Genomic DNA, 288358 nt, shown 5'->3' with positions numbered 1-288358 from the left:
AATAGGCCTTATTATGAATTGAAGAGGGAAGTGGATGAAGAAAGGGAAGGCTGCCAAAATGCTTCTGAAGTGCTCAATTGAAACCCACTTTAATTGGGATAATACTTTAACAACAACAGAATTATTTCGGTAAATAGCCCCATTGCATTGGGGCCCGCTGGTTTTCCGGCACGCGATTTTTCTCTCAATCGGCGTTTTGTCACTTGGTCCGGCGCCAGCAGCCTTGAACTCAAAACCTCTTTCGTTCGGAAAAGTCTTCACCTTAAGTCCATCAGCGGTGAGAACTTGGCTAGAAAAGGAAAGGCCCACGATATCCCCTCCTCGAGATACTTGGAAAATGAGCCGGCCTTGACGTGAGGGAGGGGGTGATGGGCCGCGCCCCTGGCCTCGTTGCCAGAAAGGATTCCCGAGTCAGGGCCGCGAGGTGGCCTATCGGGCAGATGTCTCAGAGCGAATGGGTCCGTAATTGACGGGTGGCTGACTGTTAATGCGACTCACTCCTTCGCGGTGGCGTGGGCGTTTTTAATTGGATGAATGGAAAGGCTTTACCGGAAAAGCCAAGCGTCGTCGCTTCTCATTAACTCATCCTGATTGAAGTTTTCGACGACGTTTCTTGGTTATCGAATGGCTCTGATGAGGAATTAATGGAAAATAACAAAAAGAGATTTTGCACTTTGGCTAGGAGATACATGATTTGAAGTCAATCTTGTGGATGATTTTAAAAGATTATGCCGCAAAAGTGATGATTTTCAGGGTATTTGAAGAGGGATCGGGCATACTTCAGATAATGGAAGAAGGCACAATTTTAAGCATTTTTTGTCCATAAACATGAGGTTTCAACTCCTTAGTTACGGTGAAGAAGACGACAGATTCACAAACGAAAAGATACGGGTCTCGTAATTCTGAAACTCAAGAATTATCGGAAATTAAATGCAACCTTCCCCTTGAACCCGGCCCTCACTGCGTTTACCTATTGGTAGCCATTAGCTCACAGCAGTGACTTCACTTTTTGGAGTGGATGCTACTCGATCACAATTAACTTCAATTAACGAATACTGGGTGTTTCAGGTGGTATCTGCAATGTTTTAGGGTGTGAACAAGAAAAAGTTATGGTACCTTTTCACACGATTTATTCAATACGACCGGTTTCGTCTCAGAGGCGACATCATCAGGTAGAGAAATCGTTATATTAACAGTTATTTTGTTGTTATTGTTGTTGTTGTTTTTTTGTTGTTGTTTATTGAACTTTTTATTGTTCAGAATGGATTTTAACAAGGTAAAGCCAGAAACAGTCGAGTTTTAGGGTGTGGTTGGGGAGGCATTCAAAGAATATTTTGTCGAATACGCATGTGGTTGCAACTCTTTAGTCACTGAGCCATGACAAGAAAAAAATATTTTTGGATGCACTTTGCAATTACCTCTCAAACGGTTCTTCTTGAGTATCTAGCCTTTTAAACATTTCATTCAATACTCTGGATTTAAATGGCATTATATAGTTAAGGTTGGACGAAAATCTGCAATTAAAATTTTCTGAAATAATTAATCTCAAAGCGGGTGAGATAACCCAATCATATTGCTGATACTCGCTCAGAACTCTCACTTAAGTAATCTAAAATATTAAGTATTTGATCACATGTTTTCGTTCAAATTTAATTATTTAATGCCCTTAAAAATACAGATTATTAAAGAAAATGTCGAAAAGGCTGGATACAAAAACAGTTTTAATGGTTATTTCAAAATGCATTCTAAAAAAATGTTTGCAATGTCATAATACCCATGAGAAGTTGCGATCCTATGGTTATGGACAAAAAATACTTAAATTTGCCTCCCTTAAAATCTCCTGAAGTATTGCCAATTCTTCCTAAAAGACTCAGAATACTTTCAAATTAGAATTTCAAATGGTCATTATTCCACGATTTAATGATTTTTCCCGGAAGGTTGGTCATATTACTGGGGTACACATATAGTGGTTATACATATGTATTGTTAATGTACACTGCCTTTCCACAATATCTTCACCTGTTTGATATTTTACCATGGATATACCAGTGTTTCAATTATCGGATTTCACTCCAGTCATGCTGAACGGTTCTCGGAATTACCGATACTTGATGCCCTCTTATTTAGATGATACAGAATACCATCCTTTTTAGAAGGCAATTGACCCATAACTAAATTAAGAGTAATTACAATCAGAATCCTCTTTTACTACTTTTTGTTTCCTCAGTGGAATCAAGTATTTCAATCATTAAATCAATTTAGTTTACCACGATTTCGCATTCACTTCATTTTGATGGAATTTTATTTCAACAGGTATTATTAAATATTGAAAAACATGCCCTTTCATTTTGTAAAAGAATTCATTAATTTTTACAGTAGGTATATATATTTTAGTATTCTGGAAAATTTAGCACAACTGTTTTTTCATATTAGTGTGTTGAATAGGCGAAAAAGAAAAAATCCAAAAGCCAATTAAAATTGAAAATGCAGTCTCCGAAATTTGGATTAAACTAATGTTGCCCAACATTTTAACTTGCGAAAAAATTATAAATTTTGAGGTAGTGTAGTTATCATCTCTTTTAAAGAGTTTGTATTTTAAGTTTGGTGAAAAGGATTGCTATATGAGTAATCCGAAAACTCCTCCTCCGAAAGAGCATAAATTAATCATAACTAAATCAATTGATTTTACTGATACAAATGCAAAATGCGTACTTTCAAACGGTGAAAGGACTAAGTTATGATGGTTACATAGATATGTTTCTGATGTACGTGAAAAACTGATAATGGATATCAGTATATCTGGATATAGAAATGATTTCGATGGCTAAGTTCTAACAACACGTATCTCAGATTTGACCGGTTTGAGATAGGTATCTTAAACAAAGTGTATTTACATTAAACAAATAAAATACTGGCAAAAAATAACTCTTTGTTTGCAAATAAATGCTTCTCTTTCAGTTTTATGAACTTTTGGTTTTTAATTTCAGTGCACAAGTAAAAAAAAAATATTTTTTTTATACTCTCCTGAAAAGTTGCTATTTTTGAGATACGTGCTGTTAGAATTTAGCCATATGCTAATTGTTGATTCCAATGAATGATTCCTACCCATATTTCTTCGGTTTTATGAGTTTGGTATGAGATTTAATTCTTAAACAAATGCTAACAGTCGCTGTAAGCATGCAGTAAGATATTTAAAATGAGCATTTTTTTTATGGAATGCCGAAATTATATTTTACGTAAAAGTCTGGTAAAGTACTTTATGTCGATCATGATATTCTCCATCTCGGACGGAGGTGTTGCTCCACGAATTGAATGAAGCCTTCACTCCATTTCAGGAGGGTTTCATAGTATTTCAGTCACGAGGCGAGTTGGTCTCAGTCGGACCACATCTGCTCTTTGCCCGAGCTTTTCATTCATCACTGAAAGGAGTCGTTAAATGACACTTAAAATTCCAACGTATAGCTATTACGCAACGCTGAATTGTCTGAGGAAACAATAGAGAATTTTATCGAAAAAAGAAACAGTTTACGTTCAAATACGTTTGATTCTGTGCAGGGTCTTTGACTGATAGCCAAATAACGCCGAGTTGATATTTGTTCAGTTGAAAGTTCTTCTGTGATTGAACAATGCTCTATGTTTTTCCTTGTTTGTGAGCTCTTAAAATGGAGAGGCATTGGGATTTGGTTCAATTGAATCCACTACGTACGAAAGAATGCTTTATTATTTTTTAATTTTACAAATCGTAAATTCGAGCGAATTGTGCGTGTAAAACTACCAATTTATTATTTTCATTATTCAATTGATTGGTAAACCCAATGCATATCCAAATTATTATGTAATTCATAATTTAACATCATTGTTTTAGATTAAATCTTACAGCTTTGTCATTTTCAGCAGAGACGGTCTACGATTCTCTTATTTCCTAGTATTAGCCTCTTATTGGTTCCTTCTGTCATAGAGTTTTTTCTGTTTAAATCATTACCCAGGCTCGTTGTGTGATTTTGCCTCTCTCAACATGATTTTCCTTCATTTTCTATACTGAATTTCACCCAAAAGTTTACGCTCCTCACTGTATTCTTCTGAATCTTGCATCTTTTCTTACCAAGGCCTTTTTTCTAATTTTTAGCCAAATTTAAATGCAGCACCTCCTTAGGCATCCTTTCTATACTCGTTCTTTCCAAGTACCCAAAGGCTGAAAATGAGAAAAAAGACCTCGGTTAGGATGGATGCAGGATTCAGAAAAATACTATGAGGAGCGTAAAATTGTGGGTGAAAATCAGAACAGAAAATGCCAAACTCTGCTTCTTCACAATTACCCCGACCTTTTCATGCAATAATATTTTCAATTTATTGTTTTTTTTAACATCATCCCTGTTTCAGTTAGCTTTATCATTTTCGGCAGAGACGGTCTACGATTCTGTTATTTCCGAGGATTTGCCTCTTGTTGGTCCCCTCTGTCATTGAGTTTTTACAGTTTAAATCATTACCGAGGTTACTAATATATTTCATATTTTTCAAGGTTGTGCTACTTAAATATTATGCATTGAATTCACCTTCTGTCTACTATGGCTGAAATAATCACTCCGTTTATTTAATCGATTTTGTTATTTACCTTATATTCCTACTATCATGTTCCAAATTTTGAATTTACGCATTCTAAAATTTATATTAAACGATATTTACTCAAAAGTTTGTACGTTATCTTGCTACAACCCTTCAAATCCGTGCTGATCTCGCTCTCATCGTAGGAAACATAATTCAACCATTAGTTGTGAAAATAAAAAGTTATTGTTGCTTACGTCTTCAAAACTTTTCTTTAGCTATTAAAAAAGTACACCATTTTTGCTATAGATATTCTAGATAACACTATTCGGAATTCACAACCCTGTATAAGCACGTGAGGGCACAACTCTACGCTCTACGCAGCTGGAAATATCGGACTCAGTCTTTCTATGGCTCTGTTATCGGATATGAGATAATTTTAGCTCTCTTTTATGAATTGATGCCACAACTAGGTGGGGGTTAATATGTTACCGATCAATATCTCTCGCTCTATTTCTGCTTTCCAATAATCTTCTCTGTCAGTCCTACTTCGAAATACCGTGCCTTGTAGTAGTCTCATGAAAAAATTATAACAACTGTTTTTTTATTAGAAAATAATAGGAATTGTTTCATAATTTAATTCATCCTTGGAATAGGTTATTATACTCTTGCTGTGCACGCTTTTGTCCATTGTTACTCTAAATTTAATTACTTACTAAGTACTCCTCAACCTCTCAGCGCATTCCACTAGTTTTAGAAAACTCTGAGAAACGCACGTCTAGAACAGTTAAACTATTTGGGAGGCAAATTAGATGAAGTAGACGGATATAGCAATAAAGAAATCATGAAGAGAATTGTGTTAACAAAGGAGGTGTTGTTGAACAGGAAGGAGGTTATGAGAGGATCGTTATGTAAGAATTTAAAGAAATGGCTAGTGAAGAGTCTCATCTAGAGCGTAGCGCTTTACAGTGCGGAAACGTGGACAATTAAAAAAGGTGACGAGATAATACTGGAGGCGTTCGAGATGTGGGTGTGGAGAATAATGGGGAAGGTGAAGTGTGCGGAGAGAGAGAGACAAACGAAGGAGTGCTGGGCATGGTGGGTGAGGAGAGGTGGCTTCTAATGAGATACTGAGGGGACAGAAGGTATGGAAGGAGGGAGTACTTGACGGGGAATGGATGGTAGGAACAGTGTTAGAGGGTAGAATGTTGGGCAATCGAGGGAAGGAGGAGAATGGTTTTTTTTAATAGAAAGGGAGTAGGCATTATTGTGAATTGAGGAGGGAAGTACATGAAGGAAGGGGAGACAGCCAGAATGCTTCTGAAGTACTCCATAGAAACCTACCTTAATCGGCAGAATACTTTACTAATAGTATGATGTATTGAATTCGCGTAATATTACGAATTAAGTATTCTCCAATTAGGGCTAACTTGGTATATCTGGACAATACATTACTAAGCTCACCGAATTTACATGAATCACTAGTACTAAACCCAACAGTTTTGTTTTATGTTATTTATTTCATAATTTTAACCCAGACAATCTGGAATTATTTAAAATAGGTTATAAACATTGTCTGGAACCGGTATTAAATTTATGCGAACACATATTGCTGAGCTGAACTGAGGCGTTTTCCACGGTACGTGAAAACAAGTTACTTTTGCTAATTTATTTCCCCACAAGTGTCTGCCCTAATGCATACGAGCAATAATCATATTATGCTGAGACGATCGATAAAGGCCCACGTCTGCCACCTCCGTCCTTTCACATTGCGGCGTAGTTCTAAAGGACCGGGTTTACCTCTCAAATCTAGTGGTGCATTGAAATTTGAATGTGTTTGGTGTTCGCGTCCAGCGGGAGAGAATCACAATCGCCTCAAAATCAGGAGAGGGCGTGTCGGCAGTCCCAGGAGAGGAAGAATATCTTCTTTGTGTGGAGCTGTGCAACGTGATTAATTCTAGCTCCTACGTGGTGCTCCAATGATGTCCCTCGCTCTTCCCTCCCTTTCTACGGCCATATATACGCAGGGCCAGAACTTGGAATTTTGTCAGGAGGGGCAAAGATCAGTTTGCCGCCCCCTTCACCTGAAAAGTCCTCCCTCCCACACCATTAAAATACAATACAACCGTTCGCTATTTTTTTAGATGTGGTGATTGCAATTACGCACCGTATGTTTGCTATGAAGAATTTCATTGATATTTTTGTCTGATAATTTATAATTTAATTACAATATATTTATGTATATTATATATTTATATATATAAGTTAAATAATTTAATTAGAAAAATTAAATATATTTTATCCTCTTCGTGGGCTACCTTATCGTGGTGGAGAGGTTTGAATGCCTTCATGGACTGGAGAGCTATGTTGGCGAGAGCGTATGCTTCTGGATGGGTCACCCATTCCAGACAGATCGAAGGGTAGGGAACAGACTAAGTGTAGCCCACTGGTCCTTCAGGTTAGGGGCTGTTCGACTAGCCGGTAACCTGCCCATATAAAACCTTTTTTAACTCATAAACGTCACCGAGATCCTCGGATGGTAATGTGGAGCCGGAAAAGACTTAGTAGCCTAATCCTAGAAGGAAGAAGAAGAAATAAATTTTATAAACGTTTCAAATTTTGTCACTCACTGACATTTGCCGCCAGGGGCTCGTGTCCCCTTTGCTCCAACCTATTTCCGGGTCTTAGTGTATGCATGTCCGGCAGTTCCAATGGAGCTTTCGTTAGGCAGGACTGGTGCCGAGTGGGTTAAGGCGGAACGGGGTAACCTGCACTGCTAGGGGGATTGAGGAGCTGGGCAAGAGCGTACTACAACGCTCCTCGCGTCTCCTTGACCTTCTCTATTTTGGATTAGTGTCAGGACGATGCGTGTCTCCATGTGTAAGTTAAAGCTAAGGATAAATATAAACGCGAATGATTTTCATATTCTGCGCAAGTGAAAAATATTAAAAAGAAATAGTCCCATATCACGCGATTCTCTAACGCCTTGTAGTCTCATATTAGCTGACTGAGGCGATAGCTGTAGATCATATAATTTTTATTCGATTGAAAAAAACATTATCTCCGCCTGACTTAGCACTCACGTAGAAGAAGAGGTATCAGGAATATTAATAACAGCTATTAATTAGGATCTAATGTATTTGATTTTTCTATTTTCCACAATAAAGTTGATGTTGGTGGCTTCAACGTTGACCTCAGCTTTTGACTATAGTATGGCCACAATGAGCATTCTGCTCGTGAGGACTATGGCAGTAAAAAAGGGCGTAACTCTCGCGCTCGACTAGTGATGGAAAATGTCAGTACATATGAATTTTTCGAGCAATCGATTTTTTATCGAAATGAAAAGCTCGTCTTTTCGACAAAAATCGAAAGATGAACCAAAATATCGATTAATCGAATAATTGATGTTCCTTTTTTGGAAGATACACAGGTCGTACAAATATATGTTTGTTATTCAATCGAAAAACACTGAAAATACACATTTGAATTGTAGAAAAAAATCCGAAAAGTCTTCTCAGAATACACGATTAAATTATTAGTAGTATCAATATACAAATGCACGTAAATTTAAGTTTTGGAGTCATCGTTTCGAGTCATTCGGCTCGACTTAAATTTTTAAGAAATATCAACTGACTGACGTTTTTGACAAAGATCTACTGACTGAGAGGGAGAGCTCATCCCAGACTTCTGCTTCAGACGTGTGGTATTCACTCTTTCAGGGTATTGGGGGCATCGTTTTTGATATTATATTTATCTTGAGCTTAAAATTACACAATAAGATATGCATCGTCCAATTCAGGACATTCCTTTCTCTTGGTCACCTCGCACTTCGAGGAGTTTTGTACAGGGGCGGATCCAGGATTTTTTCTTATGCGCTATTTTTTATGCGTCTGAGGGGGGGGGGGGGGAACACGCTCCCGTGTCCCACCCCCCCCTAAATCCGCCTATGGTTTTGTATTTAGTGTCCGTAGGCTTCACTCGGAATTTGAATCTCGGACTCTTCGATCAGTAGTACCGGCTGAACCTCCACGCTTCGTTAACGAGGCTCCGCCTCCGAGGACTGACACGATATACGTTTAAAAAACGAGGGAAATTCTTTGCGTTTAAACTGCTGCTATCCGCCGCTGATAGCTATCGTAGTGCTGCTTATTCATCATATAGTATTATTGTACTTCCCCAATTTTTAAATTTCAAACATAAAAATTATTAAAAATTAATTATTCTGACCTTACATTGATCTTGGCCCCCAGTAAAGATATAAACTATGTCCATTACTGACTCACTGCATCGTAATTGTGGCATATGATGATGTTATACTTCTTCGACCAACATTAACTTTCGCAGTGCAACAACTCTGAATCGGTGAGAATATAGCTTACCTCAGACGAAACATCTGGATGTGTAGATGTCTTTCAATTCATTCCATACTTTCAGTGTAGCGGGCTGGTACATTACTCAGTAACTTGTGAAACTGCGAACAGGAACGGTTTCAGGTGTACATTAAGTAGGTGGCTACTTAGGGAGTTGGATAAATTGAGAGTAGATTCTGATACGACCTCGAAGTATAAAGGCATAAAAAAGGTGCATAAATGTATTAAAGAAATCTACATCTACATAATACCCTGCGGGACACTTCTAGGGTGTTTGGTAGGGGATGATCGATCACCAGCATGCAATATACAGCATGCTAGAGGATTCCTACATGCACACCACACGGTCATAAAAATGTTATGAATACTTACTAACAAATCATACTTCCACATTCATGCAAAGGCGAAAATTCCCAGCTGCTTATGAAGGGAAGCTTGCTATAGAGTTAGAAAATGCAAAACATGCTATTAGGAATACAAGAAAAATTCAGATGCCTCTCAGAAATATGCATTAAGTAATACATAATTTAGTGGGCTAAGCTACAAGTGTAACCTAATTGAATGTCCTAACGCTTCCGTCTTCTATCGATCGCGGAAAAAACGGCATTCTAAATCTATCTGTCCTATTGTACATATCTATAATTTTGTTGTTTCTAATCTGATCTACCGTAGTATGTTTGCGTTTGTAAGATATGGCTAACTTCGTCGGAAAATAAACTGCTGTGGACAAAAAAGGGCATTAGGGCTTCTAGCCGGGTTATAGAGGCTCGAATTCCCTTTTTTGACGATGCATATTCTGGAAATATACATTCACTGGAAAGGCATTGCGTTAAGCTGCTCTTGAATTCACATATTAAGTTTCGTCTAATGTGCGATATGAAATGAAAGGAATCATGCGCGCAGATATTTTTATCGTGTAATACATCCGTTATCCTTACTGCCCGTAGGCATTTCAGACACCACAGAAAGTGGGTAGGCTTCGACTTATTCTCTTCCACAACTTGAAAATCTATATAAACCTGCCCTCACAGCGAGGATTTTGGTGGAGGTGTACTCAAACACTTATATTTATGTGAACACTCTGCCCATAAGGTCACAATAATTTTTTACATCACCCTATTCGGGAATAATTGTTATTTTCATCGAGGAATGTTGTATATTACATTCGACTAAAATAATCATATTTAAATAGCTACGAAATTTTTTTATTTTCACGTGTGTGTGTTATTGGTAATGTTATTGCCGTGTGAGATTTTTGTCCAATTTGAATAATTATTTCATCTATTTATATTCTAATGGTTTCATATCACTAATCGTTTTATTAATGAATTCATATTTTGAGTATTCCATTCAAATTGTCAAACTATGTCTTTAACTACATTAAAAAAATATATATAAATATTCTTCAGCACATCAAATTCGCAGAAAAATAGTTTGTAGGCCAATGCTGAGTTCCTTCTGCTTGATACTGTAGTTGATGATTCGCGTTTTCAAATGTTATTAGCAGTGGAGCTTTTAATATTACTTAAGTCTTTTAATAACATCGAGCTTTTTAACTATATAATTGAATTATTTTATATTTTGTTTCATCAAAAAAATTGTCGACCAGAGGAATTTCGTATTTTAATAATTGCTTCATATACTTAATCATGATAAATTGAAAATTAATTCGCATTCCGGATAAAAAGAGAAAATCTATTAGATATTTTACGCATATTTTCATTTCTTTATCATGTATTTTATGATTTACTTAGTTGATATTAAAAGCGATCACTTTTAGAGTGCTCCATGAATACGAGGAATAGTTATTAGAATTTTCCTCGAAATATATTCAACAGCTATGCCGTAAATGATATTTGGTTGACCATGGCAATGCCTCACTGATCAATCTTGATGCCCAGAAGCTGTACCGGTGAGTCCAGGACTCACGGAAACCAGAAACTTAAAAAAACATTGAAATTGGTTTATATGTTTGCGTTTTTAGTGTAAGTTGATGCTTTTTTTAGAAAGGAAACTCCAAGCTAGTAAATTTGTAGCATAATTCAAGAAACTATTGAACTATTTGTATATTAATGCAAAGATATCGTTTATATGATTTATGATCCATTTTTAATAATTTTTTGAACCAATATGGCGATTTCATTTTGGTGCTGTGATATTTTAATGCTTTTGAATTCGATTTTTGCGAATTTTTGGTTACTTTTGTACTTTTTTTCAATTTTCGAACGTTTCTTACGCACAAAAAAATTTCAAAAAATACTAATTAATGACCAACGATTAAAAGAAAGTGAAGACATACGAAAGACTGATAGAAGGGAAACTGGTTTAGGCAATGAATAATTTGTTTTCCCAGTGCCTGTAAGACATGTTTGAATTAATGTTCTTCAGCCTGGACTATTATTCAGTTTGAAGAAGTAACAGTTGATTTAAAAGGAAAGATTTTTTTCTCTGCATCATTACGCAGAGAGAAAAGACAAGGACAATGATTTTAACTGAAGTTATATATAAAATGCAAGTGACTGAAGGACTTCCGCTTTACGAGGTGTTTTTGTTTGTGTTTACTTGGAGATGCGGATATAAGACAGGGGCATCTGAAGCTTAAAAACAAGATTCCAGGCTCCCGTCGCTACGGCAACTGTAATTGCGAGGGAAGAATGGGGAAGTCTGCGACTGACATCCGAAATGGAGTCCTCTTTGCTTCTGAGGTTCCTCCTCGACAACGCGGTAGAGGCATCACGTGGATTGCCAGCGGATGACGACTTGGCAGGCTTTGGACATGCAGGTGCAGAGGCCGAACCACGCCTCCCCACGCGGTGCACAAATTCTGTAGTTCGGTAGAAACGAGTAGATGATGTTCAAAATAATCCAAAATTCATTCTTGTTTCTTGTGATTAATAAATAGTGCTGTACACTCACACTCGAAATCGCTCTTTGAAAGAATTCGGAAGACGGGAAGGAAAATTAAGAAACGTTAGAAAATAATTTTATTTTGAAGGATTTGTTGGATTTGCCGGCGAATGGTGGCTGTGGATGTCTCTCGGGCTTTCCACCGTGTTAGACACTCCATTTCTGCTGACGTTTAGACGAAATACTGTTTCATCGTCCTTTAGGCTGTTTAATGTCGGGTGTTTCATATTTAAATATCGAGCCGAAGGTGCATTTGCAGATGCTGTATCGCTGTGTTCAAGACTCACCGAGACCACTCAGTTCAAAGATTGAAATTTAATTGGCGCATATGCTTGCTATAACGGTGTAAATTTTTGTTCTTATGAAGAGGATACTCAAACCTAATAATTTATAAGAAAATAATTATTATTAGAGTAATATCTACCTATTAAGGTAGGTTTACATGGAGTGCTTTTGAAGCATTCTGGGAAAAATCACCTTTCTTCAAGCACTTCTCTCTTCAATTCACGATAAGGCCTACTACCTTTCATTCTATCTAAAAATCCTATTCTCTTCCTTCCTCTCCCTCGTTTACCCAACATACTATCCTATAACACTGTTTTCAACATACCATCCCCGCCAAGTACTCGCTCCATCCATACCCTCTGTCTCCTCAGTATCTCATTCAAAAGCTGCCTCTCCTCACTCACCATATCCAGCACTTCTTCATTCCTCATCGTCTCCGTCCACTAGAAAACAATAGAAAATTGAATATGACAACAGTTTGCCATGATAGTTGATTGCAGATTCCACTTACAAGTATGTAGCACGTCAGCAAGCCCAACCAATATCACAATTTGGTGAGGCTGAATGGGTATCATGCAGATTTACATAATATTGCTGCAGAATGTTTGAAGTCAGCGTGTGCGATGTCGCCGCGGTAAATCTCTAGTCATAACTTAGCGGGAGTTCTGAAGTGAGTGTCATTATATACGGCGGTCAGAGGGATGAAAATGATTTATTTCGTGTTCGTAGGTCAATTACCCAGGGAAACGCTGATTTATATGAGTCAGAAAGAAATGCATATGAAACATCCCAAATAAAGATAGGCAACCCCAAATATTGTGTAGGGATAATCAATGGCGGATCTAGGATAGGGACAAGGGGGGGGCTAAGTGGGGTTAAAAATTCCAGCAGTAGTGGGGGTTAGAAAAAAAATACCATTCTATGTAATGTAAATTGGGTGTCCAAAGGGGGGCTATAGCCCCCTTAGATCCCCCCCAAAAGATACGCCACTGGGGATAATTAATCTACAACTCCGCCGAAGAGCGGAAATGTGTGATACTCCAAGTAAGTTGTGGAATTGTACAACTATGTATAATTAAATAGGTACTGTTTTATTCCATGTTTCTTACAATTTTGGTACAGTCAGAAGCCTATACTTGGGCCAGGGACTTGTTGAATGTATTTCCAGGCATGTTATTTTTCAAAAATTTTCCCCGAACCCCTCAAAATACGCACCCCCTCGTTGCGTGGGAGGGGGCGTCCCCCTCTAAATCCACCCACCCCCCAAAGCATATTCCTAGTTACGCCACTGAATGATAGAATCAAGGGGACCTCATAGATGAGGCCCAATTCCATCCCATAGAAGGCTGATTTCTGTTGCCACTTCGGTCGCATTTCAATCTGTTTTCAAAAGTGTCCGCAGCGCGGTGATGAGTGTAATGCGATCCAATTTTTCCAACATTTTTCTGTAAAATATTTGAAGTTGCAAAGATTAGCATTGAACATTTATAAATTTGATAAATCCCATCATCATGTGTATGAATTTATGCTTATTCCCCTATTATACCTTATTTCCCCGTGGTACTCGGATCTATTTGTCCGTCAGCGACGCGAGTGGCGACTTTTGTAAGCCCATTTAAATGCGCGGTGGGTGAAAACACATTTAGAGGCCGACTTGAGGATCCTCTTTTGTAATATTCGTGGGTAGAATAATGTATTCGTCATTTATTAGTTTTAGAGAAATTGATGATACCCGTTGAAAAATATTGCTGTCGGTCTTCTCATCTCCAAACCAAAGTTAAATCTTTGGATCACGAACGTTCTCTTGGACGGATTTGCATCAGATGACGAGGGTAATCACTCTGGGATTCTACGGTCGCTAGTTGACATGTGGTGGTCGCTTTTATTGTGACACGTGGCGGGCGTCTGACTGCCCTCAGGATATAGAATACTGACCCTTACAGCGCAATTTCGGCTGGACAACGTTTCTGGTATAGTTACGCCGTCAAGTTTATCCAAACTAAATTGCTTCTTTGAGATTGACCGGCGTTTTAATGCCCACGAACTAATTTGACGTGGCGCGTAGCTATTAAAGAGAAGGTGCTATTCCTTATGGCTGCCTTATGTTCCCGGTACTGTGTCTTTAGTGTATCAAACGTTTAGCTAGAATATTTATTTTCCATTCATGTGAAGGATATTGTGATTTCTTGCTTAATAAGTTTTTTAAAAATTGCTCAAATTCTTATTCTCATTATTTTATACCGATTCTCATTGGTTTTCTCGCCACGTTACTTCTGATCGAAATTAGCCCCATTATTGATCAATGAAAGCGTGAAATAAACTAGCGATGAGGAAAATGGAATGTACTCCTGTGAGTTTTTGGCGAAATAGTACCTGTAACTGCTTTCAATGAAAAGATCTCAAGTCGAATTTACAAATGATATAATTATATCGCCTAAAAGTACACAGGCATGGTTCTACTTTTAACCAATTTCCTTGGATTTTTTGTTTTAAATCAATAAATTATCTTATTTCACGAAAAGTTGAAAAAATGGCAATAAATGAAATTTCAACCCTTGGTATATAAATAGTGTCCTGCAATACTAAATCGGAAGCCGTATTTTTAATTTATACGTACACTATTCATTTTACCAACTCATTTTGGTAGGAAAAGCTTGGCTATGAAAAAAATTTGCACTTGTTTATTTTAAAGAAAAGAATATTGGCGCAATATCTTTTTAGACAACGCTGAAGTTGTTTTATTTTGGAAAACAGTACCTAGTCTTTCCTGTGAATTAAATACGCCCTTTTTTTTTAATAACGAGCTGTTTATCAACGGTATAAGGGGGCTTTGTGAGAAAGATAAATTCATATTAAGCTTACAATTACGGATGTTGGTAAATTGCTCCCTATTACCATGACACAACCATTATTTTCTATTTAGTATCTACTATTTATTGGACACTTGCTGGAAAAATCAACCCCAAAATGTTTCTCTGAGAACCAAATTATGTTAAAGAGAGCCCTTGAAATCACATGAAATTTGCGACACGCTTAGAACTCAAGGAGGGTTGAAATTAACCCTTCTTTTCCTGCCTGATTAATTTTTAGGCTTCCATAGGGTACATTATCACATTACAGCACGGCTCTCAGCAATTGATTGTGACCAGCTGAGTAGCCGTAATGATTAAAGTCTTTATCCTTATCTAAAAGATCCGAATTCTCGAGATTATAGAGCTGAGCGATTCGTGCGACGAGCACCTCTTTAGCGGACCAATTGTTTTTTTAATGAAGTAGAACATTAGTTCTACGTCGGGAACGATTCTAAGTACCCTTCTCGCCACAAAAGGTCTCTTGGCGCTAATGAAAATAATTCTCTTCCTTCCAACCCTTTTTCGCGGGAGGAAAAAATCTCCATCGGATCGCATAGGGGTTACCTATGAGGGTAACTGCGATGTGGGGACAAAAAACAGTGCTCTTTCAATTTTTTTTCGCTTTCTTTTCTTTTCCAACCCTCCCCATACTCCTTTCCGGAGGGGGATGAAGGGGTGGGGGAGGGTAGCCGCCCGCCCACCCATTCCCACAGTTCCCTGCGTGCGCAAGCTCCGATCTGCTCCTCCCCCTTCTCTCCTACGAAAACCCCACATGGGCTCTCTCCTCCCCAACCGTGGCTCAGCCAGCACCAATATCCCATCCCCTATCTCTCTCTAGCTCACCACCTCCTCTCCCCCGGCCCTCCCTTCCTCACCCCCAGCAGTTCCACCCACCCCTCTCGGTCCCCCCATCTCACCCTCCCTTGGAGCAACAGCAAAACCGACAGAGAGACTTCGCCTCTCACTTCGACGTACCCCAACCAACGAGAAGCACGCCTGGCTTTACTCGCTCCGAGCGAAAACTTTTTCGCCTCCGTTTGCGCGTGCGGGAAAGTTTGATTTTTTTTCCTTGACAACTCCTCCTGCTGTTCGCTGGAGGCCTTTGAAGGGGACTTGCTTCCCACCATCTCCCGGTGGAGACCTCGTGGTGTGACGATACGGACTCTTCAGGCCTCTGTGGTCAACCGCGCGGCGTGTCAGTGTTGCGTCCGGACTGTTGGTTGATGGGAGGCGTGCCCGGTTTGGAAGCAGCAGCGCGCACGTTTGCCAGTTCGGCGAAAGTTTGTCACGTGGTGGAAATCATTTACGCAGTATCGCGACGAATGGTGATGCCTACTTCGCCGCGCTGTTTCACCAATATTGGAACACTTTAAATATCTTTCCTCGAATTTTTACACCGAAAAACTTACGTGAAAACGCCCTGAGGTGTTGTCATAGACAGTACAACACTAGGGTAAACCTTGTGCTTCGGAATTATTTTTTATTTCTAAATTGATACCGATAGAAAAAAGTCATAGTGGTGTTTTCACTACTTCCCTTTTGGACTCCCATCTGTTTCGTTCAGATTCCAGAATTGATACACCGTGAACTGTGAAATTTTCCTCAATCGTTTTGCAGTGAGGACATAGTCGCAGGTGGCGGTGATCTCAGCATCAAGTGTCTGGTAGAAAGTGTAAGGCAGTGAATCTCATCCGACTTCCTTCGATCCGGCCGCCAGGGGTCCCCCAACTCGATGAATAGATGCCCCTGACCTGCCAGATGACAGTCGGCGCCCGCTTTTGAGGAAGAACAGTTGGTTCGTAGCTCCATACGTCGGTGTACTTCTGATTCTCCCGAGGTGAGTTGCTTTCATCATATCCTATGACCGATATTATTATGGTAGGAAAGGTATTTGGTCAAACCGAGTCACCAGATGTTGATGCGAAGCCTTTCAAGATATTGCGTAGTGATTGACGTCATTAAAATCAAGGAGCACGGTGGAAAACCCAAAAAATGCTGTCAATCACCCGTTATCAGATATTATATAGTGGTTGCGACCATTGTAGACACTATGCTGGCGTAGGTTTTTCCGTCAAAAAGTTTATTTTAGAATCTGTGATAGCCCATGAAGCAATTGGTGAAAGAGTATGCTTTATTTAACTTAAAGAAAAGTTAAAAAATATTTGAATGATTAGTCTATATTAAAGAGAAAAGTAAAGATCTAGGAAAAGATTTCTTCTATGTCCTGCTGGAAGATTATGTTACAAAGTTACCAAACTACGATGCATAAGTGAGTGTAGCAGATGCCTGGTGATAGGTGAAGAAACAGTTTGTCAAAGTATTGCAGGAATGCGCAGTCTACCCTAGGTGTGGCCGAAAATCGGGTCCGGTGAGAGTGGCCATAGGAATGAGTGTGTCATATTTGGTGGAGACGACCGACAGGTGAGGTCATTTGTGCCGCGAGGGCAGGGTAAGGAAAGAGGGGGAGTAGTTAGCCGGCGTCGACGTTAGTCTGCGCCGAGTAAAAACGAAAAGCAACAAGGGGACCACGGCTGAACGTCCCATCCGACGGACTGAGTGATCGAAGTGCCCTCATCGAAGCACTCAAGAATCGGTGAAAAGCCTCCACCATCACCGGTATTTGAACTAGGACGTACAGAGTTGCAAGCTAATACCAACACACCAATCCGATCCACGTCTTGTCATGTTTTTTTGGAGGAGGGTATTGGAAAAATTTGAGCATCAAGAAAGAGAAAAGTTGGAGGGGGTTCGTGAGAAATTCGGCGTCTGTATTAACTCTCTGAAAAATTACCGGTAGTATTTTATCTTTTACCGAACGAAATGTTTGTTTAAAATTTACAATATAATCTTAAATTTCGTCAGCACCCGGGATCTGAAAGTCAAACAGTCAGTAATATAGCCACTCTAAAGGCCTATTTACATGATAAATTAACACTTACGAATGAGTGAATGCCTGAACGATTTTTGTGGACTGGAAGGGAACATGTACGAATGCATAACTAAAGTAAAACAATCTTATTTTCTGTATGTGCATTCGCACTAATTGGGTGGTCACACGGTGCATTTTGGCTTTCGTTGAAACGTTCATACATTTAGACACTAACTCGTACAGTTTGATGCATCGTGTAATCAGGCTTAAACAAACTGCTAAAACTTGGGCAGGTAGGTTCCAGATATGATTCACCAACTGCAGAAACGAATCATGTCCAAGTTGGACGATTTTTGGACGGCTGGACGAAATTCTCTAACCAACTCTCTGAAAATAAGTTACTTACATTATAAGTAAGTAAAAGTTCCAAATGTCCAGTCATATAGTACAAAAAATATATATGTGGTGCATATGGGTTTACTAGGTTTTTTCTCCTCTCATATAAAGTTTGCCATATTGGACATGATGCCTTTCTCCAGTTATAGCTTAATAGAGAAAGGTTATAGTAGAAATAGGGTCCATATAAAAGAAATGTTTCGGAGGCATATGAGAAAAATTCAGTATAAGATGCATGACTGCATATTAACAGCCAAAATTTCTCCTCACAAATTCGATTTGAAGGCAAAAATTACGTCTAAGGAGGTAAGTCTAAGAAGCATTTTCATGAAAATTTCAAAAGATTCTCGTGTAATTGTACTCCACCAAGTGGCAGGCAATTAAAATGCTTTTTCCTGATGTGTTGTAAAATGCATTTGAAAATCCGTATTGTTACCAATATTTTATGACGATATTTGTCAAAGCAAACGAAAAATGTCGATTAACTCTAGAAGAGACTATTGAATGCCGTTTTGACGAAGACCATTGCAACCTTCGTAATTATAACGTGGTCGTGATAAAGGTAAAACTTGGCCTTTAAATTGATTAATTTTTTATTGATTAGTAAATGAAAGGTGTAATTAAATTCATTACAGTCCGTTAAACGTAAATAGTTCTATTGTTGGCTCAAATCACTAGGAAAATTTAAAAAAATCATTATTTTAATATCCACATTGTTTATATCCTAATTTGCTTTTTAACCTCGATGTATGTTGTTTATTAAGCAAAAACACTCTCTTAATAACATGAACGAAAAGTGTTTCATATACATGATACGCAGCGAGCCACCTCTACGATGTTTGGCGGGGGGTGATCAAACACAAACATGCAGCAATTACATCATGCAAGAGGATTTTCACATGCACACCACACGGCCATGTTATACATACTCACGAAATGTTATACATACTTAAAAATTATACTTCCACATTCATGCAAAAGCAAAACATGCCGACTACTTATGAAGGCAATCTGCCTATGAAACTAGACCACAGAATACATGCTGTTAGAAATGTAAAGAAAATTCAGAAACATGTTTCAAGGAATACATTAATTAGTGGGCTACAGTACAAGCCAAATAACCTATTTTGAAATCCTGACGCTGTCGTAATTGTCTCTTATCGGTCGCGGAAAAACGGTACTATGAATCTATCTGTTCTACAGTCTATCTCTCTTATTTTATTTTCCTTATCTGATATACGATGTTGGTGATGAGAATAATAATGCTAACGTGGCCGAAAAATGAACTGCTCTTAAATTTAAATAATAGGTGTAGTCTACTTTTCAGATTACGGTCTGACAGTGATCCTTATCCGAGTTGTTCTAAGAGGTCAAGGAAAGGCAAAACTTTCTAACTCCAACACAAACAAGGGTATCATAGCGACTTTTCACGTACCTGGCAACTCTTCTCTATAAGCGTTTTAACTCTGCTTTTAAGCCTATTTCACGAGGATCCAAAACAATGGCAGTGTATTCCAAATGCGATCTGACGAAGGAGAAATAGCTAATTTCTCTCACCTTTACGTCGCACTTTCCCTGTTCTCTTTTAACAAAACACAATTTACCCTTAGATTGAACTGTTATATCCTGAATATGTTTATTACACGATAGATCATTATTGAGTCTAACTCCTAGATATTTTACGGGTAATATGCACTCTAATTGGATACCCCAAATGAAATGCTCTGTTGTGGGAAGTTATATCTTTTTGTCCAAAAATGAATTACTACGCATTCATTACTCATTGGCTAATATAAAAAGTTTGACATAAGAAATACATGCGTTAAACATACGTGTACGTAATAGGTTAAGTTTAATTTTCAGTCTACGCATTACAGAAATTCCCATCTGGGTCGTTCTAATAGGTCAGTTACACTAACAAGACTATCGTAACGACTTTTCAAGTACCTGGTTGCTCTTCTCTGCACGCATTCTAACACTATTTTTTTACCATATTTATTTTGAATCGCGCAGGTAAATTCAGTCTAAATTTCAGTCTACGCTCTGACAGAGAATCCCATCCGGGTCGTTATAAGAGGTCAGTTACAGTAACAAGACTATCGTAACGACTTTTCAAGTACTTCGTTGCTCTTCTGTGTACGTATTCTAACGCTATTTTTTTAATGTTTATTTTGAATCAAGCAGGTGTGAACCTACATCTTTAAAAGAAGCGTCGTTTTGTTGCCTTGAACTTTATTCTTTTGGATCGTCTCCGCACGAAGGTCTTCCCATTTTTATTGCGCTCTGCGAGGTTCCCCCAAAGCCGAAGTATAAATCGAACGGCACCTCAAGGGCCATACAAGCAGACGTGGCGTGCTTTGAAATCGGGCGCGCCGTTCTTTCGCTGCGCTCAGCACGATGGATTACTAGGCGCTTAATTTGTCCTAGGGGAGTATAACCTGAAGATTGTGGCAATAAGTCATCCCCTAGTGCACGTATTCCACTAGGCACTCGTTTTCTGACCACCATTATCACGAAGATTACAAAAGAGGTCCTGAAGTCGGCCAGATCTAAATGTGTTGTCACTCACCCATAAAAAATTCCGTGGAATTAATTGTAGTGAATGCCTCCTATTCCTCTTCATATGCAATTCGAAATGTTATAATAGAAAAAATGGAAAAAATAGTAAATCTATCCATAAAAGTTTTTTCTATAATCAATTATATCATTTTGCGTATAATTTTCTGCTATCAAAGACAACGCACTACCAATTCAACACAGACAAATGTGCACAATAATTGTTTTTATATTATCTGGCTGGTTGTGGTGAACTTGGTTTACCGGTACAATGCAAACATTCCTGCGGTGCGACTACGAATACTGAAAGGAGAATCATCAAGTCGGCCTCCAAATATGTTATCACTCACCGCGTATTTGAATGGGTTCGCAGCAGTCGCCACTCGTGTCCTGACGGACAAGGTGGTCCGAGGTTCACGGGAAATAAGATATAATTAGGGGTTTTAACCCAATTTTACATGCACGAATATATGATATTTCAAATTCATAACTATTTAATGCTATTCCTCGCATTAAAAAAATTAAACTGCAAAATATTGGAAAAAGTGGGTCGCATTGCACTCATCACCGCGTCGCGGACATTTTTGAAAACCGATTAAAATGCGATAAAAGTGGCAACAAAAATCAGCCTTCTCTGGGATGGAATTGGGCCTCCTCTATGCAGTCGCCTTGACATTATTATGTCATTGAGTTTCATCGTTAAGTGCGAATGAATGGGAGAGATAGAAGCTATGTCGGTGTTTGAAGGAAGCGAACGACAGACCAGGCCATTTACACCATATGGGAATGGAAGCTAAGGAAGGGACAGTGGAGAGAAACCTGGTGTCGGAATTAGCATGATAATTTAAAGATCACATCAATCCATTTCAATCAGTTATATTGTTGACTGAAGACTGCGAGAGATTCTTCTGCGTCACCAAACTGGCTGAGTTTCAAAAACGGTAATTTTATACCGTTTGAGGAATTGAGTTTTAGGGAGAAATTCAGTAAAATTTTTGATTAAATTCGTTGTTTTTCATAATTTCTCTTATTCTGCGGTGTATTAATTTTTTTTGCGTATCTGGCTGAATCAATGTAACAACGACGCCATTAGCTAGAAAATGAGCTGTTACGGTTGAAAAAGGTTGTGTTCCAATGAAATTACGGTGAAGTTACTTAAAGTAATTTTTGCATCATATAATGTGCTCACAGAAATGCTTTAGAGAATGCTCTATGTAAATAATTTTAATGCTCTGCATGGAGACTTCGAGATACCTCAATTTAGAAACTTCTTAATATCAGTAGGTATTAAGCTTTACTCTTATATTATTCCTTTAGGGCAATAGTGAGACCGGCAATAAACTATAGCATCGATAAAAGATTGTTTTTGTCACAATTTAAATTTTATATAAAGCAATGGTATGGCTGGACTTCTTTTGAGATCCTCCGTTGTCAGACATCTCCGATGTATTTCTGTAACTGTCTCAAGGTAGATTGAAAATTTTGAGAATATTTACGCATATTGCAGAGAATTCTTTTTACATGAAAACGCCTATGATAATCAGTATATGTAAGTCTAGTAATTTCATTGGATATTTTAAAACAGTTTTTAAAAGGCAATGTCTTTGTGCTTATATATCAAGCATGAATAACTTTCTAAGTACAACAATGTGATGACCGGTGATTTATCTTCTATGTATAGTTCTTCTGTGTTCAATTTGGATATATTTTGCAATGCTCATTCCATTAAAAAGAAAAGTTAACAAGCATCAAATCACATGTGTCAGTCAGTGACAATTCCCGTCAGTCAGTGACAATTCCCGTCAGTCGGTGACGGTCCATTTTTATGGCCAAAGAGAGGAAACCATTACTTACACAAAGTCACGATTTTGCATACGTTTGGGCAACACTTAGAACTATTTTACGTATTTCGTGGATTTTCTTTATCTTGCATAATTTCAGAGCAATGCGAAGAAATGTGACAACGTCACAAAACGGAGTTTCATTTATGTCAGTCAGTGACGACGACTTTGAAGTTTAAAATCTCCTGTTATACTGGGGTCTCAGTGTGGTACCAAAGCCAGTGTATGCTTTCACTAACTTGTTTTTGGTGGAATCCTCCAGAAAGTTTCTAAATTGATTTCTATTAAGTCAAAGGGGAAATATATGAACAAAAACTGGGTGTAACGGTCAGTCAGTGATGCGTAGAAACGCTCATACCAAACTGGCCGGCATTAAACTATAAACATTCTTAAACGATGAATTTTGTCTCAATTTCAATTTTAAATTATGAAATGATCTAGCTGGGATTCTTATGAGAGCCTCTGCTGCCAGGAACATTTCCAATGCGTTTCACTAATAGTGAATGAGTCTCGAGCTAGTTTCGTTCGTAGGAAAAAGTTTTTTTTTTCGAAATTACCCCGTATTAGAAGGTTTCGCATTGTACTTAGTGGGGACACGTACCAACTCCACGGCTCGGTCCCATAACTCCCTCCGTTTTTATCTCGAGTGGCGGACTCCTGTAATCTGTGTGTGAGAGAGAGCCCTTGCCCGCAGCACGTACTAGTGGTTATCCTTGGACCTTAAGTGGACTAATTAGCCACTGCTCACACTAATTATGTGACTACACACGTGTGTGGCCTGTTCTCCCGTCTGAAATCAGGTCAGATTGGAATTCGCTATGCATAATTTCAAAATTTGAGATTTTTTAAAACAATCCCGTTTTAATGGTAAAATACCAGGTGGTGTTGGAGAGCATTTTAAATGAACTCCGTATTGCACGTACTTAGAATGAAGTACTTATTACCGTTGAGTTGTGAATTTATAGTGCAAATGCGCAAATTTTGGAGAAGTATACTCATTCATGCTATCGCTTATCCATATTTATATATATATGGGTTTGTAAATATGTGAGAATATTTTTCACTAGTCACCATTTAAATTAGTGAAACCACAATGTTAAATAACTTCATTTTCTCCGCATTCTAATTATGCTATTTCTATGCATATCGGTTTTTCTGCGTAAATATTCTATACGAAAATGAAGATAGTGAAAAAGTAAGGTTTTTATTTATTCTAATGCATTTTTAGCGTATTGCGCCGACTCGTCGGTTTCACTACGGTGGGTTTTATAAATTTTATAATCATCTATAGACTTGACATCCAACAGTATTATTATAACGTTTTCTTTCTTCGGAAAGTGCAAAATAAATCTCTGGCCAATGAATATCAGTTGAAATGTAGCAATTTTTTCATCGCAAAAAAATGCTGTTATTTTATTAGCTAGACTTATAAAATCCCGTTGTATAATTTAAATTCGCATCGGGGTACCCTCATTAAATAATAACTTTTGTAAAAATAAATACTTAAATACATTTAGAGTGTATGGGAAAATCTTTTTGAAGTAAGTAATGGATTTTTGGGATTATTAAACATGTTAAATGTGATACACCAAATATCGTTTCTAAAGCCCCCATTTGAAATTTGCGAGTTAATTTGATGGCATATTGAAGTGGTTAGAAAGAGGTTTAAATGGATTTCTTATTGCACTTAAATAGAGTGAAATACTATTTATCAAAGGTTGTGAATCTCTGGTGAAAAGGCGCATAATTTTGGAGAAATTTGATCATCTATGATATCGCTCATCTATATGAGTGAGATTAATAAACGCTCGTGGATGGAAATGAAGATATGATGAAACTAATGATTTTGCGATATAAATGTTAGAATAAACCTGCCATTCAAAGATCACATCGGTCTATTTCAATCAGTTATATTGTTGATTGAAGCAGGCGAGACCTAGTGGATGGAATTGGCGACATATTCGCCGAAGAAAAAAAAATATTGCACTGTTTCAGGAAGTTTTCTTTGGTACCAGTGGCGGATCTATTGGGAGGGCCTAGGGAGCTATAGCCCACCCTTGGGTATCCAAATTACACTAGATAGAATGGTAATTTTTTTCCGATCCCCACTTCTGCTGAAATTTTAATCCCCACTTAGCCCCCCCTTGTCCCTATCCTGGATCTGCCACTAATTGATACTACTGCAAAAGCACGGTATTAGTTTGTCTGTATGTTTTTTTTAACGGAGCGAGTGATAAAATTCAAAACTTTGCGGTTATGTTTTGTGCAGTTATTGACAGGTATGCTTAATATTCGTATTTATGCTTTCCGCAAAAACACGGTAGTGTAAGCGCCTGAAAGTACCATATGGTACCACGAAAATGCTTTGCATCTTTACAACCCAAATATTAGGCTCATATCAAATAACCATGTACTTTATATGAAATATGCATGTCATTTATTACATTCATAATTACATTGCAACATATTCTTGTAATGAATATATAAGACGTAAGTGAAGAAAATCAAAAGGGTTGCCCTAAAAATTCCGTTCTTTTTGAGCTAATAGAAACTTCTCAATTTACAAACGGCTTAAAATGCGTAAATATAGCTTTAAAAACAAATATATGTCGGTAAAGTGTAATTAAAAATCTGATTATCAATTTAAATTTCTCATAATTTCAAATAAATCACAATAAATAACAAAAAAAATACGTTTAGTGCTGCACTACCAGCTGGTAACATATGGTACGCACATTAGACGTTTACGGGTGTAGCAATTAATCATTTCATAAATGAGTCTTAAAGTTGTTGTAATTTATCTGGGCTATGGTTATATGGTTTCATTTAGATAGAAACTTTTAGTACCGGAATAATGGCCACTTCATATTCTATAACAACATTGATAATACATATTTTCTTGCGTTCATAGAGGTAATTATTTCCATCCAGAAAAGTAAAGTAGCCTATAAGACAATAAGCCTGTAATTAGGCTTACTTCATTGAACATAGAACCAAAAATACTCATTACTTAAAGAATAACACCTTATGGACGTATGAATAAATTCAAAACTGTGGTGACTGTAAAATGAATTACAATATAGAATGTACAGCACATGCAGTTAAGTATAATATACTCAATGCATATAAAGACCCTTGTAAATATCGTTTCAGTATCATAAAAAATAACTATCTATTTTTATCCAAGTTATATCACATGACGCGACGCGGATGATTATAATCTATGATGTACGATTCATTCCGATTTTTGACAACCAGATCGACGTGAGGACCTCTTTAGTCTTTTGTTTTAATTATTGTCAACTATTAGAAAATCAAGTACAGGTGTTGGTGCACAAAGCATAATGTGAACTCGTCGAATTATTCTGTTTTCATTACATTATCAGATGACCCCGCGGATGATTATTCTCTATGAAGCACGATGCATCGCGGTACTTTACAACCAGATCGACAAGAGGACCTTTCATTTCATTTATTTTCATTCATGAGAAAATCAAGTTAAGGTGGAGGCGCACGAAAGGTAATGTAAACTCGTCGCACTAGAATGGAAGAGTCACGAAGTATTTCGAAGCGGAAAGGGATGTTAAGTGGAAAAAATGCGGCCGACCGTAGCCGACGAAGTTCTTACCGTTCAAAGCTCCAACCCTTCGTTGGGAATTTTTAGTAGTAGTCTGTCGTCCGTCGCGCAGAAAAGGAAAAGAGGTGGAATTTGTCGCTCACCGGATTTGATGAACTCTAATCACCTCTTCCCTTTGCATAAGCTAACGGTTGTTCCTCAGCGCTTCGTCGCCCTCAGTAATAAAAAAAAACTAGAGACGGACATAGAGTGTATTTTGTCTCGCAGAGAAATATTCCCTGTTACGGTGGGAACGTATTTCCACACCGAAAGTTTTTCAAAATCGTGGAAAACATAAAACAATCTAGACCCGGGTTAAAATTCTGTTCAGTTATCTGTGAGCGTTAATATTTGTTTCCGCGGTTTTTCGAAAGCTACCTGATGGAAATGTTGAAATTCTAACGTGATGGGAAACAAAATAAAGGCGCTTGGAATGTTCATAAGTAAGAATATGTTTCTGTTTGAGCTTTTTTTTTGTTTTTAAGAGTTTGAGATGAAAGCTGGATCCGGAAAACAACTTCAACGCAGCTAAACGGAAAACCATGGCGAGAACTGTATTAAGAATGCATCTTTAAATAATGCAAAGAAAAATTTGAAGATCTACATTTGGTGTGAATAATACATTATGAAACACCTCATTCATTTTTTCCGAATGATACATACATTCAAGCATTAATTGGCATCACGCTTAGACAAGTATTGTTTTGCAAACTTACCTAATCAAAATCCTCGGTAAATCTGAGGATTATTGAATTCAGGAGTTCAGATGATATTTTGTACGCATCATGTATATTTTGGAGAGTAAACATGTAAAGAAGGATATGAAAGACAAGGAATAGTTTGGTGCGAAAAGATTAGGTTGTAGGAGAATTGAATAGTGAGCTGCGTCAAACCAATCTTGGGATAGTACCAGTGATGATGATGATGATTTAACTCACTACATATAAACATCCTAAAATTTCAAATTGTAGTGATGTACTTTGTCTGATACCATTGCAAGAAATGCGCCTGTATTACTACATCCATTGCCCATCGTGCCCAACTGAGTTGGAGCTCGCAAAGCTCTTACGATATCAAGTAAGACGTTTACGGCAGGGGTCTGTAGCGAGGGTGTTTTAAGAGACTGTGAGTGAAATGAAAAAAGAATAAAAAACGGGGAATATTCGCCCACTTCTCAGCGTTATTGAGAATGATGGGGATATTACATAACCGCTGGTATCTCTATCGAACGAGGAAGAAATACGACCTCATAAAAAAAACGGAGGCGTGTTCCCAGTGCAGGCGTCCAGTATGGGAGCTTGAACGACGCCGCAGTTCAAACGTCCATATGGAAGCGTGTTTTCGCAGTACCACCCATGTTATGCCTTAAATTCTCGGTGAACAGCCGTTCATACAATGCCAGCACGTGGCCCATTGATCATGAGGAATCGAAAACCATTCCATTTTCCTTTTATTCAATAACTTGTGGCGTAAATTATTGAGTCCTTGGAGTCTTGAACTATAAATTTTATAAATATGCATTTTATAAATATGTAAGTCATAAAAATTAGTCTCAAGAGAAAAACGTAGGTATTTAATTATTTGGATATTTCTGCACCCATAAATTGAAATGGTCTTGATTATTGCAATTAGTGCCTTAGAATTATATTAATTATTAATATCACTTTTCCATACCGTACCTGTCATTTGAAAATTAGGAGGAAACATGAAATGTCATTAAATGCAATGGTTTGAGGTTTAAATTGATGGAACTCCTGCATAACTGTTAGGAAAGATTAAAACTTAGCTAATTCTTCAATAATACATTCACTTGCGACTGATTTTGGTACAGTGTATTATCCTCGATACAATGCATCATCAGAAGGTAATACTATATCGAAACTGGTTGTAATTGAATAAATTATTGTAGAACAAGCAAAGTTTTATTCTTTCCGAAGAGTCTTGAAGGAGTTCCATCAATTTTAACCTCAAAATATTGCATTTCATTACTTACCTCCTTTCCATGGACTAAATTGCATTAATGAAACTTGCATATCTATGTGCTTTTGCATGTGGTTGATTAGAGCTAAAAGTATTCGCACTTAAAAATATACAGTTATAAAAATATCTCATAAAAGGAATTATTATCGGGTTTACCAGCGGGTGTGATTTTGACTTATTTGTCCCAACGTTTCGAAGACTGAGTCTGTCATTGTCTTCAGGGGTAGAATGTGGAATACACCCGGTGTAAAAGCCGAGGATAATTCTTTCAAACTTTACGCCGGGAGAAACTAAAATTCTACATCTCATAAAAGGATAATCCTCAAAGGTGTGTGCAAAATAATATTCTATCCGTATAATATAGTATTTCTTGGAGTTTAGGTCATTTATAAAATAAGTTTCAGCCAACGTTTCGATTTATTTTTAAAATCATCTTCAGGGCTATGTAAGAAAAAATGTGAACAATATAAAATACAGAGAATAAAACGATACACAATGTTTATACATAAAAAACATTTATACATTTTTTTAAAAATTGTGAATCGTGTTATTCTCTGTATTTTATATTGTTCACATTTTTTCTTATATAGCCCTGAAGATGATTTAAAAAATAAATCCAAACGTTGGCTGAAACTTATTTTATAAATGACCTAAACTCCAAGAAATACTATATTATATATTAAACAAGGTCAAGAAAAGGAAGAAAAATAATTAATATTCTATCCATAATATTCTTTCCCAATAGGATAAACCACTGTTGAAACATAATGGGGCAAACTGAATTAATAATAACCGCCTTTCTGCTGGTTATCAATTTGTATCTATGATTGTGTGACACTCGTAGACGTTTCCTCGAGTGATTCAAAATGCGTCGGCATTTGTGTAGTAGTACGTGTGTATAAAGTCGATATATGGATGAGGTCGACCCTCTGGAGTGACTTGGGAGCCGGCCCGACCTCCGTTGATTTCTCTTGGGCCCGAGGACAGACTTCGAGTGGAAACATGGAGAAATTGCTTAACAAGGAACGCCACATTCATGGATTAATATGCTTCCTCCTTCCTCCAGAATCACGGGTGGCCTAGTAATATGTTCATTAGGTGTCGTGGAATTTATTTGAGCATTCAGAGCGGAGAAGAGACGACAAAGATAATGACCAAACCTTGTTAAAACAGCCGAACTTATTCGTTGAGAAAGATTACAGGAGTCGATTGTTAACCCATTTCCAAAGTTCTTGGTAGTGAGCGACCAATTACTAGCATTCAGCACACGACAAGCCGAGTGTATACTTCATGTTTATAAAAAATTGGCGATAAACTTAAATCGCTTACCTATGTGAAGGTACGGTTATCACTAACGGAGAATCTATCGCTCAATTTTAATCAAGATTAAAACATAATTCACTTGCATAGAAAGCTGAAGTTTTTAACTGTAATTTATTAACCAATTTCAGCCCACTTTAGCCTAAGGTCAATATGGAATAAAATACCAGACGACATTATTAACTGTAACACTATCAATCAATTCAAAATGAAAATGTATGTTTATTTACGTGGAAAATATAATTGTAATTAATTTATTGTACTACCATATATTATTAATTTTGTAAAATTGTATTATCACTTTTTCTTTTGTTTTTCACTGCCGAGACTTATTGTGTATAATGTAAAATGTTCTATGGAACAAGTTCCTAGGACAATAAAATTTATTATTGTTATTATTATTATTATGGCTACATCCTACCATACTGAGCATATGAGGCTCTTGAAGAGAACCGAAAATCCTTTTTGCTGTTGAATTGTCACAAATATGTTTTCGGAGGTTTCTATAACTTAATCCACTTATCATTTTTGAAGCCGGTGATAATGTTACAGGACCACTATATGTAAACCAAAGAGATAAGTGCTCACGAAAAAAAAGATGAGAAGGAATAAAAAGAAATTTCTAAAAAATATCATCATTTCATACAAATAATATTATTAACGAAAAATAAATTTAATTTAATAAAAAATGCTTTAAAATATTCGTTGCTTACATTCCGTGGACTTTTTGATTATTCTTTGATTCGTGTATTCTCAAAAATAAAACAAAACTGTTTAGTATATAAGTTCCTGCTATCACAAACAACACACTTCCCCAACAGCATAAACATCCGCGCAAAAGAAATTGTTTTTGTCATCTGGCTAGTTGAGGTAAACATGGTTTACCGGTACAGCAGTAATGCGCCTTCGACGCCAAAGTTACTGTGAAATAGTTACGGAATTCAATGCGGGTGCCCACTGTCTGTAAATTACATGCAAGTAAAGGGAACAGAAAATGGTATTTTATCGATTATTTTAACTTTCCTTTATCCAAAATTGTGATTTATCCTGAAGATCCGTCCTTTCTACCATGGTCACTCGTAGAAATTATTAGAACAACATTAGATTCTGACCTCGTTACCGCGCAGTAGAGCTGTATGGCTACGGTTCATTCTGAAGAAACCTCAGAGTGAAGTACTCAGTACGTCAAAACTCAGTACGTTGATGTCCCTTCAAAATATTTCACTGGATTATTAAAGGTGACCATAGCAGCAACTTACCTAAATATATTAACAATTGCAAGTGGAAACATTTCTGGCGGAAGTGGGATAATAGACACTGTATGGTTTGGAGATCAATGTGTGACGGTTTTTAAAAGAATTCATCACAGACAACAGATGTATTTATAATTACAAAGCGTCTTTTATCCTGATGAATAATACTTGTAAGATTATTAACTACGAAGAGTAAGTCTTTATGTAGTATATAAAAACGCTGCTGAAGTGCTAAATAAAATCTGTTATATTTTATATATGAGGGGGTGAGAAGCCAAGGGGTACAAGTGATTTTTTTAAACAGAATTAGGTACTGAAATTAGGTTAAAAACAAACGAGAATAACTAGAAATTAGTAGTGCATTTGATTTTGCACTCGATGTCAGCTAAGAACAGGGAATCACTCGTATACCTTGGCCACCAAGTTTTTGTATATTTCTTCTATCAATTTCTGTGCCTATCGCTGGTTAGAAAAAAAATCACTTGTATCCCTAGGTTTCTCACACCCTCATATATTATTACGCAGATGATATTCAGCATGAAACAGTCATTTTTTGGTGTATTTTTTCAATCTAAAAAACACGTTTATGCACCTTATCGGTGTGATATTATATCAAACATGAATGACTTTCCGATAATTGTAGCCGATTTGATGAACTGCTATTCTACTTCATTACCAAAATGGCCGGAATTCTACATCTATCTACATCTATAAAATACCCTGCGAGCCCCTTCTATGGTGCTTGGTAGAGGGATTGTTACTATAGAATTATTAAACGATAATTTTATCCTATAAAGTTTAGGTTTCGGGTTTTCGTTGATTGAATTTGTTGTTTTCCTTATAATCAATCTTATCCCTCAGTGTGTTAATTTTTGCCAGTATCTGACTTAATCAATGTATCAATGATAACATTTGCTTGAAAATGAAGTGACACGTTTGAGAAAGGTTTTTTTAATGAACTAAGGGTTGAATTACTCGAAGTAATTTTACCATGATGTAATGAGCTTACAAAAATGCTTTATTGAGGTAAAAATAAATTCTAATGATTTTCTTGAAACATTCGTGATTAGAAACTTCTTCATTCCAGTAGATTATAAGCTTTAAGCATCTTTAGGGCAACATTGATGGGGATAATATTAGCAACTGAAAGTTGGCGATTCATTCATGCGTCAAATTCTCTGTACAACACAGCCATAACGATACAAGTGTAGAATCAGTCTTGATTTTCTCGCGAAAAGAACATATTCAGCAAGATACAAATTGATGGGCTGTTAAACACATCTTTTTTCATAGTGTAGTTGGCGTGGAACTCTCTTATGTTGGTACTACCAAAATATTATATTGCTTTTGTAAGAAATTAATTTCAAAGAACCTAATTTATATTGTATGCTTAATTAAATGAATTGATAATTGCAGGTATTGATCAAATCACATCAGAGCATTGAGTTAACGTTTCCTCTAGTTGTTGAATGATATTATTAAAAGTGCCATTCACAGATTGATGAGTTCAAACAAAAATATAAATGCATATGATACGAATACCATGCTGATTATAAATCTATATGCGTGAATGATATCGCAATCCCATGGCCGATGGCAGTCTTTCACCCAAGCGCACTTAACATGATCAAACGAGGTGCATTGCTGACGATATGAGAGGAAGGAGCGTGTGAGAGTAAATCGATAAAATAGAATTGTTTGATAGTTTTCCTCCTCTCTTGCCACATGCGTAGTGCGAAAAGCCACGCCAGCCTAGAGGGGTATTGAGTCGACCCAGAAAATTAACTTGCTACTGACTATGAAGGATTCTATAATATATATTTCGACTTCTTTTCAGCCTGTTGTGTACATTAAGCTGAATATAACACGGCATCATTTTGCAGTGAACTTAGTTGGACTGCATTGGGTACTTTTTTAACCATCATTTAATAATGAAACAGAAATGGAAATTTAGGTAAATTAAATGGTAATAAAAAAGTGTTCTACCGTTTAAAATAGATTTACATGGAGTATTAAAGAAATATTCTGGCAGTCCCCCTTCTAGGCTTCCCCCTTCAATTCATAATAAGGCCTACTCCATTTAATTCTATCTAAAAATCCTATTCTCTTCCATCCTCTCACTCGTTTACCTAACTCTTTCACCGTTTTTAATTTCTCCTCCCCATTTCTCTCTCTCTTTAAATGCGATGGTGGTAGGCGTAACATGGTGGAACTCCTTCATGATGCACAAAGGTTAAGAAAAAGACTTCGCTGTTCCACAAAATAAAATATATTTGCGACCGGTTTCGATACAGCGCATCATCATCTGGCAATTACAAGTATCAGTACATAGAATTTATACCCTTCAAGGGTATACCCTCTAACGCCTTCAAGGGTATAAATTCTATGTACTGATACTTGTAATTGCCAGATGATGATACGCTGTATCGAAACCGGTCGCAAATATATTTTATTTTGCGGAACAGCGAAGTCTTTTTCTTAACCTTTGTGCATCTCTCTCTTTACTCTACTCTCTACATCCACACCATTCTCTCGAACTTAATCTGAGTCTCGAACTTAATCTGAGTCTCGAACTTAATCGGCAAATGCATATCGGTGCATTTTTGCATAGTTCGTCCAATTTTAACCATGTTTACGCAGTGGATGATATTAACATAAAGGCAACAGACGAAGTGAAGTAGCAAGGAGTTACGATAACCTTGAACCTCTCATGGGCAACACTCGTAAGGAATATTTGCTGCATAGCCCTGAAGAAATTAGGATTCGTCAAGCGTATCGTGGGAAGATTTCGGATAAGAAAGTAAAAGAAAGGTGTTATTTCGCACTCGTCCAAGTGCACCTTGAATATGCAGCGAGCGTATGGGATCCGGTGCAGAAAGACTTCATCCGCGAACTGAATAAAATACAAAGGAAGGCTGCACGTTACGTCAAAAACTGCTACGGGCGCACAGGCAGCGTTACCCAGGTGTTAAGCGAATTAGGCTGGGAGCCGCTGGAGGCTCGGGGGCTACGCGCTAGGCTTAGAATGCTTGAACAATTGAGAATGGACATCTTTAAGAGCGACACAAAGAACATAATATTAGAGCCCCACTATATTTCCAGATCCGACAGATGCGATAAATTAAGAGAGATGTTTTGTCGAACGGATAGATATGCGAATTCCTTCCTTCCTTGAACCATAAAGGGCTTTAATAAATGCCAGTCGTAATTTCGTTAGAGCATGTCTAAATGGCTGGTATCCTAACACTTCATGCCACACGCTTTAGGCGGCTTGCGGGGTAGTATATAGATATAGATTCTGTTTCATATCTTTCATCAAGTAATATATTTAGTAATGGATATACAATGTATTTTCGTGTTTCTTCAAACTATGAAGAACAAATTAAATAAATATCAGGTTATACTAAAAAATGAATGAGCAACGGAAGGAACTTGAAATTTTCATGTGTAATCGATTTATTCTATCAATTTTAGCTCGCTGGTCCCGCTCATCCCATTGATCACTCCGCTGATCCTGTTTGAGGTTTTTTTTAATCGAGACTGCTCCCAAGCGGATATTGAGCTTCAAGCACTGAGGATATTAATCCAACGGAGAAAATGACTGACTTTCAGATTAATGAGGAAACTTATTAAAAGGCCCTCTTCGTACTGCTTTAAGTGATCGACATTTTTCATCCCTGGAGGAAATTATATTGACCGAAACGATTCGCTGGGCGTAGTGGCAGCCACGTGGAGGAAGTTAATGTTTTCAAGGGGGTGGGCGCGGAATATTACCAACAGAAACGTTCAAGGAAGCGACCGCGGAATCGTGGCTCACTCTCGTTCCATATTTTGAAATGTGGAAATGACTTACATCCGTGTCTCATCTAATATTCCATCCCAACGACCATCCAGCGATATCGTTTTCTTCCCTTTCGGTACGACTCACGTGCAGGTGACATCAAGAGGGGGAATCCCTACAGCTCAACCGTTCTTTTTTTTGGTGACGCTCTGCTTGCTTAAAACTTATGCTGTCGTCTCGATACTTTAAGAGAAATTAAGTAGGCCCTAGTTATTATATAATTTAATCTCAAATTCGAAAAATGCACTCATTTAGGTAATAAGTAATGGTATTTTCAACTGCAAGATAGTAATGTAACGAAATAATAAATAATAATATGGAAAGAATTAGTTTAGTAATGGCGTTAGAATGGCTAAACAAAAACTATATATAAAAGAGGATGTCTGTTTGTATGTCCGTTATGAATTTTCATACGGCTGCTTGGATTGCGGCCAAAGTTAGTGCATAGGTGCATCTAATGCTTCCAAAACCCATAGTACTACTTTCAATTGCGCCCAACGCGTCCTTTGCATCATTTTATCATTACCGAACCCTGTGAGTGCGCTCAGCGCCACCAAGCACCCATTCCCTACCCTCTGCTTACAGTCCCATCATGCGATAACATCCCCATTCACTCTAATATGTTTGCATAACTTTCTGCATACTGTGTGCGAGGGTAAGGCCGACTTGGCGACTTCTAGGTCCAATGTTTGTACTGCCTTTTCTCGCCACTTCACCGTTCATAGGTAATTGGCCTCGAATAACCTTGCTGTCCTTTCAACCGTGCATTCCAACAAGTCGTGTTCCTTCTTACGTTCTTTCATATTTTCCCATTGAGAGGTCAATATGACCATGAATTCCAAGTTCTAAGTTTCCATTTCTCTGGGTACTATCTTTCCCGAGCAACGCCGCGTGGCCGGCTAGTACGTATAAGTTAGCATTATTCTATAATTCCTCAAATGACCGCAATAAGATGGCAAACATTATTTTTATTTTTCACCTTATTAATTATTAATTAAAATAAAATTAATTATTATTTGTTGTTTCCTAAAATTCACTCTAGTGAACAAGAAAATAGTTATATTGCAAAAAATTAATCGAAAATGATGATATTTTAAATATTTCATCGAACTTCTTCAGTATTTAATGCATCAATAAATTGAGTATCAACAATATTGGGTGTAATAGTATTACCTATAATATATTGCGTAGTCCCAAGACGAATAATTATATAGTTAAATAATATTGCAGCTACTTTGCACAAATAATTCAAAATATCATTAGGATTTCAAGGGTGTAATGGTAGTGTATGTACTTGTGCTTCCTCGCAAACAGTTAGTGAGGCGTGAGTCTTTCAAGTAATATCTAATTGCTAATTCAAAACGTCATTCTACCATGAACTACTAATGATAACGATGGTGTCTCGATTAATAAGAGTTATGGCGTAATTCACTCGGTCGACTCTTGCATGCTTTATTTTTTTTCCTTTTTTCTAATCTTTCATGGGTTTCCTACAGGAATTACTGTTCGTTGGTAAATTTTACCTTTTCATGAATGTGCATGCATATTTTTTTTATTATGTGTAAATTAATATGGCCGTGTGGTGTGCATGTGGCGGTCCTCTTGCTTGTTGTATGTTGGTAATTGATCACCCCCTGTTAAGCACCCTCGAGGTGACTAGCTGCGTATTATGTAAACGTACTTGCAATATTGTTGTTGGAAAACGTCCACTCTTCAGACCATAAAAAGGTGAAGATGGTAGCGTAAGTTTTCGATGAGTGCTGCGTAGCAAAAAAACCGTTATAGGGAGGAATGAGTCCTCTTTTATAGAGTGCGCGAGTATTTCAAGGCACACCCTTATAATTTGAGATCTATCACATTCAATATGTAGCTACACCGTCAGTACTTCAGGCTATACTGTTTAAAAAAATATAGTCTTGCTTATAGTCGTATAGCTTTTTATAGTGTCTCTTTCACCTAATGACGATGGACAACTCGTACATCGAAACGTCGCGACGTGTCGACGCGCCGGCCGAGATGGAGTTGGAGAACCTGATCCGGTGTAATTCCCGAATAACCTACCACGATCCATTTTTCCATCCATTCCAACTTTCATGTACTATAACATCTTCTGCCAAATGTTGGCTCTATTTGCCGAATCGCGTCACATGCATTAAATAATTGTGGAAAATTGCAACTATCTTTAAAAAATAAATATGATATTGCCAAATTTATTTCTAAAATGTGATAAATTATTATATGCATATTCACTGATAAATCTACCTACGCCTGTTGATCATGCATAAGGAGTTTTATAGTTGGTTTACGTATTAAATCTTTCTCGTTCTCCTGTGCATGCCGCGCATCGAGATGCGGCCTTAAGAGTGCAAAGCAGTACCTCTATTTCATTTTGTCCTCCAGTTGTTGCAATTAGTGCTCCGTTAGAGAAGCTGTGCCAAAGTTGAGGCTGCCGAAAAGATTGCCTGCCGGGAAGGAGTGAGGTCTTGGTGCGGCCACAGCTCCAGGAATTGCCGTCCCTTACTGGACGCGCGTCCCGAGTCGCCGAGTTTGCTGACGCCCTAGGTGCCCGAATAAGCACTAAAAGTACGATTACCAAACTGTGAATATTCATCATCACAGGGTCAAAAATCCTAAGATTGGTTTGACGCAGCTCTCCTCTCAATTTTCTGATCAGCTTATCTTTCCACACCTACATATTTCTTTTCTTTCACATCTTACTTCAACTTTTTCATATATTTCATTCGAGGTCTTCCTTCTCCGTTCTTACCATCTACTTGTCCTTCGACGATTGTCTTCATCAGAACATCATGTCTCAAGATATAATTAATAATAATTAACTCATTTATTGCTCTAGGAGTTTTAACTCCTTTGGAACATAGAAATGGGAAGAAGATATGGACTATTAGATACTAGAATTGCCATGAGAGAAATTTTTCTCATGGCAATTCTAGTATATTTCACCGCCGTTCACGCTGCAGGATTAAAAATATTACACATACCGCTTAGCGCGACTTTAGCGCAGGTTTGAGGTTCTTAACCAGTTGTGGCTTCGTGGAAGTCCTCTCTCCCTCGTGTTGCCATCCTTGATGGACCGCGAGGGCCTATCACCTAATACCATGAGCCTCGGTATAATTGCCATGGGCATTAAAGAACCTGGATAGCGTAGTGGTCTGTGCAGTGGTCCGGGAAGCCAAAGGTCCGTGGTTCAATTTCCGGTCGAGGCGAATTTTCTAATGGCAATTCACCGCCGTTCACGCGGCAGGATAGAAATATTACATATGGAGTATAAGGTTGTTCCGTCTTCTTGTTTAGATTTTCATGAGGCTTTTCTTTTCTCCTACATTTCTGAGGGCTTCCTCATTACTAACTCGGTCGATCCATTTGATCCTTATCATTCTTTTGAAGTACCATATTTCGAAGGCCTCTACCCTTGATTTCTCCGCAGCTGTCATTGTCCATGCCTCACTGCCGAAGGGAAACATATTCTAAATTTGTTTTAATATTTCTTTTCTTACTTATATGTTTTAATTTCTCGTTGTAAGTAGATTTTACTATGAAAAAAAATGTATTCACGGAAGTGATCGGAAAAGGTTTTTTTTGTGCTGTTGAAAATAAATGCTCCCGAAAAAGAACGAAGACCTCCAAAATTTCATTTCCCAATTGTTGTTTTTCCCCCAGTACATTGAACACCCTTGGATTGTTTGCTGAACAATTAACAGCAAACAATCCACGACACCACCTAAGATGCTTCACCTAATACACGCTTCAGTTTACCACCGTCTTTCTTTGTTTTCTTACTCGTCAATGCTGTGCATAACACTTTCCCGATAGAAACGATAAATTAAGGGAGATATTTAGCCGAACGAATATATATGGAAAATCGTATTTCCTCCGAACCGAAAAGGACTTTAATAAATGCCAGTCGTCGTTTCGCATTCCCTTTTTATGTGTAAACGGCTGGTGTCCTAACACTCCCTACCACATGCCTTTTATGCGGCTTGAGGGATAGTATGTAGAGGTAGATAACTCTAATACCAGATTCCTGCTTTGTCTCTTATATACCTTGTATAAATACTGAATATTTATTTTGATTCGCGACGAGAAAAATGAATGTCGTTACCCACCTATGTTTTTAAAAGCTAGCAGCGGTAATATTGACCAGTACCGTGTGTTTCCTCTTTTCAGATAAAAAATTCGCGATGAAATTATAAATCTAAGCAAGCGAAAGTATATAAATAATTATTTGGTGGATATATGACGCAAAAATTTTGCTTTTTTTCACGATTGCTGATATAAAATTATTGGAAGAAATAGATATTCAAAATATTCTACTCGTCAAAAGAAAATATGACCATTATAAATAAAAAAACGACGAAATGACCGCTCAGATGCTTTTATTCTTTAGCATTTTGAATATTCTAGCACTCCAAAAAGTTCTCGAATTCGTTATTATTACTCTCGTATGCACATAGCTTGAGTTTGCAGTAGTATTCGCCGACTCAAAGAATTGCACTTATTCCGTAGAATTATTAACTCTCTGAAATCACTTTGATTCGCTGGAAATTGCTACTCATCAACTTCTTGAAAGTGTATAATTTAACTCGCTTAGTCACTGAAAGAGCTGTAATTCGAATATGCCTAAAGATTTTATTTATAAATTTTAATTTTAAATTATTTTGTCCTGCTGGGAGATAGAATCCGTACCTTTTTCCTGGTCGGTTCCAGTTAGGGATAAGGGTACAGAAAATTTATTCGTGTGCCCTTTGAACTATAAAAGACTGTTATGGGGTGAATTTTGAGAGCGCTGCACTGCGCTATTCCTTGCTTTCATATGTTTCGGTGCTAGGATTTATTATGCCATCCATGTCAATGTGTTTTTTATCGCTTTATGTCAGCAAGTTGAAAGAAATGCAAAAATGGAAATTAAATTTCAATGGTGAGGCTAGAAATGATGATGATGCACTGATGATCACTAGAAAGCTCTCTAATGATCATAATGATCTCTAATGATTACTAGAAAAGCATCCTCAGAACTCAAGATATTGAACAGCTTTCTGAACAATGCACGACCAAAAGTAAACTTGATGAAACCCTTCAAGAAATCGAAAAATAAAGTATAAAATATTAAAAAATCAAAAGGTAGCTGTTTGGTGATGGCGGTAATATATTTGATCTTCAAGAACAATATGCAGTGTCAGAAACTTTCTGTACTCCATCCTTCCTTGTTCTTTCATTTCGCGGATTGAAATAAATGGCACGTAAGTTGCAAATGAAGCTGGCCTCAGTTGTGATGCTAGTGATGGTTTGTGCTCCAGCTGTAGAGAATGCCAGATGGATGAAAGGAGTCAGAGTGGTAGAGAAAATGTGAAGGGAACGTTTATAAGAGTACGATTTCCAAAAAAAAGAAGAACATTTTTCAGAATTCGGAGAATTCAAGGGAGAGAATGTGATGGAGATATAATGGTGAGGGAAGGGTCTAATTACTTTCCGTGCCCGGTTGATCCTTCTATATTCACGAGCGTCTGTCTGACTTCCATTCCGCACGAATGCATTCGTTCGTTCTGGAATAAACCCGGAGTGAACTCTACTATCACAGTGTAGAACCCTTAACGCTTCAAAAACGACATTTCTCTTTTCTCCTTATGAGATTACGCCCACATTAGCTTCGTGGCGAAAAACTCTTGCAAAAAATTGAAATAACTCGGAGTCACTGTCCAATCTGAATTCGAAGTGAATTTCCTGAGGACTGATTGAAAAACTTCTAAAGAGATGGGTGGATGGTGACGTAGGAATGGCAGAAGGTTTATTTCTAGATCTGAGCTTTTATCACAGTAGCCAGAGTTCGCAGTGCGTTTTTTTGTTTTAGCATTATTTCAATTGACGATAAACTTTACTGTGCGTATAGACATTGCAATTTCCTGTAAAAATAAAGCGGTCAATAATATCAGAAATGATGTTTTATACTAAATCAAACTCTCATTAAAGTCCTGAGTAATATTTCGACAAAGGTTTCTTCAATGCAGCTTGGCTGACGTCATTACAAACATATGTCGTAAAGATCTCAAGGAAATAGGGATCTTCAAAGTAGCGATCTTGGGATCAGTGTTATGGATAAATAAATATATACGTAGTCGTTGTTATCGAAGTTTATAATCATCTTTAGAATCTTTTTATTGTGACATATTCACTCTCTTTTATTTCTTTTATAACCTGTCCTATGTAACTCATTCGGGGGCGTCCTTTGCTCTTCTGCTCTTCTTCCCTTTCACCTTTTCTTTTTCAATTGTTTCGTGTCTGATAATTGAAATTGGACGAGCAGCAACTCCTCGGAATAATAATGTGGTGGTTTCCCCTCGTTTTCCACAACACAGTACCACAGCCTTTAAAGTAAATGTTACCGCACCTTCAGTGAAATGAGTGTCGCTGTACTGACCACTGTCCACCTTCACCCATATGAAGAAGAGCTACTGCCCTCTCCCGTAGGTGATGGTAGGCATACATGTTGGCGGCCTCCTGTCGACAAGTCACAGCATCTTCACAGGTTTAGTGTATCATTTAGATGGCCTATCTTACCCAGGGATGGACCTATACCACCTCGGAATGCTGTCATAGACTCCTTATTTGATAAGTAAACTCGCTAATGCCGCAGCTAACCTCTATACCTAGAGGTCGATCCACCATTCGCAACCCGGTGGACGCTTTCGGTGGCTCAAATATCATCGGCGAGTCTCGAAGTTATTTTTATGAAATTTGACTCAGAGCATGATATACGTGCTTAATTTATAATTTTAATCGGTAAAGATTAATAAGTACTGCATGGACAGTTATAATAAATTGCGAGATACAATGAAGATACAATGAATTACACAATTGAGACGGAACTGTTTCGGCTCTGTTTAGCACTAGCCTACTCCAGAAGAATCCTACAATATCAGTTTTCTCTTTGCTCAGGTAGGCGCCAGGCAGCACCAAAATAATTTCGTCTCAATAGTGATTGTTTTATTTTACATGCGTTTGAATTTCTTAATCTAAAGGGTGGAGAAAATTATGACACAAAATTTTTACCCTGAATAGCTGATGCCAGTAGGAACCAAAATTTCTATTGATGCTTAAGTCGAAAACGCACCATTTTTAATCTACGGAAACTTTGAAGCCTAGCACTCCGATTGGTCGCTAGTTTGCCCTATTACTGGATGCTCTGGATAACTCATGGCTTCGAATGGTTTGCCTGCATTTACCAGAGCGTCCAGCAGCCTCGACATCTAGAGCGGCACTCATTTCACTGAAGGTGCGGTAACATTTACTTTAACGGCTGTAGTACTGCGTTGTGGAAAACAAGGGGAAACCACCGCATTATTATTCCGAGGAGTTGCTGCTCGTCCAATTTCAAATATCAGACAGGAAACAATCGTAGAAGAAAAGCTGGAAGGGAAGAAGAACAAGGGACGCCTCCGAATGCATTACATAGGACAGGAAATAGCGAGTTTTAATGTACCAATCTTAGGATCTGTGCTATTAACTAATAAATATATACCTACGTATTCGTTGCTATCGAAGTTCATCATCATCATTATAAGTCAGCAACCCTGAGATTGGTTTTACGCAGCTCTCCATTCCGCTATCCTATCCGCAAATCTTTTCCTTGTGACTCAAAGTTTCTGTAGATTAAAACTAGTGCTTATTCGACCTAAAAATCAACGGTAATTTTGGTTCATACTGCCTTCAGCTTTCAATAGTTAAAATTTCGTGATGTAATTTTCATCCACCCAGTATTTTTCCTCATCCGCCGAATACTTGTTATCAAAGTTTATCGGAACGGGTTTTAATATTTGTCATCTGCCATGAAATATTGAGGCGGTTCTGGACCTTTTTATTGGACTGTGGTATTGCTTCTGGTGATTCCCCATGGCAGGATATGATATTCGGACGATGCGGTGGGTGTGGGAGGATGCGGTTGGCGCCTTGGGTCCCGGCCTAAGTGAAATCCAAGCCCTCTTATATATGAAGGCGGTGGCGGTCGTCCGCTCCCCCCTGGGAGACCGCTAGCAATCCCCCACACACATACACGGTCTCTTCGTTATATCCCGTGGCTTCCTCGCTTCGCCACCCTCCCAGTGCCATTATTATGGAGCCACTTCCGCATCTACGGCCTTTTTTCATTCCCACCGGGATTCGCAGAGTCTTCTCTTGTTTTTCCCTCTCAATTCTCTCCTCCAGGGCGAGGAGGCGTCTCCAATTCCCTCCTCTTTCTCGGTACGGGCCTGAGCCATTTCCATGTGCGAGCTTCCCTGCTCACGGGCACATCCAGAAGGAGGACTTATGGAGGCTTATCGGAAACCTTGGTCCAATAAAATTCGGGAGTCGAGGCTTTCGATGCTTCGACAGAATTTCCAAGCGAGGACTTCTCTCCTCTTCATTCGAGAAGGCCTGCTCGAGCGCAGCGCAATAAAATTGAGGATTTAGTATATCGAGCCAACGTGGAGAATGAAACGGTAGATTTGACAGCCCGATAATTCGCAAACTCGTAAATAATAACAGCAATCGCATTTTTCCACGCATGGGAATACTTTTATACCCTTTTTCATCTTCATTCAGTGCATTATCCATTTTAAAATTCAAACAACTAATGATAATTTCCACACTTTCATGTACAAACTGCACTACCGACCATGGTTTCGGCACTGCATGTCATTTTCAAGCATGCAAACCTTGAAAAAATGACATACACTGTCATTTTTTAAGTTCTACATCCTTTAAAATGACATACAGTGTCGAAACCGTGGTCGGTAGTGAAGTTTGTGCATGATAGTGTGGAAATTACAATTTTTTCGTTTATATTTTATTATGGAAATATAGCATTTGCACGACGACAAGCCTGAATAGATTTCATAAGTTTTAAGAGCACTGTTTATTTCAAAATGTGGACTTATATTGAGCTTTTTAATAAAACGTTGTATACATTTGCTAAATTCATTGTATTGTGTATATTAACTGTAGCCACTGTGTCTTTTATTGTGTCTTTATAATGTATCAATTTTCATTTATTAATTTCCGTCTCGTGTTTTGACGATGGTTTATGAGGAAGAGGGGACTAGGCAGTCATAACCTCACCGTAATAAAGAGGGCGGCAACTGCCTCCCCCCCAGAACTGAAAATAGACTTAGTTCAAAACATAAGTTATGAACAAATTTTCCTTTGGAAGAATAATGATATTAGTATCGTGTAAGACATGGAACTAAAATAAAAATCATTATTTTTTCAAGCAAATAATTATAAAAACTAATAAATTGCTGTCATAAAATCCTTAAAATTTTGGTTCCATTTGCCTTTTCTGCGCAAAAAAGTTTCAACTTGAATGACCACGGCTAGTTTTGATTCTGGGTACGCCAATGTGCCCATTATTATCCAACGTTGATAATGAAGTAAACCGGACTATACATTGTTATCATTTTGCCAATGGTATCCTCATTCTTTTACATTCTTCTGCTTTGAGGAGAAAGTTTGCTCAGCTTTTTACCAACAGTGTCTTATGTATTTGATTCGATTCTTTCATGCGTCGTCTTTATCGTATGTTATCTTCTTTATTCTCTTACCTCTCAAAGCATCACTTCAATGTCACCTGCTTTATTCTTCCTCCTATTCTCTCTCCAACTAATCAATTCCGCATATCCTAAAGCTTGCCCCGTCTGTTTCCCTGAAATATGTAAATTTAGCTATTTCATAGTGACTCTCAATTCCATGTTTGAGTATACGGCTACTTGTACGATTATTTAGTTAAAATGAAAACAAATTTTAGGCAGTAATCGTGGCCTGTATATTGGCATCATCGATTGCGTACAAAGTGCTAAAATAATGAAGACGAAAACTATTCGTTATGTCCAGAACTTAAAAGCACCTACCTCGCGGCGTTACCTATTCTGCAGAATCCAGAGGAATATTACCTTCTCTTCCAAAAAATTGGCTAGCTACAGCTCTCGGTAGAAATATGGGGTTTCTGGTTTTAGCTCAGATCGAAGAAAACTTTTTTTTTACCATGGAGGAATGAAGTGGAATTTATGCTCATTTTTTACATGAAAGTTTTGTATTATCCAATCATCAAAATAGAATTTACAACCACTGGAAATACTGGCATTACAGAATAGGTTTCCAGGGTGTAAGAAGTGTGAAGAGAAGTGGGGTTCTAGGAATAAAAAGAGAGAATTTTGTGGCGTTATCTCAAGGAAACACACAATTCAGAAAGAGAAGCCGCACAAAGCTGGCAATGAGATTTAGGGAGGAAAAGGGTTAGGGGGGAGGGAGTCTTCGATCTTCTCCTTTCCTTATTTCTACCCTCCCACCCCCACAATTCTCATGAGACTCAGAAGAAGTGGGGTGACTGCTTCGTCCAGGCTTAAGTCTTCATGCATCAAAACTGTTGAAGAAAGAAGGTTGAAAAGTTTTTCCGACGGACTCGCAAAGGGCTTATTACTTTATCCCCCTCCGCGAATTATGAACCAGCAAAGAATTATGGACGCGAATTGCCTCTTGTCAAGAATTTTTATGCCCATACCTTCTCCAAGGCTTATTCATGCGCGAAGGAAATTTATCTAAGAGATGAATGGGTTGTTGGAGAGGTGTGGACGTCACAACTTCTTCGCCGCTTTCTACTAAAGGGCTTCCATTCATCAAGAATGCTTTCTCCCCGCAAGACTCGATGGAAACTTGTTTTTTTTTTCAGATTGGACGGAAACAATTAAAACTCGTGCGATAGATTTTTTTATCGAGTCTTCTGTGCTCCAAAAACTAATTTTTTCAGAACCTAAGAACCAAGCTTGCAGAAAAACTTTGCTTCTGCCGTTCGCAAGGTGAACCGGAGTTCAAGGCTACGTTTTCGCCATTTCCAGTGTTCAAGCGACTTCTGTGAAAATTAGATTTTCAAAATCGTGTCACCTCTCCTTCACACGTCGAAAGATTTGGCTTTAGTTAAAAAACTGTATCAAAGGGTTTCAAATAAAAAGCCGATATGCTGATAAATTTTGTCATTGAAATTGAAATAAAAAATTGTTTTCTATGCATTTTATTAGCTATGAAATATTGCTCATGCCCTAAATTATTGCAATAAAATATTGACTTTATTATTATGAACTGAGACTTGCGTCATACGATTTAAATAGCCAATTTTCTAGGGAAATTTCAAAATGCTTTATGTTCAGCATAGAGTTTGATAAACGTAATCCAGAATACTTCAAAATCAATGAGCAAACGAAAATTTAATCTGAAACATATAGGTGTATCGAAGTGGTATAAGGAGCGTTGTTTTCATACTTGGAGAAAATGAAGATATTCTAAAATAAATTTTTATAGAATATACAAAATAGTATTGCCATGAGGTTTCTATGCAGGAATAATAAGAAATATATCAACACTCGTGGACCGATTGCCGCTGTATACGGACAATACAGCAATATGCATTTTTATGAAAAATTACTATTCTATTCTGTCAACATATTGATAATTATCCTTAAAGATGCTTAAAGTATTCCAGCTTATTTCCAGCTATTGATGGAGTGAATGAAATAAAATACTTGGGAGTAATTTTGGACAGTAAAGTACTCTGGGATAAGGATTTAATTACTGTGAAAAAATGCCTTAGAAGTGCCTTGTCCAAATTTTACTGCCTTTGAAACAAATGTCCACTTCCGGTTTAAAAAAAAACATCATTCGCTTGTTCTTTCTAAAATTTCTGACGGCCTAATCTGCTGGGGCAGTGCATACATGAGCAGATTTAAGTGTGCAGTCGTTTTGCAAAAAAATAATTCGGGTATTGTAGTCTTAATATTATTACGAGCACTCATTGCCGTTGTTTGTGGCCCTAAAATCGTTGCCACTAAGGCATTTTTATTAATTCAAAGTGCTTAAATTGTTTATTTTTGCCAGAAGTAGACATATGCCGAGTGGATGTGATTAAAATAAATATAATTTAAGGAGTGAGTCATTTGCAGTAGCAAACAGACCTAACTTAACATTATATAAACGCTGTTTTCTTTACATGGAACCAAAGTTATTTAATTTACTGCCTGCTAGAATTAAAGAAAATTAATCCTCAAATGTAATTTTACTTGCCAAAGACTGGCTTTTCTCGCAAGAAATTTATTTTGATGTTATTTATTTAAAACATTCATGCATCATTTACTGCATTATTATTTATTTATTGGCATACATTTTGTTATTTAATGGTGACTCAATTCTGGTCCTATAACCTTGGAGACCACCTAAAACTCCTTCTCTTGGTTTTTTTTGTATTCAGATGTAAAGCAAAATGTAGGAGTAAATAAATTTTTATTATTATTATTATTCCCTCTCGAAACAGTGTAATACATATAATCTCATATCCATCCTCTATGATCTCCAGTCTTCCATTTTAATTCTATTTTCTTATCGATATATAGTTGGAATTACTCCGCCCAATCGAGAGAGTTTTGTTTCAAAAGAGAGGATTTATTTACCTATGGTAAACGGGAACACAACCATAATCTTGCGGTAGTGATCAGCAGTCCGTATTCCTTGTATTTCAGACCTTTCCTCAGGGTATCATGGTAGCATTCCTACTCTATTCATTGGAATTCCACTGACAGTGATTATTCACATGCTGTGCACATATTCACACAGTGCTGACATGCAGTGGTGGTATTCCTACTTAATTTATTCAATGTTTCAACAATTCAACAATTCAAAGAAAAAAATCATCACGCGGAAAATTCTAACTTTTACGGAAAACCATGTAAATGATTGTGTATCTATTTCATTCTTAAAATAAAATATGAGTGAAATGATGAGAAATAATTGTCACGTGACAGCCTCGATTCCAGGTCCCCGCTAGGGGTACCTAAGAAACTAACTAGGTACCTTAACAGCTATTACAAAATTCATCATACCTGTTACCCTTGTTAATGTTTTCGGTGCGCACCTTAGACAACATCTCATAACAGAAAATAATTCCCACAGTATTCATTGCTGTTTACTTTACCTAACGTAAACCGATTTAGGAAAACAGATAATCATTGCATAATGATAGTACAATTGCAACATCCGATTTGGATGTCACTTCATACCTATCAAGATTCTTATGATCGTTTAATATTCGGAGCATTATCGTGAAACACCACGTATAGGTGGTCAACTACCCTTTGGATGTTGAAGAATGTATTTTCGTTTCAAATATACCTAAGGATGAACGTGCACACTAAACGATGCAATAACAATAGAGATTTATAGAAATGTTCTTCTTCTACGATTGCTGTGACAGGAAATTTCGCCAATAAGCAATAGATATGTGACGCCGATTATCCAATATAAATCTAATAATTGTAAATCCAATTACCAGCAATGAATGAGCTGAAGGGATATTACGATGGCAGAAGCCAATGCATAGTCATGGATATACATTTAATGTAACAGGGGTAAGGATTCTATGTAAATAATATATTTCATTGCTTAGTAAAACCGTTCAAGAGTGACAGAGTTGAGCTGAATCGAAGTGTAAAACCTATCTAAGATGGAATATTCTAGGAATACGATGACTACGATAGTATTCCCAAGGAACACTTCTAAGCTGTGCTGTTAGTAGTCCTTGTATTCTGTGGAATACGGGAGCAATAACAGGACAGATTACGTCCTGGATGAGGAATGGGATGACAGACGATTACGATTTTCTACCAAAGAAAATACTTTAAATACTGTTGCCTTTTACTTCGGTTAGGTGATATTACATCAAAACTGTATCATATGTATTAGAAAATTTGAAATGCATTTTTCTTTGGTTAAATGGCTTTTAAGTACTGGCGTCTTTTTTCCAAGTACACGCAACAAAATAAACGATGTCTCGGTAAATTCTTACCTAAATTACGGCTTACTAATTTACATGCGCGCTACAATTAGAAAAATCTCTCTTCAAGCAGGACGTAAAACTGTATTCTTTCTTCCACCTTCTTGTAATTTATAATATATAAATTTCTTCATTTTTGAAAGAGCTATACGTTTCTTCCTCATTTATTTTTACTTTGTTATCACTTAGCAGTTCACTAGATTTACCGATAATATGAATATTTCTAAAATTATCACACTTGATTTTTGATTCTGTATATTGCATTCATGTGTTCTAAATCATCATACTCCTACCCCTGAAAATAAAAAGGCAATATTTTTCCAGGATACCATTCACCTATGCTCACAGTAATGAATTTTAAAGGAAACATCTATTATAATTTAGATGGATATCGTAAGTACTACAGTGTAGCGGAGGATGATATATTAGTTCACAGAATATTCCATCAACGTTAATGAGAAATCGTAGTTTCTCGCAAATTGGATGACGTTAATTACAGCTGGGAAAACATTACCAGAAATGATAGTACATAGAAGATTTGCGACAAATATTTTAACAAAAATGAATGACTTCGTTTATCTCAGAAGGTCGGGGGCGTCAATAACAGAATTAAATCCGTGCAATCAGAACGGACAGCAGTCGTAAGATCGTAAACATCATTGTTCCTCACTGAATTAAATATAAACATCCTGAGTTGAGATATATTCATGTGACAGTGGTATGCCATCAAGGTTATGGAGATAAATAAACATGGCTGCAATAAATCAGGCCTTAGTGCATAATGCCAAAAACTAAATAGATAAATCAGGACCAAGTTTCAATGCGTGGAACTTTTCTAGAACGGAAAAGTTCAACCAAGTGAAACATTAAGTATTCAATAACAGTTACTCGAGTTGAAATTTGCAGAACTTATTTATGTTTTGAATAGCAACTGATAATTAGTTGGTGCCCCACCAAAACCATGAGACACAGGAGGAACCATACCATAATTTAATGAAAATAGGACCACTCTGCAAATAAAAATTACCACATGGGAATTACCAATCTAGCACTTCGCTTAAATGCCCTAAGTTATGTCGACAGTAAAATCCTGGACCGTAGAATCCTCTTCAAACTTTTTGGAGCAGCCGCTAAGCCAGGAAAACGCATGGCAGAGTGGCGAAGATATTTTGCACCGACAACGAAAAGCTTTAGATTAAATTCCCAAACAAAACACCCTTCTTCTTCCGAAGAAAACCCGAAATGTACCCACCATAAGCATCCAGTAATCCCATTTTCATTCGTTACCCTCATCTGAAACGAAAAATGCTTTAAAACGCGTCAGAAACGTTGATTGGTGACTGCAAACGAATTCTATTGGTATTCTACTGCGGAAATGAAAATGTATCTAATTACCAGCCAGAATTTTTACCTTATACATAGTAATGTATATCAACATACAAGGATAAAAAATATGATGTGACATCGATTATTTACGAAAAAGTATTATAGCCAATTAACTATAAACAAAGTTACAAAAGGCTCGAGACATGCGCATATTTCTGCGTGACTCCTGGTTTGAAAACGCTATCTAGGATTAGAAAAAAATTACTTTTAATTTTTGTAAATTCAATCATTAAATGCAGCGTCCACTTCTGTTGACCCAATAGTCTTCATAACACTCCACTTTCCCCTTAAAGGAAACAATTTATATCTCTGACAAACTTTTAATTTAGAACTTCTTCAATTTCTCCAAGCATGAAACAATGTTCTTCACATTACTTCGATACCCTGTATATATCAGATTATATTATCGTTTGCTCATAGAGTTTGGAGTATTCTGGATTACCTTTATCTTACTCTATGGTGAGCATAATGCATTTTGAAATTTCTCTTGAAATGAGATTCAAATTTCTTTCGCATAGTAACAAATTTTAGGGATGTGCGAGTAGTACTTTTTGATCTCGAGTCGAGTTGAAAACTACACGCGAGTATCGAGTCGAGTCGAGTTTGGCAATTGAGAACCCGGCAATACAGCAATGCATGCTCCAGCATGCTCTCATTTTTTATATCCCCAATTTTCAACTACAAGTGCTTAGCTTGATGTTGAATGGAAAGGATAATGAGGAACTTTGATGTAAATCGTGTCAGAATTAGGAGATGAATGAAAATTAATATGTCTAAAACAGTTCCTTAAGCATAATTGAAATAAATTAACCTGTAGTAATATGTCGTCAATTTAATTAATATGTATACGTATCCAAACTGCTCTAAAGAGCCCTCAGTAAAGGCTTTTGCACAATTTTAATGGAGAATATATGCGTAAATGAATCATGTTACATTAAATCTTTTCAAATTCTCAATCAGAAAAAACAAATGTTCTAAACTCTCAGACAGCAGGTTTCGACGTCTCCATTTTACATTATTACTTCCTGCAGAGAATTGTATTTTGCAACACACTTGTGTGGCTGGACAAGTACTTCCTTACCAAAGTTGCAAGATTTGGGAACCTAAGGAATTTTCATTAGAAGTTATACCCACGATTTTTATGGATCTTGAATATTCGAGGGAAGCGAACGAACTATTGAACTTAACTTTAGCTTCGTAGACCAAAATATTTTTTTCTTTATTTCGCTCTTCGTTTAATCAATCATAGAAACTCTTTTTTTGTCGTTCAAGGAGGAGTCCAAACGTAATAAAGGAATAATAAAAAATTGACATCGGAAGTGCGTAGTGCTAAAAAAATGATGGCACCCACTTGTGGCGTTAAACACAAAGGAAAACCGGCATTGTCAGCTGAAACAAAAAAAATACATTTTTTCCGCATAAATCTTTATAATATAATAACTTTTTTATGTATCCTCTCAGCGTTCTAGTAAAAAAAAGTACGGTAGGGTACAAAACTATGAGCATAAGAAAATATGAGCGGTACAGCGGTCGGTCCACTCCAATTACGGGGCGCCGGTTTGGAAGACGGTTGGACGCCGCGGCAGACGAAAAGGTAATGGGTGCCCTCGTCGACTGCTATGATGGCTGACTGCTACTATACAACAAGCTGAAACTCCTAGACCAAGGCATTAGAACTACTTATCGACTCTAAGAACGATATTATTACACGAGTTTCGTGGTAACACCTCCTTTCGTAAAATTTTGAAAATACTGCCTCGACTGATCTGTGACCGAAACTACTCGACTCGCTTCGAATTTTCGAGTACTCCCACATTCCTACAAATTATGCTTCCATATTCATGCGAATGCAAAAATTACCAACTACTCATGAAGGCAATGTGCCTATGAAGATTGAACATGCAAAACATGATGATAGAAATACAAGGAAAATTCAAAATGGTGAATTAAGGAATACATAAGCTTGTAGGCTACACTACAAATCAACTAACCTATTTTTTAAGTCCTAACGCTGCCGCTATAGTCCCTTATCGATCACGGAAAAAACGACTCTCTTTCATTTTTATGATCTTATCTACCGAAGTATATTGGCATTTGAATGATATGGTTAACTTCGTCGGAAAATAAACTTCTCCTGAATTTGCATAATAGGTTTGCCCTAGTTTTCAGTCCCGGGCGGACGGAGATTCCCAATTGAGTTGTTCTAAAAGGTCAGTAACACTAACAAGACTATCGTAACGACTTTTCACGTACCTGGCAGCTCTTATCCATTCGCTGTCATGTATTGCTCTGCGCCCAACTCGATTGCAGGTCTTCATTATCACAAGTGGCAATCGAGACCGTAGCTAGGAAGATTTTTGATGGTAAACATGGTGAGGGGATGCATTTACGGTTAGGAAAGTTACTGGGAGATAGAACTCTAAAAATCGAGAACCCCTTGACCTCCCCACTCTCTACAGAATTTGCTGTAATAATCCTAGTCCTCGTGTGAAAATACACCGCATTGCATTTATTTATTGATTTTATTGTTCTCCGAGCACAATAATTTCAGAGAAAACTCTGTACACCAAAGTATATAAACCTACACGTGGATATACAGTCCTAGTCATTATAACGTCTCAATAACATCGGGTTTAGCCATTCTAATTCATCTTCTTCAATATAGCTGAGTAGAGTAATGTTTAAATGTAGAATATGGTTAACCTCGTCGGAAAATAAACTGCTCTTGAATTTACATTACAGGTTTAGCCTAGTTTTCAGCCCACGGTCCAACGGAGATTCCCAAATAATAGCAGAATATTTTAATATAGGCTGAAAAGTATTTCGAGCACAAGTATTTTAAAATACATATTTTGAAATACATTTTCAATTTTATTTGGCATTTCAAATACACGAAATGAATATATCTTGAATTTTCTATTTCAAATACCGATTTCTGATATCTTCCCATTCTAAAATAAAATATAGATTTGTAAAATACTTTTGAAGCAGCTCCGATAACACTTGTGTAACAAATTGCTTCAAAGATTACTTCGTTTTCATTACAATCGTTTTCTTAATGTTTGCAACTATCCATTACGTACCAAGGCAGGTGATATATTTATTTTTAAGATCTTCTAGTTTTCATACAAATTCATTTTGTATTTTAAAAGGTTTTTGAAATAGCTATTGTAGTTTGGTTTTCAGATACCTAAGCTAATTGTATTTTGTATTTCAAATACATTAGAAGCAGTAATTTGTATTTCAAATACTCCCCCGGCTGTATTTTACCCAGCTCTGATCAGAGCTTCACACAATTTCTTTTCATTTCATTGTAACTTTTAATTGTTTTTCTTTTTTTTTATCTTGATATTAAGCATATTATTTTATCTCTATGAATAATATAAGACGCAAGGTTGTTTTCAGCATTCATATTTGTTTATATCTGGCTGTTACTTATTTTTGAATTAGAATTGCTATGTCTACCGCCTTGTTACTTACCCAGTTATGTTCACTTCTAATTCACACAGGTAATTATGTCTATATGAGTATTGTCCTAATTAATCGATGAATATTCTCCTTCTTTCGGACATACACCGGGTTGGATTTTTTCTGTTCGCGGCACTCTCCAGTGTGAAGCCAGTGATTCTATTATGATCTTCGATCAATGATGCCAAGCTGAAATTTTCTCCATCCGTATATAATCGATCTTTCTTTACCCAACGTTTTGTTGATATGTTGTTTCTCTTACTGGTGTTCTCCGCGATATTTGGAGAACACACCCGTATTTGGAAGTCCATGTAGCTATGTCGACGGCAAGCCATCTTCTTTCTCTTGGGCATATCCCGGATTTTATTCATATTTCACGTTTTTTCCCACACAAGAATTCAGTGAAAGATAAAAATGTAAAGAGAAAATTCAATTGCTCCTTGATCTATTTATTCTTCTTGATTTATTCTCCGACAATCTCATTAGCCTACTCACTAGATAGAGTGTTTAAGTTTTAATTAATTATAAATAGTAAATAAGTAAGCCTTATTAGAATTATACGAGACTCAAATTAAATTCGGAGGATTTTTCGGAGGTTTTTCGGAGGAATATCTGGGGTGGAACCAGAAATTTGGGGGAGCTCTAGGAATGCCACACACTCATAAGAATCAATAATGTATCAAAATTTATCCTATCAGGATGAGGTAAGATCCATTTATAGATAAATCCGTTGATTTCGTGTGAAGATAACAACGTCATAACTCGTAGGTTGGTTTGCGTAGATAGGACATGGCCACCGGCGAGAGGAGTTCATACTTTTTTTGTGCAGGGAGCAGTTCCTTTCCCTGGGATGCGTCGCACTCGCTTCGACGATGGGTGCCCTAAGGCTTCATCCACGATAAGAGCCTTTCCTTATACCACTACCCTATTGGTGGCATCTTAATTTTCACGCACGAAATTGTTCGGGGCGTGTTACACATATATTTTTCATCCACGCTTCTCTAGCCTTCCTCGCATTACGACATATCTCGTTTCTTATTTCCTTGTAACTATTCTGCTCTTCCTCTGTTTCCACAGTCTTTTACTTTCTTTTCTCTTTAATGAGATCTAAGAATTCCTGCGTGATCTATGGTTTTTTCATAACGACTTTTGTTTTCCCACGGAACTATTCAGCTGCAACCAGTAAACCACTTATTATGGTTTTTCAAGTCTCTTCCGCTGATTTGTTGATCACATTCTCTCTTATTTCTTTACTTTTTTTTAAAAGCCTGTTGATGCTGAACCTCCTTCAAATTTTCAACCTGTCTCAATATGTATTTTACAGCGTTCTTCAAATTTTATTTGTAATTTAGGTGGCATTTCAACATAATTCAGTTATGAAAAAATAAGTGAAAAAATAGCCCGAGAAGAAAGAGCTAATATGTTTTCAAAATAATTTTAAAACATTCTTGCAATTTAGGTATGTTAAAATATTTTTTTCATAAAATTTTGCTGCCTCGGTAGGGTATCAACAAGCTCATCTTATCTCCACGCGGGAGGATCCATACAAATACTTGAATTCCGTGGTTTTCGCGTGAAGAGGGTCGGCGAAGATAGACCGTCAGCACTGGTGGTGCCTTCAGCGGATCCTTGACGTCACTCATCACTCGGAATGTGCGCACGAGAAGTAGCAGCCAGTGGTGGTGGCCTCGTTACATGAGAAGGGCGGGCGAGAGCGGAGGCCTTTCCATTGGTCGAGGGAGGGGACGCGGAGGAAGCGTGGGCGTTTAGCGAGGGATTTTTGTGGGGGCGGGGAAGGGAGCTGAACCCGGGAGAGATACTCCGCCGGGAGAAAGGGGTTGGTAGTGCAGCGTATGGTGGGCAAAAGAAGAGATCGCGTGGGGCGGCAAAACGCATGAAGAATTTCGAACAGTATCACTCGTATTTATTAACTTTCAGGAAGACCAATTTAATAATGCCAAAATAATATCAGTTCACTCTTGACCTCAATTTTTAACGTTGATTGCTGTCATGGAGTCTTTAAGATATATATGTAAAAATTTTGTAGTTACAATCAATAAAAAAATAATATTAACAGCAAAAATAGTATAAAATAACTGAAAAATAGTCAATAAATTGTTTTGGCCCATGTGTAGAATTTTATGATGATTGTAGTTACAACCAATAAATAAATAATATAAAAAAAGCCTTGGAGACGGTAAGGAAATATATTGAAACGTTGGCCAAAAATTTTGCGTTTAATTTTAAATACCTACGCTCTATGACAATAATCAACGTTAGTAGCAGTTATAATATCGTTAAATCATTGAAGAAATGTTTTACAAAATGTCTGAGGTTAAAATATTCACTATGAAGATAAACATAAAGTTTCAACCAGTAACTTTTAATCTTTAAACGCTTAGGACCAGTTTAATTATGCTATGTCATTAACAGTTACAATCTCAATAAATCATTCAAGAAATGTCGTAGAAAATTATATTGAGGATAAGAAAGAAAGAACCCTTATGATTTTCATCAGAAGATGGATTTCAGCTTACTATAAACATTTCGAAGCTGTACCCCAACCAGTTATTTACAGATGGATTTAAAGACTACTTTATCTCTGACAATGAGATGTCGAGTACATTATTGGAATAAATCTTCATAACTGTCTAATTCCCAATATTTACATTAAGAACTGCAACCATAAGCATCATGATTCCTCGCGTTATAAATGGAAACTAAAACTGTCGAAAAAAATATCCCTACCGTGGAGTACCCCATCCTTGGACCATTTGCATCCATAAAAAACTGCAGGGCCTCATAAGGAAACCACGCCTTCTTCTTCCCTTGGGATAAGCTACGTATTAGTTCACTCAGTCTCTTTCCTTCACAGGCGGAAGCTCTATTTAGTAGAAGTACTCGTTAAATTCTTCTGTAAATAATTTTGCTGGACAAAGCTTCATTATATTCATTGTTATCGGAAATGCATCCCCTGATAATCCCCTGATGCAAATTATGGTACTATTGGACTCGAAGTTATCTGTAAGCCTAGGTAAATCAGTGAAATCAGTAAAGTAATCTTCGATTACGAGCCAGTAACGGTTACAACGAAAGTAAAGATTCCTATTTCACCGTAAGAGTAATGCCTCATTCAGATTACGATTGTCCGAGCGATCGTCCTAACGATGGTTAACCGAACTAGCAGTGTGAATGCATGTCCTGACAATAGTTACCGTAGTTCCGAACGTTGCCACGTTGCGATGGCGAGCCGCTGGGAGACCGAAAGAGGAAGCGACAAGAGAAAGACGAAAAATTCGTGAACCTACCTTCCTCAATTTTCTCATGAATTTGTCCAAGCAAGAAAGAATATGGCCGGAAGAAAAATTATTCCTTAAATACACGCTGAACACAGTAATATCTTGACCCTGCATACCTCAACAGCTTTGCTTGCCGTCAATTTATCGTTCACTTTAGATGTCAGCACTAGAGCGCATCACTTGTTTTAACCATCGTTGTGTGGATGCACGATGGTTCCAACGATTGCTGGAACAATCGTTATCGGAACGAGGCATTACTGCAAAAGTAATCTTTACTACAACTAATTATAATTTATGATTACATACCAACACTGGAGATATCATATTTGGCTTTTTCCCGAGGCGGCAGAAGCGTGCGTAACACGATTGGGAGTAGGGGCGGATTTATTTTTACGGAATGAAAGCGCCAGGAGTTGGTGGGTGGGAAGTTTATGGAGAAAGAGGAGGGAAAGAAAGAGAAGGGGCGAACGTAATGGGTGGGATACGTGCTCCTGGAAACTGGATTTTCCGTCTGGAGGGAGGTGGAAGTGGGAGGAGTTGAGGCGAGATCCCTCAAGACAGATGAGGGGGACTCAAAGATATGACAAGACTAGAGAGCGCCGCGTGTGGAGTGGAGTTCTGGGACGGAGCGCGTGGGAGGAATTTGACGATGAATGGGAGTTTTGAGGGCTTAACTGCGGCCGCCACTGCATTTGAAAGAGGGATTAGGAAAAAAAATGTGTAGACACACAACGCAAAAGTGGCGATTGCACGGTGGTCGGTTTTTAAAGAAAAAAATACAAACGGAAGCACTTTATCCATTAAAATACGTTTTGCATTTCTATAAGGGACGTTGAGAGTGACTCCGTTTTATACAGGAGAAATTTTTATTCATATCCGAACTGGTTTTTTACGAGAGAATTATATTTTACAGTACTCGAAACTCTATTCCTATTCTAAATGTAAAAATAATTGTTGTGTTTCAAATATACTTGGTGAGTGACCTATTTATTATGGGAGAAATTTTTATTCATATCCGAGTTGTTTTTTTTCGAGTGAGATATATTTTAGTATTCCAAATTATATTCCTATTGTAATTGGAATAATAGTTATTTTGGTTCAAATATACTTGGAGAGTGACTCATTTTTTATGAAAAATTTTTTTATTCATATCCGAGTTGGTTTTTTTTCGAGTGAGTTATATTTCACAGTATTCCAAATTATATTCCTGAAATAGATTAAGCTGAGAGGATGCCCTTACCACGCTTACCTAAGTCAATGAAAAATCTTGAATTCATCTCAATTTTTCCATTTTAGTCCAGTGATCGGAATCTAAAGAAATCAAATAATCACTTAAAGCATAAATGTAATCTCATTCATGAGCTAAACATATGAGCTCTGTGTAGTTTATCATGGGCCATCATACCAAATAATTAGAGATGAATATAAAGAGTATACTATCTCTGAGATGGTGAGTGTACATTGGATAAATCATAATTGTGGCTATAATATACTTAGAGATTCACTCGTTGAATTTTTACGGAAGAAATTTTTCTTCATATCCGATTTGTTTTTTTATTGACTGAAACATATTTTATACTTGCCAAAATTAAATTCTTAAATTAGCTTAGGTCGAGAGGAAAAGGTTCTTTTTTTTAAACTGGAGAAAGAGTTTTCGAGTTTCCAGCCGGGTCCAAGGGTTTTTCGTCTTCAGGGTGAAAACCTGAAGACGATGGTAGACTTACCCCTCGAAACGTCAGTGCTGAAAAACCCTTGGATCCGGCTGGAAACCCGAAAACTCTTCCTCCAGTCTATTTGCCGGGAAAACCTTAGATCCTTCATTCTTTTTTAAAAATTTCCAATATTTTTTTACGTTAAAGCATAGTTACTTTTAACGTCAAAGTAAGTGAATACCTGTAGGTTCTAATTTTTTTTAATATCCTGAAATGTGTACCACCTTCAGTCACCTTTATTTTGCTTGTCTACTATGTTTGCTGGATCGTATATTCCTCAGCGATCTCGTATCTAACCCAACGTGCGCATTAAAATTTCGCCCCCACCTTCGATTCACATTGTCTACTCTATTTTCTTATTCAGAAACTCCCTCTAATCCTCAATTACGTTAACAACTTTCTCGTTCAGTTTCTCCCCATCTTTATTACAAACTCAAGAATTCTAGAAGGCTCTTAAGGAAGGTATCTTCATCAGAATACCTAGTAGGCAATCTCAATCCCCCTTCTTATTTCTGGCTCCCAAGGCGGCAGGATAGACTCTCATCTATTATAAACCTAAGGTTGCGGTTTTGAATCCCGAGTGGATCGTTATCCCAGCCAGAGTACGGGTATTTTTGACCTAGCCATGAGATTCTGGCGAAACATGGCTTCAAAGTCTAGAACAATCTTCAACTGACATGAAAATAATATAATTACGCATTTTTCCTGCCGTAAAATCTCTTATGTTTGTATTTAACTTTCGTCAATACTGTTTCCCCAGTTTAGCTACTCTCCATCAACATATTAGGCCCCCCTTATATGTACCGTGGAGCTTTTACCAAACAACTGGATTTATTGTACTGTATTTTAACCTCATATATACCTCAATTTATGTAAGGTAGGCAAAAAACCATTAAAATGCGGCTAGGTTCTAAGTGAGTAAAAATTAAAAACCCCGGATATTGAGTCCAATGCCATATATTTGATGCGTGTTAATAAATGTCAATATTTTAGCAAACCGCGATGAACTGCCAAAAATGATACACCTTCTCATCTGGAGTGAGTTCATTGGTACTCATAATTTGTTTAAAATAATAGCATATAGCTTGAAGCTAGCAAATAACAGATCTTCGAAAGAATAGTTTAAAGTTTCCTTCATGACAACTACAAAATTATATTAATTTTCGTGAAAAATTCCAAAAACTTAGAGCATCGTTAAATACTGGCTATCAGCTTATTTTGTAACTTACGTTGTCACAAGCAGAAGAATATAAACTACTTTGTAAAAAACTATTTCACCATAGATATTCTTCCTCAGTAAAAAGAAAAAACCTGAAAATATACTGGTAGGTAATGGATGTATATTTTTTTAAATACATAATATGATGATGGTTTCAGGCTTGAGTTTGTGAAACTTTTCCATTATGGAAATAAAAGAATAAAATTTGTTAAGTTCACTGATATATATTTGGAAAAGCATGACCCTGAGTTTCATACCATAGTTACATCGCCAGGTACCTGTCAGGTATATTGTGAACTACCTGTCAGGCAGGGGCGGATCCAGGATTTTTTACTGGGGGGGCACAAGGGTATGACAAACAAACAATATTATCATACTTGAGATTAAAAACAAGATACAGCAATTACTGAACATAATATTCTCTTTATTTTGACACGAAAGTTATTAATATTAAATTAAATTATTGAGGCCCCGCAATACAAAAAACAAAACAAACATAATGATAACAGTATTTAAAAAAATTGTCTATTTTTTAAGAGTCGAGGGGGGGGGGGCACGTCCCTTTTTTCCCTCTCCTAAATCCGCCTATCGTTATATAATTAAGTAGTAAGTATTCTACCTGCTAGTAATGGGTGCAGCTAGGAATTAAGGCTGGGGGTTTTAGGTGACAGGGGTAGGTGCAACTAGTACCGGCGCGCCGGTACTATTTGCACCTACCCCTGCCGCGGCGTCTGTGGGGGGCACGGAATACACACCAGAATAAGCGGTAGGTGGGAGTTTAATAAATTGCGGAATTTTAAGTTAAACGGTTCAAAATGATGAGTTTTACGGCTTTCTGAGGGATTTTTTACTAATCCTTACACTATTCTATTAGTAATATCAATCCAATTAAGTAAAATGGATTAACTTAAATTAGTTAAGTAAATTAAACTTGAAAATTTCTCTGAGCTCTAGGGGGGGTTTTAACCCCCCAAACCCCCCCCCTCGCTGCGCCACTGCTGCTCGTTACTTATAATTATCATTCAATTCTGTGTGGCGATAACTGTAATTACACTTAGGATTCATCGATGATTTCAAGCGACCAATTAACCCACCCTAAATCTGCGAGACCCCCCTGCCTGCCTATGCTATCAAGTACCTGACGATTTAACTGTGTTATGAAACCCAGGTCGTGCTTTTTCAGATATATTAGTGAACCTAAAAAAGCTTATTCTATCATTTTCCATACCAAAGACGCAATTTCAGGGATACCGCGGAAGGTGCGAATTTCAGTGCTTGCAGCCGTGATACCAACAGTCTATTTTTGGAGATATCCTCCCTGAACTTCCCTCCTCTCATCGGAAACTCTTACTAAAGTGCTCTTCTCTCCGAGCACCATTTTTTCCCACTAACCACGATGCAAGCAGGAGAGAGGAGCCGGGACTACCAAATGGGAAGACGCGAGGCAGGCACGTGATTTGGGCCGCAATTTTCAGCGCTCCTCGCCAATCCTCTCAGCGAATTTCTTCCCGGTGAGGTTGATGTGGTGGTAGAGTTGCGGCCAGCCCAAATGCCCACCTAAGAGTGTGTGTGCATCGTTACGGCGCGCGTTCGATAAAGCTGGATTTCGGGAAACTACGGCCCGACGTTGCGAAAGTCTTGAGTATGTTAGAGTTGAACCGGCTTACGTTCGCATTCTGTGGAAGAAGCCAAAAGAGGGAAAGTAGAATTGCACGGTGATATCACATAATGGAGTATAAGGGGTATTCAGTTAAATGGATCTCCGCAGTGTATGGTTTTCATCGGCTGAAATCGACTAAAAGGGATATTTTTAGATATACGTGGAAGAATCTGAAATACTTCAGGGGGTGGTAGAAAATTTTAAGCATTTTTTCACCAAGGAACATTAGGTTGGTAAAGTCTACAAAGCCTGCAAGTTGATAAATACGAGTATTTTTTAAATCTGACGCGGTAAACTCTCCTGTACATTAATTTGTCCTGAGGTATTTTGCTTTTCTGGTAATCACAAAAAAAAAGAAAGTGTTTATTCTGATGTCCCATGTACGATTCAGAGTTTAGCAGACACATCTGCACCCAACCTCACACAAAAATCTCCTTACAATAGTATTTTTAAAGACATTCTAATGCAAATAATACAGTGTGTTTCAGGAGGAGTCTGCAATACTTCAGGAGATGGTAGGGGAGGAAATTCAAACAATTTTTTTGTCCATAAGCAAGGGGTCGCAACTCCTCAGTTACTAAGCTATGGCAACGCAAGCATTTTGTTGGATGCACTTTGTAGTTAACATGATAACTCCCATTAAGGCAGTGTATCATGATGGAAGGGATCTGAAACTCCTGCTGATTGTTTGAAATATGTTTCGTTGATTTCATGCTATCAATTAACAGAATGGTAGCTTATTTTTGCAATTCGGTGAATCCGAATATTGCGGTGAATTTATTCATTTTCACTTTCTCACCTGTATTAAGCCTCCATTGTTGTTGCTAATCGCATCGGTAGTTGAAATGCCAATGATTATTCGTAGTCCATTCTAAAAATACGCTGACTAAGGTAATAAGTAACTAAGGAACTGCGAACTCATACCATGGAAGAAGGAGGGGTCTTCCATGCTCATACATCCTGACGTATTACAGATTGTTCTTGAAACACCCTGTATTTTAGTTTTAAGTATACTGGGTTTAGCCATGGTGATAACTTTACGGTAATCACTTGGACTATTTGCTTCGTATACTTAGCAGTCCATTCCCCCTCGTCCGGTGGTGTCCACAAATATCCACAGGAAGAGATGGTGTCTCTTTAGCTTAACTGGTAAAAGTACTCGGAAATCGGTGGATCCGGGTTCGAATTCCTGTTAAAGCGAATGATTTTTTTCTCCTTGGAGTTTTCGCACACCCTGTACTTTAGCAACCATTCTTCACTCACCTACCTACATCAACATATTATCAATAACAGACGCTTTGTTACTTCCAATATATATTTTTTAAATTTCCACTGGTGTTGGCTGTTATTTATATTAATAACTGCTAATATAGGCTGCATAAAATATTTATTTTATGTACTTGATAATGGTCTTACAACCAAAACCGGTTGCAATAAAAAATACATTGTGGAATCAACAAAGAGTCTGTTATTGATAATATGGTGCCCTTACACCACGTCCAAGCTTCAAGTTTCGATTAATTCTACATCTACATACCAACCAACAGCTGCCTCAGTAGACGTGTGGTGAGTGGTATTAAGACATCAAGTATTTACAAATGTAAAGTAAATGCGCGATAGAAATTCCGTTTTGCATTTATTTAGTAAGTCTTTCGTAATTTTGGGGAAACACAAATTTCTCAATCTATTCATTCGGATGAATATCTCTCTTAATTTATCCTCTCTGTGAATGGACAAAGCTTCAACTAAGTGGAAGTACTGTTTAATTTTAGAATTTACTTACTCGGCGTTATCTGCTTTGAAGACCCTCACTCGTATAGGGTGAGTTTTTTCCGCATATTACCTATTTTTTGTGAACCGACTTGAATCAAAGTCAAATGCAAATTGTTTTTCAGTCTACATGGAACGATCCTGCAAGTTGACGAATTTTGTCTAACATAAGAAATTAATATTTCGGAAAACTAAAAATTTTATTCAATGGAAAGAAGGAAAAAAATTAAAGTTGCATTGTATGGTGATATCAGATAAAGGAGTGGGCAATGTATTCAGCTAAAAGGATTTCATTAGAGAACCGTCTTTTTTTTTTAGAAATGTACCAAAAGGGAAATTACTAAAAATATTTCGCAAATTTTTTTTTATAAATATAGCTTCAATTTAGCGGAAATGCGTTTAATTCCACTATTACCTTACGCGATCTTTACATTTTTGAAGTTTATTTCATTTATGTTTGAAGAACTATCTCAGGAAAATATTTTTTGCCACTTACTTGTTTCATCATCAGATTCAAACTGTGTAGATAATTTAAAGGAAACGATGTTACAAGCAGGTAAAATGTGTGTTTTTTTACATAATTATTATTTTGGAACAGTAAAATACCATGTATTATATTATGAATAGAGGGCCTGATCTTAATCAGATAGTCTCGTTTGTACCCTTTATAATGGATTCCTTAGGAATAAAAAGAGTTACTTCCTCAATTACTTTATCGAATAATGAAATAATAACTCAGTTCTTCAAATTAATAGGTTTTTAATGGTACACGCAAAGTACTAAGCCTCTGTCTGGTGAAGTCACTTTATTCAGGGTAGGAAATCCAGTTCCTTACCTGGGCCACCTCGCAATATGACGATGTTTATTTTGGGTCTAAAAGGTCTAGCGGCTTTCATTACAGCCTTAGAAAGTAAAATTCTATACTGTCTGAGTATATCACGAGCTCTTTTCGCAATACTACTTGTAAGCTTCTTCAATTTTATTACATTTCCTTTGCGAGTATCGTCGGTTTGTCCTCATCCGCTGGCACTCTTATCCCATGTTATTTTCCTCTTTGCTTCGTCGAAGAGACCCAAAGATCTTGCTCTTTGCTCAGAAATTGAGTTTACTTCTGCACCAAAAGTAATGGGGCAGGTTTCTATATAAGGTGTAAAATCTAGTCTTAAATTGTAACTTCCTCTGTGCGGAAAGAGTTTCTTCGTGAACGGAACGGGAAAGGCACTTTACTTGTTTTGCCGGAGAGGATATGGTTGTTTTTTCTTGCTCTCGACCTCAATGTTTAATGTTGATTAGCGTCTTGCAAGGTTGGTAAGGTGTTTAAGAATTATATGCAAATTTTGCTGTCAATTTTTCGATATTCTTTATACATTCTTCAAGGCTATGAATAAATATGATTGCATTAATTTGAGATATGAAGTTATAAGTGGTTATTAAAATGTTTTTTTTTAATATTAGAAAAAATAAATAAAAAGAATATAATTATACATTAAATAAATAAAGAGACAACAATTTTGACATACCTTTTTTGCAGTGAATATTATTTGTTTATTGATGGTAATGTGCTAATATATGCCATAGTTACCTATCAACTTTGATTTAGTAAAAAAATATTTGCTCAGATAAAAAATATAAATTTGAGGATAGGAAAGTTATAGATCCCAAGATTAAAAAGCATGCTTACTTGAGGGTTAAAGGAAACCTTTTTATTGTTCTTGTGGCGAAGTCGAGCTTAATTGGTGGATAGCAAGGGGAAGGGAGTGAGTACTTCCTAATTAGAAAATTGTAGTTTTGCTTGCATCATATCATTCGTATAGTGAAGGCATAATCAAAAGCTATCTTCAATGTTTTAATAAACATGCCCCTTAGCATGTGGTAATGAATGTCTTCTGCTGAATCCACAGACCTTCCACCCACGCTGGGAAATCTTGCAGCTGAATAAATTGAACATGTCATTGGGTTGAAAGCTTGTCGCAGTTGTCTTGACGTGCTGAAATAACCAGATAGTATCGATCGCCGCGATTGAATTATGCATGCGAAACGCCAATTTCCTCAGGCCGTAATTCCATTTTCCCCAGAAAAACTCAGAATTACTCCGAGTTTTCGAATCTTTCCCACGTGGTTATATGGGCCGAGAAATATTTCGCAATGCTGATAAATAAATTACATTTAAAAATCCTATAATTGCTGTCGCTTCCTATATAATTACGAAAGCTCAAGACTTGAAGATTTGATTTTTATGTAAATTAATTGAAATAAAATAATTTGATAAATTCAGCCCGTTTCTTTCTACATGAAAAAAGTACACTGGTAGGTAACTTTATTAGCGTTCGCCGCTCGGTAGCAGTTCTTAGCCGTTTCGTTAAGTTGTCGCTTTAGGAAAGATAGAAAATAAAGAGAAAAATTTGAGGTGACATGAATGGTGGTATTAAGCATTTCAAATCAGCGCTCGAACTGATAAAATGCGCCATTACGCAATGTCTATTCTCGATCGTTTCATGGAAAGCTCAAGTATTGTAAACTATCAAAATGTCGCATTCGACGCTCGTTTATTAAGGATTTAACGACAGTTAAGTGATGAAGATGTTTTAATAGAGAGAATTATGTTGATGGGATTTGATTCGTTCAAAAATTTTTTATAGTCGATCGTAATATTGTTTAAATGATCCGATAAAAATTTAAATTCTTTGAGTTAAGTGCATTGAATGAAGAATTCACCCAAATTCATATCATGAATTCAATTAATAAGATACTGAAACTATTTATTACTTTAAAAATATTCTGCCACTGAAGAAAGGTGTATATTAATGTTGGAATTTATGACAATGTTTGGTAGAATGGAATTTGCGAGAAAAATTTAAATAGCTAGTGTTACGGATAGATAATTCTAGATACTCAGCCTTATACTTTTCTGTGGCACAAAAAGTGTTAAAGACGTTCACAAATCGCGTAACAATGTGGAGTTTGAAAATATATTTGGACTACGATGTGAAATTTTAAGCACGGTGTGGGTATTCTATGATATTCCCGACATATTCCCACGCGCTAAAAATCCCGTATCCCTATTGGTGGATGGGTAGGGCTTCACCCTTCATGGGAAACATTTTTTTCCTTATAAAAAATTTTTCCTTCCAAATCTCAATCAAGGGAGTTCATTGGAAGCATACTCACCCGTTAATTTTAAAAAATTCTCAAAATTGATTAAGATTAAGTAATGTGCCCAATGCGGTACATTGAGCATTCCCGTCACAGTTAGGCTAAAACGAAAGGTAGGCAACCGGCCACACAAGTTTTAGATAAAAAAGAAATAGTTTTTGGACTGTCAGCACCACGAGCGGCCATCCAGACTGGCAACAGTTTTTTCCCTTTCTGCCCAGAAACTCGACAGGGAGAAGTTCTGGTGTCGTAACATCTTCAGAAAAACTGTCTGAAACACTCTCGGAGTCATTTTCTGGTAGAACCATGTTACTTTGAACAACGTCCCTCCTCATTGTCCCATAAAAAGTAACGGTTAAGTAAAAAAAATTAAAATATCTTGTATCATTAGTTGGTAAAACTTAGCCATATAAATACTCTTTCATCTCAATTACATATATCATAATACAATGTATAAATGTTGGCGCTTAGCAAGAAAAATCCATAGAGAAAAAATCATTCACCTTGACCAGGATTTTTTTCTCCGTGGATTTTTCGTACAATTTGTGCATTGCGGGTGACTCCCGTAAAAGTTATCACCGTGGATAGTCCCGATATACTTACATCGTTAGAACTTAGCCCCATAACTACTCTTTAATTTCAATTGCATAAATCCTGAAGTATTCATTTATGAAATATTATACTTGGGTAGCGATTTATTGTCTCGCATTGCTGTAATCCCGCACTAGCCCATAGGGACGAATTCGTTACACATTTCATCTGTTTCAAATAATCTGAAACATTAAAATGTTAAGATTATACGTTTCATTTTATAAAACCATAATAATTGGAAAAAAATTAGGGACTCATAGAATTACTCATGAAAGCCAAAAACTAAAAAAAAGGCAAGTAGACTTCACATCTTCAGCGTGGTTCGCTTCGACTTTTTCCTTTCGAAATCGGAGTTATACCCTTCCTCATAGTTCATATTTAGTTTAAGTTTATCAGTACTAGCCACGGTGAAAACTTTAACGGAGTCACCCGCAATGCACAGGTTGTACGAAAAATTCCGCAGAGAAAAAAATCATTCGCCTTATCCGGTATTTTATATTTGGTATAAAGTCCAGAAATTTCTACAGAGGGCTTCTCGGTAGTTTAGCTGGCTAAAGTACTCGACCGGAAATTGGGGTATCCGGGTTCGTATCTTGGTCAAGAATGATATTTTCTCAGTCGTATTTTCGCTTTCAATTAGTTATTATTTTGATGGGCCTAAATGAATTTTTAATGTAGAGAAATGTATAATGGAAAATTACGTCGTGGAGTTGACAATTCTTTCCACGCAATGCATAATACATTTCCAATTGCCACCAATCTACATTGAATGCGAACGGGTGTAGCAGGCAGCATTGAGAATCGTTATGGGCTCAAGGGTGGAAGGGACGTGGTAAAGAGGGCTCAGAGTGGTTCCTGGCTTTCCCTTCGATCGCCTTAATTCCGAGAACCAATAGCAATCTTCGTCTGGCCTCTTTCTAGTATCCTCTTGGGTAAAATTTTTATTGAACCTGAAGTATCTTTGCTTCCATTACGGCCGCAATTTAGTAGTGCCCTCCAAAGTTTTTTTTTCTCGCTGTTTCCTCCAATTTTGGGTTTCATTAGCTTTCTCATCGAACAAACCCAAATAGGATGAGATTAAGCCCCCGCAAAATGGCCGGATTATTGAAAAAGGGAATATTGTGGAACTCCTCCTCGTATTGCAGGGAGGAATGAGTGGGTTTCGACGTGATGTAGACCTGAAGCATCTCGTTGATGCTTCGAAAAATATCAGCATTTTTTTCTATCCAGCTGTTTCCTTTCTTTTCTCTCGTGTGCGGTCATTGATTCCCAGATTGCCAGGCTTCTAAACCCTCCGCCTCCTCACCAATCGGCTAAGCGTTTAATCCCCTACGAGTTCCCCTGAGGCGTTCATGAAGAGTTTTCTGTGCTGCGTCACTATTCCCAAGTAATCGTTATGCTTTTTATTTCTCATTATTGATTTAGCAATGCGAGATCATCAGATGAATGCATAATCAGTATCAATTTGTTGTACATACTGTTTAATTTCATATTTTCAAAATTTGAAGCTATACCGATGAATGAAAAGGCTACTGTCCGTATAAAAAAAACCATTCCCTATCAGGTGTTTTCATGATATTGGTACAATTACTTTTCTTGTTATATTACAGCCGGCAGCCGCTGTTTTTACCGATTGGCGCTCTTCACCTCGCGGAAGAAAATCGTTATAAAATCAGCGCATCATAGAAAACAATAAATAACGCTTGTACAAAGATATCTTGTCTTGCCAGTTACAACAGTGTCAAAATTCATCTCGTAGGGGAATCCGTTGCCCTTACGATTTAATTTTTATGAAAATGAAATAAAATAAAATAAAAGTTTTTGTAATTGCGGGGACGTACGAGTATGAAACGAAAAATTAATGCTAAAAAACCGTACTCAATGACATATATAAATTTGGTAAAGTCAGTAACCGCACTTAATTTTGGCCAATGTTTGTTGCTGAGGATTACTAACAAAGTTAACAGACCTTACAAAATAGATGATATTTTTAATACCAATATTAATGAATTTTATATTCAAATAGAAAAGTTAAGCATATTCACGTATTAATAAATTTAATAGAAAAATTAATTTAATATTTATTACAGTAATTGTGGTAATTTAGTTTTTGATCCCAAATGTGAGACAATCGTTTGCCTGGTATAACGCTTTGTCAGACCTCAGAGAAAGAGTAAAATTGTAAAAGAAACGCTTCTTAAAAATGTTATACCCTGCTTAGTCAAAGTGGTGACAACTGCATTGAAAACCAGCTTAACATCATACCACCCAAAGCAAAAATTATTATTTCAGATTTTTTAATGGAGAGGCAGCGAGGAAATTATATTTTTGAAATTGATTATAGGGAATTTATTTTTTTTAACTAGAAGAGTATTCAAAGGAAATAGCTAGGAAACAATGCAAAAGTGTAGGATGAGATAAGATGAACGATATTTCACATTATGCCTGCTAACAAACGAAATAAACATCTACTTGTTTTTCAAGTTGAACTCATGTGTCCCTGTAAATACTTTTGAAAAATGTAAGTCGATCTGAAAGCAATTTAATGTATAGAATGATATTTGCGAGCCTAAGAGAGAGAGAGAGTGGAAACATATGAGGTGGAGTAATAATAAAATTGAACAAGGGAGAAAGGGAATTGGAAGAGCTCTTTACGGAATCGACATTTCGAAAATGCTTCCTCTACCATTTCCAGGCTTTCAATTGACGGAGTGCCTGATTTCGTCACTTCAATTTTACATTCCTGAGATCGTGCGATTCAAATGGATTCCCATAAAAATCGCGATTATTCCGTACTGCAAAGAGTAATAAAAGTAGCTATGTGCTGTCATTGGGGAAAATGCGTCTTAGCTTTCCGTCATACCTGTTACCCGTCTCGTCCCACGCGCTCTTCCTCCGTCGCCTCCAGAGATTGGGATTTTATTCAACGCACGAAATTTCCAAGAGAAATATTCTCCTCCACCCTCCCCTTTTCCACCTATAACCCCTACGCTTTTCATTGCTCTTAGACGATAACGCAGTTGTATACATATAGTGCGAAATAACTCACTTTTTAACACTATGCATGCCGCTATTGATTCCCTGCATGCCGGCCGTTTTTGCTACTTTTCAATAATCCATTTCAAAATAACGACTCAACTCATGATAATTGAGAACTGTGGCGTAACTAATAAACAATTCAGGGGGGATGAGGGGAATAGATCCCCCCGAAGCTTCAGAGAAATTAAAAAAATATTTAAAACTCGTCTAGTTTTGAAATATTATAACAGCATATGCTGAAAATTAATTTTAAGTGCTGATAATATAATGATGGAAAATGTATTTCCAGGAATGTAATTTTTTTAAAATTTTCCCGCACGCTTCGTTGCTCAGGGGGGGGGATCACCACTGAGCATATCCCTAGTTGTGCCACTGATTGAGAACATTATATTTCTGCATGCTTATGCTATCTATCTGTTTCCAATGGAACAAACTATAGCAAGGAATGAACAGAGAAGTCTAGTGACGGAATAAATTATTTAAATATTGTTGAAAAGAGCATTCTATCAATTGACGTGAAAAGCAGTTATGAAATTATCTCATCGTTCCGTCAATTGACTTGATTGGCACGCTAAGTGTTAATGTTCCACAAAACTTTATTATTCTGATACTGGGTTTCAACTACTAGGTAGTCATTATCTAGGTGGTCAAATGGTTCAGCGCGAGTACCTTATATATGATTTGAAACATTTGATCACTTCGATGATGACTGTCTAGTAGTTGAAACCCAGGGGTGGAATGGTAAAGTTTTGCAAAACATCACAAAGTTAGTTTTAACGCACTATAGATATGCGGTTCCACCAAGAAGGGCTTGAACACTTGATATATACCTGTTGTAGCGTCTACTGCCCACCGATGCATGGTGATAAGAGGGTATCCTCAGTGCTTGGGAGTTTATTATGAATAAATCTTTTAGGTAGATGAGGTTTGAGACAAATTTGAGCTAGTCTCTGTAGTATTGTCACAATGAAATAATTCCTCTTCACATTAAATGAGTCAAAGACTTTGCTCTGTTCTAAAAATTGAGTAATGGTAATTGAACTGAGTAATTCTGTAATTTTATAAAAGCACGCTTTTTTTATGAAAAATCGAATCATATCTGCGTTGGACAGCGAACTCAGCACCAGTATAAGTTTGAGGGCAAAGATTTCCCAAAATATCAGTGGGATGGTTTTGTGAACTATTGGGAAAATCCCCGGACTTGCTCCAGGACAAATCCCGGTGGCAGTGCAAATGCACTTTACCTCGAGCTTTCATTGGCCCCATGATTACCAAATATACCAGACATTGTCCATTTTGATCTCTAAAAAATGACCATTGATGTTTTTTTCAATTATAATTTATTTTGTATTTTTACCTGTAAGAATAAAGCCTTATAGCTTACTAGAAACCACACATATTGTGGTGAGTATTCTTTTCTACACTAGAGACAAAACCATAAATGATGAATCCTTTGGATATGATGAGAATTTTTGGTTATTTAAGCTCATAATTGTTTGAGAGTAATGTAAAAATAAGAGTTTTCACAGGTTAGTTTTTGGTTTCATTGGTAGAATCATTCTGTATATTAATACTAATCGACTGAGCTGTTTAGTTATTGAATGGCGTTGAATAGTGATTTCTTTCATAGGTTCCTCAGTAAATGGAGGGTACAAATTACACGCAGTGTCGTCCATGGTGTACGGATTTGTAAGTGGGAGATTAACGTGTTAGCTTGTCAATATACGGTAACTATAGATTTCCAAATAATTATACGAGTGTGTTTTCACTTACCGTAATGTGTATGCAGGATGCTGATTTAATTTTTATAAAAATGCAAGCCAAGAGATAAGTATCTGATGCATAAGTGTGTACTTTTAAAAAATAAGAGTTAATGCGAATAATAATTATTGCTAGAGAATTCGATTTCGTTCAAATCAAAATGTTAGTTGCAATGGTATTACATTTCTCCCCCTCAAATCCTTTATTCCCCTTAATTATAGCATTCCGGCAATAGCCTTGACATATAAGTCAAATTTTAATCAGCCTAAAATACTTGTATACAGGAATCTTCTTAAAGGGAGAGTCCCTTCATTTTTCTCAGGGAGGAAAATATTTACCCAAATCCGGATGGGCCCATATTGCTCATCGGAGGATTCGCGATGAAATTTGAGCGTGGCGAGAGCATTTCGAGAATCCCATAGCTTCCTCCCTTTCTCTTTGGGGTAAAATTTCTCGTCTGGAGCCTTGGAAGGAGGCATACGAGAGCCAATGAGCGCGAGAGGCCGGGCTAAGAATTGGGGACATTCTTACGTTTAGGAGGAGGAGGGGGGAAACGTTGTCATAGCTGCCCTCTCGCACGGGGTGGGAGAAAAATAAAGAGACACGTGAGGTATTCCCTTTTTCTTCTCTCGGCCCGCGTAGTCTTCCTCGAGGGCCATCAAATCAGATTCCGGACGGAAACTGGGCTGCGAGGAGAGAGAAGGGATGGGGTCATCTGGCCCTGAGACGTGTAGCGACGATGGGGTGGACAGGGTATGGGGTGTGGGTTGGAGAATGTTCCTCGAGATTGGCTGTCCGTTGCTTGCCGTGTGTGCGTTATTATCATGGACCCGACTTTCTCCAAGGAATATCCTCAAGATTCCTGAAAAAATGCAGGAGTCTCTTTCTTCATTTTTTATGCCGAAACGTTCCGTGCTAGTTAATAACCCGTACTTTCACCAGTGCAAGGTGATGCGAAATTTAATTAAAATATAGAAATAAATGTTTCCAATTTTCCACGGAAATAGAATTTATTAACGCCCTAAGTTTCTAATTATTATACGTTATCTTAAAAGTGATGTGGCTTTGATGATGATGTAGTATCATTGAACCCAAGGTCGTAATAAATTTTATAATCGTGATTTTATAATATGGAAAATTCCAAACATAATCGCATAAACATTTTGAGTATGAATTTTCCTTCTAGGTAAAAGCGACTATCTCCAAAGAATGTCTTCAGATTCCATGAAAAAAGGTTAAAGTGTAGCTTCTTCTTCATTTTTTGTGCTATTACGTTCCGTGCTTGTTAATAATCCGTACTTTCACTAGGAAAAGATGATGCGAAATTTAATTAAAATATAAAATATCGATATAAATATTTCAATTTTCCACGATCATAGAATGTATTACGACCTAGGTTTCTATGAATCATTGATTTATGATTTTTTCTTAAAAAGGTTAATAACTCGGAAGACTTTCTATAAACCTTTGAGGAAGTATTATCGACGTTATTTGCGCTGGTCAAATATAACTTATGTCGTGAATACAAGTACAATACCGCTATTATGCTCTAATTGAAATTTTGTTACAAAAATTTCAAAGTACAATAAAACTCATTATTTTTGTGCACTTGTAGAACACGATCAAGTGATAAAAAACCAAACAAATGTCTTGGATTCGATGAGATATAAAAATATAAAAAGAAATAAAAAATGCCCAAAGAAAAAATACTGAGACGAAGGGTGTCGGAAAATATTGCTCAGTGAAAATTCATATAAATTGCATCGTTATAAATTATCTTGTGAAAAAATAATGATCTGTAAAGGAAACAAAATAAGCAGGCTAAGCTGGGGTTTTTGTTGGAATTTGAAAGTTTAAAGGAAAGTTGGAAAAATGTAGAAAATGTCGCATTAAGTAAGCGTTAATAGAAACTCAAATGCAAATTCGTGTAAACTATGATTCATTTAAACTATGATACTATATCATCTGAAAGTGATATGGCTTTGAAGATGATATAATACCTTACATTGAACCTTAGGTTGTAATAAATTTTATAACCGTGGGAAATTATTTATTTCAATATGGAAAATTTCCACTCCATCACACTTGAATTTTTGGATTTTATAAAATGGAAAATTCCAAACATAATTGCTTTAAAATTTCGAATATTAATTTTCCCTCAAGGTAAAAGCGGAGAGCATCTCCAGAGAATATCCTAAGATTCCGTGAAAAAATGCTGGAGTGTAGCTTCTTCTTCATTTTTGTGCCTTTGCGTTCCCTTCAAGCTAGTAACCCATACTACCACGGCGACAAAAGGATAAGAAATTTAATTAAATTGGATAATACTGGAATAAATACATGCAGTTTTCCACTTAATAATAAAACTTAACACAATAAAACACGATTTTACATTTTTTTACCATCTAGTTTTCAATGTTACATCATCTTGAAAGTCACCTCACCTTGAAGATGATAGGGTACCATTGAAACGGAGGTCATAATAAATTTTACAATCGTAAAAAATTGCAAGTATCTGTTTCAGTGTGGAAAAATCCCGCTCCGTCATGCTTGAATGCTCGGATATTATAAAATTGAAAAAATCCGAATAAAATTGCGAATACATTTTGAATATGAATTTACATCTACGTAGAATGCTTTAAGCGACTTTCACCAAAGTGTATCCTCAGATTCGCGAAAAAAATGCTGAAATTAAGATTCTTCTTCATTTTTGTACCTTTAAGTTCTAGCTAACAACTCGTATTGCCGCGGGGAAGACGGCACAAGAGGGCACGAAATTTTATTATAATAAAAAATATTGAAATAAATACTTACATTTTCCACGATCATAGAATTTATTACGACCTAGGTTTATATGATATTACATCATCTGCAAGACTTGTGGCTTTGATGTGGCTTTGACGATGATGTAACATTGAAAACTAGATAGCAAAACATTGTATTAATGCAAGTATTTATTTCAATATAATATATCGCACATATAAAATCGTTTATTTAATATAATAAAATCGTAAAAATTGTAAGTATTTATTTGAATATGAACAAATTCCACTCCATCACGCATTGATCTCTGAATTTAATAAAAAAATCGTAATATAATAGATTATATATTTTGAATGTGAACTTTCCTTCCAGGTATAATGCTATAAGTCATTTAGAAGAGTTTTAATTTTATCTGTGCCAAAACCTGGTAACATAATACCACCAGGTTTCGGGAATCGAAGAACATTAAATTTGAGCATCATTGAAAATGCTGAAGCGTGAAAATAACATAAATATATCAATTTTATGAATAGTGGACACGGATCTATGAATACCGTTTAAGTGTGCTGTCTGTTAAAAAAGTTATTCTCAAAAGAGTAATTGAACGAGTCGAGATGTAATGGAATGACATCCTGATTTTATAAAAGAAGATCAAAACTGAACAAAAATACGAAAAGGAAAAGTATTTCTATATCTAAATTATACTCTGTAAGATTTCATTAATTGTTTGGGTATGGATAAGTATTAATGAGATCGGGTCAATTTCTCAAAAAGAAACTAATGACAGGTGAGAAAAAATAAAAGTTAACACTATTGTTTACTAACTTCTCTGATTCTTTATTTTAAGTGATCAAATTTTTTGTTTAAACCAGTTATTACTTAAAATCGTACCTTCAATTTTGATATGTCAACACTCTGTTATTTTCATAAGTTCATCTGAGTTAGGCGAGATATGGTGGAACTACATGATTAATGAATTATATTAAACGTTAATGCCACAATTTTTCGCGAAAATTAAGCACCTACATGTTTCGAAGATCATCATCAGGTCCAATAGGTATCTATATTTAATAGGCAATAATTTATTATTATTAAGTTTTTAATTTATTAAATTCAGCATATTGTTCATCCACGTAAATTCAAATATAATTTTTGAATAATAAAAGGGAGGCTCTTAGTGATCTCGTCACAATAATGCATGTTAAGCTTTTATATTTTATTCACTATGAATTTTATGTAACAAAGCGTTGAGTGGTCAATTACAAATTTTCTGTCACTTGAGGTTAATTTTTTTGTGAATAAAATAGCTCGGCAAACCCGACTCTTATAATGCAAATATTCTATAACAGAGCAGTTGTTGAGCATCAAGGGAATCAATTCCCTCTCGAAGTCAAAATATATGTAGCAGAAAATGAAACTCGTCGTTTACTTATTTTAGTTTTTTTTTTGTGAAAGGGTGAATATTATATTTTAATATTGAAAGAGTAATTTCTTCAGGCTAACGAATTGGGTGTTAAATTTATTAATTATTATCATTAATTTAATTAATATTTATCATTTGATTAATTATATTACTTTATTTTTTGTTATATTTCTTTTGTTTGCTTTTTGTTATATTTGTTTGCATTATATTTGCTATTTTTTAAATAAATATTAATTTTATTTGTTATTATTTTTAATTTGAATATTGAATTCTCTATTTATATTAATTTAGAGTATAGATAAGGGTATGAAGGTATCATTCGATTGTTGACTGTTCTGAATGCAAATCTGCGACTCACGTCTCAGTGTTTACCTGTTGGTTACCCGTTTTCATTTAAATAGCTACCCTTATTTTTCTTTAATTCCAGTGCCTGAATATTTAATTCCTTGGAAATTCGAGTATAATTTCCTCCACTATGGGGTTAAAGTTAAGAGGGAGGCCCTTGGTGGTGATCTCGTCCAGGTTTCTCAGGAAGTCCGCGCACAGAGGAGTTGGGTCCGGCGGTTTTGTCACGGGAGAAGTGAATTTCCCTCCCAGTGGAGAAATTTCCGGTGTTCCGACCCTTGAACGAGGATAACGACTTAAAGGCACGCTAGAGAGCTTTCATTGCTCTCTAGAAAGAGTGGTGCATCTCCTGCGAAGTCCCGGGCAAAGGTGTAGTAGAAAAGAACGTTCGCTGTTTCATTTCCAAGGGGGAAAAGTATCACAGTGCTGGTGGAGTTAATTCCTTCTCGAAGTGAAAATATGCATAGCAGATAATGAAATTCGTCGGTTATTTATTACTGATTTTATTTAGTCGAATAGATCGGAATGGTTTCGGAATCGGATCGGAATCGGCGAGTTTTCGTAGAACGTTTATTTTTACGATTATTGTACGACGTACACTTAAGTTCTAAGGCTTCCGATTTTTTTCTAGACTGGAAAAAATAGAATCATTTTTATTATTTTAAAATGAGCGCGCCTTGTTTCTCAATTAGGGACAGAGATGCCTGAGCTGTGGAAGTAGAATTCTTTCCTCAGTACCTGGAATGATAACTACTTCAGATACTTGAAATGATGCCGTTTCCCTTACATGAGCAGCGTGCGATCATCCGTTTTCTGCAGTTGCGTGGTGTGACATAAACTTAAATTCATCGGCAGTTGAAGAAGACATGTGGGGATGAAGTTATGGATGTGTCGAAAGTGCCTTAATGGGTGCGACAGTTTAATGACGACAAACCAAAACAATCTAGCCAATTTTCCACTGGTAAAAATCGGCTCCTTAAGAAGCCTTTGTCGTGGCCATGGAATCATGACGTCGACATTGTGAAAAATGAGTTCGTCTGCAGAAAGATTAAGTTGAGAAGTAACACCAGTTTAATAATTTTCGGGTGAATAGCCATTTAGATAATAATGGGTGGCCTTAGAATCTAAATGCACCTCGTAATTATAGGCAAGAATTGATGCTTGTACTTTGAATGACCGGCATAACTTTTATACATGCTTTTATATACGATTCCATTCTTTTTATGAGTTCCATTTTCTGATGTTTATTTGTTGTTTGTTGCATTTATTTTTGATTTTTTTAGTTTTTTTGTATTGAGTTGGCACCTTGGTTACAGAGAACAAATAAGGGATTGTTGTATAAGAAGCCGTATTAATATGTGAGGGATAGAAAAATATAGTTAAGTGTCAAATCATATTGAAGTTTTTCTTTCGTATAATCGCTTTAATACATTACAGTTAGGGGTGAAGTTTCTGTGCTAATACTTCATGCTGATGGACCAAATTTTTTGCAACAGGGATGCGATAAGGAATGCCTGTGTACCAACCGTTTCGTAGCAATATGTAATCACTTATTACAGCTGACTTTGACAGGAAGCGGGGTTGATCAATATGGGAACAGAGGCCTAGTGAATGAAAGGGAGGAATTTTAGGTAAGGATAAAGTAAGGGTAAGTGGAGAAGAAGAGAAGGATCTTCCTGGAAATGAGAAAGATTCCTGAAGGGTATCATCGAGCTCCTGATTGGCAATTAGGTTAACCACTTAGTTAGGCAGTTATAGCTACGGAGTGCCATGGAGGAGTACAAAATTTCCCTTCTTTGATTTACTTACCCATAACCTTTGATCTCCTATTTGGTCATTTCGGGGGAAGATACAGGAGTGAGACGGTATTATTGCCGCTGTCGTGACCTTTCGATGTCTGTTCAGAAAAAGAAGAAACTGATTCATTGCTACTATTTAAAACCATTATTATGACTTGAGGGATTTTCACAGACTAGTGACCTGGGCGTTTGTTTATTTATTTAATTTATTTATTTTCATTCCATCGGAAACGACAAAAATTGACCTTTCACATCGGTGTTTGATAAAGTTTTTACGAATACATCATTTTGTTCATCATTACACGTGCACGTGCACGAATAACCATGCCCTGAATAAGGTAAACTTACCCAGGCTTAACTTACCCTTGTTTTTCAGCCAAGGACTTTACCAAGCCGCCACCGAGGCCGGTTCGGTTTCCATCCGAAGGATCCTGGGTTCAAATTCGGGTAGAATCCTTCTGACGACCCTCACAAGAAGCCCTCTAAGGGCATGATAGCACTGGGAAAGAAAATTTTTCCCCCTACCCTGAATGTGTGGTATCACACGTTTGTGGATTGGCTAGGGGTGATTTCCTCTTCTCTCTGTTTTCCGCACATAATTTCGAATTTAATAACGAAGTGGAGATAATCTTTATATATTCTTTCAAATTCTCCTTTCCTTGGTATTCAACTTTTTCTATTCCACTCCAAATTTTAATGTAATAGCTTTCCAAGCATCGCACAGTGGGGTAAATTCGAAAAAAGCTGGCCAAAACCCTAAATACGATTTTTTTGAGCTAGAAGGTTGAAACTTCGCTTGCATATTTTAAAATAAATTGTGCATAACTTTTCATATTTATATTTCCTATGCTCTCATGTTAAAAATATATTTGAGATCAAAGTTGAACAAATTATATCGAAAAACGACCACCCTTGATTTTTTTAATGAAAATTGCCAACTTTATCCTCGTACAATGGTTTCATGAATAGTTTCATTGACAAAACTTTGTACTATCTTAATAAATACTTTTTTGTCTTCCTTCTGTAGTGTTTTTTTTAAGATTTTGTTTCATCATTAACCATCGATACATATGGCAAAATGGCGGAGCCTGTTTTCATCCAATTTTTTAAATAAACGTAGAAGAAAAGTAGATACCTCCGCCGAATTCCACCAAGTGACTTACACCACGTCATTCTATGAAGCTTCTTAATAGTGAATATAAAGTAAAATCCTGCACCAACTTGCAACTCCGGATTTTATATCGTTCTTATCCAGCATGGGGTCGATTCCGGCTCTGGCCGGCGCGACGGCGGCCGACGCGTCGTTTCTCCGTTCATTCTTTTCCAATGACCTAACTAACCTAAATGCTGCATCTTCACAAATTTCCCTGATTGGTAAAAACAATATTGGGTATTTCAGGAGGAACCTGCAATGCTTCAGGAGGTCTGGTATGATATGGGACATGATGCGGTGGAAGTTCTTAATATTATTTAAACGATACATTGAAATATTTCCGCAGGATAATAACTAATCATTTTAACACGACGCGTTTCGTTATTTCGTGCCTTCAAAATCCTCACTTCTCGACACGCATACTCCATCCTCCGTCTTACCTTCTCCCCTTGAGCACCAAGACGTATATAAGGAAAAAGCTTTAAGATATATGTGGCTCTTGATAATGTTTTTTGTATCAACGGAACGTGTCGTGTTAACATAAAATACAACAGAAATGTTGCAATGTGTTATTTAAATAATTGCACTTGACAATGCTTTCTTACCAACGAAATGTGTCGTTTTAAAATAAAATCCAATGGAAATATTGCAGTTGCAGTCTCATTTGAAGAATACTTCAGGAGGTGTTAGGAGAGGCAATTTTAATTTCTCCATTCACAAAATTTTTGATTTAATTACTAAGGGAGAGGAAATATTTATATCTTCTTCTATAAATCCTTCAATTCTTGGTATGTGTTTTTTTTCTATTCCACTCCATATTTCAATAAAGCAACTTTAGGCAAGGGTAAGGGATGGGAAATAAGAGAAGGCTCTTCCTGGAAATGGAACGGATGCCAGAATGGTATCTCTACGAAGCAGATTGGGGATGGGGGGTGAATTTTTCTACGGAAGGTTCCTTAAGTAAAAGGGGGTTGAGCGCTACGCTTCACAGTGGCGAGGGAAGTGGAGGGGAAGCGGAGGAATACCTGAGGTAACTCCCAAATTGAGCGAGGAGGGTTAGTTAAGACGGAGGCGAATCGGAGGGAGTTGAAGTTGCTGAGCTGTGGTTTGTCTTCAGAGTTAAAGGAGGAAGGGGGAACTCGGCTGGTGTTCGCTCATCAATTCCTCCGCCCACAACGACCTTTGTCTTTGGCGTTGAGGAAGCGGTGATTGAGATGAATTCGGTAGATTATCATTTTGGATCGCTGAATATTAGAGCTAATCCTTAAATACGTTGGTGCTCGACTGAATATAGCGGATATCAATTTGCAAATACATTGTTACAGCAAGAAAATTGTTACTCGCTGATGCTTTAATTTCAGGTATTGATATTTTATGGAATACCCCAATAATCTTTTTGACACTTATCTAAGGGTGATCTAATTTTTTCATGAATTTTTCATTTATATTGCTAATGTATTCTCTGCGGAATAGACAACGAAATATGTTCAAAATAGGTAACTGGGTATTTATTGTTCATTATTGTTTCACGCATAATCATCATCGAACAAAATAAAGAGCTTTAATTCTGGTTAACCAATATGGTTGATTTACATATGTATTATTCACATTTTTTAATCTGAAAATCAGATTAATGGATATTTTTAATGAAATAATTTTAACGCCTGACTCTAATATTCGTTGACGTGAAGGTAACGTTGCTAAGAAAATCATAGTTTCATTTGTAGAAATGGGTTGTTTATCTTATAATGAGTTGTGACTGTAGGTATATTTTTACTAAAATACTATATAAATGGAATTAAGACATGTATGTGTTCATCACTTGCTCCGAAATAGCTCTAAACTTACGCATTTAATATTTTCGGGTTTTTAATGCTAAATAATTGTGCATAATTATATGCATGTTTATTTATTTAATGCAGTCCAAAACAGCACGAGGCCAATTAAGGAGGGCTCACAATAGAACAATTTACTAATAATAACCAAAACGTAACCAACTATAAACAAAATAATATTTAACAGTATTTACAAATAAATAACAAAGAATGGTAGAATTCATCGGGTGGTGGGAGGAGTTGGGGTAAAATTACGATAGAGATGGTACAAAATGGATGAGGAATGAAAAAAACGATCAACATGTGGAACAAATCTGGAATAGGAGTTAATGGATGTATGAAGGCTGAATAGAAAAGAGCGGTTAGAGACAGAAAGTCGGTAGGTGAAACAATGAAATAAGTCACTCGACCTCGTGTGTGATTTGGGTGATCTTAAAGAGGTTTTGCCTCGGTATAAGTCCATATTTATTCCACATTTTACTTTTTCCTTGATTGTCCAACAGACTGTGAGTATTTTTTATTATAATTGGGGTTCTGCTTGGTTTGGTGATCCTAAATGTTTTCTCAATTAAGTGGCACTTGAAATAGGGGGTAGATGAATAATTGTTAAATTGGTGGTTAGTGATAATTTTAAAATGTATTCAGTGAAATATGATTTGAAAAATATGGAAGGCCGAAAGGAGCAGTACTTCCGTACCTTTATCATACTCTGCAAGGCTGAATAAGTTGCTTGGCTAGAGTAAAGCATAAATGAGATCGTGTCAATTCCTAAAAAAAAAGTATAACACGGGAGAAAAAAAGAAAAGTTTTCACTCTCTTTCAGCTATCTTACTGTTTCACTTATGTATTTAAAATGAGCCATTTTTATGAGATGTGGATATAATCCAGCTATTACTTAAATTTATACCTTCAATTCTGATGATTTTTCTTCCACATTTTATTTCTAATTAAATTTTTGAAAATGTGTAAACCTAATAATTGGGAGCTGTCATCTAACGTATAATTTTACATGGATTCATCTACAACAAAAAGGATCAGAACTATCCGAGGAATGGGTGGAATAGCCAATTTATTCTGGATGGATAGGGGAACGTTTTTCCGCCGACGGTACCGAGAAACGCTATCTGACCCACGTGCCATGTTCTTCGGAACCTTTGGGTGCAGCTTCGGTCAGTCGCCGGGTCAATTTATGGCCCCATTGTCTGATGGCTTTTGTGGGTCACGGTTGGGCGCAACAAATGACCTTCGCCCACGGTTTCCATGGTGACCAGTCTGACATCAACAATGGCATGCTGGAAAAATTCTCGAGAGTAGGTGGAAGGGCAAATGATGAGTCTTTTGCTTGCAAACGCGAGCTTAAGATAACATGGAGGAGTCAGGCTGTGTTTAATGATTTTACAATGGGCTACGTGGCGTAGGAGGGCATGTGCATGTAAAATTCTCTTGTGCCGCGGTCACTTCCTTATCTTTTGTGCTGATCTACGCAAATTGCAGCGGCGAACTACCGCGCGCTTTGGGTTGCGATACAAATAACGAGCTTTATTGGAAGAAAAACAATAACGCAGGTCAAATTCATGTGGGCTACGTAAAGACTAAAGAAAAAAGTGGACAAAAAATTCGGAAGGAGCAATCCTTATCCGTATCCAAAGCATACTCTGCAAGGCTTCATAATTTGTTTGCTTTGGATTAAACATTAATGAGATCGCGTCAATTTCTTTAAAAAAACGATGCCACTGGAGGAAAAATAAAAGTTTCACTATTCCCGTGTACTTACCTTTTTGTTCCTTTATTTTAAATGAGCCAATGTTGTGTTTTAATCAGATATAACGTAAATTTGTTACTTCAATTTTGATACTTTCTCCTCTATATTTTATTTCTGATTACTTTTCTGAAATTGTTCATATTTTTGATAAGTGCAGGTATATTATTTGGCAAGAGTAGGCAAAGTGAGTGGAGAATTGAACACTTACTTTAATTTATAATTTTTGTTGTAGTATTGATGATTTTCAACTTTTTTCGTGGAAATTAGCATTTAGTGTGTGGTTACTATCACCTGCAAAGTTTTCATTGCCACGGAGTTTTCAAACATAACCATTTTATCTTTAATCAAAATGTAATACAGTTTTATTCCATCAAATATTTTTTTAAATTTCTATTTTGTTTTTATTTCCATATTTTCTTTGTTAAGAGTTTTCACACGTCATTTTTACTTGATCATTCTCAGTCGTCTTCGCTGATTTATTATGTGCAAATTGAGTAATATCTTATGTTTGGTCTTTCAATTAAGCTTTTATCTACTGTCGTTCTATGCTAATCCTCTGTATGTGTAGAGTTATCTGGTTTTGACTATAACCTGGAAAAATAAATATACCGTTCTGATTAAGATTAACTTTCTTCAATTCTGAGTATTAAAAATCAATACCGATATAGTATGAAATAAGCAAAATACTACTTCACGAGGGTCAGTTTTATGCCTATTTCTTGCTGTCCTTAAATTGTACTATGTACACGAAAAAAGCCTGGAAAAAAGCTCTTTTCTGAACTGCCATCAAAAATTATTTTTGGATGAAGATTTTTTTTTATTGTTTTAAATTTGACATAGCATTTCTTTTACTAATTTTATGAAAGGTCAGTTAATTTCAGGATTGTGCTAGGGAATGAAAAATGGGCTACTAGTCAATTTTACAGATTATAACAACAATAACTAAACAAATGATTGCGACGAAGTTAATCAATAAGTATCAAGGAATTTGAAAGAAGGGGTTGTAATAGAAAACAGATAAAACTAAAGGAACACATTGGAGGAAAATTACTCTACTCTCGTTGCTTTTAAATATAATCTCCATTTCATGTTTGGCCATATTGATTATTTTGATAGGTAATCAATGAAAATAATGCTAATGAAGTATGTCTTTTCTTTCGTCATTTCTCCACATTGCATATCTTCGGAAGGAGCAAGGGATTTGCTTTATATATGGGGTATTCAACTGGATAGTAAAGAATGAGACTCAATTTTATTCCGATAAATCGACTGGTTAATGGTATTGAGAACTAGTGAAATGGAATATCTGGAACGGAAGAAAATAATGGTGTGCTGGTGGAAAGCAGTTACCTCGTGGAGTTCTCTTCTATGCTCAAGGTAGAACGTCGGGCTTACGAGAGAAGAAAGGCGAATCAATATGAATAAACGGGAAAATAGAGACGGCCTCGGCAGATCCCTGGGAAATGGGTCAGACACTATTTTGATGACCCGAATCAGACTTGAGGTGAAAAATAAATTTCATCCAAAGTCAACCTACCGCCAATTATTGAATGCAATAGGGAAGAAAAATTACGAAATGAACAAAATGAGCAATAAATGATCTTCGATGTATAAAAGAGTAGAATAAAATGGGATAAGTTCATGAAAAATTAGAATCCATACGTCTCATGATAACCAATTTTATTTGCATATATTTTTTATAGCTTTAATTTCTTTCTCGTTCTTTAATTTCTTATGATTACATTTAGCTCATTTTTCCTATTTGTGAATTTGCTAACAAGTGTAAACTGCAAATGAGAAAAATTACCCAGAGCAATCATACGATTAGACGGGTCCTCGAGCAAAGGGTAGAAAATCGTACAGAATATAAATCCAAAGTATGTGATGGTTTATTTACGATAATCCACAGCGTAAACTTTGCAGAACATGTTCGTGGATTTCTAAGATAAATATCAACTATATACACCAATTATCGCAGCTAGTTCAGGATCTAGACCATTTCTTATATGGTAATCTAAAAACAATTCTTTATTCACGAAAATTCAAATTAGTATATATTCGTTACGGTAGTCTTGTTAGTGTTACTGACCTCTTAGAACAATCCGGATGGGAATCACCGTCAGAACGTAGATTGAAAACAAGAGAAAACCTATCATATAAATTTAAGATAAGTTTATTTGCAGGAGAAATTAGCCATATCACACGAACGCCAACATACTACGGTGGATCAGGCCATAAAAATAATGAAAGAGGGATAAACCGTTTAACAGATAGATTTAGAACTTACTTTTTCCGCAATCGCTAAAAGACTCAAACATTTTCCTTATGATATTTTCCTCAAATATTTTCCTTATGTTAGTCCTTAGAAATAGAGTAGTGGACTTCTGTTATAGCTTACTAACTTATTTAATCATTGATGGATGTTTTTAAAAATTTCTATTAATTTAAAGGTATATTTTGCATGCTATAGATTCATTGGAAGATTTACCTCATATGTGCGATATAGATTAATCCAATAGTGTGTCATAGCTATGTGTCATATGTGCAGAGGCGGATTTAGACGCTTAAAATATAGACAATATTTTTAATGCGGTTATCATTACATTCGTTTAATTTTGTGTATTACGGGGCCTCATTCATTTAATTTAGTATCAATAAATTTCATATCAAAATGGAGAGAATATATTCAACAGTAATTGTTGCATATTGTTTTTAATCTTAAATATGAGAATACCTGTGAGTCCTTGTGCCCCCCAAAAAAATCTTGCATATGTAGCGTATATGTTCGTGAGGTAAACTTTAATCCTTTGGTGAATGTTGGTGATGATTCACTCCCGACAAATATAATATTTGGCTTGCAAGGTAATATGTGACTGTTATTATAATTTAAGTATTCTGTCGATTAGAATAGGTTTCCATGCAGTATTTAAGAAGCATTCTGGCAGCCTACCCTTTCTACATGTACTTCCCTCTTCAATTCATTAAAAAAATATTCTCTTTCATTTTATCTGGGTATCCCATTCTCTGCCCTTCTCTCCCTCGTTTACCCAACATTCTACCCTCTAACATAGTTTTCAACATCCCTCCCCGCTAAGTATTCGCTCCATCCATACCTTCTGCCTCCTCCGTATCAAATGGACCAATTAGTTGGGCAGTTATAGTCACGCTGTGCAATGGAAAAGTACAAAATTTTCCTCTTGGATTTTACTACCCATAACTTTTGGTCTTATATTTTGTCCTTTCTGGTGAAGCTACAGCATTGTGAGGAGTAACGTCTGACTAACGTCCTCGGTCTGGCCAATGAACTTTCGTTGTCTGTTCAGAAAAATAAGAAAATAATTCATTGAAGCAATTTCAAACCATACTATTACTAACTAATAGTTATAATTGTATGGTAGAATGTTCGTGTCCCTAGCACTCTCCTAGTTTCTGGTCTGACCGCGTACCGTTGTCCTGTGTGCATGGCCTGAGTCCGGCAAGGAAGCGCGTGTCTGACTAAGGCTTGGATGAGTGCTACATGCCTGGTGTGGAATCACCACGTGCCACATACACACTGGTAGTGGTTTTCACGGTACATCGTAGATGTAGATGTGTACCCATTACTCTGACTGGAGGGCGTGTAGCGGAATAGTGGCCAGAGCGCTTGGTTTACGACTGTGGGATGCTGCGCTCAAAACCCGGTGGAAATATTTGGACGACCCCCAAAATAATTTCTTCATAGATGTACGTGGCTCAAAGGGAAGGAAACTTTCCACCATGCCCTTAATGTGTGGTATCTTACTTCTGTGGACTGGCTTGGGGTGGTTTCTTCTTCCTTCACTTTTTACATTAGCTTTCGAATGAAGTTACTAAGTGAGAGGTAATCCTTATGTCTTCTCACAATTCCTTCTTTTCTTGGCATTATTCTCCTTCTGTTTCACTCAATTCCAGATTTTCAAGTATCGTTTCTCGGCTCATTCTGTCCAAATAACTTAGCTAAGCTAAATTTTGTGTCTTCACAAATGTCCCTGAATGATGTCTAAAAATACAGGGTGTTTCAGGAGGAATGTGCAATACTTCAGGAGATGGTAGGAGAGATAATTTTAAGCATTTTTTTTCATTAACATGAGTGAGAGTGCACAATCGTATGATTTATACTTATTCGATTAATTTAAATATAATATAAAATCTTTTATATAATTATAGTCGCACACATTCGTCCAATCTTAATTATTGAATGTTCTTAAAAATCCACGATATTAAAGGAAATGTCGACGAGGCTGGATACCCAGGAAAAACCGTTTTCGTGGTAACGGCAAATTGCATCCAAGAACTTGGTTGCATCTCCATAGCTCAGTAATTTTGAAGTTGCGAATCCATCTTTATGTATATGAGATTTTAGGCGCCAAAACTCTAAATTCATTAAATTATCTCCCATATCATTCCTGAAGTATTGCAGATTTCTCATGAAACGTCATGCATAGTCAATTTCTTTGTTTGTTCTTATCCTTGATGTTGGACAATCTTTTTAAAACCTTCCGTTCAAATATCCGTGGAGTTTGAGCATTTTCAGCAGAAATGGTTTGTGCCATTACCGGTGGATTCACACGGCTTTGGCTCAGTTTGGGGTAAGCTTTCCCGTCCCCTATTCAAACCAATTCTCGGGTTGAAGGAATGAACGAGTAAGAATGGACTGACCGCTGCCGGAGGGCAATCTGTGACGGCAGTGATGCTCATACATGCGTTCATCAGTTTCACTGATGGGATAATCCCCTGCGCTGGGCGGGAAAGTGAAATTTGTGGCGCCATCTTGCCAACCGTGAACGCGTTGCGACGGGCGACCGCCGCGACAATGAGCATTAGCGGCGCGCGGGGACATTTAAATTCGGTCCGCCAGGGGGATAATGGAAGAGGTGGGTGGCGCGTAGGGCATTATGGGACTTAATTGGTGACGCTGTGGCGGTCGCCTGGGTTTCGACTCCCACCCATCATCGCAAGGGGAGGAACGGTGGAAGGGGTGGCTGTCCGGAAGCATCGTTAATTAGAACGCCTCTCCAAACATGAAGCGACGAAAAATGTGTGGACGGCCATGTCTCAGGGAAGGCATTGATATTCATTTGCAATTTACCGCTGCTATTTTGCAGCGAGGGTGACCTGCAATGGGCCGAAAAGAATAATGTCCCCCCACTTTATCATTGCGAGTCTTCTCGGATTTTCGTAAATCCAAATGTCAAAATTTCGTTCACTGGTATTTACTTTTGTGGTGTTATTAGGCATGTTAAATTTCAATCCTCTATCGTTTTAAGGCAATATTGGAGTTGGGGAAAGGGCCCGAGCAAGAAACAATAATAATTAATTCGTATTTTTTTATCGACCGAATTAAGGACTATACATTTCTATATTACAATTACGTTGATGGACACGCAAATATATCCTTGCCCTGGATAAGAGACAATCTACTCAGGCAGGATTCGAACTTGTGACCCCTATATTAGCAGGCATGGACTTTTCTACAAAGCCAACGAGGCTGGTTCCTTTACCAATTGTTTTTTAGTTGTCGATTGTGATAAAGTTTGAAAAATAAAAAGCCTTCTCTTTTCAATTTTAGATTCGTCGCCGCATTCTTGATCTTTTCACGTCGAAAGGCTTATAGGCTCTTTTCACGGAAAAATTTATGACGTCACCAGATCGAAACATGGGAAATCATCGCTTCTCTACCTTGCGCATCGATCTTCAGTGGTATGTTGCTCTTTACACTTGAGCTATGCCCTCACTCAATGATCGGTTATCCCTGAACGTGTTAATGATCCGCATCTGTCATAACTTATCAACTCATGAGAAATGGGAGGCAACTTTCACGCATTTCATGCATAAATAAATGTTTTAAACAATTTATTTTCATGTTTTAATTAAAGTTTATTCTCCTTTGTTGTTTACTATTTTTTAAAAGTTCAAGAAGATCCCACCATAAGCACTTAATCTTATTACGCGGATGATGATCGTGTCACTTGTTTATCGTGTATAAGTCATTCCTTATGCTACTTCATGTTGATATGCAGGCACCACTTTTCGTCACCATAAATAATTCGGCAGAAAATTTTCCTTGTGCGCATGAGTAGAATGTTGACTACCAAGAAAATCAGTGCCTTTTATACTAGTGTGGGAGCCACGAATATTGCAATAGGGGATTCTCAAGTCTGCCTCATAATGTGTTGTCCCCACCGCACCTTTAAATGAGTTTACAGAAGTCGCCACTCGCGTCGCTGACGGACAAATTGATTCGAGTTTCACGAGAAAATAAGGTATTATTTGGGGTGTCAAAAGAAATTTACATTCATGATGATGTTATTCATCAAAATCATAGCTCGTCTCTCGTCGCAATTACAAACATAGTTATGAAAAATATCGGGAAAAAGTGGATCGCATTGCACTCATCACCGCGGTGCTGACATTTTTGAAAACCGATTAAAATGCGACCGCAGAGGAAACAGAAATCAGCCTTCTGTGGGGTGGGATTACAGTCCCCTTGGTGGGAACGTTCGATTTTCTCTGCCAGTTCCCTTGCTATCTCACGCGGATTTTCGTGCAAAAGTTGGCTACACCGCTCATCATTGAGCCAAACTGCACGTCCGGAACATTTTCTCCTTCGAATGAATTAAAAATTGATGCCAAACATATAATTATATGCGTAATATGAAAAAAAAAACTATGGGCACTTAGTTTGCCAACCTTGGAACCAGTTTGCCAACCAACAATAACTTTGAGAATGCATAAATGATGGATATATGTTTGCGTTGTAATCTGTCTTCCCCTTTCCTCTACCAAATTCTCTCAGCGAATAGCGATTTCGCGTCTTAGGGGAAAGGAATGGTATAATTTTCTAATTAAATAGTAAAAGTTTTGTAAAAACGCTTTCATTTTGAAACGAAAATAGTTCTACATTTAAGTAACCCCCAAAAAATTATTCGCCTTCGCTAGTTAATTAATTAATTAATTTATGTACCACCAAAAAATAGCACCATTGACATTTCACATCTTTTTATTTAACTTAACAATTAATGACACATGTTAATCAGTGCCCTGAATTGGGGCAGCCTTCCAAAGCGGGACTCAATCCCGCGACCTCTTGCGTGGCAGGCAAGGACTCTACCCCACCGAATGGCTCGCCTCCTGAAAGGCAACGGTTGATAAATTGAGGGAGTGAGCGTGGTCCTTGCTCGAAGTGCCATCGCCGTTGCCATGTGCTTGTTTACGCTCCTTACTCATAAGCCTCTCGTCGACCTCTCGGAAACCTAATTTGAATGATGGTGGCCAAGTGGTGTAATTTGTAGCCTGCCTGACTGGAAATCGGGTGATACGGATTATAATCTTGATCGCGTCAAATAATTTTGGGCTGAAAATTACTTACAGTGGCTATATCTTCGTATGATGCGCATACAAAGGATAATGTATATTCCATGTTTTGAAAGCGCTTGTCGTCAATGAGCGGCTAAATGGCATAGTAAGCACAACGTCGTCTCATGCAAATGGGGAGTATATATGAGGGAGGAGAAGACGTGTTACAAGTGATGCTTTCATAATTTTGAGGAAGACTGATTTAATGTTTAGGTAGTCTGGAGTAGTTGGGAAAAGGATTTGATGAAAAAATTCGACACGCTAGGTCATACGAAGAATAACTTAAATTTTGAGAGAACTAAAAGCTAGTTTCCTAGAGCATCAGTAAAGCCATTCCTTCATTCATTCAAAAAAGTCTTCGGATGTTGTGGAATCGTTACAAAAAAGAAAAATCCTGCTAGGACCTTCGTTTTGAAAAATTGTCATCGTTGTGTGCATAGCAAAATTTTTCCTTGAATATTTGATATCGATACCGAATAGGGAAATGAGGACAAGGATTTCATGTCGTTGGTACACCTGTTATTTCCAGCTTATGCATTCACCGGTGGTTATTTCATCCGTGACGAAAATACGCCACGCTCTAGATTCGTGGCCCAGTGGATTAGCCTCTAAATTCGCTGCCGTGTCAGTCTTTCCGCTATGAATAATTTGCCCTATTTGCAGTGTATTAGAAATACCTCCTCGGAGGTTTGTTGAGCTTATAACTACTCCACGTTGAATGTAGGTTTGTTCTTTATGATACGGTATTTATCCCCGCAGATACTCACGCAATACGTGAACACGGTCGGATTATATTGCAGTTAGAACTAGAAAATTGCTCAAATTACATTCGCCGAACCAGTTTTTAAAGTAATTGAACTTACAATTAGACATCTTTATTTTATTTATCATGGCTATACATTTCATGTAACCTCTTATTTTGTTCATTATCATAAATTATACATTTTATTGAGCAATGTTCAGGTAAAAAACGCATTTTATGGGGCCAAGCTCATAAACTCTTTGAATTCATCCGCATCAAGCAAACTTGAAGGAAAAAGTCATGCCAGTAATTAAAATAAAAACATTGTTTATTCGCTGTCCACTATTTAACGCATATTGGAGAGGCCATACATGTCAATGTTTTCACAAATGAAAAGTGCCATCATCCTAGACTCCTGACAATGATACGTTTGAGTTCAGAGCAGTAAGTATAGTGGTCTTTGTGTGATAAACAGTGGGCGATGTCACGAGCTTTATGCCTATACCCAAACAACATTTTTCATGAGTAGATACTATCTCGGCATAAAACTGGACTTTTCCAGTGTTATTAATCTTGGACAATTAGGGGACTTCTCGGGTTCTCTGCCGGGTGACATCCCATAAAAGAAAAACTCATTTCGAGTGTGGAACCGATTAAGATTCCTATATACGTCGTTGCACTATGGAACCAACTCATTTTCAAGAGGGCTAAATTCTGGGTTTTGGTCAAGGTGGGGTTAAAAAGGTAACTAGCAAAGGCAGATTAAAAAAAATAATGAACACCTAACCGATTCCAATCTCGGAAAAGTTATCCATCATGAAAGAACACAAATGGTAATTTCCACACTTCCTAATTCCAAAACTCAACAACCGATCCAGGTTTCATCACATCGAGTCATTTCCTTGGAAATTTACCATTTGTTATCTTTCATCACGGATATATCGAAATTCTACGAAATAAATCCAGAAATGATTTTATGCGTTCGGAAAACTTGATTGAAAATGTTCAAATTTTCTTATTTCCGGTTCTTCCATTTGTTTCATCTTATCTTTTTTTACTCCAGAAGTGTCATGATACTCTACGCTTCATATTGGATTATGCCATATCGTGGAATATTTTATCGAATAAGATCAGGATTTGTATTATCCACTTTTGTTTTGAGGTGGATTGCAGTACCTTAATTTTCATCAAAATCTGATATCCTAAGGGGGAAATGTTTGTCGAATTGAGGTAGAGTAGTCCATATTTGTATAAAATTTGCTGAGATTATCCTCAAAACACACTTTAAATTTAGTTTAACTCGTTTTGTTCCTCAATAGTTTAGGGAAAATATATCTCTTCATTATATACACCAAAGTCAGCTAATGCGAGGTATATTCATAAAGTGAGGGCCGTTTGGACACAGGAAAAAAATATACTCATATGGAACACAAACTATTGGCACTTTCAGTTAGCTAGAAACATATTTCACTTCTCTGCATAATCGCCGTTCACTCCTAAGCACCGCTGCACTAGCTTCTTTAACCCCTCTGCATAGAAGCTCGCCGCCTAAGAGTTGAACCATGGATGAAAGCTTCTCGGGTTTCCAACCGGGTCAGGGTCTGCATGGTGTAGGCCGACGTTTCGTTGGGAGACTTTCCCAACATCCTCAGGAAAATATTTCGAAATTATACTGTGCAGCATCATTTGCATAAGCCATCGCATAAGGACAAAGAGAACTTAGGACCCTATGGCGCTAGCCACCGCTGTGAACGTGAAAATTTGAATTATTTTAATACATATTTACACTCCTACATCCATGAATATAAAAAGTGAATTATTTGGTTGGAGAGTCATCAGCCCTGAGGATGTTGGGAAAGTCTCCCAACGAAACGTCGGCCTACACCATGCAGACCCTGACCCGGTTGGAAACCCGAGAAGCTTTCATCCACGCTATTCACCGGGAAAAGCTCAGATTCTTCAAGAGTTGAACCAATTGACAACGCTGCTGAGTTCTTCTTTGGTTTCGAAATGTTGTCCAACGAGCAACTGTTTCATGTGAAAGAAGAGGAAGCAGTCTCTAGGTGCAAGGTCAGAGCTGTACGGCGGGTGGTCAAAGAGTTCCCAACGAAAATCTTGAATTTTCTTATTGGTTTCGACAGCAGTGTGAGCCTATGGCTTACATAGTCCGATTAGTTCAACTCTCTGTCGGCGAGCCTCTGAGCAGAGGGGTTAAAAAATCTGGTGCAGTGGTACGAAAACTACTAAGGAGTGAAAGGCGATTATGTGGAGAGGTGAAGGAGGTTTGCAGCCAGCTAAAAGTGCCAATAAAACGTGTTTCGATGAGTGTATTTCTTCCTGTTACCAAGCGGCCCTTAACTTCTGAATATACCTCGTATTTATTGATATGATTAACTAAAGTTCACATTCCCGCGTGCCATTTTACCACGTCTTATTATACTCGCTTTCTTGTTTGTCCGTCCGGGAAAATCTTGCAACTCAAATTTCGACCACTTCTCGATTACCTAGAGCGCTGAAATTTACAGGATAGGTCAGAACTTGATAAAAATGCATTTTATTTCAGCTATGATTGTGTACCATTGCTGTGTTCATAGGTTTAAATTGAAAAATATTTCGAAATTATACTGTGCAGCATCATTTGCATAAGCCATCGCATAAGGATAAAAAGAACTTTGGACCCTATTGCGCTAACCACCGCTGTGAACGTGAAAATTTGAATTATTTTAATACATATTTACACTCCTACATCCATGAATATAAAAAGTGAATTATTTGGTTGGAGAGGTCATACATCGCTTTATATGAAATATAGATGGTATCTGCGTTTTCGTCGGGTTCTCACCGCGTACGTTGGCTTATGTTGACAACAATTTCCCTAAAATTGCAGCCAGCGCCTTCAGGTCAAAGGATTGGATACGCCGCGAAAATCTTCAAATATGCAATATAGATTAAGACTACAGGAAAAATACATTTTCTCGCATAAATTGAGCAGAAAGTTCAGCGATAGGCAATTAATAAAAGAATGAAACCCACGAAAAAATGGAAAGTAAACGTTGAGGGATAAAATTTGATTAAAAAACACCTTTGGATTTGTGCACAACCACAATCGTTTCAAGCACAGAAGTCTGTTTCCCAGTAAACTCTCCGCTTTCGAAAAGCAATGATGCCGTAGTTTGGGTTCTATCGTTCCCTTATCCGCTTGTAAACGACCTCATCGTCTTTAAGGAGGATTCTTTCCACTCGGAGCGCGTTCTTCGTGAGGATGGTGAATCTCTTCGCGCATGCGCCGCTCGGAGACCTTCTGCCTCGCACGTTCGTGCCCGCCTACCTATCGCTTCGGTTATTAATGCTGTTGCCACGGCAACGGGAACTATGTAGACCTCGTTTATGGCTTTCTAGTCCACGGAAAAATACCGCCTTAGAAATTCTGAGGGTAGACCGTTTCAAGAAAAGAACATGGCTTGCGCCTCCCTGGTGAAAGGGATATTGCAGTATAAAGGGTGAACGCTAGAAGGTCATAATCCAATGCTCCATCAGCATTCATCTCATAAAACTAAATGTAAAAAAAAATTTGCAATTACACATAAATTTATTGCTGCACGACCTAGGTTTCAAAGTGACACATCATCATTTGGTGAATTTGCATCGAATGTTAGATAACGCTTCACGACAAAACCTAGGGTGTATAGTATTGAATTTATGTGGAATCACAAAGTTTTTTACATTTCGTTATGTTAAGCTGATTCCATAAAGATATCCCCGATACAACAATGCATTCATCTTATTTCAACAGCATGTATTTCAGCAGTAAAGGACAATTAACTATCAGAAAATGTGTAAGACGCTCTCATTGGAGTACGACGATAGTCTTTACAACTTTTTTTAAAATTTATTTTGTGCTAAATATACGTATATTCATAATATTGAAATCCTATGATTGGCATTCTGGAGTCCATTTCCTAAGCTATATCTCTGATCATATCTCTGATTTATTCATCCTTATGTCCTACTTCTTCCACTCCAAAAGCCTATATGGTTCTCTCACGTAATACATGCTTGAGTTGTGAAAAAGTATTGTTCTACAATATTACATCCAATTCTGACATGTTAGGTACCAATTTATAAAATAATACGAAAGATCGGTAAACAAACTGACAGTGATATAACTTTTTTGGTGACATGCTGAGTTAGATAGGCTGAAAATCAAAAGCCGCAGACTCTTATTATATTAAAATTCTCATTCCCTTAGCCTCATTGTCAAGCATGGGGTCGAGTATAACCCACCACAAAGGCGGAAAAGTAGCTTTAGTGTTTTTTGTTCATTATGATCACTTCCTCTCCGTCCACCATGAAATAAGAACTCAAATTATCATTTCGGTTGTATTTTGATGATCATAGGAGATTATGAATCAAATGAGCCATTCTAGGTGCAGGAGAAGTTTAATCAAATAAGACTGCTAACTACCCATTATTAAATCAGCTGTGTCGATAAATTAATGGTTTAAGTACCATATTTGCACTATCATGATGTTGTAGTATCTTATCAAATGGCCACCAAGAAAAACTTCTTTGTAAAAATAGTGCATTACGTGGAATAATTGAGAACTAAATATAGCGCATGTCCAATTCCGTAAAGTAAAACCATCAGAAGAAAATTCGAAGGACACAGTCTAAAATTATCTTTAATGTTATTGATGCTTTTTTCTCTCAGTTTAACGTTCAGTTCAGGCGGTTATACAAGCCTATAACTTTAAATATGCAGAATAAGTTCGCTGGTTGGGGTCATATCTGGCAGTCAACAAAGGTTATTCTATTTTGAGTTTATTATTTGATGAATCTGTGCGCTATGAAAAATCTTAACTTATGGAAAAACCAACCACATATTCAGTCTAAGGTTCACTTTGATTTATGTATCTGAATTCGCAACATTCTAAAATTGAGGAAGGGACATAAATTTTTGTTCCAGACTTGAGTGCCGGCGCACTTCAGTATTCACTTTCGACCCTGAGAATTTGTTGTGCGATAAGAGAGAGTCGCAGATTTCGAATTTGATAATTTTTGTACACCACGTGAACTTTTAATTTGTTAAATATATGATTTTATAGCCCAGGGGAAGGTAAAATTTTGAGATGGAAGAGCCAAAAGTTATGCAAGTATATGTGCTGCTACATTTTGACATTTCTTAAAGTTGACTGCCGGGAATGTATTTATTATAAGGCTGCGTTATCCTCTATCCTTCCTACATTCATGGTTTGTTTTCTGTTTGCAATACTTTTTTTAGCTTTGAAAATGAATTTTTATAATTATTATATTTTCCACATGGATCCAGAAGACCGCAATTATAAATCGAGAGAGCTGCAACTTGACATCGAAAGAGCCGCAATTTGGCATTGAAAGGACCGAATGCGACTCATGAACAGTAGTTTTCCGACCCTTGGGCAAGCCACATTAATTGATAATTGATAAAAAATGTTGATCTAACCTAGAGTACATACGATACTCTGCTTTCGATAGGAAAACAATAGACGACTTGCTTTAAGAAGGGAGATCGGCAGTGATATTTATAAATGAATAGGTTTACTAGAAACATTGGTTTTTTGATGCCACTCTTAAATGTCAGTGAATTTGATTTCTATCTAGTGTCATACCGTTGATCTACTATTGAGTATGTTACACCCTTATTTTGATAGGAAAAGAATGGACGACCACCTTTTATAAAAGAGAGCGGTAGTAACATTTAGAAATGAATAGGTTTACTAGAAAAATTGCGTTTCTGAAGTAACTCTTATAAGTCGGTGAATTTGATTGCTACCTAGCGTCATACCGTTTATCTTAGTCACGAGATGGTGTGTTAATAGCTTTCTTTCATCATGGCTACCCATTTTACGTAAAGATATGGGTTGGTTTTTCGAATAAATGAGGCTTTATTGCCGTGATATCTGTAGTGAAGCAATTTAAGACAGAAGCAATAAGAAAAATTTTATGATTCCCCTCAACGCATGCGCTGCGATAGCTGCTAAAGAAATTTCCTAAATGATGATTGCTAGCTCTTCAATGGCGAGTGCTGAAACATTTTACGAGGGCATTATTGCTCGGGCGAGGTCATCCGAAAGTTTTTATTACAACCGTTTGTTCTTATGTACTTCAGAAGCAGAAGGATTCTATTCCTGAAGGTGATGCGAATGTGGTGATAAATATTTGACTGGACGATATCTATTGTCCAACTATTGTGTTCTGAACATTTAGACTTAACCTTTAAATTTATGGAAAAAATAAAGTAAAAAAATCATACTTGTTAAGTAAAACCGTAATTTTTCATTATTTATCCGGTGAAGAGGGAAGAAAAAAGTTTTATAAAACTTTTCTACCGATTTTTACAAAGGTCATAAAATTAATTGTGCGAGTTTTTCATTAAATTTATTTTGTACCGAGGCAAAAATATGGTCGAATATTTAAACATGGTTCATTTATCCATGTAATTATATTTTACCGAAGACAATATGCCTTATCTCCATTTGAATTATGCAAACCAATTTCTCCAAATGCTTTGAAATAATCAATTACTTCACTGAAATGAATTATTCTTTGATATAAAGTTAAATGTATCAATATATTATTAAATAAGGCATTTGACTAAGTCATTATTTGTATTATAATGTAAGTAGGAAGTAATATCATTCCAGCCGCAAAGAAGTCACTATTTTCCTAAATACCTTCTACCAGTGATACAATTTTCCGTTAACCATAGTTTGAGATTTTATCCTTAACTTTCCGAAATTTTGGCCGATCTGTTATTCGAATACTGCCGAACAAAATTCGCCGGTTGCCTAGTTAGAGAAAATTTTTCATTTCAACTTAATCCTACCAAATGTACCGGAGTGTGCTTAGAAGTAAATCTTCCGTGGTTGTTAAAAACAAAACTCCATCACCCGCCGCGGCGGCGCGCCGCTTGAATTGGGTGATGACTATGGTTTTCATTACGGCTAACCTTTAAAACCAACAGATACTGAAATCGATTAATGCATTCATAATTACAATATGTATGACCCCTTGGCACCAATCTTAAACTACTAATTAAACAGCCGCGCGGAGTTTTTACCCACTTTTTACTGCTAGATTACCCTCTTTTGTAAATTCCTAACCATCAAAATGTAACCATCCATAAAAAGGATACGTCAGCCCTTGCCCAATTCCAAAATTTTATACGGCTCATTACCACAAAAAGGGTATAAAGTAATTGCGGTGATTATAAGATGGTCAAAAACGCAAACATTATTACTAAACGAGAGAAGGAATTATTTTTCCGCTTCGGGGATTAAATTATTTCAGCGGTACACCTTCTCCACTAGGCCACGGTAGCTTCTCGAAATGGTTGGCTTTGAATACATAAGATTGAAACCAAGAGTGAAAACCGGGGAAAGTATACCGTGAATGCACACGTAATGATCATTAAAGCCAGCATAATTCGAAACAGAATGATCAATTTGCAATTAAGTAATTACTTTCTTTGAGTGCTTCTATATTTAAACACACATGAAATATTTTCGATGTGTAGCCATTGTGTTATTATTCGTAATTAAGTGGTATGATTGGTTGGCGGCCAAATATATATTTTTTTATGCACTGTGTGGAAAAATACTCTTCTGATCTTATGTTGATGCGTAGTTTTCCGCGGCGTTGTCTAGATTATGTCTCCATGACTCTGGGTTTCACCGCGTGGGTTTTCTTTATGACGGCAGTTTCTCCGGTATTCCAACCGGCGTCTTCAGGTCGATCAATCATTTTTTCTCATTTCCTTTCACTTTCCGAGAACAGGCTATGTAATTTCATCATGTTTTGAAAATTTTCACTGATATTCATTGAGAAACTATTTAACCGCATCGTTATCACCATCACTGGTCAACATCCTAGGACTGCAATCGGATCGAATAGGATCGATTGGTATGACGCGGCTGTCCACACAATCAGCCAATCATTTCACACCTAAACATTTCTTCTCTTTCGCATCCTTTTATACCTGTTCTATATACGAGGGACTTTTTTTTCAAGCTCGGATGGGCCATGAACAGAAGACGAAATGATTGATTAAAAATTATTTCATTAGTAAATATTGAGCACACTTGTAGCGTTCTCTCGACATGACCGCCTCGGCGAATGAGGAATTATTCGTGTCTGTCTGAGCTTTACTATACCTTATTCGTAGGATGTTGCCGCCAATGGCTTCCTACGAATGTTGCATTTGTCCTGAAGCTCATCGCCCGTTTGAAAACGCTTCCCTCCAAGCCACATCTTCGTTTCAGCGTAAATGTGGAAGTCACACGGCACAAGGTCGGCTTTGTCGGCAAATGTCCCATTGAAATTGCTCAAGGAGCAGTCGGGCTGCATCAATACTGAGATGACGGTCGTTGTCACGGATCAAAACACTTCCAGAAGTCAGCATGTCTCTTCTTTTGTTTCGAATGGGAATGGACGTTTCACACTGTTTAACACTCTCGCCACTGTGCATTAAAAATTCTCTTTTATCGTTATGAATGCCAAGACATGCCAATGCTGAAGGCATTCGGCGAGTTTTCTGGCTGTCTCTCCGCACTGCGCTCTTGGCGGGAGAATAGATTGAGGCAGTGTAGTTAATGAAACTGCTAAAAACCTTGAACGAGGAACTTACGGTCAGAAATGACTTGAGCGTGTGTTGCGGAGAGCGCGCGGTTACCCTATCCACCCAGTGCCCGCCTGTCACTTGTATGGTGTTTTTGCTGACCAATCGGAAATAAACGGCCCTCCTAATTTATGGGAGATATTCCTTTTCCGTTCTTGCCATCTAGTTGTCGCTCGACGATTGTCTTCATCAGGCCCTCATGTCTCAACGTACGGTCTATAAGGTTTTCCGTCTTCTCATGAAGGTTTTCACGATACCCCTCTTATCTCCTACTTCTTTTAGCACATCTTGATTACTAGATCGGTCATTTCACTGTACGTACATATTGCAATTTTTCATCAGTTTCTTTTGTCGGTGTATGTTAAGTTCGGTAAGGTGATGTGATGTTTTTTTATGAATCCTCAACAGCTTCTATTCTTCAAATTTGGCCAAAAATGTTTCAAGTACTGCAAGATGGGGTTATGTAAGCCCACTCACTACTTGTACGCACAAAAATATGATTAAGTCAGTAAATTTGATGTTGTGCAATGTTAAATATTTTCCATATTACTTTTCGGGGTTCCGATTATAGGTGACATGAATTTCAGATGCATCCATTGTACAGGAATTCCCATGTAATAGTTTTTTTTTTAAGGTTTGTAGCAGTTTCAGTTTCAACCAGGGGATTTTTCATCCCACGAATGATATTTCATGGTTACTGTACTTTTTTTTTTTACTAATGGGTCAATGTTACCCGAAGAAGGAAGTTTTCCCATCGTATTACACACTCATAATTTTTTCCATGATATGGAACCTAAAAAACTGTTGGAATTTATAGTTACAGCTGCCACCTAATGGTAACAGTATTAATTTTTTTTGAAAACATTAAATCTTCATTTAGATTGTGTACCAAAGTTTCCTTGATGGGCCAAAATAACCCCATCTTGCGGTAGGCAATAAATTACAGTCAGATTTGTTTTCTAACCGTTTCAAAATTTTGCTAACTTTTAATGGCTTAATTGCATTATTTTAGGTGCAAAAATTTCACGTCCTTCATCAAGGGAAACCCACTGGACTCTCAAACTTTCTTTCCCGTTTCACGAATGAAGGATTCGCTTCCCTCGCCGCGATTTGTCTCCCAGCAACGAACTCGTTTCAGCTCATGACCTCAACGCTTCAGCCCAATTACCTTCATCCACTTTAAATCCTAAAACACTCATGAGGATCACGGCACGAAGAAATTGGAATTAAAATTTCCGTCATAAATAATGATCCCTTCCCTGCCCATGTAATCCTGTTAATACTTTAACCCTTAATTAAATTTGTTCCCACGCACAAAATACAGCATTTTTGTTCTTGAAGTACCGGATAGTGCATGAAAGAAGAAGTGTTAGCATGATCCAGCTCCCAAAAATATCATAATATATTTTTTTCTTTTCCTGAAATGAGAAAAACCATTTCAGTCCAGTTAGAGAAGAAATACTGGTGGTAAGTATGCAGTGTCTTACTATTATTTTCATCCTTCAGCATCGAAAAAATACTACCATAACTTTTATTAAGTAATGCACGTTGAAAAAAATCTCTTTCTTTCAGCAAAGTCAGTGTAAAATTATATACGATCTAATTCATTTTCAAAACCTTTTTCTTAAAAGTTTCTGAAAATAACCCCTAACACCTCTCGTGGTCGCTAATGTTGCCAAGCCACACTGGAAACACCCTAATAAACACTTTTTTCTTATAGAATTCTCCTAACTTTAAAAAAATGGACTTCCCTTCACATTTTTCATGGAAATTTAATACAAAATTATGCTATTCCTACTATTCCTTTGGCTATTGCGTTGATTCATTTCTGGGCGTAAAAATTATATCGGTTGAAATTCTGAACAGAGAAGAATATTAGCTATATAACGCGACGTGACTTAAAACAGCTGGCTGGGATGCTTTATTTTTGCATAGGTATGTACACTGTACAGTGCACTCCACAGATACTTCATAGTGTAATAATCATGTGACAAATAATGACAACTTATCTTAAAAATAGACCCTAAGTTGTTTGCTAACAACTTCTTTGACTTAATAAAAAAATAATGAAAAAACAACGCCTTGCTAAAAAATGCGTAAACGAATGAAATTGCATAACAGTCAATTCAAAGTGCTACTAAGAGCGTTAATAGAATAATTACACACATAAAAATATATCGACATCCCAGTATTAGGTCTTTCAGTATTTTTAAATTGAATTATATCACATGTTAGTATAAACATTTTGAAAAATTGGAAGAATTTACTTTTTCAAAGCACTGTATAGTACTATTAAGTATTTTTAATTGGAAGTAATATCACATGGTAGTGTAAGCATTTTGAAAACTTGAAAGCATTCAGTTTTTGAAATCTTGCGTACGTGGAACAACCTCCTTGTCCCGTATGGAGGACGAGACTTTTCTATACGCCTGTGTGTGTTGCCGGGGTTATCTTCAACACGCCTTCATCGTTTAATGCTCTATTGTGACGAGTAAATAAGTTTATCTCTCTGGAAACACAAGCTTTGCTGGCATTTACGTCATAGGTGATAAGGGTCGAAATTTATCTTGCGTAAGCCACCATCTGGACAGGTCTATGTGAGCGCCTCCTCTCACCTGCCATTTGGTGATTGTTTGATACAATCTACTATGATAAATGATGGTGGATCTATATTTAAAAGGAAGGTAAATCGTAAATGAAATTTTGGAAACTGATTGATGCCGTCACCATAAATCGTTTTTATTTTCCTGTTAAAATTTTAAATAAATAATAATAGGACTGTGTTACTTATATTAATTTGATAAAATTGATATTTTCGTTATAAACCGTTACCGTTTCTTATATCCCATGACAGCATTGATATCTGCGGTTAACACTGAACAAACTTCATCAAATATTATCAAAAATACCTGTAGAGATTTTGACACGTTCAGTGCAGTTATTCACTAATTCTTCGGTATCGACTTCAAATTATGAAAGCTTTTTACTATTTCCTAATGTTAGTGAACCACAGAATTACGGTGCGCAAGAGTTATCAATAATAATTATTACAGATAGACATGGTTTCATTATGAGGCAATGTATTTATGCATGAACGTATCAACTGAATCATGTAATCAGCGATAAGCCTCCTCAATTTTTGTTCGTTATAATTCTAAAAAATAATGTTTACAGCTATCACCTTCTGACAAGCAGCATGAAATTAACAGGACCTAAATGGTATTTATTTTCTGAATTCAATTTCAAACCGGCTTTAATGTATTGATTGAATTGTATTGATATCGTAAAAAATTCTGTTAATTCGCAATTTATTACAGCTTAGAGTTATAATTAATGTTTTTACTGCATTTCGTGCTATGAAATATCTATCATTGTGATGTTGAAACATTATTTCAAAAGAGTAGCAAAAAGTGTCTGATTTAAAGTTCGGGGAAACTTTTGGAATACGATAAAATTTCAGTGTAGGCACTTCATCGTGCAATAATTTTATGTTTCTCGCTGTTAAATTCCGTAAGAGAGGAGGTGAGTGCAGAATAAATCCCTCACCGGCCTTAAAAATTCAGAGTAGTAAATAAATTGTCGAAATGGCTCGATACCCAAAAAAAACCGTTTTCATGGTAACTGCAAAGTGCATCCGAAAACATTCCTTCGTTGCCATGGCTCAGTAGCTAAGGAGTTGCCATGGACAAAAATGCTTAAAATGTCTCCCATACCGTCTCCTGAAGTATAGTAAATTCCACCTGAAGCACCCTGATTTTTATTGATATCGAGCTGTTAATTTTTTTATGAAAGGAAACAAAAAGACAATATGGAGATGATGATTAATTGGAGGAAAAATATAATTAATATAATGCATCACAATAAATGCGTTAACGTTTGATATCACCTGAAGAACTTGTCATCTTTCAATTTTATTACTTATGCCGTGATTATTTCCGTACTACATTATTTATTTTACTGTTCATTGCGTTCTCATCTATGAAGTACATCTTTGAAGAAGCTTTGGCTATCGTTTATCTTTTGATACATTGTTCAAGCGTCAGGTAATGAGAGACAGATTATTTCATCATTGTAAATTACCTATTTATTTTCCTCTTAGGGTATTCAAATTAATTTTCCAAAAATTTCCATTGCTGCAAGTATTTATGCTTCAGAAGCACAATAAAATTGTTTTTTGCTCTCATTGATTTAAGGAAATCATGATAACACATGAGGTTTTTGGGGTATAAAATAATTATTCATACATTTCTCTTTATATTGAATTAATTTGTTCCATTTGCATCGATTTCATGAGTATCATTTTCAATTACCACTCCACTTCCCCGTACAACGCTGCCGATCAAATTCTGTGAAATTTAATGCATATCTACCTATTCTATGCAAAAAAGTGATATAATTAGGGAACTCATTAATTTTAATTGGAATTTCGTTTAATTTTAGATTATCTCAAAAGTAAATCACTGTTTAACTTTCTCTAAAAGACTTAAAGCGGATAGTAACTTGTATTTTTTTTAAGTAAAAATCATGTTGCAAGAATGAAGGGTGATTATTAAAATTTTCTAAAGATCGCCACTGAAAAAAGTTTTCTCCTAATTTTTTAATTTTAATTTAATTAAGCGACTAAGACACTGGGATTTCGGTAAATCCTTTACTGTAAGCAGTGAAGAGGCATTGACCTGTTTTTGAACAAGGTGTAATGATTTCATTGAGTAATCTCCCATTGAAAATTTGTTACAAGATCTATGTGCTGCGTACATGTTTATGATTTATGGGCATAAATGAGGGTAAATCCCATAATCAGACATTTTTTCGGCGTTTGCAATCCAGATAGGCTGAAGGAAATTTAGGAATCGAAGGAATAAAAACATTGCTTTACAACATGGCTTTACAACACTTTAAAAAAGTCGTTGAAAAGATTACACTGTAACGAAACCATGGTCGGAAAAAGTAAATCACATGTGGAAAATGGAAAGTTTTTATTCCTGAAACTCCTACGATAAAGGAGTTCCACAAAGTCAGGCTTGCTTGTATTACTTATAAAGGAAATGTATTTGGGAAGTAATCCCGTATAAAAATAATGACTTGTTTGTGTCTGTTCAGATGTCATAGGGTATTATGCAATCGAGAGCAGGGATGATGAGAACCAGGTTTGGTATACTATCAGGGGCATAACTTAATTTACTCAAAATATATATTTTATACGCATTTATTTATGATATTATATCCGATCAAGTAAGTACTCTTAACAAAAATGTGAAAAGATTGACCAAATTTCCACCTCAAAATGGCTGGCGATTGGTAGCATGGGTGACCGATTGGGTGGTCCAGCATTCATCGCTAGGTTTTCTTGGAATGGGAAAAGGTGGTATTAATGCCTGTCGAAGTGCTAATCGTCTTTTTCGTTATAGCTGTTAGGCTTCCGGGTTGCTCTCCGAGTTGATTCAACATCGTGACGACATATTCACCGGCGTTTTAGCAAGCGTATTCAGGTTTGAAGTGTCGAATGCAACTCCGGCGAAACTGTCATCGCAAAGACAAAGAAATGAATCCACGCGGAATACAACCCAGAAGCCTAGCTTCGCCTACTACACCACTCCACGAAAGCCTTTACCAACGCCTGTTTCATTAAAAGAATTTATGTGTACGTCATAATATTTTTCGTGAATCGTGGAATAAATAGTGATGGAAACTCAAAAATCTCGGAACTTAGTCTGGCACACTGCCGCCCTCCATCGGCATATTGAATGTAAAGCATGAAAATTATGATAAGATGTGAAAAATTTATTTAGTCACAACCAATGCAACCTGTAACAGAGGCGCAGCTTGAAATTAAGGCTAGGGTTTAGTCGCAACCTATACTAGAGGGTCTGGGTGGTATGGAATACCGGCCAGGGTAAGCGGGAGGTGCGGGGGTCCTCCCCGGAAAAGTTTTAAAAGAAATGGTTCAAAATGGTGAGTATTACAGCGATGTGAATATTTTAATGTTTTGTTTGAGATATTTGTTTCGTTTCGTCCCAGAGTTTTAGTTTTGACCCGAAGTAGTTTTGACTCCGATTTCGTTTCGACCATGATTTTAGCTCCCCGGATTTGATTATTTTTTCATTTCTTCATTTTGCTTTCGGGAACGAAACTATTGAAATTTTACAGGTTTTGACTTTCGGTTAATTTCAGTTGCAATCCCTGGACCCCCCGTGCATTAAAATGGGTTTACAGAAGCAGCCACTCACGTCGCCGACGGACAAATTAATCTGAGTTTCACGGGAAATAAGGTATCATTAGGGTTGGCAACTGAAATGTACATTAATGATGATAGGATGTATCACACTGACAACTCTTCAATGATTTTCCTCGCAATAATAAATATTATACTGAAAAATATTGGATAAAAGCGGATCGCATGGCACTCATCACCTCACCGCGGACATTTTTTGAAAGCCGATTATAAACGCGACCGAAGTGGTAACAGAAATCAGCCTTCTCTGGGATGTAATTGGGCTTCCTGTATGTAGTGCCCTTAGAAATGGATGAATATATGTTTTTCTTCCTCATTTTGATCTTCGTTCACCATATTCCTCATCTTCATCTTTGCTTCTCCCGCTAGTCATCCTCCTATCGCCACGTGAGCATAACTTCTAACAGATTCTATTTTTAATCCACTTGGAAGTAAGGCACGCCCTTTGAGCGCCTTATCACATCTTTGTATGCCTCAACGACGTCTACTGGGAAAGCTATCGCGAAGCACAGCGCGTGTAAATTGATCGTGTGTGTTCGCGATTTTCCATGGATGTGAGTATGTATGCATGTTCAAGCGAGTTACCGTCACCAAGGAAACGCCCAAGTTAGAACTCGTTTCCTTATCATGTTAGCGGAGAATATTTCCAGCTTCTGGATATCAGCTATCGCTCTTCGATCTCACCTTACGCTCTACCAGCTTCGTGATCCGCGAAAGGGACCTTAAACCCGGGCGCCTCAATCGCCCGACTCCATCGGCACGTTAAGCCTTTTCAGTTATTCTGGAGTGACACTCGGAGATGTCTTGCAGAAAATCTCCCTGTGCAAATTATCTAGGTGAGATGAAGATTGGCTACGGAAAGAAATGTGAGATTCAAATGCCGAGACCAGTCTTTTTTGAATCGTTAACGGGATGCATTATAAGTAGAGATACGTGAAAACAGCACTTTACTTTCATTTTAATTTTACAGCACTTTCAATTACGGTTTATAGCATTTTGAAGCATTTATCTTTATCTTTATTTTCATTATGTATCACAAGTAGTTGACGGCAAAGTGTGAAAAAACACAGTTATTAGAAATAAAACGGAATAGTTTAAATAATAATGGTGTATAGCAATAAATTAAGGTATAAGATATAATATAAATAATTAAAAATGATATTATTAGCCTGAATATCACTTGCACTAGTTGAACATCAACATTGAACAAGTTTAAAAACTTTCTTCCTTCAACTGATTTCATCTGTCAGTCACAATGAGATTGTACTGGCTGAAAAACCTCCCTGCATCCACAATGCCACCTGGTGTCCAGATTGAGTGGAGTGCAGCATTACCAACCTCAGTTTTTTTCTAGGCAGATGGCGAGAAATATTTGCTTAACATTGCAGAAGCTACCAAGGTTCTCTCTCTGCCTCTCTAGTAGCTTCCGATGAAAATACATGTAACCGCCTATGAAGCAGTAAGGCCCAACGTCCAGTGGCGTAGCGAGGGGCGGGATCGGCACTAAATTTACGACTTTTGCCATCGAAAAGGCAAATTTGCGGTTTAAATATAATAAAAGTCCTGTCATCGCACCTATTTTGCATTCATTCACGTGTATCACATCAATATCGCATTAATTTTCACGTATCACTAATCATAAATTAACTCTGTGAATTATATGCAAGGTTTTATACGGCGATTTTTATATGAGATGATCCGCCAATAGTTTGGCTGATTATTTTGAATGCTACCCAAAACTTTTAAGATATTAATATTCTTTCGTATCTTTTTCTTTCATAAAGAGATACACCATTTTTTTTCTTTCCTATGCGTCTTTTGCCGAATTGATTTTCTGTCTTTCACCATGACCATGTAACCTATCAACCTCCTTTTCCTTTCCAACCTAAAGTTTGCAACATATCCATCAGTCTTTATGCATTCATTGCAATTCATTATGGTACTCTTTATACCTAGTGCGGGAAAAAAGCTTGTGAAGCATACATATTTCATGTCGCCTAGATTATTCAGCAATAAAATCTATTTTTAATTTTTAGCGAAGAGTCAGTTTAATTCTTAAAGCTCACTTGGTGATTTACTGTATAAGTCATTGCTTATAAAGTTTATGTGTCATCATAATCATAAAAATTTACGAAATCAATATAGAAATCTATATATATAAAAGAAAGTCGAAAATCGTGTTAGTTAGGACACTTATAACTCGAGAACGGCGGCACCGATTTTAATGATATTTGGTTCTTTGGACTCGTGTCAGCCCCGGATAACATGTAGGACATTACAAAAAGCATAATTTCACAAAAAAAGTCATACCTTTTTTAGTGATATGTATTTGGAGTTAGTAACGCAACAACAATTGATAAGCCGGTCAAAACTACAAATTAAATTATTTGTTTTGTTTTAAACAATTTAATAACAGAACTTCGTAACAATATAATATTTTAATCGCTAAATATATTCAAAATATTGAAATTGCATAAAAAAATTTAATTCTAGCTAATTGTAAGCCCAGCTCGAGTTGACTCTTCACTACCGTGTTTATAAACAAATCTCCAAGCAATTGTTGGCAAACGGTAATGTCCGTATTCCTGTGAAGGAATCGAGCAGTTTGATTTCACTTCCTCGGAATATTTGCAAATGAGTTTCATCGGAAGGTTAGCTCATCAAGAAAGTGTTCCACAATATGATTGATCACCGCAAAAATCAAAAATGGTTGATTGAGCGAACAATTTTGACGGCCTAGAATGAATTCAAATCTTTTAACTGTGTAACAAACGAAGACAATATCACCAACTATCTATCTGAATATTTTAAGTCCTTGGACGTACCTGGCTTACCAAGGCACGATTTACAACTAAATGTAGGCTCTGGATCCATGATCTTTCGAAACCTAAACCAACCATAACTATCCAACGGAACGCGTTTGGTGATTAAAAAAAATTGATAATGAATGTCATTCACGCGACTTCACTCAAAGGAAAACTCAAAGACGAGGAAGTTGTCATTCCGAAGATTCCATGATCCCAACTATATGCCCTTTAGACCACAAACGTATTCAATTTCCAATTCGTGTTGTATTCGTGATAACGATTAACAAATCGCATGGTCAGTCTTTCAGTTTTTGTGATGTTTGTGCTCATGAGCTAATGAAAACCCATGATTTTCTCATGGTCAATTAAACGTGGTATGTTTACGAGTCGGTAAACCATCCGCTGTATTTCTTCCTTCACTTCAAGAGCGAGCTAGGAATCAAGGATAGGGGGTTTTAAAAAGTGCTCAAGGCCATTTTCTGTGATCTTAGTAATATAAAGTTTTCTGATTCTTCCATCTAATTTTACGTTTTACGAGTTAATTTAAGTATCAAAAATTAGACTGCGCAATCTTACTCATTTGAGATTAATGGTTTCAGGCAAATATAGTCGCACATTATCGTCCAGCCTTGAATATTTAATGTCTTTAAAATTCCAAAGTATTAAATTTAATCTCGAAATGCCGGGATAGTTAAGAAATTCACCCTGAATGTGTGGAATCACACGTTTGTGGATTGACCAGGGGGTGAATTCTTCTTCCCTCACTTTTCCACACAAAATTTCGAATTTTATTCCCAAATGATAAATTATCTTTATGTCTTATTCCAAATCCCTGCTATTTTTGTATTTGTCTTTTTCAGTTCCACTCCATATTTCAATGTATCAGCTTTTCAAAAGTCGTTCGTTTCTTTCCAAATGAGTGCGTCTTCATAAATGTCCCTGATTGATGTCTAACAATATAGATTGTTTCATGAATAATCCGAAATACTTCAAGAGATGGCACGGGAGACAGTTTTAAGCAATTTTTAAATAAACATGGGCGAGATTGCGCAATTGTATTGTTTGTACTTGCACAAAGCTCACATTTAATTAAGCTCAAAGATATATGGTTTCAGAATTATAATAGCACATTTTCATCCAACCTAAATTATTTAATGCCCTTAAATATCCAGAGTAGCTAAGAAAATGTCCGAAAACAATACCTCCATTGCACAAATGCTCAACAATCGCCCACCGAATCACATCCGCTCATCTAGTAGCTCTAGTGGTTTGCGCAGAAGAGGTATCGAAAGGCTCGATTCCCATGAAAAACCGTGGTCATGGTAACTGCAAAGAGCATAAAAACCGGTTGCTTTGCCATAGTAACTAAGGAGTGTCGATCCCATGTTTATGGACAAAAGTTAAATAAAATGTCGAAAAAGCTGCGCACCCAAAAAAAAAAACCCTTTCCATGGTAACTTCAAAGTGCATCAAAATAATTTTGCCATCCAAAAATTGTTGATACTCACCAAAAGCTCAGAGATTAATTTTTTCAGAAATTTATAATCGCACGTTTTCGTCACAACTTAATTATTGAATGTCCTTAAAAATGCAGAGTGCTAAATAAAGTATCCGAAAGGCTCGATTCCCATGAAAAATCGGTGTCATGGTAACTGCAAAGTTGTTGCGTAACCATAGTAAGGAGTTGTGAACCCATTTTCATGTACAAAAAATTGTTAAAATCGTTTCCCTTACCACCTCACAAAGTATTGGAGGTTCCTTCTGAAACGCCCTGTATTTATAGTAGGATAAAACAAATCGCCCTTTCAAATTTTGATTGCGTGCAGTCATACACTGTCTACATTATCGTACGAAAGCAAGTGATTTTGTCGTGACTTGGTGGAACGATGAGATATTCATGGTGAAGCAAAAATCCAGTGCTGTTCCACAAACATTTATTTGTTGTCGACTAGTTTCAACGGCTATAGCGTCATCGTCTAGCTGCTTGTCTTGATAATGACGCTATTGCCGTCGGCAGCAAATAAAAGCTTGTGAATCAGTACCGGGGTTTTGCTTCACCATGAATACATTTTCGTATGTATTTTACACGGTATTTGTGGTTTGAGAGACCGTTTACATTTATGTTATGTCAGAAAGAGCTGAATTATGTATCTAGCACAAAATTTTACACATTTTTTCTTCCTTTCCAGTCCTAATTCATCAGCCGTTTTCTCGTACACCATTAGCCAGTATCAGAAAGAAGAAAGTTTTGTAAGGTAAGAAAACGTGACTTTCATACGCAGAACAATTTATGTGCATAAAAAATCAATCAAATGTGTTAAGGATGTAAACTTATAATCAAAATATGGAATATGTCATAGATTGGATTAGATGGATACGATATTTTTCATTTTGAATCTCAAAATGAAAAATGGCATATCGAAAATATTCTTAGATGCAAGATGCATTTTTTTTTCGTTTCAAGTGGTACCAATGTCGAAGTGATAATAGTCCTGCATAGTGCCAGCTCACAAAGTAATTTGTTTTGCCATCACTGCAATCAAATAAAATAATCTTTAATCTAATCGCCAATCTTTCTGAATAGTACTGCACATTTATGGTAATCGTAATAATGGATTAAACTTACGTGATCATAGACTTTATAGTATGTAGATTAATGTATACATCTATCATAGAATATTTTTCTAGCTGTTTTGTGATCAAAACTCTTTCAAATTAAAACAACTGAAAAACTATTCTGAAAAATGTTGTAAAAAAATTGAAGGGGGAAAATTTTTGTATCAATATACGCAAGACAAAGATAACTTTTTCAATTTTCTGCGGAAAATCGAAAAGGTTTCGCATAAGTCTCACGGTAAAATAACTTGCTTCCTTACAAACAGCTCACACAACATATACGAATGCGTGGGTTCACCCTTATGCAGTGTGAGCTTATTGAGAATACAGTCAGCTCTCGGCGTCTGTTACATGAAAAGTTCGCCAAAATGGGAAATAGTAGCCTTGGACGGGGAAAGGTATATATAATGTGGGCGTAGAGGAAGTTCCCTGCTGTGGCTTTTTTCTTACCGCCGGTGAGAGTGGTCTTTGGAGGTTGAAGCGTACCAGCTCTGGGTATTTTTTACGGCAAAAATTCTGCTTTTTCTGTGGTATGAAATCTGATGAAACCGTTTTAGTCTTGAGTTTTTGGAAATATGATACATTCATGGTAAAATAGAAAACAAAAATAGTAATTTTCACGCATTAATACAACCTTAACATCATTGAAGTCTCATTGTTACATGGACAGTGTACCAGCAGTCGGTATTTTTACGGCAAAAATTATGATTTTTTCTATACTATGAAATCGTTTCTGGCTTGACGTGGTGAAAATGCGATATGTCTGTGATAAGATATTAAACGCCAATATAAAGTTTCACACTTCAATATACAATTCACACCAATGAAGTGTCATTAACAGCAGGGTTAAAGTGTACCTCTGAGTATTTTTACGGCTCAAATTATGCTATTTCAATACTCTGAAATCATTTCAGGCTTGGCGTAGTAGAAAAGCGGCATTTTCAGGATAAATTATAAACCCAGTGCTGGTATATATAATATATTTTTTACGGCAATAATTCTGTTTTTTCTGTACTATGAAGTAGTTTACAGTTTGGAGTCGTGGAAATACGACAAATTCATGATAATATACAATACACAAATAAAATTCCCACACTTTTATATACAATTTACACCAATGAAGTCTCATTAACGCCAAGGATGAATTGTACCAGTTCTCGGTATTTTTATGCGACACAAATATTCTGTGCTATGAATCATTTCAGGCTTGACCTTGTGTAAATACGATATGTCCGCGATAAAATATGAAACACAAATAAAACAAATACGACAAATTCATGATAATATATAATACACAAATAAAATTCCCACTTTTTTATGTACAATTTACACCACTGAAGTCTCATTAACGCCAAGGATGAATTGTACCAGTTCTCGGTATTTTTCTACGACACAAATTTTCTGTGCTCTGAATCATTTCAGGCTTGACCTTGTGTAAATACGATATGTCCGTGATAAAATATGAAACACAAATAAAATTCCCACACTTTTATACACAAGTTACTCCAATGAAGTCTCATTAACGCCAAGGATGAAGTGTACCAGTTCTCGGTATTTTCTATGACACAAATTTTCTGTACTATGAATCGTTTCAGGCTTGACATTGTGTAAATACGATATGTCCGCGATAAAATATAGAATACCAATAGTAATTTCCATGTTTCAGTGCGCGACCAACTGTGTTCCGACGCTATTAAATTTGAGAATGACCTAAGTGTCAAGACCATAGTCGCTGCTGGAAATTACTATCGATGTGTTGTACTTTATATTTTATCTACTCTTTCGAGCTTATATTAATTTTCCATTGAAAAAGTGAAGGCAGAAAAAATTGACGCTGAGGTCAAAGGAATGAATGTATTAAATCGTTATCTTGGTGGAAGTTCGTTATATCTATGATGAAAACTACAAATGGCTATTTCAACGCTTTAATTTAAGACTCAATTACCCACCATAGGTTCAAAATATTATGCCTGTCACAAGTGCAAAGGAATAAGATCAGTATTTCCTGGGAAATTTTATTTTTTTCAATGCGTCCAAGGATTACATTTCTTACGAATCATACTCACACGACTAGTATATGATTTATGTAACACGGGGGTGTGTGTCGATTAGAGGCCTTTTTAAATGTAATTCATGAAAAAATATTATCATTTCATCATCCTCATCATGTTGATTTTATTTTCAATATAAATCTTCATATTTCAGAAACAGTTGAATTTGACATTGTGATATTTCGTACACCGTTGATAAATTCTTTCAATCTAGCGTGCCAAACGTGGAGATATCAAAGGATTGTGCCAGAGGTTTACTATTGAGGGCATTGTTGGTGCTTTGATCACCCATTATGTCAACAATTCGTTGTTGACATGATTCTTTTTGAGTGCTTGCTGACTTGCACTCGGAGGATTCCGTCGGCTAAGGCCGGGGAGTAAACAGTTCTCAAAGGACAAATTAGTAGACAGGAATTAGGGTAGAAAAATGGGGCTGATCAAGGGCTATGTTCTTTAATGAAACATAATGTATCAAAATCCTCACCAAATTATTTGTTACATTTATATTGCGAAGTTAAAAATCAAAGGAGAAGTTTAGTTCCGAAGCAATAACATGAAGGTGGAATAGCACAGTTTGCAATAGTCTTTTTACAAAGTATAATTTTGGATTTAATTTCAAAAGGTCTGCCTTGGAATGAATACTCTTAAGCTGCTTTTACACTGAGTAACAAGTTGTAGAAACCGGTTACATGTAACATGTTTTATGAAAAAGTTACAAATTTGTGTAAGATGTTACATATAATATTGTGTTGTAAAACAAAAATTCGCGTTATACAACAAGTTTTTGGTTTCCCGCTTCTTGTCAGAAACCAAAAACTTGATGTATAACACAAATTTTGTTTTAAAATATAATGCTACATGTAACATGTTATACAGAAATATGCTTTTCAGGCGAATAAAATGCAACTTTCCAGATTTGTAACTTTTCCGTAAAACATGTTAAATGTAACTTGTTTATATGACACGTTACTCAGTGTAAACGCGCCTTAGCGTCAGTTAATATTTATCAACTTATCATTGCGAGAAAAAAACCCTAGATTAATGACACAAAAGATGGATTTGATAATCGGGGAACTTGTCCCGTGAGAACTTTAAGGTCAAAGAGAGGTTATCTACTCTACAGAAGTTGTGGGAGAGAGTATAAAGCGAGGACTCCGCAGTATTTGTGTCTAAAGGAACTAGGATGTTGAGACCCTTCTTAGATCCATAGAGTCGGGAGCAGTCGGAAGAAGTTATTGTGTCCCAGTGGGCGTTGTTTTTGGGGGCACTCTACTAGTCCCTAGCGGAAAGGATAGTAAGGTCAGTCTTAAGGAAGAAGCTTTTGTTCTCGCTCCGAATAGGATTCTGAGACGGAGATCCCTCCGAGAAAATTTCAACACTCAGAGCTTGAGAAGCATATTGTAAACCTCGCGGGGCTTGAAAACCTCTGAGTGGTACGAGTACACAATAGTTTTTCTCGTTGCTGCACAAGTACTTCAAACTCCATTTTCCTCTTTGATTGTGTAGGGACAGTGGCGGATATAGCCGGGGGTCATAAGGGTGACGACCCTTACACTCAAATTTTATTCTATTAAACTTTAAATTTATATTTTTATTAGTTTTTGTATCCTTAAATGTTTACAATTGTCATAATTTCATCTGTTGTTAACGATATAAATGAAAATTTAATGCTCTACGTGTGGGAATGGATATTTTTATATGCTAAAAAATGGGTTTTAAAAAACATTTACACGGCAGAACGCCCCTCTCCCCCAGGGGGTATTCCATACTCCTAGCACCCGTAGCCATCCACAAATTTGATGCTGAATCCGCCCCTGTGTGGGGAATTCTATAAATTATTAATATACACAAAATTCTGCTTTGCCCATCAAAATAACTCACCAAAAACCAAATTTTATTCTCCTATAACCTATTTATCTCCATTATCGCAGTTTCTTTCCAACGGTCTCATCTAATTGCCGCACATATGCCAATTTTTCAGGCGCTTTCACAAATTAAGTCAGGTTACGAAACTTATTTCCGTTCTTTCAACATTTTCCAAAAATCTTTCTTACAACGTATAATTTCCGATTTGCTTTCACAAGACGGTACCTCTTATACAAGTTATTAAAGGAGTGACACCTAAAAGGAAAAAGATTTGCGAAATGGAACCGTAACAATAGTGTAAACTTATCAGAATTGGTCTATTTAAGAAATTTATTGCTACTCAGGTGACAAATAAATATCCAAATACCGAATACGACTCCATTAACTTCTAAAAATTCATATTTCCCATTTCTTCCGGTCATAATCATCTGGAGTTTCCCTTTATTGCACTCTTTTCCCGCAAGAAAGAAATTGTGCTACTGGAATATCATGCTTTTGTGAATTTTCGCGTAATTTATTCGTCAGATAATCGCTTCATCTCTAACAGTTCATTTCAAAATAATATTTTTTCAACATTCCTGATCTTCTTTTAATTTTTTATTCATCACCCTGTCCTTCTGAAACTCTTATACGGCGAATCACCTTCCGTAGCATCAAAGCGATAACGTCAACGTGACCCTCCGCCAGGAACAATCAAAGAGAAGTGGTAATCACACGGTTGAGGATAGGGCACTGACCTTTGACTAACGCCTTTCTCTTTACTGAAGAGAAGCATGCTCCTCAGTGTGATGAGTGTAGGTACCCTCTAAGCATTCCTTATATTGAGTGAAAAATACCGTGATGCACGGTGAAAGTTTAATATAGGGGGATACATTGAAGCCATTCTAGGAGACCATCCTATAAATTTAAATAATACCATTTTTTCTCTAAGAAATCAGTATTTTTTATGAATTTTAAACATACCCGCCTATTTTATGTAGCCAAAGTGTACAGTACCTGTATTTTTATTCTATTACTATTATAGTATTTGCATTAACTGATTGGGTTGCGATGCAAAATGACCTACCCCTCAATGCGCCCTAATTCTCAATTCTACTAATGGAACGAATCATTTTCATTTGGGTAAGATTTTTCTCGAGAATTTTGAAGCCCCAAACCTCTTTCCCCAGGGTAGTACGTCTTCGAGCGTGGCTCCCCATGTGTTGTCATACGGGGCTGCGATAAGGGAAGAGGATTAAGACGCTCCCACGGTCTTCTTCTTCTTCTTTAAGGAGTAGAGTGACCCGATAAGAGAAGTTTATGGCGGACCACACTGGGTCGAATGACGGTGTAGGTCGAAGCGACGGAGTGGCAAGAAAGAGTGAGGAGAAATAAGTTGTGAGAGGGCTGGGAAACCTTCGTCTTTAAATCTGAAAGAAGAGAGTAATCGAAAAAAAAACCGCAGGCCAAATTGTGGGAGCATAGAAATGTGTTTGGGTGCGTAATTTTAGTGCATCAAGTGAAGGGACTCCTTATAGGAGTCCATTTCGTTCTGTTGAATATTTATTTATATTTTTATACGTAAATATTAGGACTGAATTCGTTGATCCACACAGTGTACTTTATTGAAACGACTCGGTTACGAGGTTATGTTACAATTTCGGTCGCTTTTTAATCTGTAATTAAAAATTTCGCCGCGATATGATCAATATTTGCAGTATATTATTTTTAACCACTAAAAATTGCTTGATAAAGTTATAAATCCAACGGATTATATCATTACAAATATTAATTTCGGTGAAATTCGGAGGTAAGGCTGACTCCAGGTATACTTGAAAAAAAAAGAAGAATGTAATAATAAGGGCGGAACCTTACGGGAGCATCACCACTCGGAGGGGGGGCCACATGCGCGGAGGGATGGGGTCCAAGGTTGCGGTAACCAGCCCCTTCGGCGGACCTCCCCTGTGCGCGGCCCTCCCCCTCGGAGAGTGCAAAGGCGGTGAAAGAGACATTAAACGAAAAAAATAATGACTAAATGAATGAATATGAAGAAAATAATGATTTTTTGAGGAATAAAAGAAGGTGACGATGAAACATTTTTAAACATTAAAAAAAAACCGCCCATTCAATAATAATAATAATAATACTTGAAATTACCTGAGGATGAGGTCTTTCATCGAAACTTGGGTCGTTTCAGAAAAGCATTTATGTGGAATAAAGTTTGTCTAGCCATTTGCATGATGCGCTCCATGAGATCACACCAGAGTTCGTCAATCATACGTTTCAATGCTGGTGTACAGAGTGTTTTTGGAGGAATCTGCAATACATCAGGGGGTGGTGGCAGAAATTTTTAAAGTATTTTTTCTATAAACATGGGGTTGCAACTCCTTATTTACTGAGCTATGGTGGCGCAAACATTATTATGAATGCACAAGGTAATTACCATGAAAACTGTTTTTTTTTAGGTATACAGCCTTTTCGATATTTTATTTAATTCTCTGATTTATAAGGATATTAAATAATTAACGTTGGATTAATGCGCGATGATAATAGTCTGAAACAATTAACCTTTGAGCTTAATTGAACGAGAGTTTTGAGCGAGTGCCAGCATTACGATTGCGCTACTTCACCCATTTTGAGATTAATGAGCAACTATCATTTACTTCAACGCGTCGAACTTACTCTGCATTACGCCTGAATCGGTTGAATTTCAATCAACAGATGACCACAGGCACGAAAATGACAGCATAGGATACTCCAGTCAGACAATATAATTTTTATGTCTCTCACTATGCGTTAGAATAAATTATCAAAAGTCATCACTCGCATCGCTGATGGCGGAGCGATCCTTATTTCAGGATATACCTTTTCTTTCAATACGCCAATTAAATCGCTAAAAATTCTGCCTTAAGAATTTAAATTTTTTCCTACCCCTAGCAGGCCTTGCGAACGGTCGCCCTCAAGCCCGAACTCGTGTCGGGAACGCAATGAGTGGAAATTAGCTGTCCACCCGGAAGACATTGCCTCAGGAAGTGCTCCGTTGCCCTTCAAATGGCCTGAGAACGTGGAACGGATCGGATTAAGCGATCCCAGCATGAGCGCAGCCTCGGGGGCAGGCTATTTCCACTCAATGTCGCTCAAACGCTTGAATTTTCGGGATATCCTCAGTACCGCTTTTCGCCCTGGTAGAGATACATTCTGCAACGGGTGCACGACCCGGGACAAATAATTTTCGTGGCTGTAAAACGTTTTACTTTCTCTGTCGACATATTTCGGTATTAGAAAGTGAAATTGAGGTTCACTGGATTTCGGAAAGTGAATAAATTTAATATTCGCAGTACCAAATTTCAGTAAAAGCTTTCTGGACCTGTTTGAGCTTGAAAACACGCTTATTTCTCTCAAGTAAAACATAAATTTTTTACATCACTTGATAGGTGTAATATTTCGAAGCCAGCCGCGTGAAAGGTGATGAATTTTACATGAATTTTCATGAGGGAATATTCCTCTCGACTGGGAATCGAACCACGGACCTTTGCATTTCCGGCCCACTGCGCAGACCATTACTTGGTTTCTAAATCCCAATGGCAATTAAACCGACCCTCAACTTGTACGGGATATCCAAGGGTCCTTGGTTCGATTACCGGCCCAGGGGAACTTTTTCTCGTAGAAAATCGTGTATACTTGATAAATTATTGGTATTTATTGTGCTAGGAATAATAAGTTACGCTAATAAAATAGAATTATTGTAATAAGTGCATCGAAAAGTAGTAGTTTACCCACAGTAAGTACGAGTTTGGACAAGTGCTCGAATGGATGCACGACACTACAATAGGGGATATTTCCTGGACATGCATTAGTGCAACTTTAATGATGAATGTATTTACGCATCTATCTAATTGCATCGCGTAAACTCGGATTTAGAATTCAATCGATTGCGAAATTTAATTATTTCCTTCGCCGAAGGGTATAAGTTTAAGTTGTTCCATGTGGGGAAACTCCCATCGCTCTGTACATCTTTCAGCTCTATCCACGAATATTTGTCGCCCCTGTAAATTTCAGTGATGTTTCATTGGAGGAGCTTATTATGTGAAATTTTCACTTCATTGTAAGGTGGAAGATGACTGGTCAATGGTCAATATATGGGGCCAAAATAACTCTCTCCTACTCAATGGTTCAACCCATTCGGTTAGTTTGGACGGATGAGTGTAGAGCTCAACACGGGCTAACTCATAGATGTGCTAGGTCTACCGCTACCCATGCAAATCAACCGATGGGTCCATTGTTTTCATACGATAGTGGAGAAAGAGCTTCATTTGTTCACGGTAGATCCTTATCTACCCTCAATCGTTCGAACCAACCTCTGGATTAAGTTTATCATATTTTTTAATTTTATTTATTGCCGAAAACAGCGGTATTTAGCCTTTAAATCGGAGCTTTCATAGCAAAGAACATTAAAATTTGCACGAAAATCCATAACCTAGACAGAGGCCTACCTTCCCAGGCGGGGCTCGAACCCGCGACCTTAGGTTTGGCAGGCGAGGCCTTTACTCCGCCGCCGCCAAGGCCGGCGCGCCGCGGCGTGGGGCGTGAATTTCAAAGATTCATTAAATATTGTAATCCGTGGGTGGTGGGGAGTTCTTTCTCTAATACATCTCGTACTCCCAGGATTCAATTATTCGAAGTTTCTCTAGATTTTGACACGCGATTTGATTCAGTGACCCTTAGATCAGAAGTAAAGCTGTCTGCATCTAGGCTACCGTCATTCTTATTCAAGCAATGAGACATCATAAATACACACTGGTCGCGGAGAAGGGAAGAATTTAGTTAAAAAGCTTTGGAACTGCCGCAGGTCAAGTTATCCCTAAAACCACAGTTGTGTTTGGCCCGAATCACCCTCTCTTCCTGGCGTTTAAGGGAAGAAACTCGGTTGTTACTGTTTCTACGCTTCTGAAACGTTTATATGCTGACTCACGTGTAAAAGCGATTAATACAATACCTGAAAGTTTGTTTCGAGTCAAAAATTCATCCGTGGGAGCGTTTGGACTCCTCAGTTGTGTAGTTGAAATTTATTGCAATGCTAATAAAGCGCCGCTCTTTGACTAATAGCTTAGGTGGTATAGAATAATTACTTTGTATTATTCTGAATTACTGTAATTAGCAAACTTACTATAATAATTGGTATAGTATTAAAATTTCTACTGGGACCCCTAGCACTTACGCCCATGAAAATTTTATTTAAGCTTGTAAATTGCGTCATAATGTTTTATTATGTCCCGTTCTGTCTTATATTCATTAGAGCGACCATTAAAAAATACCTTTTTATAAATAGAGCTGAATCTTTTTACACGCTTTTTAAAAACTTACATCGTCTGTCTTAACAGTGGCATAACAAAGGGGGGGTGTTGAGGGGATAGATTCCCCTCCTAAAGCCTCAGAGAATTAGAAAAAAATATTTAAAACTATTGTCTAGTTTTGACATATAATAACTACATCCTCTTAAAGTTAAATTTTAGAACCAAAATGGTGTAAATTGTAGTTCCAGGTATGACATTTTCCAAAACTTTTCCCGTTGCCGGGGAAGGGGTCGCCACTCATCCCCCCAAAGCATATTCCTAGTTACGCCACTGTATCTTAATGTTTATAAATTCTATTAAACTTGAAATATTCAATATGATAGAGTTGGTTGAATGCAAGTTTTACGACATGGAAAATACTTACTGAGACCGTTTGGGTTGGAGTGGTGCGACCTCTGAAGTATGGATTACTTTTTAAGCCTCATACCTCGTCTTCATCATGAGTCATAAATTCAGTGAAACCACAAGGCACACTCGCGGCCAATTGAAGTGCTTATCTCAAAGTTTCTATAGTTTAAAAATGGTGCGGCTTCAACCTAAAGAGCGTGGGTAATTTTGGTTCCTACTGACATCAGCTATCCAGTGCTAAACTTCAACGACAAAATTCTTATCCACCCTGTATATCTGGAGGGGTTGTTTGATCAAAGGAAATTCCCTTTTCGATCTTGTCCACATGCGCATAAACTAAAACTCCGCTTTCCTATCCTTACTCCGAGTTCCTTCACTCTCCGAAATTCAATGACCACCACCACCACCACCGAATTGGTTTGAGTTGAAGTTTGTCCTTTTGAGTAAGCCTCCTTTACCGCCTACACCACCCTTCAGTTTTCTCTACGACGCTTTAACGCCTCTGCGGAATTCCAGAGGCGATAAAGCGAGAGCGACCCGCCAATTTCGGCATCCGATGGATTACCATGCACGAAGTTTGTGCTTCCCATTCCCCAATGTACCCCGCGGGTCGCTGCGCCTTAAATGAGGTTCTCAAATCTCATGAGGAGAACGTAGTTGAGGCACTTAACGGGTTGAGCGCCATCAAAAAGGGTTTTTTCGCAGAATTGGTAAGTGGTTATTTCCTTCCGACTTTGCGAGGAGTGGAGCCGGATAATGATCCATCAACTTGACCCGATACGTATGGCGGCCCTAACATTAAAAGAACGCGTCTTATGCATCGAGTCAATTAGTTCTCTTCCAGCTCCTCGCGGAATGTACTTTCCCTGTTCGGCATAATTCCGAGGAAAATGACGTAAGTTGTGAGAGAAATTGCTCCAACGTTTACCGTTAATGTGAGATATCAAAGGAGGGAGTGTTAATCTCGAAGTTTGAGATTGGATCGCGGGAAGAGAAATATGCAGGGATTGAGGAACAAATTGAACCCTAGTCAATATGATAAGAAGGCTCGGGAGAGGAGTCAATGAACGGAGTAGGATCAAGGGTATAATAGAGACAGCTTAATAGGCGAAGAGGTTGAGTGATAAAAAAAGGAATGACCCTTTATCAAAAACAAATGTAGACGAAATATAAATTAAAAATGAAATTTATTATTACTCCGGGACTAATTTGTTCTTTAGAAACATATATAATTATACACATCTTAGAGTAAAAAAGTAGTACACATAATAGGAAGACTTACATGATGTATCAATATCTAGGAATTTCACATAATATTTAACAGGAAGGCAAATGAATGAATATGCAAATAAACATCTGATTTTGTACAGGGTAGCACAATTGTTAGTTATATAAAAGTAGTATTACTTAAATCTTAGCTTCTGCATAATTTTTTCATTTAAAAATACTAGATTATTGCTTTACAATTATTTACGACTGCATCTTGTTTAAGTTGGGCTCTGTCTACCAGTAGTTATTCTCTACTTTATCTTATCTCTACTTTATCTTATCCTAGCAGTGTGATTCTAGCAGAGGGCTAAGTGTTTATCTTACTTCAAGATTTTAATTTCATTAAATGGATACGTAGCGTACATAATAGAAGTTTAGTAATCTTAATTTAAAAACTGTAATATATCTCAAAGTCTTTTTAAAAAAACTCTTTTAGTTGCTCTAAATATTGTCTAATTTACATTAGCAAATGTGTGTAAGAAGGTAGATGCAATAGTATGATTGATAAGCAAATTTCAAACAAAAACGAGTTGGTATTTATGATTTTAAATGACTTATTTTCCCAATATCATAATAGTCCCTTTACTAGGTTTTCATTTAACATCACAAGATGTATTCCAATCAGTTTCGTACCCATTGGGGGATTTTTCGGGTTCCCTCCCCCCCTTGAGCTTTAAAACAGGTGTCAAAAACGAGTAAGATGGCCTCAATAAATAATTTAATTTAATAAGCTCTCGTACAGGCGCTGATTAGCCAGTCATCGAGGGGGCTTTAGGCTCTAGTGGATGCGTTATACGAGCGTTGCGAGGAGTATAGGATGAGGATTAATCACAAGAAAACTAAGGTTATGCGGTTTTGTAAAGCATCACGAGCGAGGAATGTGAGACTTGAGATAAAGGTGGGTGGTGAAAAACTTGAGCAGGTTGAGCAATTCAACTATTTAGGCGGTACGTTAGAGGAAAACGGATACAGCAGTAAGGACATCAGGAAGAGAATTGCATTAGCGAAGGAGGCGTTCGTGAACAGGAAGGAGCTTCTAAGAGGATCGTTATGTAAGAGTTTAAAGAAAAGGTTAGTAAAGAGTTTGATCTGGAGTGTAGCTCTCTACGGTGCGGAAACGTGGACACTGAGGAAAGAAGACGAGAGAAGATTGGAGGCATTCGAGATGTGGGTATGGAGAAGAATGGAGAGGGTAAAATGGACGGAGAGGAAAAGGAACGACGAAGTGCTGGATATGGTTGGCGAGGAGAGGCAGCTTTTAGATGAGATACGGAGGAGACAGAATGTATGGATGGAGTTAGTGCTTAGCGGTGAGGGGATGTTGAAAATGGTGTTAGAGGGTAGAATGTTAGGGAAACGAGGGAGGGGAAGAAAAAGAATAGGATTTTTAGACAGATTGAAAGAGAGTAGGCCTTACTGTGAATTAAAGAAGGCAGTGCTGGAAGGAAAGGGAGGCTTCCAGATCACTTCTTGAGTACTCCATGGAAACCTACCTTCATCGGTAGAATACTATAATAATAATAATACTCGTACAAAAATACTGTTTTTAGTCCTAAAAGTCACGTTTTCAACACCGGGGGAGGACCCCCTTTTCCCCTGGGGTATTTTCCCTACACCCTGGTAGGACCCCGAAATCTCCGTAAACTCCGTAAAATCGGGAATCTCCCGGCTATCCTGGCTACGCCACTGATCCAACGTGATTATGACGCATTTGAATTGAAGTTAATAGAGAGCTGCAGAGATTTTGTTCCCCAAATGATTGCCAACCAGGTATTTATTATGTTCTCATCTAATGCCCAAAAATCGGCGAATTGATTCAATTTTAATATGTTGAAATATATCGACGGATATACCATATATGTCAATATCCGCACAGAATCGCAACTATTTTTCTAAAAGTTAGGATTTCGCTATCGCTCCAGATTTTTGGAAGGTATGATTTTCCATTTGGCTTGCGTTGTCATTTTAGTGAGAAACATATTAAAGTTACTTGTTCAAGGTATGAAAATGTAAAGCACTAACTCAGTGGGTAAAAATACACTGATTTTACCACTAATTTTATTTTGTACCTACGTCTCAGCAATGGTAGTGTTTCTTCCGCGATTGATTTTATGAAACTCGCTATCGTAATTTTCGGCTCAAAACACCTCATCACAGTTTGAGGATAGTGCTTTTTCCTTGCTGTTTCTATCTGCCAATTTTATGCCTTCGTGGTATCTCATGGTGAGAGTATGTTTTAGGGGAATGTTGAGAACCTCTGCGGAGTCAAAGTAATTTCGTGATTAATAGATTCATTGCATTTATAAGAACTTATAATGATACACTTTTTTCTTTACTCGATGCAGATTCTTGAATAAAAACATAAATATTTTTAAAGGTTTTCATGCAATTTTATTTATGTTTTCAAGCATGTCTTAATAATTTAGGTATTTAGCTGAATTATAATACCTAAATTATAAACTAGGTATTGAAAAAGTATTCTTATTTTCTGTACTAGTCTATATATGCAAATATAGAGGACAAATCACTGGTTTTACTTTTCGAGCGATGCAGAAAAGTTGATCTACTTTAAAAGTTTAGTAATTAATACTTGTCTAAAAAATGGGAAAAATTATAATTAGTTTTCTCATATGCTGTGCATTCAAAGGGAGAAACATGGTGCCCTCTTAGATAAGTATGTAAAATTCTGCATTAATACGTGTTGAGAGAGAAATTGCAATTCCTTTTTTTACAAATTATTTTGTTGAAAAAATAAAGGGTACTTTTGTAAACATGTAACATAGTGGTAAATAAACAACAAAATGTTAATTTCGAACTCGTCCGTAAAAGATGATGTCATGAATCTCCACTACCATTACAGACTGTTGCGTAATATCGTAGTGTGTAACTTGGAAACAAGGAGTTTTCAAAGGGGAAGACTTGAGGAGATTAGAACTTGAAGCCATTAGGTGCTCGGTTGACCTAAATGTCAGCCACTCTATGCTAGAGGGCAGGGTCTTTATTAATTCATTGTCATTCCGCGAAGTGGATCGAAGAGGTGCCGTCACGTTTTACCGCAAGTAATGGGAATCTTACCCTTCGAAGAGCTAAAAAAATAAATGTTCATCAAGTCTATCGACTAGGTTTTAAATTGAACACGAGGCCATTCAGAATATTACGTAATACATGTGATTTCTCAGAAAAGAATTTCTTTCTCTCAATCGCTTGAGGCCTGGCTACTCGATACATTTACACGAACGAGTTAATTTCTTAATCCATTTTTCGCTGAAGTGCACTCCGTGTCCTCCAATCATGGACAAATGCGTGACCATAAAATGTAATCTCCTCATATTCGGTACATGCATTTTCACGTGTTACGTTCTGGGCCACCGAAATGGTACACGCATTCACATGTTAACTCGTAGGGGTTAATGCATCGCGTTACCAGGACTTTTAATTATGATGATATACTAATTATAATAACTCAAAAACAATTTTTCACTGGATATGTTTTCATGCAGAATTTGAAAGACTAACCTAAGAGGGCGTTAAGTTTCTCGTTTTAAGTGCACAGCATATAGGCGCACGAATTATACTTTGTCCAATATATATTAAAAAGTATTACATTTTTGCCTTTAATGGGACACAGCTCATCGGCAAAATGTGCAACACTCGAAAAGTAAATCCAGTGATTTGTCCTCCCCATTGTTTATGTAAGGACTCTGCATTACTACGTTAATAATGTAATTGTGCATGACAGAATGCATAAATGTATATTTTACATTTAGTATTAAATTCCTCAGAAGCTTCTTTAAAAAACTCGATAAATAAATTAAATAATGTTGATTTTATTCATAAATAAAATAGTGTTTGCTAGTGACATTCGGTAATAAAGGACCAGCATTTTCAGCTATTACGTGATATCTTCACATTTTGGGTGGAGCCTGTATATAAACAAGGTGCTTCAGGAATCTGCAATACTTCAGGAGGTGGTAGGGGAGACCTTTTTAGCTGTTTGCTTGTCCATAAACATCGGGTCACCAATTATTAGTTACTGAGGAATTACAACACAAATATTTTGCTGGATTCTCTTTGAAAACAGTATTTCTGGAGTAGTACAGCCTTTCCGACATTCTATTCAAAACTATGCATTCTTAAGGGCATGAAATAATTAAGGTTGGAAGAAAATGTGCAATCATAATTGTTTGAAACAATTTATCTCAGAGCTTAATTCAACGAGCATTATGAGCGAGTATCAACAATGCGATTGCTTAATCTTACCCATTTGTTGATTAATTATTTCTGACTAATATAATCGAACATTTCATAATGTTAATAATAAAAAGAAAATCATAGTAATAATAATAATATTAATAATAAAACAAAAAATATTAATAAAAATAATATAATAAGATGTCTTTATTCGGGCGAGGTTGAGACATAACTCCCCTCTTCCACCTAACCCCTCGACAGCGTCAATGGAAACATTTAAAAACGGCAAATAAAAGTTTACAGTAAAAAATATACAATATAAATTATTGGTGAAATTTTAAACAAGATAAAAAAGTATACGTGGAAATTTGTGCCGGAAAAAAGATTTCTGTTTGTGGAAAATACATGAGGATAAGAGAGTAATATCCTTCAGAGAAAAAACTCACTGCAGGAAAACGCCCACACAAGAAGAGGGGATCCAGATATATATCCTGTATAGATCCAGAGTAATAAATTATATTTTGAAAAGGCTGGATACCCAAGAAAAATCGTTTCTATGGCAACTGCAAAGTGCATTCAAATAAATGTTTTCGCTGCCATAGCTCATAACTAAGCCACGTATCAGTAACTAAGCATTTTCGTGAAGGTATCACGTAGTAGGGGAGACAATTTAAGCATTTTTGCCCATAGACATGGGCTCGCAAATCCTTAGATACTGAGCTACGGCAATGCAAGCAATTTTTTTTTACATTAATCTTAGCATTTTAAATTTCCTAAGTATACATGCTGGGTATTCTCTCCGGTTTACTAGATTTTAGGCGACTGCTTACTCCTTTCATTATCATACACGTTGAAATTTTTCTCCCAAGAGAGCCAATATTCCCTGAATATTTCCACTTTTGTGACCCCAAGTGCTCGCAGAACTTATAACTAGGCTCTTGGGTGTTCTCGCAGCTCAGACTGGCAAGATTTTGCAAGTGCTTCATTTGTCGTGGATCTTGAAGTTCGTGTTAAGCATCAATTATCTCTTGGTTTGCCTATAATAATCCGTTATTCCAGGGAAAGGTTATAAAATAATTAGGGAAGCAAGTTTACGTCAAAGATAGTTACGGGTATTGATTATTTTTTTTCTGAATTCAGTGGTGTAGTTGTCATTAATCAAGCAAATTTATTTAATCCGTAATCCAAAAATCCTTCTGTCTTTAGCATTGACAGCAACAGAAAACTGATCCAAATTACCGCCTTGTAAGGGGGGAAACTTCTGTGACTGAAGGATGCCTGTATTTTTCATACTTGGATTCATGTTTTAGAGGGGCAATGATTTACTTTTGTACAAAAAATCGTAGCAGTAAGGCTTTTCACAGCTGTGTAATATTGCTTTAACTTTTTTTTTATCTGACTAAAGAGAACGTCACAATTCACGTTTCCGTTCCAAAATAACTTCTGAAGTACATTTCTAGTAGTTCTAGTAATGGGCTTTCTGGAAGAACAGTCACTCACTCTAAACTTTCCACGATTCCGTACACAAGAAACTCAGATGCTGCGATCTCGTTATCCAGACCTTTTGCCGCTTACATGCTTCCTCGCTTCTCAACGCGACGTTTTCTAGGAAGCAATCTTTATCCGCTTTGTACAGTGATATCTGCTTGTCTTTTACAATCACTCATAGGAGAGTGGGCACGTTTTGAGTTGGATGTATGAGGAAAAAATGTTAAACTCGTACGGAGTGCGCGATAACTAATATCATGGAGGAGGAGCGTAATTTGCGATTATCTTTATAAATGTTCCGGACACATTCCTCATTGTTATACTAACAAAATGCATTTATTAGAGTTTCCTACAGCTCAGACTAGCAATATTTTACAAGTGCATCATTTCTCAGGGATCTCAAGTACGCATATTGCATCAATTATCTCTATGTTAGCCTTCTTTAACCCGATTCGATAACCCGATTATATTCTTATTATCTATCGCCGGGCTATGAAATAAATGATAATTATTAGTATTTATTATACTTTTACTTTTTACTGAACTAAGTGGCATAGTAGTGGTTATTATTTTGGCTATTTCTTCGCTACCTAGGTTGTCTAGTTATTATATTATGTATTTTGAAATTTATCTCGCTTTATATGATCAATTTTACACTCTTGAATCGATATGCAAAGTCAGGAGAAGTGGCAGAGACCACCAAGAGAGAGGGAGAGAGAAAGAGATATTTATCTATCGCGAGGTTATGAAATTATTAGGTACGTAACGTTGTGCCAATCATAATGAGGGGTGTTGGTCATATTTTTTAACTGAGTTAAGTGGTGCAGTGGTGGTTATTGTATTGGTTACCTAGATAAGCTTGTTATTTTCTGATATATGCTCAAGTTTATCTTGCTTCATAAGATCGATTATGCACTCTTGTATCGATAGGCAGCGTCTCTAGCGGCAGAGACCGCCAGGAGAAGGTTGAAACATCGATCAGTCGTCGTTTCAGTGCGTTTTGATCACGGAGCAAAAGAATCCGTCATAGAATGGAGGATTGAGTGTTTTTCTAAAGCGCGCTCAGTGCCCTGTGCACGCTTATGCTCGTCCTTGGCCTATTTCCGACGACACGTGTACCTCACGCGCCGCCGCTGAATCACACGGCGCAATAGAAATTCACTTTGACGTTTCCGATTTTCAGAGAGAATTTTTGGTGGACACAGTGGTGAGTGTAGCATATTTGTTTAGTCTAAAAAATTGTGAAAATATTTCTTGTGACTATCAAATCTTATAATGAGATAATTTTGAAATAATTTCTATGCGAATGGCAATATCATTGAGTGGAGAAGAACACGCATTGCTATTATTCATGCTAAAAAATAGAATCTCCGACCGAGGCATCGTTTTAGTGTACTAAGCAATCATTTTTGCAAATGTTTGAATATCATTATATTAGAATATAATCCAGAATGGATTTCATTTTGCTCATCTAGGTTGTTTCTACTACATGATCTTTTATATATTTTACGTTCGTTATCTCTCATCAAAGGGTAACAGCCTTAATTATAAGAAAATAATACTTCGACGGATCGATAAATTTACGAGAGAAAGTATATTTAAGTTCGGGAGGTGGATTAAATATGTAGCTGGAGTTGCATAATTCATGTGGCATTAACCATTTCACATATTCTATGTACATTTCCCTTAACTGATATAGTAATAAAAATATTGCGGGAGGGGGGAATGTTCAAATTTACCTCCTAGTGCAGAAAATACCGAAACTCCATTTCCGAACTGCGGTGAATGTGGTGACGCTCGATTCGTTGTAATACTTAAGAATTCGACCATGCATGTGAGAAGTGGCTGGCATGAGCATGCGACGTCATTAATTTATCTTCAAAGTGTTTGGGCCGTCGGTCTTTCACTGGGAATAATTCTAGGAGCATGCATTAGATTGTGAAACGTAAAATACTCTCATCTTTAGGATCTCAGGTTATCTCGGCGTATCAAGTGTAGTAAGGATTCTCAGGTTTCGCAAGGGGTAATTGGCTACATGTCTCCTCGCGAAGAAGTTATTAGTCTTCTGGTGAAGATAAATCTGACAATATGACCAGCGCATCCGGAATCATCGTGTATTCTATTTTTCCCAAAATTTTCGTCGTACACGATGAATGGCGTGCGCACTGCGCATGCATGCTACTGTGCGCATGGTTACTTTGACCGCCACGTCAAGGATTCCGATCCACGTAAATCCCAACAATATCAACTGAAACTGATGACATCTACCGATTCGATCGATGGATTTTTCTTCCTCATAGGAAAATCTACAAAATTGGTAGAATATTAATTGCGTTTCGCTTGGTTTCGCTGTTAGTAGGGCCCGCCCGCCTTTGTGACGGTGCGGGATTCCTCGTCCCTTCCCTTCCTTCCCTATCCCCTCCCTGGAGGCGTCGTCGGGCTCTCATCGCGGCGGCGCCTCCTTCCTTGCTCCTTCCCGTCCTTCCCCTTCTGGGTGCAGAGGAGAAAAGCTAGCGCTTACAGTTCCTGCCCTAGGAGTGTATCCCCACGAGCCCGCACTAGGGTTTCGTTTCCATTGAGACTGATGACCTCCATTATAACGATCATCACCTCCATTAAATACAACAAGAAACGCGAGAAATGTAAAAACGCCAGAGCCAATCAGATTACACTTTAAACATGGAAGAAATGCAGCCAGTGGCCCGGTAGAGAACCCGCGAATCCTTTCTGCACGAGTATCTTATTTTTCCAAGATCTCTCCCATTTGAGATTAAAATGATGGTAAACGAGCCCATGCATGTTGGAGCTGCGGAATTTGGAATTGAGGCTATTTGGCACTGAAATGTAGGCGATAGGAAATTTACTCAGTGAGTGAGTACAAAAGGGAGACTTAGGTCGGAAAGGAAAGAAGGTGTGAGGTTAGTGGAACAGTTGTAACAAAGAGCTGCCAAAGCTGCAGGAAATTGAAGAGGGAAGTTTGAGAAAGAAAAGCAGTTAAGTTTTTTCGCGAAATTATCGGCAAGGGCTTCAAGTGAGAAATTTCTATTGAGGCGGGCTCCTGCCGATTTTTTTCTTTTTTCTCGTCCTGTAAGGAAGCCAGAATAAAATTTTTTTGTTGTTGGAAAGTTACCCTTTGTCTTCAATAGCCTTATTTTAGACTTATTTTCTTAACTTCATGAGACAGTTCCATGATTGAATAAATTGCTCTGAGAGCACCTGACATTAAGAAATATAATTATTTAATTTAAGTTGCTAATGGCTTGATAATGAAATGAGGATCTCATACTAATTATTTTATACCTGTGAGGCTTGATTTTCGTTGTGATTTTAACGACACCTTAGCTCAATATAACAGGTCGTGGTGGTTTAGCATAATAAAGCGTGTGACATTTATCTCTTTTTGTTAAAAGTATGCAATTCCAGTGCAGCATTATCAAACACATAAATTATTTTTAAATAAATATGTCTAAATTCCATCAATTGAGGCCTGAATCTGTTGAACTTATACTTAAATTATATTTCAACAATGTTGCTCTGCCTTTATTAATCGGTAAATCGGCAAGAATGAAATCATTGCTGTTTTCTGCCTTAGTGGGCAACATTAAATATTATCATCAAAAGAAAAGCTGACGAATCGTTTTAAATATACTCCAATGATTTCTGATGATTATTACCAATGATGACACCGGTCTTGTATGAAATTTAGACTTTGACTGCTCTAATGTGATGCATGAAAAAAATATTTTCAAACGTGAGAGATTATTCGGGAATTCTACCGGGTCAGGTTCTCCATCACGGCGACAAAGTGAATGAGACCGTATTGCATCCGCACGCCTGCCGCTTCGCTGTACCCTCCGCCGTCGCCGGCCAGAACCGGAGTCGGCCGCACGCTCGAAAAATCGATTTAAAATTCGGGGTTGCATGTTGGTGCAAGGTTTTACTTTAGATCCACAATATAGAAGCTTCATAGAACGACATAGTATCAGTCATTTGGCGGAATTTCGTGGTAATATCTACTATTTCTCTACGTTTATGTAAAAAATAGGCTGAAAACAGGCTCCGCCATTTTGTTATATATCTATGGTTATTGATGTAACGAAATGTTTGAAAACCTTTCAAATGGAAAAAAAACTGTCAATTAAGATGGTATAACAGTTTTGTCGATAAAACTATTCATGAAACCACTGCACTAGGATAAAGTTGGCAACTTTCAGAAAAAATCGAGGGTGATCGTTTTTCGCTAAATTTGTTCAACTTTGACCTCGCAAATATTGTTAACTTGAAAACACAGGGAAGAAAAAATCTGGAAAGTTATACACAATTTATTTGAGAATAAGTATGCGAAGTTTCAACTACCTAGCTCGAAAAAATCGTTTTTGAGGTTTTGGCCAGCTTTTCTCGATTCCAGCCCACAGTGTGACGTTTCGATGTACGAGTCGTCCGTCGTCATCAGGGCATCGCCATTAATTTCTCGTTCATCGAAACTTCGGCCGTGATGGAGAATCTTACTCGGTGGTGATCCCGAATAGCCTTCCACGATACAATACACCGGAAAAGCCTCCGATTTTTAATATACAATGTTGATACCTACTCTGTCGTAACTTTAGTATATCCATGCTATGACAAATAACATACTACCCACACAACACAAATAAATGCGCTCTACAACTATTCTATTGTTAACCGGGTGATCGTGGTTATCCTGATTCACCGGTATAGCTGAAACGCGCCTGCGGCGGGTCATATATTGTGAGTTCCTGTCGTGATTTTGGTTCAAACATGTGATCCTCATTCTTTTTTCAACCCGCGGAACTAACTCAATTTGCTTAAAAACACGCGATTTAATTCGTTGTTTAGAAGGTGCTAAATGTTTGACCGCAACGCTTGAGCGTTCACTTTGGCTGCCAATTTTACTCATTTTTCCTCTCAATACATTTGCTTTATGGTCTGGATGCAATTGCCTGCTATTGACGACCTTTTATCAAACTCAATCAGATGAGCTTTAATCCAATTTGATGAGGAAACGTGATATTGAATGGAGAGGGTAAATAGATTTACGGATCGTAAAATGCATTTGCGCAAGGTCATTGGTTCAGCAGCGAAAATTAATCCTCGCACAGTCATTGATTGCGCTCTTTTTATAGTATCTAGATACAACGGAATTACGATTCGCACTGTTTGGCGTGTTGCCAATTTGATAGCCGTTTCAAGCTAGTTTAATACTCGAAATGTATTGAAACTATGTAGTTTTTATGCATTATCGTCGGTGCAAATTGATGAACTACCTTCTTAAGTATTTCTTTCGTTAGATAAATTATTAAAAAGTACTAGGTGCAATTTTATTTTCCTCCTGTTTTCTTGGAATTAAGGCATTACGTGAACTAAATAGAATGTAATTTTATTCAAGGATTTATATTGCATTGCATATATATTTCCTTTGAGCTAGTAAATTGTGGCAGTGTTTAAAATAATCCATCTCTATGAATCTGCATTATATCCAGATGTGTTACCAAGCTATTGGCAACGAGAGAGAATAATATTATACAAATAATGTTCCTTTCAAATAAAGATGAATAATCATGATCCGTACATAGTATCCGGTGTGCAGCTTAATGTCGGATAATTCCATTAAAGACGAACTTGAGAAATTATTTGAAGTCATAGACCCATGTTTTGACCAGCCTATATTTTAACTACTTCATGTGCTTAGGCTGCGGAGTGGTATCATCAATAAAATTGTTAAATTTGTTATATTATATTAATTCTACCACTATTACTTCGTATGATAATACTTACTTCGTGTAAAATGTATACCAAAGTTTGTGAGAAAAGCCTACTAGAAAACGTTATTCATGGCATACGGCGGAAAAGTTGGGAAAATTGGGATACAAGATGATTTAGGATGCGCTGGTCATATTGTCAGATTTATCTTCCCCAGAATACTAATGACTTCATAGCTACCTTGAAGGAACATGTCTAGTTCATTTTGAATGCATTATGCTGATGACCTCTGTATGGTGCTCTAAGTTCAACTGAAAGCTCTTTTTCCGTGGCAAAGCAATCGTAGGCATGGTGACTACTCAAAATTTAAAACCCCTGTCCTTTTACCAGAGGGAGTTTTTTATAAAATTAATATATAAAAGGTATATCTCATTTTGAGAAAATAATAATTTCACCCGGTTGAGTCTATAAACCTATCAGAATCCGAGTGCAAGACTTTCAGTTCGATTTATTTATTCCGCGATTAGCTGCAAAACATTTCATACCGTATGTTATCGTGTTACACGTACCCCTATGCGGGCCTTATTATTTTGCTGTAAATAATCTGCAAAAAGCATAAAATAGGTGCTTGTCGTAATAGCAATGGCCACCATTTTATTACGTTTCATGAGCATGAAATCGATTCAAAAGGATATAAGCACAAAAAAACGTAGTCCCTGAATTCTATCTTGGACTCAAAATGCAGCTAAGGTAATAAAATATTTTTAGCACTCCTTCAATTCCATTGGTAATAAATATACGTCTGTACTACAAGAACAAATATGTTATTTTGTAAACTTTTTATACGTCAATTACTTGTGTCTCTCTTTCCTCGCTTTTTTTCTCCGCTAATGACACCTGGTCACTTTGATATTAGAACCTAAAGCCAACTTCAATCAATGTTAATTTTTTATTAGCTTACCTTCCAACTCGGCTATGTATTCATGCGATTCTTTTTTCTGTACTCAGAATTTTTGACCTCTTTTCTTTTTCGCCGGAATACCTATAACCCTCTTTATCGTTTTAGGCCCTCCCTTATGTCACCTTTTATCCTCTAACTTGCATGTCTTTAATCTCTACCTTAAGTCTTTGATGCTACTAGTTCTAAGTATTTTTCTCCTAAAATATTGAATATTATCTTTGATGTTAGTGCGAAGGCTTCCGCGGTGCGCTGGTACTGTAGGCTGCATATTCCGGGTTTCACCGCGTAGTGGTTGCGTTGGTGACAACAGTTTCTCCTGCATTCCAGCAGGCGTCTTCAGGTCGAAGTGTAATTCGACCTGAAGACGGCTGCTGGAATGCAGGAGAAACTGTTGTCACCAACGCAACCACTACGCGGTGAAACCCGGAATATGCAGCCTACAGTATTATCTTTGCTGTTTATTGTCGTTATTTAAGCATCATCTTCAAACAATATTACCCTATTTTCATCGTGGCTGTTAAATAATAATATTTTTATGATTTATTTTATGTCAGTGTCCTAATTTATATATTTATATTGTTCTAAGGGGACCTTGTAATTTTTTTGCACAAACGCATTTAACATGTGCTTCATAGAAGTAAGGAAAAAATTGTTAGAAGCATTTGGAGCATTTTTCTCTACGGAACTAAGGCACAGACAGTGACAGCCGCGGAGAAAGTAAGGATATAGGCGTTCGATATGTGGTGCTATAAAAAGAATGATAAGGATGAATTGGATCGACCGGGGTAGCCATGATGAAGTCCCAAGAAGAGTAGTAGAGAAGAGAAGCCTCATGAAAACCTTGAGAAGAAGACGGAACGACCTTATAGGCCATATCTTGGGACAGATTGGCCTGATGATACGCGCTGATTGTGTTCCATTAGTTGTTTGGCACGTCATTCTGGAAGATAATAAAATTTTTGTTAAGCTTCCTTTGAATGATTTGGAGTTGAGATCAAGGATTTCAAAACTTTGAGATTCCTTTGAGAATATTCGAAGGAATTTGGGGAAAAAGTTATCACTTTGCGAATTCTTTTCGTGAATATTTAAAAATAAATGAAAGAGATAAGCTTTACATCACAACGCGAATTGACAGTTTACATTGATATTCTCTTTGCATAAACTTTTTTTAATTTCTGTGTAAAAAAGTAATTGTTTCAGAAAATTGTAATCGTACATTTTTCGTCCAACCATAATTTCTTAATATCCTTAAAAATCCAGTGTGTGAAATAAAATGTCGAAAATGATGGATAGCCAAGATGAATTGTTTTCATGGTAACTGCAAAGTTCATCGAAAAACTGTTTGCATCGCCATAGCTCAGAAACTAAACCTTTGTGACCTCTTGTTTATGGACAAAAATACATCAAATTTTCTCCTCCATCACCTCCTGAAGTATTGCAGATTCGTCTATAATACCCTGTATATATTTTAAATTATTCTACAAGATAAAGTTCCTAATTTTTAAATTTCTTTCGTTCTATTTAATTGTTAGACTACATAAAAGGTTAGGATAGGATAAATAGAATTTCATTAAAGATAATTTTCACATGATATTGAATATGGTATTATTTCAAAACGGAACTTGTTAAAAAAAATTTAAAATTGGTGTTACTTTTAGAGAGGATGAACATCTTGGCGTTTGATATTGTGTTCTGTATTTAGTGAAATAATATTCCCATGGTACGCACTCGCTTTATATTTTAACTTTACCAAATGGGAACATGCCACAAAATTTTGCTATCGCTTGAAAAAGAAATATACTCTTGACCAAAAAAAATAAGTTTCACGATGTAGTATGTATTGACCTTTTGAATAAATGAGCATTTTTTACTGGAGAGAGAGTGTGGAGAAAAATATCGAATAAACCGCATACTAATTACAGAGGTGATGAAATAACCAATTTTGAAAAGGTATAATTAAGGACCAATGTGTACCTGCACATATCATGCGATTCACTTAAAAAATATTTCTACACTTCCTTGGAACCGTTCGTACAATTTAGTAGGGTGGTCTGAGCCATGCTCAAAATGGTAGGGAGAGAATCGGTATGCTTGTAGATAGGGTTGGTCCTACAAAGGAAGAGGTACGTTTAAAAAACGCTTGGGTGTTGATTTCTCCCTAGTAACGCGTCATACAGGAAGAGTCATTCCTCTGGAAGCGTCTTCAAATACGGCCCTTTATGTGAATAACGAAAGCTATAAAATTAATCATAGATATGAAATATAATTTTCATGAATTTTTATAAATCTCTCAAATGGGAACGTTGGACTGTAAATGGTTAAGAGAAATTTTTATATGAGTCACGCCTTTTGGTCGTTCCTCCGCGTTATGTTGTCAATATATAGCATACTTCTGACCTGAAGACGCCAGCAGGATGGCTGGAGATACTTTCGTCACCTATGGACAACACAGCGCAGAGGAACGCCAGGAAGCCGTGACTCATATGGAGAAACGCCGCGGAAAACCTTAAGAGCCAAGAGAAATTTTATCCCACTCAGGATGAAAAAGTCTCGGTAATGCTGCAATTCATTGCGTTTCCATTTTTATCGCGCTTTGGTCATCTGCCTACATTTAACAAATCCCTGTTTCTCTAAGCTAATTGAAGATGACACTGAGCTTTTTGTTTTTATTAGTCATTTGATGGAAAGATACTGAAAGAGAGGTATATAATTAAGCTCCACCTTCTCCCCCGTTCATATTTTCGTTGATTTTTTTAAATTTGCATTTTTGCAATCATATCTCCAATGTTTTGCATTTGTTTTTAATTTAAAGATCTTGCTTACATCCATTATTATCTTTAAATCAAAACTAGAAGCAAGGAGTGGTGAAAGGGCTTCGTATTAGCAATGATATAACTCAGGCTAACTTTCGGGTGCAAACATGCGGCGAGCAAGAAACCTAAAGATTTAGAAGTCACGAAGTGTTGCCATTGCTAACATTACCATCATGTTACTGTTCACTGAATATTAGCAGTAATTCTGTGTCATATGCTGTCTACTTAAATAAATAAATATCGGAAACAATCTGAAATTACGGAGACCTCTACCAAATCATGCGTTGATGTCGATTTGGGATTCTTTCGCCCTTGAAAATGGAGGAAAAGGGCGAATGTCTTGAAAGAGAGAGATGGGAAGATACCCTGGTGGTGTACGATGGAATGGGGAAAAGGATAAGCCGAGAAAGAGACAGGACGTTTATCTATGCAGTGGGTCGCGGGCCCATCGTATCTCGAGGTCGTGGGCGTCAAGGCTAACCGAAATTCAAATGTACGAGGGAAGAAAATCCGCCGTCCTCATTTCCCACACTTCACGTATTTTGTGGAAGTAGTCTGAAGACCTTGCCGGCGAGGAATCGAGAGGCAGGATAGGAGGAGGAAGGGTGAGGAAAGGGGGAAGGTATTGGATTTTCTTTGGGAAATGAGAATGGTTGGGTGTTCTGTCTGTGTGTTAGGAGAAGACCCTTGTGAAGCATTCGCCGTCAAGCTTTGAGTTGACATTAAGAGTTGGGCTTTGTTTTCGCTCTTAAAACGCTGTTTAGACTAGGTTCTGAGAGTAGAGTTAATTAATAAGGTAAACATTGACGGAGAAAAGTTTTTTTCCTTTCTTCTCGATCCTTAAATAAACTGTATGGAAGAGTTTTACCCATTTTATGCCTAGTGGACTACTTCTATTAATTCCTGATGTGTCTCATCTTGTGTGCAATTTTTTAACTCAACCCACTAGGCAAAAAATGTTTTTGATAATATTATTTTTTACATTACTATTATTTTATTTTTTCAATGAAATTTTCTTCAGCTTTCACTGAGTTTTTTTATTAATTTAAAGAGTACGGGTTCTCACTAAAGTAACTTTTACTGTTCTGAAGAGTAGAAATTTTATCGTGATGCGGCAAATTGAAATTATTATGGCCCTTCCTGGTACTTGTTCTTTTTCCCGACTATTGTCTTTTCAATGTTATGTGAGAGTAGGACTGCAAATAAACAATGTAACAATTTCTGTTTGTCTTATTTATCATGATCTTGAATGATTATGGTCTATTATCTGCAAACTGTTTGGATCGGCTAATTGTAATGTAGTTTATATAAACAGTTTTCAGGCAGTTTCGGCGTGGTATTCATAATATAGGGTCTTGGTATCTACTTATTTTTCCTGGTAGAACAGTTTTTGGAGAATAAATTTATTTTAATTGTTAATAATATTATTGCTACACAGAAATATGTATCCAGTGACTTCTTAGTAATCAAACACTCTAAAAAATATTGCTCTGGGCAATTTCAGACTTAAACCGCAGGACAATGAATTAGAATTGATGATTAAAGTATAATAGCGTATTACATGAAATGGTTCTTCTTCGCTCGGTTATGTGCATATTGTCATGCACACGATTTCCGCAACTTGTCGTTTTTTTTAGAAAAAGAGATAATCATTTATAGCATTTATTACATATTTCTTCATCATGAATGTTATAAAAATTGGGAAAATTGATGCCCTAATTGTAATTTACCAAGGTATTTCTCTGTCAGACTTAAACGCCATTAAAAGAGTCGGCAGAACATTTGCACGACGTTTACGCTGAGTGCTCTAATGGCAAAAATGGAAGAGGTAGAAGTCCCTGAAGTGCTTTTCTCTGGAAGACCCTGAGTGAGAGGTGATTGAGATCTTCCTCGCTGTCTTTCGGGACAATGGGCCTCTACGCCTTCCAAGTTTGCCGGCTAAGTGACCATTCTTTAAAGGAAGAAAATAAAAAATCAACCTAATGAGTTAGAAGCTTTTCTTGTTCTTGGATCTTCCGAAGAAATCATGGGGAAAATTTCATTCTAAGGCTAATTCAGAGTTATATGTTCCTCAGCACTTGAAGACTTGTGTTTTCACCAGCGTTTAAAGGTGAATGTAATTCGCCAACAATTTTCACACCATTTATTTTTAACTCTTAGCCTCTGTCTTCATTTTTGCTGGCGTTTTTAAACGGTTCAGTACCAATACACATGTGTTTTTCAAATTAAAACTAATATAAATTGTTCATCTCTTCTATAAATAATTTATTTTAAATAAAAGTGTCTTCTGTCAGTTATATTCTAATGAGAATATTTTGTATTATATGTGAGAGAATCACGATAATAATAGGGACTCATTGATTGTTTCGAAATAGAATCATCTAAATTTGTAGCTTGGGAGTGATTTACTTGTACTTCGATTTAACTCTAAGATACCTAAATTAGCAACGCTACTTTGTGGCATCTACAGATACTTTGTTTTTTTTCTTTGTCCAGGGTGCTCTTCGTGAGAATATTTTGTATTTAATATGAATGAGTTAAGTACCAGTTATAAAGGGGTAGCGTGATAGGTGTAGTACGCAATCGGTGTGAGTTTTATCTTCCAAACACTGCTGAAGTGGCTAGATTTTTCACAATCGCGGAATGATTGGCCTCCCACCTAAGTGGTCAATTTTATAATTATATTGTGTTTAATATGTTTTTAACTTACTATGACGTTTTACACGGTTTAAACCAGCATTTTGAGCCATTTGAGTGATAAAAATTATTTTGAATTTCTTATTGCATGCTAATTGCATAACTAATGCAATGGTGAAGTAAGAAAAATATAGATAATGGTTAAAAAAAAATCCAGTTTTAAGTTTCCAGTACATACTTAAATGAGCTGTGATCGTCGCCACGAGCACTGTCATCAAGTTTCATACGAAATGGAAAAAAAATTATACGTGGGCCCTACGAAAAGGCTTATTTTGTAGATCTTACGGAACTCATCATTCATGTAAGAAAGCAGATAAAGACTTTTCATTTGATATTTTCAATTGAATATCGAGACCATGCAGTGTAAAACTTGGCTATGAATATATCCCTCTATGATATAAATAATGATGACAATATAGGCCATTGGGCCGCACATATTGCAATATGGACCTAAATGGAATGCATGACCAGAAATTTTAACACAACAAAAACAAAGCTGAATTGACATATAGCAAAATATTGTCTCATAAACACATGAACCTTAATAGAATGCTCGTCCAAAAATCGTAACATAGCTAAATCCAAGCTGAACTGGCCTTTGTCGAAATATTGTCTCGTAAGCATAATAATTTTACAAAACTTTTGACGCTAGTTCATTAAATTCAATGAGAACTGCATGGTAGTACCAAAAAAGCTTCATTTTTTCTTATTGCTGAAATTATTTTTCAACTTTCAGGATTTGTTATGCTCTAATCACTTTTTAGTCGCTCCAAACATACTATCCCTGCAAACAAAATCCATTAAAAATTTTACAGTGTTCACTCTGTTGAAAGACTTATATTTGGAGCCTCGCTAGTGTTGACTTAAGTTTACTCTGTCCATTCTGAAAATGTCTAGATTGTTTTGAGCAAGTGGTTCGTCCCAAAAAAGAGGGACATGAATGAGTTGTGAGGAAATTAAATAATTCGCAATAAATTGCAGCACGATTATCCATTCCGAAAATCGTGAGCTTTTATCGAAATAACTACTATACAATGGGAGGATAAAAATCCAGGGCCTCTGAAGGGATGTGGGCGTGCGAATTCGGGGTCAGGTCAGGGCAAGCAGCCACCCCTCATCGGGACCTCCTGACGCCGCCCTGGACGGCCCTGCCCGGGAGAGAGTTATCTGATTACGAAAAAAAGACGACGGATGAATAGATTAGGAGACGTCAAGGGAGAGAGAAAACAGATCGCTCTGATAAAAACGTACGACTCATGCGCATCGTGTTTTTTTTTACCTCCACCGAGCAGGATAAAATTATACTATGCGAAGGAAGGACTCGAGAAAGTTGTGGTCGTAACCTTGGTGATTGTGGAGAAAAATCTTCTCCTAAATTGTGCCAAATGTGCTCAAATTTACGCTTGTTGGAAGTTTATTCTCATGATATTAATGGCAATTCGATTTTTATTTAAATCGAAAATCGAGTTTTTAATTCTAAAGGTCGTGGAAATCGAGATCTATCTTTGATTGTCGAGTTTCGATGAAAAATCAAATTTTCGACTTCGATCTTGACCAAGTTGTTTGATCTCAGCAGGGACTCTATCGGCCGACGACAATGCCATCCGACCCGAGTGAACGAATCTTGTCAAAGACCGGTAAAATTGGAAAGCACGCCCTCTATCTTTAGGAAAACCTCGCTATCAATTGATTTTTGTAATAAAATAAGGTAGCCGAATGGTTCCAAGTTTCCAATTTAATGTGCGTGCCTAGCAATGATGATTCATTCGTGTATATATCACGCAGGACTCTTTGAATGCCCATTGCTATAAAACTTCTCTATCGGATTTCATTGTCATCCAAGAGTCAAAGAGTTGGAGCAATTGAAATTTTCAAGCCTTGACAATGACACAATGTGTTGAAACCATGGTCGGCTGTTGAGTTTTGGAAGTATGAAGCGTGCAAATTACCATTTGTGTTCTTTCATCATGAAATTTTCAGTAATTCTAAGTACGTAATTTTCGTAATAAATTCTATTTCATGGTGATATTCTTTTTTTCTCCTTTACGATTTTGTAATACTTGCACTTAATGGATGCAATATGTTATAAGGATCAAATTTGCAATGATCCGCCATGGTGGTGGCACGCAGTGCTGCAAAATCGGGGTGAGATGTCATCGGTTTTTTCATATATATTTTTTCATCTTTTTTATCACAAAAACTATTTAGCATAAATACCCCATTCTGGGGATTAAAAAATATTTTTACTTTTAATATACCATGGTGTAAAATGTTCAGTCGTAACTCTTGGGAAAAGTATGAATAACTGGTTATCTAACGGCAACCGTAGAGGAAATTTTTAAAGCAAAGATCTAAGGAATGCGGTATCCAAGGATCACCACCTCAGTAGATTTAGGTCAAGTGGAGAAATCCTATGAGATATACAGATGCAGGCAGTTCAAAGGCACTCTTTGGTACCCCTGAAATAAGAAGGAGAAGTAAACCGTGTGAGTTATCTTTTAGCTTTCGGCTTAGAGAAAGATGCTGAGCGCAATTTCTACTGCAAAATCTAAAACGCTCTTCTTCTTATTTCTGTAATATTTTTCTATATTTAAAGATTGATGTAACATTAACCTCAACGCTGTCGTTCCTTCAAATGTATCATTCGGTAAAAGTAATGTGGTCATCCTGCGTTAATATGAGATTGTAAAGAAGTTGAAAATATATTTATGATAACTGGCCCATAAAGAAAATGATTAACCAAGACACAATGGTGAATTTTAGGACTGAAAATGTAAACTCTTCTCTTTTAGAAAACATGAATTGATAATGAATGGGTTTCGATATTTTTTCAACAATATCATTCCCTGTATTGAAATATGCTTTTTCATGTTAACTTGCCTCAAAATAAGAGATACGCCATATAATTTCACCTTCCCACGGAATTTCTATCGAAACATTGATAAGCCAATAGAGGGTGGTCCCTGTAACTTATGAAAACCTGCTACCGATGAATACATTTTTTCTTACATTCTTTTGGATGCAACGCAAGTTCTTTTTTATCGCATTTTTCGAAATATTTTGCTTTGTGTCGTAAGGGTGGCGAAAAAACTCTGCATAGAATATTGATTTATGGTGTCGTACCACATACCCTCGTTCGTTTATCTCGGACTGTTCCTCTGAGAGAAGGCCGACAGCCATTTTTCTTCGGATGACGGTGAAGCCTCTGGAGGATTCCAAGGCAGCCGCCAAAGGGCTACTGAAAGAATAAGATGTCTTCATTCTCTTTCCACTCCGCGAATAAGAAGGCGAGGTAATGGCGGCCTGAAAATGTTCGCAATGCCCCCACTTTTTGTTCGCGATAACTTTTGGAGGCTAGAAAAGTTTCCGAAAACATATGCTACATCTGTAAGCATTTTTCTCATCAATCTGTAATCTCTTCTCAATAATCAGTCATCTGAAATGAACATGTTGCACTTTTGTATTAATAGTTAGGTTAATCGAGGTTTTATTATTTAAAATCTTGCGCGATTGGAATATTTTTTATTTATGCTTAATGTATTTATTTATTTAACGCGGCCCAAATACAGCAAAGGAACAATTACAGACGACTCAAAATAGCAAAGGAAAAATTGATAATTCGTAAGAAAAACGTACAAAACAATGAAAAAATAATATTTTGCAGTATTATATAAAAAACAAAGAATGGTAGTAATCATATGGTGGTCCGAGTAGCCGAAGAAAATTAGAATGGAAATGGCGCAAGATAGATGAGGTTTGAAAATAAAGATCAAAATTTGAAACACATTTTGAATGGGAGTTGATGGAGGAATGGAGTCTGAATAGAAAAGAACGTTTAAGAGACAGAATGGCGGGGGATGGAGCAATGTCACTAGTGAATTAAGAGTTAGTGAATTTTGTTTCACTCGACCTCATGGTGCGCCTCAAGGCCAGAGTATCTGTATTTACAATTAATAATATTTATAAAAAGTCGTCTGTCATCAAGGACACGGTGATCAGCTGCAGTTGAAATACCGATAGAGGATATAATAAAAAAATTAGTTAAATTTACATTTTTTCGATAAAAAAGTAAAAATATTAAATTCCTTGAAGGATATACTATGAGTTTATTTTCCGCGTTTGTTAATTTTTGGGAGACAACAATTTCCCCTGCCTTCCACCTTCTATCATTAAACGACTGCAGAAACCTATTCAATAACTTGTTAAAATAAATTTCTGCATACTATTTCACTTGACGTGTGATATCCTAAAAATGTTCAGAAAATTCGAAAATTGATTCGAAAATTCAACTTTCGAATTTATTCGAAATTATTCTAATGCACATTGAGTTAAGCTGAAATTTTGAATGGTAAAAGTTCCAACATTAACTAAATCTGGTTCAACTGTGTGATATTTCATTTTATGATGTCTTTGATTAATATAAATTATTCATGCCACTTCTTTTTTATCGAAGTAATCTGAGTTTCAGTGAATAGTTATCGTCATCAGGCGTAAATTATAAACTATTTAAGTGACTATTATAGCGTTTGATTTACGCCTGGTGGTAATGATTATTCATCGAAGCCCGAGTCGCTTCATTGAAAAAAAACAAAGTCGTGGTATAAGTAATTGATATTAATCAAAAAAATAATAACAGTTTCATTGTATTTATATATTTTCTCCTCTTCTTATGATCTTTCAGGCACTCTATCTTTGTCTACTATGTCTCCTTATATCCATTTCATGCAGTGGCGTAACTATGGGGGGATGAGGGGATAGATCCCCCTCCAAAGACTCGGATAAATAAAAAAAAAATATTTTAAACCATTGTCTAGCTATGACATATAATATATGCATCTGCTTTAAGTTAAATTTTAAGTGCCAAAATTATGCTAATTGTATGAATGTCATTTTTTTAATTTCCCGAAAGTTGCCTGGGGAAGGGGGTCGCCAGCTCAGACCATCTCATTCCCCAACAAAGAATATTCCTAGTTACGCCACTGATTCAACATTTTCAGTTGTTTACTCGTTAGTATAGCTTCCCGCACTTGATCATGTGCTTTAAAAAGCCCTCTCCAATGAGTTATAGAAATGCTTAGCGTAGCTGGATCCCGTTTAAAAGTTTTCTGTTCCACCTTTCGTCTCTAATATACTTTCATAGAATACTGCGTGTTGTATGTAATTCAATGCATTCTTTTGCTCGGCATAAAATATTTTTACATACATTTTGCAGAACGCTGATTTGATTACTGCCGCTCAGAATTGTCCTCGCAAGCTTCTTAGATGAGGAGCGCTGTTGTTGGAGTTGATTGCTCGTCTCGTTTCCGCGTTGTGAGCCTCGCTTCATTCATTAAGGACAAGGAAAGTCGCCGGTGATTTTGAAACTGAATCATATACATGTGCACACAGCCCCACACGCCGTTCCAATAGGCGAGCGATAGGTGTTTGGACACCGTTGGCCGTTTACGAAGAAAAAGGAAAGGCGCTTACGAAGCACCACGTAGCATTCAATTAAGTCAATTTATTGCTGAGCAATTAGTCCGTTTGTCCTCCCTATCTAGTCCTTTAGTTTGCTCGGCATAAGAGAAACATTTTTTTTTTATTTATAGCTCCGATATCTTTTTCCAGATATTGAGGAAATGTATCGCAAGCAAGGCTTATGTGATATAATACGCAGAATATTGATCGATTTTTTTCCTGCTTTAAAGCATAATCCACGTAACATTATTAGTAAAATTAGACATTGCATTATTGATAGATATACGTATTATATATTGCAATTATGACACTACGCGTTTCGTCGTTACAAACAACATTATCAAGTGTAACGACGCAACACCTAGTGTCATAATAAAACTCAGTGGAAATATTGGAATGTCTAACTTTACTAATATTAAGAACTTCCACCATATCGTGCCTCACATCATACCAGATATACGTAACATTATTTTATCAATTCACTGCAGTTGTATTTGGACTACGAATTAAACATTATAACTGACTATTTCATTGTCCTGGAAGTGGTAAGGCTTTCCATTATGTTTAAAAGCATGAGAAAAAGTTTCATTTTGAGTAATATTTTCTATTTCTCTAAAAATATTCGAAAATATAGTATTTTTATAAATGTATTAACGGTTTATAGCTTAATGTATAACAAATGGATTCAACGAGTTTGAGTAAAAAGTGTGAAATTATGTTAAATATGAGAAATGGAGTTGAAATTATGCACCAATTTTCTTTGGAAAAGTTCAACTGTTGATGATTTACAGAATAATGACCCGCACCGTAAGTATTGGCAGCAGCGCAAACGTTTAGAAAGAATATAGTTTTTTTTTTAAATACTAGACTCCTGGCCTTAGGCCATTAGGGAAATAGAGCTCCTTGTTACAGCTTCGAAAAGCCCATTAGGAGAGGGTCGCTTGCGAAACCTATTCCGTTACGTTCTCCCTCATCTGGAAAGGGGAAAAGGCAAGAGTTCCGTCGGGCGCCCTAACATCTCCGTCGCCTCAAGCGCTCAAGAAGCGAGAATTTCACATAATGCAATAAAGTGGCTGGGAGGTGGGTGAGGCTGGGGCGTAGCCATAGGGGAAGCGGTGATGGGAGATGGCGGGAAAGAGCCCGAGGCGATCTTCTCTTGTTATAAGGAGCGGAGGCGTCAAAAGGCTCGCCCGTACGAAGACGCCGTGATTGAAGATCGCAACTCCCCTATCGGAGAGGAAGGGAACCTCTTCCGGTCGCAAAGACGTCGGCGAACATTTTGCCCGCCAAGGCTGGATGGAGTTGTAAAAAAACTTTTGTCATTTTATTTCGCGAGGAAGTTCCAGAAGGAAACGTGTGCAAATCCCCTGATAATGCATTTATATTCATGTTCTGATGCCGTAGAGGCCGCGAAGTCGTTTTTATAACTTCTTCATCTACTTTTTTACGTGGAGGTATCACACGATTCGTGTGGTTGTTGCCAATCGTGAAATTGAATTTCGGGCTTGAGTCGACAAATCTTTTTACGAAATTGAATTTCATTTTTAGGAAACAGCAGTGTATATTGGATGTCTGAGAAATAAAAATTTCTGGTATCTTTCGTGAAGCGTAGTATAATATTTTTACGGAGGGGAATATTTATGATTCTGAAGGTTTTATTTTACAAGAACAATTGAGCCGTTTCTAATCCACATTTTAAAGCTTCACGCAGGGCGCCTCTGTGTTTCTGGCATATATGCATATCTGTGTTATGCGAAGGCAATTATCTAATCTATGTATTAGCGTAGCAAATGAGTTCTGCTTAGGCAGTTGCAATGACGCCTGGTGCTCGTTTCAAAATCAGATAATGCATTATTCCATAAATTAACATAAATTTTCTGATAACATCCAAATTTAATTATTATGATGTTGGGCTATCGAGTAAGATTGTATAATCATGCAGAAATACAAAGGATCAAGTAAAATGAATCTATCCGTGTATATTAAACTTTAAAGCGTAGGCTCGTTCGCCAGATATTATTTCTTTATGCAAAAAATGGGAGAATATTAAAGATATACACTATGGAAACCATGCGAGATATTTCACCTAAAGTATGGTTTTACTTGTTATGCGAGGGTCGTTCAACAAGTCTTAAGAAAAAGGTATTAAAAAAATTATTTTGGGTATATTTTTTTATATTTTTCATTATAGTATTCTTTCAGCCATATAAATTTTTAAGCATTCTAAGCCGTCCATAAAGTAGAATTTTGAGATCTCGAAATTGGCATTGGTTTGACTGATGACCACCTCCTTAGACGTAAACCTTGCCCCGCAAAGCCATTTCTTCAAGTTGATAACTTATAAAAGTCACTGGAGGCCAAATCTGGTGAATACGGTGAATTTTGTAATACTTTTAACTTAAATTCTGTAATTTTTGGTATTGCAGCTGAATAAGTGTGCAACCGTGCATTGCCTTGTTGAGTAAAGAAAAATTTCTGCTTCAAATGAGGGCGCCTTCATTGATATATGCCATCAATCGGTCCAATAACAATGCATTATATTCATCTGTTATCGTTTTTTCCTTTTCCGATAAATCGATGCAGGTAATTCCGCATACATTCCAAAATATCGATGCCATGAATTGGCCGGCCCACTTCAACTTTTTCGCCTACTTTGGAGCCCGTTCATATTCAAAATTCCGTTGTTTTACCTATTATTTTCTGTGCGTAGTGTAGTAATGAATCCATATTTCATCAAAAGTTATGAATTGATGCGAAAAATTCCCAGGATTGCGAAAAAAAAGCGCGAAAACATCCTTTGAGTTGACCACACACTTGCATTTATTCTCCAATGTGAGAAAACAAGGCAGCTATTTTGCCGAAATTTTTTTCACACCCAAATTTTCGTGCAAAATTAAAGCAATTATGCATTGAATTATGCCTGTGGCCTTACCCATATCGTGCACTTTGATTAGTATAGCACTTAAAACCATATCGTGGATTTTGTCAATCATTATTGGGGGCAGGTAATTTCACAGAGCGTCCGGAACGAAGTTCAATTTTTTGGATTTATGGCCACGTTTTAACTCATTTACCCAGTTGTGAACAGTTTCAAACACAGGAGCAGATCTTCCATAAGCTTCATTCAAGTTAGATTTGATATCTTTCGGCGTTAACACTTTCAAAAACAAGTGTTTGGTCACCGCACAAAACTGAATTTTATTCATTTTTATGAAAAAATGGAAATAGTTCACTACAATTGTCAACAACAATGAAACTATAGGGTGGATACAGCTGAAACTTACAAAGCTAGTCACGAGTGCTGCTTTCGAGTCAACATTAAATTTTGATACTAAGAGAGCAATTACTTGGAGATTCTAAGGACTTATTGAGCGACCCTCATAATAGAGGTGATCGAAATATTTGGAGAACACCAATATATTAGGAGAACACTAATTGAACATTTTGATGTGAAATTCTCACCACGCAATCTGCTCTGAACTTTATTGTTTTGAGTGCAATTTATGCATACATGATTGAATAATTTCTAGAAAAAAAATTATAAATGCACGCGCATTAAAGTTTTGGTATCACCGCTTTGAACCACTCGGCTCCTCTAAAATTTTTAAGATAGACAAACTGATTGGAATACTTTCTTGATGATCGAGGGCGAGCCTCAATTTTACCGTCCCTCAGGGATAAGTCTTTCACTCAGGACAGATGACGGTATCATAGGCCGGTAGTGACGCTGCTGAGATCAAATGAAATGCTCAGCATCGAAGTTGAAAAATCTTTAAGATTTTAATCGAAATCGATTTTTCTGTTATATGAGTGGAGAGCAAATAGGGAATTATTGGGTATGCCAACGAGACACTCGAAAGAGAGAGAGAAAATATTTGGTCGCGGTGGGTGCAAAACAATAAACACCTTCTAAAAAATTAGTAGGCGTTTATTCAAACTCTATCTACTGGGTGAAATTCCATCCACCATTGGCCCTCGACGGAACTGCGAGCGCTTATATATCCATTGAAAGAGTATTATTATTTTGTGAGAAGTTACTCTTTCAATTGGTGGTATAACATTAAATTACTTGTCACTCTGAATTTGAAAGTATATATGGCATGTCTAAACCTGTCGCCGAATTAAAATTTTTTATTGTAAATTGAAGGCAATTTCACTAATTTATTAATTTCTCACATTGGGGTAGAAAAAATCATGCCAAAAAAAGTAAAATACAAAAAGAAAAGGCCAATGCATAAGACAAAAAATATAAAACGCTCTGTTCATAATAATATTATAAATATACGTCATTGCTCTATAGAATTTTCTTTTTGTTTTTAGGATTAGTCGCCGATGATCATTGTTAAACCACCTAGCTTTTTAGTTTCTCTTTTTCACAACTGCACATTACTCAAGACATGGACTACAAATGGTATTATTAAAACATTTTATCTAAAACACTGGAAGCGGTGGCTTTTTATCAACCTGGGCAGTTTAAAACGCACATTTGGCACTTAAGATCGTCTATTTGTTGCTTAAGTTGGAGTATATTTTATCATTTTTCAAAATTTTGGAGAGACTGTCCAAATCTAGGACATTTCCGAGAGAAAGAGAGTTGTCTGGTCAGCGTAGCCCATGCAGTGGCTATTTAACGTACGTCTGTGCGAAGAGTCCGTTAAAGAATCAACGCGGTGAGACTTTTCACCAGCCTATTTTGGACCTCCTTATTTCCCGTTGACATGCAACCGTGGTAGTATGGACTTCGGCATAACCCTGGGATAATATCGCCTGTCTCTTGCTCGTAATTATGGTCCCTTCGAGTATATGTTCTGGATGTTTCTGGAGGAATCAGCAATACTTCAGGAGGTGGAAGTGGAGACAATTTTAGGCATCTTATGTCCATGAAGATGGGGTCGCAACTCCTTAGTTACTGAGTGACAAACTATGTAGTAGAATCATTAATATTTCCATAGATGGAAACTCACCAGCCAATGTTGACTGATTTATACTTGAAAGCTAAAATAATCTTATTTATTTTACCAAAAATGATCATATTTACCAAAATAAAAATTTGGTAACAATGGCATCGGAGGGAGAAAAAAATCTCGAAGGCCTCGGGAGATCGCAAGAAAGAGGATTGCTCAAAGACTGGTGCATTTAGATAGCAAGTACTTCACAGAGGACCCCGAGGGACGAGTTTCGCGTCTCTTTTCTTCGAGAGAACAGGAACTTGGATAGTGTTGAATTTGATACTGCTCGGGTATACCTATTCAGTTACACATGTAGGACTCACAGAATATGCGTTACATCTGCACTCATATTAAGGTATAACCTGTTCTCTCATTATTTATTTTAAGAATGTTCTTCTGAACACTATAATACGAAATCTATAAGCGACTAGTGCTTACATTTTTAATGTTTTCCACTGCGGTCACGTACCAGTTATTTGAAATCTTTTACCATATTTATAATTTTTTATTATTCATATTTTTTACAGAATCCCATTTTTTGCTATTTTATCGTAGCGTGTAAAGTGTAATTGTGTTTTTTGAACAACCACCTTTTTTATGACTTCGGTGATTTATTGGGTGAAGATGGGCATTATCTACTGCCATTTTTTATTGAATTTAATTTTTTGTGGCCTAAGATTCACATTAAAAATATTTTTGTACCTATAGCAGAAAATTCACATCACAATTTTTTTTTCCAAAATTTATTTGATTTCACCACTTACATGTGAATTTTTTAAATTATCTAGTAAAAAGATGTAGTAAATGCATAAAAGACAATCTATTCGCATGTAAATCAGAGGGCCCCCAAGGCATGCATCATATTTCATTACACCTTATTATTGGTAGGATATCGTAGGATTGACAAGATATTGTTGTGCGACAATACTTTCTGCTAGTTTCATAGTTTAAGTGTAGTTAACAGTCAATATTTTTTTAGTAAACTTTTTGTGGTTGACCCACAGAGTTACTATTGCATCCTCTCACAAAATAGGCCATAATTAGATTGGTTATATTAAAATAACCTTGTTTATTTTACAGATACTCGCCGGACGGGACCAAAAGCATTGAATTATACGTTGTAACTATTACTGGTGAAATTTGCACTATGGGTCATAAAATACAACAGGAATTTAATAACATCCCCAATAAATCATGTCTCATCTGCTCTGCATATTTTCTTATCACATTTTCAATTTTTTCTCACTCGGGCTTTTATTATTTTTATCTAACCAGTTTGAGGGCATTATCTCTATATCTTTCATTGAAAATATGTTCCTTATGAAATTGATGATATATGTCTAATATTAAAAATCTACTCACTGCCTTTCGTAACATATTAAGTGGATGGCAAATTCAATGCGAATTTCTTTTAGCTAAATTAAATTTCTGCAAGTTGCTGCTTATAGAATATGTGAATATTATTTACTGAGTGTTTTAACCTCTCGTTTAATGAAGCTCAAACATTGCAATACATCTTTTTAATGAATTTTGGTTGCTTTGTTAGCAAGATATAAACTAGTTATGTATTATAAATACTAAACAAGTATTCATTTATTGAATGGCCACGTTACATCTTCCTTGGCCCTGCTGGTTACCGACTCTGACATAACAAATTAGTACCATTTTTATCGTGTGATCGTGATATTTTATTGTATTTCAAGTGTAAAATATGTTATATTGTCATCCCTTCGTATTGCCATGTTAATCCTTCTTTTTTTCCCTTGTGCAGGGCATTTCTTCAGCTGGGTGTTCGATAAGAGGGCGCCAGTGAACCTCTCACTCCATTTCACTCCTTTTTGGGAGGCTGGGGACTCAACCGGACCCTCTTCCGCCCCCCTACAAGGGACGTCGCGGCCTCCACAGCAACAACAGCGGAAGAGAGAATGGCGGCCTCCTCGGAGGCTTCCGGAGGCGAAGAAGGGAGACTGGGCGAGGCGAACCACTTTGTCGTGAGACTCTTGAGGCGCTAAGGCCGCCGAGAGAAAGAGATAGAGGAAGGAAGAGACGCTCCTCAGAACTGGAGATCTTCTAGATTCCACTGCGACGCTCGGACGAATATATATCCGATTACCATACATTCCCTAAGGGTCGGGTATCTAGCGGGTCCCTTGCACGGATGTACGAAAGGTCACCCCGTATACAAAACCCTTCTTCCTTTCTTCATCTCCTAGCTTCCTTAGCTCAAATTTTTTCATCCCTCCAAGTATAAGATAGGTATATTATTTTTACTAATTTAACCTCTAACCACGGAGTCTTCATTTATTTTCTCCTTCGATTATATTTTCTCCCAAAAAGAAAACTTTAGTCCTTCCATCGACTTTTTTAGTTTTTCGAAGTTTCATAATCCCTTGAAAATATTTTCTCAAGGTCAACCGCTTAAGAAACGGGATTTAGTTAGATTTTTTCTAACCCTGAAGGCCACGGAAGTTACTGTTTTCTTCATTTATGGGAAAGACTGTTCAACAGCTAAATTGTTTATAAGAAATGTCACTTTAAATGTTGAAAGTGGTTGAAAGAAGTTCGTACTTGTCTTAAATGGTTAACTTTGGCTTGAGCTCAGTAGGAATTAAGGCATAATTTTCTTTAACACAGAGCTAATTCATCATTATTTTCATATAACTCTTTAAATATTTACTAACCTCGTTGGAAAGTAATTAGGCTTTGAGTAAAAAATCAAAAAAGTTACGCAAGTGATGAAGTATAGTATTTACCGCCACGTAGCGAAGCATAGGTTTTGAAAAGCGTGATAAAATTTGCTTTGATATCATAACTGTGGTAACAAATAGTGCTCTAAGTTAAGAGAGCATTCGATGTTTATATTTTGTATCACATAGAACCGGAAAAATATTTTTAACAGTCCATTTTTAGGGAGTGTTTTAGGCCATATACCGATGCAGTTGTTGTGCACACTAATTGAATATATAAAAAAAAACTATAGCTAAAAGTCTCCTTCACTGCTAGAAATATCTCCATTCTCAAACACTAGTGCCGGTCATAAAAAGGGATGAGTAACGTATTGTCATCTAGTATACCGTTTAAACCCTCATGTAATATATTACCCTTTCATATCCCCCAAATGTGGGCAGTGCAGCTGTGAAAAGGGAAGATCGTTCTTGCTAGAAGATTTGTTTTCTCAGCCCTCTCTCCCCGTTGGTATTGCTTGCCTTGAATTTCACCTCCGAAGACTTTCCATTACGACGCCTATTCACTGTCCTCTCCTCCCAGGGGTGAAGCTCAGCGCCTTCTATTCGAGCAAAGTAATTCTGGAAACCTCTTCCATGATGTGGTGAGCTGTGTTGGTGCGTGCCTCGACTTTATATTGCAGAGGAGAGGTCACTTCAAGGACGAGGACTCACCAGATGACCGCTTTTGATACGTACTTGTTTTCCGAGGGTAAAGAGTGGTCAGCGATATCAAAAACCCGGATAGATACCTATCGCTAATATTTTCACTGGCGCAAATTGGATTTTCCATACGTATTTTAAACTAAAATGACTATACTATTACAAAAAATAAGTCCATATTCGAAAAGCTGTATCAAACACGTGTTAATTTTAATAGATGCGTGAGAAAATAGTGCTTTATTAGATGAGATATTTATTAGCGTGAGACACACGACGTACTGGGCCATACTTGTACGAGAAGAAATATTTTAAAAACTGGCGTCATAATTAGATGTGACGCAACTTTTTCCTTAGATCAAAGAAAACATTTCCAAGAAAGACTTTGACGATTTCAGATCACGTCTTTGCTTCTTATAGCCACCGTATAAACACTCTGCTGCGAAGAAGAGCGAGTTTTTTTGGCGCAAGTGAGAAGAGATGTGTGGATAAAGACTCACAAAAAGCTAAACGCCTCCCTGTATCGACTTGCTCGGAGAACAAACAGAAGCGTATTCACGACTCAACGCCTTCCGATCACGTCTTGGACTCTTTTATTCGGGTCCCATCGCAACTTTCTCTCATCCACGAGGAGACGCCGGAGCTGGCGTCGTCAAGGCGAAGTGTTTTGGGGTAAAGTGTTACCATCTCAAGGGGCATAGGTGGATCGTATCTCCTTTGTTTTTCCAAGTGTCTCCCGGAAGAAATAAAGGGAAACAGGGGATAGAGATAGGCGAAGGGAAGAGTTTAGTTGTCTCCTACTCAGCAGTGAAGTCGTTACACTCGTGTGGAACACTAACGGACTATCTCGATTACCACGGGCAACTCCTCTGGCGACAGTTCTAAAAAAATCCGAAAAAATCAGCATCGCTAGTCCTCACCGATCTTTAAAACAATTCATTAGAGAAATTATCAACGAGTGAATTCAAGTTAACCATACTCCTTGGCGCTAGTGGTATTGAGCCAAGTTAATGCTGACAGTGGACTGACGGCGCTAGGGCCAGTACGGCTTGCAATTAATCGGGCTGTGTATGGTGGCTATTGGATAGTCTAGCACGACCGACCACTCAACTCTCTCGTCCAACTGTTTACGTCGAGCATATTGGCTACATACCCTCCAAATATTCATCCCCAACGGTCGACCTGATAAGTGAGTCAGATTAAGGTTGAAAGTTGACCACTCGACCGTCTAGTTCGACTGTTTACATACCCTTCAACTGTCGAACTGACTGGTTGGTTCAGTTGGCACTTGTGCTACAGCTCTTATAGAAAGCGAAATGGCTGTGGCATCGGCGGCTGTGTTGGGTGCGGCTGCAGGCACCGGACTGGCGCTTGTAGTGGCGATGACCCTGCTCGTGTGCCGATATTACTCGCGTCGCCATCAAGGCAAGGATTGGTCCCGGCTGGATCGGTTCGCGGGCGACGCCACGGTTCACCGATCATCGCGGCCGCGTCTTCTTGATGAGACGTCATCCATCTCGTCGGCGTCCACCTGGGGCAGCCGCAGCAGCCTTCGCAGTGGCAACGGGCGGAAGATCCGGGCGCCTTCGTTCGCTATCGCCCAGCAGGTGAGTTTGTCACCATTTTTGTGTAACATATCATGTATTCTGCACCATTGAAAATAAGTGACCTTTACCGTGTACTAGTAACCCGTGTGCATTACATAAGTGCATTTGTTATACCCTTCAAACAGTAAATGAATACGACGATCATTCTGAAAAACCCTTTCCCTTGAAGCTCTCCCTGAAATTCCCGGGAATAATACGTTTACAGAGCAGAAGGTATATTTTCTCAATTTTCTATGATGCGCTATGAAGTAAGAAATTGGTCAGAATCAATGGATATACGGTGTGCCCAAATAGGTTAGCTGTATTCTGGGTACTGAGCATGAATGGCTGAAGAATGCAGAAAGCATGTAACTCAAGCGTTAACTGGGGCATAAGCATCATTCCCAGAACTTGCTCAGGCAGAACCTACATCGACAGACATTAAATAATAAAACATTAGCAAAACCGTGGCATTTCTATTTGGGGCGCGAGCCATATGCACGTATGTTTTCTTTGGCATAAAGACAAATATTATTGCCTCAAAAGTAAATAAAAATTTATTTGTATTAAATTGTAATAAAAGTTTGTAGTGTCAGTATTTATATCTTTTAAAATATCAAATTTTCTATTCGTACGGAGAAATTCAAGCGAATGATCAAAAGGAAAAATTTCCATGATTAGGTTTCGCTATTTTACGCTACATGAATATTAATTCATTGTTTACCTCAGGTCTTTTGCATCAAATGGATTAGCAAATTAGATACATGGAACTCATAGTTCCCTTGGCCCTGGAAATGTAAACTACTACTCTTACATATTTATACAAAAGTAATAAAATATCACATGCTAAATTCACTCAGAGAGAATAACTTAATTATCAAATAGATAAACAATTCGAGAATTTCACATATTTCTATGTTTGAATTTAACTTTTCTTAAAACTATCTAAGTTTAGAGAGAATCAGTCTAAAACTATAAAGTTAAATAATAATTAATTTTTACTTGATTTGATCTCGCAGAATGTATGATGCCTCCTTACTGTTGCTTAATATCGGCATTTTAAGATTTTGTTTTTAGGATAAAGATTTCACCATACACATTTGCATTTTAAATATTGGAAAAATTATTTTAGCCCCTCTTGTAAAGACATCGTCTGTGTAGTAAAGTTGAGGAGTCTCGTATTTTCAGTTTATCACCACTAGAGCCTATGTTAGTGGACCTGAAGTTCCACTGGGTGACCTGAGAAAGAATAATACGGGATTGCGAAACCAGAAAAAACTATCGTATTACCAAAATGGATCAATGCTAGTATATGCGATTTATGTGAATGTTCAATTAAGTGTTTTTTTATTATTAAATAATCTCTTTATAGTGAAAACAAGAATTATATGTTAAGTAAAATTACGAAGACGTAATTGAAAGAATCCATTTTGACATAAATAAATGCATAAATGGTTGAAAATACATGCATCTTGGATCAAAGCTAAAGTTATTAAAATATGCAACAAAGCATACGCCGATGGAAATTTTAAAAATTGATTCCCTAACGACAAGCTTGAAGCTCGTTATGGAGATATGCCTGAATAAGACGTAAGGATTATATCCACCAACGCCGGTGAAGGTAAGCACCGTTACAAAGTTTTATATAGTGGCAGTGGCGTAATGACTAAATTGCATCGGAGAACCATTAATTTCACATCCGATGCCTAGATGTATCACTAATGGCTATGAAAGGCCATTTAGAAGTTTGGAAAGTTACTAGCACAAAAGTTTTTAATTGGAAATTCCAGATATCCATATCCCCCCGAGACGTGATATGATTTATTTAATCGATGTAATTTTCTACCCAGCATGACTTAATATATTAGTTTTTTTAACGAATTGCACTCAGTAGAAATGCTTCTTGCAGAATTCAACCCTAGTAGAAGAAATTAGAGAAGCTTGTTTAGTATGGAATATCTATATCGACAGCTTTCTTGATGCGCCTGATTTCTTGTGACTTAAGTTGAAGAGGAGTATATTTTTGTATCCGAGTCGCAGTTTTATAAATGTTGTGCTTAAGCAAGGGTAAAAGTGTAAAAAAGGGTAATCATAGGTTGCGATTATATACATACATCACTATGTACACCGTTTCCTTTGGACTGAGGCTATGTATATCGGAAATAAATCAAGTTCACTTAAAATTTTACAGCTCCTAAAAATATCCGATGAGGTAATGTAACATGACGATATCTTCCCATTCTTGCACAATTCAAAAGAACGATCCTTGAAAGAAATTAAATGGGACTCGATGTACAATATTTTCTATGTTAGTCTATAAATGCGCCTCTATTGCATGTAATATATTGTGACAACATCACCGCTAAGTTACTATTTCTATTTGTAGCATGCATTGAGTGACCTAGATAGAGTGTGCAGACCTCCTGATCTTTCCAAATGTCTAGTTGACATTCAGGAAAGAGTAAGAATTCTCCACACATGAACTACTGATCGGTGAACACAAGAATATTACAGCATATTAGATAGTATTTTTATTATTTAATTAGATAGTATTCGATTCCTAAACATTCCTCTACACAATTTATTGAAATTCAACTGAAAATTGGAAGATTTCGGTGAATTTTATGTTAATTATTGAAAGTATAATTGTAGTAAATCGCTTCCAATGTCGTATTTCAAGAAGTTGAAATTGAATTGGTTTGGAGTCCTTTTATATTACTGTCTTTCAGTATTTATTTAAATTTATATATAAAATGCTTCATGCACCGACATTTCGCATCAATTGTATCAATATGAATGTTATTTAACGGAAAAACTTTATAATTGAATTATTAAATGTTTAATATACTACATGCATGAATAAGTTTTCGTTGAATGGCGCTTATTTACAAGATGCCCTGCAAACATTTCCGCTGTCGATGAACTGTATTTTTTGGTCTATATATATACTTATAACTTATACGCTTGTAATAATTGGGTTTGATTTTAATTATTAATTTAAGTTGATGCGGCGTTTTAGGAGGAGTTGCGTCTCCTACAGGCGTTCAGACGTCTTCGTATCTACGTCTAAACGTTTTCATTAAATAAGAAAGAGGCTGGTACATTCGCTTCAACGTTGCGTCCTTTCTCTAAGGTTCTCTCCACGTTTTAATGAGTTGTTTTAACGGTATAAATGGAATACGTTATTACAGAAATCAGCGAAAGGGAAAAATCCCACTCGTAATTTAAATGAATGATACTTAAATATTCACTAATACCTACTTGAATATTGTTCAAAATGCATCATGATAACTCTCAATCCCAACATCCTTTGCGATAGGCAATACATAAAGTACGTATGTATTGCAACGGCATATTTCACAGGATACTTTTATCATTTCTGCCTTGGAGATAAGCAATACAACATGTCAATCAAGCCTATTCACATTTTAAAAATTTAACTCACTAATTTTTAAGGCTTATCGTTAGAAATTAAAATAATCTGATTTCTATAGCATCTAAATTGCTAGCTGTCGGCTAATGTCACTCCAAATATTTCCAAAAATATATTTCATTTTAATAAATTTCAATAGCAAAATCAAGCAAAGGATGTCCGTCGAGGGGAAAAAATCCGAAAATACAGGCACTTCATTCAAGGGGCTATAATTTTTTCATTAGATTTCCTCTTTCCAAATGTAGATTTGAGTTAAGAGGGGTTGAAATTTCTCTCTGCGCGCTCGTTACTTCCTCTTCTTCTCCATCTCTTTTTGCAACTCATATTTCTCATTAAATTCTAGCCTTTACATAATCACATTTTGCCAGAATATAACATCCAAAAGGGATGATATCATTACTGCTCTCAGTAGCACTAAAGCTCTGCTTCTTATTGAGAGCGTGAGTGGCTCCTCGAAGTTTTAAACAACATCTTTGATCTCAGAGTGGCCGCTGCATTTGAATAATATCATTTCTCTCCTTTTTTGCAATATTTACTCTTTTATTGATCCGGAGTCTCGTTTATTTCGAATACATTCATTATTATATTGGTCAAAGAAACAATAATTACTAAAAAATGATAAAGTAAGTGCATCTAATTATTTTTGACAAAGCACTGCTTGTAATACGAATATCTTCTACACTAATCGAATATGTATGCCGAAGCTTTTCCTGACATTTCTTTATTGCAAAAAGTTCAAATTATCATAGTATTTATATATCTAATAATGGAATTTTCTTACATATAAGTATGTAAGGGTAGTATTTCAAAGAAATAAAGACGCGGAAATAGTACCAGCATTTGCACGTAGCGGTAATTTTTCTAATAATTCCTTTTTTATTATTATAATTACTTGAAGTCTAAATTCATCAGCTCCCACACAATTTTACATACGCAACCAGAGCAAAATCAGGATTTTTATGGGAATGTATTAGTATCCATAGTATGATTATGAATATTTGTTCGTTAAATAATAAAATATAATATGTATGCACATGCGCACGTATTAAAAACATTTCCCAGCCAGGAAATAGTTTTTAGGTACAGTGACAAGAATTAAAATACTTGTATTAATATACTATCCACGGAATGGTTTATCATCGAGTGAATTATTATTCAAAATAGAAAAAGTATTTTTTTTTGTCCATGTGACTATTTAAAAAGCATAAAAGAGCATTTCTGATATCTGACTTGCGGTATAACTTGTACATTGAAAATGTACACGAAAGTACCCCGGATTTTCGAGAAGATATTTTAAACAAATAATTTGTGGACCACTCCAAAAAAGAACATTAATTTTCATGCCGTAGTAATGTAAGTGTAAATAAGAATTCTTAGCATTTAAATGTCGAGTTTAACTTAAAAATTGGTGTTTTAATCTGCAAAAATCATTTGGTATTGGGGTATACGAATTATGCATTATGAAATCTGCTAGCTAAGCTAAGCTCTTATAATACGCGGAAAGATTAAACGGTGTCGGTACATTGTCAAAGCAGAATAAAGCATTTATTTAATATTCTTACTAACCCATAAGTACAAAAACATTTCATAAAAAATTGAGTTCAATGTGTCCCCTTACCACTGATGCAAATATGTCATGAAATTATGGATTATGTTGAAATTGCAAAAGTAAACATCACTGAACAAAATCGATACCCTTGTCTGATTTGGGATCATTTATTACTTATAGTTAGCCTTCATAAGAACGAAAACTTTTTAATTGAATTTCATTGTTTTAATTATACTTACCATTGAATTATTTAATCATTTTCGATGGAAAAATATTTGAAATATATATCATGATATTGCTTTGGTAGATATATATGTGAATCTTCTTCCTTTTCTTTTTTTATAAATTCTCAAAGATGTTTGCTTTACAAAGAGTGAAATAGAATAAAAAGCCAGACACATCAACGATCTATATCGTACCAATAGAATTTATCGTGCATGTACCGTATACACCGGCGAACACCTAACAATCATGAAATTAATTCTAAGCCAAGTATACCTTTCTAGGTCTCTACTGTTAAATTTAATTTATAAAAAAACGTATTTATTTGAAAAATCTGTGGTCCTCAGGGGCCACGAGCCTTATTAAAATTATCATTTATTGAATAAGACATATAAAAGATAAATGTGTATTTTCAAGAAATAATTACATATTGATAGCAGTGTATGCTGCCCGTAGATAAATTAATTTTTGCATCGTAATTCCTTTGCTATCGTGTTACTTAATGAATGGGCAGGAATATTCAAAACTTCAAATCTCCGCCGGAACGCTAATGGCTCCTACGGGGATTTCTTGAACTACGACGTGGGGCGCCTGTCGTAAGCTTGCGCCACTCGGCCAACAGGTGAACTACGTGAAGCTTGTCACCATTGATTCGCTCCACGATTTTCGCATCGCCGTATCCCGTCGCGGCGGAGAGCGAAATTCTCAGTCATATGACCATCCGTAGCAATGCACAATGTTCCCGACTCCCTAACGCTATTTCGAATGCTTTCCCTGAGAGAAGGTTGGCTTAAACTCCTATCAAAAGACCTTTGGCAATCCGCTTGTGGTTTTTCCCCTGGCTAGGTGCAAATTCGTAATATTTTCTCATTGATATTTTAGACGTGAAGTCATCGGAAACGAAAATAGCGTGATTTCATTTCTAGAATTTTGTATATAATTTTATCGCCTTTTGTAGAAAAACCATTCATTTTTTGTATGTCATTCATGTATTGCATCAAGTCCATAGATTTTGGGCTCAAAAAGAAGACCCACGTTTTTTCGTTATGGGTATATAGCTTTAAAAATCTTTGTAACCATACTCCTTTATTAAGTTATTTCCGTACGCTAATAAGTGAGGAAATCAAGGGGAAATAAATTTTCCATGTTTTTGATATGAAAAGGGAAACAAGCCAACTTTACCGCACATAACACTCCGTGATTCTCGGCCACCATACGCTGGCCATACGTTGAATGAGACGACCAGTGATAAATGGTGAGAATTTCACCTGTTGCCTTGCCGCTGTAATGTATTCCACAAGTGCATTCGGAGCCGAAAGAGAATAATTGCTCACTGGAGACTCCCATGTCTGTGCATCTCATACGAAAGTCTACCATCTCACAGTTTACCTTTTAAGTATTCATTCTAAGAAATAAAATAAGGAAACCTCTATATTTGAATGGCTGTATAAATACAAAAAAATGGTTCCGCAAAGAAATTCCGTCGATCGAGAGTGGTGACAATTTACTCGTCATTGTAATCCATGTTAATTTCCCTTTTGCAATGACTGTCTTTCACTAAATATAGCATCGACGGATGAGATAATTATAATAATTTACACCGTATTTTTCTGCAAATAAATTCCATCTGTTGAGAGTGGTAACAGTTTTCTCGTCCTTGTAGTCCATGTCAATAATTTTCTCGTCCAGACAGTCCATGTTTCTCTTGCATAATATCTGTCTAACACGAAACATGGTATTGATGGATGAGGAAATTATAATAATTTGAACCGTGTTTTTTTTGCAAACAAATTCCATCGGCTGAGAGTGTTAACAGTTAACTCGTCCTCCATTCCACGTTAATTTCTCTAATGTATTAGCTGCCTTCCCCGAAATATAGCAGATCATAACTTGCACCGTGTTTTTAACACAACATAGATTTGAATTCTTTGGTATTGCTCTCTTTACAATGGATATTAAGTCTGGGGCCCCTGAATTCCGGATCTGATCGCAATGGCTTTCCCAAAATATAGCATTGATGGATGAGGAAATAATAATAATTTATAATTTTCACCATGTTTTTATTATAATTTGCACCGTGTTTTTATCACTACATAAAGGTTTGCTTATGCTCTCTTTACAATTGATATTAAGTCTGGTGCTCATGAACTCCGGATCTGACCGCATTGACCTGATTTTGTCGTTGACCCACACAATCGCTCCCTCACCGTCTCCTCACAAGGCATCGATCGATAAGACTACTCAGTTTAGTACTACTCCACTCTCCTCCAACGGGACAATTGTGACCTTGTCCACCCTGAAATGCATAAAATATCTAATCGATGATTGATGTGCCCACAGGTGAAGAGTTTTAGGGATCGTTGTTGTCCAGTAGGTAGAGTTCTTTGTCTCTGACCTTGGACTCCCTGGTAAAAATTCTCTAAGTACAGGGAGGCCCGGGAGGAGAAATTAGACTCTATTAACCTGAATGTGCGGTATCACACTCCTTTGGCTTTGTCTGAGGTGAGCTCTACCCTAACCTATCCAAATAAACCTCTGGGTCGAATCACTGAGTGAGAGAGTTGAACTACTGAGCCATGGGCGTACCCAGCGAGGAGAAGGAGTGGGCAGCTGCCCCCTAGAAGCAAAAATCGCAAATATCTTTAAGGAAAATAATATTTTTTTCAAGCAAATAATATGAAAACTAATGAAGAGGTGTTAAAGTTTCCTTAAAATGTTGATTTCTTTCACCTTTTCCATGATTACATCTTACCTACAACTTGAACAACCATGGCTTGCCCCCCTAGCTTTGTTCCTGGATACGCCCTTGTAATGAGCCTGAGAACTTATTCGACGTCGATCAGAAAATAAAAATAATTTCTCTATTCCCTCTACTCTATTTCTCATTTTGTGTTTCTATTTTTTCTCTTCATATAGGTACAAAAAATTTTCACACCATAATTTTTTTATTTATTTATGAACACTCATATCCGCGCAAGCGGCACAATTTAGCATTTAAAACGTCGGGTTTGTCTGTATATAGCATTGTGCGATTACGAACAGCTATAATCCAGATAGAGGCAATGTACCCAGGCAGGCGTCGAACCCGCGACCTTCGATTTGGTGGGCGAAGACTTAAAGCCGCCGCCTTCTTCATTTTGTGTTATTAATCGAAACACTTAGGTTTGTTCATTTTTTCTCAGTGATTCTAACCAAAGATCTGTTTTAATAGGTTAGAGTAGAGCTCAATCCATACTAATCCTGAGGGGTATGAAAATTACACTATCAGGTTGATGGATCCAGTTCTTTTCCCTGAGCCAAATCGCACTTCGATGATCTCATTTTGTTTCGGGGATACCCGAATACTCCATGTTTTTCTCCGGATTTAAAACTAGGACTCTTCGATCAACTAGCTATACCTAAGCAGTAAAGCCTCTGAGCTACCGCTCTCAGCAAGCAAGCAATATCATTATTATTATTGTTTTTTAAATATTTTCACAGCATTTTTGCTGGTTTTAGGCGAGGCACGGGTATCACCAAGTACTCTCGTCTCTTTACTCTGTGCTGAAAAATTTTCTGACAATCCGGCAAGTATTTAAAATTGCTGCTTTTTGTATCGTAATAAACAAGTTTTTCGGCAATCCAATAGTTTGAAGACCTTGATGGAGTGAATGAGGCACTACTCCTGTGGCGGAGATAATGATAGGTATTATGTGTACTTTATCTGATTTCCACAATCTCTTAATTTCATTTTTAAGTTCTTCATACTTTTCCATTTTGCTGGTGTAGGATGTAGTGATATTATGCGAATTAGGTATGGCAATGCCTATCAATTATTATTATTGTATTTTGGTTTTAAATCAAGAAAAAATAGTATTTGCCAAAGAAAATTAGTTCAATTTCGGAATTCATTATATTTCTGATATGTACATAAAAATTCATGAAATACTTATTCTTTTAATTTCCATAATATTACTAAAAACAATAAAATACGTAACAAAAAGATAGCGCATAAAATTTAGAAATTATGGTCATGCTGATCCTCATTAGATTTGTCGGCAGGTTATTTTTATTATTAATTATATTATTATTATTACTATCAATATTAATATTCTTATTATTTTTGTTATTGTTATATTATTTTTACTTTTATTTTTATTTGTCTTACTTTTCAGGAGCCTCCCACCTTGTAAATCACGTATTCTTATTCGGAATAATGAAATAGGTATTTTCGTACAGCATGCGACCACTCCTTGGCCAACTGAACTAAAGGGAAATTAAATTTAATTAAATGTATAGGACCACCGTTTTTTACTGGTTATCAAAATGATGAGTACACCTAGAATGTAATAATGTGTAGCAGTTGGAACAAAATTAGCCCTAAATTTGAATTAGGGAACGCCATCATACTATTGATTTCATGAGAAAATTTGTCGGATTTTTAATGAGAATTACAAATATTCCAGATGGAAAAAATTATCTGAAATAGCATCACTTGCAACGGCTGAATATATTGGGAGAGAAATGTATATTTTGAAATAAATTTAGGATTCCTGGGAAAAGATAACTCATGCATAATCTTTTAACGCTGACTGCTATTTTATTACGAGAGGAAAGCCTTGCCCTCTTCGTCATTCTTCTCAAATATTCAATTTTTGTCGTTTTTGTGTCTCTCCGCGTCATTTTCTACCTGAAAACGTTTCTGATAGCTAATTTTTACCCCAGAATCTTTTCTCAGCATGTTCCATTAATTTGTTATATATTCCTAGAATTGAAACCTTTTTATAAAATTTATTACTTAGAAATAATAGCAACGGCTATTCAGCGAAATTACCTTTAGTAAAGGTGGAAGGATATGTTATAAACGCCAAGACGTGGAATATCGTTAAATTTTTGCCCCATTTTCCTTGGTGGCCGTGGAATTCGCCATTCGAGTTCCGTCTTTTTACTCTGCCTATTGTAACACTTCCGTCCATTAAGTTTCATGGTGCGAGCTTTACAAAATTTACGATCGAAAGAGGCTGAAAGCGATACATTGCTGAAATTAAGACGGGGAATAGAGTGCCCGCAGTTCCTCACGTTGGGGCTGCTCATCGGTGGCTGCCGTCTCGTGTTACCCCCAGAGTGCGCTGATGACGCGGATGGGAGAGTCACTTGGTTTTGGGCTTATGCTGGTCGTACACTGGAAGCCCACACTGCAGGCGCCAACTCGCGCGGAACTTCAGGCGTACTCACACTCGCGCTACACTTCCTGTTTGGGTCGGATCTGTCGCTCGTATAAACGCCTGAACTGAGACCTGCTTTGTCTACATTTTTCCCTTCACTATTCAAAATATAACGGAAAGTGCCTTGCGTCATCCGATAGCCGTTAAAAACGTTGATGGTTCATATTCCAAATCCATATGCAAATGGTTGTAATTGCCATCGTCCTCCTCTTCTGTTAAATTGGGTTATCCAACAAGATATTTTCTTACAAGCTAGCATCCGACGTCTTGCGAGGTAAGTACTGTCAAGCATTACTGGAAATCCATATTTTATGATAACGTTGTTTTTCAAACATAGCCAAACTCACGTATATCTGTGGTGAATACACACGTCCACAGTCAGCGCAAGTTCGCTTGCGATGGACGAGCCCTACGCTTGTAGCTGCTCATCTTGTTGCCGCTTCTTGCCTCTCTAGAGTCGCGTGAGCGCAAAGCCGCCTGAATACTTTTCCAGTGTACGACCAGCCTTAATCATCATAAGTCAACAATACTACGAGGGTCGCTCAATAAGTAATGCCCCACATTTTTTTGAAAAGCCATTGATATACATAGATCAATGTATCAATATCAATGGTAATTATGGTTTCAAACTCCAGAGATAGCTTATTTTTTTGCTCCATGTCGCGAATTTAATTTCATGTCATATGAAATTAAATTCGCGACATGGAGCAAAAAAATAAGCTATCTCTGGAGTTTGAAACCATAATTACCATTGATATTGATACATTGATCTATGTATATCAATGGCTTTTCAAAAAAATGTGGGGCATTACTTATTGAGCGACCCTCGTAGTATTGTTGACTTATGATGATTAAGGCTGGTCGTACACTGGAAAAGTATTCAGGCGGCTTTGCGCTCACGCGACTCTAGAGAGGCAAGAAGCGGCAACAAGATGAGCAGCTACAAGCGTAGGGCTCGTCCATCGCAAGCGAACTTGCGCTGACTGTGGACGTGTGTATTCACCACAGATATACGTGAGTTTGGCTATGTTTGAAAAACAACGTTATCATAAAATATGGATTTCCAGTAATGCTTGACAGTACTTACCTCGCAAGACGTCGGATGCTAGCTTGTAAGAAAATATCTTGTTGGATAACCCAATTTAACAGAAGAGGAGGACGATGGCAATTACAACCATTTGCATATGGATTTGGAATATGAACCATCAACGTTTTTAACGGCTATCGGATGACGCAAGGCACTTTCCGTTATATTTTGAATAGTGAAGGGAAAAATGTAGACAAAGCAGGTCTCAGAGAATAAGTAAAATGGTTAAGTAGGGCAAAATCGGGAAAAACTATTTGGAAGAAATAGCTTCGAACACTTTATCCGCTTGGAAGGAAAACCTGTTGCTTTATTTGGAACCCACGATTTATTATCAACCAGCATTATCCCTGCAGAGGAGTACACGTACTGACTGACTTTAATTCGTTCGAAACATAAATACCTACATGTTCGGAATGTGAGATTTTAGTTAAGGTATCTTCAATATGCTATGAAACCCACTTCCGACCAATGACTGACCGATTCGTTCAACTTTTTGGGGTGAACGACGCGAGATACGACAAGAAGTCATATAATCGACCACCTCGGAAATCGTCTGAAACATAGAAAATGTTGCCTAATCGCTAAATTTTCTATTTATTACAGCGTTACCAAATGTCTTTTTGCCTCTACTTTCAGGAGGCATTTGGGGGTAAAAAAAATGGTGGTTCTGAGGAATTTAAGCGTCGCGGAAAAACTTGTCAAAGGCACCAAAGGCATTGTGTCAGCAATTAGTTCACACCTTTTAACAGTATGAAAGACACTTTTTGGTATTCCTAGGACTCAAGTAAAGCAGGTTAGGTATTGCCGAAAACTGAGTGACCGGAAAAGGCTGGCGAAAACGATTACGATATCATATAATTTTTTCTTTCTACTCTGTTAAACTGTTCAAGTAAAAGTATCTTCTATATTGAATAAATTCAAGAGAGAAAATGAAGAAACGCTATGGAATTTTTAAGAAATAAAATAATTATTAATAACATTTTGGAGTAACGGGAATTAATTCCACAAATGTTTGCCGACGTTTTCTTTTATCTTCATAAGGGCTATATAATGAAGGTACAGACGGCTTTTGCAATGTTTTTTTAAGAATAATAATATAATTATAAAAAGAATTCAATTATACTAATAAAATAGAAGGGACAAAAAATTTGACAATTTTTCTCTCTTCTTTTTCTTTTGTTTACAATTGCACTTTTTCCATATTTTTATTTGAACACTGTAACAAAATTGTAAAAATCGTTCATTTCTTCATGCATTAATTTATTGCGACCATTATTCATTGCCCTGATGAAGATCTAAGAAAATATCGAAACGTCGGCAAACATTTGTGAATTTCATTCCCAGACCTATACTCCAATGCGTCATTAATTTTGATTAAAATTGAGGTTAAGAAAAAGAAATTGATTTAATAATTTTAGGAAAACATTTCGCTTTGTAGTATTTTTTAATTAGATATATATCTTGGCAACATCCGATAAAGTTCCCGAGGGGAAAATTTCAACCCTAACAGGTTCCCTTTTGCTGTTAAGCCCAGAGATTCCGTGGTTATTGTGGCAAGGTGAGCTCAAATCCTGTAAATTAGATGCCCTCCCGGGTCGTAAACTACATGGTAACTCTGGTGGTGGTCAGTGCCCCAAAAGGGATCTTATAAGCTCCGCACAAATGATCCTCGAGAAGGCCTCCCTAATGCTCTTTGAAAGCAACAAGGTAACCTCTAATTCCTCTCAGCGCTTTCTCATGCACGGGCTACATCTTGTGCTACACACCCTCGCGGTATCGGTTTCATGAGGACGGCCAAACGAAAACATGTAATTGGACAGATATTACGATGATGTAGGCCGGCGATTTCATGAGCTTGATGAAAACTCTTGTTCTCTTTGCGTATTCATGTGAGTTGAATATTGAGCTATGGGTAAAAAGAAACCTTTACATGCACATAAACGAGCATATTTTATCAGTGCTTCTACTCTGATGTTGGTTTGGATAGGTGATTAGGGAAAATAAATATAATTAATAATACACATATATAACACATGAATATAAGAGCCTTGAAAAGATAATGAGTTAACAAATGGAAGAAGCCAAATTATAAAATCTAATTGATAAAATTCTCATTTTAAACCAAGTTGACACTGCTGGGAGAACAATAGTTTTTAAAAATCAAGTTCAAAATTAGCATCCAATTGAAACATAAATATTGTTATACCACCAAGTACTAATAAATAAAGAGAAAAATCAGTATTTATAATTAAAGTATCACAAATAATTACGATATAAACCCCAGCAGTAACCGGAGTAGAATTAAACTAGAATGAACTTAAGAGGGTACAGGAATAGGAGCGCCTATTGTCGCTGGTAATCAAGAAAAAAAGGGATTCTAGACTTTTAGCTATGGTAGCAACCATTATTGAAAGCAATTATCTTTGCTTCTAAAAATTAAAAAAAATCAGCATTAATCATCATCGCTTTAGCATCTGACATTTTCAGAGCAGAAGAGTTAGGGTTTAGGGTTTTTATTTTGGAGGCCGCAAAGCTAGTTACGGGTTTGCAGGAAGAGTAAATTTGTATTTGAAGTATGGAGAAAATTACAGTAATGCCTCATTTTTAGCACTAATGTAATGGCATAGATATCTTTTAACTTTTTATCGTAGACGTAAGCACCACTTGCTTTCGGTTGAACACGATTCAGATTCTGCGGTAAAAAAGAAATAAATGAACCTGAAAGGTGAAGCACAAATATTGGTTTTATCTAAGTATAATATGCAGATTATTATTAAGTATTCTACCGATTAAGGTAGGTTTGAAACAATAAAGAAGGATTCTGGGATCCTCCCTCTCTGTCAACCACTTCCCTCTTCAACTCACAATACGGTCTACTCTCTTTCATTACGTCTAAAAATCCTATTCTCTTCCTTCCTCTCCTTCGATTGCCCAGCATTCTACCCTCTAGCAATGTTTTTATCATCCCCTCCCAGCTAAGCACTCTCTCCACCTTTACCTTCAGTCTCCTCCGCATCTCATCTGGAATCTATCTCTCCTCGCCCACCATTTCTTGCACTTCCTCGTTCCTCTTTGTCTACGCCCACTTCGCCTTTTTCAATTATTCTCCAGACCCACATCTCGAACTCTTCCAGTATTTTCTCGTCCTCCATCCTTGATTGTCCATGTTTCCGCTCCGCCACCCTCCAGATCAGACACTTTATTAACCTTTTCTTCAAACTCATACAAAAATATCCTCTCACAGACATAATGAATTAATTTACTTAAATGTGTTCGATAGTTGGTGTTTACAAAATTAGCAACAATAATTTGTCTACCCACTTTCCGTGGCTCATTCTAGGTTCTACTTAGACTAATTCGAACCGAACTTCGAAGTGTGAGTCATAGATTACGCTATGAAAATGAAAAAGCGGGAGCAATTTCCACAATTTTAAAATTTATTAATACTACCCGTTTCGCTTTTCAGCATCATCAGGTGCAAAAATATCAAGTGCGCTACGCTTAAATAGGAAAGGCAGGATGGGGGTGGTACGACGGGAAGGCGGGGAAAGGGGATAGGAGAGAGGGTGTACAGTCACGGAGCTTGGGAAAACCGAGGAAATTGCTCCTGCTTTTTCATTTTCATTATATCACGTTTCCACTCCATCTCTCCTGAAGCCTCTGACTACATAGATTACGCATTGAATTTATCGAAAATAAACGACGTAGCCTCCAAGGATCGATAAATTTCCCTTCGTTTCCTCCAAGGACTTCATTTTTAAAATATCCCCACAGCTAATTATAATCTCTCACCCCCGTGGCTCGAATGTCACCGCCTCCGTAGCTTATCAGCCCCTACGTTCTCTCCCCCAAATCGTAAGCTGCCTGTCCAACCCTCCGCCTCTTCCCTGGACCTGCCAATCGACTTCTCTTCCCCCGTACTGTGCGTCGAACCCTCAGCGAACTCAAAATAAGCCTCATTAAGTCACCGCTAGGGGTCCTCTCTTCACTCTCTCCGCCTTCGCCTGTTTCCTTGCTTACGCTCCCATCCATTGCTCCTTTGGTCGAAGCAGCCAATCAAAACATGTCCTCTATCATTTTCTCTTCAATTCCTGATGCATCAATCCTCCTGTTTGATTGTCCGCACTGTTTATTCGAGAGCAGGTATTTGTGTATCCTGGCAGGTTCTCGAGTACCCGCACCAAAGATACGACATGAAGGAGGCCCAATCCCGTACATTAATTAAAACAAGGATCTTCAACCCGCGGCCCGCAGGCTAATTTCTTGCAGCCGCTAAAAGGCTATAGAAAATATTGTATCGCGAAACACAATATAACATATAATATCGACACACTGGTCAAAAATTGATTGAAAGTTTTAACCAATGATGATTAAAGCACTTTGAAATTATGTTTTTTTATTTTATTGATGTGGTGGTAAAGTGATGTGGAGAATTGTGTCCCTCCGGACGATGTAAAATCGATTTTTGGCCCTTGCATAAAAAAATGTTGAAGACCCCTGCTTTAGAAGATTTATGTATGTTGTTACTTCAGGCGTTATTACATCGCATTTCAAGAATAAACGTTGATTAATTATCGAGAATAGATGAAGTGCTGAGCGATCCATTAATTCCCAATGGTTGCTATTAAGCCTTTTCCGCTCACCGTGGTCATTTGGCTATATCCTACCATTCTGGGAAATCGAGGCTCTTAAATATAACCCATCACATTCCTTTTTGCTGTTTAATTGCCATAAATATGCTGTTTAAGCGTGCAATAACTTAGCCCCTTGCCCTGAAATGACGTGTCTAGCTCGTCATGAACTTTCGATGCAATTCGAGCAATGGCATCATCAGATTTTTTAAATTTTAATGTCTGATACTTGGGGGAACAGTATGAATATTTTAAAAATTTAACAGAGTTAAAACATCCACAATTTTATTTTAAAAAGTCATATTCCTTTAAAAATGACACGTTAGAAGTAATAAAATGATTTTATACGAGTAGCAGTAGTTCTGTTCTCGATGTATTTAACTAGATACTTTACAATTTGAAATAATAATAACTTTTCATTTCACTATTCTACGTTGATTACAAACTACAAAATAAGAGTTCATTACCAAACATTATATTTCAAAAAAGCAAGGGAAAAAATAAATAGAGGTTAGGAGCACGATGTTCAGAAATTAATTGAAGTGGAAGGGGTTAATCTACTGATTAGTTAATTTTTGAAGCCGTACGAAATAAGCCCACTGGCTGAAAGAGACGGGTGCGGAACGGAAATTCAATATATCGCCCACTTTTTGTAAATCGATTGCAAGTATGTATGTATATGGCCGATCGAAGAGAACGGGCAAAAATTGACAGTTAAAAAACACAGAAACACACAAAAAAGAGACGCGCACAAAAACTAGCAGACGTTTCAACGGGTTGACCCGCTATCTTCGGTGCCGATGGTGCCGATTTTTAAGTTAAAAACCCCGACTTAAAAGGTCAGGGCAAACCGGAAGCCCCTCCCCATCCCAAGTAACAACAGCATGTTGGTTGCGGCGATAATTCCTGTTCCAAGCCATTGTGAAGCGATTACGATTAAAATCCCAAATAGAATTACGCCTAAGATCAAAATATATGCTATAGCGAAGAGTTTCCAATCTTCGATTCAATATAACAAAAGCAGCTACAATTTTGGGAATATGCAATGGAAAATCATTATGAATAAAAATTGCAGGTAATACAATGTCTGTAGGTATAACATTACAATAAGTAAATATAATAACTTCTCTTATTCTCTGGGCTCAAAAATCACTACAGAATAAACTAAACAATATAAATCTTGGCCATTCTTCAAACTCGCATTTCATCCATTGTTAATCTTCCTGTTTTTGAAGAGGAGTCATAAAAGTGTTCATTTGGCGGAGTTTTTCTAGATTCATAAGCTCAGTAGAGATGCGTCGCTAAAGTTTGCCTCTAAGCCAAGGGGGGAGGTGTTTCAGGGCAAGCATATTCTTGTATGTATGTGTATGTTTTCGGTGGTATACGAAGAAAAAAAATTGTGGAGGTTCTAAGAGATATTGTACTTTAGGTCTGATATACGCAGACAAGTGGCTATCAGGCATTCATCAATTATTTTTATGCATTGTTTGTTAAACTGGTTGAAATAAAACTTCCATAGGAGTGTCTCCTTAAATATATCCCTCTTTTAAAATTTCCCCACTTAATCCGCTACTGGAGATGAACTCCATTTTTTTTCAAGATGTTACCATGGTTAGCCATTAAAAATGTTATCTCTCTCTCTCTCATTTCCGCTGAAATTATCTAACTTGGAAGAGTGGCACATTTGTACCGCTGAGGGCGAAAAATAAAACACGTGCTCGCATTTCATCCATTGCTAATGTTCCTGTTTTTAAAGAGGAGTCATAAAAGTGTTCATTTGGCGGAGTTTTTCCAGATTCATAAGCTCAGTAGAGATGCGTCGCTAAAGTTTGTCGCGAAGGCAAGGGGGGAGGTGTTTCGGTAGTGTTGGTTCTGGAGGTGTGAAGCGTTCTGAAGAGCAAGCAGAGTGAAACACGTGCCAAGTTGAGAGACAAGGGAGATTTCCCTCCACCGCGAAACGTATTGTTTCACAGTGAAAAACCTTGCCAAAACATCGCAAAAACCTTGGCCTTGCACTTCTCTTCACACTTTCTCTTCCGTCCAAATGACGCTTTGTCCTCTGGTATTCGTTGGAAGTTGGAGGCTTCGTTTCTGCATCGTTGGCATTTTTGTTGTTTGCCGAGTTAAATACTTCTTCGCTGGCATGGCAGCTTTTCAGTTTCTTCAAACAGCACTAATGAGCATTGGCATTTACTTAGGTACGTATATCTTGCAATTTATTCTAGCTTGCGTACTGCTCAATATATTGAAGTAACAGTCTCGGCGTCTTAGTTGAAACTTGGATACATCAAAATAGAAATACCCTTTCACATGTTGCAACTAGCTGTGTGGTCATACTTGTTTCCATTCGTCAAACCTGCAATTAGTCTTCAAACCAGTTGTGCTTACAACTGTAAATCGTGGAATTGCTAAGAGCATCAGAGAAAGAGATGACTTTCTAATGCCTCGGATGATCATTAAGCACTCTCTTATTTGCTGTGTTATTACCTACTGTTGTTAATTTTGATAAATGGGAGTCATCTCAATGGTTCATGAAAAGTTCTACTACTTAAAGAGTCAGTGTACATGATGCTGACGCAGTAGCATTGGAACGTGTGGTACTCAATTTAAAGTTTAAAAAGACATCGCAAACTCTATTCTTTATTAATCCTTGTAAAATATCTTATTTTAGTAGCTATAAAAACATTAAAAAGGTTGTTAATTTGTTCATTAGTAGCACTGCATTCACTAAAATTCATTTAACACATTCATTACGCAGTCGGCAGTACGCGTCCATATTGTATTTTCATTTCGTATCCGTCTCTTTCCGTGAGTGGACTAATTTCGACCAGCTTCAAAAAATTTATATGTGATTTAAATTATTGTAAGCTTCTAATGATAGCAAAATGGAGTGCAAGTTTTCTTCAAGATCTTATGCTCAGAATGGTAGGATGTAGCCCTATGGCTTCGGAGGGTGGAAATGGTTCATGATAACTGGCGGTGTTATCGTCCGTCATATCTATAATATCTTCCAATTATCTACAAAATATAAATGGAATATTACGTATTTTGTGACGACCTCACGACTAGATACGAGAAATTTTTATTTTTGACAATCGTAAACAGAAAAAAGCTATTAATTTTTAAATTCTCTTGTCTTAAAATATCAGCAAACGTATCATCCAACGTCAAAGTGGGTATTTTCTCCGACGGGAATATGAAGTACGGGAACGAAGCATATTTTTTTATATATTTTTTAACGGGTTACACAAAAATGAAAGACTCGGCTTTTGAAATACGTACTTTAACGTAGCCGTTGAAATGAGTGGCATTTCATTTCCACGACGCTTTTTTCCCCAGGTCTACATTTTGGGGAAATCTAGGCTAATTATTCTTCCTTTTATTCTGATTAAAAATTTAAATGAGGAAATCACGTGTCGGATCCATGTAAAATGATTCCAGAAATTATTTTTCCTTTTCCTCCTGAAAAAGAAGAAATTTTCGGACATGCCGAAATTCCTAATCTTGAATAATGTCTTCCTGTTTTTGTTCCATTCTTGCTGGATAATTTCAACCAGCGAGGATAACAAAAAATATTCAATTAAATTCATTCACTTCCCTGTCATATTTTTTCATATTTAAATTTATCATGTTGCCTTCACTGTGTGGTTTGCGGCAGAAATTACCTGCTCCAGATTGCACTTTTAGCAATATTCTATTTTTTGTATAAATTTAGTGCTGGCTTGGCAGGAGAGTATATTTTATTTATAACTAGATGACCCGGTGACTATCGTATCACCTTTGTATCTATCTATGTATACATGAATCAATTGCAGATAGTTCTGCTCGCTAAAACTCAAAAACGGCATAACTGATTTGGCAAATTTTGGTTATAAAATATCTGTGGAAGTCCAAATATTTCATATAGTTCCCTCTTTCAACCACGTTTATCTAACCATCGAGTAAAAGATAATTATATGAACAAGTAAGTACTTACCTGCAATGTTTTTATCGGTCTTTTTATACCGTTTGTTGTCTATAACTATTAAATGCGGCTTTTATTTAAAGCTTCCTTACAATTCAAATAAATTTAATATCTTCATCAACATTAAATACAACACAGTTACAATGGAGTTCATCAATTTAATGCCTTCTGATAAACAACATTTTTTCATTTTTTCGTTGCTTAAATATACAAAGAGACCGAAGTCATGTCATATTTTTTTTAATTTTGGCCAAAATGTGTTAAGAATCATTTCCCATCCTAGAAACTAATGATCGCAATGGATCTGGAGGGGACACCGATTGTGCCAATATTACTTTGCCATCAGCACATCATAATGCAGAAGATTCACCGCTGTATCTTAACGCCTTACAATACTGACAAATGATATTAATTTCCCCATCTGCTACTGATTCATTTGCACAATAATCTACAACCCCGATCGTAGTAAAACCTACCTGTTCCAGGATCACAGGAGCACTGCGTCTTAGTAGATTAATTTAATTGTGTTGTGCTCGCTGTTGTTGTGTTTAATGTTTATGAACTCGTTGCAAACTAAGCCTATCCGCTTCATTTTCAGACACTATAACGCAATACTGCCACACCAATACGACTTTTATTATTATCTGTCTATCGCTGGTCATCCGTACGTTTAGAACGCAAGGTAGCTCGCCGCACATTTGGCTGAATTCAGCGACCTAAGTTTGGTCGCCATCTCCTTTGCCTTGTAAATAATCGATGAAAACAAAATTCTCGCGCACTAAGCGGTAAATTGCGTCCCTACGTTTAATTAATTAAGCGATTGACTGGCTTAACATAAGCAATAAACGGTCAATAACGAAATTAGCCTAAGTTAGTGAAAAATGTTTTCGCACTTTAAATTTGTGAATAAATAATGAAAGATTTAACCTTTTTGTGATGTACCACCAGTGGCAGAGTTATTGCTCTAGGTTTAATTATTGGCTAATGCAATGTTAATAATATCATTAAGCAGGAAAAAAACATTTTTTATTATTTATCTAAAAGGGAATGGTATTAAGTATGCATTAAGGAGGAAGAAGATAATAGAACTTGGATCGAAACAACTTAATAGAGTTTATATATCATAAAAGCGTAACTTGGCTTACTGCCATTGAGAAAAATAATTATAATTTCACCATCCGCACAGCACTAATTTTAAATTATTTTGATAAATTTTCAGGCTACTGATTAGAATGCGAAAAAAATTGTCTTTTTTTCGGGATCACGGTTGACCTATAGGGTACAGAATAAAAGTAAGTAAGGTATTGTAATGTATATGAAAGTAAAATTCACGGTGCACTTGCGTAGAGGTTAATGTCGAAAGGAGTTGAGGAGAGGGTATGAGCTGCTTCGGCGGACCAGCAATAATAATAACATAATAAAGATATTTATTTATTTTACTGCCCAAAAATTACACCTGGATATATAGATAAACAGTGAAATTAGGCACCTCAGAAGATATAATCTTTGGTAGGGGCTGCCATACAATGAAAATAAGGAAATAGTTGGCAGTATATATTACAAAATACTTTTATACAAAACAAGTTCATCTATGATTCATTATAATAACATGCATTCTTATGTAAAGAATAAAATTAATAAAAATGATATGAAAAAAACCATAACAAAATACAATAGGAATAAAAATAGGAAACTATTATTAATAAAAAGTTATAATCAAATTAAATGTAGGAAAATAAAAGATTGCTAGTTATTAACATAATCCGTAAAACTCTTGTTGAGGAAAATCAAGTGATTTTCTCAAAGAGAAATTCGAAATTAACAAATAATAACCAACATCCCATTTTTTCATTCTGATTTCTGGGAAATTTCACCACAAAGCTAGTGAAGAGATCCCAAGGCGTGCGATAGCTGCTAAAGCTTTTTATATTTAGTATCTTAATGAGCAAAATAGTAGTTTAGTCAGAATAAATCCTTAAATATGCATTCATACGCCAAAATTTACATTTATTTCGCCGTTAGCTATTGTTACGCTTCATTATGGGAACTATTTCCGCATAAAGAAAAGTTGAGGCATTTAAAGAGGGATAAAATGTTAAATAGTAGTAAGCTTACCGCAAATTCGGCTATCAAAAGGCAAAATGTGAAGTGATGCCATACGGGGCCAGGAAATTTTGGTGGCGTGCTTTCGAAATTTGTTGGTCATTTTCTACCATCGTAAAACCACATAATTCTTTAGGTAAACTTTAAACTTCGTCAAAATAATATTAAACGCTATATTCATCATAGGTTATCGGTAAAACGAGCTTAGTTGCAGTTATTTATTCTCGATAGATATTTATAGAGTCTTGCAATTTAGCCTGAATTTTTACAAAATGTTACATTTCAGGGCTCGGGCTGCAGTGGTTAACAATATCCGATTCTTAAAAAATTCGGATATAAGACCCTGATAAAGATGACAACATTTCCGCACAGGGCAAATTTGATCCTGAAAAAAAGTCATTTTTCGGCCCGCCCTACTAATGATAGATTGCATTTTCCTGTACTGGTTGAATATCAAGGTGAACTGTGAATGACCAATTCTATAGCTTCTGGTTTTAATCGCGATAGACCTGAAAAGGCTCAAATTTTCTACATGAAAAATCTTCAACTTGGTTTCCTAAAAATAAAACTGGGTTTTAAAGAGTTGTGCGGATATTTTTCTGGTAGTAATCATCGAGAGCTGATAATGACGATGGCGTGATTGATGGAAAATCGTAATCAGAGTGGGCGGGATGGAGCAAAGACGCGATTGGTAGAAGCAGGGATGGGAAAGGCATAAAGAGATACGTGAGCGCAAACTCAGTGATAACCGCGCACATTATTTCTTTTCCGCAATCCCACCTTTTCTCTCCACTCGGAACTCTCTCGGGATTGGACCTACTGCCGGTGCGTGCCCTGTGTTTCTTCACACTCTCAACGGCCCTAAATTCTCACCTATCACCTTTTCTTCTGCAATACCTTATATAAAAAGATCATTGCTCTATTGCTAGTTCGGTAAGCGTACAAGCAGTGACATAGTATCCATGATTTTATATCAATATTATTTATTGATTGATTGAGTAACATTCGTCTAATATAGTTACAGTAGTATAGTTCTCTATTCATGCCTGTTCAGCTTAAATTTGATATTCAGCCATTACTAATTTTTTTTAATCTTACAGATGGTAAGACATAGTGTAATATAATGTTTTTCTAAAATATAGAAACTAATTTAAGTCTGTTGCGTAAACTTGCTCAGGGAACATGCAAGTTAACGCAACAGACTTGGACCTAAAGATATTTTCTCTAACGGTTAAAAAAAGAAATAGGCCAAAGAAATGAGTTGACAAATTTTGATATTATTAACTGATTTATAAAACCAATATTTATAAAATATCCGAAGTTAATTTCTAATAATTAGAGAAATCATTGAGCATTGAGCATTGAGTTGATGAGTGAAATGCGATCAACAACTTCCAATATTTTGCAGTATAATGTTGGTAATTGATAGAAATAGTATTGAAAAGTTATAAATTTTACAGACCACATCATTATGCACGTAAATTTCGGTTAACACCCCTAATCATACCTTATTTCTCTGTGAAACTCGGATCACTTTGTCCGTCAGTGACGCGAGTGGCGACTTTTGTAAACCCATTAACCCTTTCTAACCCAGAGTTCCTTCTGGGAGAAGTTTTTATTTTTTTCTTCTTCTTTTAAATTTTCTTTACTTTTTAATTAAAAAATTTAGAAATCTTCTACTCAATCGTAATTATTTTAGCAGCTACACATTTTGCCATTAAACTTTAAAGTACAAAAGAACACGTACTTCAAATATTTCCTTAAAAGAGGAGAAAATGTATACATTTTTTATGTTACTTCGAAGCTACACTGGGCTATAATCGGTGACGTCATGGCAAAATTAGCAGTGCCGGAACGCACTTTCCCTAACTTTTGTAAAGTGAATTATTACTCTGTGTGTTTTTATTATGTTAGTTTTATCTCCATGTTTTAAATGCATATGCCTTTGTTTGATCAATATTTTAATTCTGTATTTGATAAGTTTTTGCTCACGATTAATATTGCTAATTGGCTATTATGTTTTTTTTCTTAACCAGTGCCGGAACTGCGTTTCGGAACGTTCCGGCACCATGACACCACTGCTTATAATAGTTTAAAATTCGCGGTGGGTGACCACACATTTTGAGGGCAATTTGAGGATCCTTTTTAATATCCGCGACCATACTATACCGTGACAATTTTCCCCGCCATTGAAAAGCACATCATAAAAATGACCAATGGGTTTTGCGTGAAAAACTGGTCGTGTGATTCGGGCTTAACCTTTCCATCTCTCCCGAATGCCCTTATTTGAACCCTTCCTCTCTCCTTTTGCGAACTCCACCCTGGAGACTACCCCATTCCGCATCACACCCAAATCCCTTCCAACTTCCTCCATTTCCCCATCATTCTCTCCTCCCCAAACCTCACCCCACTCCTTCCCCGCTTTTCCCCTCTCAATCCCCGCCAAAACCCGATCCATATTGCCGGTCTTTTTCTGATCCCTTTGTCTCGCACCAAACTCGCATCAAATCTCGCGATCCCTCACATCTCATCCCGGGGGTTCCTTTAACAGCGCGCTCCGCCGTCTGATGCCCCAATCTCTTTGCGATATAAGGCTCCTTTGACGGTCGCGCATGTAAATTATGTTTTTGGGCGGAGATAGCAAGATCATTTTAGGGTCAGGTTAAGTTATTTTCAATAAACACACGCGATGTTATTTTATCTTTTGATTACTATCCACACTTGTGTTGACTTAAAAATTGTGTAGGTTAAATTAGGTATTTACACTCTGCGTATCGTAATGTTAGCTTCCATCCTATGGTAATTCCATACATTGCAAGGCGAAACACATTTTTTATATGTGAAAGTCTTTTTTAATAGCGCAATCGTCATAACAAAAAAATTGTTATTTCTACACTTTTACATAAAACGCTTTAATATGTGACTCTAATGTTATAGCGCTGAAACTATTGTTTGTAGTGGAGTTATATTAGTGTGGAATAATCTCTGTTGTTATAATGCTGACTTCTTTTCATTCTCGCAAACAAATACTATTCTCTTCCAATGTTATAAACAGTATTTTCAAGTTATTAGCCCTCCTTGTAAGGAACGAACTGGTTTCGATTAGTAGATTCTTCAAAGGCATTTGTAATTCAATTAAAAATCGAGAATTTGGATATTTTTGAAAACTGAATAAACAAAGCTTTCAACTGATGTGCAATGAGGTCTGATTGTGTGAATTTGAAGAAACAAAGGTAATTATTTCTTTAACTTTTAACTTGAATGACGCCAAACACTCAACTTGCAATTATTTAAAAAGATTAATATTATGCTATAATTATTCTATAAAAATATCAATAAGGAAAATTAGTGGCATCACTCCAAGAAATTTGCTACTATCCCACTGCCCTATCAGAAAATCATAGGAAACAGCACTGTGTAATGGCGCGCACACCATGGCGAGCCTGTGGAAGAGATGCTTTCAATTTTGACACATCTATCATTCAGAAATATATGAGATCTTTTCACTGTGTGGTTTAACTTCGGTGAGTTTCGAAAATAACTTTTCAAAAAATGTTTCAGATAGTAATTGAAAGGTTAAAACAGAAAAATCCAAAACAATCGGTATTTTTGACAACACTTCCGTTTTCACAGATATTTGTACCCCATTGGAGCCAATTTTTTATTTTTAAGTTTACAGCTCTGATGACCGTGGTAAATACTATTCGATTGAAGAAATATTTTCTTAAGATATCTTAAATAAGCACAGGCACATTAAGTTTCCCACTGTTATTTTTCCAGTTAAAGAGAGGGAGAAGTTGAAAAAAGACTACAGATGAGCGCACTCAGTTCATAGTACTCTATAAGACCAACTGATCTACTAAATGGCGCACAAAATATTTTGAAGGGTGTAATTTTAATTTGGGCTAACGCACGGCCTTAATGAATCCGAAAGGGTAGTGTTAATTATAAAGTTCTTATTTTGTCATTCTCTATTATTTGTTTGGTGTGCTTCAATTGTTCGTCATTGAGATTTAAGAATTTGTTTTGAAGGACAAGCAACCTCTTTCCCTTATTCTGATAACACTGTTCTGCAAAAAAATTGTTCAAAAAATGCCCCGCTACAATTTAGGGTGTTTCTGGCTAATTTTTAGTCGCTGAATCCGAAAATGACCTCCGTTTTTTTTCTATCACCCTCCATTTTTACACAACCCCTAAATTGGGGAAAACAACCCCTTATCTAAACTTATCGCTTTTCAAGGGACTTTTACTAATATTTTCTGCTTCCGATTGAAAAAAACTGACGTTTTAAGGCTATTAGGGTCAAGAGAGAGACAAACTTCACTGGGGTTGAAAAGATTTAGGAAAGAAATTATAATTTAAATTACATTCTGGGCTATTATGTGCCTAAATGTATCCATACTATACTATTATCCATAATATACAATATCCTACATGCATATATACTGCATAACTATTTTGTTTTGTAATTCTTATAGTTTTGTACTGGTGGATAAGTAGCTAATGTTATTTGAAGCAAATTTAGTTCTTATTTATTTATTTTCTTTTATTTTCCTAGAATTGAATACATTTTTTTCATCCAAGAAAAATTGAAGCCTCGTGAGGTTAACAATATACGTATAACCACAGCTGTGGCCGAGGGTATGTTATTGGTATCCTATTGGTGGTAAAGTTCATATAAGTAATAATTAAAATGTTGTCCTTTTCCAGCATTTTTTCGATCGAGTATTTTATCGTTTTAATTATTCTTGCTAGTAGCAATGGGTGCGGAGACATTTTTATGTCATTTTTGTCATATTCTTTCGCCCATAAGTGGCGAAAATAGCAAAAATGTCACTCGATAATTCGTTTAAAGATAAGTAGACACTGAGCACGATCATTTACCGTCAACAACTCTGGAAAAGGGTGGTTTCCTATTATTTTTTTATTGCCTAATTCGAAAGATTATTACTCCTGGAGTACGTATTTCACGCTTTTAGATTTTTAAATGACGATACCTATTTTTCGCGATTAAATGAAAAGTGAAAATTTTCAAGCGCGCGAAAACGCGACGCGTAAGTATGAATGCCGGGAAATCTCTCCGTGTGACGTATTTCTGTTTCCCGCTGCCGCCCTGTGAGGTGACCTTGAGGCGAGGTTTAGCGCTGATACGACGCAGGCTGCTAGCGGGTAGCTGAGTACCCTGCTGGCTGGTAGCGCTTGGCTTAAATAAGGATTATTAATACCTTATCAAATGAAGAAAACTTTCCGACCTTAGCCAGTTTTAATAAGTGATTATTAAGACATGTTTCCCTGAGCTCTGCGCCTCATGCATGCATTGGTAACCTCAGACGATGTATAACTCCTATCTTCTCGTATAGAAACTAGGTCCCTGTGACGTCACGTGGAGTGGCATCGCATGGGCGCCAATCTGGCCCTTTTCAAATAAGTATAAAAATGGACCATTGCCTTTCGTCTAAACCGGTATTTCTAAAACGAAATAATTTGTATATTATGAATGCACTAGTGGTGGGTAACGAATCGCAATCAATGCCTTTCGTTTTCTTTGATGAAGGAAACTACCCTATTAGCGCTAGCAACAATGCTGAAGGTGATGATAAAAGCGTCGAAAGATCTTTTAAATCTTGGCATCTATTTGGTGGTTCACTTAATATTTATTTAAAATTTACCATTTTCAAGCATTTTTACGAATGATATCGCCGAATGATTATAGCGGGCACTGAGCACCGTAGCCACTTTTCCTTGATGCGCTAATTGTAGCATATTCAATTTTTATTTATTTATTGTCTTTTATTTTTCTCGGATTAAATAAACGTTTCTCATGTAGAAAATGATGAAGCCTATGTTATAGATATCCATTTTAGGTTTCAGTTAATATGATTCAAAATTCACCCCATTTGAATATTTTTACTGAATATGTTGAATTGAATGAATGATATCACTGAATGATTATAGAGGGTACTGAGCACCATCGAGAGGTTAAGTAGCCACTTTTCCTTTGCTGCGCTAAGTGTAGCATATTTATTTCTTATGTATTCATTGCCTATTATTTTTCTAGACTTAAATAAACTTTTTTAATGCAGGTAATAATGAAACCTCGAGAATTGACCGGTGACTATTCAATAATATACGCAAGTCACGGGCGCGTCCGTGCGTATTTGGTGGTTCAGTTAATCTAATTTAAAATTCGCCCTTTTCAAACATTTTTACGAGTGGTATCACTGAATGATTATAGTGGGTACTAAGCACCGCTGAGAGATTGTGAGAGAGCTTTCTTTCCTTCTCCAAATACGCACGAGTGGGCCCTTTCCGCGTCTCCACTGCTTCCTCGGAGTGGGGAGGGTGCGGGGTGGGGGCAACTGAGTCCTCTCCTAGCAACCGTCCCCTCACCTCCCTCCTCATCCCCTTTCCCTCTTCGATGACGTCAGTGGGCGCACGTGGAGGTAACTCCCGCCTCTGGAATAAGGGTAAGATGGCTCTCTCGGAGAGGAGGAAGAGAAGACGTCAGGGAGAGGGGTGAGGTTGGAGGTGCTCAGTTTAAGGGGAGGGGCTGATGTGTAAGGGGTTGAGGGGGTGTTGAGGTGGGGTAGAAAGTTAGGGAAACTATTCTGGAAATTTATTTATTATTAAATATTTATTTAACACTAAAGCAGCACCAACGCCTTCACATTGGATTATATAAAATTAATAAATTTTGAAAATATTCGTATCAAATTTTCAGGCTTTGCATCGTGGAACCACATATCTATCGTGCGAAATAAATCACTTAGGGCCGGTTTGATATTGTCTGGTTAGCGTTGACCGGAACGTGTAAGAAGCAAAACCTTAGCAGGATAATGTTTGAAAGTTACAATAAGCTGAAGTAGTTCAGAATAATGTTTCGTAAAACTCATGATCTCAAGCGCAAGGATAAGGTAACTCCAGTTTTTGTATTCCGCGAAAATTAACTAAACATCATAAAACCGGTCCTTAGTAATGTTTCACAAAAAGTTTTACTGCTCTGACCCTGGGTTTCGACTATTATATGGTCATAACCTGATAATGACTATATATTAGTTGAAAGCCAGGCTCTGACCAATAAAAGTTTTTGTGGGAAATTACCAACAAAGTATTCGAGAGAGAATTGAAAAGAGAAGGTAAACGGTAGAAAAGAGATGTTTAAGGAATTGATGGTTGGAATTTGGGTTGGTGTAAAGCATCTGTATTGCGGGTAATGTGGGCTGGAATGTGTTGACAAATAGTTTGAGTTAAGTAGGTTACGCGATTCAAGACAAATATTTAGTACTTACAATTTTAATAACCTCTCAATACCTGGTGTGCCCATATGGGCGTGCTGAGTTTGATCAGTGGTAATTGGAGTCTTTGAATCAAGGAGAAGAACCAAATTATTTAGAGCCTTAGCCTCTTTTCTTTTGGATCCATAATTTTATTGATTTTCTTCAAATTTTGCTTTACACAATTTTCACCGCGTTTATTCCTGGAGTCTAAGTTTTTATGTGGCATTCGCCGATTTTTAAATAAAAAACTATAGCACTATCCTAGCGTGGAGGTTTTGATAGTGTCGTAGCCGAGTGGGTTGAGCACATGCCTCTTACTGTAAGGGTGTCGATTCATCAATTTTATTGAAGTTGAATTTGATAGAAATAAAAAAGGAAACGGGCTAATGTTGTCAATTTCTTTCATCCTTCACTACTTCTCGAGGTATTTTCGGCGATAATATGTAGATAAGTTGATGACGTTACGCGCTCTCGTCGACCTCGTCATCACTTTGCAGCGAATTCTCCGCCACAAATTTTACCTCGCACATTGGTCTCAAGTGGTTTGCTGTTGCTCACGCTCTTTGTGAGTGATTATTTCCCTCAATAAGAGATACCTACCCTTGAGGAAATGACGAATCGAATCACTAATCGCGTCACCAACTGATGGAAAAGGGGGCGGCAACTTCATCCGATTTTTAGTTATAAGGCTAAGAAGAGAATGACCGAATGATGTAGCCTTTTTTCCGGCAAAATCAAATATATTTCCTATATCCCCTTTATGTCCTAAAACCCGTTTAAAATAATTTTTCATTGCCTTCATCATCACTGGTCAGCAATTCAACTATTAATGACGTTGGTGAACTCGACACCCTTAAGTTAAGAGGTAAGTGCTCTACCCACTCGGCCACGAAACTATCCAAACCTGCCCGCTAGGAAGTTTGGTATGATGTATCTCTCCTCTTGATACTCCAATCTGCGTTAGGAATGAGAAGCGTTAGAAGATGTAAAGTAAGATCTGATGCTTTCCCGGCGAATGTAGTCAAAGAAGGCTATTCGGGCTTCCAGCCGTGTGGTCTCTCTCCATTCTGCCGACGTTTTGGAGGTCGTGTTCTATCCTCAGGGCTTACCTAAGGATGAAGCTACCTTTCTTAAACCGTGTCTCAATAGGTTAGACATTGAGCACCATGTATTGGGCAGCCAACCTGAAGGAAGCATCAATTGGGACATCCTTACGTAGGTGCTGCTATCTGCTGATCACCTGGCCAATGAAAAAGAAGAGAAATGCGGAATGATTTGAACAAATGATGATCAAAACGTACAAGTCGGACCCTTGCCAAGTGGAGAAAATGCAACCCCGAGTCTTATGTGATGTCAGATTAAGAGGCCCTCTCACTAAGTAATTGTGTCCATGCAGCTCACAAAATTTCAGTACAAAGGTCTTCGAAAATGTGTGAAATGCCATGGGTATTGGATATGTTACCCAATTATGAGAGATTGAGGCGAACATAGGATTCAATTTACCCGAGTGAAATTATTGTAGCACAGGATGTATATGAAGTTATCAAAAGTCTTCTGGATCATATCGTGTCTCGAATCATAACATGCATTTCAACACATCCAAGTCTCTCGTCGCTTATAAAGTGCACTTTCATTTGCAAATACGGCTTTGACAGCAGTTAGGACATGCGCAATATAGTCACACGTGGTAACGAGAGCCTATGTCTCATGAATTCTTGCTCGTGAGCGACCTTGTGCCTTCTTGTTTTGGTAAAAGATGCTCTTCGTTAGGTAAAGACTTGTCAACCTTTGTCAGCAGGCCTTTAAATATACATATTTAGGTTCAGGTTAGGAAGTGGAGGCCAAGGATCATCGAAGGCTCTCGCCTAGAAATAGAGTTTGTTTGTTAATAAAATTCCGTTTGCCTACTTTAAGAACACGATTTAAGTCAGGTATGAGTATTCAAAAGTCATCACAATTATTCCAGATTTCCCCTCTAAATATTACCGACGCTTTAAATACAATTATTGTATGCCACCGACCGTACATTAAGTCCTCATTTACGGAGCTGACATTGCAAAAGAGTCGATTCTTAATTGGGACAACTGTCAGGGGAAGCAGTAGAGGCGCGAAATAAGGACGTGAGAAAGTTCCGTGAACGGTTGACTAGAAAAATATCACGAGCGGTCACAAATCAGGGTTTATTCCAAAGACAACTCCTAACGTCATATCTGATAATAAAAAAAATACGTCAATTTAACTGGAAAAAACATACAGCTTGCCGAAAAATTAAATGAAACTGTTTTTGAAAAATGAAAAAATACTTGAGCTCAGATAATGAAAGTGATAAGGACTCGTCAGATAGTGAATTATAATCAGTAACTTTTTATTTCTCAATGTGCTAATTGCAATATATTAGTCGGGATAAGAATACATTGTGTTATTTTTGTTTATGTATTGTTTGTACGGTAAAATATTTCTAAGAAATAACGATTTTGTCAGCAGCGAGGTTTATTAAATAATGATGTATGTGATATAGACTTAAGAGATTTAAATCAATACTTTAAATTGAGCATAAGATATATATTAAAATTAACTTTATTTATTTAAAGCATACATTATTCGATGTAAGTAATATGCCTTTCGAAACTTCTACAGCTAGCAGGAAACCATGCCAAAAACAAGGTCGAAGGGGTGCGAGCTTCAACAATACTATAAAACGACCTTTGTCAGCAGGCCTTTAAATATACAAATTTAGGTTCAGGTTAGAAAGTGGAGGCCAAGGATCATCGAAGGCTCTCGCCTAGAAAAAGAGTTTGTTTTTTAGTAAAAATTCCGTTTCCCTATTTTAAGAACACGATTTAAGTCAATTCTCCGTAGTAGTATATGGGATGCATTCAAAGAAAAAAGCCTTTCAGTGCACCTCTAGCAGTGCCCAGCGATTGCATAATAAGAGCCATTCGTAGCAATATTTATTAATTTTACTTTCCGGTGATTATTTTCTATCACTTTTATATCTATTATCCACATATAAAAGTGAATGAGACCATATTGCATCCACACGCTTGCCGCGTCACCGTACTTTCCGCCGCCGCCGGTCAGAACAGGAGCCGACCGCACGCGCGAAAAAATGATTTTAAATTCGAGGTTGTAAGTTGGCGCAAGATTTTACTTTCGATCCACAGTGTAGAAGCTTTATAAAACGACTTGGTATCAGTTACTTGGCGGAAGTCGATAGCATTATCTACTTTTCCTCTTCTTTTATGTAAAACGAATGCGTTGAAAACAGGCTTCTCCATTTCGTTATATATCTATGTTTATTGGTGAAACAAAATATTTAAAAACCCTTTAAATCGAAGGAAAAGAAGTTTTAATTAAGATGGTATAACAATTTTGACGATACAACTATTCATACAACCACTGCACGAGGATAAAGTTGGCAATTTTCAGAAAAAATCGAGGGTGGTGGTTTTTCGCTAAATTTGTTCATATTTGACCTCACATATATTGGTAACGTAAAAACACAGGAAAGAAATAATCTGGAAAGTTATGCAATATTTATTTGAAAATCTGTATGCGAAGTTTCAACTTTCTAGCTTAAAAAAATCGTTTTCGAGGTTTTGGCCAGCTTCTTTCGATTATAGCCCACAATGCGTCGATAGAATGGATAAAGACCACCCGGCTGGAAGCCCGAATAGTTGGAAGAGGTGATATTTGCAAGAAGGAATGGAATAGAGGTTTTTTGTGAGAGAATTTAAGGTCGGGGGAGAGGAAGAGGATTGCTTTCCGAGAGGTGGTTTCTCCGGAAGGGATGATCATGGGGATGATTACGAGGAAGTTGCGGATGAAATAATAAACTGCCTGATGCCTGTTTTATTTATTCACGTAGTCCCTGCGGCTGGTCCCTTTCCCTCACGCTGCAAATCTCCCCTTCTGGTCTGGCGTCATAGTTTGCTTCATTCTCCGTGGTAGGCAGACTGATAGTGCGGTTTAGAGTGCAAAAAATTCACAGAGAAAAAATCATTCGTCTTGATCAGGATTCGAGCCCGGATCCCCCGATTTCCGGTCGAGTGCTGTAGCCATTTAAGCTAGGGAGAAGGAAAATTATCCAGAGAGAGGAATGACGCCTCAATAGCTTAACTGGCTAAAGTACTCGACCAGAAATTTGGGGATCCGGGTTCGAACCCTGGTCAAGGCGAATGATTTTTTCTCTGTGGATTTTTCGCACAATTTGTGCATTTCGGGTGACTCCCGTAAAAGTTATCACCGTGGCTAACCCCGGTATATTTAAAATTAGCGATTTAGAGTGGTCTGTAACCGATGAGTACGGATATAATGTATTTCAGACAGGCATCTATAATCTATTGCAGTCATCTTTAGAGCTAGGAATCGGTCCACATAATTTATGGGATAGAGTGCACTTCGTGAGAACTCGCTATAGTTAGCAATAGACCACTTGACTCTATCCTGTTTGCTATAAGGAAATCAGAGGGAGTCAACTACCTCGTTTGTCATGTCAAGATTGTTATTCCTGCCTTGCGCCACCAGTCACGAAGGTTGAAATGGATTTATCTCCTTTTTAAAATCGTAGCTTTTCTTAATTTGATTGTAATTGAACCAAAAATGATGAAATATTCCTTAAATCACAGAACGAACATGAAATTAATTCTTGGGAACTAAGATAATTTTTACGCCTCTCGTTGGACGAAATTTTTTGTTCTGCGTCAAGTTAATTTGAAGGGAAAAGTTTTGATTTTTTCAACTAATTATTATCCTCCATCAAGTTACGCTATTTTAAGTAATTGGGAACCAGCAGACGTTCTTTTTGAGGTTTTGAATCCAAAGTTAGGCTAAGCTTAATCAAATGAAGTTATTCTCAGCAAAACTATGGGTCATCATCTCATTTTTTTATTGAAAGACAGCTCCCCCGCAAAGAGAAATGCCCATTATCCCACGGAGCTTTCGGTCGTGCCTTGGGTGGGAGGGCATTAGGCAAAATTGATAGGACAATTATTTTTTCGTTAAATTCTTCTGCTGACATCATGTTTTATAACATTATTTTTGTCATCAGGCGCAGTTTCGCTTCCCTTTGTTATTATGTGATCTCTCGTCAGCTTTAGAAATGACTTGAGAAGTTTTGCGTAAGGCATCTGCATTTGCATTGCGCCGGTGCCTCTTTACGTGGGAATCGCTTTGAAAGCTACATGGTAACATGTTCAGAACGTATTTTCCTGGAAACATGTAGGAACACAGAAATAAACTGCAAGCAAATAAAGGATTGAAATTTTTGCGAAAAAATTTTTAAAATACAAATTTAAATTTGTATTTGATAATTTTATATAAATCAGCGTAAAATTAATCATAATTTTTTTTTTTGCTTTTGAATAGAATTTTTAACCATTATTCCACAGGAGTATAAGTAATAAAAAATATATATTTGGCCAATAATGGGCGCAATGTGTCTACGTGGTTTCAGCATTTCATCGTCAACCGGTTAATTCTGAGCCTTCTCCTTCCACAAGGCGTTGCTCATGGCTAATTAAACTTAATTCTAGTCTTAGGCTTTGATAATGCCCTGGTCAGTTTGTAAAGGGAGAAAGAAAGCGTGTTGATGTTTGGTTTATATGGCATTCTGAGATGTTTCGAAAAACACATAGCTATAATTATCTCCACGGACATTAGCGATGAAATTACTTTCAAAACAAAATGAAACACGCTCTCTGAGGCTTTCGCCTGCGTGAATCAAATCTGTGTAGTGTAAGGTTGTGTGCACGGTGAAGTAAACATCGCGTGATTTGTAATGAGTTTTCTCGATCTAACGAGGAATGCATCACGGAGAGTTTGACTGCCTCGAAAATCGGGCTGGTTAAATCGAGTTGAAATTTGACCCAAATATTTCAAACAAGCCACATTTTAAGGTACAGTATCGTCTCAAATCTAAAAAAATATATGAATCGCTAATTAGAGAAAGGTGCCATGTCCAAGTTGGACGCTTTATCTTTTTTACTGAAGTTATTGCTAGGTGCAAGACTTAACGTTTCCGAATAAAAGGAAAGATGTCATGCTAATAACACCGAGCATATGCTTCCATCACATGTTTTCTTTTTAGTAGGAAACGTTGAATCTTGCACCTAGCAACAACTAAAAAAAAAAGAAAAATCGTTCAACTTGGACATGATGTTAGCGACTTATATAAGAGAGGTTCGCGCGTGTTTCACTTTTAAGTATTGTTATGATTCAAAACAGCATCAGAAGGGCTGTAAATCTCTCTAAAATCATATTTGAAAGAACTTGAATTATTTTCAATGTAATTAGTTTAATTCCTAGATTTTGAAGGGTAAATTCTCATGCATTTCATCGAAATTAAGTCATCAGATATACTTTATTTCCACTCTCGGCGGTTAAAATCTATACTTGGAGTGACAAATAGGTTTAAAATGATAAACTTGCCCAGCAGAATGAGACTAAGAAGTGGCTTAAATGTATAAAGGCCACTATTCAGGGCGAATGATCAAGCGAATGAAATCAATCTCCGTGTATAGTGGAAGAATTCGCGAATGAACCTTTCATGCGCATGATCATTCAGTGAAAATTAGAACATGTTTTATTTTGCTCGCATGATCCCGTGAATGACGGCACGATAATTCTGCATGATCATTCACGTGATCATTCACCGTGTATAGCGGCCATAATGCCGGTCTGAAAAAAGAAAAAGGTACTTATTCAAGGAGAAGTACGTGTATAAAAAATTAAAAGTTCAGAAAAGGGAACTTTGTTTAGGGGACTTCAAGTGAGTTAACATTCAAGTGAGCACTGAGTTAACATTTTAAAAAGCTACCAATATCCGTGGGTTAAGTCAGGTTATATATCGAAGGATAATGATGATCTTTATGTATTATCTGATTGAGGCTTACTTTATTAAGTCATGCAATAAAATAGTAAATGTTGTAATTAATAGTATTTGTGTGTATTGGGATCAAATCGAATCGCATCTGACGACTATGCGTATATTTTAATCATTTATTTTTCAGATGTTAATTCAATTTCCTATTTTTATTCACTGCAGTGTTAAAAACATTTTGACATTTCTCTCTATTTGTAGTTTTAAAAATCTCCCCTTTTTTTCGTTTTTTTTCTATTTTTCATCTGCCGGAGTAATTTGTTTGATATCTAGTTTTTGATAAAGAACTAGATATTGATCTGAAGTTCGCCTTTCATTCAGTAAAATATAAAACTTATTTTTTTCTTAATCATAAAATATCAATCGCAGTAAAAGCTTTTCCATCTGAAAATATGCTACGGATTGGAGGTACGTTTTGCCTGCGGAATTCCTCCTGGGAAAAGGTTTCTCCTCAATTAAGCCGATTATCTCTCACTTCAAATAAAAAAAAGCTGAAATTTCAGCGTCACTTTTATTGTCATGGAAAAAATAAGCGTGTTTGAATAACATCATGCAGAACGAAAAAAAAACCGAGACCGGCAAGCTCGAAAATAATAAATAACCGCAAATAAACCGTAGCAACATATACCAAGAAAGCTTGTGAGTATAAAATAATATTCTAAAGGAAGATACTATCTGAGTGACCAACATTAACGTTCTACATAATTAGTGCAAGAGGGGCTACTTCGGACGGGAATATCGAAAAAGCAGTCTTAGACCTTTCCATTTGTTAAAAAAATATCCTGCCGCTTTCCTCCCACTTCACGTAATTGAGTAGTCAACCGAGGTCAGTGCTGACTGGCGGGACGGGCGCTAACTCCATCAACAGCGAGCGAGATCTTGCGGGATGGAAATAGCATCCGGGGAAGTTAATCCAACGAGTGAGCTGAGAATTGGACAGATCCGTCCGAATCAATTAAACTCCTCCCACTTCTTTCCGAGTAATTTTCTTACGCCGGTGGTGTTATTTGCATTGCAGCGCAAGAGCTCTTTCCCCATTCCATCGACAGAAGGGCTTGGGATGGTATTCCTGGTAATTCTAACGGTGTCTCCAGTTCTAAGCTGGCCGCTATCCTTTCCTTCCTGTATAACCCATCAATATTTGTGAATCCCACTTATTTTCCGTTTCACCTTCACCACACGTTTAATCTAGTTGTTTTTGCAAATAACTCCATGAAACAAGGGACTCGCGCACGGGCGCGAATTTATGAACACCAATGATGAAGTTCGCCATAGTAAAATATTTGGCTTAGCTGGGATTCGAACACGAATCTGCCGACTGCGGAACTATTCCAGAACCTCTCCAGACCTTTCCATGTAAGTGAAAAGAGCGCTGATTGGCTGACACTGTCAATAGAACTCCTTTGAATACAAATGTTGAATTTATTTTTTGTGTACATTTTTTTCCACTTAATTTATGACTCAGGATGAAAGATGATTTGGTACCCTATTTTCCGTTGCGCGTTGCCCTAACCAGAGGCGGATCTATAACAAACTTACCCTTAGCAGGCGTGAGCTGGTGGAAAATGTTCATAACGAATTCGACAATACTTATTATATTCCTATGATTTTTATCCAGTAGCGTCTACAGTTTCAATGTATGATTATCCAATAGTTTGTTAACCATGATTACAGCGCTTGGTTATTGAGACTACGGTCAGTATTGATCAAAAATCAGTGGAAAAATACTAAGTATTCTCAAATTGAACGGCTTTACCTCATTTCGGACCGGAAAAACTTCTGCTAAGGTCCCTTGCATACCGATTCTGGACTACCGGTAATATATCGGTCGTTCTTCAGATCTAACTTTATGGAAATATTGTAAAACATTGAAGGTAGTATTTTTATTATTTATTTTTTGATATTTATTTTTAGGTAAATTATGCATTTTCCAAGTATACCTATATTTTCACTACATTCTGATCGGCCATAAACTTTGGTGAAATACAGCATGTCCCTTTTCCATGAACAAGTGAATTTATTTGAATACAGTGCATTCCTAATTCCATCTTTTTTGCCATATCTGTTGAATTTCTCAAAATTTTGTTTTGAGGAAACACTGCTCTCTGCCTTATTACACTAATGATTGACACTTATAAAATTGTTTTGCACTCACTGCATTCACCAAAGCCACGAATGAGCACCTTTCGACTCTTGATAATCTCATCGAAAGTTTGGCATTAAAAACAGCCTTACCCGGTGTCAAACCCGAGAAATTTTTATCAATGGAGCTGTTGCTTGATGCATGCTCTTAATTCACAAGTTTCTAAATTACCGTAAAGTTCGATTTTGTAAAAGTGGACGAGCATAGTGATTCGCAAAATTACTTCAATGGAACTGAAACTCCTTCGGGCGTGAGCTGGTGGAAAATTTTCGTAATGAATTCGATAATACTTATTAAATTCCTATGATTTTTATGCATTTGTGTCCACAGTTTCCATGACTGATCGTCCAATAGTTTGTGAACCATGACTACGGCGTTCAGTTGCTTAAACCACGGTCAGTATTAAAAAATAAATCTGCGGAACATCATCATCATCATTAGTCAACAATCCTAAGATTGGTTTGACGCAGCTCTCCATTTCTCTCTCCTATCCGCTAATCTCTTCATAGCTACATATTTATTCTCTTTTACATCTTTTTATAACCTGTCCGATATAACTCATTCGGGGCCGTCCCTTGCCCTTTTTCCCTTCCACTTGTCCTTCAACGATTGTCTTCATCAGACCATCGTGCCTCAAAATGTGGCCAACTAAGTTGTCCCTTCTTCTGCTTAATGTTTCTAGGAGGCTTCTCTTTTCTCCTACTCTCCTTAGCACTTCATGGTTACTCACACGGTAAATCCATTTTATCTTCATCATTCTTCGGTAGCACCACATTTCGAATGCTTCCACTCTTGACTTCTCTGCTGCTGTCAACGTCCAAGCCTCGCTTCCATAGAGAAACATACTCCATATGTAGCATACAAAGTATTATCAAATTTAACTACTTTAACCCATTTCCGACCGGAAAACTTTCTTTTTGCGACTGTAAAAATATTTTGGTGCGTTACTCCAATGGTCGTATTTATTAATCCAGCGAAATAATTTGGTGATATAACTACTCGTTTCTTCAGAATGACCCGTAGCCATATATCTACACTGGGTGGTGACGATGCTGTAACATAATGTTGTTCAATTTCTACGAGTGACCTAGATAGAAAGAATGAATTTTCTCGGAAAGAATATTTTTTGATGGAAGAAAGTTGGCATTATTTATATAATGCCATTTTGTGTTTACTTTTATGATAATTGAATGTGATTTGCAGACAGTAGGCATCCATATTGAATTTACGTTTCGCACCCGTCTATTATGTCCGTGTGCCTATTTCAACAAGCTTCCAGAATAAATTAATGAGTAAAATATGTTTTTGCAAGCTTCAACAACATATTTGCGACAAATTGACATCAAAAAGGACAGCGGGATTTTTCAAGAGCTTCTTATGCTCATAATGGCAGGATGTAACCATAAGTCGACAGTGAGCCGAAATAAGTTGACCCATTATAACCCAATATAGCGTTTTTTGGTGGAAACACTGCTTCTTTCTCTCTCTTTACTTAATTTGCTCTTAATTCGAAAGTTTCTAAATTACTGTAAAGTTCAATTTTGGATAATATCTAAAATGTATACATTTTCAGCTATATTCAGGTATGATTTAAACTGCTTGTTCTTTTGTGGTGTAAAGTTTAATGGTAGCTGCCACAATAGTTATGTTCGAGTAGAAAATTTTCATTTCTTAAATGAATATATCTCTAAATTTAATTTTTTCAGAAGCAGCTCTGGGTTATAAAGGATTAATCGATACAATACCTTCAAAAAATAATGTTTCCCGGCCATTCAAGGGCCATCCGAATGCCATAGCGCACTTGTTGATCCAAGTATCGATATATGTAGCACAGGCGCATCGCTCTTCCCCCACCCCTACATGCCCCCCACCCACTCTTACTCCTTCCCCCTCCTCCTATCAGTCTTTTCCCCTTTCCTCCCATCACCTTAATTCCCTTCCTCCTTCCATCATTGTTGGAGCCTCGGGAAAAGCAAACAACGCGAACGCTTTTTCGACTTTACAATCAAATACGCCGTGATGGAAACATATAAATAATAAATTTGCCATTAATACATGTATTTAAGACTACAATAAGTTGTTTCATGATAGTTCATGGCAATTCCCAGTGTATTCATGGCAATTCCCAGGCAATTCCCATGCTGATGAGACTCAGTACTGATATGATGAAGGGAGAATATATTCGGTATCCATGATATAATTTTCTATTGGTTCTACGTTTTTCTGTTACACCGGAATATTTTCCTATGAATAAATAGTGATATTGTTCCCAATTTATTTAATGTGTCTGAAAATTTTGTGGTTACCTACCTGGGTATCCGCATTTGGGAAGCAATAGTAAAAGTGTTGTTTTTCTTTATACGTCTATCAAATGATTTTTACTGAATTGTTGTGCACTTGTAAATTATCTTGTGGGCCAAATGGCCCACGATAATAAATAAATTGTAATTAATTGTAATTGAAAATATAAGTGAAATGTAGGGGGCGGAGCTTTCACCGAAATGAGTATTATTTTTACCGTTAAAGCTGACTTCTGATGACAACTCAGAGATTTTGTATTACTTTCTGTCAATATTAGCGCACAATCCAGTTCTTATCGGAAAATTGGCATCTTAAGTATCAACGTTTTCATGACTGTGAGCATAAAAATGCAAGCTCTGGTTAGGAACTTAAGTAATTACTTGTTTAATTACTCATAGGCCTAGATTGAGCTTTTCATTATTTTAAATCTTTGGCTTGGATGGCCATTGATTCATTATGCATGAATTCTCTTTGAGAAAAACGGCCCCATAGGCATTCACACCACAGAGATAGCTATGATACGCTTTTTCAACTTTACAACCAAGTACGCCGCGATGGAAACTGGAGTTGCAGCTAGTACAAAGTTATCTTGTCCATAAAAATACATCTTTAAGTGTAGAAAATTCTCTGAATTTCCATAATATTTCCATTTCCAAGAAATATCTAGCATATTCTCAAAGGTGCTGCTTAAAGAAATTTTTCGAAGAGTACTCGTTGACATCGTGGTTAGGTAAATGAAATATAAAATGGATTATTATGAAATAGTATTTCTCTTTCTCAATTTTTACATAAGTTAGAGTAAGGTTTTCATGCACTTTAAACTGTTTTATGATGATAATGGGAGTAATAATGACTTGGTAATTTTCCACGCAGCAGCGTATATATGTGCCAACAGTGACCGACTCTCATGATTTATTTCCTCTCTCTCAAGGGTGTATCTTCCTTGTAGTAAGAGTTGCACCCCTGAGAGTGATGCAGTAAGTGTAAAAAACGGTTGGATTAACTAAACACTGTGTAGAAAATTTATAGGTCGTTTTTTAATTAAAATTGAGCCACCAACGCAAGGGGACTGCATAGAGGATGCCTAATTCTATCCCATAGAATGCTGATTTCTGTTGCCACTTAGGTCGCATTTTAATTGGCTTTCAAAAATATTCGCGGCGCGGTGATGAGTTCAATGCGATCCACTTTTTTGCAATATGTTGCAGTGCAAAGTTTGTAATTGCGAAGAATAACATTAGACTTTTACGAATTTGATAGATCGCATAATCATATGCATAAATTTCGGTTAAAACCGCTGATTATACCTTATTTCCCCATGAAACTCAGATCAATATGTCAGCGACGCGAGTGGCGGCTTTTTGAAACAATTTTAAATGCTCGGTACTTGACAACACATTTAGAGGCTATCTTGAGGATCCTCTTTTGTAATATTCGTGCACCAACGATTGAACCTTTTTGCCTATGACATTAATTACGAAGAAAAACTGACTGATTGACTGAATAAGGGACTGTGTCGGCAGGGTAAAAGTTAATAAAACTGCAGAGATACTTTAGTGATTAGGGTACGCCATTCTGGAAAGCAAACGTCGTACTCCACCTGCTAGTAAATTTTGTCACGATGAAGTTTCTTCTTGGTGGAGTCATTCTATATTGTTTTCTCAATTAGGTGTTTGTTGCAATAGATGATTGATTAGCACATTTTTCGTGGTTTATGTTAATTTTAAAATGTTTACTGTAAAATATGATATGGATTAAAGCGTCCCTGTTACAGATATTCAAAATTTTGTTGAATCTATAACTACTGCTATAATAGGTGACAAAGATGAAGGAATTTTGTTGGCTAAGATACGTGATAGTCGTTTTCCTAGACACAAAGGTTATTGCCATTTCAATCAAGAAAATTTGAATGTGGCAGAACTCCTCCCCATGGAAAAAAAATTTATAAAAATGAAGCTGAGAAAAGATGACGTGGGTACCCAGGAAAAGGGGACGCTATCCCGCAGGGTGGGGTTTCCAAAATAGCCGAAAGGAATACTTGAGCGATTCGTCGGCCCGAGAGAGGTCTGTACGGAGGAATAAGGAAAATTCTCAAGCTGGTCGTAGCTAGTGCTGGAAAAATGTTGTTCAATATCGATTTTTCGAGCAATCGATTTCTAATCGAAATTAATAGTTCGACTTTTCAACAAAAATAGTAATTTGAACCAAAAGATCGTTTAATCGAAAAAAATCGACGTTTCCTTTCTTAAATTCAGTATTTACAAAAGTTAATTATATTTTCAATGTTATTTATACATTAGAAAAACACTAAAAATACTAATTTGAGATGTAGAAAATTCTCAAATAAATCTACTCAGAGTACATGCGTGAATAGTTATTAGTTTAAGTATAAAAATGCACGAACGATATATGCGAAAAACCAACAGAGGCGGATGACTCCGTAAAGTTATCACCGTGGCTAGTCCCGGCATACGTAAATTAAAATGCTTGCACATTATAGTTTTGTGACCGCCTTTAGGAACCATTCAGCTCCACTAATTTTTTTAGAAACATCAACTAATTGCGATGCTTTCTCGATGGCAGAGAGCATGGGGAGTGCATAGATGAGGCCCAATTCCACCCCATAGAAGGATGCTTTCTGTTGCCACTTTGGCCACATTTTAATCGGTTTTCAAAAATGGCCGCGGCGCGGTGATGAGTGCAATGCGATCTACTTTTTTCCAATATTTTGCAGCATAATGTTTGTAATTGCGAAGAAAAGCATTGAAAAGTTAATAAATTGATGGACCACAATCATCACGTATATAAATTTCGGTTGACACCCCAAATTATACCTTATTTCCCTGTAAAACTCGGATCAATGTGTGCGTCAGCGACACGAGTAGCGACCTATGTAAACCCATTTAAATACGCGGAAGCCGATTTCAGGATTCTCTTTTGTAATATTCGAGACCGAGAGCGTGCTTTCCAATTTTACCGGCCTTATAGAAAACTCTTCTCTCGGAATGGATGGCGTTATCATCAGCCAATAGAAGCTGAGATCATACGAAATGGTCTAAATCGAAGTCGAAAAATCGAGTTTTGATCTAAACTCGAGGATCAAGGATCGAAATGGATTTTCTCGACACTTTGCATTTAAAACTCGATCTTTGATTTTAATCGGTTTTCAAAAATAAGTAGACAGTAGGTAAGTTTCCTACGGGGTCGATTTTTTCATCATAACTCGTAGCTGGGGAAGCATTACACTTCGAGAGTCTTCGGTGTGAAAGAGTTGAGGCCGGATTAGCGCGAGGTTGATGCGCGGAATCTGATTTCTTCACACCTTCACTCGGAGAATTTTGCCTCTCGATTTCCTCGATGGCGGATTCGATTTTCGCAGTAGGTTTGGTCGCACCGGGTTCGCAGATCGGAGGCGTGGGGCTGGTGGAGAAAGGATATTGGCGGGGACGGATTGATTTGGCGGCAGGGGGCGAAACTACCCCACAGTGGTTGTAGTGGCCTCTGGCATCCGCCTTCGAGGGAATATAAAGGACGGAAGTAGAATTTAATGCATACCAAAAGTTACACCGCTGATAACTTTTCCTGCAAATTAATTTTTATCATAATACAGGGATATTCTAGATGATGGACCCATTTTCAAAGCCTCTTATTTATTCAAGCACAAATGTAAAATTAACAAGTTTTATTTTTATCTCGATGAAATGAGGAAGTTTTAAATATTCTATGCAGTTGGATGGAGTCAATTTACACCAATATTTGATGCCGTGAACGACGCTTTACAAATTATGCCGCATTGACGAAAAGATTGCTGTCGTGAAATAGGGAAGGGATGTTTTATTTTACGTGAGTCTTGAGAGCCGAAAAACTGTTATTTTCCATTTTTTTCATAGCTTGTATTTCCATACAGTTTTTCGATACCTGGGTGGGTACATAAAAATCTGTGGACCATGAACCCCTATTTTATCATAGTATGGTATTTGGAGGAGGCGAACTACAGCTAAGGTCATTTGGACCATGAAGGAAGGGTGGGGAGGGAAAGATGGAGAGAAACCCGGCGTCGGTATTAGCCTGATCTTAACGAAAGGCGCCAAGGGGACCACGCCTTAACGTCCTATGCGACGGACGGAGTGTTGTATTTGAAGTGCCCACAACAAAGAACTTGAGCAGGGATCGGTCAACCTCTGAAAAATATCTATCACCGTGGGGATTTGAACCCGGAATGAGACTAGGCTAATCGCAATGCACAGGTGCGTAGGTTAATGAATATTCGATGGAAGGAAATCTTGACGTATTGTAATTTCTATATATAAACTTTGAAAAAAAAACTATTGCTAATGGTAAATACAGCTATGAATCCTAATGCGAATAGTAGTTAGTCATCTGAAAATATTCTGATTCCATTCCGTCCGACAATTAATCTTGTTACTGAAATAAAATATGCGCTAAACGCGCAACTATTCATGTATTAAATCCAGCACTATAGCTATCACAGAAAGCAGGTATAGCATTTTTGTCATTATGATACCTGTTACATTATTCCACAAAATATAACCATCTAATCTATGATCATCTATAACCATTCTTCTGGCACATAACCTAGTGTGATAGTGATATTTGTAGCAGATTACGTTTTTTCTCCCTGTGAACACGAAGGAACTAATGAGAGGATCCTTTGTAAGAGTTTGAATAAAAAAGTTTAGTGAAAAATCTTATTTGGAGTACTTAACGGTGCGGAAACCAGGGCACTTAGGAAGGAGGATGAGAAAAAAAATTGAGGCGTCCGAGATGGAGGTGTCGAGAAGAATGGAAGTGGACGGAGAGGAGGAGGAACGATGAAGTGATGGACATGGTGGGTGAGGAGTGGCAGCTTCTGAATGAAATACGGAGGAAACAGAATATATGGATGGAGTGGAAACGAGGGAGAGGAAGGAAAAGAATAGGATTTTTAGATGGAATGAAAGGGAGAAGGCCTTATTGTGCATTGAACAGTCATGTACATGAAGGAAGGGGAGTCTGCGAGAATGATTCCTTAGTACTCCATGGGAACCTACCTTAATCGGTAGAATACTTCAACAATTATAATAAGCATTACTGATATCAAATTCTTGCTTCCCTGCTAAGTCGTGCAAATGCAGAAAGTTTGGTAATATTTTAGTCTTACCATGAAGCAAGTTGCATGGTGTAATGGTAAGTTTCCTAATTTTCTTCAAAGTAACACCGAAAATTAATACCAATGCATACATTTCGTTCTGATATGTAAGGAACTATAGGAAATATAATAAATAATAGAATAATAAACATAACAAAGATCATAAACAAAGATGGTAAATAATAGGATTCTTAGATTGAATGAAAGGCCTTATTTTGAATTGAAGTGGGATTAACATGAAGGAAGGGGAAGGCTGCCAGAATGCTTCTTACGTAGGTACTCCTTAAATGCTGGACACCTACCTTAACACCAGAAGGACCGGAGTGGGATGTCTATCTAGGGGGGCCGTTGTAGAATGCCTGTCATTTTGACAGGTATAAATTTTAAGCATTCTTGTTCAGTTTACTTTTACTTATACCACTACTTTTTTACGTAACGCGACACGGGTTTCGATGAGTAATTATCATCTCATCTAAACACGGGTCACGTTGAGTAATAAAAGTAGTAGTATAAGTAAAAGCAAACTGATCAAGAATACTTGCAATGGAATACGACACAGCTAAGAATTAGTCAGTGAACTTTGGGTTGTAATTCTTTTAAATGTTTCATCGTTTAGTTTAAAATATATACATAACTTCATTAAATATAGCCTATTATATTTATCAATAGAAATGAGGATTTTTAGCGATCATTTTGTAATAAAAGATTTAAAATTTAAAGAAGAGAAAAGGATTAAAAAGATACAATGGAAGGGAGTAGGCCAAATTGTGAATAGATGAGGGAAGTACATGAAGGGATGGGAAACTGACAGAACGCTTCTACTCCATCATTCTAGAATCTACTCCATCATTTACCCTCCCCCCTTATGTGCTTGAATATAATACTCGAATACTTATGATTAGGAATTACTTATCAAAATAAAGGTCCGGTAATTAGTCATTAGCAAATTTGTAATACGTTCACCATGAAGATTCTGGCTTTAAATATACGAAATAATTGGACATCAAGAAAACCGTTATTGTGTCATTAAGGCCATCAACAGAATACGTGAGGGTGTGATAGGGATGTGCCTGAGTTCCGATAAACGTAGACTAGTGGATTTTAAACGTTGACCAATTATTTTGCTTGGTAAGCTGGTACAACAAAAATGTTATGAAAGAGTAACATTGCAGAGGGACGCAATATTTATCGAAAAAGACACAATTTTTTAATCCTATTAACGTTTTCAAGAAATTCGTCATTTTTCAACTTAATCTTATGGGTTCCGAAAAACAAAAAATCTAGTTAATACATCATCGTTGAGAGGACCCATTACTACAACTTGACTGGTCGTATTCTCACATTTCCAATGCAATTTCCCCCTTATTAATTATTTCACTCATTCATCCATCATTTACCCTCCCCCTCATTTGTGCTTTAATATAATACTTGAATACTTATGGTTACGAATTACTTATCAAAATAAAGGTCCGATTAATTATTGTCCGAAAGGAAATGTCCGACCTTAAAAAATGAAGACGATAGCTTTAAATATACAAAATAATAGTACATCAAGAAAAATGTTATGGTAACATCCAGTACTCCATACTCCAGTGCTCCATAGGAACCTGCCTTAATGGGTAGATTACTTTAATGATGAGTAGAAGGTGTGACGAGGAGGATTATGTTAGAGAGTGCGGGTGACTGGAACGGAGTAACGCCTGCCGAATCCATCTGTGCGCGCGTCAAATAAAAGCGGGACGCCGAGAATGACGGATGCAAACAAGTCGGCGAGAGGAAATGTCGAGAATTCCCTTGTAAATATCGCGGAGGGTGGAGAGAAAAAAATACGAGGTGGAGGAAAGACGGGCGGAGGAGGATGTTTAAGGGACAAGGATGGAGTAGCATGGAGAGTGACGTGGAGGGCTTGAGGGGAAGTGAGGAGGAGGGGAGGGAGGGAGATGCAGGGGTGGGGGTGAGGTTCTTTTCGACTGATCGATCGATTGAGCAGGGGTCGCTCTCGGGAGGCGTGGATGGGGAAGAAGAAGGCTTGGGGCGATATCCTCTCTCGCAGAGCGCCATACACAATGCGCCGCATATATCGAATCGGTACGCGCGATGAACAACGCAATGTATGGTGGAACGTCCAGGTAAAATCAGTTGGCTCCTTCCGTAAGGGCGCAATGTTTGAACTGCTAAGTTCAAGCGCAATGTGCCTCATAGGTATTAAAAACATTATTGACTCTTGGCATGACTCAGTGGTACGAATTAAAATTTTAAATCACCATTATCAGTAAACTGTAACACATCAATGATGTCTTAACTGCCATGTTAGACACCTTTATATGCCATCATACCAGATTTAATTTATTTTTGCCTATGAATTCTATAAGATAACTGTTCTTTATTTTGTTAAGTCATTTAGCTAATTATGCTGTTATTTTGCTTTGATATCCTAAACAATCCTATATATTTGTCTGTCGGCAGGAATGCGAAAAGCGGGAAGGTTGCACAGAACGTGTCAAAACAAATTAATACTGTGAGCGTCAAGGGTCTATACCGCGAAGTGGCGCAGAGAAATGAAAATACACTCGCGCTGTGCCTGTCAGATTCATTGCGCTCGACAAAGGTTTAAAAAGTTGTCATAGCAACCATTATTTGAATGTGGACGGTTAAGAGCCAAAACGGAATTATGCATGTAAAAGATGCCGCACAAACAATGTGCAGAAAATGCGTCATAATAACACACAGTTTTTCAGGAGGAATTTGAATTACTTCAGGAGGGGGTAGGGCAGACAATTACAAGCATTATTTTTTTCCATAAATATGGGGCCGCTACTTCTTAGTTACTGAACTATGGAAAAGCAAACTTTTTATGCACTTTGTAGTTGCCATGAAAACGGTTTTTCGTGGGTATTAAGCCTTTTTGTCACTTCATTTAATACTTTAAACTTTTTAGGACATTAAATAATTGAGATTGGACGAAAATGTGCGATTATAGTTGTCCGAAACTATAAATATTTCAGCTTAATTCAATGAGAACTTAGCAAGTGTCAACAATATGATTTCGTAATCTCACCCATTTTGAGATAAATTGTTTCAGGCCATTATAGTAAGATATTTTCGTCCTACCTTAGTTATTTAATGTACTTAAAATACAGAGTATTAAACAAAATGTCGAAAAGGCTGGATATTGAAGAAAAAAAATTTCATGGTAAATGCAAAAAAATGTTTGCATTACCATTGGTCAGAAACTAAGGAGTTGCGATTCCATGTTTACAGGGCAAAAAATGTTTAAAATTGTCTCCCCTACTACTCCCTGAATTATTGCTGATTCGTCTATAATACGCTGTATAACTGACGATTGAAATGAAAATAACTTAATAACTTCCAATATTTATATTCACTTACTAGACTGAAACAATTACAATGTACATCATGATCGATGAGCTGTCGAGCGTTAATGATTTGTCTCAATAATGAATAGTTATGGGACACATCCAAGAAATGAATTTCAACTCTTTTCAGCTTAAAGTTCAAAGTATTTTATGCTATATCTTGGTTACGGTTATTTCTTGAGGTTCATCTTTTACCACTTATAGGGACATGAATGGAGAGTGAAGCATGAGGCGATAACTTTTATAGTAGAACGCCATAGACCATGCACTTAAAGTATCGAAACGGTGCTCTCAAAGAACTCCATAAACTTTATTGGTCGACGATATGTCCTATGTAAACAATCTTGGCGTGAGTGTTATATATTATTTAGAATTGGAAAAGAGAAAGGGAAGGACTTCCTATATTTACATGACATAAAAAAAATTATCACTTCCTCACGTCCAGTCTTGACGTTTCTTGATGGTAGTAATTTCTTGATGTCCTGTTATTTTGTATATTTAAAGCTATCATTTTCATTTTTTGAGGTGAAAGTATTATAAATTCTCTAGTGACTAACTATCAGACCTTTCTTTCGATAAATAATTCCTAACCATAAGTATTCGAGCATTATATTCAAGCACAAAAGGGGTGGGGGTAAATGATGGATGAATGAGTGAAACAATTAATAAGGGAGGAATTGCATTGGAAATGTGATAATAAGGCAATACGACCAGTCAAGTGGTAGTAATGGGTCCTCTCAATGCTGATATACAATCTAGATTTATTGTTTTTCGGAACCCATAAGATTAAGATGAAAAATGACGAATTTCTTGAAAACGTTAATAGAATTAAAAATTTGTGTCTTTTTCGATAAATATTGAGTCCCTCTGCTCATTGAGACTCAGAATTTTCTTGATGCTACCATAACCATTTTTTTTTTCCAATTATTTTTTATACTTAAAGCTATCATCTTAATTTTTTAAGGTGAACATATTATGAATGTATTAATGACTAACTATCGGAGCTTTCTTTTGATAAGTAATTCCTAACTAAAATTAAAAATGCATTAGTTTGCGTTTATCATAACTCAGGCACATTCTGCTGAGAGGAATTACATTCCAATGAGGTGCCGCGGATGGTAATTAACAGTCACCCATCCCCCAAAATAGCGAACTTGGTCCTCCCCTGCTGACCGATTACTGAATCTATTGGCGAGGGAAGTAAGCCTTTCGTGCCATGTAAACCATTCATTTTTCCCTGAAATTGATCTAATTATAATAATTTAAAAAAAAGCTGCTTGTGAAACATACATACCTGATAATAGCTCCACAGCGTAGTGCGATCACATACATGTGGCTGTAACTCAAACAATACGTTCGGATATTAAAATTGAGAATGGAAATGAACGCATTACTACCTGCAAGACATGACACGAGATACTTTCTCGGATCTTGCATTTTTTTCCTGACGTTTTACTTTTTAAAAACTTGCTATGTCAACTAGAAGTTTTCGGGGTCTATGCAAAAGACCTTTTTTAATCCATCTATTATATCTGATAAATGTACTGGGTGAAGAAAAATTTGGTAGTAGGAATTGAAATTAATAATGATGGACCAAAAACGCAACATTTGTAAGCAACAAAAACTTTGTACCAAGCCGTCCGATTGGCCGCGAGGTTACCCTGTTTCTGGATGCTCTAAGCAACTCATGATCTCGAATGCTTTTCCTGTCGGAGATCGCGATGTACCCAAGGAAGCTCCCTAGCCCGCGAGTCTGCAAGCTAGCGGCCAACTAGAGCACTTGGAAAAAGTTTTTGAGGTTAAAAAATGGTGCGTTTTCGGCCCAAATATCATCAGCTAATATCTCAGCTCAGCTCACATCAAAGATCATGTATTTTAGTTCCCAATAGCATCAGCTACATAGGGTTAAAAGTTCGTGATGCAATTTTTCTCCACCTTGTATAAATAATTTTCTTATGTCGAAACATCGACGCAAACTTACACATTTTTGATACAGGTAAATGTTGACGAGGGTCAATGCGATATGTCCCGAACATTTCTATATTTTTACGTTATCCGCCAAGGGAAATGACAATACTACCAGTCTAGCGGGAGTAACGGCTCTTCTCTTGGCTTAGATACAATCTAGATTTATCATATCTCGGAACCCGTAAAATTAAAATGCAAGCTAATTACTTTCAAGAAAACAATAAAGGAATCAATAATGTTTGTTCTTTTCGGTAAATACCGCGTCCAAGACATTTTTCCTCGACGTTTCGCTCTTCCAACTGGGATTATTATCAAGAGAATAAGTCATATCTGCTCCCTGTCTTACTCTAAAGAAAGATAATATATTTTTGGGACCAATGGTTACGCCGTTTTTAATTTTAGACAGAAGCCCTGCGGGCATTGGAGGGGATCAGGAACCCTTTTGAAACTTGGCTAACGTTTTAACCTTCCTCCCTATTGAAATTTTTCGGCTTTATCGCCATTTCAATGGCTTCGCAGATATATTCCTCCATCTCAGTCAACGCTCGATAATTTTCGAAAACTTTTTTACATTGAGGACTAAGGATGACCGCTTCCAAAGGTTCCTGACCACTTGCAATGCCCAACGTCGTCCAACCGAAATTCAAATTCAAACGTTGGAACCAAAAAACGAAACAGTAACATAGTACTATATCATTCCATAGCGTCAAATTTAAATTTGCTAACAAAAATGAGGTAATTTTTTATTTTCCCTTTAATTTTATATTTTATCGAACTAGGATCAACCACATTCGCACCAATTCCTCGGACAATTGATGGTGTATTTCATTTCCTATTCTACATTGCCTTGGGAGTAAAAAGATCTTGCTCCCGGATATGCAACTCTGTAAAAGAAGCAAGATGTTTTTAGAAACCCACAGTGGATTATTAAGTGTTAAAACTTTTCGCAGTCACCCATAGCAGTGCAAATAGCGATGAAACGTGTATGAATTTGTCCATGGGAGGTTAAGCATGTTTTATGTTTGATCGTCACCCGCTTGGTCGAGATGCATCAGAAGCCATACCGATCAATTCTTACCTACCTATTCAGAGCCAGGGTAATGTTCGATTTTATGAAATTGCGACAATATGAAAATATTTATGTACAAATCCGGTTTCAGGACTTTTTAAAAGGATTTTCAGGTTCGTGAGTACTTAGAGTGAGCAGTTAGAAATTTTAAGAGCATGTCGAAACAAAAATGTACGGGTGGTAAACGACCTTTTGTACCCCTCCCACACCTCCCCTTTATTATCAGTTCTGCTGGACTCGAAAAGTAAACCCACTGACCTTGAGGAAACTATTCCTCGTTAGCTTTTCCCCTCCCACCATCACCACCTCCTCCCTGTCTTAACCCCCCTCTCCCTAAGGTATATATTAGCTCGCAAAATTTTTTTATATTCACCTTGATAATGACAGTGTGTACTGCCGAAACCTGGGTCGGTATTAAAAACTCTTGTGGAACATACAAAAGTGTATCTTCATTATGTTTCCTGTCAACAAGTTCCACCAAATATCGCCTTCCAACCTTAAGCTGATCGTGAGTACTTATCCAGGACAATTGTTTTTATGATTTATGCGTTACTTTTATCTGTGAAGTAGAGGTAATTGTGGTCACTCCCGATTTATCTATATGAGAAATTACCCAGGAAAATTATGCTTGTAAGTTGCGTTAATTATGTTTTGTGAAGTATAAGTTAAATATTCAACCTAAAAACTGTTTCAAGTAAAAACAGTTTTTTTTCCTCAGGTTACCCTAGGGAATTTCGTACAACTTTGCGAAGGTTTTACATTGGTGCATACGTGGCTTAGGTGGTCTCTTACGGGGAAGTAATACTCCCGTACATAGCCGCAGGAGGGTTTGCTGGTGAAGAACTTTTGGTTTGAATAGTGGTGTCTAATTTTGCAGTCATTTGAAAACCTTTTCCTTAACTCTAATGAAATAAAAACGAGTAATGGTAATTTTTACACTTCAGTATTTATCTTCACTTCCCGGCATGGTTTCAATACTCTATTTCATTTTCAAGATGATGAAAAAGACACCCTCACATGTGTTTATACCAGAGCCGAAGGAGAAGGAGAGGGTACGTGAAAATAGCGTGAGGGGGGAACATTCTGGTTGAAAAGATGAAGGCAGATGACATAAAATAGACAAAAAGCTGGGGCTTGGGTGAAAGTAAAGTTTTTGATGGAGACGCAAAAATTTAACAAAGGTGAGTTAAAACAGAATAAAATATCATAACAAAGTCCATCCAAGCTATTAATAATTTCAAATTTATCCATAAAATCTAATTTAAGCCTTATGTCATTAAAATGTAAAATATCTATGCCAAAGTTCTCAGGTAAAAATGATTCGCTAAACAAGATGTCCTAAAACGATTTCATATTTTTTAAACTGTTATTTCAATTTTTAAAGCTCGAATTGTCCAAAATATGAATTGTTCGCTACCTTTAATTATATCTAAGTGCGTGTCGCATAAACAAGATATCCTAAAACGATTTCGATTTTAAAACGATTTCAGACTTTTTAAAACTGTTATTTCTATTTTTAAATTTTCGTAATTTCCAAAGTATGAAATGTTCGCTACATTTAACTGGTAATGCCTGAATTAAAAATTTCGCCAGAACTTTTTCGTAATATTCAATTTTAAAATCTGATTAGTTAGCTGCAAATTTTATTTTTTTAGCACAAACAGTCTTGAAGATACAGCCTGGTACAATGTGGTACCGGTAGGCCCCTTAAGGGGTCAAAAAATCGAAATGCAAATGCAAAAACCGTTAAATATTTTCTATTTTTCAGAAGAAGAAAGATTCATTCATCATTCATCCAAAATAACTCAAAAATGTCAAATCTTGCTTAAAAAAGCAAACTTATCCGAAAAACGTAATTACAAACATGCTTATCAGTTTAAAACTCTCGAAAGCCCAAACAATTACAATAAATAACAAAAAAGGTTCGTTTAATATTGCACTACCAGCTGGTACCATACGGTACCGCTAGGCGTTAACGGGTTAATTATAACTCAGTGCGAATCGCATTCTTGCGCCCCCGGCTCTGGAGTATGGAAATATTATCAGCCACGCCTCAGCCCTTGTCGTATTTCTCAAAGTGGGGTGGAGAGGTATCAAGGGGAGTTGGTGGAGAGGGGAAATGAGTGGCACCCATACATTGGGATGACCTCACCGCTCCATTGACACAAAATAATCCATTACTGGCGCATGCACGTCAAACCGATCAATGACACGCCTCAGTAACTCTCGGTCTCCTTTCCGCAAAGCTAATGAAAGCACTGCTTTTCAGTGGGCAGTCAAAGAGTAAATGAGACGGCACATACTGCGTCACGGTCGAGTCCTCTTTTGTTTCCGTTTTTTTGGGTGGATATATATAAAGATCTTTAACAGAGAGGAATGGAGTAGTTGGTCGGTTTATTTTTTTATTTCATTTATACTTTTTTCACTACCTATGCAATATCAGAAAGAGTACAGGGAAGGTTCACTATTAAAGAACATTAAACTATTATTTGATTAATATAAATATGATCTACAATATGGTTACGGGTCCAATTGGTTAGAACTGCAAATGAGTAGGTACATTATTTTAGATAAAGTAATTTTTTATTTCAGTTTTTTATTTTATTTATGCGAGGAGAGAAACACAAACAACATTTTATAAAGTGATGGCAGTCCCTACTGAACTCTACGGATCATAATGTTGGGTACACAAATAGGATGAATTAAGGCGGATAGAATCATCGGAATTGAAATTTTTTAAATCAGTGAAAGGCTGCGCAAGATTCGATAAAATAAGAAACACTCAAATAAGAGATGAACTGGGTGTCCGGGAAGTCACTGACAAACTACAAGACTATAAAGATAGATGGAAGGAACATATTCTTCGAATGCCAAATGAAAGAATTCCAAACCAAGCAATGGAATATCAACCATTTGGCAAGAGAAGTATAGGAAGACCAAGAAAAAGATGGCGATGTGGAGCCGGAACCGGCTTAGTAGCCTAATCCTGGAAGGAAGAAGGAGAAGAATTTATTTATGCTTTTTCACTCTATAATGTGAAAGAGAATACTTAAACGGTTCACCATTTTAATATTTAACGCTTGTATATATGATTTCCAGTTGGTTACGAGTCTAATTTAATGGGATTTTGAATGAGTACTTTCTTTTAAATAACGGGATAGTTATCCAACACATTTTTAAATTTAATTAATACTTTTTTTCACTATGTAATGCCAGACAGAATACATGAACGTTGCACCGTTATGAATTTTGCTTCTAACCTATATGATTACCAGTATGGTTACAAATCCAACTGCATGGAATTAGGGATGCTTAGTTTAAGTAATGGGATAGTTGCCATTTTATTTTTTATTTTCATTCATACTTTTTTCACTAAGTATTGTCGAAGAGAATACAGGAACGGTTCACCATTTCAATTTTTTATGCTTGTAAGAATGATTTCTAATATGGTTACAAGTCTAATTGTATGTACTATAGCTTCTTTTAACAATGAAATAGTTCAACAGTTTTTTATTTCATTTATTCTTTTTCCAATATGCAATTTAGCAGAGAGAATGCAGAAATGTTTCACCATTTTAATATTTATACCTAAAAATATGATTTCCAATATGGTTAAAAGTTTAATTGAATGCTTCTTTTAAACAATTGAATAGTTCGCCAGTTAATTTTTTATTCCATTTATCTTTCTTTTCGCTATGTAACGTCAGAGAGAATAAAGAAACGCATCACCATTTTAATTTTTGATCCTTATGGATACGATTTCCAGTATGGTTACAAATTCAATTAGATGGAGCCAACTTTTTCCAGAGAGAAATCGTGGAACAACATATCGAATGATATGCAAAGATATCGTACTACCCTTATGTCATTACAAAGTAAAATATCAAAGTAAAATTAGAGGGGAAGAATCTTTGTTTATCATTCAATTGGATGGAATTTGGGGTGATTATTTTCTTATAAATTACGGAATAGTTCGCCAGTTTATTTTTTATTTCATTTATACTTTCTCACTGCGTAATATGAGAGATACATGAAGGATTCACCATGTTTATTTTTTATACTTATCGATATGATTTCTAATATAGTACCCAGTCCGTTTGGATGGAATTTTGAATGAGTAGTTTCTTTTAAGTAATGGAATTTTGGGCCAGTTTATATTTAACTTCATGCATACTCATATGTCCTTTTAACAAAATGTATTCTCATGAACAATACAGGAACGGAAGGAAATAAATCTCACCATTTTGATATTTGATGCTTATGGATATGATTTCCAGGATGGTTACTAATCCAGTTGTTTGGAATTTTTCATAAGTAGCATTTTTCAAATAATGAAATAGTTCGCCAGTTTACATTTTATTTCATCTATTATTTTTAAGATCGAATATCAGATGTAATACAGGAATTGTTCACTATTTCAATTTTTAATGATTACGGAAATAATTTCCAGTATGATTACAGCTCAAATTGATGGAATTTTGGGGTGATAAGTTTCTTTTAAATATAATTGAGGTAACAATAGCTGTTGCTTTGACTACTTTCTCAAGAATGGCGATTGCATAGTGTCATTATTTATTTTGAAACATTAAAAACTAGCAAAGAACTTCTGATTTTCAAGCTACAAATCCCTAAAATTTAAGAATTTTTCAACAAATTAAATTGTATACCAAAAAAAGATATTAAATATGGCGATCGACGGAAAACGTCAATGTAAGTAGGTAAGTGGCAATATTTATTGGTTAGCGATAGTTTAATTATGAGAATATGTTGATCAAAATCAAATAAAATCTCAAAAAAGTAGAATTTCAAAATGGAGAAATTGATATTTTTAATAGTAGTTATTTAGCTCTGGATAAACAAAAGATGAAGCAACAATCATATTTTTCTAAATTGAGCGTAAATTAAATCAGCGATGAAGCAAGTTATTTTAGTCATCGCTTTATTTGCTCTCCACTTTATAAGCTGGACAGTTTCAGGTTTTTAGAAAAAGCAATTCCATTTTTTGAAATTGATTTGGAAGTTTAATTTCAATATATTTAGACGATGACGCAAAAAATTCCAGGTAAATCGAAAACATCTTTTTTCCCTGGGTCAATTTTCATGGAATGGTCCACCACACGACGTTGAACTATTCTCATTTTTTTGTATCCCCATTATCCTCGTAGTCCCTGTGCTGCCGCTCTCCTCATCGCAAACATTTTTTTATCCTATTTTCGGTACGTCGCAATAACTCGTATCGAGTTCCCAATCCGACTACGGATCCTCCATTTTTCGTTTTCTCTTTTTACTCGTCCATCCTTTTTCTTTCCTCGTCTCGGCTTAATTTTATCCTACGGTAAAAGCCAACCCCTTTTTAGAATTAAATTTTGCCTCCTTTGCGGATCCTGTTACCTTGACAATTAAAAAAATTGCGAAAAAGGCATGGAGGAAACGCGGTCGTTGCCGAGGTCCACCCTGGTAACAGTTGAGTGGGTGGTCACCATGGATGAATTATCCTTGATCTCGTATTACACCGGTCTTCTATGAGTCGACTTCATGCTGAATTTTACGAAAACTATAGTAGCGTATGAAATTTCGTGAAATATATGTGCTTAAGTTACAAAGAACGTATGTTGATGATTCTATTAACTGCGGTGCATATTATGATCTCATGAGGTGTGGGTATTGGTTGATGCTTGTGTTTGAATTGTCTGCATTTACGTAATACCCTGCGAGCCACCTCTCGGGTTTTTGGCAGGAGGTGATCAATCACCAGCATGCAGTATGCAAGAGAAAATCCCACATGCACACCTCACGGTCATAAAAATGTTAAGCATACTAACATTCATGCAAAGGCAAGAGAAAATATTATATTATGCGAGAGAAGGTGGAAATAGTACTTGTAATTTTTATGTGTAAACGGCTGGTGCTCTAACACCCCCTGCCTCTCACCTTTTAGGCGGCTTGCGAGGTAGTATGTAGATGTAGATGTAGATATCGCAATACGAAAAATTTTGTGGAATATTTGGAAACTTATCCTTATGCCGACCAACCTTCTTCAGGGTAAGGTAAGCTGCACAAAAATATCTATGCTCGCGCACACATGGATTTTAACTGAATAGTGGGATTGTATAATTACATATCAGAACGAAATGTATACATTGGTCATCATCATACATTGATACATCGGTGTCACTTTGAAGAGAATTAGGAAACTTATGCCGGGCAACCTGCTTCACGGTAAGACAAGCTGCATTGAAATATTACTAAACTTTCTGCATTTGCACGAATTAGCAGGGAAGCAGCAATTTGATATCAGTAATGCTAATTATAATTGTTGAAGTATTCTACCGATTAAGGTAGTTTTTCATGGAGTACTTCAGAAGCATTCTGGTAGACTCCCCTTCCTACATTACTTCCCTCTTCAATTCACAAGTAGGGCTACTCCCTTTCATTCTATCTGAAAACCCTATTCTCTTCCTTCCTCTCCTTCGTTTACCCAACATTCAACCCACCAATAATGTTTCCAACATCCCCTCCCCGCTAAGAACTCGGTCTTGGTCCATCCATAGCTTCTGTCTCCTCCGTATCTCATGTAAAAGCTGCCTCTCCTCACCCACCATGTCCAGCTTTTCTTCGTTCCTCTCGCTCTCCGTCCACTTCACCTTCTCCATTTTTTTCCACACTCTCACATCTCCAAAGCCTCCAGTCTTCTCTCGTCCTGCCTAAGTGTCCACATTTCCGTACCGTAGAGAGCTACACCCCATTACAGACTCTTGACAAACCTTTTCCTTCAACCCTTACATGACGATCCTCTCATAAACTTCTTCCTTCTCATGAACGCCTCCTTCGCAACTCTCATCTTGATGTTTACATCTACATCATACCCTGCGAGCCACCTCTATGGTGTTTGGCAGGGGGTGATCAATCACCAGCATGCAGCATGCAATTGGATTCCAACACGCACACCACACAGTACAAAAAAGTCACGCATACTAACAAATTATACTATTATATGCTGTTAGAAATAATAATAAAATTAAAAAATATGCATTAAGTTTTACAGAGGTTAGTTGGCTACACCACAAGTCATGCAATCTATTTATGAGTTCTATCGCTGCCGTTATAATCTCTTATTGATCGTGGAAAAAAATACATTCTGAATTTTTCTGTTCTACAATCTCTCTTATTATTTTATTTATATGATCTGATCTTCCGTAGTATGTTGGCGTCCGTAGGATATGGTTAACTTCGTCAGAAAAGACACTGCTTTTGAATTTTTCTAAAAGGTTTAGTCTATTTTTCAATCTACGGTCCGACAGAGATTCCCATCCGAGTTTATCTAAGAGGTAAGTTACACTAACAAGACTATCGTAACGACCTTTCACATACCTGGCAGCTCTTCTTTGCACGCGTTCTAACTCTGTTATTAATCCTTTTTCATGAGGGTCCCAAACACTGGCTGCTGTATCCGTCTTCCTCTAATGTAATAACCAAATAGTTAAATTGCGCAACATCAGGAAAATTCGGAAGATTCAACTCAACTTAACTTAAAATTGCTCAACATCAGGAAGATTCGAGCCTCCCAATGCCTCCTCTTAAAATGATAGAGCAGTATCCGTCAGCAAAGAATGGGCTCAGAAGCTTGCCTTTCGAGGAAAAATCAGTTCAACCCTCACTCTCTCCTGAGTTGAGATTCGCCGCGAGCTAATGATTTATTCACACCCCTTCCCTAGATTCCTTCGGATCCATTTTGCCCTTTTCAGTCTCTCGAACCCCCTCTGCTTTTCGCGAATTCTAACCCGTCTATCCTCCACCATCCACACCTGCTCCCCGCCCGCGTCCCTACTTCATGCCTCCTTAGGCCGGTCGCACGCAGGATGCGGCGCGGCACGGGATGGCACGACGTTTTGCATTAAGGCCAGTGATGGCAATAGTAACTAAAAGAAAGAAAAAACCAGTAAAATTTCAATATATTCGTTCCCAGGAACGAAATTTAGAAACGAGACGGAATGGATTTAAACCCGGGGAGCTAAACTTAGCGTCGAAACAAAATCAGAATCAAAACTACTTCGGGTCGAAGCTAAAATAAAACTCCGGGACGAAACGAAACACAGATAATGCTTTGCACCAGAGGGACCACGTGCTTCACCTTCAAACAGTTTAGTTTCGATCGAGTACGAAGTATGATTGAATGAAGTAGAGGTTCAGCCTACCGCAATTAATGTTTGGGACTTAAACATATTTATCCAACTAACAGGAGAACGGTGAACGCAAACTGGCCATTCGATTTTTAAGCTCTATGTTTTAACCTCTCTACACATATGTCAAATGTAATGGGTCGAAACTATTCCCTCTTATTCCTCTCCACTGCACTCAACTACTGGGATAGAAATGTAACAGGGGCAGTGGATTTTTGATTAATTTAGTTTCGATCCCGGTAGTAAAGTTTTCGTCCCGGGTCGAACCTAAACTCCTTTTTTTTTTATTGGGAGATTGATTTGGTGATTTTAATTTCGTGCCGGAACGAAACGAAACCCAGATCTTGTATTTTGGTTTCACTCCGGGCCGAAACGAAACAATTTCGTTTCGCTCCAATCGCCATCCCTGCTTAAGGCGCTGGTGCGACGTGGTATGTATTAGTTTGAATGGAAGTATCGTACACGGTATCGGGCACGGCAATGCGAGGCGAAGCTGAGACTTACGGCGCTCTGTACAGCCTTGTCAATTTTCGTCCGTCAGGCAAAAGGTTTCAGACAAATCATTTTGCGCATGAGCGGTGATTGCCGCCACGTGTAGTGAAGTGATAGCGACAGGCGAAAGTAGCGGGTTCTAGTATTTTATAGTTGTTGAGTGGAACTGGTAAAATTATTAATCTTACCGTAATGTGATAAGGAGTCTTTCCTCTTGTGTTATACCATGAATAAAGTTTGTTTCGTTTTGGATTATTGGGTGAATTAAGCCAAGAATAAAATCAAATGTTGTTGGTTTCGTACGACAATAGTGATAAAACTTTTCCGGGTCTGCTCTTAATTCTGAAATAAACGATTTTAGGTTCCATTTTTCGTTTATAGGATGAAAGCGACGGTGCTCAAATATCCTTGCCGTGTCGTCTCTTAAACATCGGGCAGCGCTCGACGAGGCTAAGCGAGGTGAAAAATTCTCGCGACCGGCCTCAGATTCCGCGAAAAAATTACATTGCCTTTCCACCGCGATGTCTGCAGGTAATTTTTCGGAAAATCATCGAACGGGACACGTCCGCAAAGGGCGGGTGTCGTTCACGACAGCGAGGTCGGCAAGGTCATCGGGGTCATCAATGTCCACGATCAAGCGGTAACATCTTAAATTTTGGCTATCCTAGACGCAAAAATTCATTACTTGATGTTTGTTCATCGAATCGATTTATTGGGATTTTACATAGGAATAAACTTTGGGTAAAGACTAAATATTTCTGTGTAATTATTCACTTCCCGACACCAAGGGCAAGAACCCACTTGAGCGCAAGATCCGCGACCTCGGGTACGTTACAATACGGACCAGAGGTTCTACGGACCAAATCTCAGTGATCTACATAATCTACATCTACATAATACCCTACCAGCCACTTCTAGAGTGTTTGGCATGGTGTGACTGAACACCAGCATGCAGCATGCAATTGGATTCTCACATGCACACCACACGGTCCAAAAAACGTCACGCATGCCAACAAATTATACTACCACATGCTGTTAGAAAAAATAATAAAATTCAGAATCATGCATTAAGGGTGGATGGATGATTTTATTATTGGGCAATTCCATTTGTGACGGAATTACCTTTAGAGAAAATTAAGCAATATGATATTTCGATTGAATTGTAAAATACAAACAAATTGTAAAACTTTTAACTGGCCATGATCAAAAAACATTTATGAAGGTGATTTTCATGTACAGACACAAAATTAACTACGGAAATTCCTTATAAATATTCATAAAAATTAAAAAGTGACGGAATTACTGCCAGGTCAACCTCCTAAGTGTAATGATTTTAAACATCTTCAAAACTCTGTTAATGTAAGTATAGTTTGCAAAACTTTTAGCAAGGCTGTGAATAATATTTCAAACAATGATTTATTGAAATACAATCAATTAGCTGTTGCTTTATAAAGATAAATTATTTCCAGCCTAAATTTTAATTTATGAGAAAAAGTTGACATTTTCATGGAAATGCCCTGTTATTAAATGGTTAAAAGTAGGCCATTGGCCTGGTGGTAACATGTACATATGATGCAAAAACAATAGAAAACATTATAAGAAGTCTTTAGTCCCTACTTCTTCAACCGCTTTTTAAAAATATGTAAATTTTTCGGGAAGGGCTCAAACAGTTTTCCTGGTAGGCCGTTTCAATCCCTTATGGTCCTATTCAAGAAGGAGAACTGCTTTGTATTTGTCCTTTGTGATCGGCACTTTATCTTGAACTGGTGATCATTTTTTCCAACAAAGCTGGGTTTTGATATGTCCTTCCCAAATTCTTTCCAAGCTTTTTCCCCACTCATTATTCTAAACATGCCACATAGCCTGCTTATTTTCCTCCTCTCTTGTAAACTCTCCCACCTTAGAACTCTGAGCATATCTGAAACTCTTTCCGTTTTTTTTTTATGCTTTCCCAACGCATACCTAGCAGCTTTTCTCTGCACCTTCTCCAATTTATTCACCTCTCCTTTAAAATGTGGGTCCCAGACAAGAGATGCGTACTCTAAAGTTGGTCGCACTAGGGGTGCACACTAGGTGGGTAGGGCTCGCACATTTGATGCTGAACACATTGAGTGGGCATTAAAAAATATTCATTCGGCGCCGTGATGATGGGATGTATTAATACTCCTAAGCGTTGGGAGATAAGAGTTATTCTTCCTTCGCTCTGACCGTTAATCGTGATCCCGTAACACTTATTGTTCAAAAAGTGCTTTTTTGTGTGTAATGGAAAAATCCCAACCTCGACGCAGCCCCGCCCCCATCTGCGGCCTGACCTCCCTTCCACCCCACCCCCCGTGGAAACTACCTTCCCTCTACCTCCATCTTCTCCCCTCACCCCCTTCTCGCTCTACCCCCCACTCCCCCTTCCCCTCCAACCTGTTGAGTCGCTCGATCTGCCTCCCACCCCACCTTCCGCCGCCGCCGGGGCCACCTCACGCACGCACACAGATGCGGACGAACACACGCACAGCCGCGCCCGAAAAGACCTCTCACGCTCATTCTCCACGCCCCCTCCACACTAGCGCATCTACATAATGCATGATGCTTCGAGAGCCACCTCAAGGGTGTTTGGCAGGGAGTTAGTTGTCAATAAGAGGAATGAGATGGTCGCATAATCTTAGGTTTTTCCCGGCGTATCAGGTGCAGAAAAGCTTCTCGGGTTTCCCTCCGGTTTATGTCGTCTATGTCTCCCTACGTTTCGAGCAGCGACTTGCTGATCATCCTCAGGGGATCTTCCGAAATGATATGGTTGGTATTCATCAGTAATTCATGGTTATCGCAGAAATCTAACATATTAACAAAGCGCAATAACAATTGTGCCCTGAGGACGATGACAGAGACAGCCATCTAAACATCGGCCGACAAGTAAATTATCCGGTTTAAAACCAGTGAAGATTTTGCCATATGTTGGGAGAGAAAAAAATTAGTCCTATGAATATGATACAGTGTATCGAAACTAGTCAGGAAAATAGAGTTCCAAATTGTAGAAACAGCAAAGTGTTTTATTCAAAAATCAGTATATGTTAACAACGTGTATGCTCGCGGAGTGAAGTCCCACAAACAATGCATTTATCCATGAAATATAGAGTTATTGCACACATATACTTGCGTACAAATATCTATGGTAAAAGAACACAAATGGTAATTTCCACACTGTTAATTCAAAAATCAACAACCAACCATGGTTTCAACACATTAAGTCATTTTCAATGATTTGTGTTATTTTATCATGGATATATCGAACTTCCAGAAATCAAGCCAGAAACGATTTTATACGTTATTTACAAATCTTATTTAAATATTTGTCTTACAAAATATTCATAGAAATTATCAAAGAAATGGATTACCGCAAAAAGTGAAGGAAATTTCCCAAATTAATTAGATGGAAAAGATATAACATGACATACGTTTACCGTCCTGATTCAATGATTAGTTTCATGAATTGCGCAATTGGTATCACTCTTACTTTTCCGAGGAAAAAATGTCTTCCTGCTTCTTTTGCAAGCGTAAGGTTGTGTTTATTGCTCCATGTATTTATAGCTAATAAAATTGGATCGATGTCACCAATATATCTCATGTATACGATGGAGCTTATGCTATTTGGGAACATTCTTTTTCTGCAGTCAGTTTTACTTGTCATCATCTCGTTATCTCTGTACGACGGTAGCCGTAAGATATTTCCGTGAATTTAAGCGTGATTGAGTCGAATTTTTCCATTTTGAAATATAAACTACTAAGTTAATTAAGACCTAGGTTTCAATGTAACTACATTTTTATGTTGTAACCTTTGCCAACCTGTGGGGAAACTGTCCATGGAGATCTTTATGGAGATTACGTCTTCTTCCGCTGAGTTTACTAGCCATGCTTACCTGTTGCAGTGCGCTGACAATAGTGTTGCATCATTGTTAGACCGGAGAGCGAAGAGGGAAAATTAGCGGCCGTAGTCACCATTCTTGCGGGTCTGTTGCGCACAAGTTGTACCGGAAGACAATGTAGTAACTTTGAAACATAAGTCGCAATAAATTTGAGTGTCGTGGAAAATTGCAAGTATTTATTTCAATAAGGAAAAATTCCACTCCATTACGCTTTAATCTACGGAAGTATCCTACGATTACTATTTGTACCTTGAGGATGGTGTCGTAATATTGAAACCTAAGTCGTAATAATTTTTTTAGTCGTGGAAAATTACAAGCATTTGTTTTTAAAGGAAAATTTCCTCTCCATTACTCTTTAATCTCCAGAAGTAGCCTACGCTTACAATTTGCACCTTATATTTTTTTAATCGTGGAAAATTACAAGTATTTATTTCAACAGAGGATATTTTTCATATCATCTGAATAGAACTCTTCTCCGAATCCGTTAAGCTACTTGCCCACGCCCCCTTCCAAGAAGGAGTTCAGGGGAGGCTTCACACGACGAATCCACATACCTCGTGGTCTCATCCGGCTCGTTTACTCCCGTGGAGCAACGGCTGTGCTCCAGAGACGCCTCCCGGCCATGTTGCGAACCTTACAGGATAGAGGGAGTTTGGAGGTCACCCCGCCGCACCCCGCACCCTCCCTGACGCACCTCTCCCTGCCGCACCTCTCCCCTCCCGCACCCGGGCGCGGCGCCGACGCAAGCGCGCGTAACGCGCCCCCGCCGAATCCATCAAGTGGTGTCGCGGAGAGCACGTCGTCCGCTGGTGTGTGGTGTTGACCCTGGGGCATCCCTCAGTCAGTGCACTCTGCCCGCTGTTGACGCGATATCTCGGGGCACCGCACCCCGCCCAGGCACCCAGGGCCCGCTTCCAGGTGGTCCCCAATACCTTAATCAGGGAAGTGTCTTCCTTATCGTGGTGCGACGGTGAATCAATTCTACCTCTCTTCCTTGTGGGACATAGACTCGCCAATTTTGTGGGAGGGAATGTCGAATTTGAAGGAGTGGTGGAAACCTGTGGGGCCCTTTCCTGGGAAACAGGTATCGTAACGTCTTCCGTTGAGATTCCTAGCCATGTTTACCCGTTGTAGTGCGCTAATTACAGTGTTGGATCAGTGAGAGCGTCTTGCCTGTTCCGTGGTAGGGAAAGTCGAATTTGAAGAAGTGGTGGCCCCAGATAGGAAAACTGTGGGGCACCTATCGTTGGATATTTGTGTCTGTTAGTCTTCCATTGAGTTTTCTGGCCATGGTTACCCTTTTCATTGCGCTGAATACGCTGTTGGGTCAGTGAGAGGGCGGAGAGCAAAGTGTGAAAATAGGTGGCCCTAGTCAACACCCTTGCGGGACTCTCCGTAGAGGATTTCATAGTCTTCCATTCATTGTGCTCCTCCGAGCGCGCCAACTGGTGTGAGTCCTTTGCAGTGGTGGGTTACAGAGGAGTAAGAGGAAGGATTAGACCGAAGTACTACTTCAATGGATCACTATGCCTCAATCCGAACTTAAGTGTGCTCTTAACAACATTTGGGAAGTGTTGACTATTGTGTTGCGACATATAGGTGTCTGAGAGGGAAGAAAAAGAGGTGATGATCCCAGTCAGCAATCCTACGGAGCGCCTTCTTAGAACAATCACAAAATAATTTCGTCCTCTTATTAAGCTGGTTCTGACTGCAGTGGAGGATCAGTTAAGTTTCGAAGGATCAGTGCCGGTCCCAGTCATAAACCCTGCGAGAGTCCGTCAACGAGGGATCATCGTTTGCTACGCCTTATTGTGATCCTGGGAACGAGTCTATTGACGAGTGTACGATATCCTGCTGGACTGCTAAGGATACTAAGAGGAAGGAAAGGTGGCAGTCCCAGTAATCAACACTGTGGGAAAACTTCCACGGAGGATAACCATCACTTTGTCCTGTCTTTTATGCACTCACTGGAGACGTTAGGAAGTACTGGGAGAAAAACTACATCATTGAGAAGACTGTAGTCCTAGTTTTTACTCTTTCTGAGCCCCTTCTATACCCAATTGCAATCGCCGTATCTTTCTTTAAGCTCACTTCCTAGAACGACACCGTCGGAGTGTGTTTTCGTAGCATTAGTGGATCTGTGAGAGGAAAAGAGATATAGGTGGAAAGAAAGGTGGCGGTCCCAGTCAGCAGCCTTGCGGTATTCCTCCCTGGAGCGAAGGTCCTCCTGCAGACCTGCCATCGCCGTGCAAAGTGGAGGCGGAGCGGGAGTCATCCCGTGATGGGGGGCGCGGCTCTTCCACGGAGGAGGAGGGCGTCGGGGAGCGGGGCGTGGACGTACTCGCCTCGGTGGTGGCCGCGCTGGCGCGGGGCGCCGGGGCCGCGTCCCCCTGGTCGGCGCACCGCCGCCTAGAGACTTGGGCGCGGGCCGCGAGGGAGCGGCGCCGATCGCAGCAGCAGCCGTCACCCGGCTCGCCCTCGCACAGCCCGCTTTCGCGGACATCGTCCGGCGGACGGAGGGACTCTGGCACGGATGGAAGCGGCGGCAGTGGGGGCGGCGGGGGCTCTGGGGATGGCTCCCCCGCTCTCTCCTTGGCCGGATCACTTGAGGGCGCGCCTGCCGTCGTAGTGGACGCCCATCCGACCCTGCTGCGCAAGGCATCCTCCGCGTCTGAGGTACCACAAACTTACGTGTCATACGCATCTACGATCAAAATGCCAGGATTGCAAATATATTTCTCTTCGTTCATATTTCCAACGGCGATTTTTCATGGCCTCAACCGCCTCTGAGATATCACAAATATTGTACCATATACATCTACGATCAAACAATCTACAAGGATTACAAATAATCTTTCCCATGGATACCTATATCTACGATAAAAATGCCAGTATTTCAGGTATTTTTCCCTTCGTTTAAATCTTCAACGCCGATTTTACTAGGTCTCCTCCGCCTCTGAGGTATCACAGATATATGTGTCATAAGCATCCCTGATCAAAGTACCAGAACTGCAATAAATATTTCGCTTGGGTTTAATTTTCAACACCGATTTTTCAAGGCCTCATCAGTGTCTGAGGTACCACAAGCATATGAGTAATTTTCATCTACGATCAAAATACCAGGATTGCAAACTCCGTACCCTTTGCGAAGTGAAAAACTTTCTTATATTCCACCCATTTATTTTGAGGTGCGGTTAGCCGCAAGCACCGCCGCTGTGTCGAAATTCCCGTCCGTCCTACCTAAAAATAAATTGATGGAATTCAATAATGTTTTTCATTTTGTTAATGATAAGGTGAACTTCCGCAAAGTTGAGCCTGATACGGTTGCGATTAGCTTTCCCTTGGTTTAAATTTTCAACATCAATTTTTCAAGCTATCCTCCGCCTCTCAGGTACCACAAACATATGTGTCATATGAGTCTACGATCAAAAGTCCAGGATTGCAAATATTTTTCCCTTCGTTCAAATTTTCAACATCGATTTAGCAAGGCCTCCTCCGCCTCTGAGGTACCATACACATGTTTGCCATAAGCAGCTACAATTTGAATGTTAAAGTCTCAAATTGCCCTTCTCTTCGGTTAAATTCACAAACAGCAAATTTTGTAATGTCTTCTCCACCTCACAGAATGAATAAACATGTGCGTCTTGAGCAACTGCAATTAATATGTCCATGGTTTCAAATGACCACCCCATATGGTCAGTTTAGTCCCAGCGAAGATTCCATATAAGAGCCACGTAGTGCGTATGCCAATGTATATGTATATATCTGTTTGTTTCTGTATGTATAATGTATCTGTTTCCCCTTTCGGATATGCGAAACGCATCTGCGTTATAAAAGTGCAGAACTCTTACTCTATTTAAATATAATCAGATTCACGCAAGAGAAGGTTCTGTATATAACACAGATGCTGCTTATAGCAATAATTCACCTCTCCTTATGACTCTTTTTTAATAATGCTATTACGATGATATCTTTCGGCATAATATATATTTCTGCGTTCCAACTGCCCACCTTATACTTGAGGAATCTGTTCCTTTCAGACCGTAGGGGTTTTTCAAACATAGACTGGCATTCCATTAGAGAATATAATCGGCTAGTTATTCAAAGGTTATCGAGACACGCTGTTTACCCATCAAATTTTTACATTTATTCTCCCCAGGCATCCAATCTGTCAACAAAAAAAATATTCTGAAAAGGTGCCATGATGGAAACTCGGCGATAGTTTACTGAGGGTGTTTACGTTTAGTTAGGGTGTTTTCATTTGCATTTCGGAGAAGAACATAAATTTTGAAAGTACTAACTGCAAAAATAGTTCGTAAGGATATACATACTCATTTTCACTCCAAAAGCATACCGTCGAATTAGATTGTGGGATTAAACTCGCCTTCATTTCAACTTAATTTGCTGCAATCAACTTCCATTACAGAAAGAAGTTAAAATTTTTCGTTAGAAAATTCTCGAATTGTATCAATTGAACATCTTGGAGTTCAACTGATACAATTGATGACCTCCATTATGTATTTTTCAGCGTTTTCAATTTCAAATTTCCATTTTGTAATTGTTTCCCAGATGATTTTTCGCCTACAATAGCACGACTCTCAAACACCAGCACGACTTTTTCAATTTCTTCATGAAAACTCGGGCTCTTGTAAAGTTCGGTCCCAATCATTGCGATAAAATTTTATAAACTGAAAAACACCTACCCGTAATCTTATTATTATTTTTATTGCATCTCTGAAACTATTTTACATCATAATCCATGCCTTCTGGAAGCGTGAACCTCCTACCACATCTAAGAATCTTGAATGAAATTTTTTGTATATTAGCATTGAAATTCCTCTCCTCAAATACTGTAATTTATGTAGCAAATAATAATATTTATAGTATTTCTGTAACATTGTTCAATATGTGTGAATGTTTCCACCATGAGTAACATTAGGTATCCAAGAAAAAAGTCTGCATTCCGACATCCATTACATGAGATTTAGTTTAGCGTTAGCATTACATGATTGGGCATGGAAATTGGCACAAAGGAATGACATAAATACATCAAGCAGGATTAACGAAAATATTACATTGGACCATAAAAGGGTAACCTTCATGCTCTCCTGCGTTAACAGACATGAACGTACGACCCAGTGGCTGCATCGCTAGAACTTTAAAGGGTCTTTGACGGTGAACGTTCGGGGTGGCACTCAACAGGTACCACCCATCACGGCCAACACACGCTCAGCAAAATCGCGAACTCTCGCTCTGTGATCCTCACGTAGCCAGTGAGCGGACTTTTTTTTTTGCTTGGATTGCCAATTTAAAATTCCCATGCAATATTTCTGAAAGAAAGAGATTCTGTTCATTTTCTGCTCCGTAAACTTCGTTTATTTTTGATCAAGAGAACAAATTGATGAACACACCTTCAAGAAAAAGCAGTGCGAATTATACCCTGTTCTCCTACAGAGGGCACCTACAATACTTCAGGAGGTGGTAGGGAAGATAATTTTAAGCATATTTTTTCCATAGCCATGAGGTCGCAACTGTTTGTCTTGATAATGACGCCATGGTCGTTGAAACTAGTTCACACCTAATTAAAGTTTATGAAACAGTACTTGGTTTTTGATTCGCCGATCTCATCGTTCCACTAAGTAACGTCCAAGTCAGTTGATTTTATTCTTTAGTTACTGGGATATGGCGACGCAAAACTTTTTTAGGATGCACTTGCAGTTACCATGACAACGGTTTTTCTTGGGTATCCAGAATTTTCGATATTTTAATTAATCCTCTTGATTTTTTAAGGACATAAGGTAATGATGGTTATACGAAAACGTGTGATTTTAATTGTCTGAAAAGATCTGAACGCATAAGAGGGCCCTTTTGCGACCACGTAATTTGAGGTTTACAATATTTAGACGGAGGGAAAACTATAGCTCAACCACACAAATGAGAACATATTTAAAATTTTATTTCAAGGCGAGTGTAATTGATCGAAGTGTCCTGAGACAACACAATTTCTAGCTAAAATCTTTCGGTATGAGTGCAGAAAGCAATGTAAGATTAAGACTAAGTATATACCCGATCCGCTCGCTATTACAGTAGAATAAAAGGCAATATCGACGATAGGACCCGTAATCGACAAGCTTATCCCTAGGTAATGACTATAAACTTAGCCCCTCATCGTCGAGAATGAAAACCTTTAAAAATCTCTCATGAAAACGTTCTGATTTGATTCTGATATTATCTAGACTTTATTTTTTGTGTCTATAGAAGAATAAAAATCATATATGCTAATCATCACATCTTAATGTAACTAAAAATATCCTTCAAGAGAGCTTTATGGCCAGTTCTCATGAATGGCGCATATCATTGCTGGTAAGGCTACGCTTTATCGGTCTGTGTAGGTGCTATTGGACTCCTACCTTGATCTCTTACGAAAAACAATTATTCCAATTATAAAAACACTTTCTAATGCTGTATATAGGTTTCTTGCATCCTGATTTAATTTCAAATTAAGATTATTAACTACAAATCTCTTCTCAAACAATTTCACAAATACGTTGAAACTAATTAAAAATAGACTGAAAATAGTGATGTATTTTAACCATTGTATTAGTTATTATTTTTCATTCATTGTATTGTAATATCGTGCAAATATATTTTAGATATGCAATCAAATTTGTGTATTCTTAGGAAAGTTTTATATATTTTTTCTCGTCTACCAAGAGTTTACATCTGGTGTTCAATTTTGCTTTATTTATTTTTTCACTAGCCTAGTCGTGAATATTCACGCCGATAATCTACTGTAAATAAATCGCCGATAATCGACTGTCATAAAATTAGTCTGTAAGTGAGAGGTGTACGAAAGCTTTTTCATATCTTTTATAAAGATTTTTTTATTGAATACTGTTAATTATCTTAAGTTCACCATGGAACGGTTTCATCACATCTCACCTGAAACGACCAGTTTTATTATTTATAAATTTTCCTAGGACTTATTCTTAGCCCCCTTTCATTTACTAACGAAGCAGCTGCGACGTACTCTCTCACGCGATGAACTGACACAAGCGCTCACGCATTGTTTTGATTAGCGTGCCAAGGCGACGCGCCGCAATTGTTTGCGCGAATGCCAGCGCACACGACAGACTTCGGATGTTTGCGCTCCCCCAAGCCCCCGCCACGCCAAACTCCTCCTGCGCAAAAACATTTGACGAGCACGCTGCCCTCTCCCTCCACCAACTTCATCTCCGGCTACCCCACCCCTACCTCCCCTCCCCTACCATTCTTTCTCAACTCACCCTCCCGCTGTCCCAATCTCTTGAGCCTCGCTGAGAGGCAAAAATCCATAAACGGAGCTGCAACAAGTGTCTCTTCCTTTTCAGGTATTTCCCAATCATTGCGATAAACCTTTTGTTAACTGGAAAATACTTACCCGTAATCATATTTTGCTATTTTACCGAATTCCTGAAAATATTTTTGCTTAGTTATTTTTACATCATTATCCATCTGGAAACGCAAACCTGGTACCACAGCTAAGATTCTTGAATGCATTTTTTTGGATCTACATCTACATCTAAATAATACCCCGCGAGCCACCTCTTGGGTGTTTGGCAGGGGGTGACCAATCGTATGTACGAATGTATATAAGTATCGAAATGCATCTTCTCATGTGTTGTAATTTATACAGTTTATGATAATAATTACAGCTATTCAGCAACACAATTTAATATATGTTAATGTTTCCACCATGTGTAACTTTAGGTAGCCAAGAAAAAAAGTCTGCATTTCGACAACCAATACTTGAGATTTATTTTAGCGTTCATTGCATCATTGAGCAGGTAAAAAGGTACAAACAATTACAACGGTTACGGTACAACAATTACAACGGTTTGCCTAAAAAAAACTCGAGCGGTTTTTTTTCAGATTAGAAATAAACATTTACACCTGCTTCTTTGCCTCTTTTTGGGTTAAAAATGTTGGCGTAAGAGAGTGTCAAATAACAAATATAATTATTGAATTAACAATAATGTTTTTCGCTCATTAATCCTCATCCCATACTCCTTGCAACGCTTATCTAAAGTCTCCAAAACATGCATTCAGAAAAAATTAAAATAGTTCAAATGTACGTATTATATAATTCTCACTCGCGCCTTTCGTAATCAGCACCTACTACACCAACCGAAAAACCGTCTTTCTCTCTCTCAGATATGACTTTTTTACAGACTCCCAGCCTCTTTCAATACCATTTCGACTACTCACCCTTCCCTGGATATTTCAATGCCCATCAGATCATTCAAGAGGCAGCTTCCAAAAACCATCTTCTGAATCTTTTTTTTCTTTAATAACCTTTTTATAGTTTATATTTGTTAAAGCTACAGATATTAAGTTGTCTATTCAATGTAAAGGCCGTTTTGGCTGTTTTTGAATGATTCGATTAATTAAAAAAATATTAAGGAGAGTTTTTGAAGACTGACAAGGGGATATGGGTTTAGATTACTATCAACGTGGACTAGTGGCCATATTGACAATGTAAACTACTGACTGTCTATCGTGTATCCAAAGTGTAATGAATGATCTTTAACCTGTGCTGTTGTTGGGCCGGTACCGCGAACCTCCTTATTCCAAAGTCGTTATCAGCGTACCGATTAAACTACATTTTTTAAATCTGTAACAAATAGCCCTACTGTGAATTGTCCAATGGATTGCAGAAATAAAAATCCTCATTATTTGTTACTTGTTCAGATTTATCTTGTGGTACAACTTGGAACTAATATAATAGTTGGAAGTTTGACATTTCAATCGCGGCCGGATGTATAATACATGTTCAGCGGTTGACAAATTTTGGTGAGTACCGCCTAAATTTTTTCCAAACTACAGCACTGTCTTTAACTAACATAATCATTACTGATCGTGACCAATGTACCATTATTGGTCATGAAACACATATCATTTAAATTCCTTTGAAATTTTTTTTGGAGAGAAATGAAAGTTCACTGTATAGTCATTAGAAGTGTAAACATTTTAGTTATTTCATACCAGTTTGCGCATAAAATTGGTAGAAAAATCATATTTATGTTTATAACTGTCTGTTTTTTCTTTTGTAAAGTTAGATAACTTATTTTTTCGTTGTTCTATATCTCAATTTACTAATTATGCGGTGCTCCCTAATGTAATCGCTGGGTGTGAGTGGCAGGTTATAGCTTAGATACCATTTTTGTTTCATTTATTTGTAAATCCAATGAATAATTTTGCATAAAAAATGCATAAAATGCATAAATAAATTTATGTAATGTCACAGTGTCACACTCAATAACACATAATAATGATAATAACTAAATATACAAATATACACCTGCATGTTAAAATAAAAATTATGTACAAATGCGCACTGAGAACGATAATTACTCCAATTAAACCTACATTAGACGTCACATATAGTTTTAGGATTTCCAAAGGACCGACCTGCTAAAACATTTTTTCATGGATAACGCATTTCCTATATTTGCATTTCCTCTCTTTACTAAAGAAGAAATGCATTATCATCACAGTACAATTATGAACCACATTAATTCAGCTATACTTCCATCCCGGGGGCGCGTGAGACTAAAGCTGAGTTTAAAATATAATTACTGATGAATATACAGAGTGGGAGATACATTTACATAGAAAAGTGAAATGTCTTTAAGCATGTGGTGTTAACTTCATTCTTCATCCCAACCTCTTTAATTTCCAGCGCAAGCTATTCAGCTAAATAGTTTCTAGCTACACCTGCTTCTATTCTTTTCTATTTAGATTTTATTCCACAAAAAAGTGATACTTTTTACACAGAAAGCTGATTTCATATCATATAAGCAGAAACGAGGCAAAATAGGGTAGTTTCCTTCATCAAAGAAAACGAAAGGCATTGATTGCGATTCGTTACCCACCATTAGTGTATTCATAATACACAAATTATTTGGTTTTTGAAATACCGGTTTAGACGAATGGCAAGGGTCAAATTTTATCCTCATTTGAAAAAGGCCAGATTGGCGCCCATGCGATTCCACGCCGCATGACGTCACAGGGACCTAGTTTCTACACGAGAGGATAGGAGTTATACATCGTCTGAGGTTACCAATGCATGCATGAGGCACAGAGCTCAGGGAAACATGTCTTAATAATCACCTATTAAAACTGGCTAAGTTCGGAATGTTTTTTTCGTTTGATAAGGTATTAATAAACCTTTTTTAAGCCAAGCGCTACCATTCAGAAAGGTACTCAGCTATCCGCTAGCATCCTGCGACGTATCAGCGCTAAGCCTCGCCTCAAGGTCACCTCACCGGGCGGGAGGGGGAACAAGAAATACGACGTACGGAGATATTTCCCGGCATTCATACTTAAGCGTCGCGTTTTCGCGCGCTTGAAAATGTTCACTTTTCATTTAATCGCGAAAAATAGATGTTGTCATTTAAAAATCTAAAAGCGTGAAATACGTACTCCAGGAGTAATAATCTTTCGATTAAAGCAATAAAAAAATAATAGGAAACCACCCTATTATGAACGTGAAAAATCTTCGTACCTCTTCATAACCGCTGCCTCATTTTAGATGCATATTTTATGCCTTACGAGATAAAATAATTTTAACTATAATAAAAAAAATATTGGAAATTGGAATCCGTCCATACTGTTTTCGTCCTACTGATTCACAAGAATTGTGCTCTTCTGAAAACACTTCCCTAATGCTGTTGGTGACGTTTTTTGGGTGTGCCCCGACACATGTTACGATTATTTTTTGTTCGCGTCTCGTCGCTCTTTAGTGAAAAATTAGTAAACTTTTGAACGTTTATAATTATGTTTTCTTATATAATGTAATGTAATAAAATTTATAAAAAGCAACACATTTTTCCGCATAATTCTTAGGAAAGGGTGTTATTTCAGAAAATATGATTTGAAAATTATGGAAAACAAGCAAGTATTGAGCTTTGACTCTCGAGCGAAAGTAAAAACTCGATTTTTGCGAAAATCCCTATTTGAATTTTTTTATTAATATTCTAATTTTTAACGGCTTCTGATGACTTTATGGATGAACTAAATATTTGAATAGCCATATTTTCTTAATCATCAGACATTATATTATCAGACTGTACTATTTTTGCTTTAAAAAAATTATGAAAATTTAGGATTTTGTCAAGGTATTTTTGATTTCCGCCCACTGTGCGACGTTTCGTAGACGCTCCTAGCCACTTTTCTTAGATTCATATTAATAATGAAAAACACTTTGTTACTTCCACAAAATAAAGTGTTTTTCATTATTAATATGGAGCCGATCCACCACGTAAAAGCTTCAAGTTTCGATTTAATTTCTTAAAATATCTATGAAAAAGTGACCAGCGACGGCCACAAAACGTCGGATAACAAACCGGACTGTGCGAGGCACACCCAAATAAACATCACTTACAGCTGCAATGACCCGCGAATGCTTAAACCAAAACATACTTCACTGTCGATTTTCTCTGGGTAAAAATTAGTGTGTAAAGTTTATTTTTGTGAAATAGCTTTATAGCTTGAGGAACCTAATGATTTGGGATGATGCTCACATATTTTTAGAAGTAAATTCAAAAATAATTACTGGTGTGCAATTACATAGACAAGGAACACACAAGGAAGGCACAATTACTGGAGTGCAATTGTGCCTTCATCGCATAAAACACTTGGTATACTATAAAAAACGCACAAAATCGAAGTAACAATTAATTAATATAAGATTATTGTACCAGGTATTTTAAGGGGTAACAGGTTTACTGCTACCAGCTGGCATCGGAGGATAAGTTCTGGGAATTCGAGTTTGAATCCCGGTTGAGGCGAATAATTTTTTCAATGGCATAATTTTCACGGAAATATAGTTTCATGAGTCCCGCTCTTTTCTAAGTAATTATAATAATAATAGTAATAAACATAATGGATTTTAGTGATTATAATCAATTTATTGCCCCAAACTGCTCCAACAATTCTGGTAACAAAAAATGAAGGAGCTTTAGGTATTTGTAGTGGTTGGCACCAGCGTCCTTGAATTTAAAGGCAATACTAGTTTCAAAAATTTAGTTTTCTATGCATTGTAAATGTCATTAAATATGATACGTGGCATAACAAGGCATATCATATGAAGAAAATGTAAGGATTATAAGAGAAGAAATAAGAGCATGCAAGAAAATATAGAAGTATAACGTTTAATACCTAATATTTAATTTTGATGGCAAAAAATGTAATATTACACAAATAAAAAATGAGCGCTAATATCAAGATGGGATAACAATCAATCTTTAGCTAATTTTTTAAAAATTATTTGTACTTTTTATCTGTTTTATTGAACCAGGGAAATTATTAATAATCTTAAGCCCTTGATAAAGAAATGATCTTTCAAACAAAGAAATATTACACTTAGGATTATTAAAAAATTAAAATTTCTACGTAAATTATAACCATTCTCGTTTTACAGAAATTGCTATTGAAATTGAGTCATCCGATATCAGTTGTCCTGTGCGACAATCGGTCTCCTGGGGTCGCGTCCTTGCCCTCTGACGAGAAGAGCCGCTCGCTATCGATCTGCAATGCGACTGTTACTTCCTTCTCGCCGAATGTCTTCCCCAGCAAGGTTCGCCTTCATATTTGCCCCTGCTTCAGTGCTTGCCCGTCGGCTGTCTCAACGAGCGATGTCATCCCCAGAGATAGCCTTAGTAGTATGTAGATGACTCGCAGTGCCCCGAGGGGTTGCGCGCGGAGCTTCACTTTGAGGTGAATCCGACCGAAATTGAATGTCGTTCTGGCGTTATTTTTTCAAATCCCTTGACTAATTTAGTTTTCGTCCCTTTTACTGCTTTGGAAGACTTTTGGGTTGAAGCTACTATTCATTACGACTTTCTAATTCATGTTTTTCCAAAATTGTGGATGGATCAATGAATTCATTTTTCGGAAAATTTAATGCGTTTGATTTGGGCTCGATTATTCTTTTTCTTATTCGCTGAATTTCAATTTTGAAATTTCTCTATTATGGCAATATTAAAAGAATGTTGCTTCTACGTAACAACAAAAATGTTTATACGATTTATACGACTTGTTTTTTGTTCTGAAAAGTGTAGTGGTGAAACATGTAACTACCAAAATAATTACGATCGAGTAGAAAAATTTCACATGATTTTCATTTGATTTTTTCAAATAAAATGTCTTGAATTTTAATTTCTCCCAGAAGTAGCTTTGGGTTGGAAAGGGTTAAGATATTTAAATATGCTCATCAGAAATCAAGAGAGATAAACATTAAATTGGTACTTTTAAAAAGAGGCCAGTTTGATATTTCAAGCGATTTTACTAAACCATTACCAAACATGCTCATCAATTAGAAGTTTTCGAATGCTCAGGCCGAACTTTTTAGGCATACAAAAATTGTAAAAATTTTCATAATGCTTTTGCAGAATTTTATTTTTTTAATGAAAAAGAATCGTAGAAAACATATCATGTAAGGTTGATTGAATCAAAAGTGCTACCAATCTGATAGGAAGCTCGAGTCGAAGAGGATTTTGAGCACACAAAAGAGCAAGTTTTCAAGCCACTGCATGAAACAAGAAACTTTGTTCACAGTCACACGCACGGGAGCAAAGGGATAAAAGAAACGGTGGGTCGAAAAATCGACATTTTTCCATCAGTTGAGGGAATATGGGACTCATTCAAACACAAAACAAAATTTGGAGCAGCAAGGCTTAAACTTCAGTATTGCCGTATTCTGAAGAGTACCATGGTGATATTGGCGAAGAAAATCTTGTCACCATGACGCGTCATTTACTCTACAGGTGGTCGGACCTGACCGGCGAGTCACTTTTACACAGGGTGTTACAGGAGGACTGCAATACTTCAGGAGGTGGTAGGGGAAATCCAGTGGCAGAGCTAGAACTTAAAAGCGGCGGTCCTGGCGGTGAACGTTCGGGGTGGCACTCAACAGGTACCACCCAGCACGACCAACACACGCTCAGCAAAATCGCGAACTCTCGCTCTGTGATCCTCACGCAGCCAGTGAGCGGATTTTTCTGGCTTGGATTGCCAATTTGAATTCCGATGCAAAATTTCTTTCTGCTCCATAAACCTCGTTTATGTTTAATCAAGAGAATCAATTGATGTAAACACCCTCAAAAAAAGCAGTGCGAATTATACAGTGTGTTTTAGACACCTGCAATTCTTCAGGTGATTGTGCAGGAGATTATTTTAAGCATTTTTTTCCATAAACATGAGGTCGAAACTCCTTACGTACCTTGCTATGGCAACGTAAAACATTTTTAGAATGCAATTTGCAGTTACCATGAAAATAGTTTTCTTAAGTAACCAGCCTTGTCGACATAGTGAAGAGTTCTCGGGATCGCCACCGGGTCAGGAACTGCATAACTGCCGACGTTTCGATGACCGAGTCGGTCATCGAAACGTCGGCAGATATGGAGTTCCTGACCCGGTGGCGATCCCGAGAACTCTTCACTAAGTCTATTCGCCGGGAAAGCATGAAATCTTTTTTTAGCCTTTTTGACATTTTAATTAATTCTATAGATTTTTTAGGGCATTAAATAATAAAGGTTAGACGAAAACGTGTGACAATAATTGTCTGAAACTGATGTGAGTGAGCAGATTTTTCTGGCTTGGATTGCCGCTTTGAATTCCTATACAATGTATTTCAAAAGAAGATATTTTGTGTATTCGCCTGTGCTTAATGAACAGTGTGGATTATACTGGTTGTTTCAGGACGAATCTGCAATACTTGAAGAGAGGAGACAATTTTAAGAATTTTTTGTCCATAAGTATGGGGTCGCAACACCATAGATACTGAGCTATGGCGACGCAAAACATTTTTTAGATGTCCTTTAATTTGCCATGGAAACGATTTTGTGTGGCTGTTCAGCCTTTTCGACATTTATTTTACACTCTGAATTTTTAAGGGCGTTCAATAATTAGGGCTAAATTTGCGATTATAATTATCTGAAACAATTAATCCCAAAATGGTTGAGATTGCGCAATATTATTGTTGATACTCACTCAAATCTCTCGTTTAATTAAGCTCAAAGGTTAATTTTTAGTTACAAATGTACTTAATTTAATTAAAAGTGCATTTCAATTACCTCACAAATCGAACAAAATCTCCAAGCAAAAAATGAGTAAATCCATCAGCCCGAAGGAAATCAAGGTTGTGCATTGCAAGTGCGAAACCTCATGCTTCACTTTTCGGCTGAGAGATGGTGGGAGGAGCAAGAGGAGAACTAGGTTTTTGAAGTGAAGGCGTGCATGGATTCAGCGGCGGCATGACCCTGCGGGGAACGTAAGTCACCTATTGGTCAACGGCATTCTGTACATTTTTATACGTGGCGTAAATAAACGCTCATTTCTGGGGGGAGGCCGGGGTCACTCCCTTAACGCTCGCCCCTGAGGGGCAACCATTCGTAAAAATCACTGAATCCGATTTTGGCCAATCTTCTTAGGCCTTGCGCAAACCATGCTTAGCAATAAATTTAAAAGTTGCATATGGATCCCGAGAATCTTCGTTTTTCCTGGGTCATGCGTTAAGGAAGGATAACACAGGCCAGCAAAAAAATTTTGTTTGAAAACTTTTTTATTTTAATAGCTGATCTTTCTAGATTTTTATGTGCCGAATCCAAACCTGGCCTTAGTTTTTTTTGTATCACCCATAGTGTCTAAGCAATATGTATTTAATATTTAGTCTAATACTCCTATACTGTTTATAGGGAAATCAATGAAACACTGTGTTGCATCATAAAAGTGTTTGTATTTACTGTTCACTACATCGTGATAAAATTGTTTGTATATACTACAGCGTGATTATACAGGGTTCACTTGTCAACTGGATTTGGTCTACATTTTCTTTCCCTTTTTTCCTTGAAGCTTCTTGTGTAGTTTTTTCTGCGAAACATCGCTTGCTGAACTTCTCGGTGAAGTACCAACAGTAATCCTCCATTATCTTCGTTCATTAGACCTACTTTTTCAATTTTATTATAGCTGTAAAAAAGCTATTAAATTCTAAAAATATTACTTGATTTCATAAATTTAACTGTAAAATGTGAATAAATGGTGGGTGATACAACTTTAAAACCATCATATTTGGGTTCAGCAACTTTAAAAACATAAGAATAAGGTATTTTCAGTAAAAAAGTTTTTTCATTGTTGGCCTGTGTAATTGAGATTGTTGTCAACGGCTTTCGGGAGGTCACATCAACAGGCAATGAATGAAAAATCGGAATCTTTTTTTCAGATTTTTCATAAATACGACCTGCAATGGCCGCGAAAGCTCGCCTGAAAAAGGGCAAAACGCTACTGCTCCCGAAAGCCTTTGACAACAATACATCTCGCTGCGAAAGCCTACGTTCCAAGGAACACGAGAATTCTTTTTTTATACTACTGCCTTTTTTTATTTATTCTGCCAATATAATTTAATCTTGTATGTTTTTTTTATATATAACGAGACATTGTCATTAATAATTTAATTTTGCATAAGCTGTACACCAGGACGGATCAGAAAAATCTATTTTTTTTCAAATCCATCTGGCCCAATGAAAAAAGTTGTGGGACCGGTCAAAAATAAGGCCTGAAATTTTTGAGACCTCTAGGTGAACCCCTGACTCTCGCTCAAATGCAATTTAGGGGGGAGGGTCAAAAGTCGAAAAATATAACATTTTATGGCCATTCCAAATAGATTTGGACGAGTTACTGCCCTCTTAGACCAAAAAATTCGTGTATTTTGACGTATCTGCCACCGTTTAGCCACAAAATGCTTAATTTGAGTCCGCGAAGAAAATATTCCAACGCCCACGCAGCGTCGCGGATACAATGCAAGACATTTTTGGCCGAAGAGGGCAGTAACTTGGCAAAATCTATTGGAAATGTCAATAAAATGTTACATTTTTCTCCCCCCCTAAATTGCAATAGAGCGAGAGTCAGGGGTTCACCTAGAGGTCTCAAAATTTTCAGGCCTTATTTTTGATCGGTCCCACAACTTTTTCCCATTGGGCCAGATGGATGTGAAAAAAATCGATTCCGGTCCGCCCTACTGTACACCTGTAGGATGTACTAACATCACATCAGCGTATGTACAAGCAATTACATTGAAAATATAAAAAAATAGCAAACGATGGCAAACTCTGATATGAAAGTGCGATACCTTATGCTTCACATTTTGGCCGATAGATGGTAATAGGGGAAAGAGGAGAAGTGGGTTATTAAAGTGAAGATGAGTTTTTCGAAATGAAGCGAAAAATATCGACGGTTCATTTTTGAAAAAAAAAACTACATATCTAACATAATGCGTTTACTATTCATTCGAAAAACATTCAAAATACACATTTGAGAAGTAGGAAAACATCCCATAAAATCTACCAAGAATGCATGATTGAATTACAAGTAGAGGGTAAAAATTTACAAATGCTCATAACTTAAGGCTTTGGGGTAACTGCTTGGAACTATTCGGCTTTGAATTTTTTAAGAAAGACCAATGATTGAGATGCTTTCTTGATAATATTCGAGGGCGTGCCTTTCCAATTTACTTGCCTTAGATAATATTCTTAAATTCGAGACGGATGGCGTTATCATAAGTCGATGGTGACGCCGCTGAAATCTAAGGAAATGGTGAAGATCGAAGTTGAAAAATCGAATTTGGATCGGAACTCGAATATCAAGACTAGATTTCGATCTTTAACTATTTAAAATTCGATTTTCGATTTTGATCGAAATCTAAATCTTCCATCATTAATCTCCTCAGTTCTCCGTCATGAAGATTGGTTTAAAATGGTATGTATATAGGTCATTGCAGACTTGGGAAAGTCCTTTAGTATTTTGGACTGATTAATAAAATTTGCTTTGAAAAACTATGCCATTGGTTTCTATTTTTTATTTATCCGGAATTAATAATCCCAAGGGATCTTTATTTCATCCAATCTTCTACACAACCTTTCGAGTATTTATAACGTTAACTTTGCTTCAAATTCTTTTTTATCCTCCTTTCTGTCTGACGGGCATTTTTTGGGATTTTCCGTTGTTATTTTGTTGAATGATACTCGTCTCCTGTAATCAATATGGTGTTTGTCTCCATGATAATGCTCCTCATTGCTATGTTCTCATGAATGTTTCCATACTTCCTCGATATTCAACGATAAAAAAATTAAAAACAGATTTATAATGGAATATTGATGAAAGTGGTCGCTGTCGGGGGATAATTTAACAAGTTAATAATACAGAATAGCACTATCTACAATATTTATGTGTCATATAGTTCCGTTAAACTTTTCCTTGATTGAAATCACATTTTACCTTCTTTGCGCGGGAGTGAGTAATGAGTTAAGTTTAGGAATGTGTCACGTTATTTCATGAATTATTGGATAAATATGCAAACAACGGAGCTAGATACTAATGTAGGTCTAAAAAGATGAAAATAGTCTGATTTCTCATGGCTAACTCATGAAAAACATTTCGAACTGAAGCAATGGTAATTTTTGGAGAGAGGGCGGTTCACTTTGATATACTTAAAAGCATATTCCGCTTGCCAATCATCCTTTTCTGTATTTTATTCATTTCAAAAGTTTACTTCCACGTGCAATACCGGAATTAGATTTTATTTCCCATATGCCATTCATTACTCAAGCCAGTACCGTTTCAAAAATATCGAAAATCAAGGCTTAGCCGTCAATTCCAATGCAGAAAATGTCTATTCATTCAATTGTTTCACACAAACTACATTCTTTATACACCTTCGAAAATATGGCAACCATGACTTCAAATAATTTTCCTTGAATGGATATTCTGCTGTACAAGTTACTTCAGGAGGTGGTAGGGGAGACAATTTTAAGAATTTTATGTCCATAAACAGGGGGTCGCAACTCCTCAGTTACTGAGCTATGGTAACGCAAACATATTTTTGGATGTGTATTGCAGTTACCACGAAAATGGTTTTTCTTAAGTATTCAGCTTTTTCGACATTTAATTTAATACTGATCTAATATAATATTTTAAGTGCATTACATAATTAAGGTTTGACGAAGATAAGCGATTATTATGGCCTGAAACAAAAACAGTCTTTCTAGAGTATCTACCCTTTTTGACATTTTATTTAATATTCTGGATTTTTAAGGACATTAAATAATTTATGCTGGACGAAAATTTATGCAAAAATTGTTTATTTATGAAAAATAAATTATTTAAATTTATTTGTATTATTTTTGTATAGAACAGAATTAGAATCAATAGCTCTATTAGCCCCAGAAGTTTGCAAAATAAACTTTTTATTCAGCGTTACTTCCATGCCGTTTGGAAATCATTGCATCTGTTTCCATCAAAATCGCATAACAAGATACTACTAAATAACTTCGGTCTCCTCAAGTGTAGTAAATTCCAGTTATTCTGCAATTTCCCATAGAAAAAAAGCAATTGATAGTGAATATATTGAACCTTTAGTGAATTTTTCAATCTACGATTTTTCAAGTAATCGATTTTAAATCGAAATGAGTAGCTCAACTTTTCAAAAAATATCGAATTTTGAACCAAAAGATCGCTTAATCGAAAAAATAGGCGATTCTTAAAAAAACAGTCTGTTTGTTTGTTTACAATGCATTCAAAAAACACTCCAAAATAATCGTTTGAATGTTGGAAAAAAATACTTGGAATACATTCTTGAATCACTAGTCGTAAAAATTTAAAAATATCCACTCATTAAACTTTTGGGATCACCGATTAGAACCATTTGGCTTTACTAAAAGTTTAGCGAAAGACCCACTGATTGATATGCTTTTTTTATGACCAGGGGCGTGAAGATGGCGGGAAAAAGCATAAATGCATCCACCAATAGAAACCGACGCGACGTCTCCTGAGAGGCATACTATACTCTTGTATAAACCTGTCCATTCGAGGAGCGGCATCTATGGCCCTGATGGCGATGAATTAGTCCACGAATATTACAAAATTGTATCCTTAAGTCGTCCTCTTGATGAGTTTTCACTTAACGCGCATTTAAATGTGTTTACAAAAGTCGCCAAATGTGTCGCTGACGGATATAATGATGCGAGTTTCAGGGAGAAATAAGGTATAATTAGATGTGTTAACTTACACTTACGCCGGGAAAACACGAGAGAATACTTCAGGTTTACAATAATTGTTTATTCCTTCCCTTGCTATTTTTTCGACCTCTCCAACCAGCTATCTTTCATGTTTTGAATCCCCTCCTCTGCGTGCTTGTTTCTGTACGAGCAGTTCTTTTCATACAACATTTTTCAATTTGCGCGATGATGTGATACATTGAATTCATAAATTTTCAATGCTATGCCTCGCAATTAAAAACCGCAAAATGCTGAAAATAAGTGGATTACATGCACTCATCACAACGCCGCGGAAATTTTTGAAAGCCGATTTAAATGTGACAGAAGTGCCAACAGAAATCACCCTTCCATGGGATGGAATTGGGCCTCCCATATGCAGTCCCCCTGACTCCGTTATAATTCAGAGAATGGTTTCTTTCCCCAAATTCTTGAGCTCTCATCGAAATAACCCTGATGAGGATGAATAAGCTATGTATTGAAATGAATCGTCGGCATGTATTGAAATGGAGAATCTAACCTGGGTGGAAACCCAAGAACTGTTTACGTCGGAATTCGTTTTATTTACTCCACGTTTTTCCTCCGGAGACGGTTTATTACTCATCCGGGTGTGATCCGTCGCGCTATCTGCTGTGGTCTGGGACTTTTGCACCCCCTTCCGTCCGCTGCCCGGAAACATACCCCCTTACTCGCCCTCCACGAGCGGCCCTGCTAGTAGAGGGAGAAGGAGCCCCCCCTGTCCGTCATCCCCCTGCCTCAGCTCCGCGAACCCGCCGTGACCTCTGACCTTTCCTTCTCATTCTCCTCTCCCTCCAGCTGTTGCAGGGGAGGCGCGCAGGCTTTTCCGATCGTCATAGAGACTTTGTCAGGATCATCACTAAATAAATAATCTTTTGTATATTCACATACATTCTACCACCATTAGATGAATTTAAGTTGCGCGAATCTTGTATTATCAATGAATTTTTAATCTGGAATAGCAACAGCATTTTAAGTTTGCTTATCATGAATTCCAGGAACAGTATAGCTTCTACTCATAAACGTCAATATCCAACCGGTCGCACCCTTCTCAGCTAATGACATGGTTAAATCCTCAGGTAACAACGGTATTGGTTCGCTAAGTAAATAATATTTGGTATTTATACATATTTAAATACAATTATTTTGATTCAAAATTGCGCGAATTTTGTGCCATCAATAGATTTTTAATTTTGAATACCAATATAATTCGGACTTTCAGCATCAAGAATTCCAGGAACAGTATAGCTGGTATAAATAAACGTCAATATCCAACCGATCGCATACTTCTTAGCTAATGACATAGTTAAACCCTTAGGAACTAACGGTGTTGCATCGCTAAAATATATAGGTAACCAACCGTTTTGCATCGCCACAGAAATAATTTTGCTATTTATATATATTCTACCACCATTATTTGAATTTAACTTGCGTGAATTTTGTGCTATTTATGGATTTTTAATTTGGAATGACAATAGAACTTGGCCTTTGATTACCATAAATTCCAGGAACATCATAGCTTTACTTATAAACGTCAATATATCAGACCAATTTCATTTTCCTCGGCCATGGTTACACCCTCTGCAACTTTGTTGCACAAAAAAGTTTGTATTACCAATAGGTTTTTAATTAAAATAGCAATAGAAATTGGACTTTGATTATCATGATTTCCAGGAACAGTATATATTCTAATTATAATCGTCAATATCCAACCGATTGCTTCCTCCGCAGCTAATAATAACATGGTTGTACCCTCCGAAGCCAAATTGCAAAAATCCGTGAGAAGTCAATTTCTTGACGTAGTCGTCTTCGGCGTCGGAATTTTGTGCCATGGAATCAGAATCCTCAACTTTAGAATATTAAGAGTAAAAATAATAGGATTGGAATCGTTTTATACATTAAAGTGTGGAAATTACCATTGATTTTTAAAATATTTTATCAGGAAGTATTCGCCGAGAAATTACTTTGTTGATTTTATCTTGCCCTGTTCGCTACGGCACACTGCAGTGAGTGACAAGAGTTATTTTTCTTCAACTCTGTTTCGTCATATTTTCCTGACTCAAGTATTTCGCGTCACCTTACCCTTACTTTACTATTTGGATGCTAAATCTATTTCGATATTATCCTTCTAGGGCGCATTTTCTTGGTGAGCATGAAAGCTGGATACGTGCAGTTAGAGGTCATATCAATGGAAATATGACTGGAAATATTTAATTTATTTAAAAATAATAATTTTTTCTGCTGTTTCCCACGGAAAACCTTGAGGTGCTGTTACATTTTAATACTGTATACTCTTTTTCTTTATCCACTTATTTATTTAGTGAAATCATTTTTTACCTACAGACGTGGCGCAAATTTAAATTCAAAATTTAAACAAAACGTTAAATGAGACAAAATACATTTAAAATATAATACTAGCAAAGAATGAACCAGGGCAGTGAAGAAAGCATTCGATAAGGTGACAATGGGACAAAGCTTGTGTGGTGAAATTGTTGCCGTTTAAGTAAACAGAATCGATATAGGGAGGGAGTGAGTTTAAACTCTTATCAGCACCCATCTCCTCAGTATAATTTAGTTTAAAATATTTTCCCTCCCCAATACACGATATATCGTATTACTCAAAAAACAAAAATTTTTAATTTAAAATAAAACATTTTGTATGTAAATTTACACGAAATATTCGATAAATATTTCCCTCAGTTCGTATTTTTATGCGTGAAAAACACTCAATTTTTTCTATATGGTAACATTAAAAAAGTCTTTTGTCAGAACCTATTGGGTGAAAAACCTTAACCAGAACGATATAGAAGCTTTCTCTAGCTTGTGGGCACTTGGTAAATTAGGATATAGCGTATTTTCTGGGATAACTGTTTTGATTGAAGAGATCACAAGCACAAAATAGACCCTCCGAAACAGCTTTCAAACTCTGTGAAATATCCTTTCCTGCACCGGGGGGCAGGGGATCGGAACGGTCTGCTGAGGGTAGGTTTTGAACCCTTCCCGCGTAGCCTAAAGACCCTCATGAGAAGATTAAATAATATTGAATTTTAAGAGTCTTTCTCATTTTGGTATGTGTACTATTCTTACTATATTTTATTACTGTTATATGTTTCTCCATGCACATGATTTTTATCATTGCATTGTCATGAGTTAACTTGGGTAAACCAGTCTATGTTACCACCCGACGGAATGGTTGACTTGTAACTTTATTTTTTAATAAAAGTAATTATAAAATAAGAATACAATAATTATTATCGCCCGTATATTTTCCGTATATATATTGGGATGATCAACCATCGTCCCAAACCTCTGAGAGATGGTCACTAGGCAAAGAAAGATTTCGCAGGTGGGCGATGTTTACGATGAGATATTCTTCGAAATTCCCGTTCGATCGTATGCGCAAACAGATTCAACACCCCTTTTCACGCTTCTCCATGGATTAAATTGGTCTCATCATCCACTGATGTCACGCTTTTTAATTTCATCTGATGAGATTATTCAGTAAATGGCTTTCCGCAAGCTGTTTCACCGCGCGATTCATGAGCTGCGTGACGCTAGTGGTCAAGAGAAAACTCTTCCTGAAGTTTTCTAGATTTTGAAACCAATATTATTACCTATCAACGAATCTACCATTTACATAATTGATGAAAAGCTATGGATCGGCATGAGAATGCAACGTTAACTGAGGAACGAAATGTGAATTTTTCGCCGGAAGAAGATTCTCAATTTTACATAGTGATTATCTAAAAAATGGCTTCACCGCATAACTACCAATAATATTTGCTGCGACATGTTTCTATACTTTCTTTTATGTAAGCAAAAAAATATATAAATTATTCTTCAGGGACATAACCATTTTAATGGCTATTTCATCGAGCTTCATTCTAGCTTCATAAACTGTTTTAACTGGCGCCCTGGTAACCAAAATTTTTGTTCTTCACGCAAGTGGTTGCTTGGGATATTTTATACCTATTGCACAGTTTTCTATTTGACTACTCAAATGAGAAACTATAATAAAAATATATAATTTTTCCTTAATTTCTATCTTTATTGAATGGAGTATGTTCAAGTAAGATTTGGTATCAGAGTTTTACAAATGTGAATCGATAAAATGAATTTATGTTTGGTAATTAAAGGAAACTCGCTTTTAAGAATTTATAAAAGCAATAATTTAAAATTTTCAGGTTATTTCATTTTTAAACTTTCTAGGGTTATTAAATACATCGTCCACTTTCGTCCATGTATTAAAAAGATTCATCAGCGTCATTTCCCTTCACTGAAACTGTCTCCTTTCACGCCAGTAGATATAATTAATTCCAGTGGTTTCTAAAAAAATGAGCATTACTTTATTACTAGCAATTATTGTCATCATCATCATTCAGAGTCCGAAGTTTTGTTTGACGCAGCTCTCCACTCAGTTGTCTTATCAGCCAGACTTATTTATTAGTGCTTATTATTCTTCTAATTCATTCTTCATCGCTAACTCAATGTATAACGTGACGTGATGAAAATTCGATTTCGATTAAAATCGAAAAGAGAGTTTTAATTTTCAAAGATCGCGGAAATCGAGATGAAGCCATGATATTTTAGTTTCGGTGCTACCTCGATTTTTCTTCTTCGATCTTGACCGTTTCGTTACATCTTTACAGCCTCACAACCGGCCTTAGACAACGTCATCCGTCCCGAGTGAACGGCTTTATTCCAAGGCCCCTAAAATTTTATTTACCAATCTAATATTTTCATCATCAATATCATGATACTTTCTAATTATTTACCAAAACATTCAATCATGCAGTCTGACAATGATTGTATTGGATTTTATTTCTAAATCTCAATTTTGAGTGTTTTTCGAATAAATATTAAATATGTTTTGTACGGACTGTATTATTTTTTCAAAAAATAACTTTCAAGTTTTTTCGATTATTCGATCTTTTGGTTCATATTTCTATTTTTGTTGTTTTCGATTAAAAATAGATTTTGACCGACTTTTTTCCAACACTTGTCACTACCGAGACCTTTCTTCGCCGTTGTATCCATCCGCCTGGCCATTTTCCATTACTTTTACTATCGCATCCAATGATATGACCGATTAAGTCTTCTTTTATGGGCGTTCATTACGTGCGTCTTGGACATCTCCCTAATTTGTCAAAAAAATCCTCATCTCTTCTACTCCTCTTGGAATTTCCTCATTACTCGCACGATCTATTCATTTGATCTTCATCACTATTTTGTAATACCACGTTTTAAGAAATTTTGAGAAACTCCTCTTCGGTTTAGCTATTCTACTTGACTTAAAAAAAAACAATTAATGGCCACTCAGTTACACAGTCAGCAGGACTATTTTTCTTCCTCAAGTAGGTGATTTTGCAGTCTTAAATTTGTATTTTCCTCTTCCCTTCTACTGCCAACCAATATCTTGGTTTCCTTCACATTTATTTTTAGCTTATACCAAGCCCGTGTCTTTTTAATAATTATTAGAATCTTCTTTTCATTATGGAGCACTCTATTTACTTTTAGTATTGAAACATTTCCTTTGCAAACAATTTTTGTCAAAAGCTTTCTCTTTGTCCACAAACGCGATTGGTTTGTTCTTCTTCATTTACTACCACAAGAGCAGTTTAGATCTAAATTGCTTTCCTTACCTTCCCAATCAGCTATTATAAACAATTTAACTGCAATTTCTAATAACATTTTTCTTTAAAGTGTACTTTTTCCAATGATTTTCCCTAATGCATTCTTTCTAATTCTTTTTTTCTAATAAATAAATTTATATATCACCTATATGAACCTATGATTGAGCTACGAGTTATATATTTACATATGTTATATCACAAAATTATAATTTGAAAAGAAAAGCTGAATTATGTTGTTCTTATATCTCCAAGAGGGCGTCGATAGGCTTTGCCTCCTCGATACCCGTTTTCATTGTGGAATCAATACCACGATAATATCAGCTGTTTACAGCGTACAAATAATTGTAGTGAGAGATGCCGCGACTGATTCAATTTAGTGGTTGGTAAAAATCTTCCAGACATGTATAAATTATTCAACGAACTTCAAAAAGAACAGGCCGACTATGTAACTTTAATAATGGAGTTTCCTCTAGATCTTCAAGAGAAACAAGCGCCAAAAAAATAAATTGAAGACTACTAATGCAAGAATTATTTGTATTGTTCCTGAATATAATGTTTACAATAATGGAAATCAAACTATAGAATTTTTAAACCTACTTTCAAATAAAATTACTGTAAATTAGTTTGAAACTAAAACATAAAATTGAACATTGAAGATAGTTTTTTAGAGAATTTGCTCATTTAATAATCTTAAAAATGTTTAATTCAGAAATTTCAGTTTAGAAAAAATGTTAGGAGGAAAATATATTTAGTAAATTACATTATTAGAAAAGCGCCATTAGATATTTTGATGTGGAATCTTCCTTATGCCCATACTTCTATATTTTTATGTTATTTAAATATTGACGCGCTCTGCCTTTAGGCTAGATACCGTTACTGTGATTATAGTGAAGTATTAGTATAGTAACCACAGCGTAACGAGCATCATTCAAAGGAAGCCATCTGGAAGCCAAATGAAAGCAGTATTCGTGCAAACCGGTCATGCATAGAAATTAATGGCATGATTGCAAAATCTTGAAAACGGAGTCACCAGGCCTTTTATAGCGTACTTCTCACGCGGATCAATTGAATTACCACGAAGAGAAATAGCCACTCCCACCGATGAGATGGACTCACGGTAAACCCTTGACGGTCGGTCCATTTCCTAAATGAGGTGGAGTCAGTCATTCAGGGGCTCCGCGGAAAAAAAAGAAAAAAAAAACGTGTGGAAGAATGGCGCGGATGCGTAGCCTCGACTCAGAAGGCACTCGAATGGGAAAAACCATATTTTTTTCGACCGCGCCTCAAACTCCTGACTTCGAATATCAGCGCATTTACTCATGCATGGGATAAAGGCACAATTGTATTCGGTTAGTCCTCACTGCCACGTCAATTTACAGAACAAAATGTAATATAACATTATTTCGATGGTGGTTCTAGGTTTCGTATGGAATACCATTTCTCAAAATATATGATGGCTTGGTGGTGTAACTGGCTAACACACCAGACCGGCAATCGGGAGATCCGGGTTCGAATCCCGGCTAAGTCAAATTTGTTTTTCATGGCGAACTTCATCCGTTGGTGTATTTAACTTTGCACCCGTGCACGTGACAGCGTACAAAGTCACTTCTTCCTTCAGTGCTTTGAAAACATGTGATGATGCCCAAGTCTCGAATCCACGACCTTAGTCAGAGGCTTTGATTGATTAAGCATGATGAATTTTTCGCGATTTTCAAAGGATTTAGAGTTCCCTTCGCAATTCACTTTTTTCGGTTAATTTTAGCATTATGCCTATCTCAGCGTAACAAAATAGTTGCAGTTTGATGTACTAACCTCGGTTTGATATACTAATTGCAGTAAAAACTGATATATACTAGAGATAATCCGCCGTATTTCGCACACTTCAGTGAGATCTTATCTATTTTTCTAGTTTCACGACGGGAAAGAAATCCTTTCCACGCCAATCTACTCCACGAACCACACTCCACGAACCAGGATAGTAATAAAAAATCATTCGTTGAAGCAGGGGAGGGCTTCGTGGGGAGGGGTGTCAGGCGGTCCCTGAGTGGAAGGAGAGAAGGGGTTGCGGCGGGAGAAAGAAGATATACCTCAGCCATCGGATCGATTTTGTCCCTTCGGAGCCCCGCGCGAATTTCGCTCCCTTCCGGATAACGCAGGGGGAATATAGCGGTGGCGGGGTGGAGAACAGTGGGATATGGGAAGGAGAAATGATGGATAAGGGAGGGATAAGAGAGATCTTCCTCGCATATACCAACATTTTTAAAAGAAAGTGTTCCATGATTGCGGGTTATGATTGTGACATATTAGGGAGAGTTATAAATTGTGTTATCTGGTTCAAACTACATTTGTTATACATGATTATCCATAATAAAATATTTCCCTGTACCATGAATCGAACCACGGACCTTTGGATTTACGAATTTAAGTGTACCGGGAATAGCCTCGTTAAAAACAATACAGAGTCACGCAATCAATGCACGAATTGTGCGAAAATTTCGCATAGAAAAAATCATTTACCTTGACCGGGATTCGAATCCAGATTACCGGCGAGTGTTATAGTCATCTTAACTACCGAGGCTAAATTTTCGTAGAGGAGAATGCAGCTTCTGTAGCCTAACTGGCTATAGCACTCGACTGGAAATCAGCGGAATCCGGGTTCAAATCACGGTCAAGGCGAATGATTTTGTTCTCTGAGGAATTTTCGCACAATTTAGCTTTGCGAAGAGCCACTGCGCAGACCACTATGCTTCCTAGGGTATTTGATCCCCATGGTAATTTAAAGAACCCGGATAGCGGAGCGCCCCGGAAAGTCAAAAGTTTGTGGTTCCATTCCTGGTCAAGGGGATTTTTTTCTCGTAAAAATTCATGATTATTTCACCACCATTCACGCGTCAGACTTGGAAATGTTAAACATTTATTTGTTAGTTGTATGGTATTCTACTTTATACATTTTATCACCACATATGTGTATTTTCAGTCTCTTTACTTCGCTCTTAGATACGTAGACTTTACATTCATGTATTTAAAATATCATGCTTCCACCAGGCAATAGCCGACTTGTTGCAATATGTAATAGTAAATATAAGGGAGGAGGCGAAGAAAGGAGTTGGGGGGGAAAAATAGTTAAAAATGGACACCTTCATTCCTCTATTTTTTCTACATTGAGTTCTTTTCCTTTCCGTTGACCTCTTTATTCAATGTCGTTTTAGTGTCTTGGAGTAAAGGTCTTGAAGAATTTGAAGTGAAAATTTTTGCCAATATTTCGGTATATTTATACACCGTCATCAAGCCTGTGGATGCATGGGTACATAATTTTGGTGCATAAAAGGTATGAAAGGTTATAACAATGTTTTTTTTAATTATGTCTGTCTTTATTGTTAAATTGACACAGAATTAATCGTGTTTTTAATAGTATCATTCAGTCATTTCTGTGGTGCTTACATTTTATGATAAATTCGAAATATAGCCTAAATTAACCAATACCGTGACAGAAGAAACGATGAAAATAAGAAATAAAAAGCTATGAAAGAATAGGTTAGTTTCCTTCATCAAATAAAACGAAATTCATTGATTGCGTTTCCTTATCCACCATTAGTGTATTCATAATATACAAATTATTTGGTTTCAGAAATCCCAGTTTAGACGAATGGCAACGGTCAATTTTAACCTCATTTGAAAAAGGCCAGATTGGCGCCCATGCGATTCCACTCCACTTAACGTCACACGGACCAAGTTTCTATACGAGTAGATAGGAGTTTTACATTGTCTGAGATTACTAATGCATGCATGAGGCACAGAGCTCAGGGAAACATCTCTTAATAATCACACATTAAAAATACCTAAGTTCGGAAAGTTTCCTTCGTTTGATAGGGGAATAATAATCCTTATTTAAGCCAAGTGCTACCAGCTAGCAGGGTACTCAGCTACCTGCTAGCAGCCTGCGTCGTATCAGCGCTCAAGCCTTGCCCCAAGGTCACCTCACACGCCGACAGCTGGAACCAGAAATACGTCACACGGATTTTTCCCAGCATTAATACTTAGCGGTCGCGTTTTCGCGCGCTTGAAATTTTTCACTTTTCGTTTAATCGCGAAAAATAGATATCGTCATTTAAAAATCTAAAAGCGCGAAATGCGTACTCCAAGAGTAATAATCTTTCGATTTAGGCAATAAAAAATAATAGGAAACCACCCTATTGAATTATTTCCAAGAATTTCAAAAGTAATGGGACATTTTAAAACATCGAACGCCAAATTGACTTCAAACGAGGGATGTAGTGTGGCTGTAAAGTAGTAGAAGCTGCCAAATAACAATTGTAAATCATCTACACACAAGCGATTGAGTCCAAATTCTTTACCGAAATTTCTATTCGTCATGATTTGATCGATCAAATACGTAATTTTTCAATGCTATAATTCGCAATCACAAAAACTATGCTGCAAAAATATTGGAAAAAAGTTTATCACATTGCACTCATCACCACTCCGTGGACATTTTTGAAAACCGATTAAAATGCGACCGAAGTGGCAACAGAAGCCTCCTATGGGATGGAATTAGGCCTCATCTATGCAGTCCCCTTGGTCTTGCGGCCGTCCCAGGAAGTAAAGAGGAGCGTGCTTTCCAGTCGATTGCGCGAAAGGAATAATATCCGCATGATTAGACTCGACAAAACAATAAGCTGAGCATGAAAAATTTGCGGTCGATCTGACGTAGGCGTGAAACAATGGAGTCGTTCGAAAGACCTAATTATTGGACCACGCTGCTGGCCAAAGGTAACGCGAGGAACAAAAACAGTTCGTGTCAAAGGACGAAACGCAAAAAGGCGAATGTTTTGTCACGCGAGAAGAGGACAAGAGCGAGAGGGAATTTGCGAGATGTGGTTTGGGGTGAGGGGAATCGTGTACACAGCATTCAAAGCAAAGAAGGGCCGACCGACATTCCTTTGTTTCGTTTTGAAGCCATTTATACTCGACTCATCAGGCAAAGGGACGCGAGGAAGGGAGCATTAGCTTCTATTGCGTGGCTATTTTTCTCACCTCCGACAAAGGGCTAACGAAAGTGGAATGAGCTCTTCTATGTGTTTCCTTTGTACTGAAAAGTAGTTTAAAAGGAATGCTATACTTAATACATAGTGCGATCCGAAAAAAATTACTCATAGGCCATGGGGATTGCGGTAAATTGGAACGTGTTAAAAAAACGGGAGGTGATGTGGAAGGAAATTTGAGGCCGGAGTTTATTACTGAAATAGCCTCTGACCAGTTGAGCAAGTATTGGCTAATGAAAGCGATTACAGCAGGTGTTCAAAAATTCCGCAACACCTTGATGTCATGCAATAATGCACCTGAGGTATTTTGGACAAGTGGCTTTTAGATTTTCAACAATTATTTTAGCTATTATTTTTTAGCAGGCGAAATAAAAACTTAAGTACCAAAAAGTTCACTATGAATGATTAAATGACCCTGAAAAGTGATGACGTCACCAACTCAACGATATACGGTAGGTGTCGCGTATTTTTATTTCAAATGTACGAGATAATGGCTGGAACAGGAAGATTGCTTTCGCCGTTACTCATCATTCCCTCTCATCAACCAAAATTTGATAATGAATTGAGATTACGGGTCTGTGGGAACGACCGGAATCTCCCCTTCAGTTTTATCTTCCAAATTGAGGGGTCATTGAGGGGAGTGATTAATGCTAAAAATATTTACGGGAGGTTCAGAAAGTTCTTTTTTTATCACTCCCACTTTTGCTGGTGAATTCATTTCTGCGATATGTAAATACGTCATAATCTAACTACCGTGATTTCTTGACTTACTATACCGGGATATTTTTAGTTGCACTACTGAATTGAGCATTCCATTGGTCAACGATTCCGTCTATTTCCTGGGGACTGGGCAACTGGAACGAAATTTTGTGCAATGAAATATTTGTGGCAGCAGTAATTCCTGACTGAGCTGGAGTATTGAACCTTACAATCATATTGAAATGATTTCTTGGGCCTTTTGAAGGCGTTGAAATCTCCACCGAGTGATAGATACTTAAGAGAACTCATTACTTTCTTTCAAATGTTCGCATGTTTTTTTTCCTCGTGTCACATTAAGCATTTAAACCTTAGGCTATCATCTTTAGATGCTCCGTGTTCATAGACTAGATCTTTATCAATATTTGAATGTTTCCCAAGTGTAAAAAAGTCTTACATCTAAGACAATACTGAGGTAAATTGTCAAATTTCAGATGCTGGCAAATTTTGAAATGTTTAATGCACCATGAAATTTTCAGAATGATAATGTTAGTTTTTTTTCAAATATCATGTCTCATAAAAGATCGGTCGAGCAGTGCTGATGCGAAAAGCTATCCACACAATACACTGTATGCATATCGATGCATTCAGTCACTCGGGTAGTGCAACAAAAGTAACAAAAAAAATGGAGTGGGGCTTTTCTTCCGACTAGTCTAAAACCGTTAAGGTGTGCCGAAAAATGAATTTTTTCTGTCGAAAATTTACCATACGCGGAAAATTGTCTCTTTACATCATAGTCTCAGATCTGATTTTTTTTCGAAACCGGATAGCATTTGCCACTGCCGCCAGAATCCTGAAATTTAAAGTTTTGCGAGAATTCAGGCTGATTTTGGAGAAAAAAACATCCTGAAGATAGACCAACCTTTGGAGAAGATATTGCTGCAACTGAAACCAATTCGGCAATACTGATGACTATAACTTTGAAATTTATACTTACGAAGTTTAAAGTTTATCTAAAGAATTTCATGGGCTTGTGCTGGCTGAGAATGATCAAACAAATTTCGTGTTTAGGCAACCCGCATACATTCCAAAATGAATGGCTGCGTGTAGCATCACTTCAAATTTTGAATTTTAGAACCCGAATTTGCTGTAAATTACCTAGTTTTCCAAATATTACCCCTTTTTTAATGAGTAATAGTTTCTTTAGAGGTAAATAATTTCCTCAAAGAAGCCTGCACATAATAAAGTTTATAAATAGATGTAAATTTGGCGTAGAAATGCGTATTTGTTGATTTATTTCGAGAAAAAAATAATTATTTTTATTAAGACCGTGAATATTTAAAAAATCTTGAACACCTATCGTATTTATTTGTATCTATTCATTAGGTATGTGGTGAAATTGCGACAGCTATAGTGTTAACACTTTGTTTTCAAATTCCTGAGAGAATCAAATGAGGGTGTGTGGAAGGTGCCTGCAGCACTCTGCCAAATCGTGTGAAGAGGGTGTAAGAGTGTTTTCTTCGCACCTTTAGGGTGCACGCAAGGAGATGTGAACACTCTGAACATACTGAACAGGGTTGTTGTCAGAGCATGAAAAGAGAAAAAGAGTGCGTTTGAGACAGAGATAGAAGAGTGGGTAAATAGGGTAAAGCCTGTAGGAGTGTGCAATAGTGTCTTCACATTCTCAGCCACGTGCATTTTAGCTCTATTTTTGTCGGGGGTTGGCAACTATTACGAGGGCTTTTTTTTCAAGCTCCGATGAGCAATGAACAGGAGACGAAATGATTGATTAAAAATTATTTCATAGGTTATTATACTGTTATTATATTGGGCATACTTGTGGTGTCCTTTCGACTAAATCGCCTCGGCGATTGAGGAATTGGTCATGCCTGTGGTCAAGCTTTACTACAACTTCTTCGTAGGATGTTTTCGCCAATGACTTTCAATGAATTTTGACTGTCATGAAGCTCATCGCCCTAATGAAAACGCTTCCCTCCTACGCTCCACTTCTTCATTTCAGCGTAAAGATGGAGGTCACACGATACTAGGTCGGCATTGCACGGCGGTTCACCGAAAATGTCGCATTGAAATTGACCAAGGAGCAGTTGGGCTGCATCAATACTGAGATGACGGTCGTTGTCACGGATCAAAGCTTTTCCAGAATTCATCATGTCTCTCCTTTTGTTTTGAACGAGAATGGACGTAATGTTTCACACTGCTTCACACTCTAGCCACAGTGCATTAAAAAATTCTCTTTTGTCGGAATAGAGGTCAAGACATGTCAATACTGAAGCGATTCGGCTAGTTTTCTGGTTGTCGCTCCGCAGTATTCACTTAGCGGGAGAATCAATCGAGGCAGTGTAGTTAATGAGATTGCTACTAACCTTAAACTAACAACTTACGGTCAGAAGTGAGTTGATTGTGTGATCCGGAGGACGCGCGGTTGCCCTATCCCCGCAGTAACAGCCCGTCGCTTGCATGGTATTTTTGCTTAGCTATCGGAGTTTGAATCAAAGAACGGCCCTCGTACACATGAAAACTGCTCATCTTTCCCAGTGCACTTGTGCCATTAGGGAATTCACATCTTCAATTGATTTTTTGTGATTGGTTGAAGAAAACAAGATCAAACATTTATTCGAGTTTTGCTTTGGTACTCTGCGTTTCAACCGCTAGGTATCATCAGGTATAAAATTAACTGAGGCAGAGATGTAATGGAAAGAATACATATTTGTTGAAGAAAATAAGATAGTTTTGATGTTTACATATTTTGAGCATACATAACTGTCAGGTGTACCTGATAGCGGTTGAAACGAGTAGTATCAAATCAAAACAATCTTATTTTCTTCAACAAATATGTATTCTTTCCATTACATCTCCGCCTCAGTTAATTTTGTTTTTTGTGATATTGTATTTCAATTTTTCACTGCAAAAATATTTCACTCTGTCTTGCGATATTTTGGAATTTAAGATATTCTCCAATCCGCGGATAGTAGAAAATGTCTACAGGCATAGTTATAATCACCGATATTTAAAAATAACTCTCACTCTTTCTTTGTAGTTTCTCAGGTCCCGGATTCGCTGCGTTTGGGATATCTTCGAATGGAAAATGGAGTAAAGACTCAGCATTGGGGACACAATAAGCGATCGTTGCCCTTGAACTTCTAGCGTCGTATACGTTCGGAGTTTACTCAGCCTGTGTCTACACATCTGGCCTTGGGGTGGGGCTACACGGCGCTATACGCCTCCAGGAACGACCTCATCTTATTTGTTTTCCTGCTCTCGCAAAGTTCTCTTGACAGCTGGTTCTGTCTGTATGAGAAAAATATAGTCGCGCAAACTGGTGGTTTTTACTCATTTTTCTTCGACTAATTTGACTGTATCTGTTTCAAACGCTTGTACTAGTTTCTGCAGTGCATTTTTTTCTGATGTGAAGTCTACGCCCAATTATATTCCAGTATCACTAGGAGGCAATTAATTACCGTTTTAAATATTTTCTCAATTCTTTATTAAGGCGACAAAAATTGTGCTAAGAGCACTCCTATAAAGAGTTGCCGTCATCTCTTCTTCACATTCATGATTCTGGATGTATCTACATATTTAATCTAAGTTGACTAATAATGAGCGATAACTCAGACGTAATGCTAATTTCTGCAGATTTCTGCAGATAATGTTAATTTATGCAGCAAACCATAGCGCAGAAAAACTGTGCACTGGAAATAATGAAATTTTTTCGAGCAGCGCTGCTTTAGCTCTTGTAAAAACTATACTTCTAATAACAATAGGGGAACTACATATAGAGGTATTGCATCATTTCTAAATAGTCGCTAAATTTATCGGTTAAATACGGTGTTAAATATTTGAAAAATAGGAAACAATACGGACCCTATTTGTAGCATTGGAGTTTTTTAGTAAGCCAACCTATCAACTACATTTGTTAAGTATAGAATTTCAATGGAATTTTCTCCTTCACTTAATCTCGATGTCTCAAAAAGCTGATTCTGTTACATTTATTGTATATTATTCTTGTTTGCTCAAGTATTGGAAGTTCTAGGCTATAAGGGCTGATTATCCCTCTTTTATTTAATTCTTAATGTTTTTCGACTTCGAATGGCTAATTTTCTCGCCTCCCATCTTATTTTTTCATATAAAAGCGTTGAAAAAACTTTCTCTATTTATTATGAGCATTAAAACTTATTTTTTCCGCATAACAGCGAAAACGAAAGTAATTTCAATCAACTACTTTTAAAAATTCTTTGGAACTTCAAGTTATTCAGTAGCTGTGAATCAGAAAATTGCAGTTTTTATCCAGTCAAAAATAGATTAAATTTATCAGTTATGATTTTAATTACAGGTTTTTATAATTAGTGAAAATCATGACTTCGGTCATTTTCGCGTACATATGGCTCCAGTCAGATGTTTATCTCGCGTAACTTGAAAGAGTGAGAGTTCCGCCTTCACATTTATCGTAAAGCCATTAAATTAACTTTTTTTTCCTTGAGTAATCTGAATTATTTGAATTAAGTCTCATTAGCAAACCAGTAAAATAGAATAGAATCGACGGCAGTTGACGGTGAAGAAGATGTGTGTTCTGATATTTTCGTTACTTTACACCATTATGCACAAACTTTGTGAGCTCGTGTGCACAGTCACTGAAAATTTTGAAAGTAACAGCAAAATAATGCCAAATAAGACTTGATTCCAAATATGATAGTTTGTCGTATTAAAACCTTTTCGAAATTGGAAGCACCACATAAAGCAATTTGTAGCTCGTATTATCAAACAAAATGGAAATGTTGATTTTTTTAAATGATTGAATTATATCGTACCAAGCCATTAAGGTCATATTAAAAAAAAAAAAAGTTTTTTAAGGGTCATGATGGAGATTCCTATATTGGTTAATGATAAGCGATATATCGCTAACTGTGATTGAATCACCGTTAGGCACTGAAAAGTAGCAGTCACTGTCGGTGATTTAATACACGAAATCACCGTGATTGGATCACTGGATTCGGTGAAGATAGCACTGGCTGCTACCAAGTGATTAGCGATATATCGCTACCTGTGATTGAAGAGGCTATTAATTACCGTTAGAGGCTATTATACCGTTAGGTACCTTCGCCCATATACCGTTACCTATACCCATCACTGCCGGTGACTAAATCACTAAGTACTCAAAATCACTGCGACTGTGAATACGGTGAAGCTAGCTTCGGCTGCTACCACTGCTACCAACAATATAATAAAGGATTTTTTACTCATCATTGATGAATAAGACATTCTTTACGAAATATACAGCGAACGGTTTCAAGATGGTTTGAATATAAAATATGTTTAAAAAATACCGACAGGATTTTAATTATTGCCCCTTATTAATTCCTTTACCATATCAAATTTACTTAATTGTCGTAACATGAACTCAGAATCAGAACTATTCCCTCAAAAAAATATTTTGCCTAATTTTCCAATTATCGATAAGTTTATTCGTTTCTTTCGCGGGGAGATCATTCATTGGAATTGGACAAAGTAGCAGGAATAGCAGAGCCACAAATCACGGTTGACTTTTATGAGTGATTCTCGACGATGATCGCAATCACAGTTAAGAATCGCCGATACTGGTTAGCAGTGGCGCAGCGAGGGGGGGTTTTGGGGGATGAAACCCCCCCCCCCCCAGAGCTCGGAGAAATTTTTAAGTTTAATCCATTTTACTTAATTGGATTGATATTACTAATAGAATAGTGTAAGTATTAATAAAATTTCCCTCAAAAATCCGTAAAACTCACCATTTTCTGCCATTTTTCTTAAAATTCCGCAATATCTTAATCTCGCACCTGCCGTTATCCTGGTGGGTATTCCATACCCCCACACACCCCAGTACTAATTGCACCTAAACCCCCCCAGCCTTAATTCTTAGCTGCGCCCCTGCTAATGAGTAGCAGTTACAGGTAACGAAGTGATTGGAATTTCACAGTTCCGCTCATCACTAATATTGGTAAATTTCGTTAAGGTGCTATTACCCTATTGGTACGATGAAAAATGGATCAAAAAAAATTTTTTAACCATTTTTCACTGAATTTTTTTCTTTTCGCGGTTTTAGAACAGTTACCGTAAATTTAAGTTTAATAAGTTTCCTCATCTTTGTGGCTTACCTTGATTCTTACAAGGGCGTACCCAGGATCAAAACTAAGGGGGGCAAGCCATGGTTGTTCAAGCTATAGGTAAGATTTAAGCATGGAAAAGGTGAATGAAACCAATATTTTAAGGAAACTATAACAGCTCTCTATTAGTTTTTAAAATTATTTGCTTGAAAAAATATTACTTTCTTAAACACGTTTGCAATTTTTGCTTCAAGGGGGGGTGGGGTGCAGCTGCCCCCTCATGCCCCTCGCTGCATACGCCCATGAATGCTTAGTAACATTTGTGCAAATAAAACCAAAAAAATTACCATCATAGTTGCATTTGCTGAGAAAAGAGTCGACGCGTTTAGGGAAAAACGAATTCATTTTTTTAGACATACATCAGTAGTTAGTTGCATCACTAGTTGACTATAATATTGAGAATAATGTATGTCAATTGTTTTCCACTCTTTCCAGGAGTTCAACCCTACCAAGGAGCCGCACCCCGTGCAGCCAGTGGGTCACCACTCCGTCAATCACTCTGTACACCACTCTTACCATCATTACAACCACCACGAGCAGTTGCTGCCATTGAGGTCTCCATTGGAGACGGGCGCCTTCGGCAGCACGGCGGCTGTTGTCGAGACATGCACGCCTCCGCAGCGCCTCTGCCGGACGCCGTCGGTATCATCGCAGGGAAGCCTGGAGGGGGTTGGGGGGCATCCAAGACAGGTGAGGAGGCATATTCCTTGCATCCAACCAAGAGGCCTACCTTTAAAATGGAAGCATTGCTCAAGGTTAAAGATAGGCAAAAGCGATTTTCGTCTTCTGCGCTTAACATGAAGATTGCAATAACAAAATCCCACTTCTAATGACCCCCTGATGGTCTAGAATAATAAAGATACCAATTGCTTAGCCAAGAGGAGGTACGGGAGGTAGAATATGAACTATCATCGCTGGATAACGCCTCCAAAGTTATTCCAAAAGCTCTACATTTTACTCCTTCGTCAAGGGCACTGTCGACCATACGCTGTTCTGCGAAGGAAGGGGTATCTACACTGTGAACATTTTAACATTACTTGTTTTCTAGCGTGACCGCAAGGACACCATTTTAAGCGATGCTTATACCTGGCTCCGCTTCATTCTACTTATAGATCATTAGTTATAGGCTTCCTTGGCACACTGTAGAATGTTCAGAATCTTTATGTGACCGTCCTTTACCATTCCCCATCTCACCGATGAGTCCTGTAGAACTAATCTTTGTAAATTATGCTTTGATCTCCGTATCCAATCCATCTGAATAATAATTGAGATCCCAGTTTTTTTATATTTTGAGAAAAGTGAATGGATTTGACTGTTAATCACGTTAGGATCAAAAGTATAGAGTCCGTCAACATGCCAGTATGAAACAGTCAACTTTTTTTTGGAAATCAAAGGGTTATTTTACAACGAGGCTTAAGACTATAATACTTTTACCATTGACTGCATCTGTGGATTATGCATCCACCCTGTGAAATTTTTAACCAATGTGTTCCGCGCAGAATTGCAACTGAGCTCTCTCTATCCTACTGTGTCGTGCCAGACAGGAAAGATTCGGTACATATAGTTGACAGTCTATGGCATGAATACCTTCATGATAAGAATTGTGCACATCATTATTTGCAATGCTTGTGTGATGATATGGATCGCTCTTCAACCATGTAAACTGTAGATGTGTTCTATGCGGAAACTCAATTGAACCTTCTCTCTCCCACTGTGCCGTACCACACGGGAAATATTAGGTACATATAGTTGAGTCTATGGCATGAATACCTTCATGATGAGAATTGTACCCATTATTATTTGCAATCCTTGCGTGATGATATGAATAGCTTTACAACCACTTAAACGGTACATGTTTTCTGTGCGGAAACTCAATTGAGCCTTCTCTCTCCCCCAGGGCCACCGCGGTTCCTCCCCGCAGATCCGCACCTTCACGCCCGAGGGCCGCTCTGGGGTCAGCAACGGACACGGGCCCTCGTCCGCCATCACCGGCCCCCCCTCCCGCTCCCCTTCGCCCACCCCCGACCTCTCCACGTCGCCTTCCGCCTCCGCCAGGACCCCCTCCCCCTCGGCCTACGCGCAGCCCTCACCCTCCGCCCCCTCGGCCCACCAGCGCTGCCTCTCGCCGCTGCTCATCCCGCCCCCGCAGGCCTCCCTGCCGCAGCCCCCGCGGTCGCCCTCCGCCGCCTCCACCGCCTCGTCCTCGTCGTCGGCCGCGGCGGCATCTCTGGCGGCGGCCGCGGAGGCCTCCAGCACGCCCCCCGCCCCGCCCGCCTCCCCCCTGGGGGCGCTGCAGCCGTCGCTCTACGCCCGCAAGGACGGGCCCCTGTTCCTTGGGAAGCCGCGGCGGTCCGGGCCGTCCCTCGGCAGACTGCACCTTCGGCTCCAGTATGACTTCGACCGCTCCGACCTTCACGTGCATCTCATCGAAGGTTAGTACCTATTAACACTTTCAGGGCGAGTGTAAACTTGGAGTTTCTGTTCAATAGCGAATCTATTATTTCGCTGATTTCATGTTTAAAAGACTGATTGCCGTATACTTATCATATTATCATATTTTTGCGAAAAAAAAACATTTTTCTTAAAAAAAATTTCTTGAGATCTTAATAAAGCAGTCATTCGCCATAGCCCATAGCTTATATGATTACTTAGGCAATCCGCAACACAAACAGTTTATTCATTTAGATGTATTGCTCTACAGTTATTTTTCGCGAAATATTATTGATTTCGATCACAAAAACGTATTTGAGAGCAACCGGTTAAATATGTTAGGCCAACTTTAATTGCAATGGACTTTAATACACAATGTTTATAATATGTTTAAAAATGACAATTTCAGATTTAATAACAAACTTATATTAATAATATTACAATTCGCGACTAAAAAATACTCACAAAATTAAAATTGAAAAACGCAGTATTTTGGAGCCCATTGAAAATTTCAGAGAAATGTTTCCTTCAAAATTTTAAGGCATGTAAAAAGAAAGCGATGGATCCAAGAACTACTGATTCCTTAACGATGCTAGGGTTCAATTGGTGACAAAGGGCCAAAAGGAGAACCCTACCTAGCAGCAACATGGTGGGGGAATCGAAACAGGGTCAATCCATTTCAAATCACCCAGGCATTGTTGCTCGACATTTTTAATTATTCTGTTTTTTTATCACTGGTTCCCTAAAAGTAGACAATCACAAAACACCATATGAAAAAATTTACAAGCCATACTCTTTTTGGTAGCCATTTTTAAAAGGGCGGCTGCGCAAATTTTGGTGAAAAAGGTGGTTTGCATAAAGTTTCATTTTGAAGCTATTTAAAAAGACATCAGAATAACTCAAAAACCAGTGTGTTCATCATGAAAAGAAATTTTGGAAACCACTTTTTTTTTATTTTTCTATTATAAAAGACAGTCAGTCAAAACCTTTCTGTAAAAACTCGGCAAAGAATTGTCAATACTTACTTTTTTACACTATAAATTTTTATGAAGGAAACAAGACTCACCAAGACAATTAGTTGAATTGAACTTACATATTTATTTAATTACTCCTTTAATTATTTATTTATTTTCATCTACATACTACTCCACTAGCTGCTGCAATAGGTGTATGAAGTTAGAGGTGAATGTTGAATGACTAGGATTCACGCTGAGTACCTTGAAACATTCAAGATATTTCAAGGTACATACTCAGAATATCTGGGCATTTCCTCCCCAATAAATTCGTATGCTACTCGTATAATGGAAAATATTTCCCATAGGTGCTGGCGGGAAAGGGTTAATTGATAGGGGGAAAAAATAAATTTCTATACCTTTCCAATTGGCAAAATATCCTTATTTTATCATTTCTCTCAGGCCTAAAAACATAGTGAAATTCTGAGGTGATTGTCTTGGTGTCACTTTGAAAGAATTCTGTCTCCATTAATTCTAATATAAGACTTCCATGCAGCCTGTGAGTATTTAGTGGATACCAGTCTGGTTTCTGTAAGCTCGGTTTTTGCAGCTTTGTTAAATTTATACATATGTGTGTTAAATGTTAAATGTATACTTATGTGTGTATGTTGCTGACAACCTCGAGCTGCAGTTTAAAATTAGTTAATTCCTTTAGAAAGTTAGAGATTGAACACAGGCCCTATTTCAAATTTTCTTTGCAGCACATGACCTCGCTGGCAGTGCGCAAGGTGGATTCAATGACCCTTATGTGAGACTGCGTCTGGTGCCCGAAGTGGACTCGAGGAAACGGCAGACAACCATACATCGAGGCGACCCCAATCCATTTTTTGATGAGCATTTTAAATTTCCTGTGGCCCATGATCAGCTGCAAGACAAGAATTTAGTTTTACAGGTACAGTATTTTTCTTGTCTATGTTGCTTCAAATACTGGTACTAGTGCTTTTCATTTACCAATAGGTAATCAAGCTCACATCTTTATATAAGGGGTGAGAATTAGAAATAAATTTGTATTCCCATGTATTAAAATAGTTTACATAGGCTATAAGCCTGAGATATTTCTCCAATCGTAGTGCATTATATAGGGTGGAGAAAATTGTGTCACGAAATTCTAACCCTGGATAGCAGTTGCCAGTGTGAACCAAAATTACAAATGATGTTTTGGTCAAAAGTACTCGTGAATTTGAATACTTTGCCTGCTGGAAATTATGAAGTATCCGAGGTATTCTGCAACAGGGGAAACAGAGTTTGGCTCAGTTTTATGAAGCTGAACACTTATGTGATGTCTTTCGTGCTGTCCATAGACCCCTTTACATGTCCTCATACAGCCCCGGACTGATCTAGCAAAGTTCGATAAAGCGTGCTCTTTAGGCTATTAAGAATTATTCATAATTAAATATCATAAGTTCCTTTAGTTTGAAAATGGTGCGTTTTCGACCTAAACATGACTGATTATTTTTGCTCCTACTGGCATAAGCTATCTTAATTTCATAACACAATGTTTCTCCACCATAAATAAATATATTTCTCTGCCTACTTGTCCGTAGTGAATGTTGAAAATGTTTTGCATAAACTATAAAGGTTGTTTGCCATGAAAAAATCTTTTGACATAACTTAACCTTTTGTCGCGCACAATGGATCTGACAGGCACAGGACAAGTTATTTTTTTTCATTTCTCCACGCCACTATGCAGCATAGACCCTTTATACTCATGGTAGCTTTTTATTTTGACACACTCTATGCAGCCTTTCACTTTTCACATTTATGCCGACAAATCAGTGGCGGATTATTTAGCATAATTAAACAAACAAATGACACAATGCAGTAAAATATAAGTATTATTAGATAAAATAGATAGCAAATAAAAACAATGATCTCATAGAAATCACATGTTAAAATACATTACATATAATAATTTAGTAGATTCCGGTTCATTGGGACATATCGCTACTTGTGCACTTTGCCCCAATTAGGAGAACTCTCTTGTATATGGGCATAAAAAACTTTGAAATGGTAGAAGGAATACTAAAGAATTTTTATAATGCAAAATAATTTTATTAAAGCTAATTTGATTAATAAATCAGCGAGTTTAGTTAATTCAATATCATTTTTAAGAATTATAACATTTTTGTTAAAAATATTTTTCACAGCCTCGGGCGACGCTGAATGAATGTCTTTTACTAAGTCCTGTTAAAGAAAAGTTCTATCCTCTTGTGGATAGTATAACAACAAGAGCTTTCAAAATAGGGCAAGAATAGGAACATTTGTGAAAAATAAGAGTAAATCAAAGGAGGAAAATACAAAAAAATAGTATTCTGAAATCAAAAAATTTTAATTTCGTTGTGAGTATGGAGTCTATGTCGCCGACTCATGGCCCAATAAAGTGGCATGCTGTCCCAATTAAGCGGAAAATACTCTGGGATATTCCTCTATTGGGTTCAGTTCTTCAAGATCGGCCCCAATTTTGCGGCTGCCCCAAGTAACTGGTGGACCCATTAAACGGAATCTACTGTACTTAATAGCCTAAAGAGCATGCTTTATCACACTTTGCTGGATCAGTCCGGGGCCCTATGAGGACATGTAAAGGGGTCTATGGATACCACGAAAGACATCATATGAGTGTTCATCTTTATAAATAATCGTGCTTTAAACTGAGCCATGCTAAGAGTTATGTAATTATGTTTTTTCACATCTATTCCCATCAGACACGTTGCACCAGAACTCAGCCTTTTTTATTCAGATGCCAGAAAATTCCAATATTGGGCCTGACAAAGGCTTAACAAGCTAGGACATCTCCCAATTGCCATACTGGCATGCTAAATACTGTAAATGTAAAAATATTCTGCATACTCATTCCTGAAATCACTATTCCAATAATCATGAATGAATTGACTTTCTTTTTTTTATAGGTTTTTGATTATGACCGGTACTCTAGAAATGATGTAGTGGGTGAGGTGTGCATGTCTATGGAAGAGTTTGACGTCACATCAAGTATTGAAGTCTGGGGAGAAATCACAAAAAATAAGAAGGCAAGTATCACCCTGTGCTCACTTTCATAACTCATAGTGTTAAGAGAGATGGGTAATGAGTAAGGAATAGTTATGATTACAATATAGTTGAATATGAATTCAGCATACAATATGGCACTTATAGGCATTCCTCTCTCGCTTAGGATAAATTATTGTTAATGTTTTCCATGAACCAGTCATTATGAAGAAAAAATTCTTCCCCACTCTGCCATTCTTTTTAAAATTGTTTGTTTAAACTTTTACTGGTCGTCCTCATTGGTGGAGATTGGGGGACCTGGGGGAGCCTGGCCCAACCAGCATAAATGATAACTTATTTGAGATAATACAAAATCTGTATATTCAAATACAATGAAAACAAAAACATCAAAACCTAAAATAAATTAAAAACATAATATGTAGTGTTGTTTCCAGGTAAATTATTTAGGCATGCTATTCGTAGATTTTGAGTTTTTGAAATGATACAATAAAGATATAGCAGTATGAGAGTAATGGCATGACATGTAATGGTAGCACAAAAAATAATTGCTAAAGCTAAACTAATGGTGTTTCCAAAGGCAACAATTTTTTCTGGTTAGGGCCCCAGGGTCTACCTGTTTCACTGGGAGATATTCCATAGCACCTTAACTCCAAGCAGGATTGCTGGACCCCCAACATAAATTCTCAACTCTGCTCATGGTGCTTGTAACGGTAGTGAAAAACGTTTTGGGTTGTCACCACATCAATGTATTGGGTGGCCCCAACTTGATGCTAGTCACTTTATAAATGGAAAATGGTGGGGAAAGAAATTTTGTTAATTTTTATTGGGTATCTGGATCCCTGTTAAAATTGTTCCCTTTTATCATAAAAACCGCCGAGAAGAACAATTTTACCAGGGACACACGCCGCAAAATAAGCCGTACCTGGCAACCTGTAAACATGAAAAACACCCACCTCAATTACTGAATCCTTCCACCTCCTACTCACTTACCCTTACTCTCGTGACCCGGACAGCCAATAAATATTAATAAAATTTTCTGCCTCACCATATTCCCTTGATAAAGTAGCCATTTTCGATTCGGGAAACTTTGGGGCCACCCAAAACATTGACGTGACCCAAAAAGTTTTAAACGTCCATTCTTTTTAAAGTTTAAAGTGAGAAAACCTGAGAGTTCCCATCCTTTTTCCATGAGTTGGTGACATCATTAAAGAGCTTGTTCATGTACTTGTTCAGGTAGAAAATTTCACGCTCTGGTAGGAATCCCTCAAAAGAGTGTGTGCAACAATGAACTACATATGGCCCTTGCACAAGGCCGAGGAATATCTGAGAAGCAGTGACCTGCTCAGAATAAATCAATGAGACCATCAACTTATCCATGAAAGAGTTAAGGATGCCGATTTTTTGCTGCACAGAAAAATATTCATCATTTTGATTTTTGTATCCATCGCAGCCTGCAATAAAATGAAATTGGTGATCTAGTCCCTTGCTGCCAACAATAAACACAGCAACTTGGATTCCAGTGCTTGCACCAGTTCTTGACTTCAAGCATTTTGATGCAATGACATGCATGCATACTGACTTTGCTGATGCTGAAGAAGTTTTGTATTCAGATGTATTCAGGTTAATCAAATTAATCCAGGTTTTAATCAAACTGGTTACTGGCACTAGCAATTCTGGTGTATGTATGTTTGAATTAATGATTTATGGCCATTGCAAGCACTGGAGCCAGTTACAACCCTGGTATCAGTGGTGCATGAGAAAGTTTACAAAAACATTTCACATGTTAAAATAATAAATTAAAATGTGAAAATAATTCTAAAGTACATCGTACTTTTTTGAAAGACCTTGGCTATTGAAATCTTTCATTGGGTATAAAATGTTAAGAGTTCCTTAAGTTTCAAAATCGTTACAGTGAATGATATGAATTTTTATTATTCGAATACATAATACCACAGTCATAACAATTTCATTTTACTTATCTGCATTGATTTTTGTTTCAGCCCCCAGAAGAAAGACAAGAGGTACTTTTATCCTTAAGCTACCTGCCATCAGCAGAGAGACTCACTGTAGTTCTTCTCAAAGCAAGAAATCTTTTTCCAGTTCAAGAACGGGATCCTCCAGGTAATCTAGTGAATGAAATTATTTACCTATTTATTTTTTTGTATTCATTTCAATGCTCACACAGCATATTCTATTGCATCAGTGGGATATCTTGATGGAAGATTTTGATACCCTTTCATTGTCATGCACATATCACACCAACTGAAATGGAACATCCCTCAGATATAAAAACATTTTTATATTTCATCTATGGATGTTACCTGTGTATTCCAATATGTCTTGTGTATGACTTGCAATTTCACTCATTATTGGTAATTCCAAATTCAATTGATTCCATGGCTACGACCATAACTGGCTTTTAGTGTGGCTTGCTGCATTTAATTGTATTTCTCTAAGCCACTTTTGCTATTTGAAACTTTGCCAAGTTTTGATGGAATAGGGAAGCCTCCTAAGGGATTTCAAATTTTAACAACATTAACAAACAGAGGAAAACTTTAAGTACCAAAAAGCCTACAAACTATCAGGAAAAAGGCAACTAATTTGTCAAAATGCTCAAAAAGAATTACATAATTTAATTTTCATTTCAAACTATACCTGAATAGATCTGTCTTATAACTTCCCTCAAATTAATAACTTTAATTGCTTCACACACTGTTCTACATGGTCATTCTATGAGGAGAATAGGATACTTTTATGGCAGCAATATGCAGTAGTAATGATTCATTGCCATAAATAAAGGTTAGAGCTGTCTGTGGTAGAAAAATGTCAAATAACCTGATTTTTTCTGACTAATTATGCACTTCAATTTCACTCCAGAATAACCCACTTTCTCCCAGATGTCTTTTTTTCCTCGGCATATCAGGCCCACCACTGCCATGTCCATTTAGCCGATTGTTATGCCCTCAAGTTGTAAAACTGTTACCAAGTCCACTTTTCATACACTGCAATAGGGAAATCACTCCCAAGGAAATACAATGGAAGAGATGAATTCCGTGTTTCAGTGAGAATCAAGCAACCTGCAAGTTTTCTTTTTCATTGAGATACCCCTGTACTCAAAATACCATAATTCAATGTTGATTTTCTTGATGAACACAGAATTTATCTAATAAATATTCAAAAGGCGTTTCATAGTTGCTTATCTCTATTTCTTACAGATCCATATGCGAAAGTTTACTTATTAATAGCTGGGAAGAGGGTGAAGAAAAAGAAAACAGCTGCTAGGAAAGCTTGTGCTAATCCTGTGTGGAATGAAGCTCTCACTTTCAATGTTCCAGCCAGTAGCTTGAACCTTGCAGCTCTGGAGGTGAGATAATTTGCCATCTCATCATACATTGGCAGGATTAGTAATATAAAATATAGTGATGTTGTTCTGTAAAGTGTTGTTACGAAATTAATAATTAAAAATTATTTTCCTTGTAAACAAATGTGCTATACAGTTAATGTGATCCATGCTGTTTACTTTTTGAAAATTTTTACCATTTTTTTCAAATAATTACCAAAGACTCAATTAAGTATAAATACATATTGTAACTTGTACAAAGGCAAATATATTGCCAAAATATCATGTTTCATCCTGCTGAGTTGTTCTCCTCTTTTGTTCAAGCTGAACTGCTTCGTTAATTATGGTTATCAAATACTTTTTTTATTTGTTGCATTTCTGTTAGTGTTATGCATTTAGTTTAATCGGTAAAAAAATTTTGAGAGCGTGTCATCCTTGAGGTTATGCTTCACGTTACTTTTATGTGTAATGCGTGGATGTAGATTTCACGGATGGTAGCATTTTGCGAAGCCAAAGAGGTTGTAATATCTGGAGGCATAGGCATACTTGGGGGGTGGGGGCAAGCACCCTGCACAAACGCTTAACAAAACAGACAAGATTTGTAATATGGCAATCATTACGTTCGTTTTGTTATGTACATTACGCAGCCTTAATCATTATTAGAGATTATTTAATTTCGTATTCATAACTTTCATATTAAAATAAAGGGAATATTTCGCATAGTAATTGTCGTATGTTGCTTTTAATCTCAAATATAAGAAGACTGTTTGTCTGTCAGGCCCTTGTGTCCCATCCCAGGAAAAAATTCTGGATCCGGCCTTATCTGGAGGCGCTGTTTCCCAGTTTATAACGTGGTCACAGTTCCAACATCTTAGTTTGTCAATTTTTGGACTTAGTCTCTGACTGATACATTGGCTATGTTTTGTTCCTCAAATGTACTGCATTAAGGGAAAAATGTTGCCATAATCACTTGTATTCAGCTGGAGATTGTTATAGGATCTTACCAATAATTTGCAACACCACTCCCAGTGAGAAATGGGTGGTGGAATCCACGTGGAACCCACGTGGAATCCACGTTGAGTGGTGGATATTTGGTGGTGGTGGATATTGAGTGGTTGGACCCACGTGGAATCCACTGTGGCATTTTTTAGTGTCCCCCCCCCCAAAAAATTTCTGGTACCCCCCCCCCAGAAATTCTTCGAACTTCCTCGAACTTCCTCCGAACTTATCCGCAGAACTTAGCAAGGATTTTTCGCGCAAAGGGGCCCTGTAGCAAAGTGTCCTGTCTCGCAAAATCCTGTCTCTGGAAAATCCTGTCTCTGAAAACCCTGCCTCTGGAAACCCTGCCTCTGGAAACAGCCTCTGAAATAGCCTCCGAAACAGCCTCCGAACCAGCCCCGAACCAGCCTACCTGCAATGCAAGACTTATATAGGACTACTGCGGAGAAATACTTCTCCTTGGCAAGCAAGGGGAAATCGGTGCTAAGGCCTTAGTATTGCACCTGGAGTGAGAAGTTTTACCATTGTCCTATCACAATTCTCTCTCCCTCCAACACCTCACCCCAGTATGTATCTCCTTCCCCTCCATGTGTTCCAATGAACTATCCCTCTGATTCCTCTGATGTCTCCAACCCAGAAGTTGAGGGGAAAATTCTGGGTGCCTGCTGTTGTCTCAAAACCAGGGAATGGTGTTTTGTGGAGCGGCCGTTTCTGCAGGGGCAGTGACGCATCAGTGGGCGGTTGTTGAATTCGCCTGGCTACCCCTCCACTCCCTGGAAGAAGCCCTCCCCTCAAATGCTGTCTCGCCTTGCATAGGCAAGCCCTCTTTTGATCGTGACCTGCTGGGAGTCACATGTCTTGTGAGGCATGAGATTTTTTAGAGCAATTTTCTGCTGGTATTTAGCTGGTAATGTTTTCTTGGGATCATGAATTTACTATCATTGTTTTCTGTAATACTTCTGATTTTTTGAATACTCTACTTTGAATAGATATCGTACGGTAATAACTCGTAAATTATTTTTGGCTACCTTTTTCTTGTGAGCTGTTTTTCTTGTTTGTGGAGTCTTTCGCTGATCCAGCATGTGACCGACGGTTGGAGTATTTCCCTTGTCTGGACTTACGTGAAAAATCAACCAGATTTTACGACGTAACGTTACACCACGTTGATTTCAAGTGGATTTGTGGTGATTAGCATAAAATGTTAAACAGAATTTGTAATTTGTGGAACTTAACTCTCTGGTGACATTGCGTCATTTATCATCCTGAAACCACGCTAGTTATGTGAAAATGTATCGCACATTCTATTTTTATATAATTCGTGGAAAGGCAGCCATGAGAGCACATGAAAAATCGTAGACACATATATAGAAGGTTTAGATATAGAGTGGTTGAGGTTTTAATGGTTTTAGGACAGCACCAACTGCTGTTTTAATTTTTCCACCAAATTTCCACGTGGGTTCCACGTTGATTCCACGACCAAAAACACGTGGTATCCACGTTAATTCTCCACGTGGGTTCCACGTGGATTCCACCACCCATTTCTCACTGGGCTGTTAATGTATGAACTCATTGTCCTGTTAGCTACTCTACTCATGGGGATATCCTCGAAAGTATCCTTTTGTACAGTAATTGTGCGGTTCTCGTTGCCTCTAATAAAATTAAATATCAGCATAGTGTAGGGAAATTAGTTGTCTTGGTCTAGACCAGTGGCGGTACTTTAACAAGGTGTGCGTTAGAGCATATATACATTGAGTTAGAGAGTTTAAAAACTTAACAAAAAATAGATTTCAGGCTCACAATGTAGTATAGAAAGCACACCAGCAAATAACTGCTAGAAGAACATGAAAAAAGCGTTTTTAGCATGAAGTTCAAATGAATGCCGCTGAACGGCACTGGATGCATTGATGGACTAGGATCCTGGGCACAGGTAGTGTGGGTGGCAGCTACACTACCTGCGAGTTACTCTCCTAATATGGGGGTGCGCACTCGCATCGTTTTGAGTCTGCTCCCAGCACCCATTTGAACAGTGCATGACCCCCGCTTACCTCATCCCGCCAGAGCACCAACAAGCGATCGCATAAGTCCGAATATGCGACCAGCGGGATGCCATGGGGTCGCATGCATATAAAGCGGTGAATTTACCAAAGAGATAGGTGTAGCGTTCAGAGCTTCATATTTCATCCATATGTAGACAGGACTTTTATATTTCTCGTTGTAAAGGAAAATTTTTCCATTGTAATTCATTCATGTTTGGGTGTGCACTTGCTAACATGTGTATATGCACATGCCGCTACTGGTCTAGACTAGATCAAAGTGGCTTAGCCTACCCAAGCACCCCCCCTTACCTGCCACACTTTGCTCCTCACTCAGAACCAGTGGTGCCCTCTGGAGTATATTCCAACCTCCTTGGGCCTCGCAGGTAAAGATAGTGAAATTGGCACGTGAATTCAGTTTGGTACCATCATGTAGGCCATGAAAAGATATGCTTTTTCACCGACTGTCGGCCCTGTACATGGTCTTGCGAACCATCAGGGGTCAATTGAAGGTCAATAGGATTTTTGTAAATATCTCCTTATAAAATTTAAATATTGAAAAATATCTATATAGAAAATAAATTTTTTAAAGACAAATATTATGATAAAGACTAAAATTTTGTGTGCACGATAAAAATTGTGCATAAGCATTTTTTAGTCAAAAATTCACCATTATTTCAATTTTGGAGGCACCTACAAAAATTGAAAAAATAACTGAATACATATTCTTCAATTTGTCTATAACTACTCTGATTTTTTTTAGATTTTTCAAAGAGGTAAAACATAGAAATAATTTATGAAAATCCATTTTTGCTAACATACAATACTGTCTTATTGGTAATGCATCCTGCAGTAGGGGAGCCAGAAATGCTGATTTCCATGTCTAAATTGACAGAAATGCCTTCTCATATACAATGGACAACTCGCACATCAAGTGAATAATAACTGGGAATGAATTTCTGTCGGCTAATGCAACACTGTGATAAGTCCCTTGTTAACGGATGGAGTAATGGTTTGATATGCTGGATTGTTTTATGCCGGAAGTGGCAATATGCCGAGTGGATAAGATAAATTTAAATATGATTTAAAGAGTGTGTCATTTGTAGTAACAAACAGACCAATGTTAACATTATATAAACGTTGATTTCTTTACATGGGGCCAAAGTTATTTCATTTACTGCCCGCTTCAATTAAAAAAATTAAATCTTCAATTAAAATGTCAATACTTGCCAAAGACTGGCTTTTCCCACAAAAAACAATTGAACATTTATTTTTAAGTTATTTATTTAAAACACTCATGTAATATTTACTGCATTATTATTTTCTTTTATTGGCATACATTTTTTTTATTTGATGGTGGCTCAATTCTGGTCCTATGACCTTGGAGACACCTAAAGCTCCTTCAATTTGTTATCTTTGTTATTCAGTTGTAAAATCAAATTGTGGGAATATATAACATTATTATTATCATTATTATTCATAGTTGCAGAGCCTTGAAAATTTGCTAAACATGTTTGGTATCAAAATAACATTTCACTTCAATGAATTAACAGACAAATTAAATGTTTTTGATTATTTCAGGTGTGTATACTAGGCCAAAGCAGTGACCTGATTGGTGCAAATTCCCCTCTATTGGGTAGCTGTGTCCTGGGTCCTCACGAGTCGCCAGGGCCTGCTCAAGATCACTGGAGTGATATGGCACAGAATCCACGTAAAGCTGTCGCGATGTGGCACACTCTTCGTTAAGGACTTACTGTGAATTGTGTGAATTGATGTCTGGAAAGAGGTATCCTCAACTAGCACTAACATTGCGAGTGCCCTTTAACCTAAAGGAATGGTAAGATAATGCAAAACAAAGCAATGATTCTTGCTTTGTTTTTGTTCAGTAAATATTTTGGCCCAAAAGAGCTGCGGTGATTCAATTGCCCTTTCAAGTGCTATCAGGGAAAACTATTTGTTCATTAAAATCGGATTTTTTTCTGTTCTTCTCAAGCATGCTAAGAAACATGCCATTCATCTCTCATGGTTAGTTTTGCCATTTTAAGATGTAAAAAAAAATTAGCTGTGTTTTTATTTTTTAAGTAATAATTTTTGAAAGTGCAGAGCAGAAATATCGAAAAATAACTGGACAATAATATCGTTTCATTGTTGTTTGGTCAGTTTTAGTTGCGTTTTTTCAGGTCTACAATTCAAGTGAAAATGAGTAAGCAAAATCTTGCCAGCATAAAGAACTAGCAGTTCATGGTATATTTAAGTTTGAGAAAAATATTTGATTCTATTGTTGGGAGAGCAAGAGTGAGCCATCTGCCAGGTGAAAAGATTTGAAAATTCATTGGGAGACTGCTCAGGATAAAGTAAGTGAAATAATATAACTCTATTTGATAAATGAGGCTTTCATAAAATATGAAGATATCTAGTTCTAAAAGAGTAAAATTTATATAAATATATATCTATCTAGATCAACATGAAAAAAAGTTGTATTTGCAGTAATGGAAGAAGTATTTAACCGGCTTCAGAATCGGAAGGGACATGTTTTTGAGCTCATATTGATGAAAATAATGCCTTCATGGAAACAAGAATTGTATGTTTGGATATTTCCTTTCTTCAATTAAGGGAGATAATTTTCATTATAGATGAGCTACATTGAAAAGGAAATCTGTGAACTAGATTTCAGACTTTCTCATACTCTGCTGATAGCCAGAAAGCAATGCAAAATTTGTATTGGAAAACAATCATTTTTCTTCCTATGCTATGAAATGTGATATCCTCTATATTAAACACTAATGCACATAAAATTAAAGTGAAGGGAAGCAAAATATAATGCATTGAAATCATCAAAAATGCCAATTGTAAAGCTCGTATTAATGTGCATTAACATTTCATGGTATTCAGCATTTCACTGTATTTAAAAATTTTGAGGGAGACATATTTATATCTCTAGGAGGTTAACTATTTAACATTTGAAGAGTTGAACTCTTTGCTTTGAACCAAAAATTTCTTCAGGGTCTCTACATATCAAAGGCACATTTTAAATGGAATTATATTGCCTTAAATGATACAGGAGTGTTGATGACATTACATCTTCGATTTTCTCTTGCATTAACACTAGAGAAAACATATTTTAATGCAAATTGTGCATCATTTTTCAGCTATATCTTACATTGAAAGGGGCTCCCGAGGAAAGGCCGTTTTGTATTCAGTTTTAAAATTTATCTCAGCAAGCAAATCTAGATTAAAGGTTTTATTTTTATTGCCCTACTACAAATTATCTACTTGAAATAAAATACTTAGCTGTTATTTCCTAATACACATGTATTCCTTTTTTATTGTGATTTTGAAACAATTAAATTAGCACCTCATCACTGAGATAAGAAAAGATGTCACTTCAATATTATTGTTGGTCCACAGAGCTAATATCCCTTTATGAATGTGCAATTTGCCATTGCCGAATAATAATGCTTCTAAATATTTTTGATTGTTGGAATTACAATTTCAAATTGGCTCAAACTTCAAATCTTTCCGTCCATCACATTCTTAACTTTGAAAAGAACAGTATTTAAAATACCAGTGAAAGAATGCGCCACCCTCCTAAATCTTTCGGAAAAGTACATGTGTATCAAAGCCAGTGGTAACATTTCTTAACTTACATTCAGGCTATAAAATGGATGATTTTTCCTTTTTTGCCATTGCAGTAGTTACTCATATATTGTGATTCTGCACTAACTGTCTGTGGAGTGATTCTCAACATTCTTCCAACTTCAAAAATTGAAAGTGTCTACTTTCAAGAATGTCTTTGAACACGCCATTACATATTATGTATTACTAAAATATATAACTGTCTTTTTATTTTAATGGTTATGTTTAGAGAGATAAAATGGGGATTCAGAAAGCAGAAAGAACTTAAATTGGAATCACCATTATCTGATACGCATTTATCATAACGTCATTATGCCTCCATTAACGCATTCAAAGCAATTTTGCGGACTGCCATCAGAATTAGATTTAATTTTGTTTGGAAACCATGGAATCCATCTTTGCTTCATCTCCACTGTCTAAAGAGCAACTGTCAAAAAATGGTGCACACCACACAGTTGCTAGAACCCAACTGAAGGTAGAATATACAGCCGAAAGCAGAGCAAATAGTATGAGAACGAAGAAAAGAATATCTGGCCTAGAAAAAGGATACATCGTTTGATATGGTCAGTCAATCATATTGGATAGAATATCAATTGATGTGCTCCTCACTGAATGTGTTAATGACAATGTGGTTAATGATGAATCATAAACATGAACTATTTCATGATAAACTAATCGACGGAATTTGAATAAATGTTGGTGAAAAATTAAAGTGTCCATATATAAACATATCGATGTAGTTGCACATGAAAAATTTAAAAGTGTGGAGTAAAAGTTTTGTATTTTGTCAGAACATGTAGATAGGAGGTGTCATTTTATCTGATTATAATTCAATTGCTACTGAAGACTTTTGTTTAGACCAGTACCATAATTTTCATAACAGACTGAAATAGGTACACATTTTTTATGATGAACAGCATTTGATTAAACATGGGAGAACATAACATGATAATGTTTTTTGCGTAATAACTGTTGGAAAAATGATATTCCACAACACATTGAAGTTCTGATAGAACTAATTAATACAGTTGAGTCGCTTGGAATTGTTTTGTGACATAAATAAGAAAAGCTTGGGGAATGAATGGTCGAAAAAGGCCGTACAAGTTGTGCAGCAATTTGCTGTATCATGGTTTTTTCATTGAATTTCATTTAATTTTCATCCCAACTCATTCCTCCTGAATTTCCTCCTGAATATGAATCATTAGGAGTACAATACCCTTTCAGCAATTCATTGGTTCTCTTACATACATTAGGTACCCTTTATTTGCATTTTGTTTATTTCTGGCATTTTTTTTTCTGACCTGGTAATTTTGCCCTCTACATCCCATTCAACCATTTTATCATTCATGGGACTCTCTGGCGACTCGACTGTTAGTGATGCATGGTAAGGACCAATACATGACAGCTTTAAAGAACTAAAACTCCATTATAAAGCACTTCTTATTCTGTAGAATACTGCTGTCTGGTTGTTTCATTAGGAATGATATTCTTGTATGAAAATAATAAGTGAAATTTTCCACTCATGATCACTGGGCAAATCATTTAACATACTTCCAATGCTTGCAAATTTGCTCTCGAAATTAAAATTGATCTGCTCAAGACATGACATAATTAACTGCAACAAAGTTGTCTAAAGGCATTGAGAACTGAAAAGACTATGTACACAATTCATATCCTTCCACTGTTATGGTATAATGTATTGATTAAAATACCTAGTGGAATTTACTTACTGTTCATCACTCTGAAGAATAATATCAATTATTTCACTATCAAGATATAACAAGGCAGACCAAACAAATGGAGTCTTTTCAATGTGCAAATATTATTATCTGTAAACCATTAGTTTGCCAAGCATACTGGATATTTACCATGCATTATTTGGAGCTAGAAAATGTGAGCAAGCATAGAATCTCATATTTATTGAATTTAGAGGTGCTTCTCTCCAATAAAAGGATTTTAAAACGCCAAAGTTTGTCACCTTTAGTGGAAATTTTTTTTGAAACCACATAGCAAGAAAAGTAAAATGAAATTGTTACATATTGTAGGCACCACATATGCTGGATCATAAATCAACCTCTGCAATTGTAATTTGCTGAAAAATATCTGGGATTTTGAAATATTTTACTTTATGATAGGCTGATATTTTCTAACATGGTTCAAAATTATTGACTCATTCTATTCAACTCAATCACTATGTGTGAGTTATCTATCTGTAATAAAATTAAGCTCTGAAGAATCGGTGGAAGAAATTTCAAAGATTGCATATGTACCGAAGTATTTTTATGAAAATTTGTGCATTTTATAGCCATCTCAGATGCCTTGTTTTTTGGTGTGATATGTACTTATATATGTAAATGAGGGCTATTTATTCATTAGATTTTGACATTAGCAAACTAGTTAAAAAGAAAGCCAAGTTGAGCCAGGTTATTTAACATTTCCTCCACAGAATCTTTGACACTTGATGAAATTGGTAAATAATTATGAGCAGGAAGTATATAGAGCACAGTAGAAGTTGCAAATTCAGGAGTTGGAAAGATCAGGAAGTATGCTGATAATTTGCAAGTAGCAACCATGCAATGTGCTTTTCTTATACGCATTTGATAAGTTTCTGGCAAAGTATATTAGATCTACAACTTCTAATTCTTCACTGAGGAGGAAACTTATCATATTAGACGTTTTCAAGAAGCAAAGTGCCATTGAAATGGAATCCAGAAAATATTCAGTGGCTAAGTTTGCAGCAGACACTGGAATTGAAATTGCTATGCATAGTACAATGTTATGATAAAAGAAAGATAAAATTCTTATGATAAAAATATAAAAAATATCAAAGGCTTGATTTTTGGATTTTGGCTGGTCAGTACATATTTGTTTACTCCAAGAGCTGAACATCTTCTCTTTTCTTTCAATTCTCACTTTTCACATAGGGAGCTATAACTTCAGTAAATTCTACCAAAGATGGCGTAGCTAGGTTTGTTTACCTCATCAATTCATCTAGGTAAGACAGTTTCCCCAGCATTACAACTTGCATCTTCAGGTTTGAAGTATCAGATGCAAGTTTTTTTCCCACCGTTATCGATGGCTAAGTTCTAACAACACATATCTCAAATTTGGCTGGTTTGAGACAGGTATCTCAAGCAAAGTGTAATTACATTAAAAAAAATAAAATACAATAAAAAAACTACTCTGTTTGCAAATGAATGCTTCTTTTTCAGTTCTATGAACTTCTGGTTTTTAATTTCAGTGTGCAAGTAAAAAAAAAAAAAATAATTTCATTGCTCTCCTGAAAAGTTGCTATTTTTTAGATACCTGTTGTTAGAACTTAGCCATTGATATGCTAATGACTAAGGATTGTGGGCAAAGGCAAATAAATAATATCAGTTAAAATGTAGCCTAGTATCAACTACTTCATTTTTCATCTCCTGTATCGCAAATGATTGGTTGATGTAAAAAATGCACCTCAGCCATCCCACTTGACAGTCATATGTAATAGTACCGGCATTTTGAAAATTGACTTGTATTTCATCATCTCGATGTGTTCTCCCTGCTCTGACAGGTTATTCTAGAAATCATCAATGATCATCTACAATTGATGTTCCGTAGCAAAACTGGGGTTCACAATCAAATGTGCTTACTTTGATGTTTCTCAGTTGCCTCAACTTGGATTGGAATTGTTGGCCCTACCATTGTTATCTGTTAGTGAACTACCATAGCTCCTAAGTAATTACAGTTTAACACTATCTTTTATCAGTTGCATTCTTCTTCAGTCAACCACTCTTCATCAATGTCATGGATTTTGAAACTTGCAAATCTCGGCCCTAGCTGGCAATGAATATGTGAGAAAATTTAAAATTATTCAGAGGCTGCTCAATGAGAGATAGGTTGACTAATCCATAAGGCATAGTCCACCTCCTGGCAAGATATTTTTTTTTAAGCTTAAAACTGAATGTCTTGTGCTGAATGTGTTAACTTCATAATATTCAATTTTTCAAAATTTGCATTTCACAAAGGACTGGGTTTTGATATCCCATGTTTGCTGACATGTCCTACATCATTGCCTTCAGAATACCTGTTTGGAACCTGGAAAGATTTTGAATGATTCTAGAATGCCCACTATTCCGAAAAAGTATTTTTGTTCGTGTTTATTACACATCAATGCAAATCACTCAATTTATCAGAGAGTACTGAAAATGGCCATGAAATAGTTACTATGCACAATGCACTTCTATGCAAGAAGCATATAGTGTTTTTTGGCACTTACTTTTGTCTCAAGAAACGATTGATTCTTGCTGTATGTCAATATGATAAAGACAAAAGTATCAATGTCTTCATTGTTGCAAATATTAAAAATGCATAGCCTTGCTTGATGCTAGTTTTAAGACCTCACTTTCCTTACTGAAATATAGCTTTGTTCATAAAAAATGAGCAAGAACATATCATCCCTGAGTACAATGCTACGTAATTTTACAAATTAGGTACCCATAATTTTGATGTATTGCTGGTATGTATATTTTGAAATAGAGATACGCACATTATAAATTTTCAAATCAATGAATTGCTGGTGGAATGAAATAAATTTTTAAAAGTCATTGACAAAATTTCATACAGGTACATAATTCCATCTGTATTATTTACAGATTCACACATCAAATTTACCAATAACAATTTCTGTAAGCACATGCTTATGAGGGTATTTGTAACTAGCAGGCCACCTGGCATTACTCGGGAAGGATAGTGCCCACAGAAGTGGGAAACTTGGAAAAGGGAATTGATCATTGTGTGTCCGTACTTGCATAGACCAAAAAGCATACCCCAGCAAAAAGTTTGCACCGGAAGGATTAATAGTTGCGTGCAGTATCCTTTGAGATATGTTTTTTCTTCAAATGCGTCAAGAGGTGTGCTTACCCTGCAGGATGACCAACCGCAGATGTTGTATGGCGAAACATAACAAATGGTAATCAAAAAAATGCCGAAAGGACACATTGGACGCAATCAAAAATAGCACCAGGGGGTTTGGCAGCATGAGATGCACCTATATACTGACTTATTTTCAATCTGTGCAGCCATATGAAAATGCATAGTGGGCAGACAATCAGGCGTCCTCTTTTATATACATAGATTTGCTTCATGTTTGTGATGATAATAATAACATTTAGTAAATGAGTTCGAAGCTGGGAGAGGTATTGGACTGGCACCAAAAAAATTGTGAAATTATTTTTTGTTCATATATAGGTACCTACCTATTGAAAATATTTATACACACTAAATGATACAATTCATGGGATTTTGATTAATGTTTTGATTAAAATTACATTTAGATCCAGCAGATAATCCTCTTGTGGTGGCAGTTGTAATTGAAGGAGCAAAATTATTGTACTCCCATAAACTCCACATACTGTCATATTGTACGTGGAGTTTATGGGAGTCAAACTCCACATACTGTCAGGTCACAAAAATACCTATTGGCATTCTTCTCAGTGAATGTGATAATGTAATAGAAGTATTCCGTTTTTGTTATATTACTAAGAGCTGTAGTTAAGCAGCTTTACATAGTCACATTCCGTGTATGATCATACCATCATTAATGGATTTAAATCAGAGCAAGTACAATATTTCATCAATAAGATGCTACCAAGCTTGAGCTTACATGAAATAAAAATGATGAGAGAACTCATAATTACAAAGAAGTTTCCAGCAAGGCATGCTTAGGTGGCAGGTTTGAAAGAAATGCTTAAATAGAACCTATGCATTTGATTGGTTCAAAATACATATGTATTTTCCTTATTTTTTTTATAAATGTAAAATATTTCTCACATAATTTTCAGCATGATTTTAGTTCAAGGTTGACTTATTTTCCAGCATAGATTATGCCTCGGTAGGTATTTCATGTTTATAGACATAACAAATTCATTTTGAGAGCTTAGTTGTGTTATAAAAAAGGCATGCCTATCTGTATCACTATTTATGGCCTATAAATATCCATTTATTCATGGTTTATTGGGATAAAATCACTATCTCCATTATTAAACTATGAAGCTAATATGCTAGCCTTAGTCAGTTCCATCAGGATCACATGACAATGGAGTGAAATTCTTTCTTTTAAAATAAACCATTTATCTTGAGCCTGCTTCTTCTTCCTTTGAATGGAAAAGAAACTAAAAGTGAACATCAGGAGTCAATGAAATTGCACAATTTGCATACAATTATTGAAATCTTTTGTACAGACTTGTGGCTCCTTCATTGGTGTTAGCATTATCTGATATGAATCAGACTCACTTATAACTGGTCTCTAAAATGTAAGAGATCAGGTGATTGTACTATGCGCCTTCCAATTTATAAAATTTTGTACATATTTATGTGAGATAATGTTTTGGTTAAAATATAATAAGGTAAAAATTTATGTGCACAAAGTGCAATTCATATAATTTCCTTCCAAGTTATGCATTTTTTTTAAATGGTCATCTATGGAACTTTGGATGTCACTATGTACTTATGTATTGATCGCATTAATGTTTTTTGTGTGTTTTTAATTTTTAACGATTGGTGTCCGGAGAAGATCCTTAGAGGGTATTCATTATCTTTCCGTAAATGAAAACTTTTTTTAAACAATGGAATTTTTAAAGCCAGGGCTGTTAATTTTGGTAATATGTTATTGGAATACAACTAAAGAAAAAGTAACTACTGTTTGTATTAGTTGTGGAAAGTTTTTAGGTGTTTCTGTTTTGCGTAATAAACCAATTTTGCCATTAATATACTATGAAATATTTGAAAATTGAATATGGTTAAAAACAATACTGGATAAGCTTAATGTTTTTGAGCATGTTGTGAAATAAAGATGTATTTTTGTGGTGCCATGGACTCTCTGCTTTTCTCTTGAATCTAATTTTAAGCTGTACTCTCTGTTAGGATTTCAGGCAGTCTTCACCTCAACTTCTCTCTGTAACATTGTTCGGTTCAGCTTACTTTTATCATTACAATGTGGATCACTCACTATTTTGATACATTCCTCATGAAATTCTTCCAATAAAAAAAATCCACCTTATTTAAGTAAATAAAAGATCGTAGCACTTTTCCACATGAGTTTTTAATGCGTACAACGCGTTTCGGCTCACTGAGCCATCTTCTGGTACATGACACTTCAGAACATGTGAAAATCCCTTTTATAACCTTAGGAGACATTTATACCCTGAGGACATTGTAGGAGAGGATTTGACATCTTTGAGGATGGGGGATGGGAACGGGCGTACAGAGTAGAGACAGTGGGAAAAGATACAACAACGGGATGTGGAGAACCCACGTTGGATGGAGGGTTCTACTAAATTTTCCGGGGTAGGACCCCCGCATTCATTATTGGAAAATACTTTTGCAGAAATGGCAAGAGAGAAAGACAAATGCTTGGATAAAAATATTCAGCATTGCAAAAGCACCCAATAATGGAAAAATGGGAAGTTTATGTATATGTTTGGGAAATGGTAAAGATCAGAAGAAAAATGATATGGAATCGAACCATGCAAAAATGAGCAATATTTTGAGTCTACCACGTGAATGGCAGTTGTATTAATTCTCCTTGCGGACAGGAAAAAACAGTGAGAGTAAAAAATGTAGGACAACAATTCTCTATGTCAACGGAAAAAAAGATGTAGTCATGTAATGAATAAATAGTGGTGTTTGGTCTTCCACGTCACGCTCTTGATTTTTATTTGTGAGTACTTATCCAGGTCAACTGTGTTTATAATTTATGTGTTAATTTCATTTGTGAAAAAATTAATATTTTTACAATATATGTAGTCACATTACAATAAAACTTTGATCGTGTCAAATATTCAGTAGGGATGACACCCTAAAATAATTAAATGGTATTATTATACACCTGATAAAACTGCGAGCATGGAATATTGGTTGGATGATAAATATTCAGGAAGATATAGTTACCCGAAAATGGATATTCATAATATGAACAATAATAGAATGACAGTTGCATAACATTGTAAGCACTGCAATTGTCAGGATTACAAGGTGGCACTTTTCCACAAATTTTTAATATGTACAGCGTGATTTAGTCATTAGGCTACACTGTACACTGCCCTGAGTACATTACTTTCAATTTGTGGAAAATATATACTGATGTATTTCCACTACATATATGATGCTTGCCACAGTGACTTTTAATGCATAATAGTAATGAATCTGCTGTGCTGCTCTCTGGTAAAGCAAAATTTTAGTCTTGTTGGCGAGGAACTGTCACAATTGGTTGTTGGTAATCAGTAACGATATTAGACATCTATTAGATATATGTATCTCTTTCTGTTAAACATTTATTAGATGTGCAGATGACGAGGGGCTATTTTGGATGCATCTCCGAAAGTGTGTTTTAAAACGCAATTTAAAAGCTGTGGAAGCAATTTAACATTTGATAAAGGGACAAATTTTTTAGTTCCTTACTTGAAGATGGCAGACTGGAAAAATTTTGTGACATGAAGAACGACGCCTGGCAACTATGCCAACTGAATGACATCAACAACCACCAGTTCCCCCTAGCTGCCATTTCCCCCAGTAGATATACAGAGATTAGTACTGATAACCATAATAATTATAGTTACATCATTTCTCCTCCCATAATGTAAGAAAATTTATCTTATTACCCCAGGCATTAGATAACCAATTTCTTACTTTTTTCCAATTTGGAATGTTAGACTGACTGATCAACTAAGCGGTTTCTGACATTTTGCATGCACTTGTGATAACCTCTAGGTCTGATAAGCTTCCTCAGCAGCTTCAAGCAGTAAAAGTGGATCATCAGCAACATCTCCGATAAATAAGTACATATTCAATTGTTAAAATACTTAATAACACTGGCATAGTAGCCATTAACCTAAATCTCTTTGAGGAGCTTGGATAAAATTATGTATTCTTCAAAAGCCAATGTCAGACAACAACACTATGGCTAATGGCTATCAAAAGGAAGATAATGTGCAACAGAGTAGGTGTCAGTAGCGGAAACAGAAAAAGCTCAAAGGGGGAAGGGAAATATTTCTTGAGAACTATTATCAGAATGAAAAATAAGTATTGCAAAGTTTGAGAATGTTTCATTTAAGCTGATTATACACATATACAAGATAATGCCAAGATATGATTAAAAAAAGCTACAATTGTGGTTCAGCTATGTTAGGAAATGCAAGGGAAAGGCACGCGCCACCTGCACCCCAAATATGTATCTGACTATGCGTGACGATACACAACTAAAATCTCGAAGATTTTGGCTGTGGAACATCATATTTGCCTTTAAACAGGCATTTCGGAGATCAGATATTAGTGTCGTATGTTATGTCAGAAGGTATCTTCATAAATGGTTTCATTAGAATTTGTTTACTTTTTTCCTCGAGTTTTGGAGCTTTCGTGGTTGTTGACTATTAACTGAACGGCTGCCTTATTGACCCTCCCCACAATGGCTGGAAAGTCGTAGTGCATCCCCTGCAGTCATCCTCTTCTTGCTGAGTACCTCGCTGAACAATGGCAAACAAAGCATTGAGAAGGAAGGTTAGTAGTTGACCGCCAACGGCATCAGCCACAATCAAATAGGGCAACTTACAGGCATGCCTTCTCATGTTATACTGGCCGTGGGTATATTAGCCGCAAGTCTCGAAGATTTTGGCTCTGGGACGTCATTTTTATAAATATACGTACATATATATATGTATATACATCATTTTTATATATATATGTCCCGCAAAATAGAGACAGAGATAAATAGTGATAGAGATAAAATTCCTTTTCATCCATACTTTTCATGAAAGTATTGTAGTAGGATTTATCTTATTAATTATAATTTTAGTACTTCTTGTAATTTTTGCCTTCCAAAAGGCTTTTTGGAATTTTGTTTACTTTTTTCCCTACTTGACTTGAGCTGTTGCCGTTGGCAGAGGACTACCCACCCTCCTTCTCAATGCTTTATTTGCCATTGTGAGCAGTGGCACACAGCGAGAAGATAATGATCGCAGGGGGAGTATTATGATTAGGCAGCCATTGAGGGGATGTAGTTGTACCATTCATTTTCCCTCATTGACTATTGAGAATTATACAAGTGATGCACTCGTCTAATTTGGTTTCAAGAGAACTATAACGACCAAATCTGAGGCTTGCAAATAAATTTTATTTTAAGAGATCTATAGTAGTTATCTATTAGACATGAGACATCTATTAGATAGAGTATCTAATATATATCTACACATAGATAACTAGTTATCTAATAGACATCTACCGTAGATATCTATAAGACATACTGCTGTTTTGATAGTACATATAATAATCGATATCTACGGTAGATGTCTGTTAGATAACTATTTTTCTATATGTAGATATCTATTAGATATCTACATATCTATATCTAGATATCTAATAGATATCTTTGTCAGACCTCATACACACCATAGCAAAACATTATTATTTATTTGTAAAATAAAGTTCTAATTTTTGATACTTAGACCTTGATATTGGTGACTTAGGTACATTTTAGACATTAATTTAAATTGAACAAAATTCCATGAATCAAATTCTTATTTTCTGATCAGATAGTGGCACATCAATCAAATTCAATCAAAGACATCAATGAAATACAATCAAAAGTAGTTTTTAGGTTGGGTTAGCAATACAGCAGGGGTGCAGCAGAGCATGCCTACACAAAAAAATAACTTCCTACCTTAATCAGAAAATTATCAATGCTAAATTTTTGCAATGGTAAGAAGATGTGTTTCTCCAAAACATATGAAGCAACAAAATTGAAGGAGTCGAAAACTTTAGGAAAATCAATTAGCGTTGTTGATTTTGGTCTTCTTTTGCTTAATTTGACATTGAATGACCCTTGGGGTGATAAATCAGTGGTTTCATTCACGTGATGCTGCCTGGAGTTATCTTGTATGTTACGTCACACATTATGTACCAGTAATAAAACTGCTTTCCTTCTTTTTTCACTTACTTTATGAAATCCTGGTTTTTGGTATCAAACTTTGGTAACTGAAAGAAATATAAGACTCCAAATAAGACTATCATTTAGGCTGAAAATGATTATGTATTACCTTAAAACATCAAAAATTCTAGTGAATCCTCTTATGTTATTATGATTAGAAAAAGTAGGCATGTAAAAAAGACTATTTTTTAAAGTCATTTTTGAGAAAGGATCATTTAAAACAAATTCACATCAAGTAGTACATACTTTGTTCCATGAAGGAAAATAAACTTACACCCATAAAATTTTGATTACATATTTGATTTTTTTGTATATACATACAGTTGAGGACCTTAAATGCGAAAAGTTGAGACTAAAGGGTTTCTGGATTTCTGTTTTTTTCCTGGATTTCTGGTCTTCAGCACGCGAAGAAAGTGGTACACTTTTTTTTGAGAATTTTAATGCAATAAAGGAATATGATATAAATAAAGTGTGCAACTGATGGATAGCAAATATACAGTCTCAATCCTCTCAGCTGTGTAAAAGGAGCAGAGGTCTAGCTAAATGTGTATGAGTGGATGGTCTGTCAAACAACCCCTAGAAGAACATTCGTCGCCTTAGATGGATTTGAGTACACTACATTGAAGGAGGCATTGAGTTTAGATAGAGAGTAAACGGGGAACCCCAGCTTGAACTCATGCTAAGCTCTGCTAAAATACTCAGTTTTAACGGAAAATAACTGATTATTAGCTATAAGATTTTTCTAATTTACTTCAATCCTTTCACATAGGTTTAGTGCCATTACCCTTCAGGGCTGCCCACAGACTTCTTGTGTGAGGCCCGTCTCTCCTGATATCTCCGTCTCTCCTGATAGGATAAATAGCCCCTTTGGTTGGGACAGTCTGCCAGTCTGTCTCCTCCCATCTGGGCAGCCCTGTTATACTTGATCCTGAATATTTATTAAGAAGTGATTTCAAAGGGTTAAATAGGACCCAATGTTGTCAGGGACTCAATTATTTTAGGACCCAAGGAAAAATCTAGGGGTGCATTTGCCCCTCCTGTCCTCTGATTTCCGATTACACTGTCAGATATGTAGGGCCTGAATATTGCTGGAAAACCAAAACTGGTAATTCTTGTACCATGCAATTGCAGATCTTGGGAGAGGAAAGGGATATCATCCCCCTCAGTGGGGTAACTATGGGGGAGGGGGATAGATCCCCCTCAAAGCCTAAGGCCTACCATACACGTTCCGTCCCGGCCTCAAGGCCCAGCCTTGAGGCTGGAACTGTGCAGTTTGGCCGGAGCCTCAGGCCCACCATGCACGTTCAGTTTGGCCTCAAGGCCTGGACTGTACAGTCCCGGACTGAAGGCATAACTGACAGTGTGTGGCGATGCCTTGAAGCGGATTGTCAGCCGGGCGGTGGCCAGATGGGATAACAATAAGGTCCGGCCTCAAGGTCGCTTGGCCTTGAGGCCGGACCTCATTGGATTCCCATAAGGCCGTTCGGCTGACAATCCACCTCAAGGCATCGCCACACACTGTCAGTTCTGCCTCAAGGCCTGGACTGTACAGTCCAAAGGGCCAAACTGAACGTGTATGGGAGGCCTAAGGGAAATTTTTAAAAAATTTTAAACTATTGTCTATTTTTGATAGATAATAACTGCATCAGTGTAAAGTTAAATCTTATGTGCCAAAATGATGTAAACTGTATTGACAGGCAAGTAATTTTTCAAACATTTACCCACACTGCCTTGTCTGTCCTCCCCTATTCTTCTATTGTCTTCCCAAAGCATATTCCTAGTTACGCCACTGGTCCCCATCCATGAGACAAAAAATGTATACATAGTACCAGAGTCCCTCACTCCCTTGCAAGACCAACAAAATAGTTAAGAGTATCCCATGCCTTTCTTCCCTGAAGGATAGTATCACTTATAGGATTTGAATATGGATCTACCACTGCATATATAGGCATTCTACCTCTGTATCCACCGTAATTTTTTAAATATACTTACAACAGCTGAGGGATAGCGGGAAAATTCATTTTCTTCATCACTTGAGCTGTAATAGCTCAGATCCTCTGAGGAGGATAATTCAGGAAATGTAATGTTGGACATAGTTGATTCTGGAGATAAAACTGAAACTTCATCAAATGGAACATCTTGAGGTTTTATACTGGTACGCGATTCCCAGAAAGGTACACCATTACCTCTCCATTTCATCAGAGCAGCCATCGCCTTACGATCATGGTCACTTTGCAGCACAAGCTGAGCATATTGGGGCATGTTCTGGAATAAAAGTGTTATTTTTTAGCAAATAAATCAATTTAAGTTCTTGATAATGCATGTGCTATTAATTCTGGACTAACAAACCCTGAGCATCCTTCTTATTTTTCTAGTTAGTATTTACAATGAGACATCTAATCATCAAAAATACCTTTCTTATCCACTCAAATAGAACTTTCCCAACCCTCTAATTCTGTTAATAGCATTAACTGAAACAATCTTAATGGTATTTGTGAAAAGATATCTCCTTAACATTCCGACTCCAAAACACCCCTAGGAGCAGACGATATCCATCGAATATCTTAATAAGGTTGATATGTACGAGCACAAGGGTTGTTAAAAAAGTATCGGACCTTCTGTCCTCCCGCTTAAATGAATGAAGCGCTGGCAGCCAGGCTTACTGGGGCTGTAGAGGGTAATGCGCATGCACTGCTTTGTGTCATAACAAAGCTTCAATCGCCGGCAGTCAGACTAGCAGTGTGGACTTCTCTGTTGTGCTCTGCGGTTTTTATCAAGTTATAAAATGACAGAAAAACTTGAGCAGCATTACTGCATTAAATTTTTCCAAAAGCTTGGTGATTTGCAAGTGGAAACAATTGGCAAAATTTAACAAGCTTTTGGGGAGTCTGCCATGAGCAGTACCCGAATAAAAGAGTGGTACAATCAATTTAAAAATGGTCAAACGTCAGTCGAAAGTGAATCGCGTTCAGGTAGGTTAAGTCAAGGTCATGTTAGCAGTCTTCTTTGACTTCAGTGGAATGGAGCATCATGAGTACACACAAAAATATTCTATCTTGAGGTACCATCAAAAAAGAATACTATCTTGAGGTTCTTCATCACCTATGTGATGCTGGGCGACAAAAACAACTGAATCTGTGGGCAACAAAAACTGGGCAGCTCCATCACGACAATGCACCTTCCCACTCTGCTCATCTAATTCA

General features: G+C 37.0%; 2 protein-coding genes across 2 annotated transcripts in view; one reads left to right on the top strand and one right to left on the bottom strand.

Moving 5' to 3' along the window:
• The first annotated feature begins 154897 nt into the window (after window positions 1-154897).
• On the top strand, window positions 154898-277287 carry LOC124162979. Its single transcript, XM_046539760.1, has 10 exons — window positions 154898-155188; window positions 222244-222786; window positions 258177-258496; window positions 259241-259295; window positions 259639-260173; window positions 261886-262076; window positions 264091-264210; window positions 266188-266308; window positions 267403-267551; window positions 272141-277287. The coding sequence occupies exons 1-10, from the start codon at window positions 154898-154900 to the stop codon at window positions 272303-272305; spliced, it is 2490 nt and encodes an 829-aa protein (XP_046395716.1). The 3' UTR covers window positions 272306-277287.
• Window positions 277288-284728: 7441 nt separating this feature from the next.
• Window positions 284729-288358, bottom strand: part of LOC124162747 — a 20755-nt gene continuing 17125 nt past the window's right edge. The window contains exons 10-11 of the mRNA XM_046539382.1: window positions 287148-287420; window positions 284729-285202 (exon numbers count right to left, since the gene is read on the bottom strand). Coding sequence (XP_046395338.1) covers window positions 285161-285202; window positions 287148-287420 — 315 coding nt within the window. The 3' untranslated portion in view covers window positions 284729-285160. The remainder of the gene's footprint in view (window positions 285203-287147; window positions 287421-288358) is intronic.

Source organism: Ischnura elegans, chromosome 7 (genome assembly GCF_921293095.1).
Source record: "Ischnura elegans chromosome 7, ioIscEleg1.1, whole genome shotgun sequence".
Classification (NCBI taxonomy): domain Eukaryota; kingdom Metazoa; phylum Arthropoda; class Insecta; order Odonata; family Coenagrionidae; genus Ischnura; species Ischnura elegans.
Note: the sequence above shows the minus strand (reverse complement) of the source record. Positions and strands in the feature narration are given on the sequence as shown.

What these genes read in the sequence shown, in the direction of transcription:
- LOC124162979 (XM_046539760.1), top strand. Translation starts at nt 154,898, where the DNA reads ATGGCTGTGGCATCGGCGGCTGTGTTGGGTGCGGCTGCAGGCACCGGA. An exon ending in CGTTCGCTATCGCCCAGCAG is followed by an intron (nt 155,189 to 222,243) that starts GTGAGTTTGTCA and finishes TCGTAGCATTAG; the next exon opens with TGGATCTGTGAGAGGAAAAG. An exon ending in ACAAGAATTTAGTTTTACAG is followed by an intron (nt 262,077 to 264,090) that starts GTACAGTATTTT and finishes TTTTTTTTATAG; the next exon opens with GTTTTTGATTATGACCGGTA.